Source organism: Cyprinodon tularosa, unplaced genomic scaffold (genome assembly GCF_016077235.1).
Source record: "Cyprinodon tularosa strain WSP-4 unplaced genomic scaffold, ASM1607723v1 ctg41, whole genome shotgun sequence".
NCBI lineage: Eukaryota > Metazoa > Chordata > Actinopteri > Cyprinodontiformes > Cyprinodontidae > Cyprinodon > Cyprinodon tularosa.
The window spans coordinates 670,449-906,975 of NW_024039130.1; the positions used below are offsets into that span (position 1 = coordinate 670,449).

Genomic DNA, 236,527 nt, shown 5'->3' on the forward strand with positions numbered 1-236,527 from the left:
ATATAAATGTTCATGTCTTTACCAAATATTCTGCATTTAACTTATGGCTAAGCCATCCTAACAGATGAATGAATATGAATATCTATCAATCAATCAAGAAATGATGTAGCTAGTGTTGCATTTTTAGGGTAATTTTCCTGCTGGAAGGTAAACGTTCACCATTTTTTACATTTTTGCATGATTTTATCCAGGTTTGCACTAGATTTTGGCTTCATCCATCCTCCCAACTACAGGTTTTTTGAGGACTTTCCTTTGACAACTCAGGAACCATGCTGCTCTTCCTTAAATGCAACATTTCTGGAGTACATACCTAATAACATGAACAATTTTGACAAACATGTATAACTTTCCTGGCATTTTCACTACTCATGTTGTATTGGACTATTACGTATCAAATCTCCATTAAATAATTGTAGTTTTTACAGTTTTTTTGACAAAATGTAGGAAAGTGCAAAGCATCAACGCAATATCTGCAAGTAAATACAAGACAAAAAGAAGTAAATACAAAACAATTTGTGTTCCTGAATATGATTTTTCATATGTTATCATTCAAAGACCAACTGGACATTTTCATTTCCCTAAAGTGGACCAAAACAATATGAAACCTTAATAAAGAGGCAACATGTGGATCAGGCGAGCACAACCCCTGGCAGGACATCGCCCGAGAGTTACGGTTTCAGAAAAGACTCGACCATAAATTGGTTTGAAATGAACACAAAGGCGCAGGGAGCATCTCACTTATGAGAAACTATATATGCGGGCACGCGTTGCGATGTATGTATGCGCGTGTGCGTGTTATGTGTGCATCTTGCTGAATACGTATGTGTGTGTTGTCTGAAGCAGCCCCAGGGAGGGGCTCTGACATTGAAGACGGGTTAAATCCTGTTTTACATTCAAGTGGCAGGCCCTAGTTCATTAGAGTGAGGATCATTCCTCCTCAAGACCAAAGGAAGCGCATACTAAACAAGAGCAGTTGTTGGGGAGAAAATGCCATTGTACGTGCAGAAGCGTATGCACTGTATGAGAGAGGGTGTGTATGTGTGCCTGGTTGCAAAACAACCTTTCCTCTTTGTCTTATAACATCTTTATAAAGTAAGGAAAAAGTGTGGTTTGTGCAACCGAAATCACGGTGTGCTGTTTGCGTGCATGAGCATAAGTCATGACAGCCTTCCCCCCGACTTGTCTTCTGCTCAGGCTGTCATTGAGTCACCCATACGCCCTCTCTGTCACTAACTTTGATGCCTTATCTTACCCTCTGAATTAGAGTCGTGCTCCCTGGGGAAATACCTCAGCAAATGTAAATGCATTTGAAAAAGTCAAAATATGAGAGGGAATAATAAAGTGAGAGGCTGATGGAGACAGTTTCTGCCTTGCATTAAAGTTATACTTCTTGTCTTTCATTCTTCCGTTTTTCACTTGTATGGCTTTCGTCTTTGTCACAGTTTCCCCAACCAAACTCTCCTCAGCTGAGTGCAAACTTTATTCATCTAAAGCCAGATCCTTTGATCCGTGTGTATGATATTTAACACCTGAGAGCAGATGAGCAGACTGCTTTTGAAATAAAGCAAAGGTTATGAACCTAACTTTCAGGGCTGAGGGTGTTGATGTGAAATAGAGCTTTTGGAAATTGCATGAGGCTGGACTTACGGCCGGCTGTGTTGGCTGCTGAGGGTCTCGGATAGATGGTGTTTGTCAGTGGGGCCGCGTCTCCTGCCTCTGGGCACCCTGCCCTTTAGACGCGCCAGGCCTCAGGAGCCTCTTGCATGCCAAACAGACCTGGGCAGTCAGATGTGGCCGCAGAAGGAAAAAGGAGAAAAGGAAGGAGGGGTGGACAAGCGGACGTGAGGAGAGAGAAGTCCAGGGCGAAAAGGGTAGAGGAGGGATCTTAGGAGGAGAAGCCGGCAGGAGGAGTCGGGTGGTGGTCACACTACAGCAGGCCCTTCAGTCACACCCTGAATGTGAAATATGAAGATCCTGGAAGCACTTAAGAGTCTGAGAAGGAGAGGGGCAAACAAGTAAAGGAAAGAGGAAGACAGGGTGCTTGTGGGGTGAGTCTTAACAGCGACGCTGTGTGTCGATTGCCGGGAGATATCAAGACCTTCGCCCTAACTCTGTCAGAGATAGTTATCACAGAAAAAGCCCCCCTCTACAACACTAGCACCTCAACATTCACACACACAACTACATGCTGCTTATTGTGTCTCATATACATGCATGCAGATGAAGAGCTCATTATAAGAATTATGCATGTAAAGAAAGCCCAGTTTGTACATCTTTTGGCTCCCAATGCAGCGACAGCATCTTCTGACTCTGTATTTGCTCATTATATTAAGCAACATTTGCATAATTAAAAAAACTAAAATATGACAACCCCTGATGATGCACTGATTTAAGCAGTGAGCTATATGCAGTTTTATACTTCTTAATTGACATAAAATAAATAAACTCAATCATGCACTGTTTGTCAAAAGGTTTACACTACATCTAACAAATATATCAATTTGTAAGGTTGTATAATCTGTAAACTTTAGCCATAAAGAAAATATATGGAGGGAAATTTTAAAAAAACACACAGAAACACCTTTCACAATTAAATTGAACTGATTTTTATAAAATATAACGAAAAATATAAAACATTTCCACAAGAATCATACTTTTGATCAAATTTAAAATTGTTTAAAAGTATTTTTTTTGTAAAGAACATGATCAAAAACAGAAATAAAGTGCGTTGCATTCCATAAATTAATTCTAACAATAACAAAAAATGTCAAAAATCAAATCGTTTGAAATAAAATGTTGTTAAAATAAAAGATTTATCATAAAAGATAGTTTTAACCCATGATTCAAAACAGAAATAGGACATAGGGACCCCTTTTTCATCATTCTGCTTCATTCTATCTCTATTCTCCCACTCTACAGAATCTGAATCTACAGTTCAATCTCTAACGTTCTGCTCTCTCTGCTTTTTCTCATAGTAGCTTCAGCTGGCCTCTTCCTGTTTAGCTGTGAAACCATACTGGAGAGAAATATCAGCTGTGCTGCTCCCATCAACACCTTTGTTTATAGATGTTCAAGCTCACCCTATTCTACAGTGTAGTCCTGTTTCTCTGACTGTGACAGTGTGGATGTGCACTCTTCTTCCTCTGACGTGGGAGTGGGCTTAGAGTTCATCTGCCTGTCTCTCTGTTTCTTGGACGGGGCCGCCTGTGGAGCTGGTTGACAAGTTCCCTTGTATCTCTGCTTCTTTTTCAATGTCTGCTTCTGTCTCCTTTAACCCCAGTCGGCCTCTGTAGATGGCCGCTCAAACTGAGCCTGGATCTGCTGGAAGTTTCCTTCTGTTAAAAGGTTTTTTTTCCCTCTCCACTGTCGCTACAAGCATGCTTGGTGTAAGGGATTGCCTTTGAGTCAATGAGTTGATGCAATCAACTGGTTTTCCTTAGATAGAAAACTTTGAATTAATTTGCCTGTGTGATCTGGTTGAATTGCCTCTGTAAAGTTCCTAGAGATGATGTGTGTTTGGAATTGGAGCTGGAATAATGTTGTTTGGACAGTTGAGTCCAAAATGAAAATATCTGGACATTGGAACAAAAGAAAAATTTGGCATTAAGCAAATACAGCATCACAGGAATAGAAGCTCCTACCAAATGTAAACTGGACCTTGTCTTGGTTTGACGCTTCTTTTCTTTTCTTACCATAATTTCATCAACTATGAATTCTACCAATAATAGGAAGTTTAACAATATGTGAAAAATAAAAGCTGAAGTGGAGCTGGACAATTCATGCCACTAACCACTCAGGCATCATTTGTGTAACACTCAAACAAAATTACATTTTCTTTTCTCATGACTGTAAACACTATAACATAATTTTCAGGTTGGGCAGAGGTTTGAAGGACCCAAATGCAGAAACGGAAAGAACTGTGGTTTCTCACAGATTTAATATCCAAAAATCGGAACAGAAGAAAAAAATCCAGGATAACAAAATACAGAAAACTAAAAAACCAAGAAACATCAGGGAAAAAAAACACATCGGGAGCCAAAAAAAAACAACAACAAAAAAACACGAGGAACCAGCAAAGAGTGACTGAAAAGGAGTATATATGAGAGACCGAAACAATGGAAGGACTAATTGGTAGACGGAGAACAACTGTCTGCAGAAGAATCTAGAAGAGAGCAACAAGAAGGAGATTGACACAAGAGGGCAACAGAGGGTAAACAAGAAATACATCAGAACTCAAAACATTTAAAAATAACTAAAACAACACAAAATGGAAATAAAAAACCAAGAGAAAACTTAAACAGAACCAAAATTATGACAATAATGAACACAGGCCTTTCTAATTGGAGCTGGTATATGGCAACATTTGGTTGTTTGGGGATTAACAACACCTTTCTTTAAATGTATTAAAGTAACAAGACAAGAACTGGACAGTGAGGCTGTCAATAATAGGCCATCAGCAATTATGAAGTAGCTACAGGGACCACCAACGACTTAACAGTGTTCTTAGCACAACCTCATCTGCTATTGTTTTCCCATAAGGAGAAATCTGTACATTGAACTCTTTTAAACCTTGTTTAAAAATCACAAAGGTCTGTTTAGTGTCAAAGTAATGCTGCATGTCAAAAAGAAAGAAAAAGTCCAGCAATATTCAGTAAAAATGGCATTTATTTAAAAATAAGAGAGCGACTACTAGAAGAAAGTTTTGAATTAATTTAATATAGAGCAAAATCTTACCATTTTAATAAGGTTTTGCAAAATATTAAAAACCAATGTAAGTGTTTTTACTCCCTCTCAGATACTAAAACTGTTTTTGGTATTACATCAGTATTAATTAGCTTTATAATAATAAGATGGCTCAGAGGCTGCTTTTTAACTGTGAGCAACAAAAAGCTGGAATATTTGCAGCAATGCTCCTCTAGCTGTGAGACAGGGTTTTCAAACAGCCTTTAATACCGAGGGAAAAACCTGTTTTTAAGGATGAGAAAAGCAGTTACCTGAATAAACAGAAAATGAAATGAGTGAATGCTCAAGACATTCAGAGGCTTAGAGGAGTCTGTCGGTGGAGGTAATGGCTGGATTAAGCCGGTGTTGTGGAGGAGGAGGGTTAAATTAATGCATTCACTCAGCTCCCCTGCAGCAAAATGTGAGCATGGTGATCAAGAAGGTTAATTAAATAATTATCCTAATTAAATATAAGCCAGCATAATTGTTTTATTAATAGACTGCCAGCATTTTGTCAGCCGGGTTCCTGGACTGCATAAGAAATATTTAAAAAACAGTCAGGAGAAAATTCAAATGAAAAGATAATGAAAAATAACTATTATTCAAATCTGCTGATATAAACTGACGAGGAAAAAATCATATCTAAGCTGAATCCAATAATTATTTGTTTAAAAAAGCCCGGCTGATTTAGCTATAAAAATGTAAAGGCATTCGTGACACTTATTTCACTACCAGCAGCGTTTTGTAATCTACTAAGGAGCAAATTCGAGTGTACTACTAATGAGATTTTGATAAAAGCCAAGGTTTAATGAAGCCGATGTTTAATTTTCCCTCTAAACTAGAGACAAAGGTGTATAAAAATTATATATCACATTTTAAGATGTACTATGACTGAATTACCTAATGCAACTTGATAAAATATCTTATTCTTTGTACAAAATCTTGATTTTTTTTTTTTGTTACTTATTTTATTTACACTTTTTTAGGTCCACATTTGTGTGACCACTTTTGCTATATTTTGCTGCTATAACACTACAGTTTCCCCATTGTGGGACAATAAAGGGATTTTCTATTCTATTCTATTTACTGTTTTTTTTTTTTGGAAGTAAAAGACTACAGTCATCTTTTAAGTATAAGATTCCTTAACTTTGCTGTACTATTTTATTATTATGTCATTTAAATGTTTGTTCTTCAAACTACATGGGAAAACAAAACCTCCCTCAGAAATTAACAAGTATTAAAGCTATGAAGAATATTATCACCTATATAAACACCTCACAGCGTTTGGTTAAATTTTATAATGCTTTTGTGGGTAGGCGGTAAAAAGCTGTAGGTAAGACCATAGGAGAGAAGGCTTATAGCACCAATGGAGCATACATGTATGAATTAATTATATTCTATTAATTATTGTAATTCCTGAAAAAAAGAGAATAAACGTGGATGTATGTAGGGCAAGTTACTGTTTATGATCTCTTGCATACCCCTTACAAACAGAACCCCCCATCCATCAGTGAGGTCTAGAAGCACAATATTTGTGCTGTATAGCTGTACAATTTTTTGTTTGACCAATGAAATGAGCCCTGGAATAATATTTACCTACTGTAAATCAAGTTGAAAAAACGTTAACAAGGAAAAAAAGGTAAAAAGTTAATAAGCTTAGTTAAAATGTAAAAAAAAAATGTGTTTGTATCAGTATTGATTATGTTGGTGGATTAGGTTATGTTGGAATAAAAATTTTTTTTTTCTCATTAATTTCTTGTCCATCCATCCATTTTCCATCACGCTTGTCCCTGCTGGGGTCGCAGGGGGTGCTGGTGCCGATCTTATGCTGTCAGCGGGCAAGAAGCGGGGTACACCCTGGACAGGTCGCCAGTCCATCGCAGGACAACACAGAGACAAACAGGACAAACAACAAAGAACATGCAAACTCTATGCAAAAAGACCCCGGACTGGGAATCAAACCTGGAACCTCCTCCTACAAGGCAGCATTGCTACCCGATCTTCTACTGCTTTATTTTATTTTTCTTAATATATTAGGGCAAGTTGCCGTTACTTATTACATCGACATTCATTTCAATCTGAAAAAATACACACAGAGAAAAGACAATTAGGAGAAATTTATTGATACAATGGCGCTCAGACCTAAGCAGGAAATATAGCGCTTATTTTTTGATAGATATGCATGAACAGGAGCAAAGAATAGGGCTGCTTTCCCCCCAGGCCTGAAAGTGGTGGTGGAGTGGAGATAGATGAAGTTGGTCAGTCTGTAGACTGCTGGTTAGTGAGACGGTATGCTGAGCTTTATGGGGAGATCCAGTAAATTGCGTGAGCTGATACTAGAGCTTCACTCAGGGAACTGGAAGATGGAGGTCCAGTTGGATAACACAGGTTGAGAGAACCTGTCCATGATGAGCAAGCATGAAGCGACAGTGGAGAGGAAAAACTCCCCGTTGGAATGAAAACTTTGGCAGAAGCAGGCTCAACATGGCGGCCTTCTGCCGGATCGGTTAGGATGAGACAGGGAACGCAGTAAGAGTCCGGGAGGAATGACACTCTGATGAAGCTTTAGCCACGAAGATTAAGGCTGGAGGTGGCTCCATTTTTGCAATCAAAATATACATACAAAAGTTCTAAGGTTTTGTTCTGTCCTCCAATTTGGGCTTGAACACATTAAGCATGGTTGTGGTGCGTGTGGGCACCTGCATTAGCATTGACGTCATTATGTCACACAGTGATTGGATGCTAATAAACATGAATTTGCCCAAAAACTTTTCTTAAAAGAGTGGCTTATAAAGGGTTAAGCAATTTGCAGAGGAGCTAGCAGTGGTAAAGAGAGGTGCATGTTGTCCAGAGTGGATTGCTACTAATGTCTGGAGTGATATTTGACAGTTCATGTGCTAAAAAAGATTAACGTTTGAGACACACTATAGACAAAGATAACAAAAGATGATTTTATGCTTTCGTGTAAAAACCTGATTGAGTAACCATCATTGAATAGACACACTAGTTTAGATTTCCTCTGCATTTATTACTGAATGCACTGTTGTGCACAAAAGGTAAACAATAACAACCCCCCCATTTTCCATAAAACAAATTCAATACAAGCAGCACCTACTCTTTACATCCATTATAAACAGAATGTATATAGATAAAATATGTGTAATTCACTCTAAAAAGTTTTTGGATATCATTTGGTATTGTACATATGTATCAAAGACAGAACAAAATAAATGATCACAGTCGTAGCTGTGAAGAGTGTTCTGTTTCCAAACAGTTTAGAGGAACTAAAGCGACAAAAATCAAAGCCCAAAAGTGCTGTCGTAGTTTTAAAAAAATTAAAAAATGTAAATAAAAGTCTTAAGCCCTCATGTGTTTCGACTATTTTAAATAAAATCACTCTGAAACAAGTAAACTGACATTTTTCACCCACCCCCCCAACATTAACAGCATACAAAAGTTGAATTGATCAGTCATGACTGCTTCAGGTTGGTAAAACAAACAGCAAAGAACAGCTCGCTGAGAGGAAACTGACTGCATACAGCGGCACAAACGGAAACAAAAGCATGTCCATATATACATAAAAAGGAAAATACATTTTGACTTTAACTTATATTGCTCTTATTTCTTTCCTGATCAAAACCTAAAGTGGTATTTCACTTGATTCATGCCTGTCTTGGGTAGTTCTTGACCTACCTTGACTGTGCCGCCCCTGCCGTGTAAACATGCCCACTTTCTCCCATCAGTGATCATTTCAGCTCATTGCTGAGAGAAAGCGGTTCTCTTAGAACCTCTGCACAGAGACAGCAACAGCTCGTTTTATTAGCTATAAATAATATCAGAGTTGTTATAATGCGTTTAGGGCTCTGCTAAGCTTTAAGATGAGCCTAATGTGATAGCATGCTATGGCAAAGATGCACCTATATCAGATTTTTCCAACACAAGCATTTTAGTCTCTTTTGTAGTATTTGATACCAGGAAGGGATCAGAAGAGAAGGTAAAAAGTTCATTATAATAAAAAGCTTTGATCATATTCCCTGATACTCTAAACAGACAAAGTTGGACTTTTACCTTGAATCCAGAACAATAAAGATTAATTTATTTTTCCTTCTCTAGTCAAAATAGCTGAACATACCTCCAGGTGTTCCTGCATTAAAAATAACCCCTAAAACTTTCAAAATCAGCCAAGGTCTGCTTACAGATCAGAGTCTGGATTGTAATTCGACTTGCGGATCATTTGGAAATACCCCCACATAACCTACTTACTTACTGGACTGGCCTATAGTGTGGAAGCTGGGAAAACGATGCCTGCATTTGGTTCTTTAGTATTGTTGCCCTTATAAGGATGCATGAGTACATGAATACATCGAAGAGAAAGGGCAACATCAAAGACCTGACGTTTCTGACACCCGTGCTCCAACCGCATCCAGCGAATCTCTTCCCAACTGGCCTCCATGCTCACAGACCATGAACCCAAGCTGGTGAGCGGAGATCCTAACTGCTAAATCTACAGGAAAATCACGACTTTGCTGCAGGACCAGGATTAACTCCAATGTATTGAATTTCCAACCTTAATGTAAAGGACTTCAGCCTTTGCACACTAAGCATGAACACTGTTTTAATAACCGGAAGTCTCAATAAACTGTTTATTTTTATTGTTTTGGGACTTTGAGTTTAAGCATGATGTAATCTTTAAATGTAAAACGCTTCTCCAATTGTGTTCATGATTAAATGTTGTAGGAAGACTCTTAGGCTACGTTCACACTGCAGGCCTTGACGCTCAATTTCGATTTTTTTTGTGTTGCTGTTCACATTTCCAGATTTATGCGACTTGTATGTGATCTCCTGTGTGAACTGCAGTCATACAACCTAGGTGTCCCGCATGCGCAGTAGAGGATGAAATGACCTGTGTTTACGGAATTAAACATGGATGGTAGTTCCGGAGAACATGTAGCAATCTTTCCCAACCTTAAAAACTCAATCTTTCCAAGATGGTTAGACATAAATACTACTCTCTGCATTATCGTCCACCATTAATCTTGTATTTCTTGCCATTTCTGTGTCGCAAGAAGGAGAGGAGCATTTGAAAAGATTCGTATCAGATTCAGGAACACAGAGCCAAGCGGCCTGGGTCGCATTGTAAAAAATTGTATCCGTGTTGTTCAGACTGTCATGAAAAGATGTGGGCCCTGCTCATACTTTGAAAAATGTGGACCTGATACAGGTGCATCCCTACCATGCCGTTGCAGCTTTAAGGCAATTCAGAAATTATTCTTCCTTATGCCAAGGGCATCATAGACATTTCTATAGTTGACTTTAGGGGGCAAAAAAAAAAAAAAATAAACTTTAAGGGAAAATAAAAAAGAAAACAGTTAAGTCTTTCTTCACCTGAATATTTGTGTTTTTTTTATGACAGTAGATGACAGTTTGCATCTTTAAGCTCACAAGCGGTCTTCATATGAACATATGTGCATCTTGCAAAAACATACAAATAAGAGAAACCCTGAATCAGAGCAACAAACCCCCCCACACAGCTTTCCTGGAAGATCTCTACTTATTTTGGCCCTTGCTGCCACTGTCCTCCCTGTCCTGAGAGCCTCTGTAACCGCGCTTCTCCCGCCTCTCCCGGCAATCCCGGCACTCTCCCTCGTCCTCTCCACCTTCCTCCTCGTCCTCGTGGATGATCTCCACCTCCAGACGGCCGATGTACAGCGATACGGCGCAGAGCCAGAAGAGGGCGACGCTGCTCACCACAGCGCCCTGGAGCAGCAGAGCTGGCACAGACAGCAGCATCAGCCTCCGCATGGCAAAGAGACTGCCAATGTAGGAGGCGCCGCCAAACGACACACAGATGCCTCCAAGAATGAAGAAGGCTGCAAATAAACAGATTGAAATACTCTTACTGCAGGAAATACAGTGAAATCAACTATGGCTGCAAAGGTTGGTCTTTAGAGTCTTTTAAACTTCAATGATGAGTATATACAATTATTAAATGATTTAGAGAAGATCTGCACCGAATATTGAACTGAAAGAAAGCATCAATAGTTTATATTAAACTTGCTCAGGCCTTGAATCCATTTCACTCAACGATTTTATTCAGAAATCCTCAAGAAATAAACAAAACTTAAAACAGCAGCTTTGGGATCAAATATCTGATCAGATATTCTGAGAATAATTAAGTTGAAGTGAGAGAAAGGATCTTTTTACAGATTTATAAGCATTTTCAAAGAGAATTATTAGAAATATATATTAATCTACTGATTCTGAACGAATAAAGAGGAAAGCTCTTTAGTTTAAACAGTCAAGGTTAGGAGGCTGCATAATAAATCTGAATTCATCTATAACGTGCATCTAAATCAAATAAGAAAAATACAATTCATGCTGTGCAATAAACAATTATTAGCAGCCTACTCCTACAGAGTCTCAAAAAGTCAATTTCTGCTCTTTTTTTAGGTCGGGATAAGTTTGGAGAAAGAAGGTGAAAAATTATTTGTCAAGGCTTTTTTCTTCTTTTCTAATACCTTGTATCCCTGTAACACAGTCACAATTTAGCCAGCGTATGCCGACGTTTGAAAATTGAGGCAAAAACGCTGGCATAGGTTTTGTATAAGTTAATAGCATGCTGAAACATGTCGACATACGGCAAGTAGGTAGAGAAGTCTTGAGCATAAATTTCCTGATGTATGCCAATGTATGCTCATAGGTGGGGAATAAGTTACAGGTAAGTTATCAGAACGTTGACATACGTTAAGTGTAAGTTACTAATAAGTTGTGGTGTCCAGCTTTTCCAAAACCTAAGCAACTTGTGCATAACTTATGCGTAACTTATCTCCAATGCATATCAACGAATTTGACATATCTGGACTGGTTGTCCAGACGACCGCTGAATGTGTTTCTAACTAACAGCTACCTAATAATGGCGTATTGGCAGCTTTTTGGTATAAAAGGGGGTTCACAGGCGGAAACCATCAGTACTCCTCCAGACTTCATCCCCATCATACGGTGAGCGAGAAGGCGAGTGTGATGGATCCTCCCTACGTTCACAACCAACAAAACTTCCAAGCAGACATGACACTGAATCTGTACTGACGGAAGACCTTCTGTCTTTCTTTTTCCTTTTATTTTATTATTATTTTTTTTAAGTTTAGAGAAAAGTTCTTGTACTTTTTATGCAGGCTGGGCACCTCCAGGCGCATTGCTGCCCCCCACAGGACACTGGCTTGTGCATCATTTCATAGGCATTTCGCTGCTGTGCATTATGCATAAGTTAGGCTGTAGTTGGAAACACGCTCTGTAATGAATACGCTATGTATACACCCAAAATAAAAAAAAAAAAAAATGCATAGAAAGTTCAGCGTATGCCAGCGTTTTAGAGGAGTCTGGGACGTCAGACATACGCTGGCTAAATCTTGAGGTGTGACAGCGCAATTAGTAATATTCTTCCCTACTGTCTGGTTCTCTGTCCTTTCTTCCCTCATGTATTTCTTACGTACAAAAACTTTGTTATTTGTTTTCCACCTTCCTTCAGTCTTTAGTCACTTTCTGAAGATTATGTCCTGTGCTCTCTCTCTCTCTTTCTTTCTTTACTATTACATTAGAAGTTAGCCAAAGTAGCCCCAGATGTTAAAATCTTCCCAATTTATATTCTTATTTTATAAAAACCTTTAAACATCCTCATTCATTTTAGAGTTTTGTTCATTCATAAATTCCCTATCAAGCCCGTACTTCGGCATTTCCCGTTCACCAACTTATTAGGGGAATACCAGTAACAATGCTTTGGATTGCTGATGGTTGCAAAAGCTCCTCACAGGTTGTTCTCACATCAGTTAGTTTTAAACTGTTGACTGTCAGCTGTGATTGTTCAGCTGACTCTCTGCAGGATGGGAAGGATAGATGCCCATTTTTTACAGCTCAGCTTTGTGGAGTTGTGTGACAATTTTGAGAGATAAGAGATTCGATTTTTTTATTTGACTTCAAGGCATATGAGTGTACCAAAAAAAACTTTTTTTTTTTTTAACATGTATTGTTTGAAAATCCTTGTATAAATAAGATATAGCTTTTGAAGAGCTGTACTGTAAGTATGGGGCAAATTCTAGGACATCCTCAGGTCTTATTAATTAATTTATCAGATCTAAGAAAAAAGCTAACAGCTCTGCGGTCATAGGAATACACACAAATCTCAGGAAATTACATAGTTCTTCTTTTAAGTTTAATAAAATCTTGCCCAACCAGGCAGATATTTAATCTAAATTCTCACCCATAAACATATTATAATTTAGATAACATAAAAAGTTTTTATCACAACTTTTGCCATGCTGTTTATTCCTGAAATCTGTAAACCTTTATTTTTCCTGAGCCCTGACGATTTTTATAAAATATACACGGTACGTGAGGTAGCCTTTATTGTAACTCAAAATAGCAGCATCTGAATATTTCTCTCAAGCATTTCTTTTTGGTGCTGTTTTCTTTCCTATGACAGTGACTGAAGCCAGAGGAAACTCGTACCATAACCTGCTTCCTGTCCCACTTCACTCTGGACGAAAGCAATGACTCCAATCCCAGTCGCCAGCAGGCCATTTCTGAACCACGACAGGAACCCTGGAAAACCGTGAACAAGTTAGCAAATGGTTGGATTTATTCTAGTTTTACATTTTAGTCTAAACACAGCAGGCCTGGATGCTTTAACTCTATAACTTAATGCTAAATACTACTTTTCATGTTAAGACACACCTCCAAATTAGTGAATCACTAGATAAACTTGCTTACAGAATTCCTAGACATATTACAGATTCAATTCTTTAATATTTTCTGAACATTTTTTCCCTCTGAGTTCAGTTTTATCTTCAGCATCTTATATACATCAGAGAAAAAATGGCAGCTTTTATTCCAGCAGTTTTTAGTAAATCAACTCTAATTTAAAACAAGCAATAGTTAATTTTACTGCAGTGCATAGATTCACTATTTAACTATTTTGTATTTATTTTTTGCTTTATTTTTTGGAAGGCCAGAAAAGGTGTTTTAATTGTTTAAGATTTTTAATTTTAAACTTGTTGGAACTAAAGCTAAACACATATTTAAAATAAACAGATTCGGATAAAACAGATAAAACTAGTCATAGCTCCTATTGATCCTATTCTTTTTATTGGTTTTAACAGGTTTTATGTAGCTTCTCTCACTTAGTTCTTCACTTTCTACACAAACATTTTTTTAAGACAAGATCTTGCCTACGGCCAAAATCAAAACAAAAACAGAAAATTATCTAAATAGAGTACCGTCGTGCAAACCTCATTAAAATTAATATGACTGAAATTGATGAAAAAAAAAAAAAAATCAAATGTAGTATATTGAACATTGTTAAGCCAAAGCCGATTTATAGTTACAATTCTTTGAACATCTAGTCTTTAGCTTCTATATTCCAAACTGTTTGCTGTTCTGTATGGTCCATTGGGCTTTTATTCTCAATCTCTGATCGATTGTCAGACTTTCTATCTAATGTTGTCTTGCATACTGACAAAGCTCTAATAGTGGGGGATTCTATGACAGCTTTAATTCCATCTTAGATTCAACTAGCTTTGGACAAATTTGGTCAAATGTTCTCCCAACCCTGTCCTCTGACCATTTCTTTTCCTTAAAGTTCCACTTTAAAGGTATAGTGGAGGAAAATTATTTTTCTGGGTGGATCATCAAAATAAGTTTTCCTCCTAATTATCAATATCTGCCTGATGAGAATTACCTCCCCTCTCGAACACTGATGGGATTGAGTTTTGGTGGACAGATAAAGTCGAATGAATACGATTTCTACTTGTTTGGGGACAAGTTTTAGTCGATGTGCTACAGTCAGCGTCCGACAAATATAGTCTCTGCTCAGTGGATGGCAATTCCTGCTTTTGCTATCAATACCATTTGATATAATTTCTGATAAAACATTAAGAATGTGTTTAAAAGTTACCCTTTTCATTTATATTTCAATCCGTTTTCTCATCAGTGTGTGAGAGTTTAGGGCGATGCGCGTTCCTGCAACAGGGGAGGAAATTTTCCGCAGGCAGGAATTTCTCGCCATTCATCTGTCGACTAAAACTCTTTTTTTAGGGCATCCATGCATAAGAAATAGGAAAATATTAAGAATATGTTTAAAAGTTCCCTTTTCATTCCTATTTCAATCCTTTTTCTCATCATTGTGAGAGGGGAGAGGGGAGGTAATTCTCGACAGGCAGGTAAATTTCTGCATAACACGCTGGTGAGTCTGACATAGTGGAAGAAGTGTAAATCTTCATTTGGAAAGTAAGCTTGTATGAGAGATGCAAATAGCATCTCAGAATGATGCTTGTGCATCATTTCATGGGCATTACGGAGCATCAGTTATGACATTTATTTTAAATATGACTTCCCTACGACTTTATGCTTTCTCTAAAACCAATAACTAGCAGGTTGAAACTTTGACATGACTGACTCTTCCAACAAAAACACACATTATACTAGTTTTATATAAATAAATAAAATTCTATATATGTAAAAGTCAATGATTATGTTTGAAAGTTTGCCAGAATTACATCTACACCTAATTTACAGCCAAAACTCTTGTGATTTCATTCAAGACATTTATGCTTATACTAGTGTTTGTGTTTATCTGAACCTGTATGAACAATCCTACCACTGTTGGGTTACAGATGATTCCCCATCATTTCAGCTGCAGATGGCCGCTCACACTGAGCCTGGTTCTGCTGGAGTTTTCTTCCTGTTAAAAGGGAGTTTTTCCTCTCCACTGTCGCTACAAGCATGCTTAGTGTGAGGGTTTGCATTTGAGTCAGTGAGTGATGCAATCAACTGGTTTTCCTTAGATAGAAAACTGAATCAATTTGACTTTGTGATCTGGTGAACTGTAAAGTGCCTTGAGATGACATGCGTTGTAAATTGGTGCTATGTAAATAAACTGAACTGAAATTGAATTACAAACTTGTGCGTCTATTTTTTTTTTCAAACTAATTTCCCTCCGTTTAGTTTTGTATCGTATGATAATTCAATTCATAAAAAAGTAAAGTTTCAAGAAAAACCTAAAGCTGTCAATATATACTGAATATAGAGTAACTATGGAGTAACATATTACCTGTTTCGTGTGATTTCCTCAGCATCTGCAAAAAAAATTTATAAAAAAAGAGAGCATATTATACCTGCAACCACCAACAGCAGTTTCTCTTTATTTCCATCAGATAAGAAATAAATATCCTACCAACGCGTCCGCTTTGTCGAGGTCTGTGAACTGGTACTGCTGCAGTGGCTGGTTCTTCCCACATGGCCCCTTCTCCCCGACCCGCTGCCCCGCAGAGCCGTGCAGCCGCCTCAGCGGTGCTCCACCGCGGTCCGACAGCTTCAGCTTCACCGCTCTGAGGAAGCAGCTGACGGCTGGCGGGAGCTGCCTTCGCTTGAAGAGAGTCAGAAAAGCCATCACATCACCAACACCGGCTGGCTAAAACACACAATTCATACAAACGGGAAGGGAAAACACAACACGACCTTTGCATAACCTTTGAACCATCACGTGGACTCACATAACCCGGAAGAGTCTGTTTTCTGCCGCGAGGGATCACCGCAGCGCCACCTGCTGGTAAATAAGGGAGAGTTTTAAAGTCATGATGTGGAAGCTCCAATTTAAGTACCATTTTGGTGTTAAAATATTTCTGATTATCATTGAATTCTAAATCTGATTTGGATCTCCTCTTAATCTTAATTTGATGAGAATTTAATACTTGAATAAAAGTAAAATTGCAACTACAGTGTATTGCCACAAGAGGGCACTAGAGTGCAGAATAATGAAACTCCACAAACTAGTCAAGTGTGTGTGTATATATATATATATATATATATATATATATATATATATATATATATATATATATATATATATATATATATATATATATATATATATATATATATATATATAATATGTTATATATACAATATGTTATATATTATACATTAGATAGACGGACAGACAGACAAACAACCTTAGGCAAAGCCCAACAGCTATGGTTAAATGGTCATTTGTATCATACATAAATATGAATGTATATGTATGTATATTGTATATGTATTTGTATGTATATTAATGATTGTATGTATATAAGAGAAGATAGATAGATAGATAGATAGATAGATAGATAGATAGATAGATAGATAGATAGAAAGATAGATAGATAGATAGATAGATAGATAGATAGATAGATAGATAGATAGATAGATAGATAGATAGATAGATAGATAGATAGATAGATAGATAGATAGATAGATAGATAGATAGATAGATAGATAGATAGATAGATAGATAGATAGATAGATAATGCCCATAGTCATCGGAGCAGTCTTCCCCAGACTGGAAAAGTGTCTGCAACAAAGACCTGGAGAAACATCAGAGATCTCTAGAACTGTGCAGGGCCTACTGGGCCTGGGGATGTGGAATGTCACCTCGCTAGGGTGGAGGGGAGGGAGCCTGAGCTTGTACATGTAGTTGAGAAACACTCACTTGAAATAGTCAGGCTTACCTCCATGTAGAGCCTGAACTCTGGAACCCATCTTTTTAATACAGGCTGGACTCTTGTTTACTCTGAGGGCTGGGGTGGGTCTGCTCGTTTTGCCCCAGCTCAGCAGTCTCATGTTGGAGTTCACTGTGGTGGTTGAGAGAGTCATATCCCTGAAGCTTTGGGTAGGGGTAGAATCCCTGCATGATTGGCAGCGACAGGTCACCAGCTCTGAACCCCCATGGGTTTTTTTATGGGTCTAGACACCCAGGTCAATTATCAACTTTGTAGCCTTATCTTCTGACTTTCGCCAAATGTCTTTGGCACTTAGGTGAAGAAAGGAGCGGGATGTCCACTGTCTTCAACTGTTATCTTCTTCTCTTAGATACTGGGGTAGGCTTAGGACATGGAGTTACAGTAGACTATGTTCTATGCCTCCATTGTCAATGCGACAGTCTATAGCTGTGGCATTATGAACCTGGTGGTGGACAACTGAGGCAACAACCGAAAATGTGAGGCATAGTGTCCCGCTGCCATTGCAGAGGCTAAATCTCTGGCCTGCAAGGAGTTTGTAGAGACCATGAAAAAATAACTGCCACAAAGTGATACTGGGAAAGTTTTGCACCTCTGAAGGGAAAGCAGTGCTTCACTTACACTGTTTCTAGGGGAAGCTGCTGACCTTGACACAGGACATTTTCAGATAGTGGAAGGAATACGTTAAGAATCTCCTTAGCCCCCACTGTCACACTTGTCCTTGGTGGAAGCAGATGGTCAAAAAAAATTCCACCGGGGATAGGCATTGGTGTTGGATTAGATCCACCTTGGGTATGAGTGTTGTTGGACTGTTATGGTTGACATACTGTATCTCTTCAACATTGCATGGTGGCTGGGGACAATGCTCCTGGACCGGCAGACTAAGGGTGGTTGGAGGGTCATTGGAGTTTGCCTTGATGGTCCTGGACTTTGTGGACTTGAAGAAGGCATTTGACTTTCCCTGAAGATGTCCTGTGGGGAACAAGTACAGAGTTGGGCGCCTTTTATTAGCGGCCATCAAGTCGCTGTATAATCAGAGCAAATTGTCTGTCCCTGGTGCATGTTGGACTATGGGAGGGCTGACCCCATCACTGGGCCTGTTGATAACCTTTATGGACAGAATTTATTGGCACAGTCAATGGCTAGAGGGGTCTGGTTTGGGTATGAGCAGATTTCACCCCTACTTTTTTGTGATAACAGGGCTCTGCTTGCTCCTTCCTGCCAACATGCATTTGTGTGGATAACAGCCATGTGCAAAATGGCTGGGAGGAGCAGCTCCTCCAAATCTGAGTCCACAAGTGAGTGTAAGAGTTCAAATATTTTGGGTTTCTGTTTGTGGGTGATGGGAGAATGGAGCGGGAGATCAAAAGACAGATCAGTAAAGCTGACATGGTCCTCAGAAACTGATGTTTTTTCTCTATATGGTTCCAAAAGAATGTATACCAGAAATTTAATCATTTAGAATTATGAAGTTGAACGAGCAGCCTATTCCAGGCCCTCTCTGTCATTTCATGGCCTACTGTTACAAGAGGCAAAGCTTTCTGTTGACCAGTCTAAATTCCTCTCCTCACCTATGTTCATTAAATGACTGGAAAAATTAGATCCCGGGTACAAGCGGTTGAAATGAGATTTCTCCTCAGGATGGCCAGGTACTCCCTTTTATTCTAAATTCACTAATGTGGCTCAGATATTTGTTTCTGGAGCTAAAGGAGGTGTCTGGGGAGAGGGAAGTCAGGGAGTCTGCATGATGAGTCTGCTGCCCCCTTGACCTGGTTTTGGATAAGATGAAGACGATGAGTACGAGGATGAGTACATTTCATGTTGAAAAACTAATTTAGAAAAATTATATTTCTGCTTCCTTTGAATTTACTTAATGTTTTAAAAATTTGCACTTAATTCAAAGGTATAGTGGAGGATTTTTGCAAATATTGAAAAGACTCGCCCTCTCCTTCTAACTTTCCAATTACTAATCCAATAAAGGCCCTCAGAAATTCAGGTTTTGTCTGCATGAGGTTCTAAAAAGAGTTTGTACCAGAAAAGAAAATCATCTAAATATATTGAAAAGAAATATACATAAACATTGTGTCTGCATACTATGTGAAAAAGTGCCTGTAAGTGTATATTTGCGGAAGGATCAGTGCTCCTACATACACTAGGCGAGGATGAGCGAGCAGCCTTTTCCGGACCCTCTTTTGTCTTTTTAGGCCCACTGGGAACCAGAAACACGCCGTCCTATTATCACAGCAGATTGTTTTAGTATGAGGAGCAAAGTGAGCCACACAGATGGGAGTTTGTATTTGTGTTCCTGTGTGTTTGTTATGATATGCGTGCTGTACGGTCTTTAAAGATGGCCAAACCTTTCATGTAACATTGCAGCTGACCTACTGTCCACTCTCACGCTACTGTTCCCAACACAATGGGAGACTAATGTTGTTATACGCCCATACTTAGAAAAAAAAAAAACAGATTTGCACAGGATAACACCTAGAGTGGTGTTCACTGCAAGTGCTAGACACACAGTTGGGATTCGACATTTAAACATACTCTCACATCTCTTATGGGCTTTTCTAAAATCTCAGGAGGCATACTATTATTTTGTTGCATGTAATCTTCTGAACAAAGTAATAAAAAAATGTAATTTCATAAAAAAGGAAATTTTGCAAATAAAAATAATTTTGATAATTCAACAGTAAGAAGAGTTTGTTCAGACTTTTGTAACAAAAGTCATTTGTCTTTTCTGTTTTCAAATGTAATTGGAAAAATCCCAGGTATTCAAACGACTGGACAAGGCCAAGTTGCTTTAACTGTATTGTTTATGATTAGCAGATTATAGATCCCTGAGTCAGAGGGAGAGATTTCCTTCGTCATCTCAGGCTGCTTTATTTCAGGCTTCCTTAATTCATAGGATGAGTGAGTAAATACAATGTATATCTGCGAAAAACACAACTAATTAGTGTAATGTCAATAAAGAAGACAAATGGGTCTCCTCTGTAAGTTTGTGGCAGGGAATTAGATATAAAGAAATAGCATTTATATCCATTTTCGTCACACTCACAGGTGTTGCCGATCTCCAGCTGTCTACAGGCGGCGTACACCCTGGACAGGTCGCCAGTCCATCGCAGGGCAACATAGAGACAAACAACCATTTACACACACACTCACACCTAAGGAGAATTTAGAGAAGCCATTTGACCTAAAACTCATGTTTTGACTGCGGGAGGAAGCTGGAGTACCCTGAGAGAACCCATGCATGCACAGGGTGATCATGCAAACTCCATGCAGAAAGACCCCGGGCCGGGAATCAAAGCATTGCTTCTTTGCTGCAAGGAAGCAATGCCACTGACTGCAGCACTGAGCAGCCGAAATAGTATTTCCCACTTACATATTTATTCAATTTGGGATTTTTGTGTCCCTCGATGAATGAAAACCTGCATGAATACAAAACGTGACTTTTAAATTCATATTGAATTTAATAAGTAAATGGCCTGTAATTATAGGCTATGTTCACACTGCAGCCTGAAGTGAGCCAACTTGTATCTGATCTTTTAATGACAGTCTGAACAACACAAATCCGATATTTTCAAATGCTTCCAAGACCACTTGGGTATGTGGCCCTAAATCTGATACATATCTGAATATGACTCACATTCATATCTTCATAGCATTAATGAAATTACGTCTGCAACAAAGAAGCAGGAAGAAAAAACAACCATGGCAGACAATAATGCAGAGAGGAGTTTTTCTTTTTGATCTTCTTGAACAGAGTGCATTTTTAATGCCCTTGCTCTGCTTGGAAAAGAAAGGAAATTTTGCTTAATGTGCTCCAGCACTACTGTTAATGTTTACTTCTGTAAATACAGAGCAGTTGTGACGTTGTTGCGTCCTCTACTGCGCATGCCGAACAGTTAAATTTAATGAATGCAGATCACACAAGTCACATTTATTTGAAAATGTGAACGACCACACAAATTAATCAGATTTAACTAGAGAAATCGGAATTGAGCATTAAGGCCTGCAGTGTGAAGGTAGCCATATTCTACATTCCCCCATACACTGATGGTGGCAAGCTACATAGCAGCCACAGCTGCCCTGGGGCTCACTGATAGAAATGAGGTTGCAATACACAGCTGCCACCGATCCCTCTGACCACCATAAGTTGGCAATGCAGGTGAAGTATCCCACCCAAAGACGGCATTGAAAGCCAGGTGAAACTTCTGTTGCAGAGCAATATCCTGCATTCAACTCCCCTGTTGCCAAATGATAAGCGTAAAAAGTTATCAAAACCCTCATTATGAACCCAATGCAAATCGCCTTCTGCATTGATGTTGGGGACTTTGACTAGGCCTCTCCACTAAAATGCACTATATTTAGTGTATTTTTGATCGGACATCCATCTTCCAAAAATATTCTATTTTCATTTCATTGGCCTTTTGAAAATTTCCCCAAATGTTTAAAATCATCAAGATGTTTTTGGCAATGATTAGATGGGTCTTTTTTTGCCAGATAGTATCTTTTTTTAATTAGAATTAACAGAGTTGCACTATTCTATTTGCTTTGGATAGTCTAACTTTTGACTTTGCACATGATAGTAATATATCACATTCTTAAGGGGACATTTCATAAATTTTGTCAATTTGGCACTTTGAAAAGGCCCAAAAATGTATTTATTTTTGATAACATAAATGAGTTTTCACCCACTCCGTATAGTCAGTGTATGTTTTCAAATGTCTTGAAGTTTAGGGTAATTTTTTTTATATGTCTTACTATAAGACATATAGAAAAATGACCCTTAACTTTTTTCTCACTTGCATTCTACCAACATAGATAAAAAAGCAAACCCTAGATGACATCTGAGTCCTTCCATCTATTTTTAAAGAGGGGTCTTCTGAAGTGACACTCATCATTTGCCCTCTGAGGATGATGGCTTTTCAGTGCGACTAAATGTATTTTTCTAAAAACAAGATTAAACATGACTTAATTGATTTTTAAATGGAGTGTTTTAGCCAAGCCAAACTTAAAAACAAGGTACACAAACCTGTTGGGAAAAGAAGTGAAAAAAGTAAAATAAGTAGGTCCAGCTCTAGGCCTCCACCATATGTTAACTCTTTGTTATCTCTACATGAGTTTTGTTGCATCAACAAAAAGGAGGAAGTAGAGGGAGAGACAGATAGGGAGAGGGACAGAGGAGGAGATGTGTATACGTGCGGAGCTGCACTGATCTGCACTGCACAGTCTGGGGGATTCCAGCCAGCTGCACAGGGAGCACTGACCTTGGCAAAGAGCATGCAGTTTTTCAGCCCCTGGAACAAACAAGTGTTAGATAGAAGCGTCAGCCGGTCAGCAGATAAATGATTGACTCACACTAATGAAGCCAGAAAGGTTACACTTTAACGATGCAGCCTGTTGCTCTGCAAATACACAAGAATATAAATGATATGTATCACAGGATGGGTGTGAATCATTTCCAGAATAAGTTATTCACTTTCTTTATTCATTGATTTATCTAACTGTGTTTTAGATAGCATAAAGTTATGGGATTCTTGGTGTGATGGTTTCTGTTGAAAAAAAAAATTATGACTAACATTCTGGTCAAGATATTGAATGTTTTGTTTACTGTTTTAGCTGACTGAGCAGGAAGGGTGCAGAGAACTTTTTCAATGAAACCTAAACAATAACTTCTCCTACTGCTGTTGAGATTATTTTATCACTGTCAGAGTAATACCTGAAAACCCAGGTTGTCGACAAGAATGAGGACTGAGAAAATAATGCAAGGAATCAAACACTGAGTTAGAAGTAATTCCTTCAGGGAATTATTTGGTGTCCTATTACACACACTATCTCCTTTTAGTTCCCCACCCTCAATAAAAGTTAACCTTTGGCCAACTTACCGAAACGCTGCTTCAGAATCAAACACTTCCTGTCGCTCCTTTTTTTGTTTTTCAGCTTGCACCCCTTACAAGCGACCAATTTCAGAGTCAACCCCTCTTTGATGAAATCTTATATTCACACCACTTAGCACTATATTGTCATTGAGCAATTGTTATGATCAGATTGTCTTGTAACGATGAGCTTCTTCCCAAATTATTTCACTAAAGCCAAACAAGAAGCTAAATATGAATAACCTTTCACACACTAAAAAGACAGACATATACATCTACTTTTTTGTATTAAGGTACTAAAGGTATTTTTGTTATTATTTTTCAATAAATTATCCTTATCTAGAAAATATAATATTTACTTTGTTACACAAAGTTACAAAGTTTGTTACAGTTTTTTTTTCCGATTTGAGACTTTTACTTTCATTTTGTACATTAGAGACATAAAAATGGTACTTTAACCTCTTTCTGTGATAATAATTTGTGATGTTGTTAATCTCTACCAATTGAATATGATGCATATTTCATCATGAAATGATTTCTTTATGTGGATATGTGCCATGCAAAGTAAAGAAGAGATGCATTCTATTTGTCCTGGTCGACCCTCTTGATGGTCAGTGCTGTTAATACGCCACATTTTTGTTTGGCAAGTTTTTAAAGCTGTTTTGAGTTTTTCTTGTTTTTATAGGGGGTTGATAAAGTTATTTATACTGCTATATTTCATTCTACATATTGTGCTAAAAGCCAATAAGCGCGAGTTACAACCATTCTACATTATGGGCAGTAATGTATAGTGAAATTTCTTATTCTACTTGTAAGTTATTTGACAAAAATGTAATTTAGCTGGGGTTTTTTTTCTCTACGACAGAATACATGCTTTTATTGTATTTTTACAGAGAACACTTTTAGTTTTATCAAGCAGACAGCAAAGTTGTGGATGCATGTCATTTTATACAATGGCATTCTGAGTTCATATGGTAAGCACTGTTTGAATATTTTGTTTTCCTGTTGCTAAAGCAGGTTTTTAACAAATTATATTCATTGTTTTTTTTCACAAGAGTAGTAAAGTGACTTACAAAAAACATTTTTTAAATACAAAATTATGTTGTGCTTTTGCTTTTAATTCAATCTGGTTATGGTTTTTTAATATTTGATAATTTATAAACTGCATTTAAGCCAACCATAAAAGGTAAATACCCTGACAACAATGGACTTAAGACCTAAAAATAACCTTTATTTTTAATTAAACTTGCCCTGTCATGTTGGCCTTGCTCTTGTCCTAACATCAGTAGGCTTCATACTTTAATAAATTCTCTATTTACCTTTATCAAAGGTTTAGATGCAGATATACATACTTATTAAACATTTATAAACTGTCTCTTAATCTTAATACATAGTCTCTTTATCATTTATAAAAAATGTTTAGAAGAATTTTTCTAGTGTAACCCAATTTTTGTTGAAGAATTTTTACTTAATTTTTTGTAGTACTTTTTAAACATCTTGAAATCTTTTACACATTTTTCTTTGGGAATGATTGTGCATTTCTCTTGGAGTGTTGAGTTTGGTGTAGAACTTAATTTATAAAAAAAAAAAAAAAAAAGTTGTTGGCAATGCTCTGGCTTCTTGGAAGAGATGACATCCAGGGGCTGCATAACACCAGGAAACCTCCAAGGTTTGAAGAGAGCAACGTTATCTTCATCTCATCAGAGGGAAAAAAACAGCTTATTTTCTTCATTATTTGGCATTTCCTTGGAAACTGCATAACTTGGCTTAAACAGTGTGTGTCTCTTTCCAGAAAGTTATTTTTCTAGAGTTTTTGCTGTTTTCTCCTGACAGTGCTGCTGTAACAAAGTCAGCTTTCATATGTTGCCTTGTTCATAAACACAACTTTTCATATCAGCACATAAATATTTTCTTTTCCAAATCACTTTCTATGTTGTCCATACGGGTCTGTGTAACTCATTTCACTGTAGGAATTGAAATGTTCATTTGAACAACCAATTTGTACCCAGAAATGTAACTTCCTTGCTGATATTTTGAGATGCTGCTTCAGTGCCAACATCATGGTTTTTTTTTATACACAAAGCCATCAATTTTTCTTAAATACACCAGCAATATGTAACCCCTTGCAATGCTTTTTTTTTTTTTTTAATGTGGCTCCATCTAGGAGACTTAGTATTCAATGTATTGCCAAGAAGCATTGTTACAGTACATCAAATGAATAACCGACCAAACACAGATGCTTACTGATAATGCTAAATATAAATTCCTTTGAAATATATATATATATATATATATAAATTTATTGTGCTAAATATGGTCTAGAATCTAACCGTTAATGACAGTAATGTGTGAAACTTGACTGATAGAAATCTATGCTTTACTTATAGCATTTAATTTTACTAATAGCTGAAACCATTATTTACCTATCCATATATATTTGATTTTGCTTCCTTGTTTTTTTCTTATAATAAATTTAAATAACATAACTTATAATAATTTTGACATTGACGTTTTCACACATTTCTTTTCATCATGAATAAAAGACACAAACAGACAAAAAAATATATCAAACAAAATATTTGAGCCTCAATGAGGGCTATTTCATTACGGAAGAAAAGTTAGGCTTAACCTTTGTCCTACAATTAAAAGCAACATTTGATTTCTATTCTAATCATCTTACCTAGAACTTATACTTTCAAAAATAATAGAGTGATAATGCATTATCAGTTGTCACTGGTTATGTGAACAATATATTGTTTTACCAGTTTTTGCCATGCAAACATTTTGGTGCTTGCATCTAACATCAGCATACAATTCTGTATGAAAAAAATACACCAATATGAAACATGCTGATGAAGATTCTCAGTCATTTTTTTTTTTTATTTTTACGCAACCAAAATGAAACATACTGCATGAGATGAAAGTAAAAATTGCAACTGGTGTTACAGTAAATCTCTTGTTATGCAAAAACAACTTTCATTGTGGGCTTTATTTGCTAACATTGCTTTTACTCCTTTGTTTGAAGATGTGTGCCACCCTTCCTCTACCTCATAAACAGAACTGAGAAACCTCTCCTCCTTAGTATGTTGTATTAAAAAAACATTTAAACAGATTAGACTAATCACTTTCTACATTGTATTCTTAAGGTTTCTTAATTCCACTACTGTCTTCATTGATATCTGACAATAATAACTGAATTTTATTGAACTGACAGTAGAGAAATGTACCGCTGCCATTGTAGGGTTAAGGGTCTTGCTCAGAGACCAAGACTGGCAGTCTGTGGGAGTGGAACTCGAACTCAGAACCTCAGGATTCCAAGCTCTATGCGCTAACCACTAGGTCACCACTCCAAATGATACTGTAATATAGCTCAAGTTGTCTGCAGCACGGATACATATAGCCACAAATCACTATACATATATATATATATATATATATATATATATATATATATATATATATATATATATATATATATATATATATATATATATATATATATATATAATCACTATACATATATATTTCTACCATTTGTTATGTATTGATGAAGGCAAAGCCAAAGGTAAAAATTACTAGTCTTGTCCTGAGGCTGCATTGATAGGAGATAGACATGGACCTGAGAGTTCTGTGTCATAACCCTGTGTCCCTAATCCTCAAGGGTGAGGCGTTAATCCAGCCCCTAACCCCTGGCCCGACTGCATAACAGCACATTACCTCATCTCCCTAACAAAGCAAATATAGAAGTGAACAGGAAAATAGCCAGTCTAAGCAAAGATTTATACCACTGAGGTCAAAAATAGGTCATTATGTGTGAAACAGCTACAATACATTTGGAGATGTGAGGTTATTTTGGATGGTAACAATTTGTGTATAATTTGGGGAAAAATATTAGTTTTTCCAGATTTGTTGATTAAGTTTCCTAATCCAGGTCTTCAAGATAAAAACATTAATGTTCAAAATATGACAATAACAATTTAAAAGTGATTATAAATATGCAAAATGATATTATTGTTATTACAATCAGATATTAGAAGACATATAACTTATATTGCATGCACATCATACTCATACTGCATAATAAACCCAGACATCCTGCAAAATATGATTGTCCGATTAAAAACCTGAGGAGGGATTTTAAAAGTTAAAATCAGAAATACTTTTTTGCCAAATAGGGTTTTTACACATACTAGGGATTTGCTTTGATAATGAGGTGATACTAATAGAAAAGCAAAACATACACTCAAAACAAATATGTACAGAAATATAAAAATGTTGAATTCACAAATGCAAGCTGTATATGAAGAGCATATTGACAGTTATCAAACAGCAACACTAGAAATTAGATTAAATATTATATGATCCCTCTGCCTGAAGCTGGTGTCAGACTATAAATCAAGTTTGCAGCAGTTCATAACTTTAACAATCTGCCCTAAGCACTAAAGCTTATTTCCACAAAGTTATCAAATATAGCAATTTGTTCTTAATTTTGAAGAAACCACAGGCAATATAATCTGTGTTCATATATTTAAATCTGTTTTCAGAGGATCTAGCTTGCAAAAAGCAGCTAGTTTGTCTATTTTGCCAAATGAAAATGAATAACTTCCAAAAAATATTTAGTCCAGGTTTTTATACTACAACTAATAATTCGGTTGATTTTAAGTTACGATAAGAATGACCTCATATAGTAGGCTACTTGTTTTACTCAGCTTAGAAAGGCGTCCTTAACATGACATGTTGGAATTTCACCCGAAATAATAAAATCTGACCGATTTCAGTGGTAATACACCTATGAATAATTTGTTTAACATCTAATTGCCTCAAGTTTTTACAATATCCTTCACGGTAAACATGTACACAATAAAAAAAATGATGATTAAGACTTTTAATGGATTTAGAATGTTTTAGTCAACCTTGTTTCTCCTCCAGTGTTAATGATCAAAACAAACCACCATATGAAATGAATACAGATGATCTATTTATCCGTCAGCTAAGAAGCAATGTCTATTCCACAATCACATTTCTCTATCCTTGTGGAGACTCTCCATTGACTTCCAGCAATTTCTAATCCATTTCTGCAGCCCAGCTGTGACCCTTACCTTAAATCTAACCATTACTGGTTCATACCTAACCATAACCCCAACCTAAACTTAAGTTACCCTATGTCCTAAAACTAACACTTAACACTAAAACAGCATTTGTACCCATAGCAACCAGGTATTGGTCCAAATGAGGAGCAGTCTGTCCCTAAAATATGTAATTATTTATGGAAAATGGTCCCCACAATGTAAGTCCAACACATACACTTAAGTGTTCACTAACAGGTAACATCTTTTGGGGGGTTTATACTACAATGGTTATATGTTGTTCCTCTCATATAAACCAATTTTCACTAATGAAACAATCACATATCTACATACAAACCCCCAATATGTTGCTTGCCCGGCATTCCTTTTACTCCGAGCACAATGAGAAGGTCACTGTACACAATGATCTCTGTGAGAGAAGCTCTGGATTTCTAGATTTTGGAACAGGATGAAGAGGGCCCTGAAGGTAAAGCAGAGGTATAAGAGGATCTCTCAGAAGTGGAAAACCCCCTAATTTAATTCCAATTTTGAGGAAACTGACCAACCACCAGATGGAGAGTGAGTTACCCCAAAAGAGGCCAAATCCAGGGAGACATTTCAGTCCAACAATGGAAACTTGGTCAAGTCTTCATCTCGAAGGCCAGAGGAAGTAGAGAAGGGGCGGAATATATAAATATTAGGCCAAAACCAAAAAGCTATGCAACATCTTAGGTGGATGATATCATAATAAGTCATGCTTCAAACTTTTTTTTTCACAAGAGTTAATTAAAGGAATTATAGTGGAAATGAAAATCCTAAAGGGAAGCCGGAGAATTAGCCTTGGTAGACCTCCAAGCCTATATGGGTCTGTCCAGTCTTGCAGTAATATAACAATGAAGCTACAAAAAAGTCTGAAGGATGTAGAGACTAACCTATATTTTGGGCAACTGTCCTTATACATAAAATGACAGTCTTACCGTTGTCATATTGGATTTGATAGCAGAGTAAATAGAGGGATGATCAACTGTGCTAAAGCAGGGAAACCTTTAAAACCTGCAGGACAGCGGCCCCTATTATAGACTCTCTGCAATCAACCCACCCCAAAGGGGTGGGTTGATTGCAGAGAGTCCATTTTGTTGCTCTGTACTTGTGACAGTTTAATGACAATAAACTGATTTATGGACTTCTGGTCAGGATTCACAAAAGATTGCCATTTAAAGAAGGACCACAACCAAATCCATTGTGGAAACTTGAGAAGATACTGGCTAATAGCCTAAGATAGAGGTACCGGTTTAGTGGACTGGGGTCCGGATCTGGACCCACCAGCTGGCTAATACGGACCCAACCTGATTTGAAACATTTATAAATTACCACATGTTGTCCAACAGCAGTGTCAAAAGAAGGAGAAGGCGATGAGAAAAAGTGAAAGAATGTCTGGACTGCTGGAAGAATTGCGGTGAACTAATGACAGAAAAGTGAAACGGTGCACTCAGAGATGTCCCTGCACATTTTGAGTATATTTGGCTCAACCTACTGCTGTGAAGCAGGATTCCCCGCCATTACCTTAATCAAAAATAAGTATGGATCCAAGCTCAAAATGAGCACCTTGATATGTGCTTGAGAATGGCTTTGTCGCCAATCAAACACAAGTTTAAAGGATTTAGAAGGATTATATAGGGCGGAGGTCTTCAACAGGGGGTATGCGACCCCTAGGGGGTCCATGGAGGTGCTGAATCAGGAAATTGTCTGTATAGTAAACAGAAGGATTGTTGTTTTCCATTTAAAAAAAAAAAAACTTTAGATTTTAAAATGGAAAAATTTCAAATTTTTTTCTATATATTTTTTTTATTTAATAGGTCAATGTATAACAAAGATGCATAAAAACCTCATTTTATTTCAGTGTTAAATTCTATTTTAGGTAACAAATTATAATTAAAAATGTCATCGGACCTTTACTGGTTGTTGATTTTCTTTATTCAGACCTCGCTGACTTTTATAGGGAAGAGGATTAGGGCCACTGAAAAAATTAAAAAAGTCAACTGATTTTTACATTTTATTTTAGTATAATATGAGAAAAAGTCAGAATTCTGACTTTAATCTCAGAATTCTGACTTTTCTTTCTCAAAATTCTGACTTTTCTCAGAATTCTGACTTTAATCTCAGAATTCTGACTTTTTGTCAGACTGAATTCTGACAGCTAACAAACATGTTAGCATCAAGCCGTAGCCATGTCTGTTTTAGAGACTAAACTTGCTCTCTTGTTTCAATCTCCTTCTGCTCTTCCTTTTATAAAATAGCATCACTGGGGACCCCTCTGGCACGTAAAAAGTCAATTCCATCATTTTCCACCAATGTGTTACTAGCCCTCTCAATAGGGTGGCCAGATGTCCGGCTTTAGGGCGGACAGTCCGGATTTTCATTGCACTGTCCGGCGTCCGGCGCTGCACCCAGCCGGACGTGTATTTGTCCTCCTTTACTCCCAGATTCCACATACTCCGTCAGCGCTCCACCCTGCTCACGTACGGAGTACTTGTCTGTCATGTAAATCAATGAGAGCTGTTCCACATCCTCCGCTCGTCACCGCCCACGTACGTCTTCTCCTTCACCGTCAAAATACGGAGCTGAGCTATTTTTTGCTCCCCTCCGGTCCGTCCAGATCAAGACCCGCTATTGCAATCACACCAACCAGAAAAAAGAATGTAGAGAAGACCCGGTTTGTCAAATTAAATTATAGTAAAAACAGATCGGTATCTAGAAATTAGAGCATAGTTTGTATATATTCCCAAAAACTAAGAGCAATTAATTAAATAATCAGACCAGGAAGAAGTTGTGAGATTCTAGAGTGAATCTCACAACTTTAAAAGAAAATTCTTATTGCAGGAATGGATGAAGAGATGATGAGTTTGGAAGCAGAGAATAAACAGAGTTCATACAAACTATGTATGATCCTAGTTATCCCTGTTACAAAAATCCACAACAGAAAGAAAATTTTTGGGCAGAAACTGAACATCTGCTGGATGATGATGGGGATTTTTTTAATATGTCAGATTAAATTAAGCGTTCACAGGTTTTATACAGGAATGAGGAACTCTAATTTAATGCTCTTTTAATGCTATTAGAAATAATTTTAATGCCATCAACAAGTATCATGTACACAAGTTATTAGTTTACATGAAATAAGGAGCTGTAAGCACAGTTCCATGACTCAAGTTTATATATATATATATATATATATATATGTATAGATATGGATAGATAGAGAACATGGTGAAATCATCTTTACTCTCGACAGGCTGCAGCCATGTCATGAATTCCTCTTTTCCAGCCACTTTTTGCAGTTTGCATCGTCCTATTCTCTAGCTCTTTCTCGAGCTTCTTTTCCAAACAACTGCTTTATGATCAATTGCAGCAGTTCTGCGCAAATTAATCGTGTTAAAAAATTGTCACTTTTTAAACACCACAATGTATTAAATAAATACAAATGCTGGGAACCAATTCTTTTTTACATTTCTTTAATATTTTGTTCTATTCAGCTACACAAGCATCCTCTTTTAGTAATTTATTGATATGCCGCACAATGTCCTCCTTTTTGGTGCTATAGAAATGGCCACCCTACCTCTCAAACAACTCACATATTTGTCAGTGAAGCTGATTGCAACCACACCTCTTTCTTCATGGTGCCGATCTACATTAAAGGAATAGTACACCCAAAACATGATTAGCCTTCATTTTCTACTCACCCCCATGCTGAACAACACTCTGGAGTACTTTTTTGATATCTCAAATGCATCTGGAGATCTGGGAGGCTTCTTGCTGTCTGCTGACATTCAAATAAATGAGGTGCCCAGCGCCCGAGGCAGAAAGGTCCATAAAAGTCCACAAAAAACGTGTCAATATTCCTCCATACTGCTCGTCCAATGTATTCCAAGTGTCCTGAGTGGGTAGCGTCCATAATTTATTCGAAACGAAGTCATTTAGAATGTTTTTAGAGCATAAACAGTAGTGTATAGGATTTCCTGAAAGCGCGCGCCAGCGCGTTCAGGACGCTACGGAAGCCGGCAGACCAAACCAGATGAAAGTGAGCATTCAGCGTCTGCTCTGCCGATAATGCAAGCGTAGAAGAAGAAATGTGCTGTTTACCTGTGCAAAGAAAGAAACAACGAAAGAAAAATGTCTGAGGGCTTCAGTGTTGAGGAAGAGCATGAGTTCTTTGCCGAGCTGAATGCGCACTTTCATCTGGTTTGGTCTGCCGCGGTTTCCGTAGACTCGTGAACGCGCTTTTAGGAAATACTATACACTACTGTTTATGCTCTAAAAACATTCTAAATGACTTCGTTTCGAGTAAATTCTGGATGCTACCCACTCAGGACACTTGGAATACATTGGACGAGCAGTATGGAGGAATATTGACACGTTTTTTGTGGACTTTTATGGACCTTTCCGTCTCGGGCACCGTAGACCTCCATTATTTGAATGTCAGCAGACAGCAAGAAGCCTCCCAGATCTCCAGATGCATTTGAGATATCAAAAAAGTACTCCAGAGTGTTGTTCAGCATGGGGGTGAGTAGAAAATGAAGGCTAATCATGTTTTGGGTGTACTATTCCTTTAAGGTCCAAAATTAGGAGATTAAAGCCAGAATTCTGAGAAAAAAATTTCAGAATTCTGAGATTAAAGTCAGATTTCTGAGAAAAAAATTCAGAATTCTGAGAAAAAAGTCCGAAATCTGAGAAAAAAGTCAGAAATCCGAGATTAAAGTCAAAATCTTGACTTTTGCCCATATTAAACTGAAATAATATTTAAAATCAGTTAACATTTTTAAAAATCTTTTTTAGTGGCCCTAATCTTCTTGCATACTTTTAATTGCTTATCCCTGACCTAAGGTTTCAGCATCATTTGACTATTTGTATGTCAGAGCACTCCATAGAAATAAGAGGTCATTCAGTCAGTATTCTGAGATTAAAGTTAGAATTCTAAGGTTAAACTCAGAATTCTGAGAAAAAAGTCAGAAATCTGAGATTAAAGTCAGATTTCTGAGAAAAAAATTCAGAATTCTGAGAAAAAAGTCCGAAATCTGAGAAAAAAGTCAGAAATCCGAGATTAAAGTCAAAATCTTGACTTTTGCCCATATTAAACTGAAATAATATTTAAAATCAGTTAACATTTTTAAAAATCTTTTTTAGTGGCCCTAATCTTCTTGCATACTTTTAATTGCTTATCCCTGACCTAAGGTTTCAGCATCATTTGACTATTTGTATGTCAGAGCACTGCATAGAAATAAGAGGTCATTCAGTCAGTATTCTGAGATTAAAGTTAGAATTCTAAGGTTAAAGTCAGAATTCTGAGAAAAAAGTCAGAAATCTGAGATTAAAGTCAGAATTCTGACTTTTTCACATATTAAATTGAAATAATACTTAAAAATCAGTTAACTTTTTTTTCAGTGGCCCTAATCCTCTTCCACACTTTTAATTGGTTACCCCTGACCTAAGGCTTTAGTAGCATTTGACTGTTTGTAGTTCAGAGCACTCCATAGAAATAAGAGGTCATTTAACATTCTTGTTTCAAAAAATGCTCCTGTATGTCATAATTAATTATAAGTTGGCACTGTCTTTTCCAAGGTTGCATGGAATATACATTTTTCTACAGTACAGTAAATATTCAGACACACTGAGCGGATAATGACAGCACATGTGAATGTTAACGGTAGATGCAGGTCACATGGCTCTCGTGCATGCAAATGAAAGGCGGGAGCAGAGACAGAGGATGGTGATAGGAGGCTGTGAGGAGGACGGGGGAGGGAGACAGAAACTCGGGGCGCTCCTCGACACAACGAGGACCGCTGGCTTTGGTTGTTAAAGTGAAAGCTGTCAGGCTCAAAGCACCCCCCTCCGTCTCTAGGTCGGGATTTAACGCGTCACAGAGCGGTGTTTGATCGCTGTCGGCACCTGGGCATTATTTATAACCGACGTAAAATTGGATGGGACGCACCGCCGCGCGCAGCAGAGACACTCCCGGAAATAACATGCGTACTCTCAGCCTGTCACGTAGGCTCGCGGAGGATTTGCATTGCTGTATGGCTGCCCTGGGTAGGTAATGATTTCACATGCTTTTATTTTCTACCTTATTGCTTCATTATATACATTTAAAAATACACGTTGCTACATGAAATATAAGGTTAATAATTAAATATTCTGATAAATGTAACGTAATATATGTGATCAAAACCAGACAAAGACGAAATAAATTATTTTGATGGTTGCGTAATCTTGTTTTGTTTAATTATAAGCGCAATTTTTTTAAAGCAGTAGGCTAACCGAGGGTATGGGTTTTTAATTTATTTTCTTTCATTTTAGTTTTGTTAAAGTCATCAAAGTGAAACAATTGGTTTCTGTCATATTCAGATCAGTGTGATTGAGAAAAAGAACATGACACTAACATTGAGTCTGGTTGTATGTTTGTAGTGATAATGCAACACTACTGTGCTGGGCATTTTATTTATTTATGTTTTACTGCTTAGATGTAGACAAAGGACACACAGGAATGCAGGCATTGACAAAATGTTTGGATTTTTTTTCTCACCAGGCTACCTTTCAGGGCCGAACTAAGATTGTACAAGGCCCTGAGCAGAATTTGATTTAGGGCCCCATTGCAAGTTTAAACCACACCCACCAGCAATAGTCCCTAACCCTCATTAAGTTTTTATTATCCTTTACTAATTCAGTTGCTACGTTTCCATAACGACCTTTCAAAACGTCAGTGGCATAACTATCGGTAAGCAGAGACTGCAGTTGCTTAGGGGCCCCCGACCTCTTAGGGGCCCTGTCATTGACACCTGGTTGCCCCCCTAATCAATTGTGGACTAGGACGTCTTTTTGCAGATATAATGGTGCAAAAAATTAATCTTAAACCCACCTGGTACTAGTTTGACTGACCGGAACCTTATTTATACCCCAACACATGGCAGATTTCAACATGATGGTGAGCCGTTTAAACACACCAATAACAAAGCAGACAGTGGTACTTTTAATTACTATGTTAATAACTGTGTATAGTACATTAAACGGTTGGTCAAATATACACTCATATAATATGTTTCAAACCGCAATAAAGATTTTTTTTTTCCCACACTATGACCAGGAATTATGGGTAATCCAGAACCATAAAACCATAACCGTTGCGTAAAATGTGTTAGATTCCAGAAAAGAAAAAGCAAAGAAGAGCAACTTCATATGGGGCCAACCCAGATAATGTTGCTTACGGGCCTTTTTTTTGTGTCGTTACGCCATTGCAAATCGTATTGTTTCATAAAAAAAAAAAAAAGAAAGTTCAGTGTCCCCTCATTATTTCAATAATTTTTTCCAGTCACCGATAGATGGTTGAAAGTTTTAAGGCAACATATTGAAAAAATGGTAAATGTTCCTGTCAATTTTGTTCTCCATTCTTCACACAAAGGGACTTGGAGACATCGATTTTCTTAGAATTTCAGCCTAAAAATTCTATTTTATTTTATAATCTATAGATACAATACTAGTGTCTTTGGTATGTTCTTATTTTACTTGTTAAAATATAAATCCGTTTTGATTTTTAACTACAAAGTTTGCTTACCATACTATATAATCATAGGAAGGTAAAATGAACAAAAATGTCAGTTTAAAAGTAATTGTTGTCAATTTTTTAAATGGTTGAATGTAATTAATAACTTATTTTCCCCCACTATGTATACGTAAGGATTACAAATAAAACAAATTCATATTACTTGCTGTAATGCACTGAATGTGTAGCATAGTTAATCAATTAAATATGGAGCTATTAATTGACTAGTTTGTTTCTAGCTTAAATTTCTAATTTCTTTACAATAAAAAAAAAACTTATTGAGGTAATAAACAATGGCAAAGTCTCATAAAAATATTTTAAAGTAAATTTATCTATGTAAATATTTTATGTGTCCAAGATATAAAAACACAAATGGTTGTCAAACTCCTTAAATAAAGTCTGATTTCATTTTATGTTAGAAATCTTATAGCCACTTATAGTTTTTATACTGTCTTTGATGCCAACCATAATGAAATAATTTAGGATGTTATTATTATGAACCATATGAACAATTATTAATTTAACATGGATTATAATGTAATTAATTCCCTATCGATGTGTTGATATGCGGCACAATTGATCATTATACAGCAACATGTCTGCAATGCATTACAGAATTGTAGAGATTTATTTACTGATGCTGACCATGACAGATGGTCTTCATGACATCTATTTATAGACCCTAAAAAACGTATCATTTTACTCTCCACAGATGTCCCACGCTGTCTGAATGTGTTTAAAAGCTGCACAGAAACAAATACAGAGCTTTAGAGTGACTGGTGAAATCAGAGCAGACGAAGGAGTGGGGACATGATACTTGCAGCGCTCCTCTCAGTAAGAGGAAACAGGGGCTCAGTTGGAAAATGAAGCGAGGACGTGAGGTGCGTGTGCAATCAGCAGACAACGAGATCAAATGGAGAGTTTGGGGCTGACTGAGCTCTTGAAGCCAAACTCTCCCCTCGGATCCATCGTCTTCCCAGAGGACAGAAGAAACCAGCAGACAGAGATCCATAGCTCGTACCGGGCAGACATGGGTTTAAACAGTTTCTGCACAGGGCCCACCGGGACACAGACGGCTGCTGAGCTGCTTGCGGACATGGCCTCTCAGACAAACTCCCCGGGCATCACCAGCCCAACGAAGCAGTCCAAAAGCGGTGTCCCGCTCTACAATGATGGGGTGGTGTCTCCGTCAGCCACAGTGGAAGCCAGCCAGGGCGAGGTTTTGGCCCAAACGCCTCATGGTTACCAGGCTCAGGTGAACGGGATGGGCGCTAAGACGGCTGGATCAGTTCACCCCTTCAACAGCAGAGGCCTCATGGTAGAGAATGTGGACCGAATTACTCAGGAGAAATTCTCTTTAGGAATGAGGAGAATTGGCGAGGATTTAAAAGTCAGGCTGGCACAGCAACAGAAGAGGAGGGGTGGGGAGAACTGGGACATGGGATCAGAAATCCCTAATGGTCATGTGGCAGGGTCACCGGGCTTAGGAGGCTCAGCAGAGCTGGCTTGCGGAGCAGAGGATTCAGATTTAAAACGGAGGAAGTTGTCAGACGGAAGTGTTGCCAACAAGTCATCAGAACCCCGCAGGGTGGCCCGACCAGTCGCCCCACTTAGGGCCAATGTCAATAGCAGTTGCTCTTATAACCATCCAAACAATGACCCTGATAATGCCAACCTGCATAACGGACACTACGCTGCACCCTCAGACCCTCCAGCTGTCCGCAGCCTGCCGTCCATTCCAGCTCTGCTGCCTCCTTCGGGCACTGGCTGGTCGTCTGAGCGCGTCGCCAAGCAGTATATCATCCCCTGCATGAAGCACTACGGTATTTGTGTGAAGGACAACTTTCTAGGGACGCAGCTGGGCGACAGGGTCTTGGGCGAGGTAGAGGTCCTGAACCAGAGTGGGAAGTTTCGAGGCGGCCAGCTGGTGAGCCAGAAGAGCATTCCCTCCCGGAGCATCCGGGGGGACCAAATCGCCTGGGTGAAGGGGAACGAGCCCGGATGCCACAACATTGGGACACTGATGGCTTACATCGACGAGGCCGTCATGTACAGCGCTGCCAATGGACAGTTAGGGAACTGTATCATCAACGGGCGCACTAAGGTGAGTGGGTGTGGGCTCCCAAGCTCAAGTCAGTTTAATGATTACCTTCTTACTCCTACTGTCAGCTTAGTAGGTCAGACTGTTACCTTTAGTTTCCCCAGCATACCTGGATGTGTTTTTCAGAGGTAGAGATATTTTAGCTCACAGTGGCTGCAGCATTATGGTGTTGGCGTTATCTGCATAGAGGAGAAACAATGCAGGTCCCAAGCTTCCCATACAGAAGCCAAACATACAGAGGAAATGTTATTCCAGTGCTTCTCAGGGTAAATAGAGCCGACAAAATAACCCTTAGTAGTGTCCGGATGACGTCTTTCAACGTTATGGTTTATTGGATGCATCTGTTCTACTTTATCTTTGCGTTTGTAAAGCCGACATGTGGGCATGCACACACAAACGAACGCAATCCCTCCAAAGGTAGCGTGTCAGTATGAGCCATGTGACTTTTCAGCACGTGGAGACGGGAGGACACTGCCCATGTTTCTGCATTTTTCTATCACCGCTGCCTAGAAGAAGAAGAAAAAAGAAAAAAAAACTATCTCTTCTGTCATCGCTTTATCTCTGCCGGTATTTTCTACCATCACTTTGACCACACAAACATGACGCTAGCATGGACGAAGGGAGATGTTTTTGTTTATTTTTCTTCCCGTAATCTGATCTCTTATTCCACGTGAGTTGTTTGAAGGAAGGGGGGGGGGGACAAAACAAAGCAAAAACACACAAAAAGACACATGGAATTCCTCTCCACCTCTTTTTTTCCACATTTATAAACTTTTTAGTGGTAACTGTGTTTTTTCCAGGATCTTGCAAGCTCCTAGCCAAAGAACGCTCACAGTGCCAGCAGGATTCACATTGTAACACCTCCTGACAATGCAAATCAAAATTGTTTTTGTAAAACCCTGGCAGAAAGATCAAAACCCGATGTCAAGCCTTGGCTTCAGATTATTCTGGTCATGCTGAACTGTGTAAACTGTTATGTCCCATGAGGAAATAGATCTAGGGGGCTTCCTTTCACATTACTACCTCCCAACGGGAAATCGAGGGAAAGGCGACACCTGAATACAGGCAGCTAAAGACCAAACACCCACAGTCTAGGCCTGGAAATGAGATCTTTTAGTTAATGAAGTTTAAAAGGTGTGGAGAAGCCTTGCATTTTATCTGCAATGATTGGTGTTCTTCTGTGTGGCCTTTAAGTGCTCCTATCTACTTCCTCTGGTATTTGCACCATGGCCTTGTTCATCCAGTATGTTTTAAAATCAGCCTTTGCCCTCAGTGCATGCACACTGTTGTAATTTACATAAGCATGAGGCAAGGTCAGCCCGGTGCCCCTTGCCTGCTCGGCTGTAGAATGACTGTGCTCTTTTCAGACCTGAGTGACGACGTGTCTTTTAAAGTTACAAGGAGTGAACGTCTGTTTAGCTGTTAAGAAACATGACACGGCACTTTTTGAAAAGTTTTTCTCCCCAAAAATGTGAAGCAGGGGTCTAAATGTTATGAAAAAAAACAGCCTGGCAATTATTGCTACTGCTGCTACAGTGACGTATCATTATACTTATTATATTTATCATTTAACTTTCTATTAATTGATTCTATTGAACTGATGTAGATCGGAGTATAAGGAATTATACCTGCTGCATTTAGAGATGCTTATTTAGTGTCATTTTTTAAAGCATAAGAATTATTTAGATTGTGTTTTGTTTCTTTTTTTATTCTCCTATTTATTAAAAGCATTAACCTAAAAAAAATCACTAGAACTTCCTCTATTTACTGCACATAAAAACAGCAACAAACTTCAGACGCCTCATGTTCAATGCATCTTTTAGTTGAGAAAAATCTTATATATTTAGACTATATATATGTATATATATATATGAGGTGATCTATTTCAAAGTTTTATTGAAGAACCTGCGTCCCATTTTTTTTTTGTCAAGGAAAACATTAATTTGAAAGGGACCTGATTTAAAACGAAAACCATGAAACTGGAACTGAGGAAAGTGAGTGCGTTGCTTATTGTCGCACCCTCATTCTTTTCTTGTGTTTACAGTGAAGCTCTTACTGGATATTAGGCTGAAATCAGCTGGTTGACTAGTTAAGATATCTGCTGCAATAGTCAGCCTGCTGCTGGTGGCTTTTCTTATTGTTTTTAACTAAATCTTAAGTCTAACCAGGCTGCTTAGAATGATTAAGCTGGATGGCACCAGCCTTAAAACTGTAGGAACAGTCTGACTCGAGCAGTTGTTTTGGTTCTAAAACATTAAATTTATAAATCCTTGATATATCTTGATAGCAGGATAATTAATTTTCCTGGTATCTGCTGAGGAGAATCTCCAAGATAAATCAGAACATTTTGTTTATCCTTTCATAGCTTACAATTTAAAGTTTTATTTTATTCTTTAAAGTCTTCTAAATTGTCAGGTTTCATTATCCCTCACCAAGATAATGCATCATTTCATGCAATGCAGCATTTAAAGCCAGGCATACACTGTGCAAATTAACTAACAAGAAACTGCATGTCTTTAGCCGACGGTGACCCACTCAGAGCTGTAATTATACCAAAACTGTAAAAGATGTATAAACATTTTGCATTTCAGATTTTCATCTGTCAATATGCTGTATCCAGAGTTTTAGTTTCACCTGGTCTAATCTAGTTAAAATCTTCTTTAAGGACCATTTGGCTCTCCGAATATAAATCAGTTAATTGAAAAAATAATCAACAGATTAACTGATTTGTAAAATAATCGTTAGTTGCAGCCCTAATATATGTATATATTGGCATATATATCTTTTTATTTCTGTCTGGCTTTTTTTTTTTTTTATGTATTCCCCCTGGTAAAATGTCCGTCAGCTAATAAGGCTGCAGTGTATGTGCTACGAGCAAATGCAGTTTGGTGCTTCTGACAAGTTAAAAACACAAAGCAGAGATGCATGGGCAGAGCCGTGCCATGTGCACAACAGGAAGTTGTTGGAAAGGAGAGGAGGTGTATCTGGTTGGAGTGCAGCTTAGTAAAAGGTCACTGGAGCTTTTCCATCCAGTTACTCTTCCTTTTTCTTTCACTCTCTTTCTCCTTTATTTTATCAACCCTGCTTTGCTTCACTTACAAAATATTTGCCTTCCGTTACCTTGGTAACAGACACATACAGAGTAGAGTGGAGGGGTACGTGGTGTATGAGGGAGAAATGGATGGGCTGGCTGGCTGGCGGTGTCCTGAATGCTGCCTCTGCAGGAGTGAGTAACGTTTCTGATGCCTGTCGTCTGTTAGTCAGCAGGACCGCGGGATATAAATATATATACACCAACTGACTATAAAGTTACCCTAAGGTAGTGATAAAGTGCTTATGTAGAGAAAGTCTTGTATAATCTTGTTTTTTTTATTTAAGGTCATTCAGCCTGTACCATCTGGGAGGGGAGGGGGGGACCAATAGAAAACCAGGCTCGGCTGAAATTGAGTGCATTTGTTTAAAATGTCTATTATATCACCATGCAACTGTTGAGCAAATAGATAAATGAAATTAAATGACCAAAAAGGAAAAGAATGCAGCTGAAAGTTGGTTAAAGGCAGTGGGTGGGGATGGACTGGAAATGAGAGGGAAAGGGAGATTCGTGAGCAAAGTATTTAGGGGGGGGATGATGATGCAGTGCAAGCATCAGCATTATGTCAGCTGCTGCAGTGCACACTTAGACGGCCTCTCTTTAAGGCCTAGCATGGTAGCTTTGCAAGTAGCAGCTAGAAATTTGTACGACCATAGGGCAACAGGACAGCTCCTTGCTAGCGTTAACAGAGTGTCCCTTGATTTGCTGTCGGGGACATGCCTTCTGATTACAGTGGATCTCTGCATTATACAGATTCGCCCCCAATATGCACAATTTAATGAAAACATTTAGGATTTTACAAGAACTGCTTTGAAAAGACACATAACTCTCTGTTCAATTCAGTTAGTGTTATTGAGCTGCAGATCCCAACTCAGATCTCCTGCAAGACAAATTTGTTCAGTTTAAATTCAAAAATATATAATCAAACCAATGATGGGCAGGAACTCTGGTATATTTATTTGTTCCAGTTTAGTCCTAATTATCATCCTGACCAGTCAAATTTAGTTTATTGTTCCAGTTAGTAAAATGTTTTATATCTTAGGATATCCAGCTGGTGGCATTAAGCCGAAGTCCAAGACAATCGCTTCTCCATAGCTAACATCTTTTAACAATGGTTGGTAGCATGAACATTTCCGAAAAGAAGTTTCTGCATTACAGGTATATATTTGTTTGCTCTTTCTGCTTTTTGTTTTCGAATTTAACCAAAAACAATATAATGCATCTTTGTTTATAACTATATTATATTTCCCATATATTAGTTTGGGGGTTCCAATGTTTTTTATGAAGACAGAACTAAAGTTTTGGGGGTCATAATTATGTCTTTTTTTCCTTTGGGTTATTTTTTTAATCCCAAATCCTTTTTTTTTTTTTTTTTGGAAACTGTGATACCTTTTGTGACATTATTTTGTTAAATAATTATTCCTGGTTATCCTTAACAATGTAAGAAATAATCTGTATTTGCTGCTTAAGCTCCAATGCAGATCTCTGAAGTTTTTTAAGCAAAATGGCAGCTTTCTACATAGGTTAATACCATTAGTGAGATATAAGGGACATTATCACTATACTAAAGTTATGTTTCTTTAATTTTTTGTTAGGAAGGTTTACTACCTGATAGAAAAAATAATATAACAGAGTAAAAAATGGTGGTTAAATATTTTTTTCCATAACTGTTATTTCCACGTCATCTATTATTTTGGATTACATATAGTATAGAACTGGGACTTAACACTCGTCATTAGGGCAAAAAACTCTGAACAGGAAGGATTGCAGCCGATCAGCTACAAGTTTTAATCTGAGTATCTCATGATAATCCTTCACGTCATGCTTACATTTGCATTAGTCCTTAGCCCCCTTAACATTTGCATATACTACTCTCCTTTTGATTTTTCTTGTTAGTCTAAGAATAAATTAATAAATTAATTCCTTATTGTTTGGAAATCAGCCACTGTTGGTGAAGATGTAAACATATCCGGAGTGTTTGAACACAGTCCATAGTGACACCATCATAGGGGCACAACTTCCTGCTGTGGTTATCGTGCACGTCCCATGTACGGAAGCCTTAGTCCTCAACGGGGCCGACACGGGTTCAAATCTGGCCTGTGGTCCTTTACCTCTCCTCCTCTCTCTCGTACCCCCTTTTCTGTCAGTCCACTAAAAGCGAGCAGTTAGTGCCGTAAAAATCTCGTGGGGGGGGGGGGGGAGAAAATGTGATTGACAGCAGGCAATTGGAACAACTTATGACTTGTGGTGTGACGTGTTTGTGTGTTTAAGCATCAGCTGTGGTGAGGTACTTTGTTTCCATAGAGATGAAACTGGAAAGCACAGTTTGAGAAAACGCATTTCCTTTTTGTTTGATTCCGTCGTGTGTCGATGAAGATTTGTAGAAAGTCCTAACAGCTCAGAGCTGAAAGTGAAATCTCAGCCTGGCCTTTATCTAAATGATATTGATAAATAAAAAGAAAATGATATACCGGTAACCTAGGAAAGATGGCGCTGATGTAGTAGACATGTTTTTAATAGATTGTTATTTAATCCTGTGTTCCTCTCAGAGCCTGAGTCATCTGGGCTGACATGGAAAAAGCAAAGTGTCACGCTGCACACGTAAACCTCTGCATCTGAACCGTCCTTTAGATAAACTTTGGCCTCCTTTAGATTTCCTCCAGCAGTGACTCAGAGGCATTTTATTTTTTGGAGCAGGTTAAAACTGTGCCATTATTACAGCAGATGGTGGTTGGAAGGATTGAGAACATATACTAAGTTTTTGTCAGTTTCCTTTTTTTTTTTTCTTTAAATGGTTTTCTATTGTTTCATTACAGCTGTGTTTGCGTATTTATCACTTGATTTTTCTCAAACATCAGGTCTCAGTAGAGATTCAGCAAATGATTGGAATCATTTTTCAAATTTCTTCAATTTAGATCATTATTTATATTCCTTATTTTGAGTTAAATAAAAAAAAAAGTTCAGGTCAGACCTCAAGAGAACACAAAATCAGTATCAGCATCGGGTTCCAAGGGCCTCATTGGTGAGGGCCTCGTTTAGGCCCTATCCACATGGAGACGAGATTAGGTGTAACTGCAAAAACAGTTTGACGTTCAAGCTGTGTATCCAAACGCAGTAGGTGCTTTGGGTGAGCAAAAACCATCATTTTTTAGACCGATTTCAGATTGGAAAAATCTGATAATGCTAGTTTCATGTTTAGGTTTGTGCATCTGAGCCACATCTATTTTTTTTTTTTACATCAATAACATTGTAGGTCAACCACCCCTGTTAGGCAAGGCAAGGCAAATTTATTTGTATAGCACAATTCAGTACAAAGACAATGCAAAGTGCTTTACATGATTAAAATATAGGAAAATAAAACTGAATCCAAACAAGTAGGAAAAAAATTAAATACCAAATGCAGAAAAAAAAGAATATAAAAACAGTTGGACTAAAGAAAATAAAAAAGTTGAGCTAATGATGTTTCAGTTGAACTGTTTAACTAGAACAGTCAAAGGCAATCCTAAACAAATGTGATTTTAGTCTTGATTTAAAGGAACTCAGGCTTTCCGCACTTTTACAGTTTTCTGGAAGTTTGTTATAAGTTATAAGTTTGAAGTTTCATATAAGTGGAGCATAGGAACTAAATGCTGCTTCTCCATGTTTAGTTCTGGTTCTTGGTATGCAGAGCAGGCTGGAGCCAGAAGATCTGAGTGGTCTGGAGGGTTGATACACTGATAGCAAGTCTGTGATGTATTTAGGTGCAAAGCCATTCAGAGATTTATAGACTAACAGAAGTATTTTAAAGTCTATTCTCTGAGATACAGGGAGCCAGTGTAAGGACTTTAGAACTGGGGTGATGTGCTCTACTTTCTTAGTCTTAGTGAGGACACGGGCAGCAGCGTTCTAGATCAGCTGCAGCTGTCTGATCCACTTTTTAGGCAGACCTGTGAAAACACTGTTGCAGTAATCAATTCGACAAAAAATTAACGCATGGATTAGTTATTCCAGATCATGCTGAGACATTAGTCCTTTAATCCTGGAAATGTTCTTCAGGTGATAGAAAGCTGACCTTGTAACTGTCTTTGAATGCTTTTGGAGGTTCAAGTCTGAATCCAGCACTACACCTAGATTTCGGGCCTGATCAGTGGTTACTAGCTGAAGCGACTGAAGCTGTGTGCTAATTTTAGATCTCTCCTCTATTAGTCCAAAGATTATTACTTCAGTTTTGTTTTCATTCAGTTGAAGAAAATTATGGCACATCCAGGCGTTGATTTCTTCTGTTACGCCCATCAACGGAACCGGCTTATATAACTGCAGCGTTCTCATTGGCGATGTGTACATTGAAGTGGCGGCAACTTTTTTTTATAAACCATTTGTGGCTTTTTTATAAGCCATGTTCCTGTGGACTGAGGCTGACTTTGCAACCGGTAATTGTTTTATTTCAACACCATAACTGTTTCCCATGAATCTGTGTTTTCTGTGAGGGAAGCTTTATTCTATTCAGCTGACTGACAGCTTCCACCACCGGCTGAATGACTTAAGTGGTGCGATTCATTTTGTTGGCTTTTCTTCTCTTATTTGGCTCTCCTTTTTTTTTTCTATTGGAAGACTATTGGTCTTTAATTATTATTCTATAGTTTTACACCCCCTGGAAAAAAACCCAACTTGTTTAACCTTATTCTAAAAGAAAAATGTATTTAAAGCTCAAACTACACATTAGTTGTCCTGCTAAGCTTTAGATTAATAAATAGAGGATAGATAAATAAGCCCTTTTTCACCTCTGCTTTAGTCTCCTGCAGCTCGTATCTTAATGCCAGCTCTGCAGGTCATGATGCATTTGAAAGGTCAAGTAGAGGAGACCTCTAACCTAAATCCCAGTCATACAGTATAAAATGAGTTTGGACACTCTTAATGCATTAACATGTCATAATGTTTCCACAGTAGAAGCTGAAAGCATCAGAAGCAGCAGTTTCAAAAATATTGAATAAACTACAACCTGTAATTACCCTGCCATGTTTAAAGCCCTAGATATCGCCGTCAGTGCCCCACCTCTAATACGCAAGCATATTTCAGGCCTGTATTTGTTCAGCCTTATCAAGCCTCTCATGGCGCTCTCCACCGTCATTCCTCTTATCTAGATGAGCACTCACCAATGGCCGCTCTCTTCCCGAACAGCAGGTTCTGCCTGCCTGGACGTCACTGCATTTAGTGTTTTCTTTTTTCGTTTTGTTTTTAGTTTTCCTGTCATGCCACCGAACAGGAGGGTTTGAATCTTATACCTTGCAGACAGGTGGTGATTACACTCAGACTTGAATGGGCCACAGATTTCAGCAGACAGGAAGCAGGAAAGGGCAGATAGGATGCACTATTTCAGACTCTGTGTCTCAGTATTTCAAGGGAAATAAATTGTAAAAAAAAAAGTGCATGAAGCTTTTTTTATACTTACAGTTGGGTTGGAAGGAGTAAAAATTATGGATGAGATGTCTCTTGAATGTTACCAATATTTTATGGTTCATTGGAGTGCCAATGGGAATCGGTGTCCTACTGGTGAGTTCAGGCTCTCTGGTTTGAATCCAGCAGACTACCACTCTGGGTTCCTAAGTGGGAACCTTAGACCTAGAAGGCTTCTCAGACAGATTTGTTAAAAGCAGAGGACAGCCTTTGCAGTGATAAGCCACTTGTTAGGGTAAATAAATTGAAAAGAAAAAACAAACACTTGGTCGTTAAAAGGTTGTGCAAAAAAAACCCCCAAAAGATTCTAATCCTTTTTCAAATTAGCTAGGATATAATTGAATTTGGGTTCTATAGATAGAAGAAAAAATAACTTTGATGCCAGTGATTTCTGCAACTAAATCATCTTACATTTTAAAATCGACCATGTTTAATGGCAGACATGGAATTTAATGATAAAAATAAATATTTGCAACACTTGAATGGGGCTTACGCCCTGTTAGTAATAAAAGCAAAAGTTGCCATATTTTAGCTTATTGCCTAGATTAGTTGGGTTTTTATTATTTGGAATTTCTGCAAAAGAATATTACAGTTTGCAATAAAAAAACAAAACAAAAAACAAAGCAAAACACATACAAAGTATTTACAGTGACTTGCTGTATCTTCACTTCAGTGTGTGTGCCTCTGTGACCGTGACTGTTCTGACACGGTCATCAGACCTAAGGTCACGACACATCTCTCCATCAGCACCATTGACACCAATTATTGATCTATGCTTGTTTGTTGTGTCTTGCTTTCCAGTTTCCAACTTGTTTTACAGTTTTCTTTTTAATTCATTATCAACTAATCAACTAATTTAGTAATTGATTAATCGTTAACTGGAGTTTAGAGACTCCTAAACATGCCTTTAGCTGATAGAGCAACCCACCTTGAGCAGCAATTATACCAAAATTGTAAAAAAAAAAAAAGAAGAAAAAGGTAAACATTTGCATTCAGTATACTCTCTCAAACAGCGTTTCATGTTTGCCCAAAAGGGGCTGTTTCCAGATTAGAAGCCATGATAGGAACAATAACATGAAACAAAGACTAACATCTGAACTTGACGATGACAGCAGCTCCCAATATCTTTCTGTTGAAATGTCATTATGTGGGTTTTCTGAACAGATTTTCTCAGTTTTGCTGAAAATAAAAAACATTTTAGAGAGCGTTTTCTCATGTTGTCTGCACGTCTAATCCATAAGGATCAAATCTTTATAGGATCTCGATTACGTTCTGGTTAGAACTGCTGATAAAAACCAGTTTTAAACCCATACATTTTAGCAAACCAATTGAAAACAACGCCTCCTAATGATGCTTTAATGAGCTGCCAGCAGAAACAGGAACAATCATTTGTAAACATCTTCCCATACCGTCATCACCATCAGCCAAAAATCCCAAAGGATCTTAAGGAGGTTATAGTTGACATAATTTACAAAAGCATCATAACTACAGCCCCCCCTCCTTCTTTGTATTTAGGTTTTCGGGTTCCGTACTGATAAGATGTGAGATTGATTTTTAAGGTAGCTGCAGAAAGGCCATGATAAACAAATGGTTAAATGTAGCAATCAGCAAACACTGAGAATAATAAAAAAAATAAAACTGTGAAATAAGAAGTCCTAGAATATTTTTGAAATGTTTAATTCAACGACTTAGTTCCCTACACCAACCTCAAATAGATTATTTACACCCAGATTGAAGTTTCCGACTCTAGATTTTTGGTGATTATGATGATTTTGATATATTGATATCCTTATATTGTATCAGACCTTTTGAATTTCAGTAATATGGGCTCAATGAAAAGTGTTTTAATACAAGCCTAATGGTTAAGGACATTGGACATGATTCATTCAGGTGCCACGCATTCACAGTCTGCATTCCAATGACCTACTGTGCCATTTAAAAAAACAAAAGCTTTTTCAATCTTTCGACTCAGCTGATACACAAATCATCAGTTATTGGCTCACCAGTAGGAATTGGATAAATATATCAGCTAATAAATATGTATAAATGGCACATTTTTTCTGGCATTGGAGTACCGGTAATCAAACCTTTTTTTAAATTTCTAATCAGCATTTTCCATTTTCCACCGGTATTCTGATGAATTAGTCTTTGGTGATGTGATCCAAACCTTTGAAGTTTGGAGGCCTCCTTACTATGACTCCAATTTTTATCTCCCTCAAAAGATTGTATTTCAGATTTAAGTCAAGACTCCAACTGGGTCACTCTAAAATTTAGGTATTACTTTCAGTCAGAAGACACTTGTTGGTAAATAATGAAACACAACTGGTCAGGTTTAATCTTTGAACATTTAGCCTCTGTTGGGAAATAACTGAGAAATTTTACAGGTAAAATGTTTAGTAGGAATCACAAGTCAAAGTTTCAGAATTATTTTGTTTTAAAATATGTACACCACAAAAACAATCTAAAAATGTCTTAAAATAAGTGTAATTACCCTTAAGCTGAGTGAGTAAATAAAATTACCTGCCAATGAATAAGTATTTTTACCCTTAAAATAAGATAATTAGGTATTATGCATTTGAAATAAGAGACTGCAGTTGTTTTTTTTTATTATTTTAAACATAAGTTGTTTAATTACATTGGCAAATTGTCTCACCTATTTGCTCAATTCAAGAAAAATTGCACTTATTTTAACTCTGTAATGCCAAATGCTTGACGTCTGAGCGTTGGAGGCTGTTTGGGCTGGTGCGCGCTGCTTTCTCTGGGGACTCGGAGGAAACTGAGGCTTGCGTGAAAGCTGCTGGGTCAATGCACATTCCACACAAGGGTCAACACGAGACTGAGAGTCTGTAGACGTACTGGAAGTTAAGTGGCGGCGGTGTGTGCCATGGCTGTGTGATCTAGTGGAACACGATCATGTTTCAGACCCGGGGTAAATACTTCACAAGCTGCTTCCTCAGACTAAAACAAGCCGCTAGTTTCTTGGAATAACTATAGTGAGACTCAAACGTTCTGTTCCACACGGAAAGGCTTGAGTCAGTGCTTCGCCTCAGCTGGGCGATGAGACCATCACTCATGAATAACAGCCTCTGCTCTGCTGCGTTATCGATTTCACCTTTAGGTAGGCCAGTCACACCTGTCACCATGTTGTTTTTCAATCACTCAAATAAATTCAGTGCCTTCTGAGCCTTTCTGTGCTGCTATTCTCCAAATCCACTGGTGTTTCCCTCCTTGTTCACAGCCAAATCAGTTTGAGTTGTGCCCTACTTTTTATCTATTGCCAGCCCTCATTTACGGCTCACAGTTTCAGACAGAGCTCATTAAGCTTTGCAGCTTTTTGCTCATGGTGGTCGCTCAATTTTTATGCTTACAGGGAAACAAAAATAAAATTACGCATTTATTAACTCATTGGAATACATGAAATTCAACCTTTTTCGAAGTGTGTTTTGGGTTTGTGCGAGCTGGAGTGGAAGTAGTGAGAGGCGTCGTCTGTTACACATCTTGCTTTGGTCTACAGGCAGTGCTCAACCGCCCGCCTAATGGTGATATTTAGCTTATATTATAGCTTATTGTTCCTTTAGATAATTGTGGACAGGCATTTAAAACGGGAAAGAGATGCTCCTTTTTATTTGTTCTTATCAAACAGAGATGTTTGAATTTTGGGGCAAACTTTTGAGACCTGATTTCATGATGTTTTTTTCTTGCCTGTTCGGATTTTAGCCAATAAAAGTACAAACAATAATTACCAGCATTTTGATGATTCTTGTTTTGCAGTCTTGATATTTTTAACAGCAGAAGCACATGATGTGTCATATAAATCTATGATCATTACTTATCTTGCAGCCTCCTTCAGCCTGTATGAAATACAGAAATGTCCTGACAAGTCAAACACAATAGTTTCCTTTTTGATGGCCTCAAAGCTCAAGTTTCTAACTTGATTAACTACAAACTCCTTGCCAGTTAGTATAGATTTCCACACTGAAGAGTGTTTTTAGTTGGAAGGAATCACATAAAACTAATATGGATTCAGTGGTCATGAGAAAACGGGTATTTTTTTTTCTTGAGTTCATGGTCACCCAGTTAGATGACTAAATAGAAAACTGTCCTGTTCAATTTCTATATGCTTCTCAAACAGTAAACTGACACATCAATCCTTCTGCACTTTCCTCATTTAATGAAACAATAGACATTTTGTATTTGCAGGTTTGAATATGATGATTAACCTGTTGTTCTTGTCTAAAGTGTACATTACTCATTTTTCCTATTTTCATTATTTTTAGGCCATGGTTGCGTGTTACCCAGGGAATGGTGCTGGGTATGTCCGCCATGTTGATAACCCCAATGGAGATGGACGCTGCATCACATGCATTTACTATCTTAACAAGAACTGGGATGTCAAGGTAGGCTGTTGTCCTAAAAACTATATATATATATATATATATTAGGGATGGGACGATTTATGAAAACCGTCAGAATCGTTCGGTTCGACTGTCTCGGTTCGGTTCGCGTGTGTTTCGTTCGGTTCATGCGCTGCTCCTTTTTCTCATAGAGGAAGCGATTACACTCCAGAGCAGAAGGTGGCGGTACTGCGACCAAAGCCAACCGCCAGTAGTAAACAAGAAGAAGAAGAAGCGAAGCAGCTTAGCCGGGTGTAGCAGGGAAAAAAATCAGTTGTTGTGGAGAATTGTGTCGGACTGGCGAGTGGGAAAGAACTGGAGTTGGAAGACGCGCCAGCAGCACTTTATAGGTCTACTGTATGGGAGCGCTTTGAATTTAGAGTGACCTACGATGACGGCGGGAAGAAAGCTGTGGATAAAAGTGCAACAGTGTGCAAGCATTGTGCAACACGTTTTGTTTATGCTAACAGCGACATGTCATGCTAACCCGAAATCCCTCACACTCCGTCAGCAACCCCCCGCTGCGCTCCAGACCGGCTGCTCAAAGCAAAGCATACAGCCCCCACTGTGGCTTCGTCCGCTCCCCTCTGAGTTCCTTGGAGATGGTAGAGAGCATGTGACCTGACAACAGGCAGATGAATGCATCTGGCTGTTGTCAGGTTAGAGAGCAAGCGCCAGATGATTAAATTCAAAGCAGCAAAACATATGGAAATGATCCAGGGTTTCCGCGGATCATTTAAAATAATTACAATCCATTATTTTTGTGGGGATTTTTTCATTAATTTCATAATTTTTTATGGAATTTCGGTGTAACAATCAACATGTATCGAATCGAACCGAAAACCGTGACCAGAAACCGTGAATCGAACCGAACCGTGGATTTTGTGAATCGTTCCACCCCTAATATATATATATATATATATATATATATATGCTAATAACTATTTAAAAGCTATTTGTTCATTTCTGTGTAACTGAGCTCTCTATATCAGGTCTTTTTATTTGAATTTATTTTAAATCTTACATTAGGTCACAATTGTGGCCTTCAGGAATGTGACTAATCCATCCCATTGGTCTTTGTAGACACATGGCGGTTTGCTGCAGATTTACCCTGAAGGCAAAAACGTTGTGGCCAACATCGAGCCTCTGTTCGACAGGTTGCTCATCTTCTGGTCTGATCGCAGAAACCCACATGAAGTCAAGCCATCTTTCGCCACTCGGTTAGTGACAGCTGCTGGAATTTGCAACTTTTTCTGGCAAAATAAAGCCTCTGAATTATTATATTATTATATGTATATGTATATATATATATATATATATATATATATATAAATATATATATATATATATATATATATATATATCTGTGTATATATATGTTCTATTTTATATACGTTTTTATATAAAAAGAAACAATAATCAAAATTCTTCATAAAAACTGAGGTTTTGCTTTCCTTTTCTTTGACCTTCAAAACTGAACAATATTAGGATTTAAACTCCTTTTTTTTATAGAGTCCTACTCTCAAAAAATAACAGGAGAAAAAAAACAGTTTCATAATTATGTAGTGAAATTAGGATTAACAACAGTTTACTTTTCCTTGATTCTGATACGCGATAGACCCTCTGGGCATAAACATGCCAATGTCAACACTTACACAACAGGATTATTTACATCATTGCAGAAAGGAGTTTTGTCCGTGGAGATCACGTGAAAACTCCCCTTCCCGTTTCTGCCGGTTGGACTGCTGGGGGGCGAGGTGGGGCTGGAAGCAGGAAGTATGCGTTTCCTGTGGTGGTCGGTGGGAGGGCGAGGGGAGGAAGGTTCGATGGCAGGACTCGTGCTGAAGAGGCACACACAGGAATAAACAACAAAGGCCCACAGGAGAGATGAGAAACCCTCGAAATTAACCCTCTAATGTCCTTTTCCCAGGATTGGTGCTGTATGGTTGGTGGAATCCTTCTGTTAGTAACTGCATCGGCCCCATTTGTTAACTTTGTATTCACTTAGTCTGTTCTCAGTGGTTTATTTCTATTCTGTCCAGTTTTATTGTTGCTGCGACATGTAAGATCTGGGAGGAAAAGATGGTGTTTTGGTATAAGTACATAAGGAGAGGAATCTAGACACCAGTCAAAACAATTTCAGTTTTGGGAAATGGAAAGGAAAGGTCACGCAGACGTCAAGCAAAAGGCTTCAGTGTACTTCATCTGGGAATGCAAGATATTTCTTTATATTTGTGAATTTACAAGCTCATTTTCACACCGTTCTTTGGTTCAGTTGGACCAGATCACCCATAAAATGCATATCAGTGCTTCGTTCACTGGTTTTCACTTCAGTTTTGTAGATAGGTGGAAATTATTTCTACCCTAGCATTTTAAAACGTCTTATAATGCAATATTATATTAGCAATCAGCATAAATCGCAGTATAAATTAAAATAAAAACTACAGAATTCAGATAATTATGCTAACTCTGGAACTTACGATAGCTGCCATTTTGGGATTTGAAATGAAGGAACAAAGGGAATAAGAAGTGGTCCGAGTTTAAAAAAGTTTTAGAAGATCTGAATAATTTTTACTTTAATATAAAAAGAAAATATTTGTTTGAAAAGATTTTTTTCCGGTTATTTATAAATTCTTCATTTTCAACCCTTGTCTTTTTCAGTTATGCTATCACAGTCTGGTACTTTGATGCCAAAGAGAGGTTGGAGGCTAGAGAAAAGTACAAACTGGGTAAGCCTCAATAGTATTTTAGCACCTCTTTGATTAAATGTAATATTGCCGGTAACTAATATTTGCTTTTGTTTATTCACAGCTGCAGGTCAGAAGGGCATTCAAGTGCCTGTCACTCAAAACAGCAGGTCATAAAACAACAAGTGTCCAGAGAGCACCCTCAAACTATCATGTGCCTTACTGTACTGCTAACGGACGCCGTCATCGCAGAGGCAGGCGGGGTGAAACCGCCTGCCGCCGCTGCAGCTACACAAAGCTTTTTCCCGACGAGCATCCAGCTGCTGGATTCACACGGCGAGCTGCAGCATAATGATCGGGCTGCTGAACGAACACCTGCTAGAAATAACAAGAGCCCAGCGGACTGGCAAAGAAGCCACTAGTGGGATCTAAATCTTCAATTGTGAGAGGGAAAAAAAAAGACCCACTAAAAAAAAAAAAATGAGCGACTTATTTTGTTGCAGTTCTGCTTCTACAGTTTTCAGCAATGTTGTGAATTATTAACATATCAATGAAAGAATGCGAATAGTTGAAATCCGAGTTCCTTTTTCCCAGTCCTGTGCAGTTCTGTCCTCTTGTCTCTTCATGTGGCAAAGTGTGTGTTTGTGAAAAGAAAAACAAGGATCATATACCTCTGATTTAACATTTACCCCAAACATTACAGATTAATGCATGAGGATAACTTTAAGGTTTAGTTTGACTCCTCAATTCCTCCTCTTAGGCTACGTTCACACTGCAGGCCTTAATGCTCAATTCCGATTTTTTATTTTTATTTTCGTTATCGTTCACATTTCCAAATATATGCAACTTGTATGTGATCTCCTGTGTGAACTGCATTCATACAGCGTAAGTGTCCTGCATGCGCAGTATAGGACGCAATGACATCATAAGCAAGCGTGCTCTGTGTTTACAGAAGTAAACATGGATGGTAGTGCTGGAGTGCATCCGGTTATCTTTCCCAACCTTAAAGACTCAATCTTTTCAAGATGGTTGAAAGAAAAAAGAAAAAAAAGACTGCTCTCTGCATTATCATCCGCCATGGTGGTTGTTTTTCTTCCCACTTCTGCGTAGCGAAATGCAGAATAGTGACCTTTGTTGATTGTTAATGACGTTCAGGTCGGATGAATGCGACCTGACCGTTCAGACACAAGTTGCATTTGAAAAGATCAGATTCGTATGGGATTCAGGAACACATAGCCAAGTGGCCTGGGTCGCGTTGGAAAAATAGGATCTATGTTGTTCAAAGTGCCATGAAAAAATCAGATCCAGGTCGCATATGGGCAAAAAAATCCAATTTGGGTCACTTCAGGCTGCTGTGTGAATGTAGCCTTTAGGCATTGATGGCAGGTGTTAAGTCATACTGTAAAATTGTATCTGTAGCAAGTTTTCTGGAAGGCGGCTACATGGCTTTTTAAGTTCTTACTGCAGCCAAATCCCAAAAACTCCTAGAAGTTTGCTGTAGAATCCAAGGCTGCAGTTTGCCGTTTCACCTTAGTTTTGTTTTCGGCTACTTTTCCTTCCACTCAGCTTGCCATTAATATGAATAGATATAGCCCATTAAGTTTTAAATTGACAGCACAGTCATAACTATATGGGCGTAAACATACATGGAAATAATTTCAGAATAAGTGATACTGTTAATCTTTTAGCTGTTATTAATTTAACAAAATAAACACCTTATCTGTAACGAATGTATAAAAAAATCCAGTGAGTTGAATTACCAATTATAAACTTTTCCAATTTAATGAGATGCACTTATACATTAAACATTTCACACTAACTTTCAGGAGTTAGCATAGCATTAAATTTATTTCTACTTAGACACAAAAGTTTGGCTCAAAGTGAGAATCTATCTTAGTGATTTGTTCATCGACGTGTCGGACAAGTTCTGCACACAGCTCACATAAGAGACAACAGGTTAGCTGCTCTAACAGCTGGAAAGACAGAGTTGAACAAGTCTGCTGAGTGAATTTGTTGCCTGTATGTCTCTTCTGACCAAGGAGGATTAAATCTACCTGACAAGATAGACAGCCGCTTCATGCAACAATATTTTTCTTAATCTTGGCTTCAAATTTAGGCAATTCAGAGTTTTAAGCTCCAGCTTTATGTTTGAACTAAACACTGTGGGTGAAACATTCGCCTGCTCACTTGTTGGACTGAGTATTTCTGGGTGTAAATGTGTTTGTGACAATTTCCACTTGGCTGGAGAGGGGCCGCATGTATTGTCTCAGTGTTTTGGTTGAGTAGTTGAAGAGAAAGTTTTTTGGAAAAAAGAAAAGCACTTTATTGTTTCATTAAATGACATGCGTAAATGATAGAAAAAAACTGTAAAGATTTAGGTTAATGCTTTGTAATGCTGTGGATGATATAGTTTTGAATGCAATTCAATCTAATACAAGAACAAATAAACAAATGTTTTGCCTTGTTTTGAAGTTTCTTTTTTCTTGAAGAAAACTTTTTTTTTGTTTTACCTAAGAATTGTTTTAAGAGGTTTTCCTGATGCATAGGAAATTAAATATACAGACTCTAATATGTAATCAAAACTACCACTATGGAGGGATGTGCTAAAGTATAAATGAAATGTATTTGGGAGAAAAATTGCATGAGCAGGTCATAAGTTATACTTAGACAAACTTTGTTGTCATCTTGTATATACCAAGTGTCTACTTTCTAGCAGTGAAATAAGAAGCTTCCAACAGTGAAGCAAACACTTACCGTTTAAAGTGCAGCAGGGATCGTTATGTAAACAGTATTGCAGAAAGGAAAAATGGTTAAAAAAAATAATGGTGCAAAAGGGCATTAATATGGAAAGGTCTAGTGCAGTGCAAAAAAAATAAAAAAAATGGTGCAAAATGCTGTAAACAAGGAGTTGTGTTCTATTTAAAAGAATCATAAAAGTTTCAGCCACATTGATGGTGCAGAATAATGTATAATGTGTATAATGCAGAGTCCAGTTTAGACTTTAACAGTTCAACAGTCTGATGGCAGGGGGGAAGAAGCTGCAACAGAACCTGCTGGTCCTGCAGTGGATGGTGAGAAGCCTCTTCCCAGAGGCCATCAGGGAGAACAATCCATGGTGGGGATGTGAGGGGTCGTTGATGATGTTTCGGGCTCAGGACACACAGCTCTGGGATGAAATGTCTGTCATGGAGGGAAGAGGAGCCCTGATGATCCTCTCTGCTGTTCTCACCACTCTTCTCACATTCTTCAAGTCTGAGGCGCTGCAGCCTCCACCCCACACAGTGAGAGCTGGGAAGCCTTTCTATGGTGCTTCCTTGTCCTCTTGACCAGTGAGGTGGTGTTTACAGTCCAGGTGAGGTTGTCTGTGATGTGCATCCCCAGGAATTTGGTGCTGCTGACCACCTCTGCTGCTGAGCAGTGGAGCGTGGTTAGGCCGGTTTAAGGAGTACATTGAACAACAGTTCACTAGTTGAGTTTCTTTGTAGATAATTAAAATCAATGTTGAAATGGAAAAGAAAAAAATAAGCATTTTAGCCTAAATTTCTTTAAAACACATATTTCATTAACTGATGCCTCAGGAATACTAAAAGAACCGTTAGAATTAAAGCGATTGTTTGCTTTTTTTTAAATATGTACTCATTTTTTATCTCCTGGTTTTGCTTCTGTTAATAAGGTAAACATTTCTATTGTATTCTCCTTGTAATAAAAAGGGCTGAATCTCATTATTAACTGTGTGTGTGTAATTACTGTGATTTGTTTTTCTTTTAACTTTCCATAAAAATTCAAAAAATATCCACTGGACTTGGTTTCCAAGATTTGAAGACGTTTCGCCACCTCTCCAGGAAGCTTTCTTAATTCCTGGAGAGGTGGCGAAACGTCTTCAAATCTTGAAAACCAAGTCCACTTTGAATTTTTTTTTGAATTATGAATTTTTACGGAATGACTATGACCTGGATGACTGAGAACCTTCATCGTTTTTATGTCGGGCGGTGTAAAAACTAAGATGTTTTGATGGTTGGTGTTTCAAAAATCCAATGTTACTCATGAAGCACAACCTCTCTTTAGTAAATATGTTCTTACATTATTCTGAGGCATAAAATTGAGAACAATAAATTCTCAGCTTGTATAGATGTTAGCAGTTGGCATCACAACAAATACTAACTCAGCATTAGTGCATTGCACCATTTTAAGGTCTGAGCTACAATTTCCAGAGAAATCCATTAGATGGAAATAACTTGACTGTAGACATATTTACCTTAAAGTCCTCATAGATATTTAAATATTTTAGAAAAGATCAATCATTTTTGTCACTTATTTCCAACATTAAAAGATATATAAATTAGTCACACATTAGGTACAATACTTTTAAATCTTTGTTTCTTGTTATTGTGGTGATTATTGGCTAGAAATAATAAAGCTCCATATTTAACAAATATGGTCATTACATAATATACATAGTAAAGTTTAATTATTATTTTATTAGTGTTATTTGAACTCTAATTTTCTAAAACACTGTAACTGGGTTATTCAATATCTGCAAGGTACATTCTTTGAAATGAAACGAAATAAAAGGTTGAAATAATTCTCTTTGGGATGTTAAATAAATAAGTAGCATATTGATTGCAAAGATTACCCAACTAATGTTAAGATGTGCAAACGAGTTTGGTTTAAACAGATAAAATGAGCATTTAAACACGCAGTTTCAGAGTGAATATACAATAAAGGTTACATTGAAAGCCTTGGGGATGGTGGTAATAATAATCATTATCCATCTACATGAATAATGATAATATAATAAAAAAAATGGATCTATAATAATTTATGAAGGTAATTTTGCTTAGTACACCGTTATGTTTCATCATATTGAGGGATAGAAATATGCTGTTTGCAATTGGCAAGAGATCTGCACTTTACGTACCCCCCGGTACATGTTTTGTCTCTTTGTAGAATCTTTTGATATTCTATGTTTTACTAAACATACCATAATATTCAATTTTAGTATTTTTTTCATTTCATTGCATTAAGATTTTCTGTCCTCCTGCTACATTAATCTATGCCCACCTGCATAGACATGCATTCCTTATATCATTCTACTATTGTCTATTTTGATAGTCCAAACATGTGTACATAAATATAGAGTGTCTCTCCATCCTCTGGTGTTTTTCCTGGTGTTTTGCCTCCTTTAAGGCACTAAATGGCTGCACATATTTTGCATGTGTTTCCATCTGACTTTCAGAAGTACTTTGGGAAGATGCAGCAGAGGATGACATGCCCATCCAAGCAACCAGCCTGCAGGAAAGTCTGCAGAACTGAACCAGACAGGGCACAAAAGAAAAACATAATCCCATTTCCTAACACTGCTGAATTGCAGTTATTTTGCATCCACTTTGAAGATCTGCTCTTTAATTATAATCTGCTAAAAATCACCTGCTAGAAATAAGAAATATGAAACTGGCTTGTTTTTTAGTTGACTCGACTCTTGCAAAGAGAAAAGCCCACAATAGCATGCTCTATATAAAGTGTGATTCTGGTCAAAGGTGAGCCAGTGCTAGAGTGCTAACAACCACTTGCTATCACTACTATTTTCTATCTCTATTCTACCAAAAGTAGGGATTCCAACAATTAGGGTCTCACCTGCAGGTTGTCAGTAAGTGTTGCTGCTGGTGAAACATGGAAGAGACCGGGAACCACAAAATATGGTAACCTGCTAATGTTACTATGGCTACATCCACATGAATGTGCATGCTCACTAACCAAATTCTTGTTTGTACCCTCACAAGTAAAAAGAGGACTATAAAAGGGTCTGAATGAGCTCTAATTAATTTTTAGTTCTCTCCTAAAAATTATTAAACATAAATATAAATTCAAAGAAGGATTGTAAAAGTACAATAACAGGTTATCAATTTATTCAAACTTTGACTTGTCTGAAGTTTTAAAATAAATAACATATTGGAGAAGATTTACGTAACTTCCAATGTTCCCTTGTTGTATGGTGCCTCTCTAATACTGGCCTTCTTGGTCGGGTGTCCTGCTCTTTTTAGATATGTTTCAGCTTCAACACACCTGAGTTCAATAATCGGGTAATTAGCAGGACTGGAAAATTTGACATCATACTGAGGAGGTAAATTATTCATTTGATCTAGATATGTGGAAACAGACGCATATAAAAACTGCAGGTCACTACATCGAGGGCAAGAATTTACGATACCTGCTATAAAAATATATAAGCTTCACTTTCTGAAGTAAATAATTACATTCTCTTGAGTTTTGTTGTTTTCGGTGTACCTGAACAAGCTAATGATAATCCAAGAGTTTATGGCAAAAGCATACTTTGACCAATCTAATACAATAAAAAAAATACCAGAAAACACAATAGAATTTCATTCAGACATTAAATTGGCTTATTTGCATTGGCTGGTATTAACTGTAAAAACAACAGGTGGAGCTTGAGTGATATTCCTGAGTGAAACATACTCAGAGAGAAGCCTGTAAAGGCTGAAATAAAAGTAAAACAGCAAAAAAAAAAAAAACCCAAACAGATAATGTAGCGTTTTGAAGGAACGTTGACTCATTGATTTTAACCTTGTTGCTTTATCTATCACACAATGAGATAAGATGTTAGCTGCAGATATAAACTTATCAGTAATACCATTAGTGATAGGTATACTCCCTATATTCTAAAACAAGGCAGACTGTTATCTGCTGCAATCAAAGTTATTTTTGAGGTTGTAACACAACCTGGCTGGCATGGTGTTTGTATTATGCAACTTACTGTGTTTCTAAGTGTTTTAATGTATCACCGTGCCAGCCATCTCATGCAGTTGTAGACAGCTCTGCCCAGCTTCACACAGTAGACTTTAAGCTCCGCCCATAAGCACAGCCATAAGCTCTCCTCCACATTCCAGGCTAATATCATCCCTCAGCTGTCAATGCTGTTGAAACTGACCAATAGGAACACCGCCCAACATAATACATTTTTCACATCCAGAGAAAAGTCCTGACTAGTGCGTGATGGCTGAGACTTTGAAAATGTTTACACTCTGATTGCAAAAAACAAACAAACAAACAAACAAAAAAAAAAACCCAGCAATAATTAAGAGTGCTAATATCATTTTGATTGAGCTATTTTCCCTTGGAAATCCTTTTCCGAATTTAATAATAATAATAATAATAATAAATCCAATTTGTACCGCACTTTTCATTAAGAAAAATCTCAAAGTGCTACACAGTGCAAATAAAATCAAAGATAAAAATCAACCATAAAAATCATGTGGTCAATAAAATCAAAGATAAAAATAAACAACATAAAAATCATGTGGTCAATAAAATCAAAGATAAAAATAAACAACATAAAAATCATGTGGTCAATAAAATCAAAGATAAAAATAAACAACATAAAAATCATGTGGAGGCAGAATAGGCTTGCTTAAATAAAAAAGTCTTCAAGCCTCTTTCAAAATCATTATTTCAGTTTATCTTATATGTATTCTATGAGAACATGTTTTCTCTCAAACTTTTTCTTCAATCTTTAATAAAAAAAAAACTATTTTATTTTGCTATCAGTGTGAAAATCAGTTCTCCCCAAAATATTTATTTTACTTTTAAAATTATTTCCCCCTTTCAGAACGTTTTTTTTTTCAAACTTTAATTTGATACAATTTCAAAAATAACTCCACTAACATTTAAGTCTTTGCATAGGGAAGTAGGGGAGTGTTGGCCTAGTGGTTAAAGCAGTGCGCTTGTGCTCTGAGAAGGTTGCAAAAACCCAGTTCAATCCCTACAGCCTCCACTCTGGGTCCCTGAGGAAGACCCTTAACCCCCAAACTGCTCCTCAGGCGCCGCACAATGGCAGCCCACTGCTCCCCAAAGGAATGGGTTAAATGCAGAGGTAACATTTTTCCAGTGTGAGATTAATAAAGTTCAATTATTATAAACATTATTATCATATGTTTGGATCACTGCCTGAATTTTTCACTAAATGACTGCTGAGAGATTAAACAAAATTTAAATTGCTGAATATGACACTATGGCCATACATTTTGACTGTGGATCCAATCAAGTTCTTCTCTGAATATAAATAAATAAAAAATAAATAAATAAAGACATGAGGAAAGTCCATTTTATATTATGTGTAAATGTATGATCTTAACTGTCCTAAAAGAAAAGGAAAATTTAGTCTGATTAGACTATCAGGCTGTGGGAAAAAAAAAAAAAAAGTAGTGTTTTTTTTAACTAAATTGACCATCTTCGAACTATGAACCGTCTCCCAGACAACTCAATGAAATGTGTTTCCATTGCTTTTTATTGTTTATTCTTCCTGTTTAGTTTCCTTAATGATTCTTTAAATATTTGAAGCATTCCCTTTCGGCATTCTCACTTCAGCCTGTTTGTTTTTCCTTTCATTCACACACACAGATTAAAGAAAAAGAAAATTGTGAAATTCAGAGTCAAAAATGTCCTGTTCACTTTGTTTGTTGCAGACATGAAGCAAATGCGGGGCACACGTAATGGTTGGTTTCCACATGCATCACTCCCCCCCTTACAGTTATCACCCTCATATCATCACAGCAGCTCTGCCAAAATAAATGACTCATCAAAACAGAAAACAATGTTCATACGCACAAAACAACAAACTCATCATCTGCTCCTACACCACACTGTTAGGAACTCGCTACTCAATAGTAACAAACCAAATGTGTGGAGAAAAACAAATGAACAAACAAAACTGAGAAGTAAATACACATGAACATTTTTCAATAGTGCTGACTACTGTTTTTCCTGCTCGCAGCCAAGGCCTTTAGCAAAGTATAACCATGCATCATTTAGTGGTGGGGCTTTAAATCTAGCGTGGTGCAATTTACTTCTAGGTTAAAAAATATCAAAAAGACATTGATCAGTTGTAAACATTGTGGCCTCTGCTGCAAGAAAATAACTGCAGTGCATCAAATTCCACAAGTATTGAGGATGTATACAAATAATAAATATGACCACAGCAAGGAGCAGGTGGAGCCAGCAGGGAAGAGCACAGAAGTGGCACAGAAGAACAGAGTTGTTATACACGGGGCTGGTACTTAAGACACGGGTCAAACATTAAAAAAAAAAATAAACAAAGGACAATAGCCAGGATTGATCCCCACATATTTAAGAATGAAGAGTGTCACACCAATGATCAAAAATGTGTTTTTTTATTATTTTTTTTTTTTATTATTATTGTTTTTGTTTTACTGCCAGTTTTAGTTGGTGAGGCAGACACCCTGTCTATTTTAAGGCAAGGCTTAAAACTTTCCTTTTCAATAAAGCTTATAGTTAGAGTGGCTCAGATTATCCTGAGCTATCTCATAGTTATGCTGTTAGAAGCTTAGCTTGCTGGAGGACATAGGGACCCCTTTTTCATCATTCTGCTTCATTCTATCTCTGTTGTCTCATTCTGCACAATTTATTATTTTAATCTCTAACGTTACGCCTGTGGAGCTGGTTGACAGTTGCCTTTTGGATCTCTGCTATGTCTGCGTCTGTCTCCTTGAACCCAGTCGGCCTCAGCAGATGGCCGCTCACACTGAGCCTGGATCTGCTGGAGGTTTCTTCCCGTTAAAAGGGAATTTTTCTTCCACTGTCCCTACATGCATGCTGGGTGTGAGGGATTGCTGTAGAGTCAACGAGTCGATGCAATCAGCTGGTTTTCCTTAGATAGAAAGCTTTGAACAAATTTGACTGTATGATCTGGTTGAATTGTCTCTGTAAAGTCCCTTGAGATAACATGTGTTGTGAATTGGCTTTACAGAAATAAACTAAATTGAACTCAATCGCCAAATTTGAATTATATAATTTGTATGTTGGTTTTTAGTTGTTGTTGTTTTGATTTGTATTCTGTATTTAACAAAACCAAATTGCTAGTGGGCTGTTTTAACACATGTTTCTTTTAAGATACATTTCTGTTATATTTATCAAGCTATATACATTACTGACTATTTGAACTCAAAGTCTACCAGTTCTCAGTCTGGCTAGCTTAACATCTCCTCACCAACTTTCTACACAGCAAATGATGCAGCTGTAATGCATAAAGTACCAGGCCCTGGCAGATACTACTGGCTATTACTTCAGGCACACCTTGAAAAAGAAAAGCCTAATACATAAACTAGAATATATATACATTTAAGAATGAGATGCTGTTCTAAGAGTGTCTAGGTTTATATTTTTACCATGTGATGTCAGCAAGATGGGAAGGTTAAGGTAGAAACACTCAAATCTACCAGAGTTGGCAAACTGGCAAACAAAGTGGAGAGAGCTACATTTAGAAATATTTACTTTTTAAATTTACATGTAAGCACATGTTTTACTTTGAGAAAAATGTTCTATGTTTTTTTTTTAAATAATTTCATAAAGCAAGTCAGACATCAGGATAAAAAATTTTGTGAAAATACAATATTAAGTAAATATAGTTTGTTCTGTTGCAGCAAAATATTATAATGAATGAATATTTACTTAGTTTAAAATGCTTGTGACCCCAAATTTATTTAAGTGAAACTCAGCACTACCTTCATGAGAAATATTTTTTTTCTATAACGAAAAGGGACTCGGATTTTTACAAATTTTTATATCTAATATATTTTATATCTATCTCTAAACGGACGGGCAGACGGATTACTCAAATTATTTTATTGCTCCTCTTTTCAATATTAAGATTAACAAAAAGATAAAATTTCAAAGATTTTCAAATTGTATTTAAAAATCAACTTTGCAGTTATCTGGTCATGTTGCTCCCAGTTAGATCCTCAGAAGCATAAAACACATTTCAAAAGAGAAAATTACGCATTTCCTGTTAACATCATTTTATCTGGAATTGCACCAAATTTACCTCAGATTTTCTTGGTGGAAACAGTTCAGACAATGTGAAACACAAGGTGTGGCGTTCATATACTGCCACTTAGTGGGGCTAGGGAGATAGTGCAGCCCCTTTGCAGCCTTTACATCTTTAATTAATGGTAAGAAACTTACTTTTACTTTCCAGCAGAATGGGACAAATAACACTAGATATGCCCACATAACACACTATAATTGTTAATATTCAAGTTTAAAGTAGAAAAAAGTGAAAATGGTATTTCATAGGATTTTTTTGTCGAAAGAAAGATAACATGCATTATTTCAAACTTTACAGACAATGATTTTTAACAAATAAAATTAGAAAATTGTGCAGAATGTACTTGTACATGTGTCCAGAGACAACGTCCAAGAGTTAAAAAAAAGTCAATATTAGTTTTGTTTTACTAAATAAAAGAAAGAAAAAAAATTATATATAATACATATATATATATTTTTTTATTTATTTATTTTTTTGGTCCCTTATATAAGTAAGTTCTAACACCTTCTGTCCTTAACAGGTCAAATCTTCCTGGTTGGCACAATCTGCTGTTAAAAACAACATTAAAACATTATTTTTCCTTCACTTTACAAATCTGAGCAACTTTGTGTCAGACAATGAAATAATATCATAAGAAAATTAATTTAAGATCGTCTTTGAAGTGTGACCAAAGGTGAAATATTCCAACAGCATGGCTACTGAGCTGATAGTTGAGTTTTGCATATCTATCAACAAATACTTTAGACATAATATTTATTTTATAATGAATTAAACTATTATCTTTATAAAAAAAAACATGATATATATATAAAAAAAAAATATGTATCAATAGATCCCACCAAGCAGATAAATAGCAGTACGAACAAAATCGTGAAACTGTAAAAGCTGTAAAAGAACTTGATTAGCCAGTCACTTCATTTGGATGGGATTAAACTGATTTCAGATAATAAAGTAAAAAATCTTGGTGTTATTTTTGATCAGGACCTGTCATTTAAATCCCATATCAAAGAGGTTTCTAGAATTTCCTTCTTTCATCTGAGGAACATTGCAAAAATTAGAAATATCCTGTCCAGGGGTGATGCTGAGAAACTAGTCCATGCATTTGTTACTTCAAGGCTGGACTATTGTAATTCTTTACTATCAGGAAGTCCACAAACTGTAGTTAAAAGCCTTCAGCTGATCCAAAATGCTGCAGCCAGAGTTCTAATGAAAATTAAAAAGAGAGATCATATCTCTCCTATCCTGGCTTCTCTTCATTGGCTTCCTGTTAAATCAAGAATAGAATTTAAAATCCCCCTTCTCACATATAAAGCCTTAAATGGCCAAGCTCCATCTTATATCAGAGATCTGATTGTTCCTTATGTTCCTAACAGAGCACTTCGCTCTCAATCTGCAGGTTTACTAGTGGTTCCTAGAATTTCTAAAAGTAGAATGGGAGGCAGATCTTTTAGTTATCAGGCTCCTCTCCTGTGGAACCAACTACCAGTTTTAGTCCGTGAGGCAGACACCCTGTCTACTTTTAAGGCTAGGCTTAAAACTTTCATTTTTGATAAAGCTTATAGTTAGGGTGGCTCAGGTTATCCTGAGCTATCTCTATAGTTATGCTGCTATAGGCTTAGACTTTTGGAGGACATAGGGACCCCCATTTCATCATTCTGCTTCATTCTCTCTCTGTTCTCCTATTCTGCAGAATCTGTTAGTTCAATCTCTAACCTTCTGCTCTCTCTGCTTTTCCTCAGAGTAGCTTTGCCTCGTCTGTTCCTGTTTGGCTGTGACGTCATCCTGGAAAAAAATCATCAGCTGTGCTGCTTCTATCAACACCCTTGTTAATAGATGTTGGAGATCGGCCTGTTTTCCAGTGTGGTCCTGTTTCTCTGACCGTGACTGAGTGGATGTGCTCTCTTCGTCCTCTGGCATGGGAGCTGCCTTGGAGCTCGTCTGCCTGGCTGTGTGTTTCCTGGACGGGGCCGCCTTTTACAGCTGCTTTTTGTATCTCTGCTTCTGTCTCCTTGAACCCCAGTCGGCCTCGGCAGATGGCCGCTCACACTGAGCCTGGTTCTGCTGGAGGTTTCTTCCTGTTAAAAGGGAGTTTTTCCTCTCCACTGTCGCTACAAGCATGCTTAGTGTGGGGGATTGTATTTGAGTCAATGAGTCAATGCAATCAACTGGTTTTCCTTAGATAGAAAACTTTGTATCAATTTGACTGTATGATCTGGTTGAACTGTAAAGTGCCTTGAGATGACATGTGTTGTGAATTTGGCGCTATATAAATAAACTGAATTGAATTGAATTGAATTGTAGAAACCTGGTCCCTTACTTTAAAATCATCACAGTTTAGCTTGTAGGTATAACAAACTAAACTTTTTGCATCAAGCTTCACATAAAATTATCAAGAAGATACAAGGACATAAGTTACTCCTTGGATCATCCATGATACAGATCCTTTATGTGGAGTGTTTACAGCAGAGTACCTATTTTCCTTGTAATACAACCAAAAACACAAGAGGGCAGCATGTTACATGAAATACACAGAAAACACCAACTCTATAAATGCTTCATTGCTTACTTCAGTAGAGTAATGAGCATTTCTCTGCTTGGTGTCTGCATCTAAAGCTGGCTAAATTATTCTGTAACACTGACAGACAAATAAAACCTGACCTTATAAAAACATGCCTACCTATAAAATCCTCCATTCTTTGGATAAAAAGTCTTCATAATGAATAGAAATAGAACGAAGCCTCCAGATGAGAATGACAAACCTGTATAGTTCAGAGAGAACAGAGCACATGATATGTTGACAGGTGTTCCAAAGGTATGTGCTCTCATGTCATGAAAGGACAGTCTGTGCTTTCCTTACCTCCTGTAGTTCCACCATAAATCTTTATTTTGTCGTTTTAGATCAGTAACAACCTATTTCATCCCTCGTGTTATTTTTACTTCACCTGATTTTAACACATATATCTAAAGTTAGCATCTGTGGTTAAACCAAAAAAATCTCTCTTTTGGACAAAATGATCCAATTGACCTATTGACGTTCCCATAAATAGTTTTGTTTCCACACTGACCATCCAGGATGCCGTGTGAGGAGAGGCTGTTTTTATAATCAGCCTGTGTCCTTCATGCTGTCCTCAGTTCCACTATTTAACAGGTTTCATGCAGTCGTATCTCTCTGACAGACACTACTTTCTTAAATAAACTCTCATCTCTATATATTTTTCATCCACAATTAATTTGAACCAATACAACCTATACTGAAAATCCTAAATTATGGAAGGTTAGGGTTTAATGAAGTCTACTTGTATAGACTTTAGTGATGCTAAAACTCCAAAATGTCTTAACTTTTTTAACTCAATGTCCCTAGTTATATAGACTGTCATTGCTAATAATTTTTTTTATATATATAATTAGTTTTTTATCAGAAATAGTTCAACCAATAATGTCAAATTATTTCCATATATATAAAAGAAAGTCGCCTCTCGCCCATTGACAGCTGGAGATAGGCACCAGCACCCCTCGCGAAGCCAATTAGGACAAGTGTGTCAGATAATGGATGGATGGATGGATAAAAGAAAGTCACCTAATTTCAGTTAAACATGGAAAAAAGCTTTATTTAAGATATTAAACAACTGATAGTAAAACTGTTGCATTTAACTAAAGAAAATGACTACTTTGGCTAAAATAGTTTTAGTGAGCTGCTGTTTGTTGCCATTTTCCAGTCTGAGGAGGGTTTTTCCACTGTTCACTTTCAGGCCCTTTTGAAGAGTTTCTTGACTCTTCTAACCATTTGAAGTCACCCAACAGCATCTCAGTGAAGATTATCATTTTTAATAATTATTTAACCTTTATGAACGAGTCCTTCAACTAAAAACTGCTCTTTGTATTTATTTAGTAGTTTTTTTTTTCTGATTTCAAGTAGACTATTCAATCAAAACCAATCGATTAAAGCCAACTTAATGTATGAAGCTATTTCGAAACAGCAGACACAGAAGAAATAGCTGAAAATAGAAAATTAAATACAGGCATAAATAATAGATAAGAAAATCAAAATTTGAAAAGTTGTAATAAAATGAATATAAACTGAAATGATAAGGTTTCATTTCAGTTAACAGTACACAAGATTGGGGCTTATCACCTCTTAAATACTCCCACAGCAATCTATATTTTATTCATTTAAACACAGACTTTTTACTAGAGAAAGTAGCCATATAATATAACTTGATTATGGCTTCAGCTTTACTTCTTTTTGTGAATCCAATTACTCCTATTTAACCTTTTTGTTTGTCTTTATAGTCTATTCCCATTCATTAATTAGTTGTCGTTCTCTCAAGAACCCATTGTTGCTAATTTTAATGTCCTGATGATTTAACATCTCCTAAAGTCCATCTTTGCACCTCCTATTTCTTTGCCCTTTCTCCAAATGTAGATGATTTTGAACAGCATGTATTTCTTTCAGATTTGTGTCCCTTTTTTTGTAGTTTTTTATCAGTTGTCCCAGATAAAAACTCTGTTGTTGCAAAATCTGTTCTCTGTTCTTCATAACGGTAATGTTCACATGTTAAGAATGTATTTTCTTTGGTATTTTAAGTTTTGTTTCAATTGATAAGAAACAGTATATTTGTTTAGTATTTTATTTATGTAGTGGTTCTTATTTTTTTATTTTTTACCAGAGAGATTTTGAGTAGGCGAGTGAGCTGCAGTGCGGAGACATCGCGTTGACCTTCAGTTTTGTCATTTGAAACATTTTCAGTAAAGTTTTATGTTAATTGACCGTTCTCTTAAACAGTAAATTTGTAGCTCTTTAATCATGTAATGTTTTGCCTTTTTGTCTCCTAGATTTTTCATGGCAGTAAAAGCAGATAATAAAAATTGTGATGTAAGCAACTGAATTTGGGACAAAATTCCCTTGAAGAAAAGGCTTCGATATCTTCCCTTAACTATGTACTGCTAATGAAAAAGGACAGAGAACAGAAGAAAGAAAAAATTTTGTTCATTCATTTAATTATTCACTTAAATTGATTTAATTTTAGGGGTAACTAATATTCATTTTTATTGAATAAAATAAAACATAAACAAAAATCTAACAATCATGTAATTATCTACTAACTTTAGAGACTGGCTGCTTTGTGCTCAGCATCCTGTTCTGTAGATCTACTGAATAGGCGGACACCTGTGCAGAGCTTTGAGAAATGAAACAAGGCCAGAATGTTGCATCAGACTGAAAATGAAGCACATGATGCCACTGAGTCACCCAGTTTTTACATACCACACCTGCGGTACGTGGTATGTGCATCTGCTTCCTCGCATAGAAAGAAAAGATTGTTGAAGAACGAGTCTTAATTAAGTGTTGGCCTGTTTCATCTACGGACTCTTTGGGCTTTTACTTTAGGTTGTTTTTTTTAGCTGTCAGTAGCTCTTAAGTCCTCAACTTATCATATGTAGGAAATTTGATGTCTGGGTTTATCCTTGTTTTATTGATCTCAGCATATGTGTGTGATACTTACTTCATGGGTCTATCCTTACCTTTCCTGTTGTACCTTCAGTCATTTTCACCTGTTACTTAGGAAATTCAGGAAAATTAAACATTCTTTTAAATCATGATACTTTTTATTTTATGTTATTGAGAACAGAAAAAGAGGAAAGATCTCATAAGTATTTTATTGTTGTTTGTTGTGTACTACAGCCAGTCTGTATTAGTTCATTATTTACCTTGATTCTAATCAAGACTTTACTATCACTGCACTTCCAGAGTTTCAGTTCCTCATTTTTTCATGAGACCTCAAAGCTACAATATAAAGGCTGAAACATACATTTCATTTTCTCTTAGATTATTTTCAATGGTCCTGCAACTCAAGTGATCAAACTTATCAATATTATGGTAATTACATCCAATATCAAAGCAAGAATTTACCTAAACAAAGATTTGTAAACAGGAGCTTTATCAATAAATTAACAGCTTTTCAATATAAAAGAATGTCTGCATTGTTGTTCAAAGTGGTGTATTAAAAATCTCAATTCTGCATTTGACATATACTGATTCTTTATCATGATACTGATTGAAACAGGAGGTGTGAGGAGTTTTCTGGCACTGTGCTTAATTAGCTCAGATGTAATATTACACTTGGTGAAGATTTTGTCTTTAAACCTGAGTGTATGAAAGTCTCCGGTGGGTTATTTTCATTAGTTTCAGTGAAAGGGGCTTGTTTTCCAGCCAGTCAAGCTCCTCCATAAACAGAAGGAAGACCAACTCTGGTTTGAGCATAGACCTCAACCTGATGGAATACATTTGATATGAATGATAATAGAGGTTGACCATGACACTGCTTTCACCATCACTGTGAAACTGATGAAAATGGTTATAAACACACCCATAAACCTTGTGAAAAGTCCTCTCACAATATTTAATGCTCTTATGCAAGTAAAGGGTGGATCAACTTAATATCAAACCTTAATGGATTAGAAGTAGGATTCCATCCAAGTTCATAGGTGTTTAAAGGTAGACAAGCTGTTCTGCAATCTGGAGCGCAGCATGACATATTTAAAAAAATAATAGTTAACTTTATTGGAAAAAAATATTTTCAGCTACATATAAAAGTAATCAACATTGCCTGTACAAGTTATCTTTGTCAATAAAAGGTTTTTGTTGCACTTTTCTCAAAAATAAAACAATAAACAGAAATATTAAAGGAAGAGGAGGTGTAATCAAATATTGTTTCATCTGTATACAACACTAGATAAGTGTGGTTGTTTCATTTGAATAGTAATGGTGGCCCCTCATCATCTCACTGACTCCAGCTTGTTGCTTTGGATCAGCACAGAATAATATAGACAGCAAGTGGGGCAATGATAACTCAAATGAAATTAAAATTAATTTGAGAGAATTAAAAAAAGAAATTATCCAACTTAACTGAATTCGAGCTAAAATGATCAATGAAAAAACTGCAATAAGAAAAAAGATTTTAGTAATGAAATATCAGACAATAGAAACCTGGTCAATAAAACAGAGTAACAGAACTTTTCTTTACCCAGTATGTGGTTAAAGAAAATTGATCGATTGTCAAACGATGAAATATATCATGCAAGCAGATGCCCACCAAAACTTTAAGGAATACACAGAAACTAGGTTATTACTTAAGAGAATAAAAATGCATAAATCACACAGACCAAGAAAAAAGAAGGACTAACAGAACATGACAAATACTACAATAATCCTATAAATACAGAACTGAAGACAAAAAAGGAAAATGCTTGACGTTATGACGATATTTAACGAAGAACATAGAAAAAAATCTTTCAGAATTTTTTGCTGAGCGTCAGAAATTTGACATGAAGTCTATGACTGACTGATAAAGGGGTGCAGATATAAATCCTGCTACTCCACATTGTTTAAAGTAAATGTTTTAGTTTTAGAGATTATAGCTCCACTTTTAGATTCACATTTTGTATAAAGATGGAACCAGCTGTTTTTCTCAAAGTTAGTTTCCCACATGTTTAGAGTTGTTTTTACTTTAATGTGGACTCAAAAGTGACAATTAGCAGAAAAAAAAAACAAGCTCATTTCTTCTGTTCTACTGGGACACTGAGTACGGCTTGTTCAGAAAAAGGTGTCATTATGGCTTATTGTTTTCCACCAGCCCAGCCAAGCACTGTTGGAATTTCACCTTCCTCTACATAGATGAACTTTTGTTCTTCTAAACCAGGGAGCAAAAGTTAAAAGCGGCAACAAACCCTCTTCAGTGCACAAGAATTAATGACAAAAAAAGGTGACGAAACATCACCAATAGGTAATTTTGTCATAATGAACGATAATGCGTTTCCTGACCAGCACATATCAGAATAGTTCAACCAGGTTTGATAATATATATATATATATATATATATATATATATATATATATATATATATATATATATATATATATATATATATATATATATATATATATATATATATATATATATATATATATATATATATATATATATATATATATATATATATATATATATATATATATATATATATATATATATATATATACATATATATATATATATATATACATACCATCAGACTGTATTTTGGAAACCCAGCTTAGATTTTCAGCAACTTTTATTTTTGTATTTACATTTCTAAAAAAAAATGGGATGTGTTATAGGCCTCATCAGCTATTTATTGTATTCTTCCCTGATATTACCCCTATTTATGTAATTGTTTCTGTGTGTATAAAATGTCTTGGGTCAATATGGAGCCTACATATAATTCCCTGTACCAGAGAGCTTTACAGGGAGACTCTTCTCATGAGATGGTGTGTCTGAGCACTTATCCCTGGGCCAATTCCTACACAGAGGGGTGATCAGACTGTCTGAACCCTGGTTCTGACGTCTTACTTGTTCTCCATGGACCTCCAATATTCTAGTTTCTATTTGTTAAGGTTTCCCACGGCAAGATTAACTAAGATTGAATAAGCTTGTATATTTACTGTCTCCCTAAAACAGCTCAGCTCCCGACCTTCAATGTTTCAACTATTCTGAACAAAAGTGACGATGTCAACATTGTTGCCAAATTGTTAAAGGTCCTACATCAGGCTTTTTTGAAGCATTTCAAAGTTTCCTACAGGTAAATATCTGATAAAATAATACATTTAGCGCCATGTGGGTTTTAATTTTTTATGAAATATAGTTGTTTTTTTTCCAAACTAAGGAAAACAATTGTCTTCACAAGAAAAATTCACATTTCCCCGTCAGGGTGCCGCCATTTCTTGACTTAACACACCACTTCTGAGGGCTGAACAAAGTCCAGGACCTTTCACAGGCAAAAAACTGATTTTTATGATGTAGACATTAGCTAAAAAAAACAACAAAATGCTGTCATGTTCAGTTTGGCCGCCAAAATTGCCACTTTGTCCAAATTATAAGCCAGAATCATTGTGCTCTGACAACAAATCACCCCTCTTTGATCAGAAAAAGTTTGTTTACAGTGCAGGCAAAATGCGGTTATGCTTCCCAGAGGGGGGACACACGTAGTTATTCTATATCTGCTCAATTTTTAAACACTGCTGCTCAGACAGAACTCATGAGAATAAGTTAGAGATGCATGAATCAAGTAAATACCACTTTGTGCATGGGTGAAAAAGGAATAGCATTATAAAATAGTTAAAAGAGCTAAGAAGTGTTTGAACTGTTTGCCCTCTATTATTTTCCAAAATGTATACTTAAATGAATATAACATTGAGAGTTGTGCACTCTCTTTTCTAAGATATTGTACAACAGGCCCCTGCATGCTAAAACCTGCATATTTTCAAATAACAGTATCCATACACAACTAAAAACAGGAAACCTGCTTGGCAACAGTACAGTCATGCTGTCACTGTATTTTTTTTATAAGCAACCTCTGCATGTGTGTCCCAATACTGCTCTGAACCAGTAAAAAAGGTTCCTTTCTTATAAGAATGGCAAATGCTTGACATCATGCTTTGGAAATGATCATATTGGGCCTGATAAGGCCCAGTTGGCTACTTTGAGTCACTGACCATGCGGCAATCTCTCATACTGAGCATGCATGAGGCATGTGTGCAATGGAAAAAAATACAGTTCCTTTTCATCTGGAAAAAACACAGATCTGTTAATGTATTCCCAAACACCACTCAACAAAAACTGCTGCATCTCAGGATAGACGTAGCAACTCTAAACTAGTTTTGTTGTATTTTGTCGATCAAATTTCAACCCCCTTACTGTCAATTTCAGGTAAACTTGAAACCCTTTAAAGGTGTTTTTTCATAATTTAATTTACTTTGGCAATGATTTGTCTGAAAAACAGACCAGCAGCATGCAGCTACCTCCACCGCTCAGTAAAACTCTGAGCTGTGGTCAAATAGAATAAAAGCATTTAAAAATCCCACAATGTATTTCAGTTGTTAATGCTTGAAGCAGCAGTTTATTGTCAAATTTGGTAGTTTCTATGTTTCTTAAGCCCTTTCTAAGTTCATGTTAATTTGAACCTGTCTTCACTGTGAACAGTCATACTGCAGATGCAGTCCCCTCATTTTCATAAAGTGCTTTTTGTTGGCTCCTGGGCAGGCGCGCTGGAAGCTGTTTCAAGCGAGGGGGGCTGATGGCTGGGTTGGAAAACATGTGACGTCATTATGTTGAGGGCTGTGGCTGACGTTTTTAACATAATATTGTAGGCCTACATTTGTCGCCAAAAACTGCCATTTAAAATGCATCGGAACAAAGCATGAACATTTTAAGCTTTATTTCTTCTCTTTTAATCATTCGAAAGAAACAACAGCTCGCAATCAACAGGATCAGGAATACTTGAATGAAACATGGCCTAAATATAGCCTAAACTGAACATTGAACGTCTTGAAAGTCCATTCGACTATGGATATGGGGAATGATTTCATATCTGAAACAAAAAACACACACACACACAAAAATTTACTAATTTCATATTTTATCACTAAATAGCTTAATACAGACATAATATTTAGTGATATGCAGCCTTATTCTAGCGTATAGGGGAATTAAAAACATTTCTCACCTCGAAATAGTCAGAAATACGTTTCTGCTGCCTATTGCTAGCCATGCCTAAACGAATGTGAGGTGACGGAAGCACTTCCGGGGGAGTAGCCTAGTTTTTTATGAAATATTAGTTTATATCTTATACACAGCCCATCATTTTAATCCCATGTCAAACACAGTCTTTTAAAAAATAAATACATAAATAATTTCATGTTTTTAAGTACAATATTATGTTACTCCACAGCCCCCCATGGTGGGGGGCTGATGCTATGACGAGGGAGGCTGCAGCCCCCGCAGCACCCCCCTTCCCGTGCCACTGCTCCTGGGTTGTTAATGAACATCTTTTTTCTTACTTTTCTTTCACTCTTATGACTGTTTGGATGAGATGACTGAAACTTGGACATATTGGAAGACAAACGTCAAGAATAGGCTTGACAACATCCTCAATCCCATTGGACATTTGTGAACTATGCAACTAAAACCTCAAGTTTGAGATTTGGAAACTACCAATGTCCGATATAATGAAAGCTGCAAGAAAGGTTAGATAACCAGAAATTTGTTGAAAAGAAAAGCCTTAACATGACAGGTAGGTTGTTAATGTCTATAAATCCCTATATAAAGCCAAGGTGTATGGAAATGGTGTTACTTGGGGTTAATCCAGTCGTGTGAAAGCAAAGCAGAGGGATTAGTGCACTAAGGACCTGCAGCAGAGGGGAAAGATAATGGTTCCGGATGGCTATCTACAGACAAAAATCTACAGTGTGTATCATTTACTGTACAAGTCAGCTACTGAAATGTGAACAAGTCATTTTCCAGGACTCAGTGGGTCATTGAGGTCAGAAATAGTTTTTCTAATCATCCAATGCTTTAATCTACTGTTGCAACACACAGGTCAGGACAGCGGGCATTATCGGCTACTGTAAGGGGATTACAGGCAGGCATGTGATCTACAAACTGTTGGAGGGGGCGTTGAGAAGGACAGGAAGTGGAGTGCATCAGGAAATTTAGACATGGATTCATCTGAGATTAAGATGTATTTTTTTTCTCAGTCTCTGTTTACTCGCACGGAAAAGGCATCCAGACTATCTGGACTGTAAATTCGTTATTTTAAATCAAGTACCACAAAATTCATGTGTGTTTTAATTTCCTCAAAGCCTCAAGCTACCAAAATCATATTAACCTACTTATCCAGTGGAATTTAAAGACTCCTTATTTTAATATTAAATGTTTGTCGAGCTTTTCATCAAGAAAAACATATGTAGATTATGAAGGGATTGAACAAGGATAAAAAATCTTTCCAGTTAATAAAGGTCTTGGAAGAAGAGGGTAGGAGGTATTTGTACATAAAACCTGCCATTTAGGTCAGTTCATATATTACCTAGACAAAAAGACAAACATAATTTTCAAAGGAATGTGATTCACACACCTTGAGAATTTATGACTGTTGTGTCAACACGGACCATCATCAACTGTCCTCCATGCTAACAAAAGGTCGCCCACTGGATGGGGATTACATAATAGTTGCCACCTCTTTAGAGTGAGAAACTTGGACTACTGTAGTTCTAGTTAATAAAGAAATCTCATTGTGTTAAGAAATAATTGTTTTATATACTGTAGGAATTTTGTTTCTTACAGAAAAAATATTGTGAAAGGGACATGACATGACATGACCATCAACCCAAACACAACTGCAGGAACACGTCACAGAGGAACGGTAAACACAGCAGTCACACCTTTAACTTCATCTAACATCCTGCATAAACATTCTGAAGAAGTGAGAAAGTTTAAGGCAGTTTCAGCCATTCATTCCAAATATAAACAGGACTGCAATATTCAATTTAAAGTGTTAAATACATAAACTTCTTAAACTTATTTAGTTCTTGACTTCGACTTTATGCAGTGTCAATGTGAGAAATACTCCCATCTATACCATTCCACTGTAGTTCTGGTCAATGTTTAGGGCTAATATCCCTCTGGATGGGAAACATCTGTGCCAGCATCAGTTCTCCTGCAGCCTCCATCAGGCCTTTAGGGTTTCCCTGTATGTGGCTCTGTTAAATCTGCATCACACAGTACTGTACTGCATGCACTTTAAAGTATTTTTCTATCTGAACAGAACATATTTTCCAACAAGACTTGTGGTGACAGCATTTACATTGCTCTATGACCAATGGTTTCCTTCTGCATTCTTCGAAAATGTCATGTGCTGAGAAAAGCACATGTGAACTTATTTACCGTAATTACATGACAACTGGATGGAGCTAAATACAGCAAAATCCTTGATGATCCCAGTTAGAAAGCTAACAAAGCTGATACTGGTGCAGTAATTCATCCTTCAGCAGAACAAAACTAAACTTTTAGTTAAAAGCATAGTTATGGTCAAAGCATAAACACATTTTATAAAGTCAATGCTTGGATATAAATCCATCTGACAATATGTACCAGACATTCAATCCATCTTGACTCGGTTAAGCTGTTTTCCAACAACTTGAAGATATAACTGTTGCAAAAGTTCCAACGATAAAATAGGAATTCATAGGGGCTTTGTTTAAATGAATGCCAGACTGACTTGTTTAGAATTTCATATCAATCCATCACTGGCTTTCTGATTCACAGGAATGCACTACTCTGTGTTGGTTTATCTCATAAATTAATGCAAAAATACCCTACAATGTCACAAAATTTCGAACATTTCCAGGAACATGAGTACTTTTGCAAAGCAGTTAAAAGCAGCACCTTTGTATAACACATTCAAAAGGCTCTGCAGCCACTAAACATGAAAGCCACCCATAACATGTTGATGAATGCATGCACGCAGACTACAAAGCAGGTTTGAAGAGCAAGTATTTAAGTTATGATGAATCAGCAGAACATGTTGTCAGTGTTATATCTATTAATCCGTCTAGATCAACACAGAAGCATTTATACAATTGAGGGATTATTGAACTTCTATTCATGTTTCACGCTTTCAAAAACAGAGTAAAAGGGGTTTTATGGGAGTGATTTTTTTCTTGCTTTCCATTCTTTGTTTTACTGACGGCTTCAAACAAAGACATCTGTTGTACCAGCTTTGAGTGGGATGTGGAAATCAGGATAGGGAGAGGGTGTACCAGTGAAAAGAGGAGATTCTGATTGCCTCCATGCTGTAAAGTATCATATGACTTCCAAAACAGGAGTGTGGGCAAATGAGCTGGGAACGATGGGGGGTGGGGGGTGATGTTAAGAAGGGCGTGTTGATCTCAGCAAATCAGAGTCCTTACTTGTTCGAGCTGGTTTATACCGCCTCTGCCTTGAATGTTCCCTGCAAATGTCCTGTGGGAAGATTGTGTTCTGGTAGCATTTCTAGTCTATGGGCTGCCTGCCCTCGTAGACACTTAGGTCTTACTTTTTATTTGGCTGCTCTTACCTCAACCTTTGGTGAACCTTTTCACTGGCAATCATGTATCTCAGATCTGAAGTTTAGATGAAGCATATATTTAGATAGAAGAGTTTTCCATTGAAACAAAAAAAAAAAGTTTTAAAAGTCAAACTTTAATATAGAAAGGTGGTTGCTCCATAAGACTTACATAACCAATCGGATGTGACTACACAGTGACTTTCCATAAGTTTTCATGAACCAGGCAGTGGCAAGACCACCAAAAAATAAAATAAAAAATTGGTCTGACTGAAAACATAAATGTATTGAGAGAACTTGTTTTTGTAGGAGGAACAATTTAGATGGTGCCTTACTTCGTTGTGACTTTGCTTATAGTAAAATCTTATCTTTTCCAAAATCACTTATTGGAAAAAGCAGTGTGGTGTAGGGAAGAAAACCTTAAATGAACAAGGCGTACATTTAAGGTCGTCGATGGGTGCAAATGTGATTCAAATACATAAATTTAAAGCGAGTACAAAAACTACTTCCAAGACTGAAAATGGTTTCGCAAACACCAAATTAGGCTAATGAACACAAGTAAAGGAGAACACTGCCTAGGAGAAATGCTGCATTCACAGAAAACCGCGAGCAGCAAACTTGGAGCAAACACAAAAGCCACAAAAAAATATATAAATCATGATGCTATCAAATCAAATACATGCAAAACAAAAATGCTGCAACTACAAAAAGTGACTGCAAGACCACTGTGGGGAAGTGGTCTTCAACACATAGAGGATCAGACCGTAGGCATTAATACAAATAAATGTCTAAGAAGCCCGCCCAGTTGACATCGTATAAAGATGATCTGCCATCAATCTGCATTCATCTGTGCACTGTGTATTCTATTGTTGTTATTGCTAATAATCAAAATACAGTATGCGCACATGTGCAAAGAAATGTTCTCCAATGACCGTCATTATACCAGTGCTTCCTTTGGCCACAATGGTGCCACAAATTCCTCCTGACCACTAAAAGCTTTAAAAGGACCCACATATGTGGCTGTAGTTTAAGTTCAGACTTGATAGATAGCTTTGAACGCGGTAGATGTTAACATTTGCACACCCTCCACCCATAAATTTACGTATGCTGATCCAAGGTTTGTAGATTAATAATAATCTGGGTACTGATGAAGGCTCCCGAAATGAAAAGTCTGCAGATGGTGTCTATTGAATTGCAAACGTGAAACACTTTTTCACCTTCCTTGATGTTTTCACCATTTTCCAGACGCTCAGGGCCTTTTAACACTAGGCCGTTAATCTCTCTGAGCATCCTGTTCATGTGTTCTGGTACCTTATGAGTTGGCAATCCTCTCCCCCTAGTGGTTGGGAGCCCCTCCATTACAAGGAGCTTTTTTGAACTAGTGCTATTTTTCCTTTACATGAGTTTTGCATGTTTGCAAAAGGTTTTTGTATTTTGATGCTCTCTATTTTTATGTATGACAGAATTTCTCTGTTGCAGTGTTTTTCCTTTAAATTTGTCTCATTTTGGGCTTTTCAAATCTAATTTTTGTGATAATCTTTCTAGAATTTGAAGTGTTTGAGCAATAAGCTTTTCAACCTTAAAAAAATGCACATTGATATTATTCATATTATATATTCAAATTATATAATTCCATGAGCATGAAACATAATAAAATGCACCTGACTTGTTAGGTATCAAGAAAAATGGTTAAATATGATTGTCTTGTGTGTAACATGTTTTAACCAGCAGACACGATCTGCATACACAGTCATAATTAGTAAATATTAATAATTTAGTGCAGTATCTCAATTCATAAAGTCAAATCATGTATGTTAATTACTCACAGCCTGATGTTTTAAACATTTATTTCAGATTTCCTGCTCTAGCAAATGAAAACATTTCATAATAATATGAAATGTTTTCATATTAAAAAAATATGTTTAAAACCTGTTTAAAGGCAATTTTCTTTAAAAGGTGCCTTTAACCTGACAAATGACCGTCTTTGAAGCAAGTATTTTAATGTTTTTAATATAAAGGTATTGGTGAATAAAATGATGACTATTATCACATATATTTCAAGCTGTACGTTTTTTCCCCAGTACTGATACAAGCAGTAAATATTGTCAACTTTTATGAAGTAAACTTAAGTTCTAGTGGGGGTCCAGACAGCAGAGGGCTCTACAGTCAGCTGCAAAGAACCATGTAGTGCAAAATGCTTAATACTACTGCCTAGTTTCTGCCATAGTGACTTTGAATTTAATTCAGAAAATACATGCTAAAGACAGGAAAGGTGAACAAGAAGCACATTAGAAAAAACTCAGTATTAAAGAAAATGTCCCTTAGCCTGTCATCAATGGGACATGAATTAAACAAATTTTAATGTAACAGATTCCAGTTAGATTAAATTCTATGTGGCACAAATTAAAATAGCATCCTGTAGACTGTTTTCCTCTCTGTATTTGACCTTAGCCTCAAATCTACACATAGCACAGTGCAGAGATAATAGCACATGGTCAATATTGATTTCATGGATTGTTTCTCTTTGACATTGCATCATGGGAAGCTCACATCCCTTCTGCAAAGCTGTTATGATTCGAAGTGGTTTCAATATGCTGCTTTGATCTCTAGCAGGTAACTGATTCCACCTACTGCAGAGACAGTATGTAGGGAGATCCAGTTACAAAATCCTAAATAGAGGCGTAGGAGGAAAAATGATTTCTATTTGCTGTGCTCCTTTATTTTGTTAAGAAATTAATGGTCTCCACTGACATAATCTACAGATTTATAAAGAACATGTACCAACTGGTTAAATTATGTTGAGTTATGTTGAGTCTTATGTGCATAGTAATACATGGCAGCATTCAGTACAATTTTAGAAAGTAAAAGATATAATTTTCAACTATTTCAGCTCACCTGACTCCAATTTTAGCTCATAAGTAGAGCTCTGCATAGCTTGACTGCATGTTTAGTCTTTTGATTAAGGTGTGTCGGGCAAGGGACACATCTAACATTTGCAGGACACTGGCACTTCATGATTTGAGGTTGATACCAATGTTTTCAAATAATCTAAAGAGGAGGAATGACAGCTAGGCTGGGTTTTTATTTTGTGAAGCCGGATTTATCCCACCCTGAAAAAATAAACAGGTAGAGGATTCAGGATTTGGAATAAGGCTCCAACAAAGGCTGTAGAGTAAACAAATGAATCCCTTCTGTGCGTGTAAAAGATCTGTCTTTAACAGGCACGTGCAGAGGGGGGGACTAAGGGGGCTTGAGCACCTGCCCCTTTTGCTCCATTTTTTTTTTTTTTTTTTTTGACACATGTACTGAAATTATTATTATTATCTTTTTTTTTGGCAAGAAAAACAATACAATAAGCCCTCCGGTCACATTGTTACCTTTGACCTTTTGCCGGTGACGACGCACTTGCCTCTCGCACAGTCAGATAAGGCGGCTAACTGCGGAGCTAAAGGTAGCGAATATTCCACATTACACTGTGGCCGCTGCTCATTTGGCCCTAAGCAAGATCAACCATGATCGGACGGATGGCTATGTCTTCAGTCTGCACCGCCTCTCCAATGTCAACCTGAATAGACATGTAAGTGAAACCAAATGAGCCCCATGGATGATGCAGTATTGTTTGATCTAAAACACTGTTTACTCTGTGCTTTTAGTCTTTTACATTGAAAATTATGTTTTTTAATTCACAAAAACTTTTCTGTAATGATTACAGAACAGTTTTTTTGTGAATTAAAAAACATAATTTTTGGTGAAAATACTGGAGTAGGCTTGCTACTTGTCAGACAATGGAAAACTTTGAACGTTGTTTAATTTCTCTACTTTAGCAAAGAGTAGCGGTTTAAACGGAGGAAAGTATAGGACGCGGCGCGCCTTTCTCTGAAGAACTACTGAGCGGGAGGAGACAGCCAGGTGAGGAAAAGCTGTTCTTATCTATCGATTCAGTATTTTTATCATAGGCTGTTGTTCTTGTGCTATGAGCTAGCTGCTAGCTAATGACTTTGCTAGCAAAGCAAGATAACTAAAAAGCTTCCCTGTGTCGTTAATGATGGTAGGACATTCTTCAGTATTACTTATGCAATAGGGGCACATCGCCCGTCAAAAACCTATCATCTCCATAATGGATATATGTCTGATTTTCTAATTTCCTTTGCTGCATGATGTACATTTAATTTATTCTAGCGTTAGGTAAATGTATCTTAAAGGAGAACTCATCCAGAACTACCATGATAGATATATGATAGATATAATATATGAAGCTGGTGAAAACAAAACTGCGCAGCTTATGCAAGGAGGATCGGTTGTCAGACCTTCTTTTGTTGGCAATCGAGAAGGATGTGTCAAAAGACATGGCTAACAGAAAACTGCTGCTGTGAACAAAAGAGAACAAAAATAGCAAAAATGCTTAAAAGTTGGAAATTTGTTTTTAAACAGTAAAATCACCATGACGGAAAATAAGTTTTTGGATCATAATCTTGGATTTAGTTTGGGGGAAAAAGAAAGGCAAGAGACTGAAATAAATAAGACATTGACCTTCACTCAACACAGAAAAGATGAGACAATGAGGAAAAAAAGAAAAGAGAAACTGACAAGAAAAAACGAAGGGGAAAGATTGAAGAAAATGTATATAGGTACTTACAAAATACACTAAGACACAAACAGAGTAGGCTTTTCTCATGGTGACATGCATCAATAAAATGTTTGTTTTGTTCTTTTTTTTCTGCAGTTCCACGTTAAAGTTTGATGCAGCAGCTCTGCTTTTCTGAATGGACCGTCTCCATCTCCACTGTCAGTACAGCAAACCAGGCAGACATTCTTTTTTATAGATTACAGTACACTAAAAGGTTGCATTGTGCCCTTGTATGCATTTTTAACAGTTTAATTCTGTAAAGACAAAATATATCTGGTGGTCCAGCTCTGATTGACATCTTTGGCTAAATTGCAGGTTTGAATATTGTAATACTTTCCTATAAGAAAATAGACCTGCAGAAAGAAATTACTAATAAAATATTTTACATATGCATAGTTCTATGTTCTATGTAGAGATTTCCCTTAGCTTTGATTGTATGTCTCACAATTTTGTAATTTATCATTGTTCATTAAACTCTGAAAGCTATGTGACTTTGTTAATATTCTGTCCTAAAATGCGATAAGATGTGCCCTTTTTTTTTTTGAGCACCTGCCCCTTTAGTGGTCTCTGCACGGCCCTGGTCTTTAATTAACACACTGTAGCTTTATGAGAGGCACCTTGGGGAAAAGGATCCTAAATAATTCACAGATTTTCAAACCTTGTTGCAAAAGACGTTTGCCTTCAGCTTTTCAGCTTTGCAATAAAAACAGATTGGGTGAATGCCAGAAGGGTGCAATATAACCTAGTTACACATTACAAATTAAAGTTTTCTGTTCACACTAAAGGAAAACCAGCGTTACAAAGCAAACATAACGTTGCAAAGGTTTGCATACTCCATGGACTTTGATACATTTCTTACATTGCATCATCCTAATTACAAATATTAAATCTTTGACACCCATTGGCCCTGTTAGACATGTAATGAGAGGTTGTATGTGTGGGCAGAGAAAATTGATATATATTTAACCCAACTAAATATTGCCTATTTAATTTAATTTTGCTTTGTGTGTGGCATTGTTGGCAGCCATATTAATTACTATCTTTATTTATCAGCCATTTAATTTGTAGCTAGTTATCACACCAGAGTTTGTTTTCCAAAATTGCTAATTCAACTATTTTTGAAAGATTGTTTGATTAAAACTGGGCTGCTCAGTGATGGTGTGGGTAGTACTGCTGCCTCGCAGCAAGAAGGTTCTGGGTTCGATTCCCGCCATGAGGTCTTTCTGCATGGTGTTTGCATGTTCTGATGATAGGCACCAGCACCCCTCACGACCCCAGCTGAGATAAAGCCTGATGGAAAATGGATGGATCAATGTTTCATAAAAAATTTTTTTTTATCTATCCTCATGTTTTGCATTGTGAACTGCTTGATTGAACACATAACTATTATTATAAATACTTTTTTAATTAATTTGACATTTATTCAAATACCTAAAAATAGATATTTACACATAACTTCTGTTTGATTGCTTATTGATTGTGGGGTTTTTTCCCTTATTTGTTCCTTTTTACAATTTTCTTTTAAGTTTTTTTTTATTTTTTTCCTTATCCTTTTGTTTTGATTTTAAAGTTAAGTTGACATTTACCAGCCTAGTTAAAGAGCTTGTTGACTAAAATATCTTTGCTTGAAGTATTTTGTTATGAAATTGTAGTATATTATTGAGAGTAAAAAAAAATCTCTTTATGTTTGTGGTGCTGGCTGTTTGGGAAAGCCACCTCTCTAATGAAATCCACCTGTTGCTCTATAACACCACACCTCACCAAGCAGGTATTCATATAACAATAAATGAAGGAGACTGAATAAGGTGGTTCCCAGAATCAGTATTTTTGATTATATTGATTAACCTTGTTAATAATTTGCCACCATATTGTACTCTTTGGAAAATATTAATAGTTATTCACAGTCAAAACAAACTTATTGTTGCACAGAATAATCATACTCTGATTTGTACTGGTTTGTCACAGAAAATACCAACAAAATTCATTGATGTTAAACTTAATGTGACCCAAAGAGAAAGGGTTATTAAATACTGTAAGGGTCTGCGTAAAATATATTAAGTCGCAAAGACAGATGATAAATGTTAATAAAAAGAACCTCAAGGTCTGTTGAGAGCATTGCAGAGACAGAAGCCTGAGCCATGCAAATATTATGAGATTATATATGTATGAAAGAATGTAATTTAGATTGTAAATCCATGGGAGAACTGTTGGATATTCTCTAAGATGTTTGACCAGTCTACCTCCCAAAGAGTAACACAATAAAATCTGGATTTAAGTTCTTTAAACCAGGATATGGTCATAGCATTAGAGTTTGATCTTTGAGCATTTTAATAATGCAACCATTTTTGGCATCTACTTAATCATATTTATTCATGCTAACATGAAAGAATGTGTTAGGGTAACTAAATATGATAAAGTGGACGCCAAAAAACGGTTGCATTATTTTTTACATTGTAGACTGACCAAGTGGCTTAGTAGCTATGGCGCATACCTCATGGACATAAAAACTCTTAGCAGCTTAGTGTTGCTTATTGCCATTGTTACTAAAAAAGCAACAGCCCACTAGCAACTGTTATGAAACAGCTCTAATAGTCTGGGTTATTAATCATCAACAGCCTGTAACAGACAGACTGTTGCAATAAAGGAATGTGAGTGTGGTGGCAAAGTGTAAATGTGTAAATAAGTACAGCAGAGCTGCTATGAGCGTGTAACAGTCCAAGTGATCAGACAAGGTATGCAGACCATGAACAGTTTACAATTCAGAAACAAGCTCCATTTTCTGCCACGAATAATTGAAGCAAAAAGTTTTTTTTCTCATATTCCTTTTTTCTAATCAGGACAGGGAGAAGGCAGGGAGAACATAACACCATAAAATGAAACATACACAGAAAGAACATCTGGTTATAGCACCAAGGGGATGACTGAAAACTCTGGGCAGTGTCCATACACATGGGCCAATCAAGGAGCTAAACCATGCAAATACCCTAAATATGAAATTAATTTAGCTAGAAGAGACCTTTCTTTTTTTTCATTCCTTGTTCTACCAAACCTCCATTATTGTCATGCTTTAAAGTCCTCGCCCTGCAGAAAAACTGATTCAGATTACTCTTCATCTCAGAGTTAATAAATTACTCAAAGAAATTAAAGGTTGGTATGTTGTTAAGGTCTCCTCAAATAATAATTACAAGTCCACATTCGCAATGGAAGGTGCTGATCAAGAGCATAAAAGATTTGTTTGAAGTAGAAGAATTTCACCATGACCGAAAAAACCAATGCTAAAGCATGACAAGGCATTCTTTCATTAATTTATATAATAGGGCTCTTACACAGTCTACTTTTCTAAGCTCAGTATTCAATTCAGCTATATAAACAAGTGAGACACAGACTAGTTTTTGTATGCATTATGCACATATAGATAACTCCTGAAATACAGATTAAATAAATATTTGGTACATAAAAGTTTGATTTGATTCATTGGACTTATTTTATTATATTTTGTTTTATTTATTTTTCTTGTCTCCTTTGGGATTTTTTACTGTATAAGTTGGATTTATGTCATTATTAATGAGAATGTTTGTACAAAAGCAGTTTCCACATCTCTTCCTGTCTCAATGCGGCTCTTCGATTTCCATTCTGTAGTGCACCTTCACCATGACTCAGCAGATTCCTTCCTTTTCAACTATGGTTTTATGATAGAAGTCAGTTCCAGGATGACTTTGCAGAAATTCTGAATTCAATGTCTGCAGTTTCTTCTTTGTTTGCATTTATTGTGCTGAGGAAAAAGAGTCCCCCCCCCCAAAAAAAAAAAAAAAATCCTCCCTTTAAGTATTCATAAATGTCTTTTATATAATAAAATAAAGTGTATTTAGAAAAAGATACACTAAATACAAATAGCAGTTTGTAGAAGCCAAATGATGATTTCATTTTTCAAAGGAAAAGAGCCATTCAAGCCTACTTCATCACATCATGAAGGTTCTATTTAGGCGAGGTTATTGTGCTACAGATTAGCAGTAATCACATCAGGTCTTTCTGTTGTGAGTATAATAAACCAAACTAAATGTGTTAATTCCCATTTAAGTCTTGATTCAACCTACAGATGCTGTGATGCATCCACATTGGCCTGCATTTTAGTTTTTGTAAATATAAAGCATGTATTTAATCAAAATTCACCATCATTTGAAAAGTGAATTTCATGTTTAATCTATACCTTTCTCTGGAATCAAACTTAAGAGGCTGTTTGAAACATAAGTGGTAACAAAGAGAGAAGGAATCTGTAAGTAATGAGGGTCTGTATCTGATTATTTTATGACCAGCCTTTCTTTCTCTCATCTGTTTATTAGCTATAAAAGAAGTTTGGTTATCTGGCATCCTGTTTTTCCTTGTCCCTGTTGCATTTGTTTCACGCTAGACATTTCTCTCTGTTTGATCAGAACAGTTACTTCATCAACTGAGCAATAAAGTCTTCACAGTAGGTCAGAGTGGGTGGCTTGTAATGATGAATGGCAACTTTTGAATGTTATCCTGATGAATGCTGATGTTTAGAACAGACTGGTCATAAATTTACACATCAAAGGCACAATTAACATACTTTGTACTTTTTAATGATTGATCAAAAATGAACTTGGTAATTAGACAGCCTTGGTTTAAAACATCTTGATAACACAAGGATTTGTTGTTAAAACATGTTTTTAGTCTATTTGAAGATTAATTAATTCTATTTCGTGAGCTGAACAAGAATACATATTAATATGCACTAAATAACATTAGACTGCAAGCTTATTTTGATATTGACACGTTTCTCCTTTTGTTGGCATTTGTTTTAAAGGGACATTTTTCAGCTTTCAAATCTGTTATAATGCTAATCCTTTATCAAAATCATCATCAAACTTGTAAGATATCAAATGCTAACAAATACTGCCTTCTTTTCGCCCAGAGGGAAGAACAGATCCGCTGTATCCGTCTTAGAATTGGCTATCCTGTGATTCATTGTGAGTCCAAGTAAGCTGGGAAAGCAGTTTAATATAATAGAAGTATGTGAATAATTTCATCTTAAATTATTGAAAATAGTTAATTTAAATGTTTTGTGTGTCAGGTATGCTGTGGATAATGTTTGGTTTATTTAAAGGTTTTATCTGTCCCTGTGTAAATGGGTTTGGCTGAAATTTAAGCACAGATTCCAGTATCGCTGCAGTCTTATATATGCAGCAAAGGTACTACTGCTGAAGCTCCTCAACCATGTAATTCACACACAGAACAGTAATAAGTAGTTCAGCATCCTTCTAGGATGGATGAGTCGTTAGGAGGAATCAGAAAACCTCATGAATTTGCCTCCGTAGAAGGCCCTCTATTAGCCTTGAAGCATATCCATTCGGATAGATGATCACCACCTTTCCGTTCCCTCCCATATTTTGCTTGAAACACAGAAGAACCTCAGCTTCTTCAAGAAATACAGTCTGCTCTGTCCTTCCTTGTAGACAGCTTCATAGTTGGTTTTCCCAAAAAGTCTCTTGTCCAGCTGGCACCACTCACCTTTGCATTGTATATAAGTTGCTCCCCATTCTTGAAAAATTCTACCAGAAACAAGCACTATTTAATAGATAAATAAACACTCTGTGGTACCAAACAAATATTTAATCATATATAAGCCTGTACTTGACTTTGGAAGGCTTAAAAAGCAGCATTATATATAACCTTTACATGCATAATCATGAACTTTAAAATAGTGTTCAGGCACATCTCATTTCCTTATATTTAGCTTCACAAGAACTAGAATTTCTTGCATATCTGGTTCTAACATTCAAATTTCTTAAGATGCTTGTCTTGAGCAATAGTCATCAGGATTGCATGACATTTTTGTTTGACTGCTGCTACAGCCTACTATGCTCTAGCCCATGGCTGCATCCAGGGAAGTCTGCTGATGGTGTGACACCTGGACTTCTCGGGGAATGTGCATCCAAGTTGGTCTTACCTCTGCAGACTATCTTCTGTTGGAGTCTTACATTAAACATGATGCCTAGTGCTGGATCTATTTTACAGTGTGCAGCAGGAGTCATGTCTCCTTTTCTAACACCTCTATTGCCAGGATGAGCATGGTTTTTGGCAGGAAGAAACATCAGCATCAGCGCCTGTAACAACTGATGAAGGGAACACTGGGACGATTGAGGCCTATAATAGTTGGGATTTTACTTGACTAGAAACTGCACTTGTCGATAAAAAACTAAAATACTTAAATCTCCAAAAATGACTAACATCTAAATTGGTAGACTATGTGAAGGAACATGGAAACTCTGAAGCAGCTGCAGTCATGTAATAGTCTGCTAGCTGAATAACCATTAGAAATGCAGGCCACTTATTTTGCATTTATCCAAGACTGTCCTGTAGAAAGCCACTTTTGGAAGACAACAGCAAACGTCCTGTTTATAGTGTGATTAATCATTTGGTTCACACAACGAAGAATTGAAAGAAGGTGACCTGCTCAGATAAGACCAAAATAAACACAGCAGATGCAAAAGGTTATTTTTTGAAGGCTGAACAAAAATCCCCACTAAAACGTGGTTTTGGCAAAATCATGTGGCATGGATGCTCTTTGGCATCAAGAGTCAAGTTTAGGGTTATGGATAAGATTGTGTAGCGGATGGTTTCAATCCAATCTTTAACTATTTTCCAAAGAATAATGGAAAAAAAATATATAACTGTGCAAACATTATACACTTTTCTTTAAAAAAGCTTAATAGTGATTGCAGAGAAAGTATTGACACAAGGTGGACTTAAATTGATTTTTTACAGACTATAATGTGAATAAAAATAAATTAAAATGATAAAAATTCAACCCCACACTTAGAAGAGATTATGCTGTACTGTAAGTCAACCTACATATCCATTACAATATGCACAGCCTGCCTTTTAATGGATTGTGATCTACTTTAGAAAAACTCAACCGGCTGGATAGTGCCTTAAAGGTTCAGCCTTAAAGGTTGTCCATTCTCACAGGATATCACACTGTTTCACAGAATCCCAGTGATTCTGAGCAATAATTTACACACAGGCAGAGGGAACAAAGGAAACCAGCTCGATATAACAGACTGACTGCTGAGAGGACAGCTCCCTACCAGCCTGGGTTCTGGTCCTGTGGGCTTTTTTTAGTGTTAAAGGTGCTTTTCCCACCAATTTCTACCAATGGGAGCTTTTTATAAAGAAAAAAAAGGGCTTGCATTGTTGTTTAAGTGTAAGGTAACTCCAGAGAGTCTTGGGTCAGAATGCATGGACATTTTTCAGATATCGGACTGTAGGCCTCTGTTTCCTAGACAATAAGTGTCTGTCTTGAGTTACAGTTGAAAACACATCTTGCCAAAGACTGCATGGTGGCAGCCAGGACACCTCCTTCTCAGAGAAACTTAACACCGTTACCTTACTGTCTCTTTCTCAGTCATTCAGTTTTGCTCATTGCTTTCATTCAGACCTTTTTTTTGAAATAGCATATAAGGGAAAATATCAGAATGAAAATAGTTACGCAATACATCTCTGCTGTTTTTTCATCACAGCACTGATTAGAAAAGAAACAGCACAGTGATACAGACACGTTAGGATAGTGGATAATATTATCGCTCTATGTGAATTTTTGGTGTATTACTTTGATGTTTTTCCGCACAAAGCAAATAAATATACACTTGTTTAATCGATTCTCCATAAAGAAGAAAATAAACACCCAAAGGACGGAGGTGACATCCAAATCCAGTGGCAGTGCAAAGCGGCAGAGAAATCCTCCACCTCTACCATGTCAGTGTGCCCTACTTTAACTGCCACTCTTATTAAAGAGAGAGGGGATTAGTCCTAATGGCTGCATTTTGAATGCAAAACACCCTTAAGCACCTATATTTATAATAAATTATAAGGTTAGAACATAATTTTGGAAAAAAAAAAAATTAAAATAAGTTCAGACATCAGATTTAGATGCAATATCTTTTCCAACTATAAGGTTGTCACGATTCTAACGTTTCAAACTAAATATAGCTACACAGCAAAATACTTGATACCATTTTCAATATGATGAGAATAAAAAATGGCTAAAGCACAAAAAACATATTTATTAACATGGGAACCTCCCGTTTTTCTATCTCAACATGAAACGTTCTTTCTCAACAGAATCAGAGATTCTATTAGTTAAATAAGTGTTCAAATAAATGTAAAATATATACGTAAAAAATAACACAATTTGATGTTTTGTTAGTTTGTTTAAGGTATTATTCTTTTAATGTGAAAATAATCTAAAATCACAACAATTGCAAAAATATGCAAACATTTATAATCGATACCATCCCAAATCAGTGATGTATCTGGATACAGTGTTTGAGTATTGATATTTTTGGGCCTTGATACCTTTGACAATACTACATCTTAGCGAGGTGCATTTTACAGAAGGATACACGGTCCTCTCAAATTGTCAAAAAAAAAAAAAACAGAACCGTTGTCCAGATAACATTACTTTGTAAAATATTTGGACCTCTTTTACTTTTATTACCACAATTATATTTACTTTATCAGGGTTTTATATCATAAATCAACAACAAGTAGCAAAAAAATAGAGCCCTAATATCTAGTCGATTTTAATCTGCTAGCATTGATTAAAACCAATGGTAACCAGTTTCCTTCTGGATTCAACCAATTGTTAGTTAGAAAAAGAAATGTAATTTAAGATTCTGATATATCATGGGCAAGGCAAGGCAAGGCACATTTTTTTGTATAGCACAATTCAGTACAAAGACAATACCAAGTGCTTTACATGAATAAAATATAGCAAAATAAAACAGCAAGTAGGAAAAAAATAAAATAAAACAAAAAATGCAGAAACAAAAAAGAACGTTAAAAACAGTTGGACTAGAGAAAATCATAAAGTTGAACTAATGATACATAGGGACATTTTAAATCAATCACGGAACTTTGATTAGGAGAAAGCCATTAGATGTCCACTTTAGTTTTCTACTAGTAAGAGATAAGTAATGAACTGCATTTTTTTCTTCAATTAACCAGAACTAAAGAAAGCGACGCCTGCCATGCTTAAGATGTGTTTTGAGTTTTTGTAGGACCTCCTGAATGAGTTGTGAATTGCTTTTAAACAGATTTTGGTGACACTCCTGAGGGTTCACTACTTTTACTGTATTTTCTATGTTTGTGGATAGCATTCATCAGAAATTTAATTATTTACAGTTCTTCTGGATACATTGAAACTATCAAATACATTTTGAAATTGGGCTAAGTTGGTTTAAATGGCATTTTGAAATCAAAATCCCCTCAGTAAAATGACTCCTAATTTGAACATTGATTTTGATATTTACTCAGTTTAAGTTTAATAGAAATATTTAAGGGAAAAAGAAAACTGTGAAGATTGAGCTACATTTCATGGTATGGTGTGCTCTCTCATAGCCTTGTACTTTAATTTCTAAGTGATACATTCTTTTTTTTGTAAGAAATCAAAACATTTCAAAAAGTATTTTTTCACTAAAGGTTCTTCTAAAAGAATTATATGTTCTTTAAAGGAAACTGTTTTGTAGTGCCACGTTTTATGCATGATGTAACAGCTGTGTGCTTAATAAAAGGTTAGTTTGTCTCCTTTCGGCCATAGAAGTATTAAATCTTTGTGACTTGATTGTTTTCAAACATTAAAACTGAATTCTTTGCGTGAATGTGAAACACAATAAGATGCCACATACGCCATGAAGTTTTATTTTAATGGGTGGAATTAAGCAGCCAACGCGAGTTTCCTTTTAGCTCACACCCATTCTTACGTAAAGGGGCGGTTTAAATGCCGGCTGAATGTGAGCCTTATATGTGCTTCGGAAGACAGGAACTGGTTTAGAAACCACGCTGTAGCTCGAGAGACTCCCGCCTCATTCAAAGACAATACTTTAGTTTGAACTTTAAAGTTGAGTCTTTGAGTTAAAGGACTTTGATCAACATGGCTGAGAAGATAGACTTGGAGGAAATCAAGGCATCCAACGGCGAGGCGCACCACGATGAGCCGCTGGCCAACGGGCTGCCCGGGCAGAGGAAGGGCTACCCGGAGCCGCTGTCCCAGCGCGTGAAGAGGATCGTCATGGCCAACCTGCTGGTGATCCTGACCGTTGCCGGGGTCCTGGTGGGGGTCTTTATCGGGCTCGGTGTGAGAAACGTGTCGCTGACCCAAACCCAGAAGATCTACATCGGCTTTCCTGGTGAGATCCTCATCCGGCTGCTGAAGATGATCATCATCCCCCTGGTGGTGTGCAGCTTGGTGTCCGGAGCGGCCAGCATCGACCCCAAAGCTCTGGGGAAGTTAGGCGGCTGGGCCATGCTGTTCTTCTTGGTGACCACCTTGTTGGCCTCATCCATCGGGGTGGTGATGGCTTTCATCATCAAGCCGGGAAACGTGGACGTGAGCGACGGAAAGGTGGTCAGTGAGATAACCGACGACGTCCCGGCTACCAAAGAAGTCATCGACTCCTTCCTAGACTTGATCAGGTAAGGTTTTGTGCGTAATTGTTTATGTGCGCCCCGCGCAAAGTTTCCTCAAAGGGAATAAACGTGGTTACTCTTACAGCCATTACGCACGCGCGCTCGCTCACCTGAATGCGCGCTGTAAGTACAACAAACGGTTGCATCAGCTTTTTTTTCTCTTCCTCTCGTCATTCGACTTCCCCAGACCAACTTTCCGCCTCCATGCATAATCAACTTACTGTACACTGGTCTCAGTATTTAAAAATGCTGGCTCCATGTGCCAATGATGCATTCCTAAACTATTCTATTGTTCTATTATAATATTGATGTAATAATTAATGATCACTTATGTGGCTTTTTTTATTTCCACGTGGAATGGCAGCATTCATTTTGAAGGACTTCCTGGTCATGAGTGGTATGCGCAATGCTAAAAATAAAATAAATGAATAGAATAGGCGAAAAAAAAACAAACAAAAAAACAAGTTTCTCCACCCTCTGTTCCAGTGATGTCAGAGGATTTCCGTTAACAGAAAACAGCCTCTCACCAAACCAGCCTGTAACACAGTAGTGTCTGGTTAGATTATATTTAGACTCAAGCTTGTGCCTCAGCAATAATCTGCACTCACATGTCTCTAATTTAATATGCCTGCTGGCTTATTGGCATTAAAATTAGGTTATTTTTCCTTTCTTTCTCTTTTTTAATATATTCAAAACCTTTTATTTGTATATCCATGTGTCATATTTATGTAGCATGTGTTGCTTCACTTGTAGGTGGAAAAAAGTGCCCAGAGAAAAGCAACAACTGAGTCAGAGTCTGCAGTGGCAACATCTTTTGACAATTTAATTTTAACCCATAGGGAGCTGTTACTTTACTTAAAATATCAAAGAGTCTATGGTTAAAATGTGCATCATCTAGAAACATTTAATGGGAAAAGATTTAAGAGAGGAAAAAGAAAAGCTTTTTTTACTTTTTAATATTCTTTTTAGTTATATAACAAGCTTATATGAGTTAATAAGTCATCTTCTTACTCTGGCCTCTAATTAAAAAGGACTTTTTCATCAATATACAATAAAAAGCAATTCCAGGGCCAGAAACCCACATCTAAAAAGACTCCTTAGATGTTTGATTATATCTTTTAATAGTGAGGTCAGAAATCATTCAGCTAAAAGCTTCCAGTAATAATGGATGGAAATCCCACATCTCCTAACTGCTCCTCCTCCTGCAGCACCAACCAACCTCCATAGGAGCTATTGTGTTTAAAATGCAAATCTAAAGCATAATATGTTATTTATTTACTGACATAATCCTTAAGGCTGCATGCAAATGAGCCTCTGATTAGCCTAACCTTTTCTGTTGTTAGACATGTGCTGGTAAAGGGATTCCGCGTATATATGAAAATGGGGCAGGGTGTCATTGTTTGAAAGAACAACAATGATGATTAAAGTTGCAGCAATGCTTTAGGCATGAAGAGTTCCCTGTACCTGAGTATTTATCAGAACATGTTGTAAAACCAGATGTGTGATTAGCAACATCATCTCCTGAAATTATCTTTTCTGCACCCTCAAATCAGGCACTCCCTCCTCTTTCTTTCTTTTCTTTTTTTTTTTGAGGGTTTTAAATGCCTGGAAACAATTAGAGAATCTGCCCTTTATTATTCTTTTTATAGAGGACTTTTAGTCCCAGATCAAACAAAAAGCCTGACAGAAGAAAACAGGAGGGGTTGCTGGGAAACAGGAAGCAATGAAGTAACTGTGAAATTTTACTCAAGAGATTTTATTTTTTATAATTAGAAAAAAATATGGGTCTCAACTCTAGCAGAACTAATTGTAAAATAAAACTGTTTCTGTAACCCACCATGTTTAGTTCTGATTAAAGTAACATATAAATGTAATTAACCCATAAAGGCTGCAGGTTAACTTTTTACTTTCATAAAAAGGAAGGATTACTAATACTTTTTTATAGGGCTGAAACAATTAATTGGATAAATTTTGATGAATCGATTAGCAAAATAATCGTCAACTAATTTAGTAATCAATTAATTGTTAACTGGAGTATAGACTCTAAAACATGCCTTTAGGTAACAGAGCAAACAACTTATAGCAGTAATTATACTAAAAATTGATAAAATATATTTTATATATTATATAACATTTTAATAAAAAAAAAAACCTTTTTCGTCCATCAATATATTTTATAGAGAAAGCCAGAAATGGAAAGATTTCAGTCTCACCTGGTTTAATGCTGCAAAAAATCTTCTTTAAAGAACGTTTTGCACTCAGATTATTAATTGAATAATAAAAAAATAATCAACAGAATAATTGATTAGCAAATTAATTGTTAGTTGCAACCCTAGTTTTTTGTGTATTATTATTATTATTATTATTATTATTATTATTATCAGTAGTAGTAGTAGTGGTTGTAGATAACTTGGGAAACAAGTTTCTTACTCGGCTGGCCTTCTGAGTGCGGCATGATTCCAGTTATCAGTTGTTTCATGTTAGAAAGGAAGTTTATCTTCCAACACATGAATGTTTCCACGTTATCCTTATCAGACAGTAGGTTTGTCATTAGAGGGCGCCCCATCTGCCTGCCTGTGTCTTGGTGCCTCTGTTTCTGGGGGGATCTGAGCTGTTGTCCCATGAAAGTCACTCTATTCATAAAACTGAACACATCACCAGGCCGGGCATCATTGGACTACTTTTAACAAGTTCACAGCCACTCCCATGCATCCGTGTTGACATTTCTTATCTCCAGTGTGCCCCTACATATAATGTACCAAAAACAAATAAAAAGAGCAAGCTTGTTTGTTTGGCATTCATCTGTATTAATGATCACCAACAATAACAGCTGTAAGGTTTATAAAGTCAAACATTTATTCTTCTCGTTGCCCTGGAGGAGGCAACAAAACTTATAACAAGACGTCAGACAAATTTAAGACACACCTTTGCAGCAACATGTGATGACTCTGTGTGTGTGAGTTCCAGTCACATTGGAATGACAATGACACCATTGTCATTTAACTCACAATTTACATAGCAATGTCCCATTTACTGTCTTAGCTAGGGGCACATTCTGTAACTGAGTTTAAATACAGCAGTCAGCTGAGGAGAACTTAAGGGGAACCAGGTATTCATGAGCCGAATCGAGTTTCACATTAATATTTAAATCAAAATAACGTCCAAAACAAGGAAGAGGAAGTAGAGCTTTTCAGGTGTGAGCTGCTGTATGCCTAAGTGAGAAAAGGGCAGTGAAACACATGCATTGGACACCATTTCTAATGTGTGGATCCTCTTCTTGGTGTCCAAAGCAAACTATAAAATTGCCTCTTAATATATTAGGGAATTAAAAAGTTATTTTATTTCAGAAATTAGGCAACAAACTGCTGTATTTCAGGGGTGTATTTCTTCAAGTTGTGTCACAGGAAACGTATAACTTAATAAAAAAGGACTATTCAATGCAAATTATTCTTTTATTTACACACAGTCTAACATAAGAATGAAATGCACTTTTCCTTCAGTGACAATAATATATAAAATCGACAAAAAAGCTTCTGCCAGTTTTTTTATCGAGGTAGTTTTGAATCTAAACGAAAATAAAGAGATTAAATGTTCCCATTTAACATCAAAGCGTGTTTTTAAACCATTATCTGTCTCCAGCTGCTTAATATGTGTTTTATAGCCAGAGCATGTTTGGATTTTTTGTTTTGTTTTATTGGATTAAACAAATAAGGTGAATGGAAAACAGGAGTAACGGTTAAATGTTTGACTAGATGAACGATAGTTTCATAAATCCAAGTATCATTCCATTTTCCCCGTTATTTGAAGCCTTCCTGTCTCATCTGCAGACATGGCAGACGGCTGCCTCATCACATGATGTTTGAGTCTGATGTTTCCAATGATTGGCTGATTAGTAGAAGCTTGTGAAGTTTATCCCTCATGTTCTAAATCATTTAACCGACTCCAAGGGAATCAAGTTCACAAGGTTTTGCAAATTCTTGGGAGATTTTGTTTGCAGTTTGTACCAACTAGTACCAAAAGCTTTTGCATACATTATGTCAGAGTTCTTACCTCCATGGCATTAAATAATAGGAGCACAGAAGGAGTAAAGAGGATTAATAGTTTAGTTCTTTGAGTCATTTTGAGCTGTCTGCATCACAAAGAATCCTCAGCTGACACAGATGATTAAGTGCCTAAATACTGAGCTTAGTTACCGTTTTTTTTTTTTTTCTGTGTGGATTTGTGAAAAGAGATAATTGATTGTGTTTTATTTTATATTATTTCACAGAAACATCTTCCCCTCCAATTTGGTGTCTGCTGCATTTCAGTCGGTAGGTGTTGAACTTTTAATCTGTGATTTATTTCCACAGTCTAGCTTACAGCCTTGCATAACAAAAAGTAGCTTGATAAGTGTTTCATGTGCTTCTGGGCGTTCTTAACTAATAAGCTGATTCTTTCCACCTAGTATGCAACAACCTACAAGCATTTAAAAGGCAATGAAACCATGAACATCACAGGGGAAAAGGTACGTTTTTTTTTTTTTTGCAGCAATGCTCTAAAGATTTTTTAAATGTTTTCTTTCTTCCTGCAATATAGATTTTTTTTTTGTTAAATTAAACTTTTACCTTTTTCAGGTTCCTGTTGGATCAGAGCAAGATGGCATGAACATCCTTGGACTGGTTGTCTTTGCGATTGTTTTTGGCGTGGCTCTGAGGAAGCTGGGTGAGGAAGGAGAGATCCTCATCCGGTTCTTTAACTCCTTTAATGAGGCCACCATGGTTCTGGTCTCTTGGATCATGTGGTAAGAAGATATAAACATCAAAGTTTGGTTGTTTTTGACTAAGAGAGCCCAACAAAAATGTCAAAATGTGAAGATGATGATACTGAATGGAAAATGTAAAATAAAATGTACAGTCCATTAGAAAACAACACACAGTTTGAACAACTTATAGGTTGTTTTTTTTAGAATCCTATAAAGTAATTCTGCTATAATAAAAATATTTAATTTTGAGGCTTAGATTTATGTACTTATTTGATCTCATTACACTTTGCCTTTTTTTTATGTACCCGGTAAATAGAAAGCAAGATTTACAAACAGTACAGAATCCAGGACGTTCCATTTCTTAAAGTTTAGAGTTTGCTTTCATAGTTTGGGTAAATCTAGTTGTCAGATGTTGTTTTTATTACAATGCATTGATAATAGGCTAAGTAAGGTTTATCAGTGAGCTACATTTCCTTTGTGCCCTGTTCCAGAAACCTGATCTACAGTATTGTCCTCTTTTTTCTCGTCTGGCTGCAGGTACGCCCCTCTCGGTATCATGTTCCTCGTCGCCGGTAAGATTGTGGAGATGGATGACGTTGGCAAGCTGTTTGCTAGCCTGGGAAAATATATCGCCTGCTGCATGATTGGGCATGCCATCCATGGCCTGCTGGTGCTACCAGGCATCTACTTCATCATTACAAGGAAGAACCCATACACCTTCCTGTGGGGCATATTAGCAGCCTTGGCTACGGCTTTCGGAACGAGCTCCAGGTATTTTTTTTTTTTTTTTTTTTCCTCTAACTCTCATCTGTTTGCTCAGTCGGGTTGTTAAATATCCAAAGACTGAGGCTCTCTTGTCTTTAAAGAACACACAGTCTCATTCACTCACCCCCTGCTCTGCTTCCTGACTTCAGCTCTGCCACTCTGCCTCTCATGATGAAGTGCGTGGAGGAGAAAAACGGCGTTTCCAAGCACATCAGCCGCTTCATCCTGCCCATCGGCGCCACCGTCAACATGGACGGAGCTGCGCTCTTCCAGTGTGTGGCGGCGGTTTTCATCGCCCAGCTGAACAACACCAGTCTCAACTTTATTCAAGTCATAACCATCCTGTATGTCCCCTTACACAGATCACTTAAAAACCATTTTGATATATTTGCAGCTCTGGCTTTGTAATAAATGCTTTGTACATCTTACAGTTTAGTGACATTTGTGCCTTCTGTTTTAGGGTCACAGCTACAGCGTCCAGCGTCGGAGCAGCAGGTATACCTGCAGGTGGTGTGCTGACCCTAGCTATTATCCTGGAAGCAATAGGACTACCTACCTCTGACATCTCTCTCATCCTGGCTGTTGACTGGCTTGTGTGAGTAAACAACCTGCATTCACCGTCTCGGAGAAGCATTTGTACCCCTTGAACCTGCATTTTATAACATTACATCCACAAACTTCAAAGAACTTTGTTTTATACAGCAGACCACAAATCAGGGCATAGGTTTGAGGTGAATGGTGCATGATATTTGGCTTTCAACATTGTTTTAGAAATACAAAAAGTGAAAAGTGTAACAAGTATATGTGCAAATCCATTTTGCACTTTTCAGATTGTTCCTGGCATTAAATCTTCTTGTCAATTTTGTCCCTCTTTAGTGACCGTACCTGCACGATTCTGAACGTGGAGGGTGACGCATTCGGAGCAGGACTCCTGCAGTTCTTCGTGGATAAAACTTCCAAACACGAAGGAGTAACGGAGCTCGGGGAGGTCAGGATAGAATCTGCTGCAATCCCGGAAAACTCGCCGCTCATCGATAAACGAGGCTTAGATGGTGCTAAAGCAGTCCTTTCTGCCGAGAAAGACTCAGCCATGTAATCTACCTGGAGACTTTTTTTCTTTCACAAACCTTCCGGCACACGGAAAGTTTAAACTCCCCCTTTCACCTCAAGAAAAGAGTCCAAGCAAAGAGGATGGACATGTGCACTACAATGCAAAACAATACTCTTGGACCTCAAACACTTTTCTGGAGGGGGGTTGTCCAGCTAAAATCAAAATAGAAACCATGATACACTCAGTGGGTTATTTAATTTTTTAGGGGGATATAACACTGCAGATGGTGCATTTATTCATGCTGGAAAATGAATATGAGGCTCTGCTGCTCTCGTATCCGTTGTGCATCATTGTTCTTCCGACCGAAACTGTCTTTTTATGTAAGGAAAAAAAGAGTCAATATTTGAACCTAAAATAGTTTCTATAGTTAATATGAAATATTTTAGATTGAAATATTTATTGTGCAATCAAATATTTTCCAAATGGGCTAAACATAAGTACAGCTTTTTTCACATTTCATCCAGTGGAACTACATGCATTCTGGATGGAGAGTTCTGTCGATTTGCATCAACGCAGGGTTGCTGAAGTGTAACTGTGCTGCGGATGCAGTCGTTTTCTTGTTTTTGTTGTTAAATCTTAAAGTGAGAGTCCTTAAGTCGTTTTAAATAGAGAAATGTGACCAACTGTTTGTGACCAACCCTTTTCCAGCTTATCTTTTTGTTTGGCAACACTTTAGAATTTTCAATTAAAATAAGACACTTTGATTAGAGATCACCTGCAAACTATGACATGCTACTGTAATCATTACCCAAACGGGGGGATTTGTGATGCTGTTTGTGTAGAGAAAGCAGCTTTTCTCCATGCTGCTGAAAGTAGAGCACACACAGCTGCTGATAAGAGTTAAGGATGTTCTTCATCATTTGTTTTGACTATCTTAAATCATTTTTTTTAACTGTATGGACATGGGAAAGTTTAATTGGTGGGCTAACTTGCCAAAAACGATTCCAGGCCAAATTTATTCATAGTATAGAGGGAAAAATGCACTTTCTTCTTTAGATTATGATGTTATTCCTGCAGAGTAACCAAAGGTACAATCTGTAACTATCTGCACTATTTCTCTTTTTTTAGATTGTTGGAATCATTCAATTGTACTGTAATGGGTTGCATTTACATTATTTTAGTAATATCTTCTCATTTGCAGAGAGGCAACGATCCAATAAAGCTTGATGAAGCTTGATGAAGCCCATGTTGCAAAAAAGTAGTCGATCCACTTGCCTTAAATCTTTCTGAAAATGGCCATGATGATATATAGTGAATTGTACAGATGTTTTTTTTTTTTTTTTGAGGGGGCTTGTTACTACATGTCCTATTTGTTTTTTTTTGTTTTTGTTTTTTACATGTTTAGCAATAAACCTGTAATTTTATTTCAAAGGACAGAATCTGTAATGTAAGAGCACAAGTGTTTTGACTCTAGATGGACTTTACCTTGTTATGTAGACAACACAGCCTAAGGTTTAAAATCTGCCTTTTCTTCAGGTAGTTTAAGACCAAAAATCTATGTCAGCCTAATGAAGAAAAAAAAATGACAGCTTCATATTTGGGGCTTGTATTTTCTGACCCCTGAGTTACACAATCTTTTTTATGTGGGTATTAATAGAGTGATGGACATTGCGTCATGCATAATGTATGGTATGCATACTGTGCCCGTTATGCAACTCTCGAGTTACCTTCAAATACAAACTTGTCTGTACATTTTTAAACTCGCAGCAAAACCAGATGTCTCTTCCAGTTAAGTTGAACACACAGTTAAAAGAATGTCTTATGGGATTTATGTTTTAAATATGTCCAGAAAGGAAACACCTCTGGTTGAAAGCTTTAGGCCTCTGCATGTATGTGTACGATCATTTGTTTTATCTATTATATATTTATTTTAAATCCATATCCAAAGGATTTTTCTGCCAATACGCTTTGACATGGCAGTAACTCCAAATCAGCGCTCCTCCTAAATAGACTGTAATCGATTTGTCATATTTTGTTTTGCTTGTTTCTGAAGTGCATGATGGTGAGGCTGAATGGCATGTGTGATTTAGACTTTGAAGAAGACATTTTGTTTGTTGAAAAAGTTTGACTTGTTTTTCCAACCCAATTATTTAATCTTTTCAGTGAAAATAACTATCAGGATTGATTTAATACAAAAACAACACATCTTTTGACTTCTGGATATACAGCAGACCTGAGGTCTCATCATTTCTCTTGTAAAGCCTCTTATATGTTAAAGAAATCTGATGAAATATGCGGGATGTTTTAATACAGTTTTACTGTTCTCTGTTAGGTTTTAATTTTATTTTAAAATGAAAACATGAAGGTTTCTTCAATCAATTTGTTTGTGGCAGCAAGTTTATTATAAGACTATTAAGAAATAAATTGTACTGGGAGATGGCGGTCATTTGGTATAAACAGTAAAATATTCTTTCTTATATTTCTTGTGTCTGTTCTTTTATTTTAAAAGTATTTTTTTTTTTTTTTAGTTTTGAACAGTACTTAAAATTACTATTTATAAGTTCCATATGCTAAGCAGTACCTGGACAATAAATGTGGTATGATTTACATCTATTTAAAAAAAAAACATCTCTTTGCAGCCTTTAATAGATGTAAACTCCTGAAGCATAGATGCAAACCAACATAGAAAATAGAGTAAGACTCAACCAAAGGGTTGGAATAACTGTTTCCTTAGCAATTAAGAGACAAATTGTCAATTAAATAATTTCTCCTTAGCCAGGTGAAAACATCCAAGTTCCATAGTTGGCTTTAGCAGCCCTTATCTACTCCTGAAGGGGATACAACAGAATTTCTCATCAGCCTTAGCCTTTTCGAAGCAATTTAAGTTGGTTTAAAACGCTGAAACATACTTACAAACATGTTAAATGTTCAAAAAAACAAAGAATACTCTTTCAAGTCAGTTTGCTAGATAGCTCACCTTGAAGTCAGTCTGCTTTAAGGCTTCAAGAAACTGAAAGAAACCAAAGAGCTTCATGTCAGATACTACATGTCTCATTTAGCACATTAAAGGTTAAAGTTCATGACCAGTGCTGTCATGAACTCTAACCTTTATTTAATTGGAAAGCATCTCCAGAATAAAATATCCAACAGGGAGATTGCTTCGGTTTGCAAAGTTGCATCAGTTTGTTGCTTTTTTTATTCTTTATATAAATTTTTATCAACTTTTACTCAAACTAGCAAGAAATTTAATGGCAACATTAAAATCAGTCTGTATCTGTAGCAATCTCTCTGCTTTATATAGATTTCCCATAAAATAATTACATCAATGATTCAAAACAAGGAGCAGGGAGAGCAGCATGAGAACATTTAACTTTGTGTTTTCTTATTTTTATCAGGCACATACTATGCGAAAAACAACTTTTTAAAAACAACCAATTCTACTTGGCTTTATCAAATATCTTTGGTCCTTCTTTGCCCTTAACAGTTTGCAGCATATCAGATTTCAATCGCTGAGAGAAAAAAACAAAAAGGTTGTAATAGTTTTCAACCACCTATTTTTAAATAAATACACTTTAGTCTTTTGAAAAATAAAAAATACAATTTAAGTTCCCCAGATCCCCTGATTTGTTATCAAATGGCCGAAAAGTATTACATTCTATTTTTGAGAGAAAAATCTTTTGGTTTCCCTTATGTCAAAAAGTCTTCTGAATCTAAACCCTGATAAACATCATAGTATTTAAAGCATTTAATCAAATGTTTATTAAAGACATGCTGTAAAAACTTTAGTGCTGAATCACTAAAACTATTAAAACCAATTCACACCCTCAGTCAAGTGTAAAACACAGCCATGTATTTAGGAGGAATGTAAACACACATCTCTAGGAACTCTATGTCGAAGATATCGCTCTCTACATGGGAGAGTTGTCATCTCAGCAGACTGATTTGTAACCCTAACTACATGTTGTTCCTGTAAAGTTACATTCCTGTTTTGAGATCATAAACAACCTCCAATATTTCTTAGTGCACTGTGCCATCTAGTGCTCATAAAGAAGCACGGAGGTCCTATGTTTATGAAACATTTGCGCACAGTCCTCAAAATACGACCAAGTGAGTTTGATTGACTTGAAATTTAAAGGTTCTTTTCAAATACTCTGTTGAACCAAAGTATTGCAACCAATGTGAGCTCAAGTGACAATTGATTTCTTTATCCTTTTAAAGTAATGCTTTATTTATTACAGGTTGCAAAATCTTGCAATGCAGGGGAGCTTTTTACCCAACAAACTGAAGCAAACTGACCATATCGGCTGAAAGCCAAGAAGCACCCATGTGGTTTTACCAAAGATATTCATTTACATTCCTGAAGCAGACCCTAAATATCCAAAGACATGAAAAGATTCAACAAGATGCAGAAAAAAATAAAATTTAATGACAAAACCAGACATATGACTTGTATGCAATTCCTTGCAAAGTACCTGTACCTATAAAAAAACATCTTAAAATGAAACTGACCAACAAAAAACGGCGCTAATTTGTTAAATAGAAAGAAAATTAAATTTTTAGCTCAACCATATTCATATGTAAGAATATTCAGAGCTAAAGCGTCAATAGTAACATCAGCGTTATATTCAATTTAATTGAGATTCAGCTATTTGAACAGCAGTAAAGATTCACGCTAAATTTGTAAAGTTGTTTTAGATTGACAATAGCAGAATGAGTACAACTAAACATCATCCTTTCATTATTTATTAGAAAAAACAGAAACCTAAGCATTATTTTGCTTCCTCTTTAAAAAATTACTGTCTATTAATATTTAATCATAAAATACAGTTGTAGCTGCAACTGTTGAGGGGTATGCATACATTTGCAAGGCACTGTATGGTTACGAACATGTGCATTATGCAATCTATTCTACCGGTGAATCAAGCTTGCTCTCAGTGAACCTAAAAATTGCATTTATTTAAGGAAAACTTAAATAAAAAAAACGTAAACAAACTCCGTAAATGGTACATGCAAGTTCACCTTCATGTAAAGTTTACAAATATCTACATTTTAAAGAAAATACCTTCATATGCAGCTTTTATTATTCAAAATGTATGATGCTCTGAATTTAAGATAGTCAAGCTTTTATTCTTTAATTTTAAACAAGATTGTTACACAAAACAAACTTAAAAAAAAAAAAAAACCGTGCATGGAACAACAATACACCAAGAATGCAGAATTAAGCATAGCTTAAAAAATAAAAAAGTTATATTATCCTGTCAATTGAAAAGTAACTGTAAGATACAGAAAAGGCCAAAAACATAAACAAAACAGGGTAACTGAGAGACAGATTGCAGATTTTTTTTTTTATATATATTAATAATTTCTGCTTTCTTTGTGACTATTTCAGTCTGGTTGATTCTAATATTAGCCAGCTTCACCCTTGAAACGTGACTTATTTGTTTTTTTTCTCTTTCAAGTTTGTAACTAGATTACATCGACCTGCTCTAACAATCATTTATAGGATGTGCAATACCAAAAACAAATGTGTTCACTGTGGAATGCAGAATTAACAAAACTGTCACAAATTGTAGCTGGATGGACAATTTTGAATAAAGGAACATAAAGAGGAAAATGCAACTTAATAAGTATGAGTATTTCAACAACTTTCGATAATAATATAGGCATAGTTATGCAATGTTACAGCCCTACCCTGGTACTATTATTCTATTCCCTCAAAATGTTCTATGTAAGACTCCATAATATAATGTTTAGTTTGTGTTTAAGGTTTAATTTTCTTGTAAATGTATTCCAATGTATGAGAGAAATGTGAAAGGGGAGAGAATGCTAGAATAATAACACACAAGAAAGACACAGTGGGGAAAATTAAGGCCAAATAAGTTGAAGTGTAACTCACTCCATATAAATACAGCCCTGATAAATTTAGAAAAACACCACCGACAGTGATGAAAGTCTCTAAGTTGCAAGGCTAATTACTGAGATCAGGAGCTGGGGTTTAGAAAGGGTCATGGATGAAATTTAAGTTCAGAAGTGGGAGGGATGCAAGTATTTTTTAATATAACTAACTTCTGCGTTTTTACCATCCAATCACAGACCCGATTCAGCGGCGCATCAGATGTTTGTGACGTGAGCTCAGGAGTGACAGCAAATCAAACAAGAAAAGACGGTGAGCCAATCAGGAGCTTACTGGCTGTCTAAACTCAGGGAAGCGGGCTTCAGTTTTCCGATTGGTCCTAGTGCTCGACATTTGTCTGTGTACTGTAGTGTGACATTGTTTTGGGACAGTAAAAAAGTGCAGGCGACCACCGGGGACATGTCAACTGTGCGGTGTGGTCAGGACGGAAGAAAGTGGCAGCTAGCTTAGCTAGCCTTATTAAAGCATGGACAGCAAGCAGACTGACACTGGAAATTACGTCATGGACAAACCTTTGGAGGTGGAGGATTTTTTTAACCTCCTTGACGCCAGAGGTTGAGGAAGGCTTTGCGGAGCCTTATTGGCTGCTAGCTTTATGTTGCTCTCTAAAGGCTGGTTTATGTCGACCATCAACATTTTACATGGAAACGAGATGCGCTGAATGTTGCAGACACGGTGTTGGTGACATTTTATACTCAGGGTGGCTTTTCCCGACTGTACCCAACTTTCTGGCCGGTTCTAGAGGGGCCAGTATAGTGGACGGACCTCAGGCTTACAACATCACACAAGATATGGAAGTAGAAATTTTTTTTTTCAAACACTTCAACTCCTCTTCTTGTCATCGAAGAGTAACAGTCTTATTTGTTCAAGAGATGTTACCAGCATGTAATGTTTGAACCAACAGGAAAATTCAACTGCAATGTTGTTCAACCCAACGAGGGCAGCACTAAAAGGACTTTAAAACAAATACCACAGAACTGAGATCATTGGGTGCATTAAATTTCAAAACCTGCAGGTAATCACAACTTTTACCATAAAGAGCTTTAACATTTAAAAAAAAATTTACCTTCACAGCCATTACATTAATGCTATACAATACACTTAGTCAACTATACAGCGAACCAGTTAATGATTGTTAATTGTGTCCGGACTAGTAGCCTTTTTAAGGGTGTGCATCTCTTAAAGAACAGATATAACATTCAAACTTTAAGTTATTTTACAATTAAATCTGACATTACAAAACCTAGAGCAGCTTCGAATACAATATTGGCAGCTTGTAATGCTAGTTACACTCAAACCGTTATAGCTATGACCTTGCTAAAATCACATCATTCAAAGAAAACTTTTTGAGGTATTTTTTTTCAGTAAACAAATAAATACAGTGCAACATATAAAAGAGTCTTAGAGCCCCAACTGTCGCTCATAATTTGCTTCTATCCAGTCTTTTTTTCATGGGATTGGGATATTGGGGATTCTCAATCACACCCTCTCCGAACTTTAGCTCCAAAAAGGCCCTTTGGTTGTTGGGGCCATAAGCCGTGATGCCAGCAAAGGGCATGGGCACCAGAGGCTGCAGGAAGTGTTCTGGGAACTCTACGTCTTGTTTGTGCTCTGTCCAAGTATCTTTAGTCATGACGCTGTTGCGTGAGTAGAAAGGCCACAGGTCCACATGCAGGTGGTTCGCCTCACTGTACTGAACTCTGTAAAAGTCACCCTCCACAGCCCGCTCCCATACATAGCCATTAGCATCTACCAGAGAGCCTGAGTCCAGGTTCTTCAGGTGGTCACAGTTGGGCACGTCCTCCAAATAGATACCCAGGTCCACATCATAATCCCAAGGGATGATATCTTGATGGCGGACAGCGCCAAGAAGAGAACCGCCCTCTAGCCAGTAACGCACGCCGGAGCTCTCCAGGACATTGATGACATATTTGGTTGTTTCTCTCAGCGCTCGCAGACAGCACGGAGGAGTCCAGCGGTCCAAATACAGGTAGTCTGGAGTGTCATCCTGCACAGTGCCAAAGCAGCGAGGAGTCTCTTTGGTGCAGCCAAACCACTGCTCCTTTCCCTCGGGAAGCAGGAGACGCTTCAAACCAAAGTTTCTCATGAGCCTTCCTGTAGCTTCCTTCAGTATAGTGTCGGCCTTCCACTGATTATGAGCAGAGTTGAAAAGTGGCCGGTGGTTTGCAGAGAAACAAGGGCTCTCTAGCAGCTTGACCTTCCAGCCCCTCAAAGTAGTCTGAACAAAGAGGGCAGGAAAGAGGGGACGCCCCAGGGGGACTGACAGGTTAAAAAGGTCCTCTGTTCGAATCAGGACTACCGCATCTCCTTGTAAAGCTGTGCACACACTCCCACTGCTCCCTGAGGCGGCCGGTGAGTAGGTGGCAGTCCACTCTTTGAGATTCACACGCAGATGAAGACACTGCACTGCAGATCGCGCTAATACAGGCACAGCTACCAACCTCACAGGTCCTCCCCCTTCACCTTCCAACTCTTTAATAAGTCTCTCAAAAATTCTTGGTTGCTCCAGCTCCACTCCATCAGGCACCAACAGCACAAACTCTGTCTGAACGTGAAACTCCGGCCTATGAGCCTGGGGAGGCTGTTCGGGGCTGGGAGAGAGAACCAAAAGCCGTGCACCCTCTGGAAGCACAAGGGGCGGGTATGGAAACGTGTCAGCCACAGCCAGAAAGGGAAGCTCTGGACGTTGACGGAGGAAGGAACTGGCTACATCCCCAACATAATTCTCAAAGTTTTCAAATTCCCGAAGAAGAACAGTCACTCGTGGCCCCCTGCCATGTCCCTCGGCAGCCATTCCTCCATGCTCACCTAAGGCACCGCCAAAAGGGGAAGCCGGCCGCACAGCTCTCCTTGAACCCCTCCCGAGCTCCTTCCTTTTCTCCATCATCTGCTGCTGGGCTCGAGAAACATAATATAGTATGAGGAGGTTGAGGATGATGGCACCCGTTAACAGACCTTGGCACAAACTGATCCGCATGGCAAATGATAATCTTCAGAGTTTCTTTGGGGGAGAATTTAACTCTCAATGAAAGCATTCAAGGGTAGGTGTTCTTTATGTGTCTGGCAGATAATACAGATTTGGAGACAAACTGAAAGAAGAAATAGACAAAACCATTATAAAAACCATATACAAGCATCTGTATGGGAAGAAATGGATTAGATCAGAGGTCTTCAACGCGGAGGTACTACATGGAGATTGCAAAAGTTTTGGTTGATTAGAGTGTTTTTTATATCCCTCTGTTATTTTTGAAATGTCTTTAAATCCACATTAACATGAATTCAACACACTGTATTAAACAGATAAATGGAGGCAGAAGATCTTTCAGTCACCAATGCACACATTCAGCGACACACAGGAGCTCTTTCAGGCTGGGCACCGTTTCATTCACAACACCTGTCCCATCAAGGAATCAGAATCAGAAATACTTTAATAATCCCAGGAAGAAATTACTTTCTTTACATTACTCCATCTGTAATTGAGTGACTATAGCACCAATTTGATATAACACAATTTCATACTATATATATATATATATATATATATATATATATATATATATATATATATATATATATATATAGGACATGATCTAATGATCTAATGATCTATTCCTAATTTACAGGAAATATCAAAGATTAAATAGAGAGCACTTAACAAAAATGTCACAATCTTTAATTCCAGAGGGAAATCTGTAATTTCGCTCTGGGATTATTAAAGTATGTCTGATTCTGAATCTATGTCTAAAAAGGGGAGCAAAAGATCTGATTAATAATAAATAAATAAAATAGTAACACAATTCACACTAAGTCCTTTTTAATCTAGGTTAATATTTTACAACATTTTAACACAGAAGTCAGAAGGAATACATTGTTTATTGGTGGTTATGTGGTTCACCAGTAATAACCAATACATCCGTTTATCATTTCCTTGTTATAGCCCAGTTACATTGTTATCATTACAAAAATGTGCAATCATTTTTATTTTATCTCTATGAAATTGTTCCTGTTTACCAGCGGTTTTAATTGACACAGGCTGCAACAGAAACAGTAACACAGATGACATCCCAAAAAAGCTCTTTTCATTTAAAGTGATTTAAATACTTTAAGCCTTTATGCACTTACTTCACTAAACTCCTCATGCAACAGAAAAGCACTATTTCTTAATTATAAAATTCATATTCGTTAAAGGAGGAGCCTTTTTTTGTAGAATATCGGCATATGACTATTAGATCAAATGAAATTAACTATCAGCACCACTCACCTTTCTTTGAATGTATATTGTTAGACTATAAGGCATTTCTCTCAGGAATCTAGGAAAATAATAACATCCATTCGTAATCCAAAATGCCCGAATGTCTAAAGCAGGCGGATGATTTTCTATCATATTAGCCATTGTGTTTTCAGCCAGACAGCAGAGCTGCCTCAATGTGTATCAGCAAAGAAAAAGACAAATTTAAATTATTGACTAAACTTTGTACTAAACTGTGTACTGAAATCAGTCATAAATACGACAAGTGAAAAAAATAACGTTTCTGGGGTATTCAGTTAATTAAAGCTAAATATTTCCATTGAGGAAACCTTGCCATTCGACTTTAGCTTCTATGCTAGCAAACCTTTAGCATTCGTCGCTCAGAGCAACAAAACCATTTCCGGCCTCTAGCCTTCGAAAATAAAAGCACCACCAAAATTACCTTTTCTTCTTCTTCTTTGTTAGATTGGCGGACTGCAAAAAACTTTTAGGTGTATATCGCCACCTACTGTACATAACTGTGTAGCTCTATAGTTCCACCTACTATATTCTATTTTTTATTTATTTTTGTGTTATGTAAAAAAAAAATAAAAAATAATAATGCTTTATTAATAACCATTAATTTTTCTCCCTATCTCCATCTGTCCCTAAAATTCCTTTAATACTCCATTCTCTCCCTTTTTCCATAATTACGCTCCTCATCCTCTCTCTTTTAGTTGCATATGAAATGCAATCCATCAAAACATGATCCACATTTTCTTTTCTTTCACAACCCTCCCATAAATTATTATTTCTCTTCCCTAGTACAAACAAAAACTCATTCAAGTAGTTTTGTCCAGTTCTTAATCTAATATAAATTATCTCTCCCCTTCTGGTTCTTTCTCCATAATTTTTAACAATTACAGATTTTTTAACCATATATATAATCTTCTTAAAATTACCTTTTACATCTCTTCATCTTATTTCTATTTTACTGTGTTTTCACATAAACAAATTGGTTTATCATGGAAAAAGTACTTTACGTGAGTGTTTATTTTGGATGAGGGTTTCTTTCTTAGTTTTTCATTTGCAAAACTGAGAAAGAAACATAGACATTTGCACAAAATGCATTAAAATAAATCAATACATGGATATGCCCAAATGTTCTCCTCAAAACAAAATGATTAATGCTCAGAAATTGAGTGTAGCTCCTTATGAACTCAAGTCCGAACCTACAGAGGCACATAATAATAGTAACAAAGTTGGCCTTCTATCACCTAAACACAACACCAGAATTAAAGGACTAAATATCAGCCTACTTGAAACTACTTGGTGTGTTCTTCTTAGTAGAATTGGTTACTGCTATAAGGACATCTGCAGTTCATCCAGAATACTGCTGCCAACGTCCTCACTAAATTTAAGATAGTGGAGCACATAACCTGAGCTCTTAAGTTTTTTAGAATGCTCTTCTTATCTCAGAGAATATGCTTTAAAATACATCTGTATCGGTCTATTAATCCTCTAATGGCTTAGCATCAAAATGCATTACATACTTTGTTTAATTGCAACCTCCCAGACCTCTCAGGTCTTCTCACAGAAATCTACTCCCATACTCAGAACCAGAATCAGGAGAAGAGGCTTTTAGTTCTTATGCTCCACTATCCTGGAAAGAATTCCCAGCACACTGTAAAAGGGCTGAACCCTAACGGAAAGTACCTATTTGTTTAGAGAAGCCTATGACTTTTCTATCGAAACATAATTAGTTATGATTTCTGTCCAGCTTTTCTTTTTGTATTTTTATAATTGTGTCATTTAATAATAATTGTATCTGTTTTCAACATAATCACCTTATTTTATTTTATCCTCCTTAATTATTTGTGTTGTCTTTATGGCACAGTAATTTAGTTTCCTTTTTCTTCTTATGTACAGCCATTTATAATGTTGTGGAATAAAGAAATTTAGAAGGGAAATAAAAAAACAGTATTCCACTTTAAGTTGATGGGATCATAATAAAGGTAAAGTGTTGATAATAGTTAATATTATTTGCACCCCCTTACCCCTCTCCCCCCCAGGCTCCAGCACACAGAAAACACTCACCACACAGGGCTTCGGGACTATGGGGGTGTCTACGGTCCCTCTTAGCAGGTTCTCTTTTCTCCACCCTATGGGACACCCAACCCGTGTTTTAATGGCACCTTAGACATTAAATCCACTTACACTAACACATTAGGCCCAGGGGGGTGGGTGTGTTGAGCAGGGTCGGGGTCTTGTTCCAACCTGCAGGTGTGCCATGGCTCCCGGGGCACTGAGTTGGTCAGTGGTGGGGTCTGTGCTGGCCCTCTGCATGGGGCTGTCCGGGGTGCCTGACCCTCTTGAATGTTCTGGGTTGGGGGCTCTGCTGGGGCGGTTTGGTGGCGCTCGGGCTTTTGGGGCTCGGGTTTCGACCCTTGTCCTGTGTCTGTCGGACCGGGGCCCTTGGTGGGATGGATTGGTGTAGCTCATGGTTCCTGCAGGGGCCACAGCCCTATGCTCTTTGGGGGGCTCTGTTGGGGGGTTTCCTTTTTGACCCTCTGGGTGGGGGCCTGGTTGACTACATGGAAGTCTTCCTGGTCTCTGTGCTCCGTGATGGCCGCTGGTGAACTGAGTCTGAGGTCCTCTCTGCCTCCTCCAGATTGCTGGAGCTGGGCCGGTGGCGGTGCCCCCAATGCATATCTGTTTGCAGGTGCTATTACAGGTTCTCCCTCGGGTTTGTCCACAGTATTTTTGCTGCTTGTTTTTGTTAAGTTGCATATGACTCTCCCCAGTGTCTGTTTGGCGGAGCTAGATGGGGGGCCAGGGGTGGCCACCCCTGCTATTTTTCCCTTTCAGATGTTGGCAACAGTAATACTCTCAAGTGGAATATTTTAAACATTTTAATTTTTCATCTATTAACAATTACTTGACAACAAAAACACAGTAGTTAATCATGCACATCAATATACTAACATTAAAGATGATAGGTACAGAACTCAAGCAGAAATAGATTTTGTGTTTTATGAGGTAAAGAGAAAATTATGTGTCTCTGCAAGTCATCTGGGAGTTTTCAGTGAAATCATACATAAATAACTATTTTAATAATAAATTATTAAATAATAAATTTTTTGTAGATATTAGTACTTCTAAATTATAAATTTTATGCAGAATCATTACTGATAAAAGTAGGTTAGTAATGTCAATGGAAAAGATTTGATCCACTATAACTTTTATCTCGAAAGCACAAATATTTGAATATATTGGCTAATTTGTTAGCAAACTTTATCTGTATTTACAAAATATTGATGTTTTGCTCATTAATGTTCGTGTTGGAACAGCATAGATTGACGGTGAGGTTTTTGTGCCTATCTACTTTCGGCCACCCCTCAGTGTACATTGGTTATTGCCTTGCCACCCTCATAAAAATTGTCTGGCTCTGACGACAGGGGAAAAAAAAGAAAATAGTTAATAAATAGATTATTTTATCGATTCTACATGCATTCTGAGAAATTTACTTTAAAATTTGCAAAAAACTAAACTTGCTCATCTTCATATCTATTACTAGTATGCCAATTTGAAATTTTTTGTTTGGACTTTTCGGTTTTATTGGTTTCAATGAATATTTACGTAGCAGAAGCCTCATTCTGCTAAAATCCCTTTCAATGTTTGTTACTGTAGCTCTCTAAAACAATTTTTCTGTTTTCTTTGGGTTTTTTTGACTGGAAAAATTAAAAGGGAATACTTTTATATGCATGTAAAGAAAAAGTAGGGCTTGAAATTTGGTTTGGCCTATTCTTGTTACGGAAAGTTTGAGAACCACTGATTTGACCGACTTAATGTAACTGTGCATAAGAGGAATAAAACATAAGATTTGTTTGTGAAAAGAGAGCGAAACCGGAAGTCAAGTTTTTGTTGACCTTATAATGCTTTACTAATCTCAGAAAGGAATTCTGCTCACAAAATGGCAGGAAATGATGCCCCATTGGTGACACGCTTATGTGTGTAATAGACAAGACATGTCCCGTTATTTGTCGTCCTCTTTTAAAACCCTGCACGAACGCGAGGAAGAGGTTAAACAAAATAAAAGTCACAACCAAACTACAAGAAGCATTGTATTAAATAGCCCGATTTTGGTATACTTTTGTTTAAATAATTGTGAAAAATATATATATTAGAAGCGGTTGCAGTGGTTCACGACCAATTAAGAAATACGATGTTCTGTAAAGTTTTAGGGTTAGCTTTTATTCTGAAGGTTTGAAAGCGGAAGGGTCGTATTTTACCAACTGAATAGTAATTCGGCCCAGTACCGTGTGAGAAAAGGAAGAATAGAGGGCAGCTTGTAGTGTTCAGCGGGGTTTGGTAAAGGGTTTGGGGTGGTGTTCTTGTAAATTCTTTTTTTTTTTTTTTGCTCATAAAGACTGTTGTTTCTATTAACTATCCTGGCGAGAGGTTGAACGGTTAAAATGGAGGCGGACAGATCCGGCGGAGGACCAAACCCGAACTCTGGAGGCGGTGGTAACGGCAATAGCGGAGCGGGGCGCAACCCTAACGGGCCTAAATCGGCACCGGGCCAGACGACATCGGGTGCCATAGTCGGGCCAATGGCAGCGGCAGCCGGCGCCGTTCCCGGGTCGTTCCTGCCGCGAGAGGCGCAGGACGGGGACTCGGGTATGACGCTTCCCGGGATCCTACACTTCATCCAGTACGAGTGGGGACGCTTCCAGGCCGAGAAATACCGCTGGGAGGCTGAGAGGGACGAACTTAGGGTAAATTTGTCTCTCTTAAAAAAACAAAAATAACAAAACATGCGTTTGTTACTCTCCCATCCAAATAAGCATGAAACAAAATATATTACAGAATCATAATCTTTGCCCTGCGAGCGCCCATATTCCTTTAAATCATTGTCAGAGGGGCAGCATGCTAATGGGCTACACATTACATCGACCAGGATGCATTATTACTGTACAATATAAAGAAGTGTACCACTTAATGTTAGCAAGAAGGGAAACTGCTACCACTCTCCTTCATAAATTAAACAAACAAGGTTTTAACGAGCATTTATTCATGCTGGTTAAATGCAAGTTGACAAACAAAAAGGCGAGGTAAACAATTCACTTTTGGTTTCCTTTCTTATACTTTGATTTCTTTTCTTTTTTAAAGACACCTCCTAGCCACAGCTATTTAAAATGTTTTCAGACATTCATGCCAAACTGCACGCAGAGGAATTACCGATTATTAAACAAATCCTCCTTAAAATCACCCCATTATTGAGTTATTATTATTATTTTTTTTATAAGATCATGTCCTTACTTAACTAAATGTTCATTTGAAATGCAGATAGATCTATAGTGGTGCTCAAAACACAATAATTTTTTTTACAACGACACGTTTTAATTTGAAATATTTCATTTGATTATTAAATGCTTTTATCATGCCATCTGCTTTTTTTTTTTAACAAACATGCTGCATGTAGCTCTCCTATGTATTTAAAACAGGGTTATCTTAATAAGATATTGGCTGTCTGTTGTTTTTTCTCTCTTCCACAACTGGAAATAGTCTCTTATTAAGTCTTTTGTTCCATGCCATGACTTTCTTTAAAGGCAAAGCAAGTTTATTTGTATAGCACAATTCAGTACAAAGGCAATGCAAAGTGCTTTACATGAATAAAATATCGGAAAATAAAACAGAATCAAAGCAAGTAGGAAAAAAAATAAAATAAAAAAATGCAGAAACAAAAAAGAGCATTATGGTTAAGTGAGATAAGCATAGTAGAAGTGTTTGTTTAGCTTACTGAACAGAAAATGTCACTATAGTTTAGAGCGGAGGTCTTCAACAGAAACTTCCTGGGGGTAACAAAAGTTTTAGTAGATTAGACTTTTTTTTTTATATTCCCCCTGCAATTTTTTCCACTAATTGAAATGTCTTTAAATACACTTTAACATGATTTAAACACACTGTAGTAAACATAAATAGATGCAGAAGATGTCTTTCTGCCGTTTCATTCATAACACCTGTCCCATCAACCAGGAATCAGAATCAGAAATACTTTAATAATCCCAGGAAGAAATTACTTTCGTTACATTACTTTATCTGTAATAGAGTGGCTATAGGTACAGTTTTATATAACACAATTTTATACAATATATATAAATAGGGGGTCCTTGGCCTGGAAAACGTTGAAGACCCCTGCTTTAGGGTAAAGGGAGTCTTTCTTTTCCCTTTGCTATTTCCAATAGCAGAGAATGGCATAGTAGCTCTATGAATATTATGTGAAGACATATGACTGCTTTTTTTTAAAGCCAGGTATTGGTTATTTTCCTATCCCTATTTCCAAACAATGACAGGCTGGAAGTGACTAAATATACTTATAGATGGATAGGTTTCTGTTTTTACTAAATATGGGGAAAGTGTGTTTACATTCTTCAAGCTGGCTGAATGTTGGTATGCAGCAACAAACTGGAGCCTTTTTAATGCTCAATAAAACCTAAAAAAAGATACATATATCTGAAGGTCAGTCTTTGACATTTCATGGGAAGGACTGGGTAAAAACAGCATGACAGAAATTTTTAAAGGTTTCAAAACTAACTTTTTAAAACCCTGTTATACCTCAATTACATCGACCCAATTTGCAGTGTCTTTAAATAATCTTATTTTATTTATGAAATTATGCTATTATAGGAGTAAAAATGTCAAAGTTTAAGCTTTTATCAGTTGTTGAGAAAACTCCCCCAGCTTAAATGTAAACATAAAAACAGACACGATTCCCAGAATGATAATCATCCTCAGTAAAATGTATATCTGTATGTCGTGCAAGCGCTCAGATTAAATCCCAACCCCTGAACTGGCATGCACATAAATGACTCACTGGTGCGGGGGAAAATTTAGGCCAAAACATGTCGATATTAAATGATCAGCAGCTTACAAATCCTTACAGCGTCTGCCTTTAGGTTAGATGAGTGGGCCTAGAACTTGAAAGGTCATTGATTTCAATGGGTAAAAATGTCATGGACAACCTATGTGTGAGTCAGTGGGTATAAAAATGCCCTTAAGCAAACCCTGAGTCCCATGGTGGTCCCAGTTATTCAAATGTGAAAGATAAATGTCTTTTCACAAACCTCATCCTGCATAAATTTGAGGCAGCTTTGCCAGGCAAGGTTTAACTTACTTGGCAAACTGATTTAGGCTAAGAAAAAGTTGGAGAAATATATGCAATTGCATTTTTGCACCGCTCTTGGAACAGTTTTCCTTTTAAAAAAATCTCATCTTGAGATACTGTTCTTTTGAAGCATCTAAAAACACAGTTTGCTTCTCAAATTGCCCCTGATTCAGGTCTATATAGTTATAAATAGGAATCTTAAAAAATACGGATCCACGATAACAAACTGCCAGAGCTCGCCTCTTTTCTGGCCACAAGGAAGAGAAACTGAGAACAGAAATCAGTAACGGGTCATCGCCATGTCCAACAGGCTGTTCTAATGCTGGGTTTGCTTGTAAGTATTTACGTCACATGATTTGGCTTCACAGGTACAATTAGCACAACGTCCTTAGCTGGAGGAATGAAAAAGGGAACACTGCACTGTGGGGTTGGAAAAAAATGACCTAGCTTACATTTTAACACCCACAGGCTTCTGGCTTTTGTTGCCAACATGTTTGAAGAGCTCTCAACATGCCAGTTAGTTTTCCCGCTGGCTACATTCTGCACAATTAACAACATGGAGTATGTGTGTGTATATTTAGCCTAAATGCTGTCACACGTGGCAACTTGTGTGCTTAATTTCAGTAATATAAATGAACCACATATGTCTTAAAAATACCAAAAAAAGAAGAAACATGACTATCAAACAGAGAATATAGACTTTCTGTTTGCAAGCTGTGAAACTTTTATTTGACATCTTTGAAGCATGGCGTTTCTTTGCAAGACCACCCTACGTGTTCCCTCTGCGAGCGTGTTGTTCATCTAAGAGGCCACCTGTGGTGTCCTGTCTCCACTGACAGGCCGGTAATTAGTGTCGCCCCGCCTCTCTGAGTCAGGTGGGATGTCTCATGTCAAACTCAGGACAGCAGCAGGAAGGACAGGTGGTTGCTTACTGCTAAACATTTGAAAAAGTTTTGTGAAATAAAAAATATTTCTATCTTATTTCTTTGTTAGCCATGTCACTTTGAGCAAATAGATTAGTGGTTACCCAGATAGATTCAGTTCCTGTTTACTGTGGGCTTTAGGGCCCCTGGGTACATCTCTAATTAATAGTTCCACTCTCTTAGCTTCGACACACACCCCATTTGTAAGCATTGCAATATTTGCAACCATTCTTTCTACCTACTTACATTTTCATTTTCTTTTATGCAATACCTTGACAAAGTATTCAGATACAGGGTATTTTTTCACATTTTTCTGAGCTTATAAACACAAACAAGTGCATTTGATTGGAATTCCATGATGCAGATAGCAGGTAGCGCATTATTTCAAAATCAATGAAGAAAAAAAAACCAAATCTGTATAAACAAAACAATGAAATGTGTAGCATGAGTTTCTATTCATGCAACCCCTGCCATAATATTGTAGCATCAAGTTTTGCTGGAGTCACAGCTGTGAGGTTTCTTTGTTTATGTTTCTTGCAGCTTTGGACAGGCAGCCAGTTTTTAGTCTGGTTGGACGGAAAGCGCCCTTTAAAATAGTTTTGAAGTTCTGCCTCTGATTCTCAATTGGATTGTTGTTAAGGCTTTGGCTGGAGCTTTCTAACATATGAATCTAATTTGATCTAAATGATTCTATGGAAGTTTTGGCTCTATGTTAAAGGTTGTTGTCTTGCTGGAAAGTTAAACTTCGCCTTAGACTTAAACTGGTTTTCCAAAATTGTCCAGTACTCAGCACCATCCGTCTGGCCATCCGTCCTCAAAACATAGAGATAGTTTTTTTTAGCATAATGTGCCAGCTTGTTTTTTCCTGCTACATGTACTGTTTTTTCTTATAAGTTCATGTTGGTCTCATCTGACTAGTACACATTTTGAGTGTTTGCCGTGTCCCTTACATTGTTTTTGGCAAACCCGTAACACAAATTCTTATACGTTGCTTATATAGGTTATAGCTTTTTGAAACCCAATGCTTTCCTCTCCCAATGTCAGCTTTTTAGAGGGCACAATTAGAAGCTTTCCTGTCAAAAACTCTGGCTACTTACCGGCCTCTCCTTGCACATCCAATTGAGTTTGCTTGAATTGCAAAATCTTGTTTCCATTTTCTAAAGATGGATCTTATACAGATCTCATGTAGATAATTACATTTTTGAATATTGTTTCATAACCTAATCCTCACACCAGGAGAGGATTTATTTAGGGGTATCAGATTGAAAGGGGGCTGAATTCTAAATGCAAATCATACTTTAAAGATTTTTATCTAGAGCATGAACCAACTACTTTAAAAATATGCATTATTTTGTGTTGGGCTTTCTCTTAAATCTCAATAAAATGGCTTCAAATTTCTGGTTTTAACGTGGCTCGGTATGAGAAAGTGTAAGAGTTATAGAAACATTCTCAAAATACTGTTGATAAGGGTCAACCTTTGCACCTTGTGAGACTTTTCTTGACATTTATTATGTTTTTACGCCCAACTACCTGCTGTATTGCCTTCCATAACTTAACCAGCGCACTTTTATATGTCCCTGAAAGGTTTGTTGCTCTACTTGTTTGCTTATGTTTTTTTTTTTTTTTTTCAAGGGCGATAAAAATAGGTAAATAGATGGCCTATAGAGATGAAAAGCTCCTCTTGATCCTTCTCTATAGCTCCAGGAGAAGAGCTAACAAAACTGGCCCAACCTGTGCCGGCTGTCCTTGTGACAAAGTATTTTGGAAAGGTCAGCATTAACGGGTCACAACAAAGAAAAGATAGAATGGAAAGAGAGATCAGATGGCAGGATAGGTGTGCTCTCATTAAAGTTCCTTTTGTCATCGAGTGGTTTGGTAGTTTTACCAAGGTGCTAGTGGAAGCACAGCATCGTTAGCAGGGCTCTGGTTAATGCTAACCTAATGCTGTTGCCCTTTAATTAACAGTGCTTCAACTTTTAATTTAAATGTTAGATTGTATTATGGTACATTACTATTCACACATATACCAGTACTTTGAGACCTGTTATTATACATTCATAATATTTTGCTTATTCATTTAATTGCCTGATCTTAGTTCATCAGGTTATAGTTTTTCTGGTCCTTTTTAATAATCAAAGATCCCCCAGAACAAGCAGGTAAAAGTAGGGCTGTTGGAAAATATCCGATATAATATAGATCGATTTGTTCCTAATATAGAATAAAAAGTATTTTTACATAAAACAACATGGGGAAAATGGGCTACCGCTGCACCGCCATTATAGCCCAGAGGAGCCCTTTTGCTATGTGACGCAGGGCCATATCTGTTGTTGACACAGTCACAGTGGAAAACATGGACTGAATTGAACCCCAAACAATGTGGATACCAAAATAACTAAATGATCAATATCTTCTGCTGAACACATACAGCACTTTTTTATCTGTACATTTAATTTTGATAGCAGGGTAACATATCACATTATATTGTGATTTGCAGTATTGTGATAATGTTGTATTGTGACCCAAGTATCATGACACGTATCACATAAATTAGAAGCTGTAGGTTTCCTTGCTAGAAACAAAGATGCCAAATTTTAACATGTGGGAATGGAAAGAAATTCTTAAAGAGGTTGAGGGCTAATGGCTATAGAGATGAATCCGAGTTTTAGCTGATTTAAAACAAACTCAAAGAAAAAATATTCAGGTCCATTTGGCATAATATGTCAGTGGATCTGAAATCTCTTCAGTGTTGTTGTGTTTGTCACTGTTTTCTCTAACCAAACGACTAGCTTAAGCTGTGTTAGTAGAGGCCAGAGTTGGGTAGAGTACCCAATAATCGTAACCAGGTAGGAGTAGTAGTACTTCATCATAGGTTTACATGAGTAAAAGTAAAAAGTAGCTGTCCAAAAAATGTATCAAGTAAGAGTAACTAATTTACTTGTCCTCATGATCATAACATCTAAATTAAGATTAAAACATGATGGTATAAAGTTACAAAACAGAAGGCTATACGCAAATTATGTTGTTTCAAAGAATAAAATAAAAAAATATATGGCATACAGTAATTATGCTATCACAATTTCAGGTGAAACACTTTTCAATAGATATTTTCTAATGTATTTTGTCATAAAATTGTCAAGTAATCTCTTGCAGTATGTAATGCAAGAGGTTTGAATAGGTTACGTTGCTTCCAATAACAAGATGCTGTGGACTGTTTATTGGATTTTCACTGGACCTCCAAATGAAGCAGCAGATAGAAAGTAAGATACAACCAATAGGATTGATTACAAAAATAAAAGTATCTCGTCTCTGGCACATTTTTGTTTAAAACAAGCTCTTTCTTCACTGAGTAACATAACTCATGATGGGTAGAGTATCCAGACATTTTATTCAAGTAAGAATAGTGATACTGCATACTATTTTTATTCAAGTTAAGGTACAATACAGTAAAACAAAATTTTTTAAGTTACTCGGGTAAATGTAACTAAGTGTAGCTAATTACTACCCACCTCTGGTAGAGGCTCCTTGCTGTTATCAAAGGATGATCAACCAACTGAGATAATGATCTAACAACATGGAGATCTGGAAAAGTACAGTAACTACTATTGCATAAACAGAATAAAACAGAAACACTGCTTATTCAATGAAAATTTAAGGAAAATATTTAGTCTTTTATTTTGATTATAAAGTTGTAGTAGTGAGATCCGGATCAAAATTGCCCTATCCAAAAAAATGTTTTAATGTCTTTTCAAATAGTAGTAAAGAAAGGTATAATTCTGTTACATTCCTTTCAGTGTTCATTAAACTTAAAAAAACCCCAAACAAAACAAATGAAAGTGATGTGCAAATAGCATCTCACTTTTATTCTTCTAAAGGAGAGGTTTTTTTCATTTTCTAAAAGTTGTATCTATACTGAAGCCAGCCTGAAATTACATATGAATGAATTGGATCCGTACAATCGCCTGTGAGTCGGTCGGTATTGTGGTTTGAAGGCCTGAGGTTGCCAGTATGAAACAAGGAGCAGAGTGTTGGACTGCTGGGCTGGTTATCAGGGAATGAGGGCAGGTAGGGGCCTGTCTGTTGTGTTAGTGGGAGTGAAAACCTGTATCCTGCTCTTTCTGGGTGAAGTGGAAAGATTCCTGAGAGTTGGAAATCGGGAAAACCAATGGTGAATAGGATCATTTAGAAGTGATGAACTTGGCGAGTTGATATCTGCATTTACTTGTCAGAACAATCTTTGGCATGCCTTTTGAGATGGATTGAGAACAGGACTGGGTCAATGTCATTTATGTGTCTCAAAGTCCCCTCTTCCCCACTGTGGTCATTATTATTATTATTATTATTATTTGTGAAGTTACCTTTTCAAACCCAATGATGTCTCAAACAGCCCTCTGCTTGGGTTAATGTGGAAACCATTTTCCATCTATTGCAAAACAGGTCATCAAACATGCTGCTAACAGCAACCAGACATTATGAGCCCATATAAATACTGTAAATATTTTATTGCATGGTTGTCCCTTTATGATAAAGAGGTTTCTTACCCAAACCTGCCTCCGTTTATCATTTTAGTTCCTCTTTAAATTGCACCGACATGTCTGTATTTCAGAGATCATACCTTCAGTGTTTACGTCTGAACTTTGTCAGTCACCTCCAAAGCCTTTAGATAAGTCAATGAAACCACGTTGCTTTAAATCGGGATTACTCGGCAACAACAAGGTTTGCTCGGCAGATTAGCCCATGTTCCACTGGCCCTTCTTAATCATGACACACTGTCTGTGTTTGTGTGAGCCTTCCGGAAGGTCTGCAGTCTGGAGCAGGCCGAACGTGTCCCCCATGAGGCAGCGATTTTTAGACTGCTCTACTTTTACAGAAGTGAGTTTGCGTGTAGGAAGAGAGTCAGGGACAGACTTTGGCGAGCGGGGGAGAAATGGGCTGTAAAGTAAGCTCCATTAATGCTCTGACTCGACTTGGTACAGAGATTGAAAGAAAGGAAATTTGCAATGCTATTACACAGTCCTGTGCTTGCAAATACTTCAAGTCGAAACTGGGTTATAGCTTTTTAACCCACTTTTATTTGGAATCATATTTTCTTACACTAATTCTTTGGAAAAGAGGCCAAGATCTGTAAAGCCTAAAGTAATGCAGTGAACTCTGCCCAACCACCTGCTGAAAAGCCTTTAAAGCTATCTTGCCTTGAAATAGGAAACCTTATAATGTTGCTGTTTCCTCTCAAATCCCCGTGTTTGATAAATGGACAGAATGGGCTGTAAAAAAAAAAGAAAACTCTTTCCTTAAGTTTGGAGTTAAATGATAATGGAGGAAGGAAACGGACAGGAAACGAGAAGGGAAGGATGTGTCTTACAAGAGTGTTTGAATTCTGCTGGTCTGTTTCTTGTTTTTACTCTCCTGCAGCTGTGCAATCAGACCTTTGCCAGCAATGGTATAAAATAGCTCCCCTCAACACCCTTTGACTTATTCCTCTGGCTTTATGCGAAAATGTGTTTTAAATGCTTGTCATTTTTAATTTCTTTTTTTTTTATTCTCCTCATTGTTTCAGCTGGAGAAAATTATTGCATTTATAGCAAAATATGATTTTGGCCCAAATGATCCATGTCTTTGCCAAGGGTTGATTTGATTTGTTTCTTTTACTATTTAGTTTCATTGTGATTTTTTTTATATTAGTTTGTTTCTTTTTTTTTGTTGTATTTTGTATTTTTTGTATTCAGGATGTAGTTATACTACTGCTCAAATGATTTTTTGTTTTTAACTAAATATTTTTGTTAGTAAACTTAGTTTTTTTTTATGCATGCATTTTAAACAGTACATTTATCTGACAGAATTTGGTCTGTTTGGTTTATTGCCTTCTCATGTGTTTCAGGCTCAGGTGGCATTCCTGCAGGGTGAGAGGAAAGGCCAGGAAAACATGAAACAGGACCTGGTGAGGCGGATCAAAATGTTGGAGTACGCCCTCAAACAAGAAAGGTGAAGGACATAACAATAATCTGATCTCTTTGTATCCTTTGCAGCTTTTAGGATGTCTTTGCATTTCTCTAAAAGTCATAATATTTTACAGAAGGAGTATTATTTCCTCTAATATTGCTCTTGTGGTTTATTGTTGGACATCCAGGGCTAAACATCAAAAGCTGAAATCAGGAAATGACCAGAGTCCTGGAGACAAGAAGCCTGAGATGGAGGCAGATCAAGGTATTCCTTTAACTTATTCAGTTTATTTGGATAAACTATGTGATCTACATTACAACATACTTTATTTTCTTTAGTTCCCAACGGACCAGCTGAGATGGACTCTGAGCCAGCCAATCAGATGTCCTGGAAAGAGGGCCGTCAGCTACTACGCAAGTAAGTCATGACTTTACATCAAGGAGACACAAATGATTCAAGGACATTTGTGTTGATTTATAAACCATCCTGATGGATGTTTTGTTCCCCTGCCCCCATAATGCAGGTACTTGGAGGAAGTGGGTTATTCAGATACCATCCTGGACATGCGCTCTAAACGAGTGCGGTCCCTGCTTGGGAGGAGCAGCCCAGAGGCTAATGGGCCCCCACCAAGCGAAAGCTGTCCAGAACCAGAACCTCGAGCAGCTGGAGAATCCTTGTTGGTCAGACAAATCGAAGAACAAATTAAGAAGTGAGTCCTCTTTACTGCTGCAGCTGCTAGCAAAAGTGACGTATGAGTTGTAAATGCACACATTATAATGCCTGAGAAACTGTGTCCTTTTCCGGGGACCATCTAATCATCAGGGAATCTGATGCAAAACAAATCCCAAGTTTCTGTCAGCAATTGTTTTATTGATGAAGTGTGGTACTTTAGAGTCATACATCATGCACTACATACATACAGACAAAACAACACAAACTTCCATCCTCTGCTGCTTATCCGTGGTCGGGTCACGCGGGTAGCAGCTTCAGTAGGGAGGCACAGACATCCCTCTCCCCAGCCACTTGGGCAAGCTCCTCTGGAGGCCAGTCGAGAAACATAGTCCCTCCAGTGTGTCCTGGATGTTTCTCTGGGTCTTTTTCCAGTGGGACATACCCGGAACACCTCACCAGTTGAGGTATCCAGGAGGCATCCTAACAAAGTGCCTGAGCCACCTCAACTGGCTCCTCTCAACATTGAGGAGCAGCGGCTCTACTCTGAGTCCTCCCTGGATGACTGAGCTCCTCATCCTATCACCCTAAAAAAAGAAAAAAACAACAACTTCTCTTCTAAATTCAAAACATTATTTCAGGGCTCCCTTGGGTCTTTGACATCCTGGAAATCTTTTGAAAATGGCAAAAAAAAAAAAACAAAGAAAAAGCCATCCTTAAAAGTTCGATATGTTTTTTTTTTTTTTTTTTTTTTTTTTTTGGACAAGGAATTTCTTCCTGGATTGATTACACATTATCATTTTTTGTTTGTTTGCAAGTTCTTTTGTCGTGACGTTGTTTTGTTAGTGTTTTTGCGCTCTGAATTAAATTGGTTCTTCAGTGAAAGGCAGAGTATGTTACCATGGTGACTAGCCTCACAAAAAATGAATCCAGCTTTGTGGTATCGGAAAGTCAAGAGTTAAGCCTTAAGTTGTATCGATAACCCAGTAACCCTGCTTTGTGGCCCTATGTTACTTAACCAAGTTAAGCGATAAGTCCGGAAAATTCAACTGAATCAAGGAGGGATTCGACAATATTTTACATAACAACACGAAGTAGGCTACTCATCACAAAAGAAGCGTCTTTGATACTTGATTCTCTAATGTTATTGGTAAGATATAATTATGGGGATAACAGAATGATGTAACAAAAAGATAAATATGATATCTGCTGTTTAATAAAGTTTTTCACTCTAATAAACTTTCATGAAGTACTCAATATTCTATGTACTGTAACATACGGGGTTCCACTGCTCATTTTTAGGTTAGTAGTTCATTTGAGTAACTTCTTGAATCATGACACTTAAACTCGCTTGGAAATGTGTCTGTTAGGCTGTTTAGACATCATAGTTGATGCGCTATTGTTTTTTTAAACAGTCAATCTGTGATCTCAGGGTCTGTTGAAGAAAAAGACAGACCTCCATTTAGCTTGATTACTTTGACCTGGCTTGAGATGGCTGGACCAGCTTGGGTTGACCTTCGTGGAACAGATGCACTGATCACGCTGTAGTTTCTGGCTTTATCTCTTATCCTGGGATTTCTGAATTCAGCTTTGTTTAAAATAGGATCCTGACTCAGATAAAACAAAGACAAAAAAAAAACAACAAACACCTTTGCTTTTTTTAAGATATAAAACACCCCAACAGGACATCCTTAGAAAATATAAACCGCCCTTACAAGAAAAATACAATATCTAAAACGTCCTTAGAAGAAACATTCAATGCTACTTTTAGCCTAAAGTTCTACATACACTAATGTAGCAGCGTGCTAAGGTGAGATGCAGCCTGGACAGAACTAGCTACGCAGAAAAAAACAGGACTAATGGCGGCTGCTGCTTTAGCAGCTGCAATACAATTTAGCATATTTATAAGGACCATTTCGAAATATTAGATTTTTATATGAGGTGAAAACCTTTATAAAGCAGAACTAACTCACATTGCAGCTCAAACATTTAAGCACTGAAAATGGTTTGTTTGGATACAATGTAGAAAAGTTTAAGTCTTAATATTTTACCTGTCAGTCCTGCTGATTTTATCTGACTGATAGCACAGTCATTAAGAATTATATTTAGAATATACATTGAAGTTTTTACATTGAAGGGTCCCTTTTTTTTTGCTATTGTTTGTCTGATTCAAAATCTGTTTGAACATAATCTGAGGCATTTTTCAGCAGCAGCTAAGAATTGGATCCAGTCTGATTTTAGCAAGCTACTTGGCTCCCCTCACTATTTTCTGCAGGGCCTTTCTTTTCTGCCATAGCTTAGCTACAGGTATACATTATCTCAAACATTTTAACTAACCAATGTTTGTTTGTGGGCTCTAGTTTGCATACATTTTTACACATTTATGATATTTTTTTGCAGTGTTAAATTTTAATACTTAACTTTTTTACTAACAGAAATGCGGGTAAAGAATGCTCAAAGGAAAGTGGGGGCAGCTCTGTGCTCGATAAGATCCCCTTCCTTCATGGCTGTGAGGATGATGACGAGGAAGACAGTGATGAAGAAGATGATTTCCAAGGCATTGCTACCGATTGCATTGACGGCCCGTGCAAAAACAAAAAATCCCGTGTAAAGGTGAGATCAATGAGTTGAAACTGATTGATGCTGTTACAATGAGCTGTTTGTGATGCTATTTTTTTTTTCTTCTTCCCCTGTACAGATAAGTTCAGAGCCCATGACCACAGATCTGGACCCTGAAGATGAGGAGGACGAAGATGACTCAGAGGACGCCCTGAATGAATTTGACTTTCTGGGCTCAGGGGAGGATGGGGAGGGGGCGGGAGAGGCCCGGATCTCGGGTGATGGACGGGAGATAGGTACGCCGCTACCATAATTGTCAGCACTGCCAGGATCACTGCCGACTGTCTTCTCTGCCTCCACCTGCTCACCTTTTTACCTCCTACGTCCTGTTGTGTCTCCGCATCTTTTCTCGTCAATAAAACCAGCCTCTTTTTCCCAACTGCCTGTCTCTCTGTCCTGTTTCACGACCTTCAGATCTGTGTGGCTGCCATCTTTGTCATGTTTATTGTGCAGTTTGAAAAGGTGATCAAGCATGCTGCCTTCTCTGGTTATGTGCTCACATTTCATTCCTTCAACCATAAATACACCTAGTAGATGTTTCACTCTTTCCCATAAAAGTGGATTTAAAGTAGTTGAGGGACTTATATGCATATTTAAGGTATGTAGTGGGTCTTTTTTTTTTTTTTTACTTTTCTGCTCCCTGCATTCGTCTCATCCGTTGGCCTCCCTATTTTCTCCACCTTTCGGCATGACGGGATGTTTTCTCTCTTCTCTTCTCGCCGGATTCAGAGAACCGCAGGAACAAGCTGCAAGGCCTGATGTCGGACTTTCCTCCTAAACCATCTCCGCCCCCATCTGTATCAGGACAGGCTCGCTCTGGGGAAGGTAAGCCTTTCACATCTAATAGGTTCAGCAAGAAGCGTACCACCGTTATACTCCTACACATGGTGATGTAGCCTGGACACAGAATTGTAAATTTAGTTTGCTTAGTTTTAAACCTGTGTGTGTGGGTGGGTGGATAAACTTGCAAGGCTACTTCTACACCTGTAAATAGTATCCTAGGTACACTGTGTGGGAGTAAAGCACCTAGGATAAAAAAAAAGCACAACTTTCTAAAGTTCTTTATTTATTGAGCCGTGGCTGTACTGTCTACCTTCAACCTGCAGGTGGTGCTCTGGGATTCTCTTCTGACGTCTTTATTATGGATGCTGTTGGAGGTGGCGACATGAATCTGGGTGAACTGGCAGATCTCACTGTTGCCAATGACAATGAACTCTCCATAGATGTAAATACGCACCTGAACTGGTCAAAGCTCTGCAGTGGGTTACTCTGAGCCTAATTCGATAACGATGCACGTCTCCTCTTTGGATTCTTTCTCATCAGATGCAGGACAACAGAGAAGACTTCAAGAAGACCTGGAATCCTCGTTTCACGCTGCGCAGCCACTTTGACGCCATCCGGGCGTTGACGTTTCATCCTAACCAAGCAGTGCTGCTCACTGCATCTGAGGATGGTACACTAAAACTGTGGAACCTCAACAAGGCCATGCACTCAAAAAAGTAAGTACCCCGCAATAGAAGAAAATACAATGACCCTTTATAAGTTATTCTACTTCTAGGGTCTGTGTGTGTGTGTGTGTGTGTGTGGGGGGGGGGGGGGGGGGGTAGGGTGGGTGGGGGGGGGGGGGGGGGGGGGGGGGGTTGTTGGGTTGTCTGCGTTAAAACACGGGCATTATCTGATCTCTTAACAGTGAAGTTGTAACTTCATCCATAACACCTGATAACCTTCTCCTTACCAGGTCTGTTAGTTAAGATGGACATGCATGTCCTAGCAGGTTTACAGAGTTATAGCATGTTTTTTTAGTTTTTATCCTAAGCTTAGATTAAACTCGTCCACAACTTTTCCTTGACCTAAATGCTGCATTCCTCACTCTTTATGTTGCTGCATTTTCATCAATGTTCCAAAGACCTTCGTACAACAGCTGTCTTCAAACTGCATATAGACAGGTTGTTTGATAACATATGTTTTTTTTTTTGCACTTAATTATTGCATGGAATCAGTAATGGGTCCTGTTTTTTCTTTTTTGTAAAAAGATGTAAAACATTTATAGTTTTCCTTCCACTTAACTCTTTTTCAATAATTTTTTTGCCATAGGTATTTATAAAAATCCAAAGGAAATGAATTGAAGTGAACATGTCTGAATACTTTCTCATAGAAGACCTAAAACAGCAGAGACTACTACGAAGTATAAAGCGCATGCTAACAGGTTGTTTCCCTTCACAGGAACGCAGCTTTGGACGTAGAGCCCATCTACACCTTCAGGGCACACAGGTGTGTTTAATTCCAGAGTTTTAATTGTAAAAATGCTTTTTTTCACCCATTAAACAATCTAATGCCATTTGCCTATAATGATATAGTGGAGCCGTCCTGTCTCTGACCACGAGTGAGGATGGGGAGTCCTGCTACAGCGGAGGTTTGGACGGAACTGTCCGGTGTTGGAAGATGCCTGACCTGAACGTGGATCCTTATGATAACTATGGTGAGACTTTATGGCCTCATTATCATTATGGGGCCCTTTGCCTTGTTATAAAGTGTAGAAATATTTTCTATGTTTTTATGGGTAAAGCAGGGTTAGCCATAAATGGCATTACAATTCATTAAATGTGATTACTGGTAGCTTTTCAATTTTTGATTTTCCCAAGAGAAATTTTTATTCTAACGCTGCTAGATTAAGCTTTATGTTTGAGTTTTCATATATCATTCCTTACTCCATCATCTGTCTTCTACAGACGAATCTTCTAAAAAAAAAAATACAGAAACATTTTTAGTGTGGACCTGGAGATGCAGTTTAATTTAAAATGGAAATTTTGTAGACTAAAGAAAACTTTTGATTTAGAGAAAAACCTTGTTAAAAATCATGGTTACATATCTAGTGAGATTAGTTTCCTTATAGAATACAAACTGTAGTTTTGTAACTGACAAAACCTGCCATCTGCTGTCCATTTAGGAGACTGGGGCAAAAGGAAAAAACAACATTGTTTCTCACTTTGTGTATAAAATATGAATTTAGTCTTAAGACTACAGCAGTCTGAATTTCTTGAGAGGTGTTGAATAATGTATAGAAAACCGATGCTGTGTGTGATGTTTTTAAAAGATATTCTCCAATCTTCTTTCAGATCCTGGCATCCAGAGCAGCGTGCTGGAAGGCCATGAGGACAGCGTTTGGGGTCTGACCTACTCTTCTGTTCACCATCGTCTCGCTTCATGCTCTGCCGATGGCACGATTCGTCTCTGGAGTCCTCAGAACTCATCTCCCTGCCTGTCTGTCTTTAATAAAGAAAGAGGTAGAGATCGGCTTTGTGAAGCTAAATATAGAGAGCGAAACAAACAAAAGGAAAACAGTAAAGCAAACTGCAGCGACTTTTAAAACGGAACAGCTCAGAAGGAAATAGAAAATATTCGGGTGACAATATGGAAATCAATGTATTCCTTCAAGCTTATTATTTAAGAATTTGTTTTCGTGTTTTTATAAAACGTTACACATTTATTTCAATACATTAGAATTTGATCAAATGGTTTATTTTTGACAGGTTGCACCTCACAATCTAAAACATTTGTAATATGTTTCATTGGACAGTGGGATCCATATCAAGCTTTCTTCATTTTTAATGTAATGAATAAGAATTATAGTTTCTGCAAAAAACATTTGAACAGGCATCAGGCTTTTGGCTAGAAATATTTCATAGGTTGTACACCTTGGTGTACCACAACTTCAGGCTTTGCGTGGCGTTGCGGCGAAAGCTTCATAGGGTTAATTGACAGTTGTCTTTCCTGTTAGGGAACGATAGGCATGGGGTGGCTAATTTGGGTTATAATCCCTGCTGGTCTTGGAATTGTTAACTGTCAGAGTTGGAATTAAATTCTTTCAAACACAAAAAAAAATGGATCTTGTACATATTGAAATAACAATAGGAAAGAAACCAAGAGTTCTAAATTGATAACTTACTTTAAATTAATATTGCTGGAGATTCCCAGTAATTCCAGGTTGAAACCAGTGATTGCTAATTCAATGTTGGTAATCTTTAACACAAAATTTTATGCAAGTCACATTTCTTATCTGATTGCTCTGGAAGAAGCTGGAGATTGCATTCTCTTTGGTTCTCCCTTTTTCCATCTCTTCATATTCCTTAAATTTACACACTCCTTATCAGTAATGTTGGAAAAAATGTGAATAAATAAATCCTAGTCCACAAATATCCTTATTTACATATTTACTTACATTTTCCTGTTGTATGTTCACATTTATGGATTGCATCTAAAAATATCAAACATATTTTCAATTCAAACTATAGATATGAAATAACACATTATAGCAAACAATGGCTTAAATTATATGATAGGTCATCAAATCGGTGTCAGTTTCGTCTGCCAAAGAGGCTGCCTGTAGGAATTTGAAATGTCCAGCAGGTGTCAGTATTTAGTGACACAGTATTGACACAATATCAATCCAGTTTGCAAATGTGCCTAAACGCTTCATGATGCCTGATGAGCCCATCACTATCGGACAGTATTGTCCCAAAGAACAAAAAACCTCCAAAATAATCCTATAGTTGTCAGGCATTCAATGAGTTTTCGTAAACTTTTCAAAGTTTCAGGCTTACCAGTTTGCAAACAGCACATCATGCTGATGACTGGATGCGCAACAACTCGAATTTTAAACATTTGAGTGAAGTTTACGGGAGAAAAACAGACTGTTCAATGTGTCCATTTTATAGTAAAGGCCATATAATTTACGGATGGCTAGCTTAAAGCCTGATGTGCATCATTTTCTAACAGACTTTATGTCTTCCACTTTTTACTGATATGAATAGAATCTAAACATTTAGCAGTGATTGGTAGCCCACCCTCCTTTTATATGTCAGTGCCTATCTGCTGCATAACTGCCTATACAGCCCATTTGCCTTTGATAGTAAAGGCATAATAGTATTGTATTAATAAAACTTCATGTATGTATGCCTGTGTTTTATTATCCAGTAGTCTTCCACTCATCTGTTTTTTGTTGTTGTTTTTTAGAACATGGAACACCCACCTCTGTAGCCTTTGTAACCACCGATCCCAACCAGATGGTGGTCTCATTCGACAGCGGTGAGACGCTGCTCTACGACCTCAACACGGAACAGAGCATCGCTGCATTAGAGACGCAGACAAAAGATGGTATGTTAGGAGGTTCTAAACTTTTCATTTTTCATACAGATGACCTCCCCTTATTTTGAAACATGTTAAGACTGAAAAATAATAATCTTCATAAATTAATCATTTGAACGTATGTCCTCTTTGTAGGCAGTGAACTAATTAATCGCGTCGTGAGTCACCCGACGGAGCCCGTCTCCATCACAGCACATGAGAACCGTACAATCTGCTTCATGGACAACAAGACTGGTGCCTGATTATTTCATAAGCAAAACATAAATCTTCTGGAGATAAAGATTGATTCAAGCTTGCTGATTTCTTTTTTTTGTTTGTTTTTTTGCAGGTAAAGTTGTCCACTCTATGGTGGCACACTTGGATGCAGTGACATGCCTCACCACAGACCCTAAAGGCACTTACCTCGTCTCTGGAAGTAAATATGAGTTTTTAATTTAATTAATATACACTAGATGGTTTTAAATTCTTATTTTTTAATGCCTAATATTTTAGAACTGTCCTGTTTTTTTAAATACATTTTGCTTTATTATTATTTTCAGTTAACTTTTTTCTCAGAATCAGATCATGAAAGTACAAATTAATAAATAAAAAAACAAACAAATGAGGCAATGAGCATGAGACATTTTGATTTTTAAAGTAAGGTTATCAAACAATTCCCTCCTTTCACCTGCTCCTTCCCTCCTGCAGGCCACGACTGCTCAGTGCGTCTGTGGATGCTGGACAACAGGACGTGCGTGCAGGAAATAACCGCACACAGGAAGAAGTACGACGAGGCCATTCATGACGTGGCCTTCCATCCTTCACAGCCCTTCATCGCCAGCGCTGGCGCAGACGCACTTGCCAAGATTTTTGTCTGAATCCACTGTTGTCATTTCGGTAAGATGGATGGTGTCAACATAATATTATGGATTATTGCAAAGCATTGGGTTTTTAACCAGCTCTTAAAAACAAAGTCAGAGTTTAACACTGCAATTTGCAAGCCACAGGCCTCGTTTTGTATCTATACAGATTTAATTAATCTAAAAAGAACATAAATATGTTCTGAAGATTTCGGACATTGAGCTCACCATGGACTTGATCTTTAAAACGTGTGAATCTTTAAACGGGTGCAAATCTGTTTTTATGTGCAGAGCAGATCTTCAAAGGGGGGGCAAAGTGATTTGTGTTTATAATTTAAGAGAGAGCTTCTGCCAACCTTCCTTAACTGATTCTTCTTCATTACAGTGAACCCTTGTTTTTTAGGGGGTTATGTTCCATAAAGAACCCATGATAGACAAAATCGGTAGTAATTTTTTACAGTTATTATTAAAAACGTATTCAGGCTTATATCCTCCTTCCTCAATTTTTTTTTTTCATGAACGCTTCTGTTCTAGCAGTATTGACGGAGGCGGTCTCTCCAAGAAACATTTTTAAGTCCAAAGAGTTTCTTAAAGTTTTAAAACCAGCCTTAGCCAGCATTAAATGAGCTTGCTACTAGGAGGACAGCAGTCATTGATTGCCAGGTATCTACATCCTCCTCCTCTTCCCTATCATAAATGTCATTGCTGTCAGTTTGATATAGTGTTCTAGTATTTGTACAGATAACGTTCATATCCAGTTTAATGTTCTTTTTTCTGCAGTCATAATTCACAAAGCTAATGCAGACTCCATCCTTACCATGATCTTGTTGCGGATAGTTGCAACCCTTTTTGCGTCCTTATTAAAATGTATTGCTGCTGTCATCCTTATGTAATTTTCCTCATTCTTTCTGGAACGAACGGAACATTAATTAATTCTATAATTGCGACGTACAGCCGCATAGGTTCCCTCATTAAGCCTGTCCAGAAGCGTAACTTTTTCTGCGATAGTTAGCGTCTTCCTTTGCCTTGTGGTCCGGTCCGCAACTGCCTCTGTTGGTGCAGAACATTTTGTAAACAGTATGGGTTTTTGCAGAAAATCTGCAAACTTAAATTTAGCAAGCTGCTTTACATGTACATGGTTATTAAAATATTAAACCGTAACGTTATTGACACGGGTCATTTCATCATTTTATATTTACTTTTGTGTGCGGTACTATGACATAGGCTACCTATGTAAAGCATTCTGTAAAATATTTTTAGCATTGTGACTATTATTTTTCAAAACCATTTTTATCAATATTACCTCAAACTGACTTAGAACCTTAGATTTTATTTACTGCTGCTTTCAAACCACAGGTAACATGTAATCTGCTCATTTTAATGGGCGAAACCAAACCGGTTTCTACGTTTTAACATTTGTGCAGCAACCTTTGTAGATCTCTTGTAACACACCCACTCATTGCATTTTCAAAAAAAAAAGAAATAAAAAGCTGCAGCAAATCAGCTCCTCTTATTTGGAATCTTTGAAGATTGAGCCCCATCTGTATTAAAAGTTGCTGTTATATTTAAAAATATATTGAAGGTTTAGATCATTTAGTTATTTATATTCAATGTTTTGCAAGGACTTTTATTTAAAACTACTTTTTAGAGCCGTCTTCTAAAGCCATTAATCACTAAATTTCAATCATGAGATTCTTTGTGTTCCCATATTTCTAGAAATTAATCTTTAGCGCCATCCCATGGCTGCCATATCCAAACAGTGCATTCTGCTGGAGAAGACGCCGCGTCTTGTCATGTTTATGTCTGCTACTGACTTCTTAGAGACAGATAAAGCATATTTTACATATTTGTGGTTTGATTTGAGTGCAGTTTGGCTGTTGGGTAATAATGACCTGAGGACAATATTTGTAGCTTCTTTTGCACAGCTTACATTAGAATATGACTAAAGGTAGCTTTTAACTTTTTCTAATATTGGGGTCAGATTTGCAAATGTCATCCAATATTAAGTTGGAAAAAATAGTCTTTTATTTTTATTTTTCTGCTTTTGACCCCTTGATGCCCACTGATGCAAATATGCAACAATCAAAGATTGCATGTGCATCCCCTCTGTGCCAGTTTTTACACATTCATTGTGGACCTTGGAACCTTTGGCAAGCTCTTGTTTCTGTTTAATATTGTCTCTAATGATATAAGTTATCATTGACCATTATAAACGTCTCAAATTTGTAATATACCTACATTTCTTGTTATTTTTGAAATAAATAGAAAGTTTAGAGGTGTAAATTTGGCAAATAGTTAAAGAGCGTGCAGATAACAAATGGCAGGTACAAAGGGATGAGCTCATATGAAGCTGCTGGTTATGTGATCCAACAGTCTCTTTATTTCAGTAGAAATAATCTCACTTGCATCAGAAAAAGTTGGCAACGGTCCTTTTCTGTTTCCAAATATTTCAGCAGGATTTGCTTGTTGCAGAGGCCTCTGTGTTCTCCTTCTGGAAACATAAGGAGAGAGTTAGTCACCCTGCCGGATGTTGTAAAGTTGTTGTTGTTGTTACCACAGAAACAATGAAAAGCTTGTTTGCCTGCACTTACAGCTCACTCAGCGTTCGCTTTAGATTCATGACTGCTCCCTGTTATCTGTGCCAGCTGTTTTTAACTTTTAAAGCTATCAATTTTCATTGAGGCTTTTTCTGAACTGCCACCAGAAGCAGCTGTGCTAAAGCAGAGAAACATCTAAAACCTGCAGGACATTGGTCCTTGAGGACCGACTTTTGACATGCCTGCTCTAGAGGTTAGCCTTGGCTAGCTGTAGCCTCTCCCTGCTCATTTTTCCTGACTGGCTTCTCCAACGTACTGCTGTCCTTTTCTCAGTCAGCTGTAGCCCCTCTCCACCCCGGGTACACATATCAGAACTTCTGCTGTGCTGCTCCCTCTCCTTTGGAGCTGCCTTCTCTCCCTGCCTCGGTGCGCTGTCTGTCCAGGGATCTGCCGCTCTGGTTCCTTGGCTCCAGAGGGAGGCGCAGCTGGCTGCCGGTTATGGAGCTCTTTCAGCCGCTGTTCTCACACTGATTTCCTGCTGCTCCTACCTGAGCTCAGAATGCTGTCTCCTCTTCCATCTGTTGTCTGGGTGATTTTTTCCCTGTGTTTTGCAAACTCTGACAAAAACAAACATGGCCAAAGCGAACGACAAAGATGCGCGTCTGCTCAGAAGTAAACTCCTCAACAACACAATGACTGGCTCTTGGTGGTCTTCATAATGACCGGCTGGTCGGCGACCTTAGCCGATCACGTGAATATCGTCCGAATTCTGAGCACTTTAGTAGGAACCTACAAATACATGTTTAGAAATAATGAGAGTAAATGAAAAGCAATGTGCTTGATTACAATTTTTCTTTTCCTCTTTTTATCTGAGATGTAAAAGTTTAGAACAATCTGTCGGTTTAATTAACGTTTGCCAACTTTCAAATCTCTTCTTATTAAAATGTGAAAACAACTTATCCAAATGATGTTTTGCATCTTACTGAAGTACTGTGTAGGTTTACAGCTCTCTTTTTGGATGGTTTTAAATCATTTGAATGGTAATAACTACAAGGCTGTTAACTCATTTAATAGTCAGTTTTATGGCCGATGTATAAAACTTGTTCCTGGTCAGTCAATCTGACTGACGGTCAAAGGAACAGGTACTTTTACTTTTGGCAGGGGCAAAATGCAGCTTTGAAATAAAATACTAGTAAAAGCTTGTCAGCAAAGGTAAGTTTGCAGTGCTTCAACATTTCCATGGAAATAGGTGTGCTTCATACCGCACCTTTACCTTCCACTTAACCCATTAATTTGCCTGGATTCTGCTCTCAAGGCCAGCTTCTTTTAAAAGGCCACTCCAGTGTCCTTTCATCCATGTTCTGGGTGTCAGTGACGGTCTGCTGGTTTTGGGTTTATGTAGTATTCAGGTTTTCTGATCACTAAGAGATTGGGATTTTATTTTGTTTTTAATTATAATCACTAAAATGATCAGGAGTAAACGATATACATCAGTCTGATTAATGACACATTATGAACTTAATTACTAAAATACATATTTTTTTGTGTTTTTTTTCTAAATATTTACTAAAACAAATGGCTGAATATTTAGAGACTACTATCAGATCAAAACTGTCTGCACTGAAATATTTTTTTTATTGTTTTTTTTTTTTTGTAGTTTGTGCTCACCCCTCTTAACATTTTTCAATGTCTGTCTGATTCTGCATTCAGTGTCCTTCAACCACAACTGAGGAAGAAGAGGCTGAAGACGACAGTGGACCGATTTCTCCTGCCCTCTCCCACACAAAGACACACACCCGTCCTGCAGCCCACTGGCTGGGTCGTCACCACAGGACATCCACCCCCTCTCCCCCCCTCCACAGTTCTGATGCCTCAGTGACTTCTTGTAATACTAATCATATCTTGTACTGCTTTTTTTACAACCTAAGAATTATGGCTGCTCTGTTTTCAAGTAATCATATTTAAAAAAAACAACACTTTTCTACACTACACCCTCCTTTCTTTTTTTGTCCTCTCTCCTCTGCCTATCTTTATTACAATCCACCCTGTGTATAATGCCGGTGCGCTCTTGCTGCTGACACACTACCCACATTTCACTAACACATTTGCACTGCCGCCTATCATTTCTGATCTTCGTTCGACGAGGAAGTGCTTCTGGCGAACACACAGTAGTAGGTATGACGTAACGCAGCAACGGCTGCAAGTATTCACAAGGAACACCTGATCCCGGCTTTGCTTTAGGAATCGATGTCTCACATTCCAAAGACTCTGGGCAGAGTGTGTTTGTTTGGTTTCATATTTCGAATTGGAGAATGTTTAACTGTTTTATGTAATATATATACAAGATGGGGGGAGGGGGGGCACTAAGCAGTAAATGAATAGCTTTAATTTTTAAATGACATAATTTGACTTCATCCCGTTTTTAATTCCTCTGTGTCTGCGTCTTTAGATTCTGTCTTTTTGTGTGTGTTGCCCTTTAAAGGCAACACTTCCCACCAGAAACAACACAAATTATTTTACAGCGAGCAGACTGATGATCTCAGACTACATTTACAGGCTGACGATAGAGATTACAAGTACGGCTAAAATCAGGAAGCTGTAGCAGCGGGAGCCTGACCTGTTTGCTCTCTACAAATGGCACAGATGCTGCCGTTTGGTGCTTTTTACTGTACAGTGGAGTGTGTGGGTGTGTGTGTGTTTGTGAATGCACTATTTAAATCATGGTGCTACAAAAAGACCTCATCAGTCTTGAGTCTGAATCAGGGACCTGGTTATTGTGTTTCTGTGAGATTGTTGTCACTTTTTAGGCTGTTTTGGTTGAGTCATTCCATTGACTGTGACCAGTCGCTGTTAATGTTTTGATTTAAGGAATGTGAACGGTTTTGATTGTTTCAGGCCTGAGGAATGTGCAGGTCTGATGCCGAGAAGGTGGCTTTAGTTTGTTTGGGGTTATTGTTTGTTTTATTCATGGTTTTCAGTGTTTTAGAACAGCCAGAAGTCATTAACCTTTTTGTTTTACCTTCACAGGGGCTAATGACACAAAGATGAGTTTCAGCTTCCTGTAGAGGCATGCTTTGAGGAATGTTGACTTATATACTTTTGGGGGCTTTTAATGATAAATTTAAACTTTACTTTTAAAAGATAATTTTAGTGATTTGTTTTTATTTTATTTATTTTTATTTTTTTTACAGATATTGGGTGCAGGGGTTTCAATTCATTTGGGATTTTCTTTGTTCTACACAAGATTAAAATGACAAATATAGACTGAAAACACACACATCCCCACAGAATGTGTTGGTAAACATCCCTTTGCAAACGACAATGTGACCACCTTTATCTGTTTGTTATCAACAAACTAACAGTATGATTGGGACTAAATACTTGATCGCAAGTTTATTTCATTTGGTTGGTTTCCTGTGATGGACCTGGCTTTTAAGCAAATTTTATAATCTGAGATTTTCCAGTTCTGAAAGTAACACACTGGAAGATGGTGCTTCATTTTAAAGGTGTCAGTGTTCACCCTGAACACAGTTTTATATGAAGGAAAGGGAATCGGTGAAAAAGAGGCTAAAATTCAACCCTTCAAGAATTTAAAAGCATGAACACTAACCCATCTGTCAAGCATGGATGTGGTAGCATCATGCTGTGGGGCAGTTTTCTATTCAGCAGAATAATAAAATAGGACCTCCTTAATTATGTTCAGGTTTGCCTCAAATAAATAGATGGTAGACATCGGGAAACCCATTGAAAATGAGAAAGGTGGACATCAAACTTCCAGAGCGGGTCTAATCATGTTTGTTCAGAGAAACCAGATATTTTCAGCGAAGTTTGTATTTTATGGTAAAAGTTATGCTGGAAATTTGAAGATAGTTTGGTTTCTCTGCAGATTCCGAAGGGGTCATTATATGAATAGCTATCTTAGATACTGTATAGGAATGTTCTCAATAGATTCAAACTTATCCTTCCTAATTATTTTCTTTAAAATTAGATCATTAAAAGCCCCAAGTTCTTGTAATAAGTATAAACTCTCTCAAACAAATCATTCGACCGGGGAAAACCTAGACATCTCCTGGCTTTTAATGGTTCTGTCTCTTCAGTTGCTGCTTTTACAAAAATCTCTACTAATACCTTTCTGCATTTAAATGTGTACAATCTGTTTGCAGAAGACAATATTGGTTGCTTTTAATTTGAACAAGCTAAACAAAGATGTTGATGAATCACGACAAGATGGCATTCAGATGTGATGTGGATTCTCTAAAATCCAGAAAACGGAGCCTGCCAGATTAGATTAGGAATGGTTTTCTAAAAAAAAAAAAAAACAGTTAAAACATTGCATAATTATTAGATTAAGGTGAACTTTACATTTTACCAAGGAGCCCTTAGTGGAGAATATTTAAACAGACCCCTAAAATTAAACAGGGTCACAATTTTGTTTGTGTTTTGCAACGCTGGAATTGAATACTAATCTGTATATTTTTTTGTCCAAACAGGGTGTTGTATAGATGTGTGAGATTAAAGAACATGTCACTGCTGTTAGTTTAACATGCATCAGAAAAACAAATGATAGATATGATCCTCAGCAGGTCATAGTGTTCTGTTTTTACACTTAACTATTTACTTCCATCTTGCACTACATCTAAAAGTGAATGCTTAGTGTAGAAATGAGCAGATGGGGTGCAGAAAAGGTTTACAGGTGGTTTCTTCACCTGAAGTGAAAGCTCCTGTCCATCTGAGCGAATTAAGACAAATCAGAGCGACGTATTAAGAAATCGGAAACAGGCTGTAGATGATAAGTAGGCTCACCATTATGTGCTGTAAATGTCTATCATTTCATTGCTTTCTTTCTTGCATTTCATTTTTTTAAATATAAATATGATTATTACGATTTCAGAATGCTGTAGTATCATAAGTGACTCATTTTCCTTGCTAAGTATAAAACACAATTGTGGATGATGATAATGATGAAGATGATGTAAAACCTGTAAAAAGGAAAAAAAAGGCAAAAATGGTTAAAAGAAAAAATGAGAAAAAAATGCTGAAAATATGTGGAAAATCTGTCACCAGTCAGAGGCCAAGGTAAAGGACTCCCGTTTCTGTGTGTTTTTATTTTTTTATTAGCAAGTTATCACTGTGTGATATTTTGTACATCATATAAAGCTGTATTCCAACAATTTCCTCTAACTACAAGGGATGAGAGACCTGCTTTTTATTGATTTTGTCTTATATATTTTTGAACCGCATTCTGGCTCGTATCAAATAAATCTTTTTTTGTTTACGGGGGTCACCTGTTGTATGTCATTAAGGAAGAAAAATAAAAATTTTGTACAGTAAAATAAGAACTGTTTCATTTTTTTAATGTTTTTGTTTCTGTTGAATTATGGTAAAATATGAGTTTATTCTTTTTTCCTCTATTGATAACTTAATTTTTGGTGACATTGTTTCAGTCTATATGCTACCATTCCTGCTAATTAATTCAATACTTTATAGTGACTTAAAAAATAAAAACCTGATGCAGGGCAATAAATATTCTTTACAGAAAGAATGGAAAGCCAGAACATTTAAGGAACTCATTGAATATATATTCAGGACAACTGTTGATTTATAAGCATATCTCTAATTCACTGTAGTTTAAGATAATCAAATATATTTATATTATACATTTTTCCAAGCTTTCGTTAAGGAATGTTACAACTCAAGCCAACACCGGTGTCACTTTTAAGAGATAAGAGACATTCACATCACCATGGACTAACAGGGCACTAACCAAGGGAGACAAATTTAAGCTGTAAAAGGGTATAATGTATAAAGGGAATATCAAATACCTTGTGAATGGATTTATTATAGCTGGTGTGCTTTCAAACTTGAGAAAGGCAAACTTTTCCAATCGCATACATAGCAGTGGTGGAATCGTGGGGATCTGGAACTCTGCCAGTGGTGTTGGTCATTTGCAGAAACTGAAGAAAAATGCTTTTCAACTCTAACCTTACCTCCCTGCTGAGCAGAAATATGTTAAAAATTTGAAAAAAATGACATGATTTATTTCCAAATGTCTACATTTAGTTAAAAGGTGAAAAGTCTTACTTTTTTTTTGAAAAAACTCAGTTTTCGACGTCTTTAGTCGGACTAAAGTGGGACATAATCAGACCGACCAAACAGCCCAATTTTCAAATTGGGTAGTGTTGGCTTAGTGGTTAGAGCAGAGCGCTTGTGCTCTGAGAAGGTTGCAAGTACCTGGTTTGCTCCCCACAGCCTCAACTCTGAGTTCCTGAACAAGATCCTTAAACCCACTCTGCTCCCCGGGTGCCACACAATGGCAGCTCACTGCTTCCCAAGGGGATAGGTTAAAATGCAGAGAGTTAGTTTCCCCATTGTGGTACAATAAAGGGATTTACATACCATCTACATTGCTAAATCAAGACATTCATATCTTCAGGTAACACAGAGTACATGTCAGATTAAATAATACTACTTCAGCGATAGTTTCAAGGTGTTACTTTATTGTATGTCTGGTTCCATGTCTGTTAGTTTTGCTGTTCTTTTTGCATCTCGTTGCAGATGATGAAGCAGACCGAAAATGTTTTATCATGATCTCCTTTTTATCTCCTCTTTCTTTCATATTTTCTCCTTTTTTTCTCTTCTGTTTTCCTCTTCTATTCTATTTACATTGCAGTGTCCATATAATCTGTAAAACTCCCTGCATAATTATAATAAAGCAATTTATATGCATGAAGCTAAACACTGTGGCGATAGCCGTACTGCTCCACTTGTGAAAGTAAAATCTGTTGGGCTCTTTTTGGCATCAAGACAATTATTCTTATTGCCACATCGCCAGACAGGACCGACTACATTTAACCTAAAAAACGTCTAAATGACGTCTGTTTTCATCTACACCTGGGTAGCTAAACATTTATCACAGCCGGGTATTTCAACAGAAAGGTCATCGTAAACAAGCAGTGAAACATGTTTAGAGATGGAGGAAGTGAGCTGATGTTAATTTATCACTTTATTTACCGCTGGACCACATTTCCCAAAGCACTTTCATTAAAACTATAAAAAAAACTGTTTATTATTAAGACCATTCCAGGAACCCAGTACATTTAAATGAAGCTTAGGACTTTCTTTCTGTCCAAGAAGTGTGGTACTAAATACAGCTGGAATCACTTGAATTTAATAGATGTAAAGAACACTTGACATTTACAGTATTTGAACTGGTTTAAAAATCTACTTGAAACTTGTTCTCATGCAAAAAAGAAAAAGAAAAAAAGGCATAATTGAAAAGAAGATTGTGAGAGAAAATCTGCATGTTTTTAAAAAATTGTCAAGCTTCTGCTTTACATGCATGCTTGCCCTATAAAATGTATCAATACCACTTTTTTTAAAAACAATCTGTGGTTTAAATGGGAAGCTACAGAGAACAGCGCCCTCTTGTGACTGACGGTGGAAAGAGTAAACACATGCAGCTGCTGTTACATTGAGGTATTCTATACAGCAAACATTGTAATTGAACTTTGTTAGATTTTTTTTCCCATTTTTTTGTCCTGATTTAGAAAACTTGTGGTAGATGATTAATAACCACTTATAAGTCATAGACTTGGTGATAGCTATTCACCAAGATTTAGACTTAAACTCACATTTTCCAGTTTTGCCTGTCAGATTAACTTGTTCTAATGAAATCTGTCAACAAAGTAGGATGTAAACAACTCAGTAGTGGGTGTGGTTCTGCTCTGAAGTGGGTGAGGTGTGTCTGATAAACAAACAAAATTGAAATAAGCAATGTCCCACCAATGGCAGGAGGGACACCTTTGTGGAGGGAGAATGAGGCATTAGTTGGGAGGAGGACGAGGAAGTGATGGGAGGGTTATTGAGAGCAGAGCTGCCCTCTCGCCTCAGGCATTGTAAGGAGATCTGTGCTGACCTCTTCTGAGGGAGGGAGCAAACAAGCCGAATAAGCCCTAAACCATGGAGGGGGAGAGAGGGAAAGAGGAACAGGAGGGGAAATGTTGAGAGCAAGGGGTCAGAAGGTGGAACTTACTGGAAGTCTATTGGCTTCAGGTAGTGTCAGTCATTTTTACTTCCTTCTTAGCTGCGGTGAGAGGGCAGGAGGAAGGGTAAGAGGGAGGTACCCTCACATCAGGCAGCTCTGTCTGTTTTTTCGCAAAAGAAAAAAAAAAGCCTGTATTGGGTTTGAAAGTGAAACAGGGCAAGACTTGTAAAAGGAGTGCAGTCTGTTGGTCTTTATTCTCACGGTTTCCTGTTCAAGGAAGCCATTTTGTTACTCAGCCCTGGAGGAGCTCACTTATACAAAGTTTGCCATTGTTTTTTTTCTCTCTCTCTCTTTCTCTTCCTCTCACTCACAGCTAGGGGAGTTTCACAACCAAGTTTGGACTTTCTACCCTGCAGAGCAACATCTTTGGAGCAGCGGAGCTGAAGGAGGAAGGTGGTGGTGGGACAACAGACAAGAAGGCAGCTGCTCCTCTCTTCGGTGTGGTTTTCCTTCTCTCATGCTTGACATGCTTGAAGACTTGGAGAAGTCAGGCGACATGAAATGAGCGTATGAGAAGAGCTGAAACTGCTTCCTGGATAAGGATTTCTCCCTTGATCCACTGGAGGAGGTGGACGAGGAGTCAGGGGGGAACAGGGACTCTGCTCAGTTTGTGGATACCCACATTTCCTCTCACCCACTAGAACAGTTTGAATGAGTGTGGTTTTCTAGAACCCCTCACTGCACCTGGGTGTGTGCTTGTCTCTGTGTATGCTGAGAGCTTCAGGCAACCAACAGACTCCAAATGGCTAATGCGAGCCCCTGCATGCCCTCAGGGGCAATGTCCCAGGTGTTCTTCCCTCCTATAGGGGCCTCTCCACCCGGCTCAGCGGTGATGCAGCAGGGGACCCCTATATCCATGCCCTCTATGCCTCCTCAGACTCCTTTTCCAGTGATGGACCTCACAGCAGGACACATTCCTGGTGGGATGATGCCCTCAATGGTTCCTACTCCAGCTGGTGTCTCCTTCATCATCCAGATTGGTCTGACCAGGGAATCTGTTCTTTTGCCCCAGACTGCTGATCTGGCTTATGTGAAACAAATTGCGTGCTCCATTGTTGACACCAAGGTAAGACAAGGCAAGACTGGAGAAGACGGGGAAGTTGTAATGTGAGGGTGTATTGATGTGTAATAACCTCATTTGTTTTTGTCATTTTTAAGTAACCCCCAAAGTGTGAAAATATACAGCGTTCTGCACACATTATAGCAATTAGTCATTTTTTGCAGAATAACGTACAAAAACATGGTGCATTCAAGTCGGCTCTGTGACTCGACAAGCAGAGCGAGTATTTGACAGGTTTCATCCAGCTTTTTACTCATGGGGCCACACATGTGCTGTACAGGAAATAGCTACTTATATATATGATTTGTATATGAACTGCTACTTTGTTAGAAATAACTGATATACAAGTGATTCTCAGTAAACAAAAATATAATTGAAAGTTAATCTTCTTCGGTATGTTAGTTCAAAAACTGAAACTCCTAAATTATATTTATCAAATATATATATAATGTATATATATATATATATATATGTATATATAATGTATATATATATGGTTTTTGATAAAACCAAACTGCAGTGGGCAAAGGAGGTGGTGAGCTTCTGCTATTGTCCCTGCAAGGAATGGGACTGTTGTAATCCTTATCCTCATGCATCAATGTGTGACGTCTCTTGAAGCTCCATCTTGGGAATCTCCCCCAAAGGATCTCCCCCTTTTTTTCTATTCTACTTTCCACTGGATCAAAGCTGCATCTTTCCCTGTTTGCTTTTCACCACACTTCTTTCTTCCACTCAACTTTGCACTAACATAGTTTTATTTAGCCTTCTGAAAGGTACTTGTTTCTTAGCCTTTTTTGCCTAGCCTCCTTATAGATACTGTCTAAAATTATCATCTGAACAGAAAAAAAGAGATTTATTAATATTTTACATTTTTTATCTGTAAGTTAGAATCATCTAATTAAATGGTTCAAAGGTTTGAAATGTGTCATTCTGAAATTAATCTCTATAAAAAGTTTTTAAATTGAATTACTAAAACACACTTTTTGATGATAGCCTAGCCTTTGTTGAGATGTATCTATATGTCCAAAAATGTACATGTTCTTTTGATAGGAGCCATTATTTGTGTTTCAATTGGGCATTCTATAAAGAAGAAGTTTGATATGGTTCAGTTCCTCCACCTTCTGTTGACAAAAAGTCCTTTTTTACTTTCTGAACATATGTTTTGCATTTCAAGCGTCACTTAGCCCCCCCAGGGTGAACGCTTCATTGATTTAGTTATTCAGTCAGTTATTAACTTTTAAAAGCAGATTGTTATTCTGTTCCAGATGTCAACGGATATGCCACTGTTTAAACATAGATATTTTATTAGTAAGCTGACAAGAATATTAATATTTTAGTATTAAAAGGCTTTTATTATAAAACAATACTGTAACATACAGAGAATTCAAGATGTTTTGTTTTCAAACTTTGAAACCATTTTTTGGCAGTAATCCACCAGTATAAACCACTTGAAAGGCATGGCACTGGCAGCATTATGCTGAGGGTCTCTTTTACTTCCAGTGGTATCCTCACATCCTCCAACTTCCTTTCCAACAAACAGCCTGATATTTAAAACCTGGGCAATATTGGTGTTTAAAACAGAATAACATTCTAAAACACACCAAAGTTTGTTTCTGAACAAATGTAGCTGGCTAACAGTGACCTCCATGTTGTCTTTTGTGCACTGTGCTTAAAGGCTAGCTTTTTGCCAGTGTTAACTAACCCTAAAAGGTCTTTTAAAGGACTGCTAGCTGTATATTGAGGAATACAGTCATTATAGTCATTTAGTTAAAAGTTAAAACCTCAAAGTACACATGCAGAGACAAGTGTTGGCGAGCAGACAGGTTGTAACATCCTTTCAACAACAGGAAGCAACATGTATTATTGGAAATGTGCTCTTTATTTCAGTGCCAACAGCATAAAAAAGGATAGGTTGGGTAGATGACACACATTTTAATCTATAAGTCAGGCTGGCAGGTTATAATCTGCTGATTATGTCAGCATGTTCAGTACAGCTCTGTTAAACTCACCAGAATTGTGCATTTTCCAGGAAGCAGTGGAAGCCCTCTCCAACTAGCACTAACCGGTTTGCTAATGAGTTATTTTGTTTTGGTGCAACATACTTTGTTAGAATGCCGTTTGCCTTTGATGAACCTGGCTGTGCCTCTGCTTACGGTTAATGAGTCTAAACATACAGCTGTGTATCATCTCATGTCCAATGCTCATCAGCTTTAAAATTGTTTGAATGTCTGTTTCAATACGTCACTGCTACTCTCCACCTAAAAAGGCAACGTTAAAACATCTATCCTAATACTGTAAAGGCACAACCTCAGCGTTACCTGATTTTGTCACATTGCAAAAAAAAAAAAAAATTTCAGTGTGTTTAAATGACACATTAACGCAAAGCAGCACATTTCAAGTCTGGTGCAACCAATTGCTTAAAGAAGTCACCTAATCGGTAGGAATACTGGAGAACCAACTTGCATGCAGTCCTCAAACCCTCCGTTTTTGTAGAAAGATGATAAGAAGAAGACAGAAGAGCCACAATGCATGTAGGGAACACTTCAAACATTTGGAAGAAGGTGCAGTAGGCACTTGGAACGTTATTAGAGTTAATAAGCGATTAATGACTGGTAGACAACACTAATCACACCCAGATAGATGCTTTTGAAGAAAGAACATAACCAATATTTTGAATGACCTAGTTATAGTCCGGGCCTCCAGGAAAAATGTTGTTAACAGACTTTTTCTTTCCACTCTGACAAAGCATACACTTTCTTGTTGAGAAGAGTGTGCAAAAATGCCAGGTTCTAAAAAAAAAATACATATCTTTTAGTATTGACTCAGAGATGCTGAATACAAATCCACACTTAATGCTTTCATATTTTTATGTACACTAAAAAAAAGTACAAAATAAACAAAAGAAAGCAAACAAACATATTATGTCCTTTTATTTTTGTTTTGGTTGATTGCATAAAATGCAATAGTTAGTTAAAGCATGGCAAACTGCCTAAATTGATAAAAGATTTGAAATGTTGAGCCAAAAATAGATTTTTTAAAACAAGTTTTTAAAAGTTTTTAAAACAATATCTGCATAGGAGATCCATAACAGATTAATGTTAGTATTATAAGTTGTTTTTAGGTATTTCTTCTTATTTATTAGGGTTCAAAAATGCTTGTTTTTTCAGTTTCTGCATTTAGATGTTTGATTATCCGGTTCCAAATCTATCCTGAACACAATCAGATCTTGGATTTAAAACTATTAAAGAAAGTAATGTCGGTTTAGACCAAGTAAAAAATGATTGAGAAAAACAAAAAACAAAAAAGTTAGTCTAATGCCATTTGTGTTAGGATGTAGTGCTGAAACATAAGCTGCCGTCAAAGTTTATTGGAACGTGTCGGCATCACTTAAGCTGGATTAGAAAAGAGTGACAATCATGGTGTTGGATGACTGGTGTGGAAATACTTCAGCAACTCCACGCCGTGTCCAACATCTGTCAGGAATAAATGAAGCCACAAAGGGCAGGCTGTAGGTAGGTGGGGGTGAAGAACATTACTGACCCCGATGTAAAGTCATTTTGGGCCTGATAAGAGCTTTAAAAGGGAGGATAGCAAAGGTTTGTGGTTCCTGAACAAAGCCTCTGATGACGTATCTAACATCAAATTACAAGCCTGTTTCAGTGTCCCATTCAAACAGAGCTGTATATTGAATTTAATCTAGGTTTTCATAGAAAATACAGCTGAAAGTAATTATGAATTATTCTATGATTACCTACTAATGATAAACAGAATCCAGGCTGGTGGCAGAATACTGCAAATGTACCTGTTAATATGAGTCCTCATGCAGCCCTGCTCAGGGTGTAGTTTCTTGAAACCTCTTGATCAACCAAAAGTGAAAAATAATATAGCAAATGTGGTTTTATGTATTGCACAGCTTTCATGTGAATTATCTAAAGGAAAGTAGAGGAGGGTGGCAGGCTTAAAACATTCACAAAATTACTGAAAGCTTTTCTGCCTCACTGTCATATGGAATGGGATTGAGCAAATTAGGAAGAGCACAATAAGTGTTAATTCTATTTAAAAGCCTTAAATCTTTTTACAATTCTAAGTGTGAGGCTTTTTCAAATTTGGATGTAAAACCATAAAGTATAGCTTTCTAACATTCACATCACTATTCTGCATATGACTGTGCAACAGGAAAATACGTTTTAGGGATACATTTGTTGGACTCAAGCTGCATGTCTTTATAGCAATTGCCTTGCTTCTATTAAACAGCTGGGAAAAGATGATACTGTCAGCTCTTTATTATTCTACATAACCTCCAATTTACAAGATGTTGAAGAATACAAGATGTGTTTGGTTTTAACATGCAAAAATGTTCCGACTCAGGAATCAGAGAGAATCAATGTCAAAATACAACATTGACCTGAATTCTCGTATAACCATTCCAGTAATACAAAGTTTGTCATCCTGACAGTTAAAACTCATATAACCTTGGGCTAAATGAACTAGTTCCCCAAGAACATTCCTCTAGGTTTCTGGAAAAACCTTTTAAATTAGCAGTCAGGTAGGCCTGACGATTGTCTGATTATGAAAATTTAACTAATGGAGTTCCTGATAATAGATCCATTATGGTAAATGCCAAATGGGCCTGCTCCTCCTCCTGTTTTTTTTTCTCAGTTAAAGAGACTCACTGTTGTTTTTAAGAAGAGTGAGACTCTGAATATCAGAGAAGTGAATGTAAACAGTCAGAATGCTGTCACCGTGTCCATGACAACACAAATGTTTGTAGGTCATGATTTAGTGTCATCTGCTCTTTGCAGTGGAAATATCTTCTATGTTTTTTCTTCCACGTCAGAGATATGTCCATTTCTGATTTATCCAGTTGGTCATGTAATGCGTTTATAATGAAAACGACCATATTTAAACATTTCTACAGTCAGACATTCAGTTTTAAAGCTGCAGTAAGTGACATACCTGGCGTTCCGAGAAATGCACCTTCACAGCTTAATGAGATTGTTTTCACAAACTATGGAGTTCACTGACACCTCAAAACATGAGTCATTCTCTGTGTGCCTGAATCAAAGCACAAAATAAAAAAATAAGGCTATTTTAGATTTCAATTCAATTTGCTAACTACATGGGCTCTGCGGTGATGTGGTGGGTAGCACTGTTGCCTTGCAGCAAGAAGGTTCTCTGTTCGATTCCTGGCCCAGGATCTTTCTGCATGGAGTTTGCATGTTCTCTCTCTGCATTCGTGGGTTCTCTCCGGGTACTCCGGCTTCCTCGAAGAGTCCAAAAACATGACTGTTAGGTTAATTAGCTTCTCTAAATTGTCCTTAGGTGTGAGTGTGCATGGTTGTGTGTATTTGTGTATCTTTGTGTTGCCCTGCAAAAGACTGGAGACCTGTCCATATTTGTTTAAACTTGTTTCTTAGCACTGATTTCCCCTTCATCTACTCTTCTTCCTGTAAACCAATGGAACATGTTTGCTTAGATATTTTGAAAGAAAAGCCTGTATGCAGTAGGTGTATTTATGTGGTCTTCATCGAATCAAATAAATGCAGGAGGTTTAAACTTAACCACCAAGGGTATATTTGGGCACTTGGCTTGTTACATTAAAGCTGAGATAAGTGTACCTGGTTTAAAGTATTGTAAACTAGCTAAACAAATACATTGACATTCAGTTTACATGCAACATATCCAACAAGTAGCTGTGGTCTGTGAGAGGGAAACCTTGGATTTCTTTTTTTTTTTTCAAAGGTCCAACCTCTGTCTCTGTGCTTGCCCTCTGCACTTAACAGCTTTTTCATCCAGGCTGGTGCACTAAAAAAAACCTAATTAGACTTTCAATGAATAATAAAATAGATAAATAAAGATAAATATATGAGAAAGGAAACCAAATGTGTTTTTGATTTATGTGCAATATTTAGGTTTAAACAATGTATGTGCAGAGTATGTGGGGATTGCTGAAATGTTAGCTTGCACTTCTTTGACTCGCACAACTGCTGGAAGGAGAGAAGGTCTGCCTTGATGAGCCTCTCTGCAGACCTAATTGTTTATTTTAGTTTGGACCTGTCCTTTTTTGGGGATTAGTGGTAGAAATACAAAGGGCAGAATTGAAAATGGAAGCAAAGAAAATGAGCATAGACTTCTGTGGAAGGCTGTATTTCTTGAATTAATGGAAGTTCAGTCCATAGCCCCATTTACACTTTCCATTTGAAACCATTCCGTGAATGGTCCAAGCACGGTAACTGAGATAACTGTCGAGTGTAATTGGAACAAAACTGAACTGGACCGTGCAGGACACAACTGATCCTTGCAAAATGTAGTACTAGTTCAACAGTAGGGCTCGGCACAGTTCGCTTGTGGCTCGGTTCTCTGATGAGCGCATGAGTAGCCTGCATCATCTCCTATTTAGTCATTTGAGTCATTTTGTGGGTTTTTCACCGTGTCCAGCTTTGCAATTCACAGATCTCTTCACCTTTTCACAAGAACTTCTTCTTAGCCTATTAACAATATATGGCATAAAAAAAGTGTGGTGCGACCTTGGATGATGCAGAGACAGAGGCTCTCATTGAAATTTGGGTGGAGCACGCTATCCAGGCACATAAGTTCCTGAATGTTATGGGCACTGCCATTTTTCTTTGCATAATTTCCGCATTTAGGGCTGTAGTATGGTGGACCGCCGATAGGAGGCATGGAACCACGCTAGCGTGATGTGTAAGTGGTCGTAAGAACCAAGCTCAGCATGGTTAACTGATCCAAACTCGGTCGGAACTCTGCAGGGATCAGTTTCAGAAGGGTAGTGTAGTGGCGGGCATACACTGTACGATTTTTTTTGCCATTTTTGAGCCGATTCTCCAGTTGTGTGAGAATTTTTTCGATCGGGCCGAGTTTCAGCCTCATCGTGTGTCCTGCATCGTGTAGTATACAGGGGGTAACGAGGGGCATCAGCGTCTTGCAACCACCTTCCAATCAGGTATCGTAAGGTCGGGAGAAAAATCAAACATGTTTGAAATTCAGTTGGCCCTCGTGAGGTGTTCCTGGGCAAATCTTGCTGTTGAAGCATAGGTATGAGTTTCTACGAGCCGATTTACCAGAACCCTGAGCATGTGCAAACAAGTAGGGTTTTCTTCTTCCAGATTGACAAGTATGACCACCACCATCTCTTGGCGCTGAGTCCGACATTGGGTTTTTGGACCTGCTGTGTGAGCAGGTAGATCACATCAGAGCGTTGGGCCATACAGTGTAAGAACATGAAAGAGACTTTAGTTGGCATTTCTTTGACTCGCAAAACTGCTGGAAAAAGAGAAGGTCTGCCTTGATGAGTCTTCCCCAAAGGCAGACTTTATTTCTTGCAGTCCAGATGATACTGGAAGGCTGTATTTCTTGTACCGGTAGTCTTGCAGTTCACTGGAATGATGTAGTTCCAAGGTATTTGGTCCAAAACAGTCACTATCTTCACATCTGATTAATGAATTCTTGTCTTAATTTTTGTGGAAAAATATTAATACCCTCTCTGAAAACAAAGACAAGGTATAGAGCCTGACTATTTCCAAAGCTCTTTATTCCAGTCATGCACACATGCGGTCAACAATCTTCCAAAATCCCCTAAATACAAAACTCCTGCCCTGTTTGGAGCTGCAGCTTTAGTTGGGAAAGTTGAACAATGCACGGTTTGTCCTGGCTTGGCTAACTAAGAGCAACACAGGAGCTAGGCTGTGAGCTTTCATGCATGAATGCCTACACTCGAAGGGTTTTGAAAGGTAGTTGGGTGCGTGCACCCCCACCCCGTGGTCATCTCGGCCATCCTAAAAAGGGTGAGTCATCTGCTCTGTTTATTCACAGGATCCCTTCTACTGTTCCATTGACACTTTTTCCATTCACTTCTCAGGCAAGGAGCCACACTCCTTGTTGCTGTTATTTTTATTTTTTTTTAGTCTCCCAATCTTACTGCTTTCCTCTACTTTTGTCTTTAATAACTAAAAGTTTTTAAAAGACCAGGTTACCTCTTCACCTGGCAAAAGTATTGACTAAAATCTATTTCGGCTTCTCTACAGCCCCCAGCTGCCTCCTAAGCCCCCACTCACTCTTGATCCATTTGTTAGTGAAGCCTGGGAAACAGAGGTCTGTCTCCATTCAACAATAATGAGGCGTTCATGCAGCATCCCTTCCTCGGCAGGCCCTTTGTGAGCCCCCACTTATTTTGATGGACATTTGTTTTCCTTATTTTTCCATCTTGTTCGTCTTGTTATATATTTCACATTTTCTTTTCTTTCTTAAAGGTACTCAAGACAGAACACCACACTTCTTCCTCCTCCGTATTTCACTCCTCATCTTTCACAACTTTCTTGCTTTTCCTCTCCTTATCTTTTCATCTGTTTGCTCCACTTAAAACAACCTCTTTACACACTTTGGCCCATCTTTCCTCCTTGATTTATTAAATATCCAGTTTTTATACATCTTTTTTCTTGTGCTTCTTTGTTCCTAACTCCCAATATGTTCTGTTATTTATTCACCATCTTCTAAACACCAGTATCAGTAGACGCATGTTAAGTGTTTCATAGTAATGTCTGTTCTTGTTTAAGCCATAAGAAACAGGTTGCTTGGGAGAAGCAATCGTGTACTTTTCCAACCTTTCTCATGTTAGCACAACAACATTTTTTATAAAAGAAAAATAGAAAATAAACTACAACGTAAAGTGTGGCATGCCTTCGTATTCAGCCACTTAAGTCATGAGGTTGTCTTTTCCATTTTGCTGGAAACACAATTTTTTGAGATTTATTCTTGCTAAAAAAACATCCCCACATCATGATTCTCTCACTACCATGTTTCACTATGGTGATTTCTCAGCCATACACAGCCTTTTTCTGTAGGACAAAATGTTAAATTTCTCTCTCCTCTGTCAAGAACTTCTTATTGTGATTTTTCCTATTCTGTGTTTTTTCTGTGTTGTCGACCTAGAAAACAGCAAATGGGACTTCTTATTTCTAGCTCCGCTTCCAACTAGGCCAGATTTGCGGAACACATGGCTTATGTTGTCCATATAAATGTGATATGCATGTGGCAAATGCTTATTTTCCTTCACCTAAATTACTTTGGGTTGGTCTGTTCTATAAAATTTCAGTGAAAAACTCTAGTTTCAGGTTTGAAATGTAATGTCAGGTATAAAAGTATCCAGTATGTATCCAGTTTAAAATGCTGTATGGATTCTCTGGGAACTAGAGAAAAACAATGACCATGGTTTGTCAATATCGAAATGCAGTTCAGTTCATATCTTCTACCTTCACCTTGTTTGTCAGAAGGCGTGGCGTTTTTTCCTTTTCTGACAACCCCGACATGTTCCTTACGTCATTTTGTTCTTGCATAGAAATTCTGGTTGATGTCAGTGTGTGGGTGAAGTGCGTCTGTGTCTACTTAAGCCTGTGAGAACCTGTCAGGGCCCTTTCACTGTTCGCCTTGTCACCTTACCGGATTGTCAAACATGACTGCGAGCTAACCTGCGCTGAGTTATGTTGCACTTTAAACAGGCAGCCAGGATCCAGCCAGACTTTGTTTGACCAATGACGCAAAAATACTGTACGAAGTAAAGCATTCACATGTCACTGTAAAATTCCATCAAAGTTTAGGTTTTTTTTTTGGTATGTTGTGATACAACAAAGGAAATTATGATTGATTTGAACAAACACAAAGCAATCTAAGTAGCTAAACAGAAACACTCTACGCCTTCCAGACATAAACAGACTTGCAGCTGTGATTAAACCAACCCCATGCCCCCACACCCAGCCTCTGTTCTAACCATTGTTTCCACCTCCGTTTTGGAAGTTGCTGTTTCTTTATCTCACTCCCTAGAGAAGAGGCTCGGTGCTGGGGTTGGGATCACTCACACTACCTCCTGTTTACCACACTCCCTCGTAAACGTGTTTTTCACACTGTAATTCAACACTTGGCCAATTATTTCCTAGTAAAGACTATGGAAACAATGACGTTTAAAAAAAAATCTGTGTTTATTGCCTGTACATATACATCAACTCATAAAAAAGCTACTAAAACATTTCCCCTCCCTTTAGAATCAAGTATTTTTTAAATGGGTTGAAAGGAATTTCATTTGCAATACTTAGATGAGCATAATGGATTATATTGATCTAAGCAACAAGCTGGAAGCGTATTTATCTGAAAACCAACCAAATATGTATGTTTTTAAAATACTCCTTTTATAAGAACACATGTTTATGCAAACTTAATCTTCAAACCTTAAATCCTCTAAGTCAGTCAATATGCATGACTTGGAAAGGTGCTTATGCAGGAGCAAGAACAAACTGCAGATGTGATAATACATCTGTTCACCTAGCAAACAGCAACTTAAAGCCATTATTATTTTATCAACTAAAATTGCACTGCCATTATATAAACTGACCACATTTTAAATGTTGAGGATGACAGCAACATGCACCTGTTCTGCAAGCCCAGGCGTGTGAGTGTCTCCCTCTGTCTGTGTGTGGGTTAGTGTGTGGGAGTGTGTCGGTTCCCTCTCTTGATGATTTGCATGGTAGCGGAACAGCTTTGCATGACCGACCGTGCTTGGTGTCTCCTAGCTGTTGGCAGTGGGGGCAAAGTCATTGAAAACACCAGGACATTTGAGTATTCAAATCACACTTTCCTACAGGGAATGCAGAGACAGGGGTGTTAGTCAGACTCCCTGAGAGAACAGGGATGGTAGATGAAGATAAGTGTTTGAAACTAGATTGGGGACTGAGATTGCATTTTGAAAGTAGCACGCATAGAGATAACATTCCATTTGTCCCCAGTCTGCATTAATGTGAACCATCATACATAGTAGAACTGCTGACAGAAAAAAAACAACATTTTGAAATGAGGTTTTTGTTGTAGAACAGGACTTTCTTTGAGCTTTATGTCTTTTAAGGACTCATTTTCTCCACAGCCCAGTTGCATTCCTTCTGTTTTTGTAAGCAAAGGAAATCTTATGATACTAATCCCACAATTAGTAATGGTGAAAATGGTTTGGTGCTGTATTCCAATTGGAAACCCGTGAGCAGAGTTAAGCAGCATCTAGTGGCCTTTGCTATGGAGTGTTTGAGTATCATGGAGTTAACTGAAAGATGGATTAAAGTTAGCATGTTGGTTCTTAACAGAGGCAATTTCTCATTGAATACTAAGGATGCTAAACCTCCCCTGTAAATTTATTAAAATTATCATTAAAATATGCATTTTCAAACTTCATAAATGTAGTCATTAAACTGCATTAAATATACGTAAAATACCCCTGATTTCATGAGTATGTATCACATTAATCAGCTGTTTATTTCACTCACAGATGCAATTTCTGCCGGTAAGGAATCCCTGTTGAGATTTGAGCCCCAGTCTATTGAGGCAGGCAATGAAAAAGTAGAGCTCTGATTGGATAATACACCAAAATATGTCACATCCAGTGAGGCAAAACCTCTTAGGGTGGGTCGTAAAGCTGGCTGCTTGATGCTGATTATCAAACATACTTAAGGACAGCCAGTAGGTTTTCTTTCATTCAATCAGTTATCTTGTGCTGATGCTTAACTCTTGCCGTGGTTTCTGGAGTTTATTATTTCAGAGCACTTCAGAGTAACTATTTAGCTCTTTTCACCCATAGTAGTGATGTGCTTTATTTGTTTCAACATTTGTTAATGCAGTACATGAAGTTTGGATTTGATTAACACCAATCAGCCCCCCCTGTTTCAGAGAGAGGCAGCTACCACTGTTTCTTAAGGATGAAAAAAACACTTCATTAGCAAGCAAATGTTCATACACCCACGGTTAGGATTTGTAAGGTAATGGCTTCCTTTAAAATTAGTGGCTTAAAAGCAATGGTGATGTTTTGGGTTCTTTGACCTTGTGTATTTATTGTTAATATAATCTTAATTCAGCAATTACAAAAAGGGTAGATCCTAGAGTTTACAAAAGAAGACCCCTTTAATATACAAGGACGACACACCTTAAGAAAAACAAGACACCTTTAGAAAGTGCGGTGCCTGAAACCATTTACCTTTGTGATCTAGAATGTTTAAAATATGTGTTATAATGGGGGTTTTAGGAAGGCGGCAGACAATAGGGTCAGTGTGAGGGTTGACAGGATGGGTTTGGTTGGTCAGCAGCAGATGTGTGTTTTTGTAGATGACTGAATACAGGGAACAGATACAGTATGAGGGGATATGGGAAAAAAGCAAAGTCAATAGTTTATCCAAAACTATTTTTCTCGTTTGACTTGCCTGAGCCAGTGTTAAGACAGTCAGAAAGTACAGTTTGGAGGCCTTATAGATAAGCCGGCTGCATCTGAAGTTAAAAGAAATTTAAAAGTTTTAATTAGGTAGGCAGCTTAGTTGATACTTTCCTTTTGGGTTGATATAGACTGGACCAATCCAGTCATTTTTTTTTTTTTTTCATCATGGGTGTCAGGTGTTTCAGTGAGTGTTATGTGTTATGCTAGGCCCCATATTATTCCAAATTTTAAAATAAAAAATATTAACAATGAGGCCCGCAGAGCATGTATTTGTCGTCTGTGCAGGAAAATTCCTCTCAGATTAGGCAGACCGGCTTCACAAAAAATCTCCTTATTCAGCTCTCCTTTTGATGAGCTGTTTTGGCTTCCCCCTGTCATCCCGAAGGCCGTGACACCACAACCCGCCGCAACCATGACAACAAGGTCATAAAGACAGCCTATGAGCATGGAATAATACATAAGATGGACGTCAGAGCTTGACCGATAGAATGCTGCAGACCGCTCTGGACAGCTTATTGCCCCTTATGACATCCTAAAGGGAAAGATTTTCAAACAGATAATTTTAAGCACACATTAGCTAAGAGGTGGAGAAAGGCAGAGAAAGAGGGGAAAGGTATTTTCATTTGTGAATGTCATACACAGACATATACACTATATTGCCAAAAGTATTTGCTCACCTGCCTTGACTCACATATGAGCTTAAGTGACATCCCGTTCCTAATCCATAGGGTTCAATATGACGTCGGTCCACCCTTTGCAGCTAGAACAGCTTCAACTCTTCTGGGAAGGCTGTCCACAAGGTTTAGGAGTGTGTTTATGGGAATTTTTGACCATTCTTCCAGAAGCGCATTTGTGAGGTCGCACACTGATGTTGGACGAGAAGGCCTGGCTCTCAGTCTCCGCTCTAATTCATCCCAAAGGTGTTCTATCGGGTTGAGGTCAGGACTCTGTGCAGGCCAGTCAAGTTCATCCACACCAGACTCTGTCATCCATGTCTTTATGGACCTTGCTTTGTGCACTGGTGCACAGTCATGTTGGAAGAGGAAGGGGCCAGCTCCAAACTGTTCCCACAAAGTTGGGAGCATGGAATTGTCCAAAATGTCTTGGTATGCTGAAGCATTCAGAGTTCCTTTCACTGGAACTAAGGGGCCAAGCCCAGCTCCTGAAAAACAACCTCACACCATAATCCCCCCTCCACCAAACTTTACACTTGGCACAATGCAGTCAGACAAGTACCGTTCTCCTGGCAACCGCCAAACCCAGACCCGTCCATCAGATTGCCAGATGGAGAAGCGCGATTCGTCACTCCAGAGAACGCGTCTCCACTGCTCTAGAGTCCAGTGGCGGCGTGCTTTACACCACCGCATCCGACGCTTTGCATTGCACTTGGTGATGTATGGCTTGGATGCAGCTGCTCGACCATGGAAACCCATTCCATGAAGCTCTCTGCGCACTGTTCTTGAGCTAATCTGAAGGCCACATGAAGTTTGGAGGTCTGTAGTGATTGACTCTGCAGAAAGTTGGCGACCTCTTCGCACTATGCGCGTCAGCATCCGCTGACCCCGCTCCGTCAGTTTACGTGGCCTACCTCTTCGTGGCTGAGTTGCTGTCGTTCCCAAACACTTCCATTTTCTTATAATACAGCTGACAGTTGACTGTGGAATATTTAGGAGCGAGGAAATTTCACGACTGGATTTGTTGCACAGGTGGCATCCTATCACAGTTCCACGCTGGAATTCACTGAGCTCCTGAGAGCGACCCATTCTTTCACAAATGTTTGTAAAAACAGTCTGCATGCCTAGGTGCTTGAATTTATACACCTGTGGCCATGGAAGTGATTGGAACACCTGATTCCAATAATTTGGATGGGTGAGCAAATACTTTTGGCAATATAGTGTATATGTTACAAAATGTTTATACAGTGAATTCTGCATATTATGGGACCTTTAAGCCCCAAAATACTGTAGGTCGTAGTAACAAATCTTCAATGCTCCAGCTACCAAACAGTAGTTTAAAGAAAAGAAAAAAAAAAAACCTTATAAAAAGTAACATTTACATTTTTGTTTTTCTTACCAGAGGATATGGTTTTTCATTGAGACTTCTCAAACCTTTGAAATTCCAAAATATGGATAAACTTTTACGAGGTTTTTACTGACGGCAGCCCCACTATAAAGTAGTATAAATTAGAAAATAGTGTCTCTGGTGCAAACCCACACAATTGACAAACACTCTTGGATTGGTGTCAAAGCATCTTCAGAAAGAGCTGAGCAAAAGTATGGTTGCCTCCAAATTTAACATGTTTTTTGACCCGGAAGACTGAGAATTTACACAGGCATTACAAAATACTGTTTTCTGCTTGATTGTGTTAAGATTAGGTATGAACCCAATTAGGCAGTGGTAGGTCAAGCTATACACACATATTTTTTTGTGAAAGTTTTACAAAAGTTATTCCAATGGCAGAGGAAGGAGAATGATTAAGTAAGTAGTAGAATCCTCAGAAAGGCATCTTTTGAGAAGAAACTTTCAGTTATTCATCTAATTTGGTGTATTTTTAACAGCTGAACATACTGGAGCTCTTCTAGCTGGATTTGACCAAATGTTTGTCATATGACCAGGACTCTGTATAAGCTTTAGGCCTTTTTCCCACTATTTGTAATTGCTAACCAAAACCATGAAATTCATGAGGTGAGGAAAGTAGGCGAAAAAAAAAAAAAAAAAAAAGATTTGGAAAGGGGGGGCATAAAAAGAGGTGCAGATGACTCAGGGAGAAGTAATGTGGCCTTCTGTGGCCCTCAGCATGCAGCTTTGTGTGTTTGTATGCCCATGGCATTTAAGGCAGTTGAGAATGTGCTAACAGCCCCCTCTGTTTGTGAGCCCATTTCACTTTGGTCCTGTCTTTTTAGAGTTGGAGGATGAATCCATACTAGGAGGATCAGTATGTAATGCAGTGGTAACAGTCGATCGGACTATTTATATCTGATGCAGAGACATGTAGAGTTCAGCGATTATTTACAATGCTATTTTTTAACTCTTGTCACAAGTTTGGTGTTACTATTTTATTACACGTTTTACCCATTAGTGATTAAACCTTAAACCTTCTCAACAAAGGTTGCCCCATGCAAAAAAAAAAAAAGTAATGCTCTCCTAAACCTAATAAGTAGTTGCACCATTCTGGGCAGTAGCTGTTGTCAAATGTTTGTGATCATTACTGATTAGTTTTTTACAGCACTGTGGAGAAACTGTGCAGAATGAATTTAATTCAGTTACATTTGATAGTTTATGAACATTAATGGTTTGTTTGATCTTATGCCAAATTCATTTCAATTAGATTTTAACTTTGACTTTGACTAGGCCATTCAAAATGCTGCATAGTGTCCTCATTTTTTTGAGTGATAGTCATTTATGTATGTATGTATGGATGGATGGATGGATGGATGGATGGATGGATGGATGGATAGATGGATTCATTGATTTTTGGACAGATGTATGGATGGACGTATGGATGGATGAATGGATGTATGGATGCATGGAATGATGCATGAATAAATGCATGCATCCATGCATGTATGTATGTAATGTAATGTACAATATTTTTTGTCATACTGCATAACCAAAGTGGGCCTAATCCTAAAGTCCAGAAACTGCTGGGGGTGCTGTTATTAACAGCCTTTCTGTCAAACGTAGAACCACAACTGTCTAATAGGACGTAAACAATGACCACAGAAAACACAAAAGGGAGAGGGCCAGAATTTCCTGACTAAAAGATGAAGCCACTGAGAAACCAAAAGACAACTCTTAATCCAGAAACCTAACTACCCAAACAAGACAGTAAATTGGTGTTGGGAAATCAATTTCTGTGCTACTTTCAGGTGCAAAAGAAACCAAGCAAGTCCTTCATAGAAAAATCAAGCAAAAAAAGATACTTAAATCTTGCTGACAAATATTCTTAAGATCTCTCATGATTCTTAAGCTCACCTGTTCAAATTAAGTTTAAAGTTGCTGTAGGTTCAGTTCCTTTCAACAGTTTTGTGTATTTATGGCCGTATGCTTGGTGGTTGTGTTGATAGAAGTTAGACCTCTATCCAATATTAAACAAAGTAATACATTCTAAAAAAGATTTTTGTTTTCCTTTGTTTTCTGGGCAGCACCATTAAAAGTAATGTAGTTTTACTTATTCTTCCACCTGAGCTGCTTCTCTGTGCTTCCTGAATCTGTTGACTTTAACCATGTCAGTCATGTTTTAATTTGTACCATACTTTTTCCATTTATGGATAATTTTCTTAACAAAGTCCAAAGCTTGCTTTATAACTTCTTGACTTACCTTTACTGTATTTATCAATAGATTAAATGACACATTATCCTTCTTTGGCATTGTAGCCTCAGCTAAAATGCCAAATCAGGAAAACCAAGCACTGAAGCAATCATTACTCAAAATTATATTATGTGCCAAGAAAGGTTTACATGAAAATTAAGCCATGTAGATCTGTGTAGATCAGAATACAGAGGTTGCAATATACAGATGCATTTTATGACAGTTTAGACAGACAAGGACCTGTAATCAAGAAGTTGGATGGCCTGGTTTGTTTTACAAGGACTAAGGAGAACAAACAAGTAAAAAAAAAAATCTACTTCTGTCATAATTATAAAATGTAAAAGAATGCAGAAACTATAAAAATTATAGGCTAGAAACAAATTTGTTTTCTTTCCATCCAATTTAATGTTTCTACCTCACTTTCACCAAAACATGTTATGAGCTTTGTTTTCCATGTTCTCACTCTTGAATCGGTTGTTTGTTCGTTGCAAACAAGGTGGACCAAGTCCAATGTTCCTATCGGCTTACCTACTGTATGTAGAACCAGGCCAAGGAAAAACATGGTGGGGGTTTATGGAGCGAGGAGCTGCCTTCAACAAAGGCTGCTTCAGAGCATGAACAGCCCCTCTCTAACCTGCTTAAGGCTCTCATGTTACCTCCTCATCCTCCTTGCTGCATGGGGTAGAATGAGATGCATTGTAACCTGCTCTCCTGCTCAAGATTAAGCTTTCTCCATACACACTAAACCCCACACTGCTCTTTTGACAGACTTTACTACGGTTTTCCATGTTTTATTTATGTCGGTTTTTGCCTTCAAGCTATGAATGGTCCCTTTATAAATAGTCTTTGTTTCTGTTTAAATAAATGCTTAATTTTTATGGTGTTACGTCTTTTTCACACCTTTTTATACAAAAAAGTATTTTTTAAAGATTTGCCAAACACGTATTTGACACATGACTTGATATGTTTCCATACAGACATAGATTTTACAGGAAAATTATTTAAATGTTGGGCCCAAATTAGAGCAGTCTGTCCTTCTAACATCACACATGGGCTTTGAATGAAAGTTCAAAAACTTCTTAACTACTAAACCTGGAAAGATAAAAAAAAAAAAAAATTATTTGTTTTAATTATTTAAAATATCCCTATACCTTATAATTAACCTCCCGCATTAAAAAAATACTTTTGTAAGTTTAACTTTGCTTTATTTATAGATGCAACATGTTGTTGTTGTTGTTTTACATTGAATTTAACCCAACAGAAAAAGATGTGTAATATAGTATATAACAGCACAACATAAAAAAAAAAAAAAAAAATTGGCCATCCAAGTAATTGAATTTTAACATGCTAACATATTAGACTAAACAGCAATTAATTAATACTCAGTGCACTGCATGTTTTCCGTGAAGGCCTTATTTAAAGTGGTGCATGTGTGTTTTGATGTTCTTGTTATATTTTTTCACCTCAATGCATTACAGATTTTTTACAGTACCCAGTACAGTCTGCTTATCATAGTTCTTCCATGCTGTTGGTGGCTGCTTCTGCCATGTCTTTATGTGCAATTAGTTTGGGTTCTAATTCTGCTCAGTTATGGGAAACCATCATAATCAGAGTTACTGAATTATTCATTTTTTAATTAACTCCATTCATTTAGTACATTCTAAAGGAATGGAATCTCACAATGAATGTCTTAAAAAAAGAATTTAAACTTCTTCATTTGTGTTAACTTTATAAACCTACCACAGGCACCTAATAGCTGTTAATAATGGATGTAATTTGGTATACATCAGAAAAAAGGTAATTAGCTATTAATCTTTGCTTGAACTTTTTTATTGAAGACGTTGTAACATTTGTTGTTTTTTTAAATTAAATACTATTTTTATGGTGATTTAAATGAAATTAATATAAAATTGATTTAATGATTTTACACATTTAGCTAAAGTTATACTACAAAAATATTATCCTTTGTATTCATATATTTAAGGCCTTCACAGACTGGAATCTGATTCAGTAATGCATAATAGCAGCATCCAGAGCAAGACCTCCAGGCTCAGAAACAGTTTCTACGCTGCAGCTGTTAGACTAATGAACACCTGCTGCACTTAATTTTTTTTGTTAGTTATGTTAAAAATTTAACTATAATTGAAATCAATATGAGAATAAAACATGAAAAATCAAAACCCTTTTTTACAGCTTCGAAGTCTGTGACAGTTGTGCTGGTTTTGTGAAAGGTTGCAATGGTCAATTTGTGATTTAGTGGGCTTTTTCATGTTATTGAAAAAGGAGCAGGTTGATGCAGGATGATGTTATGTCATTATGATGGTATTGCTGTTTAAAGATGTTGTCTAAAGGGGCCAGTCAATGCAGTCTTTCGCTAAAAAAACATTATGCAGAGAGAATAATGATGTGAAAAGGTGGCAGAATAGCTATACAGGATGATCCCCATTTTACATTTAAATCTAACTATGCTACATAAATCTATCTCTTCCTTTCTCTTCCCCTTTTTTTAAATATCAACCTTACTGAAGTGGAACTTGAGTCCACATTTCTTACAACAAATCTACCTGCGCTTAACTGATGCAAATGCGCAGGCAAAGTTTTTACCTGTTGTGCTACAAAGGCTTTTTTACACATATTTTGTGTAACTGCTCAGTCATCATGTGTTGTTTGAGTGTATTACTGCATTATGTCTTTATATAATAAGGGCTATAGCGATTTTTCTGTGTGCAAATATGCAAGCAATATGTTTAAACAATTACCTCCATCATGTAGAAACTGGCAGGTCAAGAATCTCAACCTGATTATGTTGGCTCTCTCCATTCACACCTGGTCTCTTTGGGTTCCTGCTTGCTCTAACCACAACCTGCCTCAGCCTTTTAACAGAACTTAATAATCAATAGATGACATTTATGTATATAAACCATTAACTATTTATCATAGCCACTACCAAACTATGTCTCTGGTTCAATCCCTCTAATTGGGATTGTGGTTTAATAAAAATATGATTATAAAATCTTGAGAGCACATTTTTAAACATTTTGCACCCTACTTAATCTGGCTTTAGATTTTTCAGATAGTCATAGAGAGAAACAAACAATTTCTTATAGACTTTTCCTCCTCTTTTAACTTTGCAAAGCCCCACATTTTAGCTGCTAGTCTCATAATCTGTCATCACATTGACTGGGATTTAGTTAGCTGTGTAATTGATTTTCTAACAAATAGACCCCAGAGGGGGGAAAGGTTAATGCTGTTTTATCTGATGTACTTTTATCTTTCACCGGTTCCCCTCAGAGCTGTTTCCTTTCAATACTTTTATTCATTTTCTACACTAATAGGCGTGAGAGTCAAAATGAGGGCAGCCGAATCATAGGGTTTGCTGATGATATTGTGACTGTCTCTGCATGACGACCAGGATTCTGACCGTGGCTCTGCTTAGAAGAGGTTTAATGGCTGGTAGTAGTGTTTATTAATCTCTCTAACACCAAAGAAATGTTAGCTGGCTATAGAAAGGATCCTCGACCATGCCTTTTTGTATCCATGGGTAAGCTTTTTAAGTTATATAACACGGCAATTGCCTTGCTACGAAAACCGTTTAACTGTTAAGACAAAACCTTAACCCACACTAACTAGATTCTATCATCCATTGCAAATTGTGCTGTGGTGCGATTTACACAGGATATGTTTTAGGATATACATTAATACATCTGACAACAACCGATGGAATTGGACCTGAAAACAGAACAGCCACACTATTTTATATGATACTAATCAGGTCAAATTCACCAACTTATCCAATGAAACTGATATCTTGTTCCTTTCCTTCTCCTTATTGTTGTTTGGCATGATACGTTGTTCGGTGTCATACCAAATTATGTGATCTTTCCACTTCCAAAATGAGCTTCTTATCTTTTATGGAGTCAGCTCACTCCCAGGACCCCCTGACTTATTTGGGACCTTGTGTCACCATTTCATAATTACATGGTGTTGTTGGAACACTTCCTTTTTTCATGTTTTTCTGGCTTAATCCTGTTTTTCAACTGTTGTCTATGATCGACAGTGGAGGGGGGCTCTTCATTAAGCCACAGCGCCATTTAGCACTGAGAATTACAACATTAACTAGACTGATTACTGCTTTCAACTGAAAGCAAAACACACAGACTATGCAGTGTGACTTAGACTTTACTAAGGCTCACTAGTATACGTAATTTAATGGAAATTGAGAAATTTTAATGTTGACATAATTTCTATGAAATGTTTAATTCTTGTTTTATTTTGACAGCATTAACATATTTTTTATTTGTTGGTTTGAGTTCCCCATCTTCGAAAAAAATGGCACAAACTAAACTTCTATGTAGAGACATTCAGCAAAAATGCAGGAATGGCTCTTTTAGAGCTCTCCCATCCCCGAGCAGAACAAGAGTCACAAGAAAGACGAAATTACAGATTGCTGCCATCGGCTCACAGTTACATGAGTATAAAGTCGATATAAACATGTATAAATGTTTATTCGTTGACTTGATAGCCCAGCTACAAATAGGGTCTAAAAATCTCTCTCGCACACACATAAGATAGGAGAGTGTGCTTCTAGGCCTGCATAAGACAGTCCCCACCAACAAGAATTTCCCTTTACAGGCTTCTTGATGGTTGCTTGGTTTTTGGAGGTGGTTAATATTTTGTTTGTTTTAATAACTGCTACAGTATCTAAGTTCAGTCATGTTTTTTTTTCATTCTGGTTTAATTGCATGATGATTTTCTGCAGTCTTGCAGTAAGCTGCAATGTAGGATTCTTTTCCCCTCATATTTTGTAGAACATGCTGCAGGTAACTATACTCTTTCAGTCTACATCATAGTCTAGAATCTTTTCTCTGATTTAAATCAAAGCCATCCTTCAGTTCATCCAGACATAATGATATTGTGCCATAAAGTGTGCTAAAGTTATATTCATGGAGCTTTAAAATGTCATTTCTGGGACGATGATTTATATTTCTAACACAGAATATATTTATATATATCATACAGACTCTCTCTCTGTACCTTCTCCTTCTTGCCACAAGGGCTGCAGACTCTTTTTTTTTTCACTTTGCAGCTGACTTCCATACAGTGGCTCAAACTATCCCCATTTCAGGTCTTATTAATGCAATGCTGTTGGTAACTAATCATATTTGCACATTTTCCCTCCACGTTCTTTGCCTGTTCTGGTGATCCACACATATTCTGCATATTTTAGATGTCAAACAAACATTGTATTTGCACCTTTTTCTTTCTAGTGTGTGTTAGTTTTAATACGGGCAAACATTTTGTAGTACAAGACCGAAGTACCACGATCTTGTTAGAAGCTATATCAGCTTAATTTTGTGTTTCTGCTGTATCATAAATGTTGAGGTTATTTATGTATTTGTGCTTACTGTACTTTTCTTTACACTCTCTTTACTGGCTGCAAACAAGTTTGACCTTTGGGGTAGATAGAGTTTAACTTGATCTTAAACTTAAAAGTCTTGATTGTTTCTGATATGCGATAAGCCATACTGATGGTGTAATTAACATCCTCTGATATATTTCACATGTTTACCATCCAGCCTTAATTATACAGCATTGAGTAATGTTTTACCAGAAAGGTGCAGAATGACCTTAAGCTAATTCAAAACAGTGACGATCGTTTACTGAGAAAAGCAGCTCAAACATTCAAAGCATTAGAGAAATGCCTGTTCTGACAAAGGGACGATTTTATTGCACAACTTCAGTTTGTTGTCTTTGTCCTTTTTATTGTCTATTTGCATTGGAACAAGCAATAAGTATAAACAAATACTGAACACTATAAAATTAAATGCCTTTGTTAATTTTCTATGCATGTCTCCAGGTGGGTCTTTAAAACATAAGACAGCAGTAGCCTAACAGCTATAAGGGGAATTCCTTTTAATCATAAATGACAATGAATAAAGACTTTTCTCTGAAAGAAATCTGATGAAGCTGCCAATTATTGTCATCACTCAGCACGTTTTTGCTCTTTTAGTTCTAGCTTTAGTTTTCTCTCCATGGTTCTGATGCTTACGTTAGTATCACAGAATCTGAACAAAGCTCATCTTAGAAAACAGACAAAGGTGTTTTCCAAACTCACAAATTCACCCGTAACATCAATAAAGGACAACAGCAAGAATGCTGTTGTCCTTTAATGATGTCACAAAACTGCTAGATGATAAAAATCAATTAGAGATTTTTTCATCAGACTGTTTCCATGCCTACTGTTTTCTTTGTTACTTGTTCTGTAATGGGACCAGAGAGAAAGATTTCAATCTTTATTTGTTCCTTTGTGAGACATAAGGAAATTCCCATTGACAGTACTAAGGGGTGTATAGCTTCGTTAAGAAAAACAAGTTAATATCATTGTATTATTATAATAGCAGAAGGGCTGCCAGATTTTTTAAATGGGCTACATAGGATGAATACATGGTGCAGCAGATCTTTATTGTGCTTGGTGATTTAAACTGAGATGACACACCCTCCCTTAACCCTGTTTATTGTGTGATATTTTTAGCTCGTCTCTAAACTGTTTGTTAGCTGCCTACATGTCTGCTGTTGGAATGCTGTTCTGTATTGTCATATTGTTGCTTCCCATGACGTAGCATTTCATCCCCAACTTTTTACTTTGGAAATGCCAATAAATCTATCTTCACTGACATCAATAAATGCATGAATGACACAGATCGTTTTCCTGTGTAATAAGCAAGCATTTAATGTGACTAAATGTGTTTTGTTTTTAAATACATGGTAGTCACTGAGTACTTAATATTATGGTACAGAAAGCTTTATTTAAAGGTAAAGTTGCACATAATTAAGCATACAGTGGTTGGAGTGCTAACACATAAATTCACCACTTCAGCTTATAAAACAATGCCTGACAAAAGTAATAATAGCCACAACACTCTTTATTTTTTTGCTTGTTACAACTTCAAACCTTGATGTATTTTATTAGGTTTTCATCGATTAAAAACCCATAGTAAGGAAGAAAAGCATACAGTCAGCATTGTCACTCAGTTTATCAAATCAGTACCCCATAGAACCAATTTTCACTGTGGTCATTTTTCCTTAACAGTTCAGACTCAGTCAAACTGAATGGAGATAATCCTGAAAGAGCAGGTTTTTTAATCTGTACATGGCAAAAAATAGCACAGTAGATCATCCTAGACCTACTGTACCACCATCACCTTGAAACATGTTGGTGGAAGCATAAATGTTGCATGGGTCCTTTTCCTTAGAAGAGACAAGGATGCTCATCAGGGCTGATGGGAGGATACATGAGACCTAATACATGGCAATCCAGCAAAAAACAAAACTTGGAGACCACAGAAACCAGGGATGAAGGTTCACCTCCAAGCTGTACAATAGCCAGAGCTGGTATAGAGTGGCCCATAACTAAGACTTCAGGAGGAATAGCAATGGCTTCTGCTGCAGCTAATGGAGATCAATTTATATACATTCATGTTTTAAAATTATCCAAAGTCTAGGTCTAAATCCATTTTAGAATGTTAACATCGACTGAAAGTTTATTTTCACATAAATGCTCCTCTCAATTCCAAGTTTGGCAGTCTAAAATGTTCTAAATTAAAACAACTGCAGAAGAAGATGTAAAACTGCCCTTCTACTTTACCATCAGGACCTGCTATGAAAAAATGAGCAATTAGTGGTCTGTGGTTTTTAATGTGACAAAATGTAAAAAAAGGTGTTTCAAGTGTCACTGATGCCCTTTTGTACTGCATCATTCTGAGCTGTTCTTCTGCTCTCCTTTTATCCACCACCTCAAATGAAATAATAGATTTCTGCTTTACATTTACTTTCCGTCACTTTCTACATTTTTGGAAGTTCTCTGTTTTGTCTCATTAACAAAGTAGCTAGCAATGGAATCAAATCCTGGAAGGAGAAAACATTTTGCATCATATCTGCTCTTTACATCTAAAATTATCATTTTTAATAGATTTTCATAATCTTCCACTAATGAACAAGATGCATTGTAATTTGCTCTTTTTGTTAAAATTGATATTTTGAGAGCAGGTTGTAGATGGTTTAATATCTGTGTGACATTATTAAGGATTACTTTACAATTTAGGTTTTCTGACACGTCTACATTCCCCCCCCCCCCCCCCCCCCCCCCCTTACTCTTCAAAGCTCTTGGGTTCAATGACAGTATATGTCTTACTTTCTGACTTGTTGTCCTGGCAAAGAGCCACTCCTAAATTCTTTATTTGATGTGTAGTGTGACTGATTTACAAGCACAAGCTCATTTTACATTTATTTACTCATGCCGACTCTACAGGTAGCTGGTGGGACAGAGATGGCTTTGGTTGAAGTTTTTTGCTCCATATTTTTTGCCACACCAGGTTTAAAAATAGCTCCGAGTGACAGTTTTAAATTTTTTCCATTACGAACTCTGGTAGCACAAATTGGAAAATTCCTGCGTTGCAGTGAGTTGTTGTCAAGAGCCAGTGAGTGCAGAATGTTGACGTCTTTACATGCTTGTTGCCAGAGCAATCCTCCATTAAGCCCCTGATTGTTTTTTTAGAAAGGCGAGGCTCTTTCTGAAAATCCCTGTCTTTGTTAATAAGGTGAACGCTTCAATTTCCACAATTAGGATCATGGAGTTTAAGAAAGAAATCTATATAGGCTTTATGAATACAGATTTATCATAAAGCATCCTGGTAATGATTAAAAATTCAAGTGTGAATGCACATGTGGAGGTTGGCCTTCTTATTTGTTGCGCTATAGGACATGGATGTTTGAACAATGCTACTGTTTGAAGGGATGCAGCGTGTTTCCTTTTGGCTGTGAAATGGCTGGACCAGGTTCCTGTTGTGATAACCAGCTCCTGCCCCAGAGATCACATCAGTCTGGAGGTCTGTGTAAGGCTTCACAGGGCTTAATGTCAAATCCTGTCTGTTGGCCATGCTCATTCTCACTTGTTGGGCGTCAGTCAGTACTCCATGAAAATGGGCTTAAATTATCCTTCAAGAAAAGTATTGTTTATCTTTTGAACTGAACTGTATGAACACAAATCCAGGCAGTGCACTCTGTAATGTGTCACTTCTCTAGTCATATAGCACTCTGAAAAAGTAAACAGCTGTGGTTTTAAAATTATAGTATACATTTTCAGATTCATTTTCTATTTGCCTTTGAGACGTTAAAATAGTTTTTTTTTTTTCCCCTTGTGCACCATGTATTTTTAAATGTCCTATGCTGGTGCGTTCAGATATTATGGATGTTATGAATCTTACAATTTTTTTTATATTTTAATATCAATAAATCTGAGCAAAAACAAAGAGTAGGCTTCCTACAGTCACATTCTTGAGTTGCTATTTTTCATATCTATAAATGCCCCCTTGCTCTTATTATGCAGTGCTTTCACAGTTTTTTTTCCCCAGCTTTTATTGTCATTACACTGTCACAAGTACAGAGCAACTAAATGAACTTTCTGCACTTGACACATTCCCTTGGGGAGCAATGGGCTGCCATTGTATTGCGCCTGCAGTGTGGGGTTAAGGGTCTTGCTCAGGAACCCAGAGGCAGTGGGATTTGAACCAGGTACTTGCAACCTTCTCAGAGGACATGCGCACTGCTCTAACCCACTAGGCCAACACTCACCATGTCTATGATGATGACATATAACTTCATATTTCTTTGTCAAAACTTGGCAGGATCCCATTAAATGTGTTGATAATTCCACTGAGTGGGTGGGTCTCAATATCCTCCATCTCAATTTAAAAAAGCTTTGTGAAAGATTAGAGATCATCACTTAACTAAAGATACATACAAAGTCTTTGATCTATTTGTTTGCTTCCTTTTATCTATTAAAGTGTTAATTTATGATTAGAAAAACATATTTTCAATATATATTTAAATGGCTATAGATTACTTACAAACTGTTACTCTCTCTCTTTGGGACTTGCGTTGTGTCTTTATCCACAGTCAGTTTTACACCTTGAAAGAGCTGAGAATCACTGCTTCAAGATTACCACTTCATGTGACTTTGAAGTGAAAGAAAACAATTGCTAACACAATAATAAGACATGCAATAAAAAATATGTTTTCCTACTGCAGAATCAAGGATTTACTGCAGTAACTTAAAAATTATGGTGAAAGAAAAAATGTAGTAACTTTTCAGCTCTAAAGTCGTTTTTTGAATACATTGTCAATGCATAGCTAATTTACTGAAAAGCCTTTGTAACTGTGACTTCATACGTGTTGGTGGCTTGAGATGTTTCATGCTGTGCAGCTAGAGGGGAAGTGACGGGGAGGATGAAAAGCAGAAGCAGCTGGCTTTCTTAGCAGGACATAAAAGTCTTCTGTTTGTTCACACATGCAGCGCACTTATTTAAAGATGGTCTATATTTAGATGAACCACAGTGTAGGTTTTTGATGAACATACACAGTTGAAATAAAAGTGATCCAACTGGACATCATGGCCAGTGTATCTGGGCAAAAACAATAATCATCTGATAAAAACTTGGTTACTTTACTCTTTATTGAATCTAGATTGAATTTCATGATTGAAATTCATGTAAGTTAAAGTTAAATGAAGCAAGGATAAAACTACAATAATGTGACAGCAAAAAGTTGGGCAGAAAGGAAGTAGGTATTTAATTTCTGTTTGATAGTAAAATCAGTTCCAGTTTGCCCAAGCTTACTGTTTGACACTTTTGTGACCATCATTACATTTTCAGGTTATGGTACTAACCATATAAATGAACAGGTATGCTTTAAGTGTATATTTGATCAGAAACAAACTTTTATGATATAAAACACTTTCAGAGCCATTGCCATTAACTGTAAGAACTTTTACCCAATCAGACTATGTTCACAGGCCTCATATGGCAAATCATAGTTATCTAAAATAGTAGTCTAACGTAGTCTGACTCTACTAGGACCTTAGTGACAGAGTATATATATATATATATATATATATATATATATATATATATATATATATATACTGTATATCATCATCATTTTCTATAATTATTAATATTTAGAAAAGTCTAGACAAATTTATAGGCTTTATTGCCCTTATCACTCACACTATTGACTCACAGGATCAAATAGAGGAATGTCAATAATGAGGGTTGTTGTAAGCACAGAATACAGTTATAAATATTGTCGTTTGTCTCTATTTTTGTCAACCGTATCACTCTACAGTTCCTCCTCCCCCCAAAAAAACAATCAAACATATAAACCCCTTTTGTCCCTGCTGTAGTTTCTTTTCTCCATCTGGAGCAGTTACCCAAAATTAATTAGCTAATGCCAGCTGCTCCACTATCTGTTAAATGAATAGCAGTTGATATGACTTATCAAGAACAAACAGGCTTATCAAAGAAGAACAACTTTTTTGAACCAATGCCGTTATTTCAATTTGCCTGTACTGAAAACTTGGCACCATGACTTCTATATCCAAAAGTTCAGTTTTGAGAGTTTTATATATATAGTATATATTTGTATAGGACCTCATATGTATGTACAGAATAGTCAGCAATCACACATGTGACCGTCTTTGGATCCAATCCTTTTAGAAGCAGATATGCTTTAGATAAACCTAACTAAGGCTAAAGTCAAGAAATCTATTGAGTCTCAGCACACTTTAGCTGCATTTGTCAAAAGACTGAACAATTTTTAGCTTCTTATTAAATAGAAAATCGGGTTATATGAAGTTGTGGCAATTAAATCTCGATTAAATACATTGAGCTGATCAGACCACATAAGATTCTCTGCATTTGTGTTTGTGTAGCTTGACTGAGGCAGGGCCCTGCTCTCTTGTCAGACCGAAGTAGAAATTTTAAAACAATGTCATGTGACACACAGGAAGAGAGACACTGTGAAAAAGTAAAACACATCCGCTTATGGGAAAATACAAAATAAAATATCTGGATTGAAAGGTAAACTAGACAACTTTGGCCCCATATGTATTTTTCAAGTGTGGCAGATTGGGACACACAATCAATTAAGCAGTTCCAAACACAATGCAAGTTGCCCACTGCAGGCGCTCAGGAGTGCAGAAAACAGAAGAAGTGAAACACCTATTGTGTTGGAGCTTGCTACCTTCACTACCTGCTTGTTTTTACGCTGTGGGGGTTTGGGAAAAATTCTCCTGTGAATGCACAATTATTTGTAGTGTGACCATATATAAAGCCAGTGTAACATAAAAAAAAAAAACACATCTGAGCTTGCAGAGTTGGATGCAAGTGATGTGTTCCAAACTTTACTGTGAAATACATCATCTTTTTAGCTGTTTCGCAAGGCTTCCAGAGTAATGGGAAAGCATAATGATGGATTACCCAGGATTCAAATTACATGGTTAATACAAACCCTTGGGATTTAAATCCTGAGGCTATACGTGGAAAGGGGGCTATTGTTGCCTTGTTTGCAACAAATGTCATAGAAGTCTGAGACAATTTTTTTTTTATTTTGCAAACAAAGAAATGGATAGCTTGGATATTAGTAAAAATGAACAAATAACCATCTGAAAACAACAGTGTTTAGATGGAGCATCCAGGTAATGGGTAAATACAGCTTAGTTCATAATTCATTTAAATCTTAATGAGTTCATCGAACAAAAGTCCTGATAGAATAACACTGGCAACACCGGGAAACCTGATCTTTGGCAGCCTAGGGGAATAAAGCGTGAGATCCCTCTCCATGCAGGCCAGACCATGACAGCAGCATATGCGTTGACACATGAAGCGTGTTGTCCCCAAACGAACACACAAAATTACCAATACTTCCAAACTTGCTGTTTATACAATACCTTGGATAATTACATAAAAAAGGCATTTTTTCTTATTATGATGATGCTTAGGACTTGTATTTTGATCCCTTTTCAGTCCCTTGCTCTCATAAGAATAACTAAATAAGAAATTGAGATTGTTTTTCTTTTCCCTTCATTTTCCATTTCCAAAGTGTTTGAGGAGTTTGAATCCTATGTATTCTTGAGCTGTGCCTGCAAAGACTTGGCAGTCATACTCTGCGGTTGGTGCTATGAAAGCTTTTTGGACGGACGGTACAGGATAATATGACCTGTCTCGTTTCTAGAATTTCTTAAGCTTAAGGCGAGCAGTGACAGTAACAGTGAGGGATTTATGGTAGATGGGCTGGGATTAAGAAGTGCATTTAGAAGATGATTTGTGGTGGATTTGGGCAGAGCTGGAACCTTGCTCTGATCCTGACTCTGTGGGTGTTGGTAATTACAGATGGAAGCACAAAGTCTTGGTTGTGGCAGTCTCATATACTGATGTATGTAGCTATTACATGAATCATTGCTGTCACAGAGCTTATGGGCTTTTAAGACAGTTGTCGGGAAGGAGTTGGGACATAATTTATATCACCGGTATGTCTGTTCGCTCTAATTGACCAGCTACCAGAACCATTTCTGAAGGCGTCTCTTAGGACTAAAGAAAAAAAGAAAAGAAAAAAAAGAAACATAAAATATCTGAAAAAATGACAGGGGAAAATCTCTGTCACACTTTCCTTGTTCCATGCATAATTTTACAGCCAAACAATATAGTTTTTTTTACCCAATTAAAAATGAAACCCCTCAAAATATTAAGTTTTTTTGCAGATAGAACATAAATTTGCAAATCCTTGGAGACAGTTGTGATTATTTTCAAAGCTAAATATAAAAACCTGTTGTTGTCACGTTCACTGAAATGCAAGTCGAATAGACTATAATATATCATAGATAGGAAAATCCATCGTTTATCAGTTCAATTTTTAATAAATGACACAAAAATGAATAAAAAATTAAGCTGTAGCTTCTTCTGGTGCCAATCTACTATCTTCGAGTCTGAGATTTCTTTAATCAGTTTGTGGCTATATAGTATGGCAATGGTCTTCATTTTGGCATTAATACCACTCCATAATGCTGGGGGCACCATCAGAAGCATAATGCTAAGCATTTATGTTTGATGCATGAGTGTTTGATCTTTTTTATTTAAGCAATAATAATTATATTCTGCTGACTCTTGCCCTGATTACTCTAACTACTATAGAATTGACATGCAATGGCAGGATGTAAAATCAAAATTAATTTTTCTGTAGACATAAGTTAATAAAACCAACTTATAAATGAAGAGTCAACATTAAAGCTAATAATAAGCTACTGAGAAAGAAGATCTATTGACGGATTCTGTTAGTGGTAACAGGGGTGACAGTGTAGAAACCTAGTGCAGGCATAAAGAAAAGTGCATCCAGAGAGGGCAGTAAAGAGGCTTTGAATGAACAAGATAGGTGCTAGGGTACCACATGCTCTATGAAGAGAGGAGACCTCAGGAGTTTCTTAAAGACAGAGAGGTAGGCCCATGTTTTGACAGCCTTCAAGGTCAAATTAACGTGGTCTATACTTTCATAATCATGATGAAGGCACTGCTATCTAACTATACTTCGACAATCTGAGTGACCAAGATGAAAATATTCGCAAGAGCATTTAGATTGGTAGGAGCTGTGTCATTAGGCCCTTTGTAGGTTAAAATAGGTGACTTTTTTACAGCACTAGTGGCTCATTTTTTCGACAGTAGTCTGAAAGGAAAGGGGGTATGAGAGAGAGGGAGAAACATGTGGGAAAGGACCACAGGTCGGAATCGAACCCGGGTTCCTGCGTGAAGGACTAAGGCCTCCGTACATGGGTCTTGCGCACTAATCACTCCGCCACCTGCACGTCCCATGTTTGCTTTTTCTAAGGACGATTTAAGACCAGATGTGACTCCCCATTATGGAACAATATTTCTTTGGGTCACAGCTATTAAACGCTCACATTTACTGAATAGTTTTTGCGTGTTTTCACTGGTAATTAGACTATTTATTTTTGGTGATGAGCTCCAAGTCTTTCGGGTAGGTGGATGTTCTTGCCGTCGGACAAACCTTCAACACCTTCGATCTTTCTCTATCATATTCAGTTGGGGACATTGTTAGGAAAATTCAAAGATTACTTTAACTTTAGATGTGCTACATGTATAAAGAAGTGGAGGTAAGTGTACATAAATGGTAAATGGCCTGTACTTCTATAGCTCTTTTTCAAGTCATGAGACTTGACCAAAGCACGTTACACTACATTCAGTCATTCACCCATTCACGCACACACTCACAAACTTTGATGGCAAAATACATAGTAGCCGCAGCTGCTCTGGGGGTAACTGACAGAAGCAAAGCTGCCATACACTAGTGCCACCAGTCCCTCTGACAACCATCAATGCAGATGAATTTCGTTGCCCAAGGACACAATGACACTGAAAGCTCCAGGGCATAAATCGACAACCCTTCGGTTGCAAGGCAAACTCCTGCACCCAACGCCAATGTCGCCCTATGTTCTCTTAGTAATGCAAAAAAAATACCAATGAATTAGTAATACTCTAAGGTAAAGTACTGATAGCATATAATGCAACAATAGCATTTAAATTATTTATACTACTCTTTCATACAAAGATTGTTTATATTGGGAAGGGTGGAGCTGTTGTTATGCCTTTTTATACCCTAGACAGTTTTAAATGTAAGGTCTTTTTTTACAATTTTTGGAAAGAAAAAAAAACCATTATGAATTAGCAACAATGGTCGGATTTCCAAAACTATAGACAAGTTTTCTTAAAGGCCTCTGATAAATACACAAGCATACAGTAACGCTCTGCAACTACTGAACATTGGGATAAGTAGAAAATATTTCTTATTATCATATGAAAAGAGAGCAAATAAGATCTAATACTTGGAAGACTCTGCTTTATGTTCTCTTCTGATTTACTCTTAAATCCTTCATAGAGTTAATGTTTGAGTCCCTCTGAAAATAGGTAAAAAAATCTCAGTCATTTTAAAAAGACAACCTTTATGTGCTTTTTGTGTCTTTTTGTTGACTCTGTGGTCTGTTGTGGTAGCCAGCAGCTGGGGCGTGGTGGACTTGCTATGTATCTTGGCAGAGTTACAAGCTAGGCTCGGATTTTGTGTTGTGGTTGATTGGTAGAGCCTGTTGGGGAACTGAGAGACAGACTGTGTTTGTGCTAAAGGGAAAAAAAGAGAGGGAAATGGGGAAAAGGCAGGGGTGTGTGTTTGTGTTAGTTGGGTGTGTCAGTTGGTTAGCCAGAAGGTGTATGTGTGTCATTGTCTCATTTGAAGTCGGAGACCATCGTCCCCTTTCCTGTAAGTTGTTAATTCTAGCCAGACGGTGAATCTTGACTTCACAATAGGAAAACTACACAAAAAGATTCTTTTTGAACCATTTTTGCTCACTAAAAGGGAAAATGTTTATAAAACTGGTAGTTTATGTGTTGCTGTGGTGTCCTGTGTGGTGGGGCCATTGAAATGAACCAGGCTGCATTAACTATTCAATGGAGCAGGGTTTCCCTATGACAGCCTCTCTTGCTTGGCTGATTTCTGATGGACAATCTCATCTCTCATATCCCTGGAAGAGCGTCTTTGAAACACTTGAGTGTGTTTTTTTGTACACTTGGATATAACTGATGGGAAGATAGGATGCAGATACTTCATTGTCTTTCTGTCCGCATTGATCAAGTTACTTGATATGCAACCTGGTCATGTTAGTGTGTATGATAAGGTCTGTGTTGTATTTTTTTTCAATTAATTTGCGAGTTTATAGAGTAACCCACCGGGTACTGATAGGGAGTCCCCCCTTTGGAATGGCCCCACCTTTTTAGCCAGGCCAACAATTCACTTTAACGCCCCCCTTTCAGAGACATAGACAGGTATGGGGCATTGCAGGCTAACAAAAGGAGCAAAACGACCCCAAATGTTGATGGACATGGAGAATTTAACATCTGCCTTTTTTCGTTTGAAATTAGCATTGCTTTCTGATTTTAAAGTTTTCTATTAGTAATCTGATTTGAAATTGCAAAACTTTTAAAGTCTTGTTTTAACTCTGGTCTTACACAAATGTTTGTAATCAAAGTTTAATAAGTAAAAGGCCTGCTTTGAGATTAGCATCAACCATTTTCATGTCCAGCTCCACAGCATGTACTGGTACTAATGTAACAGTTGTCTCAAATTCCTGTCCTTCAGGGCCGGAGTCCTGTAACTTTTAGGTGCAACTTTGCTTCAATAGACTTGATTCCAATATGAGCTTTTTAGCAGAGGTCTGTGTCCGTTTACTGCATGCTAATGAAGTAGTTCAGCAACTATGAGTGCATTGAAGTTTATAGGGATGCTTTAAAAGACTCAAAAAACGAAGATTGTGTTTTTTGCTTTTTTTTTTTTTTATTTTGGTTCCAGAATTTGATTTTAAAGCAGCTAAAAGATTTAGTGAGTTTTTGTTTACATAGAAGTAATATTTGGGATTATGTTGGATTTTGAATAACCTGAGGAAACTAGTTTGTTAAGAAGTTTTTAAGTAATCATATTCATTGACATCCAGTAATTCAGAAAGAAAACCTCATCTCTCATAAGAAATTCAACAGTTCTTGAACAGAATTAAAGCAACGGGATTAAAATTTTCTTTTATATGGATTCCTTTACCTGGCAGATAAATATACTGAATAAGCTACAAAATCCAGTCAAAATTACACATTAATACCATCTAGTTTAGGAGAAATGAAAAGAGTAATTAAGCAGAAGATCTGAGCAAGTTGGCAGAGAAAGTGGGAAGTAGAAAGAACCGGAAGATGGCTTTATAACATTCAAATAAAAAGTAGACATGCGGGGGAAATCGGAAGAGATAAACAAAAAAATAAATCATATCCAGGTTTAGTTTCAGCCATTTAGGGCTAAACAATACTTTATTTAAATTAGGGAAACATGTTATGAGGAAATATTATTTTTGGTTTCAAGAAGAATCAGTTGAACATGTTTGATTGTTTGCAGTAAATATGTAGTACAGCGATTAATTAACTGGTAGGTAAATTACACAACTTTAACCTACAAATGAATATAAAAGACTCTATATCAGTGTTTTATGCCCATGAAAACAAACAAAAATAAAAGAAACAAACAATAAAAAAAATAATTTGGCCTAATTTCTGGAACACATTTGAAGGAGATGAAGTTCAGAATTGAACATCTGAATTAGCCATGCTTTGTTGTTTTTAAATTTGCTGTAAGCGATTTGATTCAAAATTGTTGAATTTTGCTTGAAACTTATTTGAACTCTGGTCTTGTGCAGATTTTGTCAATAAAAATGATAGCAAAACTGAATGACTTTACTTGCAATGAATATGTATGTTATAATATAAGTTTCTTTTTTCTGTTGTAGTTCCCTGAATGTGGATTTTATGGTATTTATGACAAGATTCTGCTGTTCAAGCATGACACAACCACCAACAACATCCTCCAAATGGTTAAATCTACAAGTGACATTCAGGAGGGAGATCTGGTGGAAGTGGTGCTTTCAGGTGAGTCTTCGAAGAATTACAACACATGTCAGCCATATTTTCATCTTTCTATCCTGTCCAGACCAAGACACCATACTTTATTTTAATAGAAATACAATCAAATCCTCTTTCCAATTGGGTTCTAATCTAATATTTCAAATCTGTATGATTTGTTTAGCATCACTCACAGTTACCATACTGTTAATCTCTTTTAGCGGCAGCAACATTTGAGGATTTCCAGATTCGGCCCCATGCACTCAATGTGCACTCTTACAGAGCCCCGGCCTTCTGTGATCACTGTGGAGAGATGTTGTTTGGACTGGTCAGACAAGGCCTGAAGTGTGACGGTGAGTGAATTAGAAAATATAGATGAGGCATAAACACTTCTTTGTGAAATGATCTATTATACATCATCAGATGCTCTGCCTACCTGATTCTTTTATCTATGCCTCCCTCTGCAGGATGTGGGCTGAACTACCACAAACGTTGTGCATTCAGCATCCCCAATAACTGCAGTGGAGCTCGGAAGAGACGCCTATCTACCACCTCACTCAGTAGCAGTCAGTCCCTGCGTCTCTCCACTTCTGAGTCCGTCTACAGTGTGGGGACCACCTCCACCAGCTCAGAAGACACCAGTTTAATTCGCTCCCACACACAAATGGTAATTCATGCTGCGATAATAAATAGGTTTAAGCCTAGCGATGGGTCATATTTCTCTTTATCATGTCAAGAGTATTTGAAAAATTAGTGTAATCCTTAAACATTTTTTTAGTTGATTTTTTTGCATCAATATTATTTAGTTGAAGATAATATTCATGTAGATACTGTATAAAAGCCAATTTTTCTGAATATATTAACAAGCCTTAAAATGTTTTTACTCTAAATCTATTCATGCCAAAGGAATTAAGTGTTTTGGAGATTATAAGATATCCATCTAAAAAACTTTAAAACAACCTGCAGAACTACATTCCATCAGTAGTCCTGTATAGTCCCAGTTATCTATGCACATGTGAAAAATTTCCATTCATCTAGTTATTCCTTTTTCCTACCATTTTTTAATGTAGTTATGATATAAAAGTAGATTAATCAGTTTTTGACTTATCAAAATGTTTCCTTTTTTTCTGGGCTTTTATCTGTTTGGATCATCATTTCACTTCCCAACTAGCACATTTTCAGTGCTTTTCCACTCACATATATATTTTTCATTCTATTTAAGTTTTAACATTTAACAGGAATATCCAATTTATCAGGACTGCAAAACATAGATAAACAGTTCGTTTACACTTCTCAAAAATTTTAATTACTCTCCCACTTTGTTAAAAGGAGAGACATTAGGGTATGGTCAATACAATTATAATGGTTTAACTTATTTTAAAAGCACTCTTTCTTTACTCCTCTTTTTATCATTTTTCCATGTTGTTGTCCATGACTCTCTGTTGTATTCGGTAAAAGTAACTGCCTTGGTAACTGTGCTTGTAAATTGAAAATATCTACAGTAGTTGTTGATTTTTTCAGAAAGTTTGGTCTGATGTAAAATCAATACTCACAATTTTAGATATAAATGGAAATTCTCAAAAGCAGCTGATTAATTTGCATTTACCAAATGAAAATGACCAAAACCTTGGAACAACATTCAAATGAGTCAAAGTAACACTGTGGAAATAAAGTGTCAGACTAAGGACTAGGGTTTGAATTTCATAGATTTGAAATGAAAAACAAAAAAATGGATGAAGTTTTTTAATATAATACATTTTTTAGAATCTGATGATAGTTAATATCATTTGTTGAGTCTATAAAAAAAAAAACATCATTATGGTTTTAAATATATCCATTTTACTTCCTCATGCCAAAAGCAGATAATAATATTCTTCTTTTTTTCCATTGGAGTAAATCCTCACCACAATGTTATTTCCTTCTTGATTATTCAAGCCAAGAACTCCTAGTGAGGCACGGCGTTTCTACACGGGGCGACCTGTTCACCTGGACAAGATCCTGATGACGAAGGTGAAGGTGCCCCACACGTTTGCAGTTCACTCGTACACACGGCCAACAGTGTGCCAGTACTGCAAGAGACTTCTCAGGGGATTGTTTAGGCAGGGTCTACAGTGCAAAGGTGAGTGCAGACAAAGAGGGAATTGTTTTTATCATCTTATATTATTTTTGATATGTTAGATAACATATCATATAACTTAACTGGAATCAACCTTTTCTTGCATTCCTTCTAGATTGTAAATTCAACTGTCATAAACGCTGTGCATACAAGGTTCCTAATGACTGCCTTGGGGAGACCATTGGAGGTGAGGGCAGATATAAATCCTCTGGCTGATGTTATTACATGCTTTTCTTCTGTGTAACCTAGAATGGATCTAAGGGTATAGTGGAGGATGTTCTTTTTCCAGGTAGATCATCAAAATAAGAGGTCCTCCTATCTGTCAATCATTCTGGTGTTTACGTAAGGCCATCCTATGTGCCTGTTGAAAATGTTCTTTTTTAAAGAAAGCTTGCATGAGCGATGCAAACAGCAACTTTTAAACAGAGTGTGCAAAAGGAGAATTGGGCTTGTGCATGCTTTCCCACGCATTTAATAGGCGTTCCCTCTAGGGAGCGGGTACAGGGTTGTGCATATGCATTTTTTTAAAGAATGCGCAGGTTTTTTTGCAAAAATCCTCCACAATACCTTTAATGAAACATGAAAGTTTTCTTTGTCAAAACTAATAATCATACACTCCATATTTTATATTGTGCACATTATGTATTGTTTTAATAACACTAAAACTCATTGGCACTAATCTTTTTATCTCTTCAGACAACAGAAGTAACTGTGGTAAGTATTATCAGTGCTCAGTGTAGCTGTTTGTAAAGCTTTGCTTTCCTCTTAATATTTAGCCCATTTTGCTATTTCTCCCTCTATAATTGGGTGTGTTCAGGGGCAACTGTATGGCTTAAAAGGTGGCGAGCAGTTGTAGTTTTTTTAGTTTTTAAATAGATGTTTCTTAATCAAATTGAACTCAGCCTCCATTTGTTCTTTGTTCTTGCATTAGACATGCTGAGTCCCAGTGCAGACACTGAAGTGCCCATGGACTTCAGCAGCGAGTATGACAACTCGGACAAGTCTTCAATGGATGACTCAGATGAGGCCTGTAGTATCCCTGGGTCATTCTCTCCAGACAACAACCAGGATGGAACAGGTGGAGACCAGAGGTATGAGGAGATTTTAGAGTGGTGTCCAAACCATGAGAATGAATGTATGTTTGAAATTAATGGTAAATAAATGGCTTTATTACAAAGATTTATTAACAACAAATGTCAATCAAATATTTCATTTATACATGTAAAATGGGCTGACATTTGCAGAAAATATAATTTTTATATTTCTCTATTCTAAGTAACATAAACCTGATATTTTCACTGTTTTTTTTAATGAAAGGATGAAGTATTTAATCAAATATTTGCCCAAATTTTCAAATTGCATTCGACGGCTTGTTATGCTCCCACAGGTCATTCTAGTGTCAAGTTTAACCTGACAAGGCAGACTGATAATGTGGAGTCATCACATTGCTAATCTGGGACAGCTGCTGTAGAATCTGATGGGGCGAAGTGTCCCTTTGTGCCCATCTACCAAAAATAGGGTTTAGCCAATCACTGTCAAAAAATGAAAGGGCAGAAACAAGAAGAAACTAAAACAACTTAGTAGTTAATAGTACGCTGTTGGTGTTGCTCTTTCAAAGATGAAATCATGAATTATGACCAAGGGATGTGATGGCAGCATATTCTGTATGTGTATGTTCTCCTGTGCTGCAGTGTTAATTTTAGTCTGGCTGTGGGCTCAGCAACTCTGAGTTTATTGGCTAACCTGTTTTGAGTCAGTCTTAAACAGTTCATGAAGCAGGACAGGATTAATATTCCTGTGTTTGTGAATGCAAAAATATCTTGATTATTCAGCTTGCAGGCAATATTAGTTACATTTACCTTTGGAAAGCAATTTGAGAAAGAAGGATGTAGGATTTATCAGAGAATCCCACTTTCCCTGGGGAGATGTGGCCTACTGGTTAGGGCATAGAGCTTGGAATCCTGAGGTTCTGAGCCCCACTCCCACAGACTGCTACTCTGGCTCTCTGAGCAAGACCCTTAACCACCAATTGCTCCCCTGAAGCCCCACAATGGCAGCCCACTGCTCCCCAAGGGGATGGGTTAAATGCAGAGGTAAATTTATCCAATGTGGGATCAATAAAGTTAAATTATTATTATTCCATTGCTAAGTGATCAATGTATACTTTGTTGGCTGTACTCGGGTGTCAGGATCAACTCGACTTGTCTGCCTCTGAATTATGAGTTACATTATCTTACAGCTCCTCACTTGCTGAATTAACTTGCATCATGAAACCTACATCATGACCCTTTTGCTGGTTCATCCTTCCCCCTTTTCTTTGGATAGTTTTGACAGATTTCGTTCTGCTCTTTGGAGACCTGTAACTGGAGATCTAGCTATCCCACTTCAGCCTCATCAATCTTGATCAAATTCTTACATTTTTCTGTTTCTAACTTTTCACAATTAACTAATAAAAGAGCTTGTCATTGATTTTCATATCACCAGTCTGCTCATAATACCATTCCTGCCTGGTGCCATATATCTGTAATACGTTTTTAAAATCTCCCTGAATGTGGTATTGAAAATCTCTATTGCAATGTGACCTAAAAGCTAATTAGTTAGCAAAAATGAGACTAGTTGATAATGATTAAACTGTATGTCTCAGAGAATGTTGATTTGGTTTTTAATCGTGCGTTTTGGATTATCTGGTAGAACCTAATCTCAGATTATGACACATGCAATAATTTATTTACTGTTGAACTTAAACTCATTTTGACCTTTTCAAATCCTCAATTTATTTATTTTTTTATTTCCTAGTGCTAATATTCCACTGATGAGGGTGGTTCAATCAGTGAGGCAAACAACTCGACGTTCCAGCACAGCTATTAAGGAAGGATGGATGGTTCACTACAGTAACAAGGACACTCTGGTAAATATCGTCCAGTTCCTCTACATGTCTGTGAATTTAAAACCTTAAAGACTCCTCCTCATAGAAATGAATGAAAACCATCAAAACAAATTCATATGGAAGAATAAATTGGACTTTTACAACATTTTTTTAAAATAAATTACTGTAATATTGCATGTGTTTGCTTTCCTCATACTCAAAAAAAAGAAGAAAACTGCTAATAGTATATGCTTTCCTCTTAGTGTTTTTTTTCTTACAGCAGTTATGACCTTGATGACTTGGTCTCTGTCTTTATTACTTTTTTATTCTATATTAAATTTTGCTAGTGTGTTTGTATGTGTGTATGAAGAAAATTGAAGATAGTTGATTCTTTCTATCTACTTTAAAGCACTCAGCAAATATGTGGTGAATTCAGTCTAAAGTGTCTTCTAATGTGTAAAAGCTTCCTTTGACCTTTTAAAGAAATGTATTTTCCTCTGTATGCTTTCAGACTGCTTCCTCTCTGGCTGCACTAACACTCTCTTTTCTTCTTTTACTTGTTCTCTTGTTTAACTTATTTTTATTTTTACCCTTGCATCCTGTAGCTTATTTGTTGTGTTGCCTTCTGTGACCTTTTCAAATCAATAGTCATCCATTTTTACACATATCTTCAAAAATATTTTCATTCTTGTCCTTTTGCCCATCATGCACCTTGGTTTTGTGTCTTATGTTTGTTGTCCCATCCTCTCCAACCCTAATTTCCAACAGAGGAAGAGGCACTACTGGCGTCTGGACTGTAAGTGCATCATCCTGTTCCAGAATAACACCTCAAACAAATACTACAAGGTAGAGTATGAGATGTTTCTACAGTAAGAATCTATTTGGTTTGTAGATTTTTGTTCCTCACCAATCCATCCATGTTCCTTCAGGAGATCCCCCTCTCTGAGATTCTGGAGGTGCGTCCTGCTACCAATTTTACCCTAGTGCCGCAAGGCACCAATCCCCACTGCTTTGAGCTCGTTACAGGCACCATGTGCTACTTTGTTGGGGAGGACCCCAATACCCTTCCACCCCTGTCCACCAGCAACCCCCAGACCCTTCCCCAGACCCCCCCGTCACCCAGTATGGTGCAACCCAACAGTGGTATTGGGCGGGAGGTGGCAAACGCATGGGAGTGTGCCATTCGCCAGGCACTCATGCCAGTCATCTTTCAGGATGCGCCTCCGGCTGAGGGAAACACTCCACACAGTAAGCTTAAAAACACTTTTAAAGGGGCATAATCAGGTTATATGCCTATACAACAAAGTCCAAAAACCATTTGACCATGATAAAATCAGTTTGTTTAGATGAAGTGTCTGTCCTGATTATCTTTTGATAGTCCTTTTTGAGCTTTTAAAAGACTTCCATAGAGTAGACATGAGGAGACCTAATTGTGCCATCAGCCAGCAGTGCTTAATTATTATGTTTGCTCCTGCATCCATCACCTCTACAGCAGCCTCCCCAGCTTTCACTCACACTTAGATTTACGAAAATGTTCATACTGTATCCCAAGTGTGAAGCAAGCCTCATCCCCCCATGGGAAATTTTTTTAGTGCTCTTTTTTCACATTGGACCTTAACGTGCTTAGCCCCATCACTTTCTTATTCACCCTCTGCACACATGCAAAGTATTGTACCTCTGGACACTTGATGTTGTTATCATAGATATCTACAAAGGCTGGATTCACTACCAAAATTAGCAAAGAAAGAAAGCATAAAATACAAAAATAGTAAAAATATGCCAGCTGTACATGTTATGGAACCCGAGTGAGCTATCGGTGTATAAAAAAAAGGTCATATAATGTGACTATGCTCCTTTAAACAGAATATTAGTGCTTAAATGAAGCTTGTTAATAAAGATATTTATTTTCAATTTGGTGCGTCACATACAGTATGGTAGTATAGGAAAATGTTATAATGATATTAAATAATATTCACATTCATGTTTTGCTACATATATAACTTGTAACTTTTGATGTTGTTTTAGGACAAGCTTCTATCAGCATTTCCGTGTCCAATAGTCAAATCCAGGAAAATGTGGTAAGACTTTATTTTTCTGATTTCCTCTGGTCTATTTTTTGTTAACCATGCAGTATTTTCCCTTTAAGAAACAATTCTCTCTTGCAGGACATTGGTACAGTATACCAGATTTTTGCTGATGAAGTGCTTGGATCTGGGCAGTTTGGAATAGTTTATGGAGGTATGTAAGCATATGTGCCGTAGTTATCAACTCATAGGTAGTTGTGTCACATATAAAGAATAAAATGTTACATACTAACAAATATAGTGTTGCACCTTTGGTTTGGCACATAGCAAAAACTAACTTAAGTTCAAGGACTTTACTGTGGCAGAACATTGCTTTACAATAATGGTAATGTTAATAAAAATATATATTTTTTAGGAAAGCACCGAAAGACAGGAAGGGACGTTGCTGTAAAGGTAATTGACAAACTTCGATTTCCAACCAAGCAAGAGAGCCAGCTGAGGAACGAAGTGGCCATCTTGCAAGTAAGGAGACATACACCATACTGATTAACCCATTTCTCTTAAATACAATAAGCTGTTAAGAACCATCTTTAAAGTAATGTTTTTAAAAGTAGAAACAGAACCTGCTTTTTGTGGTGTTTTGGCAATGGCCAAACTGCTGCGATCAGTCAAAACAAATGGTAGCACCCCCGAGTGAAGACATAGATTGGTCTCTCATCTTTAGCCAGGGGTGGGTGGGGGCCATTATGGAGTGATCGCCTAGTGGTTAGAGCAGAGTGCTTGCTTTTTAGGAGGGCTGTAACGTCCTGGTTCAGTCCCCTCAGACTGCCACTCTGCATCCCTGAGCAAGACCCTTAACCCCTGGTTGCTTACTGGGTTCTTCTAGCTGCTCATTGTTGTTGTTTTTTTGATGGTGATTTTTTTTGTACATTTGATTGTAAATGCAGATAATCTAAGAACCGTACAAAACGAAGGTAATTCATAACCTAAATCCTATATGCGATGTGCAGGTAAAGGTTAATTGTAATAATGGGGGCAGTAGTCTTGTTGTAAAAAAAAAAAAAAAAAAAAAAAAGAAGGGGGATGATGGAAGTTTTTTCTTTTTTTGGAAGCATACATAGTCTTATTAATATAGTCTATTAACCTAAAGCAATATGCATGGTATGAATGTTACATGTCAGGTAAGACGGTCATTGACCTTGACCAAGGCACCTTTCAGTAGAACTGCATTTGGTCCCTGGACTGACATGGCTATCACTGCCCTTACATAGTTTGGGACAAATGCAGAGAACTAATTTCCCAATTGGATCAGCTTCATAGTCATGGGAGGCCACTTCTTTGATTTTATTCATTTTGCTAAGGCTACTCCTAAGCCCACAGCCTGCCAAATGTTATTGCCTTTACTGTATATATATAGTAGAACTTTTACACATACAGTAATAAAATGTCACAGGGGGATGATTTTAAGATTTTTTTTTTAAGAAAGGGGATGCCATCTCCCCTCCCACCTCAACTCGAGTACTGAATGAGGGTGACCAGCAGAGAGCACTGTTGGCTGGAGAAGCTGTAAAACTTTAAGCAAGAAAGACATGCTTAAAGATATTTGACATATATTCTTACATTATAACTTGTATCACTGCTCTAAATAAGATATATTATTTGAATAGATACTGGTGTAAAGATTGCCTTCTAAACTGACAGTTGTGCATGTTTGATTTCTGTGCTGTTTTGGTTTTATAAATGAAACTATTTTTCAGTCTGTTGGTCCATAATCTGACAAATCGAACATATAGAGAGACCAGAGTAGTGGGCTTAGCACATGCTCCTTGGGACCTCAGGGCTTAAGGTGCCCCTTATCAAGATGCAGGTGTCTGACGGAAGGATTTTGCTTTTTGGTAGCCAGTATGATGGTGTTGGGGACTGAGCTCTATATTTATAAATAGCATTCTTGCTTGTTGGCTTCATTTCTTATCAGGAGGTGTTTAGAGCTGTGACCACAGTGTCCTCTGCACTTGGTTGCTGTAGTCGAAGCTTGGAAATAGAGGTAATATATATGCTGTTGGTCATAGGGACCTGAGTTTCGAAAAGGAAGTAACAACAGAAGGTGCTTGTCTGTCTTTAACTGTTCGGTTAGTCCTTCCTGTTATTACCGAAAGCTTGTAAAAACACTGTCATTTGATTTCTGCTAACTCTAGTCTCTTTGGATTGAATCCATATGCCAACAGATGACATCTAGATAGATTCTTTTACACCAGCAGATGAAGGTGCTTTCACTATCAAAAGTTGTTTGAAGAACAGAGTTGTAATTGTTCACAAGTGAGTTTATCTAACTATAAACAAATAACCACAAATAATACAAAGCAGCCAGGTCTAAACTGTTTTAATGTGTGCAAATAACTAAATGATTTTAGTGTACAGTCATATTCATTAAATAAAAAAATCAGTCTATAAGGGTCGATCACAGATTAAAACTACCTTTTTAAAATAACCACCTTTAAGGCAAAAATGTAGCAAAAAGATACAAATGTAGGTTTTAAATTAATTTAACATTCTCTTTAAAAAACTTTTAAAATTGTGTTGATATTATAATCTTAAATATTGTGGAGTTGAGGTCATTTGTTGAAAGTAAAAACGTCAACATTTACAGAAATTTACGTAAAGGCTCTAAAATGTACGCTTGCATGCAACTGATGTGACGTCTTTCACTTCTTTCTAACATATTCTTAATTCAAATGGTTTTGTTTCACATCGTAGTTCCTGTGGTTTATCGTCTCCTCCAGACTATGCATGTGAATATGACTTCCTGTTTTTGTACTTGTGGAGATCCTCCAAGTTACATAATTGAATATCTTAGCACTTCAAGTGAATTTTTTTCAATGATCATTTCTCAGATTCACTTACCTAAGTTTTTATCACACTTTCTGATCATGTCTCTGTTGCAAATAAGTTTGATCAAGCTGTTATGCTTATTTTTCTTCAGAGTTTGCGTCACCTGGGGATCGTTAACCTGGAGTGCATGTTTGAAACCCCAGAGAAAGTATTTGTGGTGATGGAGAAGCTGCATGGTGACATGCTAGAGATGATCCTTTCCAGCGAAAAGGGAAGACTACCTGAGAGGTTAACTAAATTCCTCATAACACAGGTGTGTTGATGTCTCATTTGAGTAAAGACAGAATGCAAGTTTCAGATGATTTCATTTTAGGAAAAAGATACAATGGTTGAGAGGTGCAAGCACAATGCAAAAAATGCTTTAAACACAAAACAGTTGGAGTCGTAAACAAAAATATAGCAAACACATAAAACAGATGTAAAGGGAAAATGCTGTAAAGCCGGGCGTACACTGTGCGATTTTTCGGGGCGATTTTCCAGTCGTGCGATCGTGAGTGGTCTAGTGTACAGGGGGTTACGAGCGCCGATCAGCCTCTCACGACCACCTCCTGATCAGGAATCGTGAGGTTGGGAGAATATCAAAGGTTTGATTTTCTCCCGACCGTAGTGGGCAAATCGCTCAGTGTGCATGCGCAAACAAGGATTCTTCTGTAAACACAGCAGAATGGCAGGGATGAAATGACTGAAATGCAGTTCTGTCTGTAAAATTGACAGACCGTAGCAGCCACGTTTGCTCAGCCATGTCTTTGTCCAAATACAGTTTTTCTTTTTCTTTTTAGGGCTTTCAGCACAAAATGCACAAATTGCCAAGGCAGCGCGTTTCACTGTAGTAAGCTTAATATTCCCCTATGTGTTTGGCTTCCAGATAGATGTGTCAGAGCAGTTCCATCTCACTCCGGAGTTGAGTCTGAATTGGTTTTTAGTCGTACAGTATGAGCAGGTAGATCGCATGAGAGCATAGGGCCGAACATAAATCGTGAGCTGTGAACTCGCTCTGTACGACTAAACCCTTTAGTCGTACAGTGTGAGTCGTAGCTGCCTGCAACGACTGAAAAAATCGTACAGTTTAAGCCCGGCTTTAGTAGTATAAACCAATGCAAGTTGAGAAGAGCAGCAAACTAGCACTGCATAACAAAAGGAATCCAGTCCACGATGAGAAGACAGTTGTCAACCTATGTTAGCATACCATCATTTAAGACAAAGACTGGATGATCAGAGAGAATTAGTTTTTATTTACGGTAAAAAAAAGAAAACTTACTTTTCTTTTTTCCCTTCAAATGTCCTCTGGCAGCCCTCCTATTTATGTCTCTATTAAGAGTCTAGTCTGTAGACTTAGGCTCAATACCCAAGCAACAAATGCTAGGCCCTAGCTCCTGTTCCCAGCTCCTATTCATTATCCTTAAAGGTCAACAGTAAAAACACCATCATGAGTAGGGAAGGAACTCTTGACTGATACCACTACAAAACAGAAATGTACAACAACTACAAAATATGCAAGTTACACAAATACATGGAAGGGCTGAAGTGGTTCCTCTGCATGTTTCAACTGAGGATGCCTTCATACTATGATAATATTTGAAATGATTCGAATTCTAACACTTATTTTGGGAACAAACCTCGAGCAGGCTACATGTGCGATGGCTGGATTTAAGTATTCTTTTTTATTTTACTTAAGAATTATTGTACGTCACAGCAACGTTGGATTTATTATAGAAAAATAAATATAGTACAACAAAAAAATACAAGCTGACAAACTCTACATTTACTTAGTTCTATTAATAATTTGCTGATCTCACTCAAGAAGTTGATGGAGCAAGATTCGAGAATCTGTATCATTATATTTCCATAGCAACATCCAGCCGAGTTATGACTAAGCCAGACATACTATGCAGAAAAAAAGAAAAAGAAAAGAAAACAGAGTAAGAAGATCCCTTAGAAAATATAGAACACACTTAGAAGTAAAACATTGTTATTGACTTATATTGTAAAATAATTACATCCTAAATACTATGATTCAAATATTATATATCTACTGCTTACATAAAGTAGAACCAATGAGAGGCCAGCCTATGACTGTTTATCTGTATGCTGCATGCCAAGCTTTTACAAGGGGTCACATTGTACAATTCTGGTTAAAAAAACAAACAAAAAAACTTTCTTAAATGCTTTTTCTCTTATTAAATTAATCCAAAAACAGTTTTTTTATATTTACTCATTCTTTTAATTTCCTTGACAAACAGAAGAATTCTCAGGGAGACATTTTGACACTTTTTCCCTGCGCTGTAATTGACATAACTGGAACAATCAGAACAGCCACAGAAGAGCAATCATCAAATTTCTATTAGTGGTTTTCTCTAAATCATTTTTTTTTTTCTGTGTGTGAGCAGATTCTTGCAGCTCTCAGACATCTTCACTTCAAGAATATTGTTCACTGTGACCTAAAACCTGAAAACGTGCTCCTGGCCTCAGCTGATCCATTCCCACAGGTACCCACACAAACATGCAAAAGGGTCTAATTATATGAATGACGCAGTGACGCCATTCGCAGCACATCTTAGCACTTGGTATGCTGCTGCTAAGATATTTCACACATTTATTATTCACTCATATAATCTCAATTGTATTTCTCTGGCTCCCTTTTCTGCTCACTGAAATTCACTTATTTTTATATCATTTGTTTGTCTCTTTGTCGGTTGTAGGTGAAGCTGTGTGATTTTGGTTTTGCACGCATCATTGGCGAAAAGTCTTTCCGTCGTTCTGTGGTGGGTACACCTGCCTACCTGGCTCCAGAGGTTCTGCTGAACCAGGGCTACAACCGCTCACTGGATATGTGGTCAGTTGGCGTCATCATGTACGTCAGCCTTAGTGGCACCTTCCCCTTCAATGAGGATGAGGATATCAATGACCAGATTCAGAACGCCGCCTTCATGTACCCAGCCAATCCCTGGAACCAGATCTCCAAAGATGGTAAATTAGAAAAAGATGGGACCTGAGGGGGAGGTGTTGATAAACAGTTACATTATTTTAATTAACATTGCACTTTTTTATTTTTATTTTTACATGTTAAAAACCACTACAAAGAAATTGCAACTCAATTTTGTTGATATTTTTTGACACTTTTAAACTCTTATAAACCTAAAGGTAATCACCAAGGTTATATAAGATGGATGGAACATAAATAACAGAGTATTATGGTGTAATCTGGGCATTACTCCTCTTGCAATCCAAAAGTTGTAGCTTTGATTCCAGATTCCTCCTCTCATGTGTCATTGTGCCCCTAGGTATTGCAGGTTCCAACCCAATTCACAAGATGTTTTACATGGGCACACAGAACAAGAAAAAAAAAACAAAAAAAAAAACATGGTAATATATCTGAAATCAGATTGCAGACCCTTAAAGTACAATTTATATGCCAGCACATAAAAAAGAAGTAGATTTAGAATTGTGTCTTCAGTACAGGGTCCATTACAGAGGCCAGGGACAGTTCTACAGGGGCACTGGCCCCTGTTGCCTCTTTCTAGCAGCGCCCATGACCCTGAAAAAAGGAAATTATCACCAAGTTGCCTATTAATCTGTGTATTGGAGTATGAATGTGTGTGCTTTTGAGAGTGTGATAGGGTGAATATTGTCGAGTGTAAGGCGCTTTGAGTGGCCATTAATAATAGAGCAGTGCTATATAGATTTAGTCTGCTATATAGATTTATTTGCTTTACTTTTAGATAATTTGTGGGTGTCAGTTATGTGATTGCATTTCTGCTATTAGGACATTGCTCTCAAAGTTCCATGGAAACAAAGCATAAGAAAACAATAAAAAGAATTGTTGCTCAAACAATAAGTAAGCAGCATAAGTTGGCCCTTTTTTACATAAACAACCCGCTAACTCTAGCACCTTAGATGTGCTCAACCAACACCATTGTGGTTATAACTACATTCTTAGCTGCAACAGTATTCTTAAGTCAACAGCTATGTGACACCTCTACATTGGCAGCTTCCTGACTTTTTTATACTCTGCTAAGTAGCACATTGAGTATTGCATGTAAAAAAAAAAAAAAAAAAACTCCATAGCAATGAAATGCAAAATTAATTTTTTTGTTGTAGTACAGAATATAATGGCAAAAGGTTTTAATCAAAAAGTTTTGTTTTTTTTCCATTTTATATACAATTGTCTGGGCCTAAAGAAATCATACATTATTTTTTTTTTTTAAAACCTATCAAATCAAACATATCTTGACTCCACTCATTTTAAATGTCCCTGCATTTTCATTTTGTTTTTAAATGTATTATCAGCATTGTCTTATCCTTTTGTTAAAATCATCCCTGTCAGCCAGAATCCTCATAACCACAGAAGAAAATACTCTCAGAATAGATTGTCTTTTATATTTTTCCCTATTGCTAAGTCTGTCATTTTGTTTTGTCCGAGAAATTGAATCTTGGATCTGGAAATGACCTCACAGCAATGTCTTCAAGTTGCAAAAATAATAGCTCTCACCACCATTAGCAAGTTCCTGTAGCATGGTTACCACACTTTAAAGCTACAGTGTGTAATAATTACAGGGATATACAATCAGAAATGTAATATATTATACATAACTATGTTATTTATCATCATCTACGAGCTCAGCCTCTTAACCTTAATAATTGCGTTGCCTTAGAATTCGTTATTTATAATTACATAGGAGCGGGTCTCGCAGCCATGGAGGCAGACATCTTTGCGCTATGGCAGGGCAGAGCCAACAAACTAGCGATTGCGAGATCGCCCATTACGCTCGAAAGTAACTACGGCAAGTTGAGAGAGATGAACTGAGACGGTACTGAAATCTATACCCTACACAGACTAATGAAATACTATCTGTAAAATTATCTATGTAAACAAACCTCCTCACTTGAGAAGGTAGGTGATGCGGACGTCGTGGAAGACATTTTGTCCCGTAACGCTCGCCGTACTGTTGGGGGGGAGAAGCGGTGGGGGGGGGATGTTCATGTTGCTGCGGTCTGCAGTCTGGACGTTAGATGTAGCTGAAAATTACACACTGTAGCTTTAAAAGAACATGTTAACAAATTAAGGGCTTTACAATTCTTATTGGCCCACTATTCTACCCACTATTCTATTTAGTTAGAAACTTTATTTCAACATAGAAAATGAATATTAAACATGCTTAAGTGTGCACTATAACAAGTGACCTTAATATTTTTGTGTTGCAGCTATTGACTTGATCAACAACCTGCTGCAAGTCAAGATGAGGAAACGCTACAGCGTTGACAAAAGTCTTAGTCATTCTTATTTACAGGTAAGTTAAAAATAAAATTGATCTGCACACTGACACCCTCATTCTCATCTAACTATATGTAGTGAGGACCATATGTTGAATCCAATTGTCCTCCATTGATTTAAAATCCTATCAAATAGTTGATTTGGTCACAGTATGATCAGAGAGGATCTGAAATGTAGTTTAGTGTATGTCAATGTGTGCTTGTAGTTATTTTTACCATTGCTGGTATTTGTCCATTACCATTGTTGGCACGTCTTTTACTGTTGTTGATATTGTGTAAACTATTATTATTTTTTGGGTTTAATCACAATTGGGACTTTGCTTATTTGTTCTCAATACCGTAAACATTATTATTTTTATTAAACGGCTTTTGCCTATACAATTTTGGGTTCTAAGTTGCAGTTAAAAAACAAAGGAAAAAATGCAGCTGGAAATATATATATATATGTTTACTATGAATGAGTGTCAGGGTGGGATTTAATACGTTTTTTCTTTTTCCCACTCCCCTTAAGGCGTGTTTTTTTTTGTTTTCTTTTTTTTGTTACTTGTTACTATGACTCATAAGTTTAAATTGATGAACTGGCATTCACTAATGTGTTTCAATGCATTTAATTGTCTGAAATTAATAATAAAATAAAAATAAATTGTCATTTGAATCTTATCTATGCCTCAACCTCAACAGTAACCTTAAAATTAACTATAACCAGTATGATGCCCAGGCAGGAGTAAAAACACAGACACAATCTAAGCTAATTTTCTGATGGTGCATTCAAAACCTACCGGTAGAAGGAATTTAAACACTAGTTTGCTGCCCTCATACTGAAATTTCATCCTCATGTTTGTTCCTCTTGTTTCAGGACTATCAGACGTGGCTGGATCTACGGGAGCTGGAAACCAAACTGGGTGAGCGCTACATTACCCATGAGAGCGACGACAGCCGTTGGCAAATGTACGCCCAGCAGCACAATCTGCCGTACCCCTCTAACTTTGTTCCTCTTCCTCCTACAACCGCATCTGATGATGAGGATGGAGGGGAGGACTCCGATATGAAAGGCCTAACCGAGAGAGTCAGCATCCTCTGACCGCTGAGGAAGAATATGACTATTTCCTTTTTGAAGAAGATTGTGCAGTTTGTCTGGAATGTGAAAAGACATGGAGCTGAAGTGAAAATATGTTTCAATCAAAAACACTGCCCTCCTGTATAAACCTCAGAACCAGTTCCAGTCAGTTTTACTGCACTAAATTCAATTTCTCTTTCTCCAGCCTGGGAGTCCATAGAACCGCTGACCATTAACCTCCACTTTTATTGGTTGTCTCTCTTCCTTTGAATGGTTGTGATATTTTTATCTGTAAGGCTGCTCACTTTCCTTTCAAATGTCATTTGATTTACCTTCCAATGTTAATAGAAACTATTATATTTCCCACATAACTAAAAGGCAGGGGGATCTTATCCACAGCAATGTGCATCAAAGACTGCAGGAAAAGGCCATGCTCCACAAACTGAAATTAAAAATGCTGTTCATTTTCCCTCCATATAGTTAAGTACAAATGAAAAAGTCTGCTTAGAATTGCAGAAGTCTAATATACGAGATCAAATGTAGCCTTAGTATTCTCACTATGTCTTTATGAGTCATCGGTTTATAACAAAACAAAAAGAATAAAATTAATTTCTCAAATCCTGTATCAGGCAGAACCCTTAAACGTTTGGAGCATTGATCGACAGAATGTACCATTTACAGTAATTGCCACCACTTGAGACTATAATAGATTACGTAAAATAACTTTTTCTAATTGTAGTCGGTATGTTGGGTTTAAATGCTCGCTGAGAACTGGGCTTTATTACCAGATCGTTTTTCTCCCTCTAACATCCTCTAGATTCTAGCTTATGTCTGAATAGTAGACTGTGTGGTGAAAATTGCTTCTATTATGTTGGAACTAATGCCCAACAATCCCGAAAATAAAGCAGGTCAATGAATAAAGATTATAGCACATCTTAACAGCTGATAGCGTTACTTTGTTAATAATTAGCAGGTTAGTGGGAACATCTTCACCAGAGACTGACTTCATCACAACCTTAAATGTCAGTGGGTTTTGTTAGGATCTTACATAACAGACCGACACCTTGTAATGCATAACATTTAAGTGGACAGAAAAAAAAAATATTGTATTGGACTATTTTTTGAAATAAAGACAACATTTTTCCATATATTTGTATCTAGCTCTTTTACTCAGGTTCCTTTGACTAAGACAAATGGCATTGCCATCAGAGGTCACCTAACTAGTAAACAAAGTGAAGGCTTAAAGTAAACAAACATCACAATGAAGACAAAACCACAACAGAGAAAAAAGGCTTTGAAGAGAACGTCTCTTAATTTACTCTTATCTATAGAAAGACAGAAATAGCCCAACTCACAACAAAAAAATATATGTCAGTTTACCCAAAATTACTTAAAATATACTTATAATGACAATATATTTTGTCTAAGTCTAATAGAAGCAGCCATTATCCCCATGGTTACTCTAGAGGAGCTACAGAGATCTACAGTAGTAGAAATTAAGCCACTGGGGAGAGGATAGAGCATCTATTAAAAGATCTATAAAAAGTCCACTCTAAAAACAAAACATTTTGTGGTGTATGGAAGACTAACTTCCTTCCATATTATTGAAAAATAAATTATATAAATTGCAGCTGCTTTGAAGGTGCTTTCTACAAGACAGCCTTCAAATTCTAAAGCCATCTATTACGTTCACTCCTTCTAAATACTGACTATTTTTGATTGGCTATTACATAACATATCACTACAAATACACTTTTAAAGTGATATGAGAAACCAAAAAAGTCGATGGTTGATATTGCAAATCAGTGGAAGTACAAGTAGGGTCAGAATAGCTTAGCAAACTAGAACTAACGTGTATGTAGTTTAACTGTTGACCACCTTCTCAATATGTTGCATGTTTATTTTTGTGAAGTATAGTTATCTTGATATTTCTTTTGGAGATGCTGTAGTTATGATGGACTGCTATGAATTATACGTAACCTGAACTTCACATAGATGTCAAATATGTGTAGATCCTGTACATGCTGTTTAAATGAGGCTCCTGGTCTTTATATCGAATAAAGCAGACTTGACATGGTTCTGTTTGTTCTAAATATGTTAATAAAGCGTTTACATATCCATGTGTGAGTTAATTGTTAATTGCGAAAAATTGAACACATCTGAATGCCTTTTTTCCTCTTTGAGACTTATATAAGAATTACTGTCAATCAGGATTGTCTCTACAGGAACACCAGCTTCGAATAAGACATAAAGGAATGAAGAGATTTCACACTACAGCAATATATTACTTCTCACTTTGCATAATGACAATTTTTTTTTATCTGTGGGAAAAAGTAATTATGCTTGATGTGTGGTGCTAAATGTTACTCATGTACCCAAGCATTAGAGTGTGTGTTTTCAAAGAGACCTGACGTATCTAATTAAAGTTGTGATGGTTTGATGTATTAAGGTGCCCACACTAAAAAAGAAAAAAAAATTAAAGACAGCATTTGTTAGATAAAGGCAGTGTTTAAAGCTTGCAGGCTGAATGGAAGTCAAGAGGATCCAGTGGCTGCAGAGGCGAGGGGAGTGATTTGTTTTCCATTCTCCGATGGCCACACTTCAGCCAATTCTACTAAAATTGTATTCCCCAATACTCTCAATCCTCATTGGCAATGTGGTACCAGAAGATGTTTTTACTTCTCACCTTCTAGTGTCAGTTAGTGTTATACCTAAGCCTCAGGGGGCACTTTTGCAGATATTATGTTTGCACATACAAGTGAAAGCAGAGATCTAACTTACTAATCAACATAATTCATAAAGATTAGATCTGCAAGAGGAAATTACAGTTTTTTTTGGAAGTTGAAACTTCCTAGAATAATGATCAGTCAGTGAAGGACAACTTGCAAACATGCCTGACTTGCAGCCTTAAGACATAAAAGGTCCCTCTTAAAGTAAATTATACTTGCTTTTAGCTGCCATAGCAACTCCTTTTCGAATTTATTGGATGTTGCCATTTAAAAATAAATAATGCTTTTAAAGTAATTTAATAAAAAAATATACTTTGCAGTAGAAATAAACAGGAGTCACACTGTCCTAGAAAACAATAAGAATAGCAGGACTGTATAATCACAGAATTCTGTGTGAAAAAAACCGTAAAAGCATACAAGTATAATCAGTATACCTGAGAAAGTAAAGAAGGTATGAATATAAAGCAGCTGTCAGTGAGATGATGTAAGGAGCTTCTTTTGATAGCAGCTGCTTTAACAGTTATAAAGTCTTTGTTCCAGCACATCATGAGTAAATCAATAGAGCATTTAGACTTTGACTTCAGTGAGTTTTTTTTTTTTTAAGAGCAATGTCAGAGAATCTGTGCTTGTCTTTGCCCTGCCTGCCGTAAAAATCTCTGCAGAGAGCACAGATATGGAAAGTCACTCTGATTGATCCAGTTATAGTGACGTGCTGTTACATTACAAGTACCATAACATTAATACTACTATGTGAACATTTATAAGTTGGATTACTTTTTTAAAGAAAATACTATTGCAGTTACTAACACTGACACGATATCAAGTCCTTACCTCCATTATTGGTCATTAAATTAGCTTATAGTACCTTTGATAGTGAGGGTGCCAATTCCTGCTTGAATAACAAAACAGGATTAAATCAGAGACAAACAGACTATACAGTTTTTTAAAAACATTTCGACAACTATCCAAGAGTTTTTGTCAGTTCTGTACAATCTGTTATTGAGCACTGATACGTTAAAGCAGCATGGAGGTTCATCCTCCTAAGCATATTTCAATTTAAATGCAAATCAAATACCCCTCCTTTGTCCCCCCTTCTAACAAAGTTTTCTGTTATAATTTCACCAAACATACAAATAAAAAAACTAACACTGATGCAGGGAAGGTGTGTTAAAGGAAAGCTCTGTGTTTACACAATGAAGCTTTCTTTGTACAATTCTTTTTCCTGAAAAGAGATCACTCGGGACAAACTCTTTAATTAACACTTCATAACGTATATGTAGTAAATAACCATGAGACATGACAACAGATTTTGATAGAAATTGTATTCTTACTCAGATCAGAGAAACTGCTTAGGGTTACACAGAAGCCAGCTGCTTACCAAACAGGCTCACTTCTCGGGAAGTGTCCTTGACAAACAGTTAAAGAAGCATTTTATACACCTCCAGTCTGCCACATCATTACATCATACACGTTTCGAGATGAGGAGACATCCATGGCTCTAGCCATATAACATATTACACTTTGTTCTTAGCTGAAGGACATCACTCTCATTCCATTCCCAATTCCTCAGATTATAACTGTATACCCGGACAGAGGAATTGTCCTAATAAGATAAACTACTGGGGAAAACATCAGTTCTGAGACGCAACAGGCAGCTAATATTAGGGTGTAATAAACTCACACATCATCAGTGATAATTATTCTAACAGTTGCAATGTGTACATGTACAGTATGAGTATACAATCGTGTAAAATGTAAATAATAAAAAAAAACTGTAATATATTAAGAAATAGAAAAATAATCACAACAATATAAAAACAACCAATCTTTTTTTTAGGACTGTTTATAATATATATATTTATTTTTGCTCCATCATTTGAGCATATAGGGCCACTCTTAGCCTTCAGCTAGGGATGCAATTAAAAGAGGAAGGAAACATTGTCAACCTGGAACTAAGATGCTGCCCTAAGGCGACACATTTGATGTGACTCGCTAACCTGTTTATCCCACTTGCTACACCCACATCAGTCTTGTTGTTCCTCTTTCAAAGATGAAATTGTGCATTCTAACTGGACAGATGTAATATAACTGCAGCATGGTTCTCTTGTGCTGAAATGCTTGTTTTGTTTTGGCTGTGCTCTTGGTATTTCTTGCATAATATTTACAATACTGTGAGAATTCAGATGGCAGGCAAGGATAGGATTTTTAGGGTTTCTCGATATTCCATTGTTGCCAACAGGATTATGTAAACAGCTTTGCAATAAGTTTATTGTAGGTGTATGACTGTTCTCTTTGTATGACGCATTGTGTCATAACAAATGTTATTTTGTTGAATGTTGCAGCTGGAGACAGTTAAAAAACAAAAGGCTTTAATCAATCTCTTGAACAATCTGACTTGTTCTAAAATCTCTTTTTCACTGAATGAGCCACAAACATAAAACTCATTTAGTACAAAAGCAGGAGATAGAATACCATCATAGAAAAACACATTAGACTATATTTGTTGAAGAAATGAAATAGAGCAAATGTGATCCCATTCAAACTGTATAATGTTACATAACACACACTATGGTATATTTGAAATTCAAACAGCATTTTCAAAACAGTATACAAGCATCATGCATGAGGATGAATATAAATTGCAAAGACACATTTGGAGAAGCAGTTTTGAGTGCAAGATTCTCTCTGCACACAGAACCTCTTGATAAATAATGAGAAAAATTCTCAGATTCAGACTTGTCCCATTCGGAAGTGGCCATTCATATACAGTGCTTTGATGGTTGTCTTGCCTAGCAGATTATTTTTTGTTTTGTTTTTTCAGTTAAAGGTATAGACCACAATCTTTTATTTTTTGGTAGATAATCTAAATAAGTGGTCCTCCTAATGTCAATCATTCTGGTCATATGTTTACGTAAGGCCGTCCTATGTGCGCGTCCCGGTTAGCTATCTTTTTCTGCGCATGCACATTTTCAGGTGTATATGTGTGGTGAGCTACGGTTTCAGACAGTAATGGAAGCTCACCTGTCTCACAGCAGTTCTTTGAAAATGGCCAAGAGTCTATGAAAAAAGAGAAAAAGTGTCAAGAAGTGTATGAGAAGAAGAGAAAGGCCTCAGAAGAGGCAGATGTATCCATAAATGCTTGGTGTTGAGATCTCTCCTCAAAAGCATTATGGGATATGGTCGTATCGTCACAGCGTCCCGCTGTTGCGAGTAATGAAGATGGCACAGACACTGCGCAGTAAAGGAGTTATGTGACCAACGGGGAGCAAAAAGAAGGGATCATCTGTCCGGACGTTCAGTTAACTGAGTTTGCCATAAAGTACAGTATGTAGTCCCCGCAATATATAGTGATTTTGCGATTTAGGGGACAGAGCGGACATTTAGACACAGTAAGCTTGTATGAGCTATGAGAATAGGAACTTTTAGACAGAGTGTGCATGTGGAGAAATGGACTTGTGCATGCTCTCACGCGTATTTAATAGGCGTTCCCTCTTGGGAGCGGGTACAGGGTTGTGCATGTGCATTTTGTTTTTAAAGTGGAGAGGTCGGGATGGATCTTTTAGAAAATTCACGAAAAATCCTCCACAACACCTCTAAATGTTTCAGATGTGGTTATTTTTATTTTTTTCTTTCTTTTTTCATTTTTCACAGGTGTCTAGAACAGCCTGGCACTAACAATGATATAATATAATTTATAATTTAAATATTATAAGTAATGTAATCTTAAAAACTGATGGTTCCACCCTGCAAGTAAGAATTACAATGGTGCTCATTTTATATTATTATGTGCATGTTTTACATCAGATATAATGGGATACAGGCCTTCATGACTCTTTGTGTTTCATGCAATAGCTTTTCCAGAAGTTTAGAGATTCAACAAAATATTTGTGGTATAATTAATCTGAATATCTCATGCATACCATTTTTTTCAGACTTATTTTATCAAGAATGCATGTTGCTATTAAATGAGCAAGTGAGGCCTTCAGTCCTCCAGTTGTTGTTCTGAATTTTTGTTTTGTTTTGTGACCTCCTGGATAAAATGTTGGTGCTCCCTTGGACTAATTTTGGTTGGCTGACCACTCCTGGGAAGATTCACAACTTTCTGTGTCATATCTATTTGTACTTTCTCAACTCCTCTGTAGCCTACTCTTCTGGAGTCCAAAGTCTTAGAAATTGTTTTGTAATTCTTCTAAATAGAGAGGTATAAATAACCTTGTTTTTCAGCTGTTTTATTTTTTTTTATGATACCAAGTTGCTTTTTGAGATCTTTTTCTTTTTACTTTATGATTTTAGAGGCAATCTATACAGCAGGGGTCGTTTTTAATGCCAAGGACCCCCAAACTGATTCCAAGATGGAGCGGGGACCCCCTAATTATATATATTGTATGAAATAGTGTTCTATCAAACTGGTCCTATAGTCACTCTATTACATCTGGAGTCATTTAACAAAAGTAATTTCTCCCTGGGATTATTAAAGTATTTCTGATTCTGATTCCTGGTTGATGGGACAGGTGTTGTGAATGAAATGGTGCCCAGGTTTGAAAGAGCCCCTGTGTGTCGCTAAATGTGTGCATTGATGACTGAAAGACATCTTCTGCTTCCATTTATATGTTTACTACAGTGCGTTGAATTCATGTTAATGTATATTTAAAGACATTTTAATTAGTGCAAAAAATTGCAGGAGGGAATATAAAAAAAAAATAAAAAATCAACCAAGACTTTCGCGACCCCCATGCAGTACCTCCGCGGACCCCCTAGGGGTCACGGACCCCCTGTTGAAGACCTCTGCTATACAGGTTAGTGATTCTTAATCTTCAGGTCTGGTGCGTATTTCTGGCTATTAGTGGTGAGAATGAACCAAGCTCTCCAAAATTTTGAGTGACTGCAGTTCATTCATGATTGGCTATGAGGCTCAGCTACCTTTTACTTAATGAAAACTTCATTTGAAAACTGAAATTAGTCTTTGCTGAAGTTTTCTTGTCTGAAATAAAGTCTTCTAATCTGACACATTCACATGGAAAGAAAAGGTAAAACAGTAGATATATGGATAAAGGGTGAAATACTTAATACATAGCTAACACCAAGAAATATTGGAATAAAATCAATATATTTTTCTTAATTTTTCAACATATTTTTGCACATCTTTGGTGTTGATGCAATTTATAACATATCTATTACTGTAAAAATGTCCACAGCTGTATATTGATTATTTATTCTCCAGATGCACACTATTTATATAATGTAAAAACACTGTACAGTATTGTTATTTTAGACACTTTTTAAGGTCCACATTTGCTATAATCATGTGCCTATCTCCAGCTGTAAATGGGTGAGAGGCGGGGTACACCGGGGTCGCCGGTCCATCACAGGGCAACATAGAGGCAAACAGGACAAAACCATTCACACACACACACACTCAGAGCTAATGAGAATTTAGAGAAGCCAATTAACCCAACAGTCATGTTTTTGGATTGTGGGAGGAAGCCGGAGTACCCGGGGAGAACCCACGCACGCTCAGGGAGAACATGCGAACTCCATGCAGAAAGACCCTGGGCTGGGAATCGTACCCAGATCCTTCTTGCTGCAAGGCACCAGTGCTACCCACTGCACCACTGAGCAGCCCATTGTGGGACAATAAAGGAATTTTCTATTTTATGTATTTTAGAATTATGCATTATTAAAATGTAGTATATCACAAATTCAGTAGCCCTATACTGAAAGCTAGAACTTCTGTAATTGAGTCTCTGTCTTTTCCATTTCACATCAGGCCACAACCATTCAGATACTGAGCGTACATTTGAAAGCTCTTACAATGAACCTGAACCACAGTTTGTGGTGAAAGCAGCTCCAAGTGCAAGCAAAACAATCGATTACCCAGCTGCAAATGAACCTTATTCAGCATAGCTATATGTAATACTAGCAGTCTGCCTTAAGTGAAACATAATTTGCAGTAAGACAGTTTCCCTCCCAACCATTAATGGCCTTGGCTTTGAGTCTCAGATAATTTAGAGATTTTTTGCATGATTCAAAAACTTCGATTTACAACATCGTGTGAAATGAAAAGTATTTTACCTGTGGAAATTTTGTTACTTAGTTCAGCCATTACCTAAAGCATTTATTCATGCAAATAGACTTTTTTTGTGGGTGGTACTCCTAAAGGAATAAAGAATGAAATATTCTACTTTGAAAAAAAATATTTTAAAGTAAAATACACATTTGGATAGAAACGTTATCAGCCAGATGACAAAAAACGAAGTTATTATTAGTTATTTCCTGTTTTACATCAGATGGGAGGGCGTTTCTGAACATTTGTGGGCATCATATTGACTATTGAAAGGGGAATCTCAAGCTATCATACTGTTAAATAAGGAGGCACATTTTATGTCCCAGATATTATTTACATTATTGCTAAATTTTAGGAAACAAAATGTCTTAAAGTTTAATCTAAGCAAAGAAAAAAAATTGTTTGGTGATCCTAATCAACCAGTAAGAAGAACAGAAACAGAAAATTGTAGTTAGAGAAAGAGAGAAAAAGGTGTCTCTGTTATTTAGTTACATCTTAGTGTCTGTATTCAACTTTACACATTATGGGTGCGTTACAACTAGGGGCAAGGGGCTACATCCTTCAAAGGACCCATTCTATATATGCTGGGTCCATCAACAACTTCCATTACAGATGATAGTGTTGGGTCTGTTTTAAGGTGTTTAGTTCTGCTTCTCTCCTAAACTATGCTTAGCTTTTTAGACTAACTATGTGTGCTCTGTCATCGTTTTTGATATGAAAACTGGCTGCTTAGGGCCCCTGAAATGGTTAGTACCGCATCTGAATTTACTGCATCTGGGGACCAAAAACAGGGAATGGGGTAGGAGCACTGGCAAAAGTCCTGGTTCCCTGGAAAGTGAATTTTACTAAAGGTAAAAGTGACTGTACAGCATACCTTTGCGTGCTACCCCACTCAGTAGAGAGAAAAACTCTCTTGACAGGAAGAAACTTCCAGCAGAGCCAGGCCCAGTGTGAGCAGCCAAATGCCGAGGTTTAGGGTTAGAGTTAATGTAAGGGTTACATCATAGAAAGGCTTGAAGACAAAAAACTCAAGGGATGTCAATGGAAGTCAACACATGCTCTTCATTATATATATATATATATATATATATATATATATATATATATATATATATATATATATATATATATATATATATATATATATACATAGCAAGAAAACAGACCTGTACCTACACACCCAAAGGAGCAAACATGCATGCGAATTTGAGTGGCTGTAATTAAGCCAATATGTCACCAATATGTCACCATAGAAGTGCAAACAACAAATTCAAGGTTTATGAATAGTTAAGCAACTTTCAACTGAATAAAAAAAATTAATAGCAGCAATGCCACTCAAGGTATGTTATGTGGTTTCCACCTCTCACTAAAGGAAAATGTCTAGTTGCAGCCACTAAGATATCTGCCTGTTTTTGCTCTACAGTTAGTGGAAGCATGCTTGCACAGATTTTGTTCAAGCTGAGAAGAAAGATGATATCTGAAATTTGGAATCTGGGCCTTGATAAACAGTGCTATAGCTTTTACTCTAATGAAGCATCCTGAGATAACTATCAGTCAAAATACCTTCAACACACAACCCAAAAACCTCATTAGCCCTGGAAATGTTTATGCTGAGTTTATGTAACATGATCACAGCTTCTGATTGCACTTCCTTTCTCAGCTGTTAGCAGCTGAAGCAGTGAACTGCAGGCATGGACTGCATTAATGCTCTGGAACTAATGCATAATGTGTTTAAAAAGATATCAATCATTATTTTTAAAACCTTTTGAAAATCATAGTGGAGTATTCTGTGTCAGACTGTTTTGAAACTTTAAAAGGATTCTTTTTAATCACACAACTGTACCAATGAAAATGTAAAGAAGATAAAAATGAAAGATGTGAAATCATGATAATTCATTCCATTCAAGAGGGTCTGAAGGGAAGAAGCCTCTCAATGTTCTTCACACCGTAGTTAGTTGATCATGAATTAAAAACTCACCAAAGAACCTTAGAAAACACTAATGATAACTGAAGTTAACATGTATTTTTTAAGATCTTAGGAGTGGAGCTGTAATAATTACTTTTTCCAGAAATGGAAACATATGCATTCAGTCACTAGTGGCAGATTGGGTGCAGGTTGATTGGGGACCCAAATGCAGAGATGAGGAGTCAGAGATCAGTTTTGCTGATTTAATGAATAAAAGCAACAGAAACAAAATCCTAGAACCAAAAAACAGGAAATCAACAACCAGCAGACGTCAGGAAAACAAACATGGGCTGTGTTTTTTTCCCCTAGTCTACCTGGACTGGATCCTTTGATGTCTGTGAAAATAAAGAGACTGGAAGAGTTTTGGCTGTGAATTCAAACAGGTCTAGCCTTCGGCGGCTTTCTCCGCCATACGCTCTGCCGCCTAGCAACCGTGTCAGTTGACACACAAAGCAGGAAAAGAAGGAATAATGAACTTTTCAAAACAGTTTCCTTTTAATTTTTTTCCTTTTTTTATTGTTAAGTGAACAAAGACTGCACTCATGAGATTACAGAGTGGAATAAAGGTGAAAACCACCGGAAGCATGAACAAATTAAGAATTTTTCTTTTTAACATTAAATAACACCCCTTAGAAGAAAATCCACTCTTCAATTTTATGAATTGTTTCATCTTTTTCTTCATTTTAAAAGCTAAAAATACATATAACCACTTGGTTGTTTAAGATGGCAACATACTTCCTATAGTAGTTTTTAACAAAACCAATAGGTTGTGTTTTATTAGAGACTCATTAAATATTTTGTGGCTCTAAAGGACTTTTACTTTCCCATACTTTGGAGAAAAAGCCTCTTTGGCTATAAAAGGTCTATAAAAATGATCTAGGGCAGAGATTCCCAGCCATGGGTACTCATACTCCTAGTGTTTGGCGAGTGCAATGCCAGGAGTACATGAAATATTTTCTTTCTTAGGTAGTAAAATAAAATAGGGTTTTTATTAACCAAAACATATGTTTTCTTTGAGTTTACCTTCAGCTTTGACACAACAGACTGGATGTAGAGAACAGCCTGGTACTGTATCAGCTATTTTTCACACTGATCTATCAAGGCAACTCAGTTGTCTTGATGAAAACAAAGTAAAACTAATTAAGTCATTCTGACTATAATTTCTAGTTCTGTATTTTGTTCCTAATTCATCATATAGGGGAGTTACTCAGAGGAGCTCCAGTTTTTAAATATAGGTTTATAATATGATTTTATTTTGTATAAAGAAAAAACAAAGACTTCTTAAGCCAGAATGATTTGACATTTAAAATATGACTTCCCTACGATTAAAGATTTCTTCTGTCAAGCCACTCCAGAATTTGAGCAAACAGTTCTGCAAGATCTCCTTGGAGATTGGGAGCAAATAACGTCACATCCCGAATGATTCCTAACAAACCCAATTCTATTTTAAACAGCACAACTTTATCACACATCTGGCAAGCCCCTTGGTTTTCATGATGCTGGTTTTAAATAATAGCTTTACTGCATTTTATTCAAAAATGTAAAAAAAAAAAATGTGTCCTTTCACTTCCACATCATAATTACAAGGTGCTTTGTGTTGATCTAACATAGTGTGATGGCCGCCCATGTTCTCCCTAGAACTAAGGAAGCAGAACACAACCAAAGTCCTAACACTTGCTCCCTGCAGCTAAGAGAATAGACTTTAAAATCCTTCTGTTAGTCTATAAATCACTGAATGGATCAGCCCCTCAATACATAACAGATTTAATGTCAGTGTATCAACCTCCCAGACCACTCAGGTCTTCTAGTTCCAGCCTACTCTGTACACCCAGAACTAGAAACATGGAGAAATTGCATTTAGTTGCTATGCTCCACTTATCTGGAACAAACCTCTGTGAATGTGCTTAAAAGCCTGAGGTCTTTTAAGTCAAAGTTAAAAATCTATCTGCTTAGAGCTGCCTTTGACTCTTGAAGGTAAACTGATGTATCAGTAGTTTGAGGTTGTGGTCCAACTGTTTTATTTGTTACAGTACTTTTATCAGGTATTTATCTTAACTTAATTTTATTTTAATTCTATTTTATTGTGTAATAAATATAAAGCAGTTTGAATTAAACTTTTATTTGTTATACAAATAAACTTGCCTTGCCCTGTAATTTTTCATAATGTAAATTGGAGGCATTGCACACACTGATCTAGAGTACAGCTCATCTACTTACAGTTTTACACTAACAGAAACTGAAACCAGAACAAGGTTCAGAGCTTTTAAAAATAACAGAAAAATTTAAATAAATTACGTGTTTAACCATTATACCTGGTAATTATGTTTTAGATTGCTGGAGTGTTTCATATTTTCAGCTAATAATCTGATTTCACTGTTTCACCTAAACTGAAATAAGGTATGCTGTCCTTGCTCACTGAAAAAAAATGTTGCAGCTGCTTCTGGTGTTTACTTTAATCTTCACAAACTGAGCCTTCACAGTCTCTGTTTTTATAAACATGAGTACTGGGAAACCATGCAGAGACAAGGCGTATCCCATCTCTCATAAACACGAGTGTTGTACCAGCCTCTGGAGAACTCCCTTAGATGTACAGTAGATACTTTCACACTAATTGACCTATGTACCCTGTTCCATTAGTGAAAAAGACTCAGTGACATATAGTAAAATGGGTAATTACATGCTGTAACACCATCTGCCCACTGCCAAACTGTTTCCAAGAAACACACTTCTTTTTTCTGACAGGAACATATGCCTCATAACTCTTATACTACCATCCAGGCTTAACTCCGCCTCCTACTTTCTGTCATGCACATGAGCAAACCCAAACCTGCCTTCTTCCCCTGCGTACTTTCCCTTCCCCTTTTGTCTCTCGGACATCGACTACCCCCTCGTTACTTGAATTTTAGCTGCAACTGATGACAGGAAGTCATAAATAGGATCATAGTACCAGACAGTACACCAAGAGAAAAACCTTTGTTTCCCTGTTAATTGCTTGACAAGCTAATAATTTTCTCATTCATTGCGGAGAACAAGTGAGAATGTGGTGGCTGAACTTTAAGTAGGAGGAGCTGTTTCTGAGGAATATTTTCTGACCTGCAGGGATAGAAGCGAAGTTTCTGTGGAATGTGTCTACTCTTCGGCCACAGCACACAGCTCTGAAAAGGACCACAGGTGAGGTTAATATTTAATGACAGAATGATTGTAAAATATCTACGTATAACAGAAGACTCATAAAAAAGCCTATGCAGAAACAGGGAAATAGTAAAAGTATGTGGATTTTTTTTTTTTTTTTGATTTACTGGTTGTTTGCTCCTGTGCTCCTATTTAAATAGAGCTGACATCATTGCCCTGACAGAGCAATGCTGAAGCAACTCATGTTATGCTTGACTTTGCTGCATGTAAATGTTTGATTTCCTAGCTTAATGCTTAGAGATTCCCTAAGCAGGACACAATGAAATGTTTCAGACAGAATGCTGTTTGAAAAACAGAGATCTGGACTTTTACTTCTTTAAAATATTGCGTTTTTGTTACACGTAGAGAACCTATGAATAAGCTAACTTAATGTTTGCAATACAGAAATGAACGCATAAAATATTCATAAGACATTAATGGGAAAAAAAACTCCCCATAGCAAAGCAAAATTGAAGATGAGACCTCCATTATGTCACATTTACATCTATGAGTGGTTTCTCATTCTTCTCAAATTTCTCTCCTGAGAAAGCATCAGTAAGCATTATGCAAGTTCTCTAAATTCTCTCACAGCTCTCTCATTTTTAGATCTCAGCTAAGATAAAAATTAGACATATTTTTCCCATTTCAAAAATTGTCTCAATTTCATGTCCTTTGTTGGATCCACTGTTCCAACCTTTAGTACAGTGAGAATTAAACATGCTGTCTTCACTGCTCACTATTTAATTTCTCCGATTAATCTCATCTCCTTTTCTTTGATTCCCATTCAAAGCAACCAAGATATGATTAAAATCAGAAGGGGTGACAATGGAGTCGGATGCAGGAGTTTGCCCTGCAACCTGAGTTGTCTGTTCAAGCCCCGGTTCTGACTTTCGTGGTGTCCTTTGGTGATTGATAGAATGTAGTGTAAAGTGCTTCAATCAAATCTACTGACTTGAAAAAGCGCCATGTACAGGCCATTTACCATTGTGAGATCTCTTTTCCTAATCTTACTTCTGAAATACTGCTCAAATGGCTTTCTAAGCTCAATCTCCTTTTGTCTGTGATGTCTTTTCTCTTTTTTAGCTTATCTCTTGCTCCTAAGGGAACCCATATTAGAAGTAACTCAGAAACAAAAGATTACAAAATGATATGAATATGAGAAGCTCAAACTGATCTCAAGAGATGAGATTGAACAACAGATAAGCAACACGTTTTTCCTATCATTTTTATGACCCTAACCCTAACCCTATGACATTAGAATTACAACCACATACCGACTAATACTTTCAACAGTTTTCAGTGGAATGAATTCCCCCTTTTAATAATTATTGTTATTACAGCTGTTTGTTTCAGAGAAACTCAAAAAAGGGATTTCCAACAGAATTTCCAAAACTTGCTCTGGCTTGTAAATGTTTCAGTCTCCGTTAACCTTTTACCTTTTTCTGAACACATTATCTCCCCCACACCAAAAAAACAAACAAAAAAAAAAACAGAAAAAACCCCCCACCATCACCCACGTAAAACACACAAGTTTCAGTATAACAGAAATACCAGTGTAAAGTTAGTCATAACATCCATTATGAAGGCATATGGTTAATACCATGTTTAAATCATATTGAAACTGGTAACTTTGTGGGTGTTATTTTCTTATCACACATTTACTACGGTACTTGCAACAGATAACATAATTATATCATATGTACTACATTTTAGGGTTTGTAAAATAATTTTGTGATTTATTATATAGAGATCATCCACCATATTTCTTTACCTGTTTATATGTTCAGGTTAGTGTGTGCACATCACTGTGCAAGAGGCTGGTTTAACCACTAGATATTTCACCATTCCATCACAGGGCAAGACAGAGGCTTACATCAAAACAAACAAACCACAAACTAAACAGTAAACATACACACATTCACATATAAGAACAATTTAATCCGAATCCGACCAGTTTAGTTTGCAGTCATGTTTTTGAATGGTAGAAAGAGGAGTCAATGTATGCAGAGGAATAACATGCACATAGATCCCAGACCAGAAATTAAAACTCAGGCTGTATTGCTCCTAAATTTTTCACCATGCTGTCCACTTTGCTTAATGTTTACAAGTAAATTCCTAATGCATGTTTTTCTTGGAAAATGTTCTACAAGAATCGCTAAATCAAACCCACCTCAAGTAGTGTAAAAATACAGCCCCGGTATTATGACTCACTAAAGATGATCTCAGGCTGCATGTTTTTTTCCGTTATTGGGTTACGGCGTGGTTAATTTCATTACATGCTCTCTGAGCCTCTAAAGACACCAGTACAAGCCAGATGGAGGGAGATAAAAACTGACAGGAAAAAAAAGAAAAAACATGAGCAATTCCACAAAAACGAGAAGTATCATATGTTTCCTGTTAGTTTCCATTTTCTGTAAAAAAAAAAAAAGAAAATGTTAAATGAGCAGTTAACAAGAGATGAACAGAAAAAAGCTGTTATGAACAAGGTTTTGTCTTACTGTATTAGATTTTTAGTAAATTTAAAACATTTATTGTTGCAATTTATGATGCTTGTTTTACTATACAGAGGGTAAAATAATAGAAGACGCCACATTTTCACCAGATGTCAATAACAATCCATGTAATCCACATATACAAAGAAATCAAACCATAGATGTCCAGTAATTAAGTTACATGTAATAAATTGAAATAGCATTGTGAAAAGATATTGAACACAGCTACTGAAATACATTTGATACTTTGTAGAAAAGCCTTTGTTGGCAGTGACAGTCTTAAATTCTTGAAGGTTTCATGGGCCTCTTCTATTAACTCTGATCTTTAGTTCTTTTGAGTTTGCTTGGATGTGTGTTTGGGGGCATTGTTTTGCTGAAATGTCCATCCATGTTTTATCCTCATCATCCTGGTAGATGGCAGCAGATTTTTATGAAGAATTTCTGTTCATTTTCCCATTTATCCTTCCTTTAATTATTTGAAGTTTGGCGGTACCAGGTGCCCCACACCATCATGCTTCCACCTCCAAGCTTCACTCTTGGTATGGTGTTTTTGGGGTGGTGTGCAGTGCCATTTTACCTTTCAAACATGAAGTTTATTATGCGTTCAAAAGAGTTCAATTTTGGTCTCATCTGGCCAGACTATATTCTCCCAGTATTTCACAGGCTTTTCTAAATGTTGTGCAGAAAAGTTTAAACAACAACAAGCTTTTTCTTCGGCAAGGTATTCTTGCGTGGTGAGCGTGCATACAAGCAATGGCGCTGAGGGTACTACTTATTGTTTTCTTTAAAGCAACTGTTCTTGCTAATCCCAGGTCTTTCTGAAGCTCTCCACAAGTGGTCTTAGGCTCTTGCAAACCTGTTCTGATAATCATTTTCACTCCTCTGCCAGAAATCTTGTGAGGAGGACCTGGTCAGGGTCATTAGAAGTTTAGAAATCCTTCTAAAACCAATGCCATCATTAAGGTTGCTAAGGTCTTGAGAAAGATCTTTACTTTTACTCATCATGAGCTGTTTCTTGGGTGATACCAGAGAAACCTTATTATAAATCAACATTTGGGACTGAGCCAGCTTATAATATTTTCCACTGACAAGCAGGATTGCTTTCTAATTACTGAGAGATTTCAGCTGGTGTCTTGGCTTTCCATGCCTCTTCTTCTTCATGTGTTCAATACTTTTCCCCTGTGCCATTCCACATTATTACACATAACCTCATTTAAGGACATCTAATATTAGGTGGAAGATAGGCAATGGCCAAGAAGTTCCCCTTGTGTAATTTTCACATAGCCGACAACCCTATGTGTCACAGTAATAATTTTTTCACCAAAATTATTAATTTAATATTATTATAGATTTGTACAAACGTTAGTATAGATGATGCATTGACAGAGTAAATCGGGGGACAAAAACATAATTAGTTAGCATGATAAGTCAGTTTCACAATATTAAACCTTTAATTGAGCGTCAACAAGCAAATTTCCCTTCGTCAGTCTGCTATAAAATGTAAATGACAGATTACCGCCAATCACCAATGCATTTGGTTTGCTGGAATCCTGCATATTAGATTTACAAAATATGAGACTCACTCTGAATAAAACAGGTAGAATAACAAAAATAATAAATAATAAATAATGCTTTTGGAACAATACGTGCAGCAGTGTCACACTGGGGAGGCCAAAGTTTTGATAACAATTCATATAAATGGAAAATGCTCCTAAAGGTTTTTTTTAGAATGTACTTTCCTTTGTTGGTGTAGCATACCTTGCCAATTTTGTTAATTTATTTTAATTTTTTTTTTATCTCCCACTTTAAAATATGTTTAGATGATTGACTAATAAATTTATACATCAAGCACTTTATTTCCGACATTTTGAAAGAAAATAAAACAAACTTTTAGGTTAATTGACTTCTAAATTCTCCTTAGGTGTGAGTGTGCACATGAATGGTTGTTTGTCCTGTTTGTCTCTGTCCATTTATATGGATAAAACAAAATAGGGAGACAACAATGTGTGCACACAAAAAAAACAGTCATACATAACCAAATCCTCAAAACACTCCATCTGCATTCTAATATTATAACTCCTTGGGTGTGTCCGAAGGAGCACCCTAATAACTATATAGGCCACTATATAGTGGTAACGACATTTTAAATGAGTGTCTGAATGTCTAGTGGATGAGAAACCTTGAAAGTTAGTGATAATCTGGCCGAACAGTCAGTTAACCACAAAGTCAACTATATAGTCCCTGCTCTATACAGTGATTGAGGGATCTAGGGGTTGGGGGGACGTTCGGACACAGCCCTTGTTTGAAAAGAAGACATTAGAAATAACCATGTGAAATACCACCAGTTTTTCCTTTTCTTTGATTATTAGATAAAATGCAATAGTTTAAAATTAAAACCACCAAATTACATTATAAAGTAAGTAGAAATATTAAGCAAAAGAAATAGATCAATATTTAGCCAAACATAAATTCCACATACTCCAATATAAAATACTGACATGTATTAACTTGTGGTGGAATTCCGCTGACAATGAGATTGCTTTAATACATGCAGATATGCTGATTTTGAAAACTAACTTTTTTTGCAGGGCTGTATCAGAGTTGTGATACAGCCCTGTTGTGATTGTACTGTAAATCCCTTGCTGTTTAGCAATACTCCCATTTATTTTCTCATGATCTAGAACAAATTGGGTCACAAATTGGGTTCAGATTTGTCTTGAATTTTCGAGATTCATAGGGGTTCATGTTATACAACACATAAAAAAAAATATATATAAAAATACACAAACTCAATATCAAAGAACTCCTTTGATAATAAAATGTTTGTTTTATCTTACAGGTGAACTTCTTATCCAGACTGCAGCTAAAAATGGAGGACTCAATGACAAACGCATCGGAAAACGAAACGTGTGTTGACATCAGAGCCAGTCCTGTCAGCGACTTTCTGATGGCTGTTTACATCCTGACTTTTATTTTTGGCTTGACTTTTAACTTGCTGACTTTGTATCCCATATGGATGCAAGTAAAGCAGCAGAACGTTTTAGGAATTTTCCTGCTCAACCTATCTATATCTGACTTGCTTTTCATCTTCACCATGCCCCTTTGGATAAATTATTACTACAAAGACCATCATTGGGAATTAGGTGTGACATCATGCAGTGTAGCAGGTTTCTTTTACTACTCAAACATGTACATCAGCATCTATTTGCTGTGTTGCATCTCTGTGGACCGCTGCCTGGTGGTCTCTTACCCACTCCGCTTCAGACGCCACCGAACATCTCGATATGCATGGATCCAGTGTGCCACAGTTTATATTGTAGTTGCGCTTGTGCACATAGTGATTCTGTATTTTGACAATGCAAAAGATGCCCATGATGACAGAAACAATGAGGACCGATGTTATGAGACTTACCCAATGGAGCCTTCTGTGGCCATGTTTAATTTGATCAGAGTGGGATTGGGCTTCATGCTGCCACTGCTGGTGTTGACAGTGAGCTACTGGAGGATTCTTGCCACGGTGGGAAAGAGTCCTGGCCTGAATGCTCAAAGCAAAAAAAAGGTTCGCCAGCTGTCCTTTGGTGTGATAGGTATCTTCTCGTTTTGTTTTGCTCCTTATCACATCCTCCTCTTTGTACGCGCACTTGTCTTCTTCAACTACAGTAACAGAAATCCAGGGGGACCTTACTGCATGTTCGAAAGTGAAACGCATTTCACCTTTTCATGCACGCTGGCTGTGTCCAGTCTGAACAGCTTGGTGGATCCAGTTCTGTATGTTTTGGTCAGTAATGGAGTGAAAGATCAACTGAAACTGTGCTGGGGAAAGAGAGAACAGACTGGAACAGAGGAGTATAGACTGACTTCACATAGAAGGGAAAAGCATCAAGTTGGTGCTTTGATATAAAAAATTAACTGTGATTGTTTGTATTCTGTATATTTATTTGTATGTATATACAGTATGTTTGCCCAAATGGACTTAAATATTTCCACTTTTAATGTGATATATGAACTTGTACAATTCAGCTGACAAACACAAACTTGAAAAGAGGGATTTATAAGAGAATGAATGAATTGCACTAGAACCAGTTGCATAAGTGTGCACAGACCTTTAAAATTCTATCTTCTATTTAATCCACCATTTGGTCCAATTTTCCACATGTAGGGCCTGATATTCAGAAGGTTTGCACATCTTAAAACTTGTGCACACATGAGATTATTCAAAGAAAGAGCAAATTGATCTGTGCAACCCCTTTTTTTGCACGTGTGGCTTCATCAAGCCTTAGTAAGTTAGGGCAAAGAATGTATTCTTAGAGATGATTTTATTTAATGTTTTATATGTTTTCCCAGGTACATTTTATAATTTTAAGTTGAAATGAAAAAGTTCAAATTAAAATTGAATCAAAATCAAAGGTGGAACACATTTCAAAATATCTCCTCTTCATTTTATTATCTTAGGTCACAAAAAGCTGAAATTGTTAGTGTGTAACAAGGTTTTACACTTATGCGGTAATGCCTTGCAAAGAGATAACAGCTGACAAACATATTTACCGTCAAAAGTCATCCGTGTCTTAAATAATAGATGTAGAAATTCAAAGACCTGTGTATGTCTGTTTTTTCCCCTCTAGTTCTCATCTTTCAAGAGAAAGATGAGTTTGGCAATTGCATTTTAGTCGTGTGGTTTTATTGCTCTCATGGCTTCTCTAAGAGGCAGAGACTTTCTGAATGTTGTTACACTTAGATGGAACTAGTCTGTTTACCTTATTCATTCTGTCTAGAATATATAATGTATAATTTTTGATATGTAAACAAACTGAAACCCGTTAGAAATAAAATAAACCACTGGTTTGACCTAGTGGCCTGTATCTATGTTCCTTTTTTTTCGCAGCTGGTATATTAATTTCTAGATGAAGGGGACAACATTGAAAAGGCCGTATTTCTGAGTATGTAGTCATTATCTTTGCACATAGAGGTAATCATAAATGCAGCACAGCTGTGTCGCTGTGTGCTGCACATTTGTCAAGTGGGCGAAGAGTGTAATCATGAAGCATGTGTGCATATGGGTGTGAATAGAGGATGATTTTATTCCCATTTGAACTGATCATTTCAAAAAAGGAGGATGTGAAAGAATGTTACATGAAATAATAAAAATAAAAAAAAACAAGAACATGGCCATATTTTTCTTTCTGCTATAAATACAGTGGCTTTCACTTGCATCCATACAGTAGTCGCTGAGCCCTCAATATTTTACCATCTGAAAGCATGGAATTATTCAGGTTAATGTTACCAAGTCAATGAAATTAACAGTATGCTTACACAGTCATTGATTTAGCAGGAGGCACCTGGTCATGGGATAAAAGGTTATGCAGAACTATGGAAACTAAAACTCAGCTCAAATTACAAGTATATGATTCAATTAATATTTTAGTAATCCCGGAAGAGAAATTTTATGTGTATTACGAGGGTTATTTATGTAGATGTTAATACTTCTAGGGAAAACATTCTTCTAGAAGTCTTACAGCATATCTAAATAAGCCTCTGACTGAAACACACTATTCTTTGGTGTGTGTATATGGATATTGAAACTTATTATATTATATTATGAACCATATTATATTCAAAACTGTTAAACAAGACAGATAGAACAGGTATTCAATGTGAGACGGTCAGGAGGAAAGAACAAAACATTAAAATAAATGAACTGAAATAGAACAGAAAACAAGTGTGGAACTGTGGAGCTGCGGACCACAGCGGCTGCGGGGGGGCGGGGCGCAACCCATCACTGACTCTCTGGAGGGAGAAACACAGGTAAAGCCCGGCGTACACTGTGCGATTTTTTTCAGTCGTTGCACGCATCTGCTGCTCACACTGTACGACTAACCGCAGGGTTTAGTCGTACAATGTGAGCAGCAGTTCACGATTTATGTTTGGCCCGACGCTCTGATGCAATCTACCTGTGCGACTAAAAAGCTCGTCGGACTCAGCTCTGCAGTGAGATGGAGCTGGTCTGTAGCTCTCTATCCTGAAGCCAAACAAATAGAAGGAGGATATTAAGCTCACTATAGTGAAACGTGCCGCTTTGGCAATTTGTGCAACTTTGTGCTGAGGGTCCTAGAAAGAAAGGGGGATAACAGTCCGTCAATTTTGCAGACGGAGCTGCATTTCATTCATTGAATCCCTGCCATACTGCTATGTTTACATCTGAGAGGAGGAATTAAAAGAAGAATCCTGGTTTGCGCATGAGCACTGAGCGATTTGGGTCAGGACCATGGGCGCAACTACATATTTTTGAGGTGGATGCGAAAACACATGATCCCCCCCCCCCCCCCCCCCCCCCCGTACAGTAACCAAAAGAACACAATGAGAGATGGTCATCACAAATTCAAACCATTATGGTATACATGTTTTTGCTGCCTCACTAATGTATTTATTCCTACCTGATGTCCTCACTTGTCTCTTCTATGACCGACCTCATGTCTGTCTCCTTATCTGTGGCGTTCTCCACTAAGTCATATGGTCAAAAAGCATTATAAATTAGTTGTAAAAATTACAGATCTTAATACAGTTTTTAAAAATAATGTTCAAACATTATCGATTGGGATTAAGTAGCTGTTCCCTCACTTCCACCTAATATTAGATGAACCTGTTGCTTTCCCCTGTCTGTCCTGATTCTTCATCTGTCATCTTCTTTTCTTTCTCTCCATCCTCACAGCTGAATTAAAAAAATTTTATGTTAAGTAGGGTTAAAAAAAATACAGCAGTCAAACCACAATAAAAATTAATCTTTAAATTTGAATGATCTTCTTGTTGGATAACAGCTACTGACTGGACACTGCATCTGATCTGACTTATCAGATACATCACAACACCACTGTAGTGATACTGAATAAAACATTTAAACTCAAGTGTCCTCCTGCCAAAAAGGTTGTAACATGGGTCACCGAGTCTAAGGGCTATAATGACACTGGATTAATGTGTCTGATACACACATAAACTTGTACAACTCATCTTTAATTAAAAAAAAAGAGTGAATAAATTGCAGCTTAGAGGGCTAAGCCGCGTTGGATCATAGTTGGGCACTGGCCACGACATTTTAGCTTTCCTGTGTTAATATTTTACAAGTTTTATTTCGGTCATTCTTACACTTAATGTGTGGATATGTGTGTTTACAGGCGTATGTATCAGATATTCCTAGAAATATGGAACAAATCGCGTTCCTTATTGCTTCAATAGGGGACGCAACATTTAACAGCCAAATATGGGGCGACTCCGTATCAGGCTAGCTTTATCTGACCTGCATATTTACAACCCTCCTGTCCAGTTGTTGATACACTGACAGAACTTACCTACTGTCTTTCAACCACATTGAAAGGCTTTTTTTCATCCCGCCAACAACTATATCCTTCTCCCTTTTTCTTGTTCTGTTTTGCGCCCCGGATAGTTTTTTTTTCTGGCGCTCCATCTTGCTGTTAAGTGCGCACTACAAGTGATAGTCGAAGATAAAAAAAAAAAAAAAGAAAGAAAAACACGCCTGAGTGCGCCTCTTAGGGGCGCGTGCGCAAGCCACCTGTGTGGGAAGGGAGAGCGACAGGAGGCGAGGTGAAGGGGGTGCATAATCAGTGGGGGTGCATCAGAGGGGCGCATAATCAGTGCTGTCTTTCTGTTATTGATCATTTTATGCTGTTAAATATAGAAAATTACAACTAGAAAAAATTATTTTCTAGAGGGGTTTTTTGACGCCCCCTCGAGTGCAGCGCCCCTATGCGTTGCATGCGCTGCATACCCGGTTTTTGCACCACTGGTCAGGACATCATGATTCCTGATCGGGAGGTGGCCTTGGGAGGCTGATCGCCCCTCGTAACCCCCTGTACACTACATGACTCACGACGCACGATCAGGCTGAAAGTCAGCCTGATCGAAAGATTCTCGCATGACTGGAAAATTGTCCCTAAAATTGCACAGTGTACGCCGGGCTTTATTTTCCATGATAATCTGACAGGAGATAATACGAGTGAGTCACTTGCCTGGTTCAACAGTTCAGTCCATCTCCTTTTAAATAGCTGCGATCCAGCCGAAGGGCTGCCAACGACAGGAATAAAACTGACCATCCCCACGTTCCAAGCCAAAACCCTGAGGGCTCCGCAGAGAAGGACCAGGACACGATAAGAAGAAAGGACAAAGACCAAAACCCTCTCAACCCACTAGCCGCCAGGAACCAGGACACAAACCTTGGAACTACTTAAAGTAACAAAACATACAATGATCTGCCCCCGAAAGCTGGGCTGAGCTGAAAATAAAGCAAAATCAGCAGGTGGATGAGATGAGTGATAATTAGGAGCCAGGCAGAGTTAAGCAGGAGAATGACATGAACAATTAAGGCCAGCTATCAGGGTAGGTCATGACAGTACTTTTGCCTCAGGTATATTGACATTGTATTATTGAGTATAAAAATTAGGAGATGAGAAAGTATCATGAATTGACAATTGTTTAGTGAATGAGGCAGAGGAGTCTACCTTTTTTTAAATCAAAATAGATGATAGAGAAACCAATTTTGACAAAGGAAGAAGTTGGGAATGCTCTTAAGGAGTTTGTCGGTGGCTTTTAAAAAAAGCCATAAAATGAGTTTTCAAAAAAGTTAAAAAACGATCAACTGGACTTTGTTCTCAAGTTTGAAGATAATCCCAACCAGGAAGCTTTTTCAATTCACAATGTCATAAATAGTGTTGAGTTTAAGGTTTTATAGAGTGGACCAAAAACAAAACCTTGTTTTGTCTTAGAAAACACACAAATTGAATTGGAAGAAAAGGTCCGCCCCTTAGGAATGGGCAGTTGTTTGGGTTCTCTGTTAGCCTGGATTGCCCGATACCCATCTATGTCTCTGAAAGGGGGGTCCTTAGGGGGAATTGTTAGCCTGGCTGAACAGACGAGATCTTCTGTTACCCTGTATGGGGGTGGGGGTTGCGATGATAGCATGAAGGAAGCTGAAACCTGAGTCCACCCCCTCTGTTAAGGTTGTTTTTTCTTTCTTAACACAAATTGCTTCCTTCACACTCCTCTCAAACCACCTGTCTTCTTTGTCCAAAATGTGAACATTCTGTACCTCAAAAGGATGTCCTTTGTTCATAAGGTACAGATGTACTGCCGAGCTTTTCCGGAGAAGGTAGCTCTTCTAGGCATGGCCCAACACAGAAAAGCTACCTCCTCTGGACAAGCTCGGCGTTACATCTACAACTTATGGACAATTAATTGCTTTTTAACTTTTTTGGAATGACTATGACCTAGACGACTGAGAATCTTCACCACCCTAGAATGACTGTTTTGTTTCCTACCTCTAGCATAAAAACTGACTAGTTGCTCCGTTCTCTCATCCTGCTCCACCAATATGTCCGACCACAGACTTCTCTGATCCTCAGCGGTCCTCCTTTAACCCCCAGCAGTTAGCTTCTAGAGCAGGGGTTGGCAATGTCAGTCCTAGAGCGCCACTATCCTCCAACTTTTGTTTGCATCCCTTCTTCAACACACCTGAATCAAATGAATGGTTAATGACCAGGCGTCTGCTAAACTTTCCCACATACCAAGCAGGTAATTTGGCATTGTATTTCCTATAAGACAATATGAATAATGACAAAGGTACATCCCAGAGTACATCAGTTGTAGCACATTTAAATAAAAAAAAAAAAGTTTCCCTTAGAACACAATAGCCAGACTTCTATTAAACGTTAGACACATAAATTCTAAGATAATATTAAAATGTATAATAAAAAAAAGGTTTTATTAAGTTGAAATATTTGCTCTATACATTTGTGGAAAACAACATTGTAAAGTCAAATAACACATCTCAATGTATGTGACAAAGTTCTTAAAATATTTCTCATGAGAAAAAATCAGCACAGAAAGCAATATTTTTTAGTTAAAAAAATGTAGACATGCGAATTCAAAGAACTGTATTAGGAATAAAACAATTGTCTTAGGGAATTACACAAAAATTGTAAATAATTTTGAAATAGGTAACATTCTTATTCTTGGTAATTTCAAAGCATTGCGACACAGTCCAGACTTCTCTCTGCTGAACTCATCCTGCATGTTATAATACATGTCCATGATACATAATCAACCTTGGATTTTGGAGCTGATCCATTATGGAGTTAAAGTTGCTCTGATGGGTGAGAATTTCCAAATAGTTTCGTTCTGACTATCTGTAGGAAAATTCCTTCACCAAGAATACATAATTCTGTTAAGGTATAGTGCTCTGATAGGTGAGAATTTCCAAATAGTTTCGTTCTGACTATCTGTAGGAAAATTCCTTCACCAAGAATACATTATAAGTAAAAAAGTTGGGATACAGACAGGAGAAAAAAGAGTGTTAATGTAATCTTGGTGAGATTCTGGAATATCAGATGAATCACTGACAAAGTGGAAAAATAAAGCCGTCTGTACACACGTTTCTCAAGGTATGATGTCAGTTTCGGTGAGAATGCTTATATCAGGGTTCCTGCAATCATCCCATTATATTTTAGAGAAGAATAGTCTTTGTAGTTAGGTCTAAAATTAAAGGGTGTTTTTCACATGCATGTCATCTAGCCAACAGTGACAGCTTCAGAAGAGGGATGAAATGCATCATTCTAGTTTATTAATTCTATCACTACATGCATTATATAGGGTATAGCCACCATTGTCCTGAATGCATTGCACTCTGACAAAAAAGGCTCAAGAAAAAAAAAAGTTCAGCTGGGCTCTTTTCAGGAGGGCTGTTTCAAACTCATAGGAAAAACAGATTCCTGGCAGATAATTTATTATATTGCCACAATGCACTGAAAAGAATTGCCCTTTGTAAAATTTCCTTTTAAAGAGACATTATGTTAACCTGACAACAGCCAGATGCATGTCTCGCTCCGCCTAGCTCCACTCACATACATCTGGGACACCGCTCATTGAAAGTGATTTCCCCAACCGAGTTTATGGTCTGGCCAATCAGGACGCAGGGCAGGTGTGTCCTGCATGTGACGTAGTGGAGAAGCGAGTTCTGTAAGTCGTTCGTCTATACATTTTTGGTTGGCTTCTTTTTTTAAACTAAGTCTGCTGTGCACAATGTTGCCTTTTATCCGCACATTTTCATGGTAAAAACGACATTGATCATTTACCGACATTGCGCTGATTCCACTGTTGCTATATCCAAGATGTCGGCTGTTCTGTTTTGTTTTTTCCTGCGTACTCACAGCGTCATGGGTTAGCTCCGGTGTGAGTGGTTGAAATAGCACGTCGATAAAGATGACAGACAAGTGGCTTATCCAATCATATGCAAGGAGTTTTGATAAGGCCCAGCCTTCAGTAAAGGCAATTCCTATGGCGGTGTCCCAGATGTATGTGAGTGGAGCTAGGCGGAGCGAGACATGCATCTGGCTGTTGTCAGGTTAACATTATGTAGTTTCCAACGATACTGCCACCTGTGGCCAAAAAACAGAATTGCAGCACTCCTCTGCTTGGTCTCATTGCTGGCGCTCATACTTAACAGCTTTTTATGTATTTTTTTACTTTTAACCTTACCTGGATTTGCCATATGTGTCTGAGTTGAACAGGACCCAGAAAGTTCTGATATAAGAAAGTTTATGTTCCAGTGGATAGGAGTCAAATTAAAGGTATTGGTCTGCACGAGTAGGTTTCCGGTAAACCTCAGTATTAGGACTCCCATTGTCCTTAATCTGCAGAGCACAGTCCAGAATGGGTAACATGTTGTTATTGGCATCCTTTCTAGTGAACTCGATGTTTCTATCCAGTGAGTGGATCTGGTTGGTGAAAGCCTCAACCTCCTCGGTTTGGATTTTGACCCAAGTTTCATCCACGTATCTGAACAAGTGAGTTGGTTGTTTCCCCTTGTTGGCCCAATGGGTTTTGCTTCAGTGCATTTGACATGGAGCATCAATGGTGGGATATTGCAGGACTTGATGATCACTACATATGGATGTCTTTACATAAATACATTATTATTAATGTGTTTAGGGTTTAAAATGAAGAAGCACTAACAAGTTGTGTTCACTATATCTAGATGCCTAATTACCTAATGCAACTCTCATGTGAGTCACTGATGTGTTATTTGTGTTTGCAAGAATGTAATTAAGTGTACCTAACAGAGCAGTCATAATATTTTTGGCTTTATGTCTTGCATTTGTTATTGCTCACTTGCAACACACTAAAATATATTGTGGTGAGGTCTGGTGCCATCAGATAATTTGTCATTAAAATGCCATAATATTTTGCCATAATATTTTTTTGCCAAAGATATTTTTATTAGACTTCAGAGTGGTCAGCTTGAAAACTTGCCAGGGGAATCTACTTTCAATTTTGAGAAATGTGTTGTTCATTTGGACCTCAAGAGTGGTGCACACTGAGCAGTAAATAGGAAGGCTGAACAGAAATGTTTTTCTGTTCTATCTTTGATGGTTGTTAGTTTACTGTAAGCCATTAAACATGCTGGTTTTTAAAATGATCTTAGAAATGATAGAGTTAAGGAAAAGTTCTGTGGTTGTCAAGATATTCGCAAGGACATTGTGTGATGTGGCAGCTTTGTTTTGCCCAACCTCTGATGCCTGCACTTCTCCAGCCAGCCTGATTGACCACACCTGCCCTCAATCATCTCCTCCTGTGTATTTAAGCAGCCCGTTCCCATCCTCCCATGCTAGGTCTTCTTTGTTTCTCTCAACAAGTGTTCTAGCCCCTTTTCCCAAGCTTTAGCTTCTAGTGAATTTTCGGCCTCCTTGTGTGTTCATGTGTTTTTTTTTTTACCTCTGCTCTCATTGCTGATTCTCTGTGTACCAACCCTAGACTGTCATTAACCTTGTCGTGTGACATCTGAAGCTACTGCAAACAGCCACATAGTATTTGCTGTGTAATGGAAGACAGAATCAAACAGCCACTCAGTATTTGCTGTGTAATGGAAGACAGAATCAAACTGAGAACACATGACATGAGGAACAGGTCCTATCTACTTGAACAATGTTTTTATTCTTCATCTTCACCTGCTGTCAGATAATTTGACCTAAATGGATATATTGTTCCACTACCATTCAAGAAAAAACTTGTAATGTTAACGTGGTCACAACAGACTTGGGTAAGCCATTTTGATATGTATTAGTTTTACTAAACATTATTACAGATATCTAAAAAAAAAAAATTTTCCTTGTCAAAATGACCATTTCAACGAAAATGACATTCTTCACATCTAAAATAAACATTCTTGATGTCTAGAAAATTAATTTCAGATCTCCACATTCCTATTGTTAATGGTCAGCATTTGTATTATTTTGACTCTCACACTTAAAGTTTGTCGGTAAGTGTGAAAGTTGTAATATATTAAAGTCTGTAATGTAAAATCATTATCATCAAAGGTTTATCTTTTTTTTTGTATCTACAGTTGTAACATTATCCTGATTAGATTTGTTTCAAGATGGTATATTACTGTTAAGAATGACCTATAATTATATCTTAGCTTGGGTTTCATGGAAACACAGAACTGAAGTGATATCTACTACCTACAGTAGTTCAGGTATCAACTATATTTTGCAGATGAATTACAAGTGATCTTTCTACCCCTTTGCAGAATTGATCAAGTGTACAGTACCCTGATGTGTCTGTTAAGGATGCAAAAACCTCCACCTACCTTCTGTATTAATGCAGAGCTCCTGCTTGTCTTCTACTCTTAGCTTCTGAATGGGTCCCTCCACCAAAAACCCAGTTTCATACAGGGTTTAATGTAACCCTTAAAAAGCCTTGCCAAAGAGTGATGAGATGAGATCTGAATCTTTATCCATGACTATAGAGATTATCAACTGCAGATAAGTAATAAGCAGCTCATTGAATTACTAAAAGTTATTTTAACTTCATGGAAATTAAAATGGAAATACAGTCTACTTTGACCAAACTAAAGTTATCAGAAATCCTGTGGATTTTAAAGATCTATTTTAGTCTCCCAACTCAACTTAAAATGACCTGCTCAAGGTTGCTGATTGACTTCTTGGCAAACCAATATGGTCTCATCGATTTGCTGTTACGGCTCAGAGGCTTACTGTGTGAAGAAAGCACTATACAAACAATCTTTTCTTAGACATTATTTTTAGCACTCAGTCAATTATTATAGCTCACACTAAAGTGCACTCAGCAGAAAATATGTTTTCATCTCTTTCTCCACAATGCACATCATGATTTCTAAACAAAGCGTGAATGTTGTTCTCTAGCTGCATACTATATCATTTTTATACATTAAATGAAACGGCAAATCTTTATGTTCAAACTGAATTTTAGATCAATAAATTAGGGATGGTGTGTCAACCATCTATGTTGTGCCCTAAAAAGTATTTAAAGGAGAAGTCAATGTACTACTGTTGCAGTGGTACCATAGTTCAATAGAATTTTGCTTTCTGAAGTGAACCAAACAAAGGGCTTAATTGCTTTTGTGATATTAATCATGGGTTGCAAAAAAAATTATCAATTAGGCTTTGTTCCCTCGGACACATCCTAACACCCTGATTTATGATGAGGCTGAAGGTAAATACAGTACACAGATACAAGTTCTGTCAGACAAAGCTCTGTTGTTCTCCCAGCTATTGGGAGGATTAATTAATAATTACTGAATTTAATATTGATCAGTAAATTTTCAAAAAAGTTTACAGCAGTACAAAAATGAAATGGCTGGTGATGAATAGGTCAATTATCATCATAGATGGAAAATGTCCAAACTAAAATAGAACCTAAACTTAGTTGTGACACTCGCGTTGGTCCGACCTTAAAGAAAGATTCTGCCCACTCTTGTAATTGATTACTATTTCAGCACGTTTATAAGTTTAAATACACACTAAATAGTTTCAAGAACCTTTTGAAAATGTGCTATGATAACTGATTACATTTCTCTACAGTGAGCTGATGTTCCAAATTAGCATTTATGGGACAGATAAAAAAGAGGCATGCTTTTAGCATCTTGATCATTTGATATGCCAAAGGATAACACATATCTTGCTAAAAAAACAACCTAGTTTTCCTTAAGCTGCCTTGGTTCTGCTTTGTGTTGGATCACCAATGAGTTGGGAACAATCCTAAAATACCTTGCTCCATATTAACATTAAATCAGGTCATCGCAAAGTTGCTGGTTTTACTGCTGCCTACTAATGAAATTAATCATCCATTCAACTACTTCCATATGGTGTGCTACTGGTCTGACCTATCTGGTGACTGTTCAGTTCAGTGCTGAGGACTCAGTTTGATATGCTGTGTGTTTACATGTGATATTGGTTGTAACATTTAAATTGAGCCACAGTTGCCAGTTTCGATCCAGTTTTGCCACTCTTCTTTGACGTTAGTGTTGTCATAATCTGCCTTTCTGGGTTTTTTGGTTCTGTGTAGTTTTCCCTCTGGGTTTTCAGTTACACATAAATTTTGTATTCTGTTTTCACTGTTATTTATATCATGTTATATGTTTTGAATGACTTATTAGTTTTACTTTTCCTATTTGGTGGCTTTTCACTTATCTCTGGTCCCCTATGCTCTAGCTTTCTCCTGGGTCATTCTTTGATTTCTACTCATTAGTCTTATTCCCCTTTAGCTTCATTTAAGTTCTTTACTAGTTTAGGCCTGTTTACTCATTGCTGCTTCTGTCCACACCTGCTACCAATTAACTAAATCACTCCATTCATTTTTTCATCTATCTATCTATCTATCTATCTATCTATCTATCTATCTATCTATCTATCTATCTATCTATCTATCTATCTATCTATCTATCTATCTATCTATCTATCTATCTATCTATCTATCTATCTATCTATCTATCTATCTATCTATCTATCTATCTATCTATCTATCTATCTATCCTCTGCAGTTCCTTATTGTTGGATCCTTCTCCCTCCTACTGTACAGGTGCTGGTCATAAAATTAGAATATCATGAAAAAGTAGATTGATTTCAGTAATTCCATTTAAAAAGTGAAACTTGTATATTATATTCATACATTACATACAAACTCATATATTTCAGATGTTTATTTTGTTTAATTTTGATGATTACAAATGACAACAAATGAAAATCTCAAATTCATCATATCAGAAAATTAGAATATTGTGAAAAGGTTCAAAATTGATGGCCCCTGGTGCCACACTCTAATCAGCTAATTAACTCAAACCACCTGCAAAAGCCTTTAAATGGTCTTTCAGTCTAGTTCTATAGGCTACACAATCATGGGGAAGACTGCTGACTTGACAGTTGTCCAAAAGACGACCATCGACACCTTGCACAAGGAGGGCAAGACACAAAAGGTCATCGCTAAAGAGGCTGGCTGTTCACAGAGCTCAGTGTCCAAGCACATTAATAGAGAGGCGAAGGGAAGGAAAAGATGTGGTCGAAAAAAGTGTACAAGCAAGAGAGATAACCGCACCCTGGAGAGGATTGTGAAACAAAACCCCTTCAAAAATGTGGGGGAGATTCACAAAGAGTGGACTGCAGCTGGAGTGAGTGCTTCAAGAACCACCACACACAGACGTATGAAAGACATGGGTTTCTGCTGTCGCATTCCTTGTGTCAAGCCACTCTTGAACCACAGACAGCGTCAGAAGCGTCTTGCCTGGGCTAAAGAGAAACAGGACTGGACTGCTGGTGAGTGGTCCAAAGTCATGTTCTCTGATGAAAGTAAATTTTGCATTTCCTTTGGAAATCAAGGTCCCAGAGTCTGGAGGAAAAGAAGAGAGGCACTTCATCCACGTTGCTTGAAGTCCAGTGTAAAGTTTCCACAGTCAGTGATGGTTTGGGGTGCCATGTCATCTGCTGGTGTTGGTCCATTGTGTTTTCTGAGGTCCAGGGTCAACGCAGCCACATACCAGGAAGTTTTAGAGCACTTCATGCTTCCTGCAGCTGACCAACTTTTTGGAGATGCAGATTTCATTTTCCAACAGGACTTGGCACCTGCACACAGTGCCAAAGCTACCAGTACCTGGTTGAAGGACCATGGTATCCCTGTTCTTAATTGGCCAGCAAACTCTCCTGACCTTAACCCCATAGAAAATCTATGGGGTATTGTGAAGAAGAAGATGCAATACACCAGACCCAACAATTCAGAAGAGCTAAAAGCCACTATTAGAGCAACCTGGGCTATCATAACACCTGAGCAGTGCCACAGACTGATCGACTCCATGCCACGCCGCATTGCTGCAGTAATACAGGCCAAAGGAGGCCCAACTAAATACTGAGTGCTGTACATGCTCATACTTTTCATGTTCATACTTTTCAGTTGGCCAACATTTCTATAAATCCTTTGTTTTTATTGGTCTTCAGTAATATTCTAATTTTCTGATATGATGAATTTGAGATTTTCATTTGTTGTCATTTGTAATCATCAAAATTAAACAAAATAAACATCTGAAATATATGAGTTTGTATGTAATGTATGAATATAATATACAAGTTTCACTTTTTAAATGGAATTACTGAAATCAATCTACTTTTTCATGATATTCTAATTTTATGACCAGCACCTGTATGTCTCTCCTTGCTGTCTCCTAGTTTGGTTACCTGTTTATTATTTCTGGATTTGTGCTTCTGTTACCATCTACCTCTAAATTAAATCTGCAAGAGATCATCTCTTCCTCTTCATCTTTGCATTTGGGTTCTCAACTAACTTCCCCTGAAATTGACACTTGTTCAGGTACACTGAGTTACAAAGAACACAAATGTTGATGTACTAAAGAAATACAAAGAAAACATGCAACCAAATATTTCCCTAAAGGGATAAGAAATTGAAAATATCATACATAACACCATTATTTTAAGTGGTGGCTGCATGCTGAATACCTAGTAGGTTTTATGAGATTATTTTATCTATTGGTGAACACAGGACTGTTGTTAACTTATACTGTACTATATACTATAATTACATACAGTTTAGACAAGATATTTATTTATACATATAGCTGTTATATGGTTTTTAATTTGTACCAGAATGCAGACTCAGACACAGCAAGGTGAGTTGAAGATGTTTAATATATAAATAATTAAAACAGAAGACAGACATGGAGACAGGAGAAAAACAGACAGAAAGGGAACTTACGACATACCTGTAAGCAGAACAAAGATGCAGGTAAGTTCATTGAGGTAAAAATTATTTAGGCTTTGGCTTAGGGAGAAATGTTTAAACTGGGACAAAGGTGAAAACATAAAACAGAACCCATTAGGTACTCACCAATAATACAGAAGTAGTCATTGGCTTAAGTAAATACAAAACAGACTAAAAACACACAAAACAAAACAGCAAAAAGACTTGCAAACAAACCAAATGAATATGAGAAATGCCAAACAGCCAATAAGATATATGACAAGACCCAAATAGTAAAACTAATAACTTGCTTGAGGCAAAACCAAAATAATAAATTCTTTAAGGAACTTTGCCTGTTTTTTTTTTATGTATCTCAATTTAAATGTTTTACATGGTATTTTGGGTGGCAAAAGAGGTCTTTTTATAAAAATAAAAAAAAAACACAAAAAAAACAACTACTCATTGATTAAGTAATAGAATGCATTCTTCTAACTTTAATGTGACAGTTTTCTCTGCCCCTGTGGATAATTCTGTAGAGCTTCTGGTTTATTTAGACTCAAATACATAAATGAAATGCAGTGACATGTACAGTATGACGTCAAGCAGAAGCATCAGCCTGAAGAAAAACAAGCAAGGCTGCACCATTTTTTTGCTGGATTACCCTCTATTTTTTTCTAAACAGGCAAATGAATGCAATTTCTGCCTTTGCGGATGGAAAAGATGACTGAATTTCCTCCCAACTGGATCTGGTAAGAGTTTATCAGTTGTGAAACGAATAAAGAATTTGATACGTCACATGAGCTTGGAGAATTTTACTGAATGTCCCTCTCTTTTGCAAACACTTTCCACAGGAGCCTTTTATGTACATTTCAAATTGAACTCGTCATTTCAATCTGGCTTATACCAGGTTACAGCATAACAGCCTAAAAGGGCCAAAATGGTAGGAGTGAAGAAGGAGGTGAAACACAGTAATGGCCAAAGAATGAACAAAGCACCTGTAAATCTCAGACCACCCAATTCAAAGTGGAGAGCTTTGTGGGACCGTCTTTGACTGAATCTGAACTCGAAACTGGCTGTAGTCCTCCCACACAGGTATATTTTGATTGTTTTTAATACATGTGCTTGTTCTCACCTGCACACAGAGTGGGAGGGAAGTTTCTCAATATCAGAAGATTAGGGGCAAGGCATTACATTTCCAGATCAACTGATCTGCTTGTTCATGGTTCAAAACTGCTTAAGGTAGAGATAAGAGAGAACTAACAAACAAAAGTACATCAAAACATTTGTGAAAAAAAAGCTAACTGAGGCCCTTAAAATGGGACTTTTCTAATTTGAAATGTGTTTGTTAGGACATGGCTAATTTGTTAAAATATTCCAAGAGGTTTCAAATCTTAGGCTTTCATCAGGGCAAACTGGAGATGGCTGCCAGGGACCTGTTAAGAAAGGGTTTTCCCAGTGTCACCTGGCCAGCTGACAGCTTTTCTAGGACCCAGGATAACAGAGTCTTTTTGGGGTCCCCCTCTACACCCCCCGCACACAGACACACACCCAAACACACATATACTTGTTCTGCCGTAGTGAGGACCATGTGTTCAGTCCCATTGACTTCCACTGATTTTAAGTTATTTTCAACTCTTTCTATGCCCTAACCCCAAAACTAACCCTAAACCTAACCATTACCATTGCATACCTTACCCTAACTCTAACTCAATTGACACCTTACCCCTAAATCTGATTAGCAAAATAGCATGTGAGGACCAGCTAAATGTCCTCACTTTGCAACAACTCGTCCTCAGTCTGATGGTGAAGTTAAAAAAAATTGTCCTCAGTTTGAGGGCTAGACAAGTATACACAAACACACACAAAATAGTCAACTTACCTTAATTCTCCTTTGCCTATTATTTTATTAAATAATCTGCGAATTGACAGAAATATTTTTTTGTCCTCCAAACCAGTCATAGATTACTTCATAAATGTACAACTTTGTCTCCAAATGCCAAACAGTGAACTTTTTTAGTAGTAAAGTAATTTATGATTTCTTTAAAGTCTAATTTCTTGGCAAGCTGATGCTCTATAGACAGCATTGCCAGACAATTGAACCTTTCCTGGAAAATCCTAGAGCCCAGGTAGATTTCTATTATCTTTATTTTACTGAAGGCCTGCTCACCTCCAGTCACAGGTAGATAGGAAATCTGAATCAACATACGCTTGTATTTATAACAAGAGATAACAATCATAACTGTAGTAAGAATAGCCTTAAATCCCATATATAAAGTCTTGATGAATCAGAATTTTCTAAAACAAAAGAACCCAAAAAGCCTAAATAGTTTGGTGATATTTTTAGTCGAAGCAATATTGTCTAAAGATAAAGTTCTTCCATAAACAACAATTTTGCTTACACTTTAAATGTAAAATACTTTTGTTATAATAATATTAATAATAATGAAAATAAAAATCTAAAACATTTCGTTTAACAATTTATATTTCCCACAAGACCACAAATTATCCTCTCTGCTCAGTAAGGGTACAAATACTGTTTTAAAACACATGCATTTATGTGTGACATGTGGATCAAAAATTAAGTGAGATTTTGATACATATCAAACTTACCCAATGTAAAGGGACTTGCTAGTCTTGTTTTTTTTTTCTATTTTCTTCAGCTCTCCTTTTTCTGACTCCCTGTCTATGTTTTTTTTCCCCGTCCCTGCTCTGTATTCCTCTGCTGTTTTAGTGGCCATGTTTGTATTGGGGGAAGCCCCATGACTAATTATTCTGCACAACTGTGATTTATTGTTGCAATGAAGGAGAAGTAATCCACCTCATCAGTTCAGCACCTCAGACGTCTAGTAATAGTCAATATTGTGGGAAGCAGTTTCTAATCCCTATAATGTTTTTGTCTCCCTTGTTATGACTCATAAAGAAGATTAAATACCTCAAATCCTCCTTCAAGGATTTCATCATGTTTTTGCTTTGATTTTTTGGCCTACATGCCACTTTACCCTGCTTAAATATTTATAATTATTATCCAAAACGAGTTCACTCTTTAGCATGCTTATGTTGCCAGACAGATGACTACAAAGTGGTAATGCTTACGAATACATTTTTCAGGGCTTCTCCAATGACAATCCAAACCACAGCTAGATGTCTCATACATCAGCAGCAAAGATCTTTTCTTCTTTTATGAGCTTTTTAGCTTCATGATAGTCTGTTTTGAATTGTCTCTTTTAAATGTATTAATGCTTCTTGAACCTTTCACAATCAATCATGTTAAAACATGATTGAAATCGGACCAACCTGTAACTGTAATTCTTTGGTCTCTATGGTAATGTTAAACATGCTCTTAGAATAAGCAACCACAAAAAAAACGAGGTGAATCAGTGGGAGTCCTGAGCTATCCTGGAATGAGGTGGCAGGAGTTTACAGCGGGAGGAATCAGGTCACCCACAGGCCAACATACTGTACGTCAGGAGTACAGTATGGAATGACTATGACCTGGATGACTGAGAATCTTCACCAGCATAGTTCAGGTGTGGTTTCTAAGGTTTTCTTTTGTGTCATCTCTGTATTACACTTTACCTGCATGGATTTAGTCACCTGAGATGCATCATGAACTCACCTTTTTAAAAGGCATGGAAGATACTGATTCTTAAACAGGTCATTAATAGGAGTGGAAATTCTTGTTTCTGACTTTCCATGTTAATCCCTCAGCTACATAGAAAAGTTCTCTTCACTCTGTGAAACGGCTCTGAGTATTACCTCTTGAAATATACCTAGAATTCCCGCCTCCACTAATGCCTTCCTCCAAATCCTTATTTTTCTTTTCCAAGACCTGCCCAAATACAGGATTGTATTTTACCCAACCACATCCAAGTACGAAACACTAACCTTCAACTAAACCAACCAGAAATAGACTGACTTATTCATTAATCTATTCACACTCAACATTGACTTTGTTGTCATCCTTAAGGGGAAATAACATCCTAGTTCTGAAACAAAATCACAACCTTTTTAATCCTCTTAAAACTTTTTAAATACCTCTTTACATTTGTTTCTAATCTCACAATAAGCACACAATTATAACAACTTTTTTTTTTTATTTTGGTCCAGGCTCAACTTTATGTAGCTTCATCCATCTTTACATAAACTCTGGTCGACCTCCATGTTTATGATACAGTACATCCAAATACTGCAAAGAACAGGTTTCACAGTTCAGTTTCATTTTCCAGATGTTCGCCATGTTACCTTGACTCGTGGTAAACTGTAAGTGGAACTTTTACAAATTAAAGGCCAGATATCTGCTGTTCCTCCAAAGTTTCCTTGAGGCACTATAGGCGCTCCTTAGGTCAATACTCTTTTTGCCTGTTCTTTCAGGTTCAGTAGATGGACATGTCAGGATCACAGTTGCACCATGCTCTTTCTATTTTCATAGGACAATTAATGTTTAAAGCTTTACCTATCTGGTGTGTTCCCTGGTCTTCATGATGCTGTTCGTCCCGTAATGATTTGTAACAACCCTTAAATAGTTTTATTCATACAAAATTAAAATTGACTTACACCAAAATAAAAGCCATTTACTAATAATGGGACTTTTGAAGGACAAGTGTTTGCACTGTATTTTATTTGTGGGAATCAGAGTAAAGGGGTAAAATAAAGTTTACATACAATTAATGGATGCAAGGATTATTAGATGTTTACTAGTCAAATATAATATATCCTTTTCCTTCCACTTTATCATTCTTTTATAATAATCACATAAAATTGATATAACACACAATTAACCTTTTAATTATTGGATGACAAAATTAGGAAATGTTAAAAAAAGTATGAAAGCTTTTTTGCAGAACAGGATATATATCACTTAAAGGGAGGTTTTGGTTTGATCAAATTATTTTACATGCTTAGATAAAAAAATAAAAAACATTGCAGATCCAGGATCGGTTTAATCTTGAAAATGGTCCTCTTTAAAAGAAAAAAATAAAATAAAATCAGGAAATAAAAGATTTTTGAAATAATGAATTTACATTATATTTTCAATATTTGTTATTTTGGCAGATTACTTTTTTACCTCCTTCATCTAAGACTTTCTAAAGATATACAAAAGAAAAAAAAAAACAAAAAAAAAAACATTCTCTTATCAAATTTTCCTGATGCCTCAGGTGGAATTTCTAAAGGTAATTAATATATATATATATATATATATATATATATATATATCTATATATATATATATATATATATATATATATATATATATATATATTTTTTTTTTTTTTTTTTATCTAAGTCATGTCTTCATCAGCATCAGAACCAAATCAGCCTCATTGGAGGGGGCTCTTGTTGCAACATCCTCCAAAGAAACTATACCTATAAATAAATAGGAGGAATTAACCAGCTGCCAGGCAACATGCAGCACAGTAATTTGATTGTTATAATGTCAGCATCATTAGCCAGGAGAGTTGTTAATACACTAATTCTATGTAGGATATTTCTACTCCTACCAGCTTTCATCAAACTGACATTTCTTGGATTACTGTTGAACAATCAATCCTGATATCGTTGAACATTTTGTAAAAGCAGTTGTTTAACGATGGAGGATTATGTAACCCTTTATTAAGTTTAATTGAAAAGAGTCCCTCTAGGAAAAACAACAACAAAACAAGAAATAAGACAAAGTCTGTGCAAATGGCAGGTGGTGATATAACCTATGTAGACTAAATACTTTCAAATGATTTTTCATACTTGACAATGTCTCATTAAAATTGCTTTCAAGGCTTATGCTTATGAGTGACTGTTCTGTCATGCTCTTAATATTAAAACAAGAATCAGGAACATTTTGTTTTCCAGAAACATCCAAATACCTATTTGTCAGTT

The 236,527-nt window shown here is 37.2% G+C and overlaps 7 protein-coding genes across 9 annotated transcripts; 5 read left to right on the top strand and 2 right to left on the bottom strand.

Moving 5' to 3' along the window:
- Nucleotides 1-7,729: 7,729 nt before the first annotated feature.
- Nucleotides 7,730-16,266, bottom strand: tmem160 (transmembrane protein 160). Its single transcript, XM_038298609.1, has 4 exons — nucleotides 15,947-16,266; nucleotides 15,824-15,848; nucleotides 13,225-13,317; nucleotides 7,730-10,592 (listed from the first exon to the last, which is right to left on the bottom strand). Exons 1-4 carry the CDS (start codon nucleotides 16,160-16,162, stop codon nucleotides 10,270-10,272), a joined length of 657 nt encoding a protein of 218 aa, XP_038154537.1. The 5' UTR covers nucleotides 16,163-16,266; the 3' UTR covers nucleotides 7,730-10,269.
- Nucleotides 16,267-33,982: 17,716 nt separating this feature from the next.
- On the top strand, nucleotides 33,983-54,015 carry egln2 (egl-9 family hypoxia-inducible factor 2). 2 transcript variants are annotated; one of them, XM_038298602.1, is made up of 6 exons: nucleotides 33,983-34,300; nucleotides 36,516-37,907; nucleotides 50,706-50,825; nucleotides 51,906-52,042; nucleotides 53,484-53,551; nucleotides 53,634-54,015. In XM_038298602.1, the coding sequence occupies exons 2-6, from the start codon at nucleotides 36,717-36,719 to the stop codon at nucleotides 53,684-53,686; spliced, it is 1,569 nt and encodes a 522-aa protein (XP_038154530.1). In that variant the 5' UTR covers nucleotides 33,983-34,300; nucleotides 36,516-36,716; the 3' UTR covers nucleotides 53,687-54,015. The 2 variants fall into 2 exon arrangements, with proteins under 2 accessions (XP_038154530.1, XP_038154529.1); XM_038298601.1 differs by having other exon boundaries at nucleotides 33,983-34,296.
- A 38,715-nt stretch (nucleotides 54,016-92,730) lies between these two features.
- On the top strand, nucleotides 92,731-102,432 carry slc1a5 (solute carrier family 1 member 5). Its single transcript, XM_038298574.1, has 8 exons — nucleotides 92,731-93,402; nucleotides 97,664-97,706; nucleotides 97,841-97,900; nucleotides 98,010-98,176; nucleotides 98,675-98,908; nucleotides 99,052-99,246; nucleotides 99,363-99,497; nucleotides 99,779-102,432. Exons 1-8 carry the CDS (start codon nucleotides 92,861-92,863, stop codon nucleotides 99,996-99,998), a joined length of 1,596 nt encoding a protein of 531 aa, XP_038154502.1. The 5' UTR covers nucleotides 92,731-92,860; the 3' UTR covers nucleotides 99,999-102,432.
- A 1,925-nt stretch (nucleotides 102,433-104,357) lies between these two features.
- LOC119792127 (fukutin related protein) lies at nucleotides 104,358-110,531 on the bottom strand. Its single transcript, XM_038298610.1, has 2 exons — nucleotides 110,150-110,531; nucleotides 104,358-108,977 (listed from the first exon to the last, which is right to left on the bottom strand). Exon 2 carries the CDS (start codon nucleotides 108,863-108,865, stop codon nucleotides 107,288-107,290), a length of 1,578 nt encoding a protein of 525 aa, XP_038154538.1. The 5' UTR covers nucleotides 108,866-108,977; nucleotides 110,150-110,531; the 3' UTR covers nucleotides 104,358-107,287.
- Nucleotides 110,532-114,421: 3,890 nt separating this feature from the next.
- On the top strand, nucleotides 114,422-140,941 carry strn4 (striatin, calmodulin binding protein 4). Its single transcript, XM_038298561.1, has 18 exons — nucleotides 114,422-114,894; nucleotides 124,083-124,186; nucleotides 124,332-124,408; nucleotides 124,483-124,561; nucleotides 124,668-124,853; nucleotides 127,249-127,426; nucleotides 127,512-127,668; nucleotides 128,162-128,257; nucleotides 128,539-128,657; nucleotides 128,756-128,931; nucleotides 129,656-129,703; nucleotides 129,790-129,911; nucleotides 130,549-130,716; nucleotides 132,446-132,586; nucleotides 132,713-132,811; nucleotides 132,906-132,992; nucleotides 133,265-133,453; nucleotides 137,664-140,941. Exons 1-17 carry the CDS (start codon nucleotides 114,592-114,594, stop codon nucleotides 133,432-133,434), a joined length of 2,310 nt encoding a protein of 769 aa, XP_038154489.1. The 5' UTR covers nucleotides 114,422-114,591; the 3' UTR covers nucleotides 133,435-133,453; nucleotides 137,664-140,941.
- Nucleotides 140,942-143,874: 2,933 nt separating this feature from the next.
- On the top strand, nucleotides 143,875-198,294 carry prkd2 (protein kinase D2). 2 transcript variants are annotated; one of them, XM_038298571.1, is made up of 20 exons: nucleotides 143,875-144,005; nucleotides 144,311-145,063; nucleotides 179,840-179,978; nucleotides 180,173-180,304; nucleotides 180,419-180,618; nucleotides 181,887-182,070; nucleotides 182,183-182,254; nucleotides 182,764-182,781; nucleotides 182,999-183,158; nucleotides 184,864-184,975; nucleotides 185,702-185,779; nucleotides 185,863-186,181; nucleotides 186,959-187,011; nucleotides 187,099-187,171; nucleotides 187,373-187,479; nucleotides 189,938-190,099; nucleotides 192,234-192,332; nucleotides 192,546-192,813; nucleotides 195,049-195,134; nucleotides 195,974-198,294. In XM_038298571.1, the coding sequence occupies exons 2-20, from the start codon at nucleotides 144,740-144,742 to the stop codon at nucleotides 196,196-196,198; spliced, it is 2,811 nt and encodes a 936-aa protein (XP_038154499.1). In that variant the 5' UTR covers nucleotides 143,875-144,005; nucleotides 144,311-144,739; the 3' UTR covers nucleotides 196,199-198,294. The 2 variants fall into 2 exon arrangements, with proteins under 2 accessions (XP_038154499.1, XP_038154500.1); XM_038298572.1 differs by lacking the exons at nucleotides 143,875-144,005; nucleotides 182,764-182,781 and having other exon boundaries at nucleotides 144,053-145,063.
- An 11,481-nt stretch (nucleotides 198,295-209,775) lies between these two features.
- On the top strand, nucleotides 209,776-217,741 carry gpr184 (G protein-coupled receptor 184). Its single transcript, XM_038298566.1, has 2 exons — nucleotides 209,776-210,104; nucleotides 215,436-217,741. Exon 2 carries the CDS (start codon nucleotides 215,466-215,468, stop codon nucleotides 216,495-216,497), a length of 1,032 nt encoding a protein of 343 aa, XP_038154494.1. The 5' UTR covers nucleotides 209,776-210,104; nucleotides 215,436-215,465; the 3' UTR covers nucleotides 216,498-217,741.
- The last annotated feature ends 18,786 nt before the right edge of the window (nucleotides 217,742-236,527 follow it).

Bases quoted from the DNA above. Each gene is read 5' to 3' on its own strand.
- tmem160 (XM_038298609.1), bottom strand. From the start codon at position 16,162: ATGGCTTTTCTGACTCTCTTCAAGCGAAGGCAGCTCCCGCCAGCCGTC. The intron at 13,318-15,823 runs GTAATATGTTAC...ACGGTTTTCCAG, and splicing joins GAGGAAATCACACGAAACAG to GGTTCCTGTCGTGGTTCAGA. The intron at 10,593-13,224 runs GTACGAGTTTCC...GTTTATTTGCAG, and splicing joins GGGACAGGAAGCAGGTTATG to CCTTCTTCATTCTTGGAGGC.
- egln2 (XM_038298602.1), top strand. From the start codon at position 36,717: ATGGAGAGTTTGGGGCTGACTGAGCTCTTGAAGCCAAACTCTCCCCTC. The intron at 50,826-51,905 runs GTAGGCTGTTGT...TGGTCTTTGTAG, and splicing joins ACAAGAACTGGGATGTCAAG to ACACATGGCGGTTTGCTGCA. The intron at 53,552-53,633 runs GTAAGCCTCAAT...GTTTATTCACAG, and splicing joins TAGAGAAAAGTACAAACTGG to CTGCAGGTCAGAAGGGCATT.
- slc1a5 (XM_038298574.1), top strand. From the start codon at position 92,861: ATGGCTGAGAAGATAGACTTGGAGGAAATCAAGGCATCCAACGGCGAG. The intron at 98,177-98,674 runs GTAAGAAGATAT...GTCTGGCTGCAG, and splicing joins CTGGTCTCTTGGATCATGTG to GTACGCCCCTCTCGGTATCA. The intron at 99,498-99,778 runs GTGAGTAAACAA...GTCCCTCTTTAG, and splicing joins CTGGCTGTTGACTGGCTTGT to TGACCGTACCTGCACGATTC.
- LOC119792127 (XM_038298610.1), bottom strand. From the start codon at position 108,865: ATGCGGATCAGTTTGTGCCAAGGTCTGTTAACGGGTGCCATCATCCTC.
- strn4 (XM_038298561.1), top strand. From the start codon at position 114,592: ATGGAGGCGGACAGATCCGGCGGAGGACCAAACCCGAACTCTGGAGGC. The intron at 128,258-128,538 runs GTAAGCCTTTCA...TTCAACCTGCAG, and splicing joins ACAGGCTCGCTCTGGGGAAG to GTGGTGCTCTGGGATTCTCT. The intron at 132,587-132,712 runs GTATGTTAGGAG...TCCTCTTTGTAG, and splicing joins AGAGACGCAGACAAAAGATG to GCAGTGAACTAATTAATCGC.
- prkd2 (XM_038298571.1), top strand. From the start codon at position 144,740: ATGGCTAATGCGAGCCCCTGCATGCCCTCAGGGGCAATGTCCCAGGTG. The intron at 180,619-181,886 runs GTAATTCATGCT...TGATTATTCAAG, and splicing joins TTCGCTCCCACACACAAATG to CCAAGAACTCCTAGTGAGGC. The intron at 186,182-186,958 runs GTAAGCTTAAAA...ATGTTGTTTTAG, and splicing joins TGAGGGAAACACTCCACACA to GACAAGCTTCTATCAGCATT.
- gpr184 (XM_038298566.1), top strand. From the start codon at position 215,466: ATGGAGGACTCAATGACAAACGCATCGGAAAACGAAACGTGTGTTGAC.